This window comes from Pantherophis guttatus, chromosome 10 (assembly GCF_059756535.1).
Source record: "Pantherophis guttatus breed Tessera chromosome 10, ASM5975653v1, whole genome shotgun sequence".
Taxonomy (NCBI): Eukaryota; Metazoa; Chordata; class Lepidosauria; order Squamata; family Colubridae; genus Pantherophis; species Pantherophis guttatus.
The window spans coordinates 3,289,133-3,557,447 of NC_142072.1; the positions used below are offsets into that span (position 1 = coordinate 3,289,133).

A 268,315-nucleotide genomic window follows, 5' to 3' on the forward strand; every position below is an offset into this window, starting at 1 on the left:
GTGGAGGCGGGAAATGTTTGACAGCTCAGGACGAGAAGAGTCTGGGAGAGGTTCCTGCAAGATCCATTGAAGGATCTGGATTCTGATGGTAGAGACCGGAGAGGGGCTGACATGATCAACGGGTCGAAGGGGGCCGGGGATCCGGTCCAATTGACCCACAGCACTTTTCCTCTGGAAGACTTTCAAGACTGAGGCTCCTTGAAAAAGGCTCGACCGCTCGGCTGCCATTGGATGGATGTGTGTCCTGTGGAACTCTCTGCCACATGAAGTTCAATCGGCCTCTTCCCATTTTAGCCTCCTCGAAGCCTTAGCGTTTCCTCCCCCTCAAATTCTGCCAAAGAAGAGTAGACCAAGGCTGATTCGAAACCAGGGTTCTTCTCGTTTCTAATCTTCTCATCGGCTTCGTCGGATCGTTTTTTTTAATGTGATTTGATTTTGTCGTTTTTGAGTTTTCACCTGGGAGCCATCCAGCGGGGGTTGAAAGACGGGGCACGGCTATATAAATAATAAAATAAAAAAAATAAAACTTTTGTCCTAGAGCGGCTGGGCTCCGTCGCGCTCCTCCGTGGCAATCCGTGGATAGACTACCTACCACGGTCTGCCAAAGAGAAAACCGCTTTCGGGCGTTTCGAGGCCCGGTTGGGAATCGGCGGTGGAGCTGGGGCTGGGAGACAGGTGTGGCAGGAGGAGCTTCTCTTCCACGGGCGTCCGGTGGAACGGGTAGCCACCGGGGTGGGCCACGGTGCTACTGTCACAAGGCGGGGGGCCCTCCTGCCGCAAGCCGGCCTTCGCCTCCGCCGGCTGCCCCCGTAGCTTCTTCAGCTTGTAGCGGTGGTTCTGGAACCAGATTTTCACCTGGTTGGGGGTGAGGCGGGTGACGGTGGCCAGGTGTTCCCTTTCGGGGGCGGTCAGGTATTTCTGCATCTCAAACCTCTTCTCCAGCTCCTGGACTTGAGCTCGGGAGAAAAGCACTCGGCGTTTACGCTTGGAGGGGTTTCCCGCAGAGAAGGGGGGTTGCTTGACTATTTCTCCCAAGTAACCCATACAATCTGCTCCGGGCATGCTGAAGCCAGGGGTGCCCATAAACCTGCAGACTGGAGAGGGGGAAAAAAAAAAGGGGGGGGGGGAATTTAGGCAAGAATCATCTCCTCTTTTAAATTTAAATTTTAAACATAAATTTTAATCTATTTAATTATGGGGTATTTTAAAATTCCGCCTAAATTATTTAATTCGTTTTAATTTATTTTAAATTTTTTTGTATTTCTGTGTTTTATCTTCTGGCTGTTCACCGCTCTGAGTCCTTCGGGAGAAGGGCGGTATAGAAATTTAATAAAATAAAGAAAGAAGACTAATAGCCTGTTATTAACATTCAGCTGCCTGCAATTACTGCAAGTTCGAATCTCGCCAGGCTCAAGGTTGACTCAGCCTTCCATCCTTTCTAAGGTAGGTAAATTGAGGACCCGGTTTGTCAGGGCAATAAGCTGACTTTGTATAAATATACAAAAGGATGAAGGCTATTGCTTTACGCACTGTAAGCCGCCCTGAGTCTCCGGAGAAGGACGGCATATAAATCAAATTTTAAAAAAGGACATATATAGACTGGGTGAAACCAGGCTTAATAGCAGTGACTCGGTGAGGGATCTTGGAGTCTTCGTGGACAACCAGCTAAAAACGACTCAAGAGTGTGTGGTGGCAGCCAAAAAAGCCAACACAATAAAAAAAACATATGAAGAACGGTTGCAGGAACTGGGTATGTCTAGTTTAATGAAGAGAAGGACTAAGGGAGACAGGATAGCCATCTTCCAATATCTCAGGAGTTGCTTCCAAAAAGAGGGAGTCAAACTATTCTCCAGAGCACCTGAGGGTAGAACAAGAAGCAAAGGGTGGAAACTCATCAAGGAGAGAAGCAACTTAGAACGAAGGAGAAATTTCCTGACAGTGAGAACAATTAACCAGTGGAATAGAAGTTGCCTCCAGAAGTTGAGAGTTCTCCAACACTGGAAGTTTTTAAGAAGATGTTGGATAACCATTTTGTCTGAAGTGGTGTAAGGTTTCCTGCCTGGGCAGGGGGTTGGACTAGAAGACCTCCAAGGTCCCTTCCAACTCTGCTATTCTATTCTATTCTATTCTATTCTATTCTATTCTATTCTATTCTATTCTATTCTATTCTATTCTATTCTATTCTATCCTAATTTGCATTAACAGAGGGATACAATCAAGATCAAGGGAGGTACTAATATCACTCTATAAATCCTTAGTAAGGCCACACCTAGAGTCCTGCATCCAGTTTTTGGTCACCACACTAGAAAATAGATGTGGAGACTCTAGAAAGAGTGCAGAGAAGAGCAACCAGGATGATGAGGGGACTGGAGGCTAAAACATACGATGAACGGTTGCAGGAACTGGGCATGGCTGGTCTAGTGAAGAGAAGGATCAGGGGAGACAGGAGAGCATCTTCCAATATTTGAGGGGCTGCCACAGAGAAGAGGAAGGGGGTCAAGCTATTTTGCAAAGCACCTGAAGGCCAGACAAGGAATAATGGCTGGAAACTGACTGAGGAGAGATTCAACCTAGAAATGAGGAGAAATTTTCTGACGCTGAGAACAATCCACTCATGGAACAGAAGTTGACTTCGGACGTTGTGGGAGCTTCATCACTGGAGGTTTTCAAGAAGAGACTGGACTGCCCTCGGTCAGAAATGGTGTAGGGTCTCCTGCTTGGGCAGGGGGTTGGACTAGATGACCTACAAGGTCCCTTCCAACTCTGTCCATCTCTTAAAGGGGAAGGGGGAGACGTTCTCGGAGTTAATTTATCCAGGTTCAGGATTCTTGGGAACACAGGTAGTTCTTGACTTAACGGCCACAGCGGAGCCCACCATTTCTGTGGCTGAGCAAGACGGCGGTTCTGAGTTTTGCCCCATTTGATTACCTTTCTTGCCATCGTCGTTATGGGAATCGTGCAGGCGTTAAGGGGATCTGGCTTCCCCCACTGACTCTGCTTGTCAAAAGCTGGCTGGGAAGTTTACAAACCGTGATCACACAACCTCAGGACAACGCAACGGTCATAAATAGATGCCAGCTGCCAAGTGCCCAAATTTTGATCATGTGGCCATGAGGGTGCTGCAAAGGAATCAAACCGTGTGTGTGTGTGTGTGTGTGTGTGTGTGTGTCACTTGTATGTAAGGAGATCAAACCCTGCTCCCTTCGAGCACTGATGATGTTCCCTAGCTGGACCATGAAAGATCTGCAAGACAACCAGAAAACTCAGAGAGCCCCAAGGACCTCACAATTCTCTTCTTCTTCCTCCTCTTGGCAAATCACACTCCCTTCCAGCACTGACGATGTTACCTAGTTGGGTCGTGAGATGTCTATAAGAAGCAAGAATCCCACAGTCCTCCTTTTCCTCCTTCTCCTCCTCCTCTTCCGCTCTGCAAACCCCACTCCCTCCTAACACTGATGACGTTACCTAGATCGGTAATGAAACCCACCTAACTCAGGGGGTCTGCAAAAAAACCACCTAACTCAGAGAGTACTAAGGACCTCATAGTTGTCCTCCTCCTCCTCCTCCCTGCAAACCCCACTCCTGCCTAACACTGATGACGTTGCCTAGTTGGGTAATGAAATGTCTTCAGAAACCCATCAAACTCAGGGACTTCATAGTTCTTCTCCTCCTCCTCCTCCTCCTCCTCCTCCTCCTCCTCCTCCTCCTCTCCACAAACTCCACTCCCTTCTAGCACTGATGATGTTACCTAACTTGGTTGTTGAAGCATCTGCAAGAAATCCACCAAGCTCAGAGAGCATCAAGGACCCCACAGCCCAACCCCGAGCTACAACTGTCCTCTTCTAAAGCAAACTATCGTGAATCCAAGAAAGAGAACTTCCCATGGGAATTCCATTAGATCCGTCCGTTCCTCTCTGGTCATTCTCCTTTGCTTCCATAGGATTTGGAGAAGAGCACAGAAATACGTGTGTCCCCCCCTCCCCTCACTTTTTCTCTCGGCCATCGCCTTCCCCAGCTGGGGCTTTCCAGATCGGATGTACTACACCTCCTATAATCCACAGCACCTCAGAGCCCTGGTTCCCCCTACTACTTTGGGCTCCGATCGTCAAAGGACTCTTTGTCCCCAGTTTCCTGCAACTCTGATCCACTCAATGACAACTCTTTTTCATTTTATTGGAAGATCCTGTTGGCCTTCCGGAAAGCAGTGAAGACATCGTTTTTCCGGCAGGCTTTGATCTCGCGAGATCCGGCCATGGATGGTGTGCATGTGTTTTTAATGTTTTTAAAATGCTTTTATAATGTTTTTTTTTAAATATGTTATGTTCATTGTTTGTATTATTTTTGTTGTAAGCTGCCCAGAGTCCCTTGGGAGTTGGGCAGCATAGAAATATTATTAATTACATTAAATTAAATTAAATTTACAGCGGCTTTCGCTCTTTGTGCCTGCAGTCCAGGGTGGGGTGCATATTTATTCCTCTCTTTTTTTAAAAAAAAATATTTCTGAAACCCCCCCCCTTTTTTTTTTTTTTAAATTTAGCCCTGTGACCCAACTCTCCTCCTTGTCTGGTATCTTCCAGTTCCAGATGGATAGGATTACAACTGGGCATTCTTGAAAAGAAGATGCCGGACGGACAATTTTGTTTCCTAAATAACTATTTAAATTCGCTCCGGAGCAAATAGTTTGGAGCCCCACCATGTTATAGGAGGGTCCTGTAAGACACCGACTGGGTTGACACATCTCGCTACCCCTGAAACGATGGTTTACACAAGCCATCTTGGCTGAATTTACACAAACAGGCGCGATCAAGATCAAAGAAGCCGTGTTTACGCTGGGAATCATGGATCGTGTTTGGCTGAACGAAAGGACTGATGTGTTGGGGTTAGGCCACACTTTGAAAGCTGGTGCTTTTAAATAACCTGGGTTGGTTTGAAATGGGGTGGCCAAGTTCCTCCTGATTTAATACAAGGAGAATCCTTGTAGCTCACGGTTGACCGGAGGGGTCCTCGGTGCTCTCTGAGCTTGGCTGTTTTCTCTCAGACATTTCATTACCGAACTAGGTAACTTCATCAGTACTAGAAGGGAGTGGGGTTTGTAAAATGGAGAAGGGAGGAGGAGGAGGAAGAAGAGGAGGAGTGTGGGATCCTCCATACTCTCTGAGCTTGTTGGTTTTCTTGTAGACATTTCATTACCAAACAAGGTTACATCATCAGTGCTAGGAGGGTATCAGAAGCACCGGATGATATTATTACCCAGTTTGGGTAAACGAAACGACCGCAAGAAAACAACCAAGCTCCGAGAGCACGAAGGCCCCCCTCCTCCTAATTTTTTTTCCCCCTCCGCTCAGAGTGGCCTCGAACTGCGAGATGGATGACAAATAAAATAAACGGATCAATAAATATATATTTTCGCCACTTTGGATTAACCCACGTCTTTTCAAATTAAATCTTGTGCCAGAAAGCTTTACTCTCAAATTAAATATTTATTCACCACTTGAAGTAGTTTTCGGAACATTATATTAAAAACACCTTTTGGGAGGTTGGACTAACCCAGTTTTCCCTCTAAAAAAAAAAATAATAACAAAAGAGCTAAAGGAAAAAGAAGAGACAGAGTACTACAAAATTTGGAATAAATGGTACCAATGGTATAACGCCACTACTGAAGAAACACAATTAGAAGAAGGATAGAATAGAAATGTTAATATGCATACAAATAACTTCCTACAGGCAGGTAGAGGGAAGCCTAAAAAGAAAGGTGTAATCCAAACATATAGTATATAGATTATCAAGGGGAGAATTCTTAGGGGATGAAAAGAGAGGGGAGGGGGAAATGGAAAAAGGAAATTATTAGGTTAAGATTAAGGGGAATAAGTATAACCGTACTAATTGAAGGACCAATACGAAACAAATGCTTCAAAAGATCAATTTACTTACATGTTGTTTGTTGTGTAAATGTTTTTATATTGAAAACATAAATTGGCCTTTTAAATTGGCCTTTAAATTGGGTTTTAAATCTCTTTTAGTTAAATTGGATGTTTTAATCTTTGAACCTAATCCTAAATTATTTAATATTTTTTTAATAGTTTTTAACTTTTGTATGTCTTTGTATTTATTTATGGCTGTTCACCGCCCTGAGTCCCTCGGGAGTAGGGCGGTATACAAATATGAAAAATAAATAAATAAATATATGTGTTTTATATGTGTGTTTTAATAAAGTTTATAAATTAAAAAAAAAATGCCAACAGCCAAGACGTGCACTTACTTGAAGAGTAAGGTCCTTCTGGAGGGCTGGGGGCGTACCACTCCCCATTCCTGAAGCTCTCCTGGGGGTAGGCAGGCAGTTCGGCTGGGCTGGGGAAGGACCCCGAGTAGCATCCCAGCATGGGGTTTTGGGAGAGGCAGTGGGCCAGGGAGAATCGAGAGCCCACCAAAGCAGGCTGGTGGGTCCCTGCTGGCATCACCTGGGAGAAGTCTTCCAGGCTCTCCATAGCGAAGCCCTTGAGATCCTCCATGGGAAGGAGGACCCCGAAGGGATGGCAGCAGCTTCAGAGCTGACCTCTTGAGTTCCTTTCTAGCTTTCAAAGGAGGCGGCCAGAGCTTCCTGTCCACAATCTCGGGTTTTTATCTTAAGTCTGCTGCACCTTATCAAAGATTAAGGACTCCACCCCCCCCACCACCACCACCACCCTGGAGGTGGGGTAAGGTGAGGTGGGCAGGGGAGGGGAGGGGCGGGGAAGGGAGAAGGTGGGGGGGGGAGGAAGACACCTCCCCTTCTGTTGACAAAACTGAATTAAACAAGAGCAGCAAAGAAAGAGCCCAGCCAGCTGAATAGAATTGAATAGAATGGCAGAGTTGGAAAAGGGACCTTGGAGGTCTTCTAGTCCACCCCCCTGCTGAGGCAGGAAACCCTACACCGCTTCAGACAAAATGGTTATCCAACATCTTCTTCAAAACTTCCAGTTGTTGGAGCATTTACAACTTCTGGTGGCGAGTTGTTCCACTGGTTAATTGTTCTCGCGGTCAGGAAATTTCTCCTTAGTTCTAAGTTGGAAGTGCTGTGAGCTAGTTGGATGTCCAGGTTAAGTATTGGTTAGTCCTCTACTTATAGCAGTTCGTTTAGCAACCGTTCGAAGTGAGAACGGCCCTGGGAAAAGGGACTTCCTCGCACTTACAGCCAGTGGTGAAATGTAAAATGTGTTACTACCGGTTCTGTGGGCGTGGCTTGGTGGTGGGGGTGGGGGTAATGTGACTGGGTGGGCGTGGCCAACTTTTTTTTTTTTTACTTTTAAAAGCAATTTTTTCTACAACCTCTCTGAAGAGATTGTAGAAAAAATGCTTTTAAAAGCCTCTGACGATCAGGCAACTCAGCTGGGATCGTCAGAGGCTTTTAAAAACATTTTTTCTACAATTTCTTCAGAGAGGTTGTTAAAAAAAATGCTTTTAAAAGCCTCTGACGATCCCAGCTGAGCTGCGCGATCATCAGCGGCTTTTTTTTTTAATTTTTAAAAGCATTTTTTTGGCCGAAGAGGTTGTAGAAAAAATACTTTTAAAAATAATTTTAAAAAGCCTCTGATGATCGCCTGGCTCAGCTGGGCATGAGGGGGGGGAGCAGGGATTTTTGCTACCGGTTCTCCGAACCACCCACCGCCATCACTACCGGATCGGGGGATTCGGTCTGAACCGGGAGCATTTCACCCCTGCTTACAGCCCTTGAGGCATCCCCATGATCACGGGATCCAAATTCCGGCGCTTGGCCACTGACTCGTATTTATGACGGTTGCAGTGTCCCCGTTACTAACTTAAAACAACTGCATTGATTCATTTAACAACTGCGGCAACGAAGGTCGTAAAATGGAGGAAAAGCTCACTGAACTAATAATGTCTCACTTAGCAACAGAAATTTTGGGCTGAATTGTAGTTGTAAGTCCAGGTCTACTTGTAAAACCAGGCAAGGTTTTCCTTTTTAAAAAAAAAATCAAGTTTCTAGTCCTTTCTGTCTGCCCTTAAGTCACACCCACAACCTCAAACTTCATCAAGATTTCCCAGTCGCAATGTAGCCAGATTGGTGGGGGGGGGGTTTTCCCCCCAAACTTGGCAACTTTGAAGATGGGTGGACTTCAACTCCCAGAATTCCCTAGCCAGCTAAGCTAGGCTGTGCTATGTTATGCTGGCTGGGGAATTCTGGGAGTTGAAGTCCACCCAACTTCAAAGTTACCATGGTTGGTAAACACGGCCATACAAAAGGCAACCCCGTATCAAAAAAAACAAAAAACAAAAACCTTTTCAAATTAAATCTTGTGCCAGAAAGCTTTACTCTCAAATTAAATATTTATTCACCACTTGAAGTAGTTTTCGGAACATTATATTAACTCTGCCGCTTGCATGGTTCAATTCATCTATTTTCACCACGGATCCGGGAAAAGCTGAAGGAGTGACTAAGCCGGAAAGTTGCAATAATAAACCAAAAATCACACTTTGAGAATCCTAGTTACAAGAGATGGGTTCATTGCAATTTTTTCCCTTGTCCACTAGGGGGCAGTAGAAATCAACATTGCCGTCCATCTGTAGCCAATACAGCAGTGGTAGGTTTCAATTCTTTTTACTACCGGTTCTGTGGGTGTGGCATGGTGGGCGTGGCAGAGGCAGGATACTGTAAAATCTCCATTCCCACCCCACTTCAGGGGAAGGATACTACAAAAATCTGCATTCCCTCCCCACTCCTGGGGGAAGGATACTGCAAAATCCCCATTCCCTCCCGACTACTGGGGGAAGGATATTGCAAAATCTCCATTCCCTCCCCACTCCTGGGGGAAGGATATTGCAAAATTCCCTCCTGACTCCTGGGGGAAGGATATTGCAAAATCCCCATTCCCACCCCACTCCTGGGGGAAGGATACTGCAAAATCCCCATTCCCTCCCCACTCCTGGGGGAAGGATACTGCAAAATCCCCATTCCCTCCTGACTCCTGGGGGAAGGATATTGCAAAATCTCCATTCCCTCCCCACTCCTGGGAAAAGGATATTGCAAAATCTCCATTCCCACCCCACTCTGGGGCCAGCCAGAGGTGGCATTTGCCGGTTCTCCGAACTATTCAAAATTTCTGCTACTGGTTCTCCAGAATCTGCTGGATTTCACTCCTGATTCGGGGATCTTAACCCCTTTACCTAGAGCTACGAAAGAATAGTTTTTTAATTGGAAGTGCAAAGAGCAGTCATCCTTTGGAATGTGCTTTCGCTCCCTCTCTCTACAGAAAGCATATTCGGAGATAAACTTTGCCAGTCTCATGATGCGTCTCCAATGGGAAATGACATAATCCTGTGACTGTTTTGTTCTTCCTTTAGAATTGCAAAATTGTCGCTCCAGACAAGCCGGCCTTGTGTTAGCAGACGATCATCCTAATTTTGGTGTTGTCAGAAAAAACACCCTTTGACCACAACCAATTGGGCGATCAGCGTGAAATCTTTGATTTGAAACAGGCGGTATCTGATGACCAGTTTTTAACCAAGGCAGCTCTGATCAAAAGCCGGAAAAATATTAATGCGATGTTCGGCGTGATCCAAACCAGAAGGTCATCTTGATTATAGAAATTATCTATTTTCTGGGCTCTCAAAATATATCAACCATTAAAATAGCCAAACTCAGCATAATGCATGAAGCGGCCGGAGAGAAAACTAGCAAAGTTTTTCACTTTTCAGAAATCCAACTCTTCAAATGATTTATCGGTTGCAACTGTGGAACATCTGAACAATCTCAAATAGCTACTGGCAGTCCTCGATTTACAGGAGCTCCCCCCGTCCCCACTGGGACCAGAATTTCTGTTTCTAAGCAAGGCCATTGTTAAGTGAATCATGTGCCTTTATTGCCACCGTTGTTTAAGTGAAAATTGTCTATTTTTTTTTTCCTTGAAAACCTCCAGTGATGGTTTTCCGGCCTCCGCTCTGAGAGGGAAGGTGTTTCACTGCTTGATTGTCCTGTCGGGAAATTGCTCCTTAATTCCCGATTGGATTTCCCTCTGACCACAATAACAAGAGTTGGACGGGATCTTGACCTAGTCCCGTGATGGTGAACCAGGGGTGAAATGCTCCTGGTTCGGACCGGATCGCCCAATCCGGTAGCAATGGCGGCGTGTGGTTCAGAGAACCGGTAGCAAAAATCCCTGCACACCCCCCCCGCCCCATGCCCAGCTGAGCCACACGATCATCAGAGGCTTTTTTTTTTCACTTTTAAAAGCATTTTTCTACAACCTCTTCCGATAAAAAAATGCTTTTAAAAGTAAAAAAAAAAAAGCCTCTGATGATCGTGTGGCTCAGCTGGGATCGTCAGAGGCTTTTCAAAGCATTTTTTTTTTGTGGCTTGGTGGGGGGGTGATGTGACTGGGTGGGCGTGGCCAACTTTTTTTTTTTTACTTTTAAAAGCATTTTTTCTACAACCTTAAGAGGTTGCAGGAAAAAAAGCCTTTTAAAAGCCTCTGACGATCAGGCAACTCAGCTGGGATCACCAGAGGCTTTTAAAGGCATTTTTTTTCCCTACAATCTCTTCCGCGGAAGAGGTTGCAGAAAAAAAATGCTTTTAAAAGCCTCAGACGATCAGGCAACTCACCACCTTTTGTGATGACTCATTTAGCCAACAAACCACAGTCAGGGCCAACCGTGGCTTAACTCTAGCTTCTGGGCGAAGGGAAATGGAAGTGCAACTGTGAAACTCCCTGGAATCATTGGTTATTTTTATCAAAATCTTTCCAGGGATAGTTAAAATCCAAATTTCAACGGGTGTTATTTATTTAGACTGAGAAGTTCCCTTCACAGAAATCGCAGAACGGTCTCGGCTGGGCTAATGTTTCAGACGTTTTTGTCGCTTCCTTTCGTTCCTCCCTTCCGTTCATTTCAAGCACACATTCCATGCATTCCATGCACTATTTTTATTCACTTTTAACAGCGATTTGCATGTTCGCATCACTTCCGTGGGCGGAGAAACAAAGGGGAGAGAAATTATTATTTTTTAATTATTATTTTTTAAAATCCCCATGCTGTTTTGCAGCTGTCATGTGACTCTGGTCGCCACTAGAATCGTGTGACAAGAGGAGGGGGAGACACCGAGTTAATACTGCTCTGAAACATAAAATCACCACTATTATTAAATTCGTTAAGTGAATCTGGCTTCTGCGTTGACTTGGCTTGTCAGAAGGTCTCAAAACGGAATCGCGTGACCCCAGGGATACCATGACGGTCATAAATAGGAGTCAGGTGCCAAGCGTCTGAATTTTGATCACGGGGACACTGTGATCGTCATAAGTGTGAAAAACAATCCTAAGCAGGGTGAAATCCAGCAGGCTCTGAAAGGTTCTGGAGAACCGGTAGTGGAAATTTTGAGTTGTTCGGAGAACCGGCAAATACCACCTCTGGCTGGCCCCAGAGTGGGGAGGGGATGGAGATTTTGCAGTATCCTTCTCCCAGGAGTGGGGAGGGAATGTGGATTTTGCAGTATCCTTCCCCTGGAGTGGGGAGGGGATGGAGATTTTGCAGTATCCTTCTCCCAGGAGTGGGGATGAAATGGGGATTTTGCAGTATCCTTCCCCTGGAGTGGGGATGAAATGGGGATTTTGCAGTATCCTTCCCCTGGAGTGGGGATGAAATGGGGATTTTGCAGTATCTTTCCCCTGGAGTGGGATGGAAATGGAGATTTTGCCCACAGAACCGGTAGTAAAAAAATTTGGATTTGAACACTGATCCTAAGTGCCTTTTTTCGGTGCTGTTGTCACTTCGAACGGCTGCTAAACTGTTGTAACTAGAGGACTACCTATATTCCAAGCGTGGCCCTCCCTAGTGCAGTCTGTAAATATTTTCCGGTAAAGAGCCTGGTGGCTCAGCAGATTGATAGCACTGCGATTAACATCAGCTGCCTGCAATTACTGCAAGTTCAAATCTCACCAGGCTCAAGGTTGACTCAGCCTTCCATCCTTTCAAAGGTAGGTAAAATGAGGACCCAGATTGTGGGGGCAATAAGCTGAGTTGGTATAAAATATACAAAAGAATGAAGACTATTGCTTAACGCATTGTAAGCCGCCCTGAGTCTCCGGAGAAGGGCGGCATATAAATCAAATTAAAAAAAAAAAAATTCTCCTAGAAAGTCTATGGTCCGTAGACATTATCTGCTGATTGTGTGATCATTTCTCAATCCAACGGAACAAATGGGGGCCGGTCATTTGCGTTTTTCCAACGTATCAGCCTCATAAATAAGGACAATCCATCCATTTATGTCACCTCGTTGTCAAATTCAAATTGCACGCCGGCTTTGGAATTCAATTTTCCCGTGAATGTATCAACCAAGTCATATGTGGAAGGAGACCAGATGATTCCGTATGATGGCATTTATTCACCTTCTGATGAATGGAAAAAAAAAAAAATCTTGCTCCAGACAAGCCAGCTTTTTATTAGAGTCCAAGTCCTAATTCTGGAATTCTTCAGATAAATCAAACCGTAACTAATGGGGTTGAGAGCCATGAAACCTTATTGCTCATTAAACGGGCAATAAAATGAGTTCCAGTTAATGACCGATTATGTCCAATGACTTTCCATCATTTGCCATGCAGCCAGTGTTTCAGCTGGTTCACCACAAGTAGTCCTCGAGTTATGACCGCTCATTTAGAGTCCAGGCAAAGTTACAATGGCAGTTAGGACCGGTTCTTGCACTTACGACCCACATACAGTGGTGGGTTCCTCCTGTTCCCGCTGAGCCGGTAGCAGTGACGATATGATGTCACCGAACCGGTTCTGGGCCCCCCCGCCCCCCCCCCACCCCCGTGTTATTTTTACCTTTCATTTGGCCCCACCCCCAATCTATTGCTGCCTCCTGAGTCCCAGCTGATGGCTAGAGGGAAAAAAACTGTTTAAACTCTTGCCGTGGGGCTTCAAAGGGCTGCCCTACAGTTGATCAGTGTTAAAAGAAAACAAATGAGTAGACCAGTGCCTGCAAAAATAAATGGGTAGACCAGTGCCTGCAAAAATACATGAGTAGATCAGTGCCTGCAAAAATACATGAGTAGATCAGTGCCTGCAAAAATACATGAGTAGATCAGTGCCTGCAAAAATACATGAGTAGACCAGTGCCTGCATAAATACAGGAGTAGATCAGTGCCTGCAAAAATAAATGGGTAGACCAGTGCCTGCAAAAATACATGAGTAGATCAGTGCCTGCATAAATACATGAGTAGATCAGTGCCTGCATAAATACATGAGTAGACCAGTGCCTGCATAAATACAGGAATAGACCAGTGCCTGCAAAAATAAATGGGTAGACCAGAGCCTGCAAAAATACATGAGTAGATCAGTGCCTGCAAAAATACATGAGTAGATCAGTGCCTGCAAAAATACATGAATAGACGAGTGCCTGCATAAATACATGAATAGACGAGTGCCTGCAAAAATACAGGAGTAGACCAGTGCCTGCAAAAATACATGAGTAGATCATTCATTTACACAGAGTATTATTTCCCTTCATTAAATTCAGGGAATTGCAGAACGGTCTCAGCCGGGCTAATGTTTCGGTCTTTTTCATCTCGTTCTTTTTTCCTCCCTTCGGTTCATTTCACACACGCATTCCATGCACTATTTTTATTCACTTTTAACAGCGATTTGCATGTTTGCATCGCTTCCGTGGGCAGAGAAACAAAGGAGGGGAATAATTATTAATTTTTTTGTTGTTGTTAGTTGCGAAGTCATGTTCAACCCATTGCGACCCCATGGACAACGTTCCTCCAGGCCTTCCTGTCCTCTACCATCCTCTGGAAGTCCATTTAAGCTCATGCCTACTGCTCCAGGGACTCCATCCAGCCACCTCGTTCTCTGCCGTCCCCTTCTTCTTTTGCCCTCCATCGTTCCCAGCATTAGGCTCTTCTCCAGGGAGTCCTTCCTTCTCGTTAGGTGGCCAAAGTATTTGAGTTTCCTCTTCAGGATCTGGCCTTCGAAAGAGCAGTCAGGGTTGATCTCCTCTAGGACTGACCGGTTTGATCCCCTTGCAGTCCAAGGGACTCGCGGGAGTCTTCTCCAGCACCAGAGTTCCAAGGCCTCCATTCTTTGGCCTTCTCAGCCTTTCTTATGGTCCAACTTTCACAGCCCTACATTGCAACTGGGAAAGCCATAGCCTTTACTATATGCACTTTTGTTGGCAGGGTGATGTCTCTGCTTCTTAGTATGCTGTCTAGATTTGCCATAGCTTTCCTCCCCAGGAGCAAGCGTCTTTTAATTTCTTGTCCCCGTGTGCGATTATTATTTTAAATATAATTTTTAATATAATTAAATCATTATTTTTTTAAAAAATCCCCATGTTTAGATCTGCGGCTGTCACATGACACTGGTCGCCGCTAGAATCGTGTGTCAAGAGGAGGGGGGGGAAACGCCGAGTTAATACTGCTCTGATACCTAAAAATAAGAGATAAATCCAATATCGACGGGCATTTTTGCGTGTGCGAGGGTTAAGCTCCTCCGGTTGATGCAAACCCGGGGGGGGGATTGGAGAAGAAAAGCGGGAGCAGAAAGAGATTTTATTTTAAACTTCTCCCCCCCTTCCTTTTCCCCGCGCGGTGGTATCGTCCGGAACGTCAGATTAAAAATCCCTGGGCAACTCAACGCTCCAAATCAGAACGTTGGAGGTCCGAACGTTCTGTCGGCCCTTCCGAGGCGGCGCGCGCAGCCATGGCGGTCAAGATCAAAGTGGTCTATTGGTAAGGTCGGAAGCGCGGGGATCCCTGCAAGCCTTTGGGGAAGGGGCTTCCAGCCAGGCGGGGCCCTCTTCGGCGTGGCTTCCCCTCGCCCTGCAGCGGGGTCCCCATTCCCTCCCCACTCTAGGGAAAGGATACTGCAAAATCCCCATTCCCACTCCACTCCTTGGAGAAGGATACTGCAAAATCCCCATTCCCTCCCCACTCTAGGGGAAGGATACTGCAAAATCACCATTCCCTCCCCACCCTAGGGAAAGGATACTGCAAAGCCCCCATTCCCTCCCCACTCTAGGGGAAGGATACTGCAAAATCACCATTCCCTCCCCACCCTAGGGAAAGGATACTGCAAAACCCCCATTCCCTCCCCACTCTAGGGAAAGGATACTGCAAAATCCCCATTCCCACTCCACTCCTGGGAAAAGGATACTGCAAAATCTCCATTCCCACTCCTGGGGGAAGAATACTGCAAAATCCCCATTCCCTCCCCACCCTAGGGAAAGGATACTGCAAAATCCCCATTCCCTCCCCACTCTAGGGAAAGGATACTGCAAAATCCCTATTCCCTCCCCACCCTAGGGAAAGGATACTGCAAAATCCCCATTCCCACTCCACTCCTGGGAGAAGGATACTGCAAAATCTCCATTCCCACCCTATTCCTGGGAGGATACTGCAAAATCCCCATTCCCTCCCCACTCTAGGGGAAGGATACTGCAAAATCCCCATTCCCTCCCCACTCTGGGGCCAGCCAGGGGTGGTATTTTCCAGTTCTCCAAACTACTCAAACTTTCCGCTACCGGTTCTCCTGTCAGAACCTGCTGGATTTCATCCCTGAATAAAAGGAGAGAGCATCTCGTCAGAAGCCAGGCACGGCAGCTGTGTTATGCCTTTTGAGTAACTTAACCATGGCTTACTGAATTATATTGGGGGGGAGAAGGGGGTTGCAGGTCCCTGGATCCTGTGACTGGCATCATAGAGGATGCCAGGCTTAAAAATAAAATAAAATCTGGTTGGTTTGGGCTGAGCCTTGTGTTCAGGAGCTGGAGGGGGAGATGTGAAATCCTTCATTTTCTTGAACATGAGATTTGCCAAAAAGTTGGCTTGTATAGGTGTACTGTGGAGTGCTTTTTTTTTTTTGGAGTGCTTTTTTAAAACAAGGGGGCATTGATGCTGCCTTTTTTGAGGATGGAAATTAAGAGTTGCTCCATGAGCGAGATGGGTGGTTTTATTATTAATTCAATTTATATGCCGCCTTTCTCCGAAGACTCCCAGGGATCTGATCATGCATAATAAGAGTATAATGGTGATGATGATAAGCTTCATGTGCTGACAAACAGAAAGTAATGTTAATTTTTCCTTTCATTTTGTTTCTAGTGGAGCCTGAGGCTACAAACCCAAGGTACGTTAATTATTTTAAATTGTGAGCTGCCCCGTTGTGTGTATGAAATGGGCATGTATAAAGTAAAATACAATAAATTTATTCACTTAGCAAAGATACTTTGAGCCTGATTGAAGAGCCCAGATAAGCCGCTTGTCATATCTAGTTCTGTCTTTTAATTGCATTTTTTTTTTTTTAATATTGCTGCTTTCAAGTGAGCTTTAATTTCTCAGAGAAACCATTTAGCTTGGATCTTTCTAAATTTTAAAACTTTCTCCTTTTTTCCCCTTGTAGTTTCAACAGCTCAAGAAGGAACTCGAAAAAGAGTTTCCTGGCAAGCTGGAAATTGTGAGTCTTTCCAGCCATTCCTGATTCCGTCTTCCTTTTTTTCCCTTTTCCCGCCCGTCATTTCATGGGGTTCCCTAAATGAGTAGATTTAGGGCAAGAAGAAGGATTTTGTCATTTGGCTGGCCATTTTAAGTAATTTATCAACTGCACTTTAATTAAAGGTCTTGTCTCTATAGAGACATGATGCAGGCTGAAAAACCTGCTTTAAAAACATCTGATCTTTTACAGACCCCTTGCGTGTAATATAATACAAGTTGCTGAGGTTGAGAAATAGTTGAAATTTCTGCAGGTAGTCCTTGACTTACAACAGTTTGTTTAGTGACTGAAGTCACAACGGCACTGAAGTAAAGGGACATGACCATTTTTCACACTTGACCGATGCAGCACCCCCATGGTGATTTACATTCAGATGCTTGACAGTTGCATCCAAGTTAGATTCAGTCCATACACAGGAGTGTGGGAGAGGGATCTGGATTCAAAGATTAGGAGACGGGTGATTGGGAGATCCATGACTGAGAAGTGGGGTGCATGTTTGTGTGTTTCGGCCTGCGGTGGTTAAGGGGCGATGATGTTGTCTTGGTTCCATCTAGAGTGGCGAAGGGACTCCACAAGTCACAGGATGGTTTGAAGTGATGGTAGCCGGGAAAATGGTGCACTCCAAAAAGGTAAGCAGCTTAACAACAAAAAACCTTCACTGAAGTCAACAAAGAACATGGAGGAACAAAGTTGTTGGGAGCTCAGCTGTGAAAGTTCTGGTGGTTTATGAAATCAACTCTGGGGGTCGCACAACACCCCGTCAAGCCCTAAAGCTAAATAAACCATATTATGGGTTATCTCGATTCAGAGTTAAGCTGCAAGAGAAGGCGCTGTTTGGAAGACAATCTGGTTTTGTTTGCAGCTCTTTGGATTCTGGGGAGTTCATGTCAAGTCCACCACGGGAAGGGAATCATGGCTTCTTTGTATGGACAAGCATGTGGGCATGGAAGGAGCTGGGCTGTAACTCTGCTTTAACCGGTATTTCAAATACATAGGAAACCTCTTGTTGTGGAAGAACTCAAAGGCACAATTTCCTGGAGAGAGGTCCTGAAATGATAGTCGAAGAAGATGGTTGCGCGTTCTTCCGCTTTTTCCCACTTCTATAAATAACTAATTTCTGTTATGTTGAGAACAATGCTTCCTCTCATTAAGAGCAAATCTAGTTACAAGATGGGCAGATTTGTTTTTCCAGGGAGAGTAATAAATCTGCCCGGAGGCAGTGGCTTGAGCGTGCCCTGGCATGAAGAATCTTTACTATTTTTAGAACTGCAGCAACTTCCTTGTGTCGTTTACACAGCAGAACTAAATCCTTCTTTTCTCTAGAACGGAGATGGCTTTGTGGACGACGATGCCAAACTCAACAAGATAATTAAGGCCATCAAAGCAGCTTTGGCATGAGGACCACTTTAGGCGTGGGCTAGCAGCTGAAAATGCAAGAGGTAAAATCATAAAGACCTCGGTCTAAAAAGTATCTGCTATAAAGAATGATGGGTCTGGGGTTATATCTAGGGATGACATCATATAGGGATGAAATTCTCAAAGGGTCCCAGTCAAATGCTGCACGTGCCTTTTTTCATAGAAAAAAAGGATTTGTTACAGAAAACACTTCTCTCTAAAGAAAAGTGATCTGGTGAGGATCTTTTATTAACATTGGCTTGGAGAATTTCTACAGATGGCTTTGTCCATGTATTGCAGATCCGAAGCCTAAAAAGGCTAACATGTTTTTTAAAAATAGCTTCTATCCTGTCTCCTGCAATTATCAAATGTGATTACTTTTAAGGTTATTTGCAAAAATAGCTACAAATATTAGCAATCCTTCATTCTAAAGAACCTTTTAGTCTAGGTAGTATTTATGAAGTTTCAACCCATAACCCGGGGTTTATGATTCCTCAGTTCATATAAATTGAGGCTTGCATGAAATATTTTTAAGTCACTATCTGAGTGGGGCTCTGCCCCCCCAATAAAACCTAACCATAGCTACTCCATATCTAAAGATGGGGTACGTCTTGCCAGCTAATATGTGAAACCTGTTCAGATCTGCAGGAAACTCAAAAAGTATTTTGCAGAAAGACATGGTGCTTTACATATAACTTTTCCTTGTACGTATAAGTTTTCCTTGTACGTATAAGTTTTTAAAAACAAAATTCTTTTTCATTTGGTAGCTCAAGAAAAAAATCTGTTTTGTTCATCTTGGCCAATCGCTCAATGACGGGAGCTGCTGAAATGTTGCCTGACACCTGGCAGTTCCCTGAAAACTCTGCGCTGGATGCCAACTTGATCAAGGCTGGATGGAAAAACTTGTGCTCTAATTCAGTGTTTGGGTGTGAATTAAGTGCAACTCCTAACCTGTCTGTCTTCTGTTTTCATTGTGTGCTGCATGCAAATACGGCTTTGTGGGTTTTTAAAAAAATACTTGCATTATAGGCCAAAAGGATTACTGAAAAATAGGCAGAGTTGGAAGATTCATCAAATGTTTGCTTTCATCGTACACAAAACGCTTCCAATATATGACGAAACCAGATGCAAAAAACCCTTTGTCTCGAACAATTTTAGACCCCTAAAACATCTTAATTTGAAAATATGCATTCTTCTTTCTTTCCCACGGCTCCTAACTTTCCTGTTGCAGGATTGCGTGCTTTATACCCACTTCTGACTTCTTTGCTCAAACATTGTCAAATGCACTGAACATTTAATAAAATGTTACTTCCAAAATGTTGCGACCCGTGTGGAAACATTGGGCACAAGACTAAGTCTGCACATATGACACAGTAACTCTTTAGATCTATTAGAGATTGATACATTACTTACTGATTGCATTTACATACCACCTTTTCTCTTAATAGAATTCTTTTATTGGCCAAGTGTGATTGGACACACAAGGAATTTATCTCCGGTGCAGAAGCTCTCAGTGTACACACGTACAACAAAGTGATAGCAATAACTTTAGACTTATATACCAGTGCTTTTACAGCTCTAAGCGGTTTACAGAGTCAGCATATTTACCCCAACAATCTGGGTCTTCATTTTACCGACCTCAGGATAGCTCATAGATCATAAATCATAGTTACAATCAACCATAATTTGCAAACAAGTGATAAATCATAAGATTACCAACAGGAGATAGTAGGATGATAGTAAGATAGATGAGAAAAAAGATGAATCCGGCTCCCCCCACCTCCACTTTGCTGCAAAAGTCATGAGGGTAAGGACTGGTCATAAATCACTTTGTAACTTTGAACAGTTGCTAGCCAGTTTGGTCTAGTGGTTAAGACAAGCTAGAAATCTATAGAAGTCCATTAGGTGACTTTGGGCCCATCACTCACTCTCAGCCCAAGCCACCTAACAAGGTGATGGGTTGTGGGGAAAATATGAGCAGAAAGCAGTATTAGATAAGTTTGCTGCCTTATTTTTTTTTAAAAAATGGAATGTATCAAAAAATGACTGTTAAGTATAGGACCACCTGCACACATAGTCCTCAACCTGCGATCACAATTGACCCCAAAATTTACGTTGCTAAGCGAGAGAGTTCTTGAGTTTTGCCCCATTTTACGACCTTTCTTGACATAGTTAAGTGAATCACTACAGTAAGTCAGAGTTGTTAAGGGAATTAACATTGACATGTTAACATTCCTCATTGACTTGGCTTGTCAGAAGGACGCAAAAGGGGATGATCACACAACCCCATTGCAGCCGTCATAAGTATGAGTCAGTTGCCAAGCATCTGAAATGTTGCTCATAGGACCAAACGGGGGATGCGGCAATGGCCGTAAGTATGAAAAATGGTCCCAAGTCCCTTTTTTTCAGGGCTGCTGTAACTTTGGATGGTCACTAAATGAACTGCTGTAAATCAAGGACCACCTGTATATACACCCACCTGCTTACACAGCCCTTTCTAGTGCACCTAGATTATCTAATATAAAGGCATCAAAAATGGGGGACAGCCATAGAAGAGAGATAAAACCACAGATACGAGATCAATGACAGAATTAGATTCAAGAAATTCCCCTCAAGAAGGCAACGTTTCCAATCGGGTTCTTTCTGTGTCCCCTTCTCTCCGGGCTGACTGGGTATCCTGCAAAGCCAGATTTATAAATATCTCTTTTTAAATATATATATATCTATGTGTGTGTGTACAGTTTAATTGTAAACATATCCTTAAAAGAGTAGTAGTGACGTTTCGACGAAATCGCATTCATCATCTTCTGGCTGAAGTTCTTGGTTATTTATGTATGTATGTATGTATGTATGTATGTATGTATGTATGTATGTATTTATTTTTCAAATTTCTATACTGCCCTTCTCCTTTCGGACTCAGGGCGGTGAACAGCCAAGATAAAAACATCTATACAAACATCACAGTTAAAAATAAAGTTAAAATAATTTATAAATTTGGCCCATAATTTAAAACTTGTCAATTATGGGCAAACCAAACCGAGAACTTCAGCCAGAAGATGACGAATGCGATTTCGTCGAAAGGTCACTACTACCCTTTTAAGGATATGTTTACAATTACACGGGAAGAAACCCGAGATATTAACTGTACACGCATATATACCCGTGAAAACTTACATAAACATATATATTTTTCAATAAACACGAAACCGAAAACAAACATACTCCGCTTTTCCAACAAATTTGCTGATCTGTTGGGTGATTCTTAATTGGGAGATTTTAAATTGATTGTTTTTAGTAGTTTATTGTTTTTATCATTTAATTTTGTGAGCAGCCCTGAGTCCTTTGGGAGAAGTGCGGCATATAACTATAATTAATTAATTAATTAACAAAAAAATACAAGCAAAAAAAAAAAGAGATACAAAAAAAAGGAAAAAAAATGAAAAATAAAAGAAAAAAACATCTTTTATGCAGAACTGTGTCCATTTACAAAACTTATCCTTATAAAACTCTTATGGTCTATATATTCTACTTCATCGAATTTTGTTAGGTCTGAGCCTGTTTCATCTTTCTCTTTTTAATCCATTCGTACCATTTCTCCCATGATACATACTAAGCCAGATTTAGAAATCTCTCTTATTTATCCCCGGGGTTGCCTCATCGCAGCCGCCCTGGGGCCGAGAACCGCGGCTCCCGCCTGCCGCCAAATCCACCGGGGCTCGTACGAAGCCGGGACGATGAGGGGCTTGGAAGGCCCAAGATGGCGGCCTGCGCGCCATGTTCACCTCAGCTGACCCTCCCCCTCCCTCGCTCGCTCCCGCCTCCTTCTCCAGCCGCGGTGCATGATGGTTAAAAAGCCTGGCCTTGGAACCCGCCATTTTCTGTGGGGGCAGGCGGGAAAGGCGGGAAGTCGGCGAGAAGGCAGCGCGAGCGCGGCCGCGACACGACCCACGGCGCCCACGGTCGCTAGAAGCGCGAGGCGGACGAGCTGAGGTAAGCCCCACCGCCGCCTTTTCCGTTAGCTGCGGCGGGTATGCGTGTGTGTGGGAGGGGGCAACGAAAAAAAAAGGGCGCATTAAAAAACTTGAGGTAGTTTGAGGCGATGCGTTTCATCTTCTTGCCCCCCCCACACACCCGTAGAGCTTAAATCCCGCCTTCCGTGTGCCTCCCCCGGCGATTGGTCGGAAGGGCGACGATTACGGTCGCATCCGTGATAGGTTGGAAAGGTGGAGGCTGATTGGCGCCCGGTCTGTGTCAGTCTGCCTGGAGCCTTTGAAGCCATCCCGCCGCCCAAACCCCCCACCCCCACCTTTTGCTCTTTAGCGAGCCCGGGCTAGAAGGCGATTGGGTGGCCGCGCGCTGGCCACTGGGAAATAAAAAAGCTCCGCGGCGTACGTGCGTTCGGGGGGGCGGGCGGGGGTATGGTTGGTGTACCATAACGTTCCGAACAGCCAATTGGAGGAAACGGTTTCCGCAAAGGATTCTGGGGCGTGGAGTCTTCTCTAGTCGCGCAAGCGCAGCCCAGCCGGCTGGGTATAGATTCTACTTCAACTCCCAGAATTCCAAGCTGTTTATTTGGGAAGTAGGAATTCTGGGAGTTGAAGTCCGGTGGCCCTGACAGGATAGTTGTATCTCTAATTATTTCTAGAAGTTAATTACGAGGCTGCCGAGGGTTTTTTTTTTTTTGTTTTTTTCTCTTCCTCTTTTTTGTTCCTGGGTGCTGATCCTACCAATATCTGTTTCATTTATTACAAGGAACTCTTAGCCACTTTTAATGAATTTTTTAAAAATAAAGCATTTTTGCGGCCTCTTTTTGCTGGGTGACAAGAAAACACGAAAAAAAGCTGGGTTTTTAGGTATAGGTTTTGCCAATATTTAAGATGTTGGCTTGTGCTGCAAAGTTATCACCTGCCCAGCACGTTAATCCTTATTTTACACGGAGTCCTCGATTTACAACCACAATGGAGCCCCCAATTTTTGTTGCTAAGTGAGACATTAAGTGTCAAGTGAGTTTTGCCCCATTTTACGGCTTTTCTTGCCACGGTTCTTGAGTGAATCACCACAGTTGATAAGTTAAGTAACCCGGTTGTTAAGTGAATCATTGCCGTTGTCAAGTCAGCAACATGGTTGTTAAGTGAATCTGGCTTCCCCCCCATTGACTTTGCTTGTCAGAAGGTGGATCACATGACCCTGGGGACACTACAACCGTCATAAATACGAGTCAGTTGCCAAGCCCTCTGAATGTTGATCACGTGACCACTACAGCGGTCATAAGTGTGGAAAAACAGTCGTAAATCGCTTTTTTCAGTGCCGTTGTAACTGATCGGTCACTAAATGAACTGTTGTAAGTCAAGGACCACCTGTATTTACTGCAACCTCTGTGCCGCTTCAGTCAGAGCAAGTGGTTTACAACATTAGAGAAACACAAAATGCAAAAATAAGACAAACTGTAATCAGACTTCTCTAATCTAAACAGATCCAGCACCATTTTTTAAAATCTTGGGACAAACACAGCCTGAATAAGATCATTCTTCTCCAAAACTGCTTTGAAGCATCCAGTTGTTGTTTTTTTTAAAAAAAAAACTTTTGAATATGGTTCAGGAGATCCAGTGGATCCAAGGACTGTAAGCATGCCTTGTGGTTTGACAATACCAGTAGTCTTCAACTTACGACCAGTTGCTTAATGACCATTATGATGGACCCGCAAAGCTACTTAGCATCTCAATTTTGAAGTTACAGTGTGTCTTCCCCACCCCTCACCCTCCTTTTGCAATCACAGGATTGCATTTCGGGGTGTTTGGCAACCGGTTCATCTTTGCAGCATCCTGCAGTCGCATAACTATAATTTTCAACATTTTTTGCTGGTTTCTGGTGCTTGCTTCTGATTTCCAGCAAAAAAACCCAAAACCATTGGATAAAATTGATCCATTTAACAACTGCTGCATTTGCTTAACAACTGCTTCAAAAACTGCTGCCTCTAGTCACACAGTGCCTTGATTTATGACCCCAACAACTGTAATTCTGGGCTCAGTTACTGTCATTTGTGATTTACAATCATAACTCAAGGACTACTTAGCCTTATGAGTTGTTTTAGAATAGGAGGAGAGGTAAGCCCTCTCTTGCAGTGTCCAGAACTCAGAATATAACTTTTTCTGAAGCTGAGTGATTTGTAAACAGTCAGGAAAAAAATATGGGATCGTTTACATTAGTTTACAGAAGAAACTCCTGAAATAATATAAGTATGTTGGAAGACAGAGGGTTTCAAGAAACTCACATTGTCCACAGATTTTGGTTGCCAAAGCAGGAAAGTTATTTTTTGAAACATTGGAAGGTTTTTTTCCCCTTTCTCTCATTTTATTCTATTTATAAATATATTCTTTGTATGCAGACTGTTTTCCAAGAAAGTGAGTTGACTTTGTACATCAAGATAAATATTCGAAATCGTCAGGCTTCTTAGTCGTTTTCTTTTAAAACAAGAACATGTTGGAAAGAGTGCTATTGTCTTATAATGAAGGATCCTCTCTTTTCATTAGCAGAGGTTTTGCATCCTAAGAAACTTCCAGAATGGCCCGTACCAAGCAGACTGCCCGTAAATCCACTGGTGGGAAAGCACCACGAAAGCAGCTGGCCACGAAAGCTGCTCGAAAAAGTGCACCATCGACTGGTGGAGTGAAAAAACCTCACCGTTACAGGTATTTGGATTAAGACTTTTGGTGGAATTGGGGAGTGGTTGCTCTAGGCCATGGGTCCTCAAACTACGGCCTGCCAAAGCCATTAATCCAGCCCGCTCAGGACCACGAGGCTGCCCCACCCACATCGCCCTGCCCACCCTTCGGCCAAGCACAGGACTTACCTTTGCGAGCCCTGCAGGCTGGAACTGAAAGTAAAGCCAACAATTTTGGCCTGCAGAGACGTTCTGGAGGTGGGGGGAGGTTAAAAATGGGGTGCACAGATGCCTCAGAAGGCCAAAAAACGGGCAACCAAAAGAGCACCATGCAAACAAAAGCAAATAAAACACCCCCAGGAGCAAAACAAATTAAAGCTTAATTTGTGTGCATTGTTCAATGGACTGTTAAATTGGCCACAACCATCTAGTCACATGACCTAGCCATGCCCACCCAGCCGGTCTGGCCCCCGCAACAGTCTTAGGGACCGTGAATTGGCACCCTGTTTAAAAAGTTTGAGGACCCCTGCTCTAGGCCCTGCAACCCAGCCAGGTCCCATTCTCACTTCCAGAATTATTTGTCCTTTGAGGAAGTTCGCCTGTCCATTTTGTTTGATTTGCCACCATTAATAACTTTTCTGTGGAAATCCCAAAGGTGCTTTCTCAGGGCGCAACTGGACTTCCTTGTTTTTTGCTTTTGAAGACGTTTCGCTTCCCATCCAAGAAGCTTCTTCAGCTCTGACAGGATAGTGGGGAATCAACTATCTATGTTCATTCATAGATTCACAAAATAGATTCGTATCTTCAACTATGAGCTGAAGACATTTCTTGGCTGAGAAGCAAAACATCTTCGAAAGAAAAAACAAGTAAGTCCAGTTGCCTCCTGAAAAAAAGCACCTTTGGGGCAACCGTGACCGGGATGACTGAGAATCTCTACAGACTTTTTCTGTGGGAAAGAACGTTTCTGATTCTCAAGGGTCCCTGGGAGTTGCTTGCGGGAGGTGAGCCATGTTAAACTTATTTCCACGCTATCCCATCCAGGCCTGGCACTGTGGCCCTGCGAGAAATCCGGCGGTATCAAAAATCCACAGAGTTGCTGATCCGGAAGCTGCCCTTCCAGCGCCTGGTCCGTGAAATTGCTCAGGATTTCAAGACAGACCTGCGGTTCCAGAGTGCTGCCATCGGGGCTTTGCAGGTCGGTGTGCCCTCAAAATCTCTCTCTTCCTGTTTTAAGGTACAGTCCGACAACTATTCTGCTGACGGCCAAACGTATCTCAAACGTGTTGCCCCAAAGGCCCTTCTCTGCTGTACCCCCTAATACTGCCAGTCCTAATCTTCTGGCGCATAAGCTTCTGCCATGTAGTGTGCTTTCTTCTGTAATGAGAGGCGTCTGGATTTCTACAGAGTTTTTCCTTTCTCTGCCATGGTGAAGTCCAGAGCCTGAAAAACTCTCTTTTGAATAAAGTGATAAGACTTGGAGGGTGGGAAAAAACCCTGAAATATCTTCGTCCAAAGACCTTACCTTTCCTTTTTGACACTTTTGGCAGTATCGAGAGAGCAACAATTGCCCAAATAGAATAGACACGGTATGGATGTGACATGGGTGGGGGGGGGGGCAAGGAAAGGCCAGAAGGTTACGGCAAAGGGCAAAGTGGAATTTATAATCCCATCCTGACTTAGATTGTGTAACGATGTTTTCTAATTGTGCCTTTCTGCATCCTTTAGGAAGCCAGCGAGGCCTACCTTGTGGGTCTGTTTGAGGATACCAACCTGTGTGCCATCCATGCCAAGCGGGTCACTATCATGCCAAAAGACATACAGCTGGCCCGCCGAATCCGTGGTGAACGGGCTTAAGTTCCACTCCCCTTCCAACACTTAAAAACACCCCCCTTTTTCTTGGCAGCCCCACCCTGCTCGTGTATTAAAATACACTCCAGGTTTTCCTTTTCTCTTTCTCTCTCTCTCCCCCCCCTCCCTACTCCTGTTTGTAGTAGCTAGGACATGTGAGGAAACGTTAGGTAATCTATCATAGTAGCTCTCCAAGGTTCAGGAGACCTGATTGCTGTTCATCATGTACAAGCAAAAAACAAAAACAAAAAACACAGGAAAGAAAAGAAAACCTTTGAAATCTGCAAGACGTCTGGATAATGTTTTTTTGTAAAACTTTTTTGTTTCCAGAATTGCAAAAAAAAAAAAAAGAAAAGAAAGAAAAAAAGGAAAAAAAAAGAAAAATCCAAACCCAACAAGGGGACATTTTTTGAAATGATCCGGTTTTATATACAAAACTTAAAAATATAATTGCAGGCGTTTTCAGCGATATAAAGAGTTTTTTGGTCTTGAGTTTGTAAAAGTGTTTTTGCAAAACACTACACACTTCTGTTTACCGTGTGGAGTTTTTTTTTTTTTTTTTTCCTTCTTTGTATTTAGACAAGGAGTGCTTTCTTTAATTTCCTCTTTTCCATTTGTCTTGTGTCTGTGACTCTAACCTCTGTATCAATAGGGAACCACCTTGAGACAGTAAGGAAACAAAATAAATGTTGAATGAAAACAATCTGGCTTCTTTCCTTTTGCCTTAATGGAATACTTTTTCACAGACAGACAGACGTTGGGTTTTGTGAAGCTCTTCAACCGAATGTGCCAGAATAGAAAACAAACAATACAGAATAACAGAATAGATGGAAGTTTGGAAAAACAGAGTTGGAAGGGACCTTGTAGGTCATCTAGTCCAACCCCACTGCCCAAACAGGAGACCCTACACCGTTTCTGACAGAGGGAAGTCCAATCTCTTCTTGAAAGCCTCCTGTGATGAAGCTCCCACAACTTCTGAAGGCAACTTCTGTTCCATGGGTTGATTGTTCTCACTGTCAGAAAGTTCCTCCTCATTTCTAGGTTGAATCTCTCCTTGGTCAGTTTCCATCCATTATTCCTTGTCTGGCCTTCAATAATACCGAATTTGATCAGTTTCAATGCAAATGAGCACCAAGGTACCAATGTAAAGTTGCAAAATTTTGTGAAAAGTCCCCAACGCTGAACTTCCTAGTAAAATACTTTCTGATCAGCAGAGGGCAGTAGAGTCTCATTCAAAAACTACCAAGGGGAGAATGCAGGCAGGCAGGCAGGCAGATGAGATTTTTAGACACAAAAAGTCCAAGGAACTCAGCAATACTTGGCAAGCCTGTGGTTTTTAGAATCAGAATAGAGCTGTTAGTTTACATGTCATCTTTAGCTCTAACATGGTTTGTTTGATTTCAGCTTACCTAGTGTAGTAGTGGCATATTCCAGGACAGGATATGCCCAGCATTTTTTTTTCCTCCTCTTGATTTTGTTCTGAATAGAATGGAGTAGGAATAGAATAGAATAACAGAGTTGGAAGAGACCTTGAAGGTCATCTAGTCCAGCCTCCTGCTCAGGCAAGAAACCCTCTACCGTTTCAGACAAATGGTTGTCCAATCTCTTCATAAAAACTTCCAGTGTTGGAGCATTCACAACTTCTGGAGGTAAGTCGTTCCACTGATTAATTGTTTTGTCAGGAAATTCCTCCTTGGTTCTAGGTTGCTTCTGTCCTTGATTAGTTTCCATCCGTTGCTTCTCTCCTGCCCTCAGGTGCTTTGGAGATTAGCTTGACTCCCTCTTTTTGGGGGCAGCCCCTCAGATACAGGAAGACTGCTATCATGTCACCCCTAGTCCTTCTTTTCATCAAACTAGACATACCCAATTCCAGCCACCGTTATTTTTATGTTTTAGCCTCCGGCCCCCTAATCATCCTTGTCGCTTTTCTCTGTACTCTTTCTAGAGTCTCAACATCTTTTTTACATCATGGTGATCTCTCAGAGTTTAATAGAATCTCCCTTATGCCGTTATTTATACTGTTAAATATATATATTTTTAATAATTTGGAGCTGGTTGTGATAGGGGAGCTGAAACGGCTCTGAATTCACCAAAAGAGCTCAGGATATCCACAAGGAGCCAAGGAAGGACAAATGAGGCAAGGATTCAGTGGTGTAGGTAGTCCTCGACTTACGACCGTTGGTTTAGTGTCCGTTCGAAATTGCAACGTCACTGAAATAAAAAGTAACTCGGGATCGGTTTTCACACTTAGCGACCTTTGAAGCTTTGCGTGATCAAAAATTTGGGCACCCATTTGTATTTATGATAGTTGCAGTTTCCCCAGGGTCACCCGATCACCATTTACAGTCTTTCGCAGCTGGTTTCCGACAAGCAAAATCAATGGGACAAGCCAGATTCCCTTAATGACGGCGCAATTCACTTCACAACGGCAAGCGATTCGCTTCACAACAGTGACAAAAGGGTGGTAAAATGGGGCAGAACTCAAAAAAGGCCTTTCTTAGCAAGGGAAACCTTGGCTGTAAATCGAGGACTACCTGTACATGGTCCAGTCTGTTCCTGTTTCCTCACACACACATAACACACTTCCCCCCACCCTCTGACAACTCTGCCCCGGGACTGCACAGGCAGCCTGTGTCTCCCTCCTTGGAACATTTCTGAAGGTATTATCAAGAGCTTGGAATTCCTGGAGGGATTTGCACACAGGGGTAGTTTTGTCCTGGCTGTGGTTCCCCCCTCCCACTTTGGACCTTGGGGCTGGGGGGGGTTGAAGAAATGGCCTTACTGAAAGGGTCAACTACATACTCAGAGTGTCAACTTGCAAAGCTTTCAAGTTGCCATGAGCAGGAGGGAGGGAGAACTGAAGTGAATTCCATACATTCTTTCTGACCGCAATCAGGAGGAGGGTGTTAGGTTTCACAGCCAGCCAAAGTGGGTAATTGGAGAATGATTTATGACATGGCCAGAGAGGATTGGAGAGGCAGGGTCATAGGGGAACGTAAATCTACGTGGGATCAGTCCTAACTGCATCCGAGTATTGCCGGAATGTTGCTCCTAATAAATGACTATATTTCCTTTGAAGTTTAGATCGTGGCTCATGAATTAATTAGGGCATCTTTCGGAAACTTGACCCAGAGAACATAGAATCCTAGAGCTGGAAGAGACCTTGGAGGTCGTCTAGTCCAACCTCCTGCTCTGGCAGGAAACCCTATACCAGGGGCCGGCAACCTTAAACACTCAAAGAGCCACAAATATCCTAACCCACCCCCACCCCACCCCCACTCTGTTCAATTCTAGAGGGAACCGGAAATCTAGTTCCCCCACCAGTCTCCTCTTAGCGCAGTGTCCTTTTTCCTCTACCTGTCCTAACCAAAAAGCCCTATCAATTGTGGAGCCGTCCGGTGACAGGGAGCTGCAGCAGAGGGATGAAAGAGCCACATGTGGCTCCAGAGCTGCGGGTTGCCGACCTCTGCAGACAAATGGCTCTCCAATCTCTTCTTTAAAACCTCCAGTGTTGGAGCCCCCACAACTTCTGGAGGCAAATTGTTCCACGGATTCATTGCCTTCACCCTCAGGAAATGTCTCCTGAGTGGTAAAAATGGAGTAGCATGTTAATTTCATTGACTAAACCACAGAAATGTCATTGGAAAGAAAGATAATTTGGCCCAATGCAAATACTTTTTGAATGGGCCTTAACCATTGGATGCTATCTCAAGAGTGATTCCCCCCCCCCATGCAAGAAATATCTGTAGGATGTGAGGGGGGGGGAAATATATCAAGGCAATGTGATTCTTCTTCAGGATTTTCTCCTCCATATCAAAAGGGCTTCTCCCACACGCAGATATGTGTGTTTTTGCATGCAAGATTGTTTTGCTGCAATGCAAATGTGTTCTTGCATGCAGATTTGTATTTGGCCCAAATGCAAATATATGGAAGCCTCCGTCTCTCAAAGGCCTATGAATCCGGAAAGATTTTCTTAAAGAATGAGATTATGATTGAATGAGTGAAATGCCTCTTTATTTCTTTCTGCTTCCAGAATTCATGAAGGTAGCTCTCAATCTTGGCAATGTGAAGATATGTAAACTTCCAACTCTAGGAATTCCCCAGAAATGGGAGCAGGATAAGGCTGGGGCTATTTGGCTGGAGGGCCTAAAATTAATTATTTTAACTTAATTATTCAACCAGTCTCCAAAAGATAAGAACATCATTTGGAGGTGAATTGAGATGACTCCGCTTGCACTGCAAATCTGCTTCCTGATTAGCTGTTTCCTTGCGAAATTCTCTTAGCGCAATCAAGCCCTTTGCTTCCCCAACCAAACTCTGACTGGGGAAGAGCAACAAAGATGATTAGGAGGCAAAAATGTATGAAGGACGGTTTTGGGAAGGATGGAATTGGGTAATGTCTAATGAAAAGAAGATGCGGGTGAAGGAGGAGAGTGCAAAAGTTGGCTTGAAACTCAACATTAGGAAAACTAAGATCATGGCTCCCGGCCCTCTCAATTCCTGGCAAATAGATGGGGAAGAAATGGAGGTAGTGACAGATTTTATTTTCCTGGGCTCCCAAGATCCTGGGCAAAACGTAAGACAGAAACTTGAATTTTCCTACTGTTTCAACTCAAAGGACCTTTAACGTCCTAATGTAGGGTTTCTTGGAGAGAAAAAAATAAATAAACCAGCACCTTCAACACTTCTCAAATCTGTGGATTCCTGCAAGATTAGAAACCAGGCAGTTTCCCTGCTCTGCTCCAGGGTAAACACATCTATCTCCCTTATTTGAATTGCTCTGTAGATGATCAAGATGTCCCATTAAACTGGCATTTGTTCCAAACTCTTGTTTTCCCTCTAAGTTTTCTGCAGGAGAGGTGTTAATTGGACTCCTGCCCCTGGGGTTGAGTGAATGAGAATGCCTATTTGTATCTCAAATTAACTCCATTTCCATACTGACTATGTTGATTCTAATTAACCAACAAGGAGAAAAGGCTCCCTGGTGAAATTGGAAGAGAAAAGCACAGCAAAGAGTAATAAATTAATTGCAGCATACAAAACTTCCCCGGTGTTTCCGGAGTCACTTTTGACTAGCTAATCCCCAGCCTATTGTTTCTGCCATGGACTGTCAAAATGTTGGTTTAATTTTTATTCAAAGCCAACCTCCTATATACCATGGGCATCGCACGTTGGGTAAGAGATGGATAACTGTAAAAAAAATGGGCGAAGAAGGAATATTTGCTGAGGTATCTTGAGCATTGTGTTCTTAGAAGCAGATGAGTTGAAACTGTCTTTTGTAATTAAACAATGTTTGGTTAGTAAGTTTGGCTAGGGTTTGAACTTTTCCTGAAATCGACCAACTATAGATTTGAAATAAACTAAATTTGAGAGTTAACCAATCCTGTTATTTCATTGATTGTGGGTTTACTACCAGTAGTTACGAATGTGAACCTGGTGTCTGTGGTGCGTCAACCACAATTTATAGCTTAGCATAATTATAATTTGGTGAATAAAATGTAGTTTAGCATCCCATCTCCCTTTAAGCATATATGGCCTCAGATATCAAAAGTATTTTTATTATCCTCAAGTTTTCTTAAAATTGGCATGTCCCATGCTCAAAAAAATGTAGATGGAACTGCTTGGAACGCTGTTTCTTTGAATATGCTTGCTTCGATCTACAATCCAGCTATACTGTACTACAGTCAAACATTAAACTTCCAATAGAAGATAATTTCACTGTGGGGCCCTTGGTGCTCTCTGAACTTGGTTGTTTGCTCACAGACATTTCATTACCCAACTAGGTACCATCATCAGTGCTAGTGAGTGTTGAGTTTGGTACCTCCTTATAAACAGTAGCTTGCCCTGCCAATGTTGCTGGAGGTATGCTTTTCTCCTCGGTAGATATTGTTTTCCCGCAACATTGTTTGTCTGGTGTCAATCCCTGCTTATCTAGATGTGCCTTGCTAGGAAGGATGTATTCCGAACTTCTTGTTTCCTTCTTAGCTTTTTGCTGTCCCTTTTTGAATGGTGTGGAAAGGTGATCGATCTCTATGTGTCCGTTGATGGCTGACCAATAATCCCATCGGGGGCAACCTAGCTGTACTCATGAACAACTTAAACAGTAGTTTATTCTAATTACTCTAACAGCGCTTCGTACAATATGTGCCAAAGCCGGCCGAATGAGTTTGGGCAGTTTTGTATGGAGCATTTTATTGAAATTAATGTACAGCTGTTTTTCCAGCATGTTGCATAAACCAGGCCTCCCTGCTAAGCTTTAATGTACTTTACTTATTTGGAGACTGATGCGATAGGAACACAACAACCATTCGAATTTGTGGCTTTGTGCTTTAGTTGAGCGCAACCCAAATGTGAGTGAACATGGATGCAGGCCACGGAGGCTTAATTTCAGAATAAGCAGGCAGCAGAAAAGCAGGTCATTCATACAACTGAGGAAAATCTGCCGGCTTTATATAACAGAATCAGAATAGAGGTGGTATGGGAGCTGCAAAGATCATCTAGTCCAGCCCTGTGCAAGAAAAATCTATTAAACTTTCCTGGACGGGTGATCGTCCAGTGATCTTCACGAAACCCTCCAGAGAGGGAGAAACTACAACCTCCATAGGAAGGCAGTTCTTCTGTTCTACAGGTAGTCCTCGACGTACGACTACAACCGAGCTCAAAATTTCCGTTGCTAAGCGAGACGGTGGTGAAGTGAACGTTGTCCCATTTTTAACACCTTTCTTGTTAAGCGAATAGGTGCAAGTTGTGAAGTGAATCTGGCTTCCCCGATGACTTCGTCAGAAGGTCGCAAAAGGAGATGATCCCAGGATTCTACAACCGTCATAAGTACATGCCAGTTTCCAAGAATTTTGATCAAGCGAGCATGAGGATGTTGCCATGAATGATCCTAAGTGTGAAAAATGATTGTAAGTCACTTTTTTTTTTCCAGGGTTGTGGGAACTTCAGTCACTAAACAATTTCTTAATTGTTGTGAGCCGCCCTGAGTCCTATGGAGATAGGGTGGCATACAAATCAAATTAAATAAGTAAATAAATGGTTGTAAGTCAAGCCCTACTTCTATTTCGCTCTTATCATCTTCATTTAATGACCCCATAATCCCTTGCATTGGGGTGGAGTCTGGGCAGCTGAATGGAGCTGAGTATTTACTGGCCGGATGCCCTTCCTGTCACCAATGCGGAGTTTTGTTCAGCAGATATATTCTCATTGTGCCCAGAGAGAGAAATATCTGCCTCTACCTAGGATCGAACTCATAGCCTCCTGATTGTGAGGCCAGAGCTCCACCTCTAGGCCACCGCACCACGCCTGCTATATGGCTCTTACGATCAGGATTTTTTTTCTCTTATGGAGAGAAAATGTTCATAAATGCAACTGAGATGCATTATATCTCGTCTCTGTGGCCGTGGGAAAGACTTCTAATCATTATCTCTGCAGCCTCCGTTGACAGGTAAATTTGCTTAAAAATCAAAGGGATTCATTTAATGACCATTGCCAAAAAGCTCATTGAATCAAATCAGGCCCAAGACCAACCGATTTTATGACCGTCACAATTTATGGCCATGATGGACCGGCTCCATTACGGTCATAAGTCCAGGACTACCCGTATGTATCTGAACACTGATACAATGTCTTTTCTCCAGCCTGGGACAGCTTAGTTTCCATCAGTTGGTCCTGGCAGAAACGTTCCCAAGATCTATATCTCTCTTCCCTTTACACTTCTTCTACCCTGTCTACATTTTTATCTAATTTCCAGGAAAATGGCCCAAGGGGATTTTAAGATATTGACAAAAGACGATCACTCGTGATTGAAAAACCCTGCTCCTTTTTAAGGTGCACAGAACATGCAATGCACACAGAAAAGTGGGTGAGCCAGTCCCAGCTGCCATTTTGACTTTTTTGACCTCCAACGCAGACATCCCCAATCAGCCCGGCTAGGACACATGCCCCCCAAATGATGCCACCCCCATCTGCCTGATTCTGTATCTCAACGGCACCAAAAATATATTTTTCCCTTCCCCTCCCAGTGGAGACCGTGTTTGCAAGACGATACTGCAAATTGCATTTTCCTCCCCCCCCCCAATGCTTATTTATTTCATCCACCCCCCCATGTCTCTCACTCTTCCCCCCCTTTTTTTTCTTTCAAACTCCCCCCTCCCCCTTTTACAATTTCCCGGCTAAGCCTGTTGGACAAATTAAATTGTAAGTGTGTAATTGCAGGCTGCCTATTTTTTTGGTGGGGAGCTGGTGGCTGTGAAAATTGGGAGTTGGATTAAGCTTTGCTGGAAATCCATTTTCATCTGCGTTTTTAATACGGCGGGACCTGCTGCTCTAGAATCCAAGACTGGATGCCAGATCCTCGCTGCTGCTCCGTGCCGTAATTGAAATGCGCGCGTGGAATAAAGGCAGCTGTAATTCCAGGATTATTAGCTCACTGAGGTCATTTGGACACACATGTGTGCAAATGCTTGCTTGCAAGAGAGAGGCCAGGAAGTAGCTGCGGACACTTTCCCAAAAATCTAACACGGGGTTCTTTAATCTTGGCAACTTGAAAACCTGTGAGCTTCAACTCCCAGAATTCCCCAGACGGCATGTTTTAATATGGATAGTCTTCAAATTCCAGAATTCCCTAACCAGCATGCTTTAAGATTGTGTTGACTTCAATTCCCAGAATTCCCCAGCCAGCATGTTTTATTGTGGATGGTCTTCAAATTCCAGAATTCCCTGACTAGCATGCTTTCAGATGGGTTGGCTTCGATTCCCAGAATTCCCCAGCCTGCATGCTTTAAGATGGGTGAACTTCAACTCCCAGAATTCCCCAGCCAGCCTGTTTTAATATGGGTGAACTTCAACTCCCAGAATTCCCTAGCCAGCATGCTTTAAGATGGGTGAACTTCAACTCCCAGAATTCCCCAGTCAGCCTGTTTTAAGATGGGTGAACTTCAACTCCCAGAATTCCCCAGTCAGCCTGTTTTAAGATGGATGAACTTCAACTCCCAAAATTCCCCAGTCGGCATGTTTTATTGTAGATGGTCTTCAAATTCCAGAATTCCCTGACTAGCATGCTTTCAGATGGGTTGGCTTCGAATCCCAGAATTCCCCAGCTGGCATGTTTTAATATGGGTGAACTTCAACTCCCAGAATTCCCCAGCCAAAGTGAATTGGAGAGGAAGGGGGACACACCCACCCACCCATCTGTATCCTTCTCCAGGACAGCCAAAAGAGCCTCAAGACACTTCAGTCCGGTGCCTTCCATCTCCTGCGGTCCTGGAGGGCAGTGACCCGTCCTGCCGAAGTCCGCTCGTCCCCTTCGCCGTCCGCTGCCACCCTAATCCGTCCAGTTCTATTCTCGGGCTGGGATTTTCAATTAAGAACGCTTACCTCCCCTCCCCTTTGCTGTCATTCCCTTAATGAGGACTAGCTGGTGGTAAATTAATTGTCCTGACAGTGTGACCCTAATCCGGCTATGTATTATAATTATAAGGAGTGAGTGTGTTTCTGTGCACTTGACCAAAGAAAAGACTCTGGTTATTTCCAGACCGATGTCTTGTAATTAACTAGCACGTGGACTCCTCCTGGCAGGAGATTATAAAGACTATTTATTTCCTTGGACTCGTTAATTTATTTCCCCCACCCACCCAGTTAGCGGGGATGGAGGGGGTCAGTATTTCCTTGCACCGATGTCTTTAAAAAAAAAAAAAAAACTTCACAGCCTGCCGTTGTCCCCCCTGCAATTCTTCCCCCCCGTCTGATATTTTGCAACACCCCCCATCCCCCCCCCCGTTCTCTCCTGGTCCTGGATCTTGGACTTCTTCGTGGTGTCCGACTGGAAACATTCGTTTTTCTCAAAAGCGCGTCGATTTCACAGGCTCCCCGGGATTACCGTTTTGCAAAATACTCGCTTCCTTGTTCCTCTTTTTTTTCAGGGCGTTAGCCTAAGTTGCCTGCAAGATTCCAACGGAAAAGAAATAATAAAAAGGTGGGAAAAGATCCTGTTTCGTCTAGTGGTTAAAGCACCTGGCTTAGAAACCAGGAGGCGGTGAGTTCTAGTTCTGTTTTAGGCATGAAAGCCGATAGGGTGACTTTGGGCCGATCTACTAGGAGATGGTGAGTTTTAATTTTGCCTTCGGCATGAAAGCCAACTGGTTGACTTTGGGCCAAAGACACTGGGTGACTTGGGAGTTCTAGTTCTGCCTTAGGCATGAAAGCCAGCTGGGTGACTTTGGGTCACTAACCAGGAGACAGGGAGTTCTAGTTCTGTCTTAGGCATGAAAGTCGGCTGGGTGACTTTGGGTCACTAACCAGGAGACAGGGAGTTCTAATTCTGTCTTAGGCATGAAAGTCGGCTGGGTGACTTGGGCCAAGCATTAGGAGACGGTGAGTCCTGGCTCTGCTGGCTGGGGAATTCTGGGAGTTGAAGTCCACACATCGTCCAGCAGCCAAGGTTGAGAAACACTGCTTTAGGGTCTTGTTCAATCTTCTCCATTCTCTTCTGGACATCTGGACCGGCTCACTTGGCTTGCTTAAGAACGACCTGCAGATGTTGTAAAAATCACATTCTCAGGGATGGGGCTTCCATCCATATCTTCTCCCCAGGATTTGGTCCACCCAAAGAACCCACTCCCATGTTCTTTTAAGGCCTTGTTCAATCTTCTCCATTCTCTTCTGGACATCTGGACCCAGCTCACATGGCCTGCTAAGGTCCCGCCATGCCAGTGTCTCTCCGGGAAGCGATCAACCTAATTACAATGGACGTTTGGAAAAGTGGATTAATGACTCACTTGCCAGCATGGTGGACATCTTGGCTAAAGTTACCTTGACCATTTTACCCCTCCTCTTCCAGGATTAGTGGGTAAAATATAGACCATGACAATCGACCTCACCCACCTCCCTTCCTTAAGGCATCGGAGTGGTACCCAACTCTTCTTTTCCGCCTTCCAATTTTTTACTCCCCGATTCCTTTCCTCCGTACCCCCTTCCCTCCTCCTGCTCCCCGGCCAAGGTCCGTGCCTTGCGACGCTCAGGTGAGCCACTCAGGTCTCCGTACCAACTTTTCCAACCTTCTGTATTTCTTTTTCCATGCTCCCCTAACAGGAGATACGTGATTATTTGCAACTTATCCAGCTTTAGAGGGGTTTAGCCCTCTTGATAAAATTATATCTAATGACTTAAAGTCTTTATGGTTGTAATGCAGCTTGGGGAGGCTTTATCAAGCTTAATTAAAAAGGTGGCTTGGTGGGAAGGGCCTTTTTTTTTTTAATTTAAAAAATATTCTTCCTACACTCCGACTGATATATTTGGGGTTGCATGCAATTGGGTTTGTCTCTCTGGAGAAAGCCCGTAAAGGATGGATAAGGGAAGAAAAAGAAGAAAGTTGGTTGGCTGTTTGAAATCAAGGGAAAAAATGGATAAAACAGAAGTGCTATTGCAACGAGGAAAAGGATGTTGAATTATGATTATTATTCTTTTTGTCTGCAACCCCAGTTGAGTAAAATAACTTGATGTATTTGTCCTGCGGACTGTGCAAATATTTGCAGGGTTCCTCTGAAATTCGACTTAGGTCTCAGCAAATGTAAAGTCATTTGCAACCTTGGTTAGTGTGAATTATTTGGGCTCCCCCCACGCTATCTTCTGCCTTTGGATATTGTGTTGATATGTTCCTTTTAAATGCAAATGTGTTTTTTTTTTTTTTTTGGTGGTCCTCAGTTCTCCTTGCAATCTTGCCTCATAGGAAGGAAAGGCTAGGATCTAATTATGCATTTACGGGGTGGATTTAATTTAATTTACTTCTCTTATTAGATCCCCAAGAAAAATTCTTAATTAAAAAAAATATATTTGCCAGTGACACCTCTAACAGCTTTCCAAGTCGCTTGGTATAAGCGGACTGATATCTTGTATTTTGGTTTATAATATCTACTTTCTTTTCCAACTGAGCAATTGGTCCGTTTTTAGAAAAATTCTAAGAATTCTAAATGCAAGGAGAATTTTTGTCTGATCCTCCCGGAAGGCGAGGGTCTCTTTTTTAAAATAGTTGCGATACGAAATCTGGAAACGGCGTGGATGAGACTCAGAACCGACCCAAATATCTGGAGCTGAAATTGTAGTTCTGCAGCTGAAGGTTTTTGGTTCTGACTGTAAGCAATTAATTGCAAAGGAGGATGAATCTGTAAGCTATTCAGAAGGTAAAAATCATAGATTGGATTGGAAAGGATCTTATAGATCATACAGATCACTGTTTCTCTCTCTTTTTTAATTAATTTATAATATAAAATACAAAAATAGAAAAGAAAGGAGTAGAAAAATAGGGGAAGGAGAAAGGAAGGGAAAAGTGTAGCGAAAGAGGAGGGAAAAGAAAGAAAAGGCACTGATTTCTGAATAAGTAGAATAAGATAATAACATCAAACCTCAACTTTTTACTTTTACATAATAGTACAAACTAGCCATTTCTGTAATAACAAACCTATCTAATCGGTAAACCCGAAATCAAAGTTTCATTTTTTTCCCACCTCGAGCACAAAGACCAGAAGCGGTTTCCGAGTAGAAACAAAAGTAATTGTGTGTGTTTTTTTCTCTTTAATCAAAGCAGTGAATTTAGCCATCTCTGCTAACTCCATCAACATTTGCAGCCAAATCACTGTTTCTCAACCTTGGGAGCTTGAAGAGAGGTGGACTTCAACTCCCAGAATTCCCCAGCCAGCTAGGTTTGCCAACTTACAGTGTTTCTCAACCTTGCTGACTTTAAGCTGGATGGACTTCAACTCCCAGAATTCCCCCCAGTCAACTAGGATTGCAAACTTACAGTGTTTCTCAATCTTGGGAGTTTGAAGATAGGTGGACTTCAACTCCCAGAATTCCCCAGCCAGCATAGCATGATTTAAAGCATATTGGCTGGGGAATTCTGGGAGTTGAAGTCCACCTATCTTCACGTTCATGGTTGAGAAACACCGATCTGGGCCAACCCTTGCTAAACTCTGATTTCTAGCCTCATTCATCACTAAAGTAATTGGTGTTGGCCTAAAAAAAAGATGGAGGGGTCCAGATTCCAGCTTTCTGCTCCAAAACTTGTAATATCTACCAGCATTTTGATATCATAACCTAACGTCATGCTAACATGATCTAAATTTACCTCACCCCATAACTGACTGGGTTCAGACAATATACGTAGGCATAACCTAGAGATACTTTGGTCTAGTGGTGAAGGTACCAGGTTAGAAACCAGGAGACAGTGAGTTCTAGTCCCACCTTAGACATGAAAGCAGGCTGGGTGACTTTGGGCCAATCACTGGGAGATGGTGAGTTCTAGCCCTGGGTAAGGCAAGAAAGTCTGCTAGGTGACTTTGGGCCAATCACCGGGAGACAGTGAGTTCTAGTCCTGCCTAAGGCATGTGAGCAGGCTGGGTGACTTTGGGCCAATCACTGGGAGACAGTGAGTTCTAGTCCCACCTTAGACATGAAAGCAGGCTGGGTGACTTTGGGCCAATCACTGGGAGACAGTGAGTTCTAGTCCTGCCTAAGACATGTGAGCAGGCTAGGTGACCTTGGGCCAATCACTGGGAGACAGTGAGTTCTAGTCCCACCTTAGACATGAAAGCAGGCTGGGTGACTTTGGGCCAATCACTGGGAGACAGTGAGTTCTAGTCCTGCCTAAGACATGTGAGCAGGCTAGGTGACTTTGGGCCAATCACTGGGAGACGGTGAGTTCTAGTCCTGCCTAAGACATGTGAGCAGGCTAGGTGACTTTGGGCCAATCACTGGGAGACGGTGAGTTCTAGTCCTGCCTAAGACATGTGAGCAGGCTAGGTGACTTTGGGCCAATCACTGGGAGACGGTGAGTTCTAGTCCTGCCTAAGACATGTGAGCAGGCTGGGTGACTCTGGGCCAATCACTGGGAGATGGTGAGTTCTAGTCCTGCCTAAGGCATGTAAGCAGGCTGGGTGACTTTGGGCCAATCACCGGGAGACAGTGAGTTCTAGTTCCACTTTAAGCACAAAAGCTGACTGGGTGACTTTGAGCCAATCCCTCTCAATCCAACCCACTTCACAGAGTTGTTATTGTGGGGAAAAATAAGAGGAAGAAGGGATATTAGATATGTTGGCCACCTTGGGTTGCTTATAATTTTTTTTTTTAAATAAAGACAGTCTCTAAATAAAAATAAATAACCTGAGGCCCCCACCATCGTTTAGCCGTTCCAAAAATAACACTCGCGCAGAAGCAGCGTCCCCTTGCACTTCATATTTGCTCTGCAATTCCACGTAGCCATCCATGCTACTGGGGGGAAAAAACCCACAAAAACTAAGCGGCATCTGGAACAGCAGCAAAGAGGGGATTAAGGACATTTGCCGCAGACTATTAATGAGCGTGTAAAAAGGACTGAAAATTTTGCTCTCTCGGATCCTTCCCCTGAAATTACTCTGCTAAGAAGCTTAGCAAAGAAAAATGTCCAAGAAAGCATTTAGATGTATTGTGCAACAGCTCTCTAAAAGAAAGAAGATTTTAATTTTTTTTTTTTTTTTTGCCGGTGGCTTCAGCCCACGCTGCTTTTTACGTTTTTAAGAAGCCGGAGCGAAGTCAAATGAACATTTAATGTTTTTATGTAAACCGCTGAAGTTATCAACGTTTCCCTTCCGCTCATTATCCTCGTCAGCATTACGAACCAAGAAACGAAATCTGGGCTTAAATGGGCATCCTATTTTTATTTTATTTTTTCCCCATTTTGCACACATTTCCTACTGCCTGGTTTAAAGATTCCTCTGCCGATTTAAAACTATGCAGTATTTGCAGCAGGGAATCCAAATGAAGTTTAATGAAGATACCTCTTTGTAAAAAGAAAAAAGAAAAAAAGCTTTGTTTTGACTTTTTTTTTTTAAATTTGATTTATATGCCGCCCTTCTCCGGAGACTCAGGGCGGCTTACAGTACCTTAAGCAATAGCCTTAATTCTTTTGTATATTTTATACAAAGTCAGCTTATTGCCCCCACAAACTGGGTCCTCATTTCACCTATCTTAGAAAGGATGGAAGGCTGAGTCAACCTTGAGCCTTGGCGAGATTCGAACTAGCAGAAATTGCAGGCAGCTGTGTTAATGACAGGGTGCATTAAACCACTGTACTATCAAGGCTCTTGATTGGACTCTTGTCGTTCTCACGAATAAATTATATATATATTGGACTCTTGTCGTTCTCACGAATAAATTATATATATATGTATGTATGTCTTTGGTTATTCGGGTTTTCTCCCATGTAAAATTGGAAGTGTCTTGGCGACGTTTCGACAAAGTCCCATTCGTCATCTTCAGGCTGGTGTCTTCGGCTTCGTGCTTCTAAAAGCACGAAGCATTCTGGGAGCATTCTGGGAGTTGAAGTCCACCAGGCTTAAAGTTGCCAAGGTTGGAGACCCCTGCTCTGGAGAACCATGTCGAACTCTGATAGCTAAACGTCAGGAGGATTTTGCTAACGTAGCATCTTTTGAACTTTTCAAAGAAAATGTGTGAATCTCAAAAGGTGCTACCAAACTCATGGTTTTTGAAAGCGGGGGTGGGGGAAGGGGGGGGACAACTCAGTGCAGAAGGATCAAAACAGCTGTCCAACACCCGTGGCTGTTTCCCAAAGGCAAATCTTAGGATGGTGGTGGGAACAGAAGAATTCGAGGAGAAGAATCAAAGCTAAAGCCAACTTGAGTCCCTCACCCAACAACTAGGGATGTCTGGGGTTGACATGAAAGCAGTCTTCCAATAACTAAGGGGTTGCTAGAAAAATGAGGTGGGTCAACCTATTCTCTAAAAGACCTGAAGGCAAGGACAAGAAATAACAGATGGAAACTAATGAAGGAGAGAAGCAACCTAGAACCAAGGAGGAATTTCCTGACAGTGAGAACAATCAATCAGTGGAGCAATTTGCCTCTAGGTAAATTATGGGTGTTCCATTATCGGATGTTTTTAGAAGATAGCTGTGGGTGCTTCATCACCAGAGGTTTTTAGAAGAGAGTGGACAACCATTTGACCAGGATCTAGCATCTCCTGCTTGAGCAAGGGGTTGGACTAGAAGACTCTGTTATCTTCCAACTCTGTTATTCTGTTATCTGTTAACCTCCAGGAAGCCAAGTGCATGGAGCCTAACCCTAACCCCTGATGAACCCCCATATGTGTTTCTCTCCCCCCCGCAAAAATGTCATCCACCCTCTAATGACTCAGGTGGCCCTGATCCTACCCAACAGCAGAAAACCCGGCGTCTTTATCAACCTGCAAGGAACAATTTTTCTACTTATTAATCTTCAGAGCGTGGCTCTAATACCAATCATGTGAAGTCTCCGGAGCAGCTCTTAGAATGGACTCTGGACAATGTGCGTGCACCAAATTGTTGTTGAGTGCACCCTTCCCCCATGGGTGACCGCTCTGGCCACCATCACCACTTCCCTGCCGCAGTGGCTGCCACTACCACACCCAGCTTTTCTCTAGGGCTTAAGAGGAGCAAATCCCAAACCTTCACATCTAAATGCTCGGAGAAGTCCCAGTCTACACACAATCTCTTCCCAGCTCTAAATCTCTTTCAATTCAGGTTAAGCTTCTCTTTTTATTACAGATTATAGGGAATGATCTCCCACTGTATTTCTACGGTTATCCTTTTAACACATTTTGCTCTTTCTAGCTAGGGTTATTTTCTCTGGTTTCATGGGGTCAGGAAACAGCTGTCTTGGGTTTTTCAGTTGGAGTCATCCCCAGACCAAATCTTTGCTATGTTTTCTTACAGAAGCTCACAGTTGTCTCTAGCCTGGGCACCTACACCTTGGAGCGGCCACCGAGAGAAGGTAAGGAAGCTTTTTTTTTTTATGAAACTCCGAAGCCGCTGTATTTTGTATAGGTGTGTGTGTGTCTGTGTGTGTGTTTGGGGAACAGGACTCCAGAACATTTACTTCAGTCTCAGGAGACCAGTAGATGGTGATGATTGTCTCCGTCCTAACAGAGAAGAAACAAGAAATATGTTTTGGGTAGATTTAGAAGGACGCCACGAACATAAATATCCATTCATTATTTGCGGATCCAGTCTAGAAATCTTCAACGATCTTCAATATTCTGTCCAATTTTGCTTTCTTCTTCTGCCCCGCCTAAAATTTTTTGGCAATTTAGGAACTGTGATACCGTAACAGAATAATTTTACGTATTTTGGAGGTCCACCTAATCAAAGAAATCTTTGATCATAACAAATATTTTTGTCATCTTCTATAAGGCATCCGTGCAAGCAGGATTTGTTATACTGGAGAGAGGTTTTCAGAGCTTTCGGAAAGGGCAAAATTAATTAATTATGTGAAAGAAACATAGGGGAAAATTCCGTATAATTGCATAGGCTGCTTCTGAAAAGTATCTTGAAAGTAGAAGTTACTAGAGATTCCCCCCCCCCCAACTCTATTTATCATCTCCAGTAAAGGAAGAGGTAGTCAAAGCAATTCCTATTTGTTAATGTTTATGATTATGATTTATAACCCAAGGAATCCAAACTGGAAAATATTGGATCCTTTACAGAATATTTTCGTATCAAGGTGCATCCTTCAAGAGAAAAGCAATGTTTCATATAGGATCCAACAGGTATCCTTCAAGAGAAAAGCAATGTTTTATATAGGAACCATCAGGATGTCTCTACGTTAGTCTCGGGAGATGAATAACAAATCATAATTTAATTCTTCAAGATTATTACAGAGTTTCATTTCAAGAAATCAACACTTTACTCATTTGGAGTTGAAAGAATGAAGGTTGGAGAAGAGAAGAAATGGAAGAGACTTAAGAGGGTTTTCTTTATTGTCTACAAATTTGCTTTGACGCCTGTTTTAAATGACTTAAAACGAACGAATGCAACTTGATTCACTCCGCATCTACCCCATGCCTATCTTCTCTAATATATATATATATATATTAATAATTGCAGAGTTTAAATCAGGACGTGCTACTGCAATCAAGATTATACCGATAAAATGGGCTGTATATTTTCTCCCAAAAATTAAAATAGCAGCACTAATTTTTGACTTTGAAGGGCGCGATTAGGGTTTCCAGTTTCCAACCTTATCCCAAACACAGTAACTTCATCGTCTTTTAGTTCCACATTTTCTACAGAATATAAATACGTTTAGCATTGTTTAGTTATTTTCTGTTGCTGTCAGAAGGGGAAAAAATGGATGTTGGTTTTATTTTGGATTTAATAGACCCCATCCTATCTCTCAAGTGAGATTATCACGCTTAGATATGCAACAGAAAGCAACATATCCACAAAAGAAAAATTCAAGGTTTTTGTGTTTGCTTTAAAGGATTGTCCCTGCATCTTTCCCCCACTTTATAAACCTATAATCCCAGACACCGGAAAAAGATGGCATCCCTTTAAAACAGAAAAAAAAAATATCTAGGGCAAAACAACATCTGCCTTTTTTTGCTAAGCCCCAAGTCTTCAATTCCTTAGATTAAGAATCTGGTATATTTCAGTCTCTCCTCATGGATATATTTGAATAGATATTTGGCAGCTTTCTTTCCAACGGCCTCCCTAATATAAATTAAAGAACTCTAGATTCCCATGGAAAAGAAACCACCTTTTAAAAATCAAGGATATTTTGCCCACCCATTTTAAGGTAAATAAAAGCAGAAAGCAACATGCAACAATAAAACAAGGATAATAAAGGAGGAAGATAAAAGGAAATAACTGTCTGGGTTATAGATTGCAAAAGACAGAACCTAATCAATAAAACTAAATAAATAAAGACAGTTTGGTCTAGTGGTTAAAGCACCAAGATAGAAAGTGAAAGTTCAAGTCCCACCTTAGCCATGAAAGCTGGCTAAGTGACTTTGGGCCAATCACCAGGAGGCTGTGAGTTCTAGTCTTGTTTTAGAAATGAAAGCCAGCTGGGAGACTTTACCAGGAGACAGTGAGTTCTAGTTCCACCCTAGCCATCAAAGCCGCCTGGGTGATTTGGGGCCAGTTCCTCTCTCTTAGCCCAGCCCACCTCACAGGGTTGTTGTTTTTGGGGGAAAGAGGAGAAGAACTATATATGTTCACCACCCTGAATTATTTGTAAAAATAATAAAAGTGAGATATAAATAAATGCAGGGGGGAAAAAAAGAAAGAAAAATTAAACTTGGTTACAATAAACCCAGGTTAACTTTTTATGGTTTAGGGTGCTGGGCAAATCAAGGCTCACCTTTTGGTGAGCTTATATTTATTTAAATATTTATTTGTAAAATTTGTTGGCCGCCATCTTATCCAGGGGGATTATGGGTAACCATGATTCAGTGCAATGTGTAAATTCAGAAAATGGGTGAATTCAGTAACTAGATTAAGCAGGTTTGGTAAATGCTGGCCTTCAGTACATAATTTTCAGAGTTGTAAGATGAGTAGCAAATAAATTAGGATAAATAGATGATGGATGGAAGGAAGGAACAAAGGAAGGAAAAAGAGGAGGAAGGAAAGAAAGAAAACAAGGAAAGGAGAGAAAGAGAGAAAGAGAAAGAAAGAAAGAAAGAAGAAAGAAAGAAAGAAAGAAAGAAAGAAAGAAAGAAAGAAAGAAAGAAAGAAAGAAAGATTTATCCAGATTGAGAAATGGGGATTTTTCCCCCCAAAAAATCCCTTCTTAGATTTCCCAATACCATGAATAAATCTGAAATCTTCACTTCATTTACCCAGAAACCTTTTCAATAAACTCTTTGAGACTTACTCCTGTGTAAACTTGCCACACGGATCTACAACTAACCAGGTGATATCCTTTATCAGGTGCGAACAGCTTCATTACAGAAAGAATATTTTACTGTTTACAAACCTTACACCGGCTTCCTTATCTTAAGTGCTTTTAAGAACTGAATAAACATGTAAACAATTTCCCTTTTGTTTTTTTCTTGAAGGGCCCAAGAAGCTAGAATAGAATGATAAAAATCAACTTAGATGTTCTTGATTCGATCATCCGAAGGCCTCCCATTTAAATAAACAGAGTGATAAATACGCCGCGGGGATCCGGGGATCTGGGATAATGAAATTGATAACCATGGTTTACATATAGTTTGTATGTCCCTTGCCTGTTGATTATGATGTTACAGCCAAGGCGAGGGCTGTGTGTGCGTGTGTGTTTGTGGGTAGGCAGGCTTCCATGGTCCATAAGGAGCTCATGATGAAGTCAAGTCCTTAAGGAAGGACTTCCTCAACCGTAGGTCAGTCTCCAGAATCCGGTTAGCCAGCTGAGTTTACAGAAAACATTGAACCTTAAATCCAGGTTAACCAAGTGGCTGTATTTACATAACTAACCAATAAGCCCTGTTGTGACTCAAGGAAACCATCCCTTTGGTTCACACAATGCACTAAGACAAAGGTTGAGTTTTTCACCAAGGAACCCACAGGGATACAGCTTATTACTATATCCCATTAACCAGATATTACTGTATCTCATTAACCAGGTCACACTGGTGGTTTAAGACTCTCGGAGAGCTGGATATTTTTAACATTTCTTATGACTGATCTGGAGCAGTTCAAATCCTGCATCCACTCACACTTTGGCTAGCTACACATTCCATATTTATCTCTTCACAGCCAACACCAGAAGCAGTTAGAGATGGTTAGCTTCCTTAGGCATCAAGTTAGAATATCCACCCCATTGCAATTCCATAGCTCCATATTATGGGGATGTTATTATGGTTTTGTCTTAATTTAATATTTTGTCTCCTATATTGCATTGTCCACATCAGATAGAGATAGAGATTATAGATGAGATAGATAGATAGATAGATAGATAGATAGATAGATAGATAGATAGATAGATAGATGATAGATGATAGATGATAGATAGATAGATAGATAGATAGATAGATAGATAGATAGATAGATAGATAGATAGAAAAATGGATGGATGGATATCTAATCCATATGGATTAGATAGATAGATGATAGAAATTAGAGATAGGTAGATGATAATAGAATAGAATAGAATAGAATAGAATAGAATTCTTTATTGGCCAAGTGTGATTGGACACACATGGAATTTGTCTTGGTGCATACGCTCTTGGTGTACATAAAAGAAAATAGATAGATAGATAGATAGATAAATAGATAGATAGATAGATAGATAGATGATAGATAGATGATAAGATAGATGATAGATAGATAGATAGATAGATAGATAGATAGATAGATAGATAGAAAAATGGATGGATGGATATCTAATCCATATGGATTAGATAGATAGATGATAAAAATTAGAGATAGGTAGATGATAGAATAGAATAGAATTCTTTATTGGCCAAGTGTGATTGGATACACATGGAATTTGGTGCATACGTCTTGGTATACATAAAAGAAAATAGATAGATAGATAGATAGATAGATAGATAGATAGATAGATAGGTAGATGGAAGGAAGGAAAAAGAAAGAAAGAAAGAAAGAAAGAAAGAAAGAAAGAAAGAAAGAAAGAAAGAAAGAAAGATGGATATACAGATATAGGGTTAGGGTTAGCTATAGCTACAGCTATAGCTATATAGATATAGACTTGCTGACACTTTATTTAAACTAAATTTGTATATCAGTAATTGCAGATACCATCCGCTAAATAATTAAATTAAATACATTTCTTATTTTTAAGAGAGCCAACCTGGTGTAGTGGTTAGGGCGGCAGGCTAGAAAGCAGGAGCTTATGAGTTCAAGTCCCGTTTTAGCCATGAAAGTCAGCGGGATGACCTCGGGCCAGCCCTTCCCTCTCAGCCCAACCCACCTCCCAGAGTGGCTGTTGTGAAGGGAGAAGGAAAGTGTGTTGGACATACATTTGCCACCTGGAGTTATTTGTAAAGAAAAATAATAAGAATAAAGATGGGACACGCATAAATAAAGACGTCTATCATGTCTTAATTCAAATTTACGACGATTCCGGGTGGCTTACAATATAATAATTAGGGGGGGGAGGGAAAAAACTTTTTAAAAGTTTTGTAAAGTCCTTTTTACAAAGTGACCGTTAGCCCTCCCTTAAGGCTACCCGCTTTTTCCCCAATCCACAGATTTTAACCGGAGAGAACAAAGCCATTCAAATGTCTCTTATGCAAAAATCAATAAATAGATAAATAAAAGCTGAAACTTCGGCAAATCTCTCTTTAGACAGAGAAACGGAGCTAGGAAATCTGATTTTTGCCTTACCCCACTCCAAGACTCCCCAAATTTGCCTCCCCCCCCAAGCCAGAGGTGGAAGGTGTCAAAAAGCAGTTAAATGCCTGTCTATCACTTCGCCCCGCCACCTTTTTCCTTCTTTCCTTTCGGGGTTGGGTTGATCAGCCCAATCCGAGTTTGTTAATGGAAAGGGAGCGGAAACTCGCGCAAGCCAAACTTGGAAAAAAACTCGAAGGGTGTTTGGTTTATTGGCTGCGTCCGATGGGAGAGAGGCTCCCGGGTGGGTCTCCGTGGGACGTCTGACAAAGTGAAGACCCAACAAGGCGTGGGGGGGGGGGGTCAGGGAGAAGGGAGTGGGGGGGGGAGAGAGAGGATTTTTAAACCCTGCGCGGAACACGCGTGTAAATTCTTCCGAAACGATTTGGGGAGATGGGAACGGAGAGGGAAAAGAAGGGATGCAATGATGGAGGAGGAGAGAAACCGAGGTGGTGGATAACATTCAGCCGTGCATAATTCCACCTTTCTCCCCAAGTGCTTTTGATCGATTCCCCCGGAGCTCCAGAAGCAGATTTTGGAGCTCCAGAGGTAGATTTGAAAGTCAGATCCAGAAAACATTTAGGAGCCTGGAAAGCCTGAAGTTCACAGGCTTCCCTTCAATTTCCACTGAGATTTCACCAGCTTCTGCTTCTCTCTCCCTGCTCCACTTGTGTTCACCTTCTTCTAATCAAAAACCAAAGGAAAAGGAAGGAGAAGGGGCAAAAGGAGAAGGAAAAACAGAAAATTCAAGAGCAGAAAACATGATGGGGGGAGGGAGGGGGGGAGAGAGAGATATGATGGATGGATGGATGAATAGATAGCTAGATAGCTAGATAGATACAGAGAGAGAGAGATGATAGATAGACAGACAGACAGATAGATAGATACCGAGAGATAGAGATTATAGATAGATAGATAGATAGATAGATAGATAGATAGATAGATAGATAGATAGATGATAGAGAGACAGAGAGAGATGATAGATAGATAGACAGACAGACAGAGATGATAGAGAGGTGACAGATGAGAGATAGAGAGAGAGAAAGATGATAAATAGATAGGTAGATAGATAGATAGATAGACAGACAGACAGACAGAGACAGACAGAGATGATAGATGATAGATGATAGAGAAGTGACAGATGATAGATGATAGATAGATGGATAGAGAGATGATAGATAGATAGACAGACACAGACAGACAGAGATGATAGATGATAGGTGACAGATGATAGATGAGAGAGAGAGAGAGAGAGATGATAGATAATAGAGATAGATGATAGATGATAGATGATAAAGAGTTGATAGATGATAGATGATAGATAGAGATGATAGATAATAGAGAGATAGAGAGAGATGATAAGATAGATAGATAGATAGATAGATAGATAGATAGATAGATAGATAGATAGATAGATAGATAGTCTCAGCCAATTGAGAAACTCTTAGGTGACAGAAGTTTCCCTTTTGTGCCTATTTTTGGCTAGCCTATATTTTTGGACCATCCCTTCTTATCAGCTTGAACTCATTTTTATTTTTATTTTTTACAAAGATAATCTGGTTTTCGGGTTTTAAAAATCTAAGGCTTTGATGACTCGTTTATTCTCTTCCAATCTTTTGGTGACTCACTTGCAGGGATTTCCCCCCCCCCTCCCCTCAACACACCCTCCCTCCCATTGGACTGCAAGGCATAAAAAATTGCTTCATCCTTCAGATTTTATTTTGTTTTACATGGTCTTTGTCTTTCTTGCTGCGAGCTTCGTTTTATGCCTCTCCTCTCTCTCTTTCCTCTTCCGTTAATTGAGTAAGCCAAAGGAGAGAGATTAAGGTGCAGTGTCTCCTGTGTATAACATCTGATATTTCCTAATCCCAAAAAAGAGGAGGAAGAAGAGAAAATTGTGGCCGTTATTTTCCTTGCCGCCCCCTCCCCCAGTGACATTTCTAAAGCAGAAAATAATAACCAGGAAATGGTGGGAGACTTGCAAATAGACTAGTATAAAGAATCAGGCGTAATTCTTTGCACTAGTTTATTAAACAATGTTTCTGCGGTTTGTTGCATTTTACTTGGACTCTAGGATGGATTGTGGAATAAAGGAATGCCTTAGAAATTAACGCCAGAGTCCTGGGATCATAATTTCTAAGCCACTTTGGGATCATCTGATGCCATGATCTGGTGCCACGATTAAGAGATTTTAAGAGAGAAACACTCTGTACATGCTCAGCCTTATTACTGTCTGAACAGTTAAGGGACAGAGTTTTAAAGAGCCCACCTCCCAATTTACCCTGGAATGTATTCAAACCTACAAACCCATCAGCCAAGGATGAGAATTTAGCTTGGACGCAGCCAAGCTATTTTCAAGTTATCTGCCGGTTTATCATCTCATCCATGCTGAAAAATCAGCCCTGTAAGGTAGGCATTAAGTCAGCCCCAGACTGTAAAAGGGGGGGGGGCTAGCCAGCTTTACTTTCATCTGCATGTAAGCTTTTTGCTCTAGTGTATTGTCAGTTAACAGAGGTTTTTAAGAGATTGGACAAGCCTTTTATCGGGAATGATGTAGGGTCTCCTGCTCGAGCAGGGGGTCAGACTAGAGGAACTCCAAGGTCCCTTCCAGTTCTGTTCTTCACTAATTCGGTCACTCCAGAGCAAAATAAAATCTGGACTCAGACAGGGAGTCAACACTTCTCCAGAAGAGGGAACAAACACAACCTATCTGTTTCAAAATCTGAATTTTGCCGGGTTTTTAGGTGCAAATTTTTTTTTGTCTGGAAGAGCAAAATCATCCAATGCTGTAGACCCTCTACCAACCTCTTTGGGGAGCGGGCTGCCAACCCCCCCCCCCACAAAAACAAAGTTCAGAGGGGGCCATCCATAACATTTAATGAGTTGACTTAACCTGCCCATTTGAGTAAGAATAGACTCACAAAGAACGGGGCTGATTGGTTTTCTGGGGACCCATTAGTTTTGTCTTTTGAATTGCTAAAATCCCAGCCCTGTTAGCCCCTCCTTCACTCGGGATGGAGTTGCCAGTGTGTGTTTTTGTGTGTGTGTTTAAAAGCTTCTTAGAGGGTGGGGCCCCAAAGTCAAGTTTTGAAAAGGCCCATCTCAACAGGAGCTCCTGCAACTGCTGGAGAGCATTGGCTATGTTGTGCAAGAAAGAAAGACCAGGAGACCACCTGGTCTTCTCCAAGCTTTTCCACCATTTCTGAAAGGGCTGGAGAAGCCTTCTCTTGTCTTCTGCTCTCCATTGGCCAGGCTCTTCTCCACCTTCTCCACCTCCACCCACCAATTTCCTGTGGGTCTTTTTTTTCCACCCCCAGTTGCCCTTCGATGCTGAGTGGCCAGGATAAGCCCAAAGATTGTCTTCTCAAAGTTCATTGAAGGCCCAGGAGGAGCATCACCTTGATCATCCAAAGCCAAAGAGAAGACTTTGGAGACACCATTTCTCTGAGCATGATGTCCTACATCAAGCAACCACATTATGCCGTCAATGGGTTAACTTTGGCCGGACCTGGGATGGATTTATTGCATTCAGCCGTTGGATACCCCAGTAAGTCAATTTCCATATATTATTTTTTTCTTGTTTGGGTCTTTCAGTATTGTATGGATTATTATCATGTTCTGGACATTGAGAGTCAATGCGGTTAGAAAAAGAAGGAAATCCTGTACGTTTTCACAGACAATTCCCCTCCTTCAAACTTCCTGCACGGGCTTATTTCATATTAAGTAAATCAAAAATATTTTTTGGGTGGGGGGAGAGATAATCACTTTTAAAAGGTAAAAAGTTCCCATTTCTCCATTCACAAAAAATTGAAATGATCAATTTCGCTTTCTTAGAGAAATTCTAAATTTTATTTTATTTTTTAATTCAGAAGACTTGGGCTGTTCTTTTGTAAATAAAATTATGCAGAAGAGTTTTAAGAGTTTTATTCCTTGTCTGGAAGACGGCTAGAATAAAAATAGCTGTTTGCAATCTGCTATCTTTCAGCTGTACTACAGTTTCCAATAATGTTTTTTTTTTGTTTTTTTTTTTAAATATGGCTGTTATCTATCCATTGTGGTTAGTTTTTCATTTCTTTTCTGTGGATTTTAGGAGAAAAATTACAGTTCTGCTAAAACCTCCCACCCTTCCCCATATTATAAGAAGGAGATAATGACTGATTCTCACCTAGAAAATCTTGTGAGGAATTAGAAGTTAGCGCAAAGGAAAGAAAATTGGAAGGCAAGATTTAAAGTAGTAAGAAAATAAATCAGATTTCCACTTCCCAAACCTGGCAACTTTTGAGATGTGTGGACTTCAAGTCCCAGAATTTGCCAGCCAAAAATAATAAATTATTTGTTTATAAAAGGTTCTCAGTTCTTTTTGTGTTTTTAACTAAGTTTCTTTTTATATTAGCTTATTCACATTTTTGTTCAGTATATTGGCCTGATTGTAGTTATAAACCATCTTTATTTTTAATACATACATTCATAGTCTTTCTTCCTTTAATTTCTACCTCTTGTCTCTAACCACTCATAAAATCTATTCCATATCAGGTAATATTCTGTGTCTTTTTTATCTATTTTTATCTATTATCCATTTCAGTACAATCTAAAATCTAAAATGTTTCAAATTACATCCGGTTCTCAGTTCTTTAGGCATAAAGACACCTATTTCTATCTTGGGGAAAAAAATAGAAGAAGAAAATGATAATATATCAAGCAGTTTGTAACATAGAATACAAGCGTTACAGAATGCAAAGTTTGTAAAGCAGAATGCAACACAATTTGTAATGAAGAATAGTAACGTAGAATGTATTTTTGGAATAAAACAAAACTGGCTTGTTTTTCTGTCCAGAAAAAAAGGCAACTGGTGGAAATTTTAAACAATTTTTTTTTTTTTTTACAATTCAGGACCATGTTAAAAGTATGGTCCCCCCCCCAAATCTGAATTTTAAAGCCATCCTTCAAAATTTGCCATTGCCTCCATAAATATTCAGCCCTTTCCAAATTGCACATTTATATCTAAGCCTAAATAAGCAATGACCAAGACATGGGCTATTTTTTTTTCCTGGAATATGTTTTTATTACTCCAATTGCAACTTGAAGGAAGCATTAAAGTAAAATAATCCATAATAATCAGTGAGGAAGAAGGGAAGAAAGATTCTGAGACGGTTTCAGCTAAATTACGCTTGACTGTTTTTTTAAAAAAAATAATGCTGTTTAAAGTTATTCGGTCTCCGCGTTCTTTCTTGATTCCATTGTGCAGTTTGCTTTTATTATTGCATTCGCTGTTCTGCAAATCTAATATTCAATTAATAAACTTTTTCCCGCAACTCCTCTGAGGAATTCGGTATATGTACCTGGAATTTCCAATAAAATTTAGCAATGGGAATTAAACAGGTTGACCTGAAGCCATGAACTTTAGCTTTAAAATCCCTCTCAGCAAACATTATACAAGAAAAAATCAGCAGAAAAAGTTCACTTGATATTTTAGAACCAGGGAGCAAACCCAGCCAACTGTATTGATTATTGATAGCTCTTCTGATGTAATAAAGATCATTAATATAACCCATAGACACTAATATCCATGGTGCACAGATCTGATATTTAGAGGGTAATGGTAAGAGTCCTAGTTCAACCATGCTGCCTTCTTAATTTTAAATTCTTATGCAGAAATTTCAACCTATCTACAGCCCTGGGAGTCCTTAATAATTTTTTTTTTTTGGTCTTTATTAATCCTCTTTAATGATCTGTAATCATTTTTTTCCCCACCTGGCCTCTGAGGAATTGGGTGGACTTCGACTCCCAGATTACCCCAGATAGCTTTGGGAATTCTGGGAGTTGAAATCTTCCAAAGTGGAGAACTACAGCAGACAACTAAAAACTAATTTTGACCTATTTTAGCAATTTTGGTAGTTCGTCCAGCACTCTCCTTTGGGTTGCTAGCAAATCCATCCAGGAGAATGACACAGTTTAAGCCTTACACTTTTTAAGTGGTTGTGTGTACCACATTTGGTGGATAGACTGCATTTTACTGATCTACCTACCTACTCAGTAGTAATGGTTAAATACAGGCAGTCCTCAACTTGAGACCACCATTTCTGTTGCTAAGTGGGACAGTTGTTAAGTGAGCTTTGCCCCATTTTTACAACCTTTCTTGCCACTGTCGTTAAGTGAATCACTGCAGTTGATAAATTAGTAACGAGGTTGTTAAGCGAATCTGGCTCCCCCGTTGACTTTGCTTCTCAGAAGGTTGCAAAATGGGATCATATGACCTTGGGACATGGCAATCGTCATAAGTATGAACCAGTTGCCAAGCATCTGATTTTTGATCACAACCAGCTAGGTTTGTACCTAAGAAAGGAATAGAACCAGGGGTGAAATCCAGCAGGTTCTGACAGGTTCTGGAGAACCGGTAGCGGAAATTTTGAGTAGTTCGGAGAACCAGCAAATACCACCTCTGGCTGGTCCCAGAGTGGGGTGGGAAGGGAGATTTTGCAGTATCCTTCCCCTTCCACGCCCACCAAGCCACGCCCACAGAACCAGTAATAAAAAAAATTGGATTTCACCACTGACTAGAACCCGTGGTTTCCTGGTGTGTCATCTGGTGCCTTTAACTTTACACCAAACTGACTCTCCCTTACCATTATCGTGGCTAAAGTTTGCTTTTTAGAAGTTGCTTTAATCTGCCTTTAAATCACCAAGCAGGTGAAATAGTAGAAGAGAATATTTGTAGCTCAGGATTGAACCATTAGTATCTTTGGTTGCTGGTGGTGGGGAGGAGGAGGAGGAAGAAGAGGAGGAGGAGGAGGAGGAGGAGGAGGAGGAGGAGGAGGAGGAGGAGGGATGTTTCATGATTCAACTAGGTAGCATCACCCGTGCTAGAACAGAATGGGGTTTATAAACCCCATTCCAGGGGTGGGTTCTAAATTTTTTTACTACTGGTTCTGTGGGTGTGGCTTATTTTGTGGGCATGGCTTGATGGGGTTAATGTGACTGGGTGGGCGTGGCCAACTTTTTTTTTTTGTACTTTTAAAAGCATTTTTTCTACAACCTTAAGAGGTTGCAGAAAAAAAATGGTTTGAAAAGCCTCTGATGATCAGGCAACTCAGCTGGGATCGCCAGAGGCTTTTAAAGGCATTTTTTTCCCCTACAATCTCTTCGGCTGAAGAGGTTGTAGAAAAAAATGTTTTTAAAAGCCTCTGACGATCCCAGCTGAGGCGCGCGATCATCGGAGGCTTTTTTTTTTTTTTACTTTTAAAAGCATTTTTTTGGCCGAAGAGGTTGTAGAAAAAATGCTTTTAAAAGTAAAAAAAAAAAAGCCTCTGATGAGATGGGCGGGGTAAGCGAGCGGCGACCGGGCCGGGGACTGGTTGGGGGCGTGGCCAGCCAGTGTTATTACCAGTTCTCCAAACTACTACAAATTTTGACTACCGGTTCTTGCGAACTGGTGCAACCCGGGAGCAACCCCCCACTGCCCCATTCTCTTTTAGCACTGAAGACGTTACCTAGTTGGGTCAGGAGACGTCTGCAAGAAAACAACCAAGCTCAGCGAGAGCGCCAAGGATAAAACACTCACCCGTATTATTTAGGGACCTTCATGACCAAGATGAGGGGATAAAAGGATGCCAACAAGAAGAGGGATTTTGTGGGATGGGTGTGAAATGAACCATGAGTAGAGAGACGAAGGTCGGGATGGAGCCATGCATTTTTGGTAGAACGTGCATTTTTTTTGGCCTTCTCTGACTCCGTTCCTTTTTTCCTCCAGCGACTCCACGGAAGCAAAGACGTGAGCGCACCACCTTCACGCGGGCCCAGCTAGATATCCTGGAGGCCCTCTTTGCCAAGACTCGCTACCCGGACATCTTCATGCGCGAAGAGGTTGCCCTGAAGATCAATTTGCCTGAATCCAGAGTCCAGGTCAGCTTTCTGCAAAGCCTTGGCCTGTTTTTGTTATCGTTATGCTTTAATCTGGGCGTGAAATGCTGTATAACAAAGGACAGCGACGGTACCACCAAGGAATTGTCCGCCGTAGCGATTAGGATGAGCTGAAACCTAAGAGAAGGAATGGGAAAAAAGACCCAAAGAAAATTAAAACTAGGACCATCCTTTAGTGTAGTGTTAAATTGAGGCCAGCTAGAAACATAAATAAATGTTCCATTTATAGAACAGGAACGGATGGATGTATGGATGTAGAGTAGATAGATAGATAGAAAGAAAGATAGAAAGATAGATGAATAGAATTGATAGATGATAGATGATAGATAGATGATAGATAGATAGATGAATATAATATAATAGATAGATGATAGATAGATAGATAGATAGATAGATAGATAGATAGATAGATAGAAAGATAGATGAATAGAATTGATGAATAGAATAGATAGATGATAGATAGATAGATAGATAGATAGATAGATGAATAGAATTGATAGATGATAGATAGATAGATAGATGATAGATAGATGATAGATAGATGAATAGAATAGAATAGATAGATGATAGATAGATAGATAGATAGATAGATAGATAGAAAGATAGATAGATGAATAGAATTGATGAATAGAATAGATAGATGATAGGTAGATAGATAGATAGAAAGATAGATGAATAGAATTGATGAATAGAATAGATAGATGATAGAAAGATAGAAAGAAAGATAGATGAATAGAATTGATAGATGATAGATGATAGATAGATGATAGATAGATGAATAGAATTGATAGATGATAGATAGATAGATAGATGATAGATAGATAGATGAATAGAATAGAATAGATAGATGATAGATAGATAGATAGCCTGTTTTCCCGAAAATAAGATCCAACTGGAAAATAAGCCCTAGCATGATTTTTCAGGATGCTCCTACTATAAGCCCCAAAAATAAGCCCCAGTTAAAATAGTCAAGCCAGACAGATGCATTTAGTATCGTATTTCCCCGAAAATAAGACCTAACTGGAAAATAAGCCCAAATGCATCTTTTGGAGCAAAAATTAATATAAGACCCGGTCTTATTTTTGGGGAAAACATGGATAGATAGGCAGGCAGGCAGGCAGGCGAATAACAGAATACATGTTGGAAGGGACCTTGGAGGTCTTCTAGTCCAGCCCACTGCTCAAGCAGGAGACCATGTATCGTTTCAGACAAATGACTGTGCAGGCTCTTCTTAAATGCCTCCAGCGATGAAGCACCCACAAGGCAATTGGAGGCAATTCCTTCTGTTGATTAATTATTCTCACTGTCAGGAAATTTCTCCTTAGTTCTAGGTTTGTTCTCCCCTTGATTAGTTTCCAGACAGGCAGACAGATGCCCTAGATCAGTGTTTCTCAACCTTGGAAGCTTGAAGATGGGTGGACTTCAACTCCCAGAATCCCCCAGCCAGCGCTGCTGGCTGGGGAATTCTGGGAGTTGAAGTCCACCCATCTTCAAGCTTCCAAGGTTGAGAAACACTGCCCTACATGGATGAGATCAGGCATTTTCAAATCACTTTATGTACTTTCTGAGTTAGCTCAGGTGGTCTCTTCGGCCTTACAATTTGTAAACCCAATTTGAAAGCAGGGTGGAAATCACTGTCGTAGGTGGTACCTGGCAGATATAGCAAGAAGAAACCAGGTGTCTCAGTACCGCTTCCTAGATTTGTGCAGATGGTAGGTTCATGAGATGGTAGCAGGTAATAGTTTAATAGGTTGAATAACTCTGGACTTAAGAAGATGACCAGGCAACAGAAATAGATTTTTAACTCCTGATCTCCCTTGCTGTTATCCCATGACGTGATTGTCCCCTGAAAGTCTGTTTGCACTTGTGGTTAAGGCACCAAGCTAGAAAAGTGGGAGATGGTGAGTTCTAGTTCCACCTTAGGCATCAAAGCCAGCTGGGTGACTTTGGGCCAATCGCCAGGAGACTCTGAGTTCTAGTCTTGCCTTAGGCTTGAAAGATGACGGGGTGACTTTCGTTCAATCACTAGGTGACTGTGAGTTCTAGTCCTGCTTTAGACATGAAAGCAGGCTGGGTGACTTTGAGCCAATCACCAGGTGACTGTGAGTTCTAGTCCCTCTCTCTCAGCCTAACTTTTCCCACAGGGTTGTTATTGTGGGGACAATAGGAGAAGGAAGGTCTGTTGATTACGTTCGCTGCTTTGAATTATTTGTAAAAATAAGAAAGGAAGACAAACAAATGACATTTCCAGACTTCAATCTCCCTGTGTTGCATTTAAATGCCTCCTCCGCCCAGAGGGAAACGTGACCCTTCTGTTCAGTTCCGCCGGAGTCCTCCTCTGCCTTGCACACCTTGCTCTCCTTTCTTCCAGGTGTGGTTCAAAAATCGCCGGGCCAAATGTCGCCAGCAGCAACAACAGAGCAGCGGACAGGCCAAAGCCCGGCCGGCTAAGAAGAAAAGCTCTCCAGCCCCTGAGACCAGTTCCGAAACCAGCGCCAATGGGCAGTACAGCCCCCTGCCCACCGGCACCTCGGTGGCACCCAGCTCAAGCGCCAGCGCCACCGTCTCCATCTGGAGCCCGGCTTCCATCTCGCCGCTCCCAGACCCGCTGGCCTCCTCCACCACTCCCTGCATGCAGAGGTCAGCTGCCTTCCCCATGACCTACACCCAGGCGCCGGGTTACACCCAGACCTACGCTGGCTCAACTTCCTACTTCAGTAGCCTTGACTGCAGCTCCTACCTGTCTCCCATGCACCCCCAGCTCTCCGCACCTGGCGCAGCGCTGAGCCCCCTGGCCACCCCAACCATGGGCAGCCACCTGAGTCAGTCCCCGGCTACCCTCTCCAGCCAGGGCTACAGTGGCGCAGGCATGGGCTTCAGCTCGGTGGATTGCCTGGACTACAAGGACCCCACCGCCTCCTGGAAGCTCAACTTCAATGCCGCCGATTGCTTGGATTACAAAGATCAAAGTTCTTGGAAGTTCCAAGTCTTGTGAATGGCGGGCCTGGGGACCCACCTCGGAGGAAGCTCTCGTTTTCCTCGATCTTGTCTTGGTGGATCAACCATTTTTCCTCTCCACTCTTGGACTGTGAGATATTCTGCCTCTTTGCTCGATCTTCTCGTCTTTTCCTTTTCCCTTCCCCGCTCCTGCCTATCTAAACATCTGCCATAGCTTGCTTTTTTCTACCGCTTGGGGAAGCCAACAGCTTTTGAGAGGTCAAATTGGAGAAGTTAGGAGCCCAGGGCTTGGGGACACAAAACTGCTTTCCATCAGGCCTTGGGGCTCTTCACCCTTCAGCACCCCAGTTCAGCTGAACTGATGATTGGACTTCTTGGAAGGGCTGAAGCCCAGACTGGGGAGGGCCTTCTCGCTTCCTTCCAGCAGGACTCAACTCCACTCATTGGAAGGTCAACAGCCATGGTGAAGACCAGCCCACAGGACCTTCCAGAATTTAGTCTCCAGAGGATTCTGTTTCTTCTGAACCTGATCATTCACCACTGCTAGGGTGAGCAAGCCAGGTGGCAGCCGGTGTCCCAACAGACCCATCATGGCAGCCAGCACCGAGCAGGAAGACATCCATTTTGCAGGAGTCAACGGTTCAATAGTGTTGTTTGGACCAGAGGTCCAACTCCATCTCTTCGTCCTCACCTGAGTTTTTGGGTTGAGATAGCTTCAGGGGGTTTTTGAGTTGACCAGGCTCCTTTTGGCATTTTCTTCAGTTCTTTGGGAGGGATAGTTTTTATTAGCACATCATAGAGCGTTACACGAGAGCCAGTTGTGAGTTCCTGCTTAGTTTATCCTCCAGAAATTACTGGTCCACGTGTCTCCTCAACCCACAAGGCTCGTTCCAACAGGAGGGGAGAAAGCCCACCCATGAAAGATGGAGTCTCAAGCTATGGAGAAGTCTCTTAAGGCACTCAGATCCTCCAGGAACAGTCTGGTCCGAAAGTCAGGGCTACATCCGTCGTAACCACTGTAACCAGTATGCACCTTAGTCTCCTTCTCCAAGTCCATCTGAGAGTGCTTTGCTCCACAATGAGGTCCTCCTAGCCTTCTTCTCTTAGCTGGTTTCTTCTTTGTGCAAGCAACTACACTGAGAAGCTAAGAAGTTTAACCTTGGGCCAGGGGAATTAAAATTACCTTTTAATCAACCATCTCAAATTTGCAGAGGAGCGAAATCCACCGCAGGATCAATCCATCTACCTAATTCATTCTCAGAAATCTGTTAAGAATATTCCAGCAAATCCATTTGTGGCTTTCCTATCTTCCCAACTGCCACCCCCCCAAACCCTTAGTTGGAGAGACTAAAACAGAAGAGCTGACCCAAGGTATGTAGATAGACAGAACCGTAAAAATCATCCATCTGGATAAGATATCAGATGGTGCATGAAGAAATTGCTGATCTTCCAGGGTATTTTTTCCCCCACCCCACCCAGTACAAAATAGGACCCAGTGAAAAATAGAAGGCCAGCTTTTAAACTTGTTTTGTCCCTGCATTTGCAGAGATTAATGGGAATTTTTAAAGCCTTCGGAGGGTGGGGAGGAGGGAAGTAAAATGATGTGGTTTGATTCGAAGCATGAAGTGTTTTGAATCGTGCAAGAGAACCAATGCAGAATTGCTCTGCTTTTTATGAAGACCGCAACATTAGCCGATCAGTTAGGGAACTCATTGATTCTTCCCCCCCACCTTTTTGTAAAATAAAAATAAAAATTAATAAATGTTCTATCCATTTTGTAAAAAAAATTAAAGGACGGCATGGGTGCCCCCGGAAAAAAAGTTGGTGGAAGGAGAGTAATTGTGAAAATGTCTTTTTAAGAAGGAAACGCTTTGATGATTTCCCCCCCCCTTCCCAATTAAAAAAAAAACATAATAGAAGTTCTAACTGAATTTTGAAAAAAATTATAAAATAGGACAGCATGGGCACCCTTAAAAAAAAAAAGTTAGTGGAAGGAAGGAGGAATAATTGTCATCATCGAAACGTTTTTTTAACTAGGAAACACTTTGATGACATTTCTCCCCTGTCCAAATTTTGTAAAAAATAATAATAATAATAATAAACCTAATCAAGAATTCCAACAGAATTTTTTAAAAAAATGTAGAATAAGCAACATGCACCCTTTAAAAAAAAAAAAGGATAGCAAATTGTCAACTTGTCAAACCATCTTTTTTAACTGTTGCTTTCATCTGCAGGCAAAATGTTTTGCTAATTGTGCACAATCCATTCTGAATCCAGTGCTGATTAAAATAGGAATCCACATTTTATACAACAGTCCCAGCGATCGTTTTCCATTCACGCCTAAACTGGAGGGAAGGTTTTTGTATTTTATGGTCACTACATTAATCCTTTAGAATTTTAAATGGCAATGAAACCTCTTTTGCTAGTCATTTTTTTAAACATTGGATTAAAGAGGTGACAAGCAGGCTGGAAATAAATAAATGCAGAAATCTAACATTTTCTATGGCTTCATTTATCAAAAGCTGTATTTTATTAAACTGTACAGGTAAAAAATAGTGATAAGTGCTTAATATATATATATATAATATTATTTTTACTTCTTTCCAATGCATTTAAGAACTGGACTTTTCAAATTTAAAATAAATGCTTGGTATTAGATTATTATTATTTTTTTTAGTCTAGTTATCTTAGTCACTTTTTTAACAAAAGAAACAACTTGTCCTTTTGCTGTAGCCGAGAAACATTTCATGCAAATTATTATTTTTGTGAATGGATCTCTATTTATTATTGTCTTAGTCTGTGGCAAGCTGTTTCCTGTGCAGTTACATCGAATTGTTGGTGGATTAAAAAAAAAAAAAAGCAAAAAATATTAAAATGTTTTTTAAAAAAACCTCATATGTTGAAATTTATTACAAGCAAGGATGGTTTTTACATGGAAGTGGTGTGTTGTCGTTTTAATTCCTGGTCAAAACAATTGGTTCTGCAAATGACCAAATAACGGGATGGGTGTTTCCAACTTACGACCATTTGTTTAGTGACTAATCAAAATTACAACGGTGCTGGAAAAAAAGGGACTTACAACCGATCCTCGCAGTTACAACTGTCGCAAGTTCCTCACAGTCACGTGGTCGCAATTTGCTTGCTTGGCAACTGGTGTGTATTTATGACGGTTGCCGCCTCCCAGTGTTGTGCAATTGTGGTTTGCGACTTTCCCAGATGGCTTCTGCCCTTAACAACTGCCTTGCTTCAGCCCTAGAGCAGTGTTTCTCAACCTTGGAAGCTTGAAGATGGGTGGACTTCAACTCCCAGAATCCCCATCCATCCATCCAATCATCCATCCATCCAATCATCCATCCATCCAATCATCCATCCATCCAATCATCCATCCATCCATCCACTCACTCACCCAATCATCCATCCATCCAATCATCCATCCATCCATCCATCCATCCATCCATCCATCCACTCACCCACCCAATCATCCATCCATCCAATCATCCATCCAATCAACCCAAAAATAGATCATGACATCATGATACCCAAGACTTTTCTAACTGTCCAGATGCTGGCGATTTAGATCTTGGTCATCACCCTTCTATAATCCTGTGCTCTGGAGCAGGAGTGTCCAGACCTGGCCACTTTTAAGACTTGTGGACATCCGACTCCCAGAATTCCTCATGCGGCCAGCCCTGCATGGCCACAAGTCTTAAAAGTTTCCAAGTTTGGACACCCTTGCTCTCTCCGGGAGTGATGGAGAAGCGAGTTGACTTTGCAAATTTCTTTCAGGATCCCAGAGAAAGCTGTCTTCCTAATTCATTCTTAAGTCTTCTCTTCAGGTTCTTTCCAAACCGGGAGTTTCTGTTGGAAGGCAAAGCCCCCCCCCCTCAAAACGAAGAAGGAACCTGTGCAAACGTGGCTTTGTCATTTTAACCACTCCTTATGGCTTCCCCTGTTCCACACCCACGTTTCAATTCCACTGGAGGTGACCCTTAACTCCAAGCAACGTGCATTCCGCTAAAAACAAAAACGAAGAAGCAACTGACTCAGTTTCTCTCAAGAGGGGTTTAAAACTGGGGCTGTGTCAGGTTTCGAGGTCATCTCAAATAAATTGCATTTCAAACAAAGTCTTTGATGAAAAACTCCCATTTATTAAGCACGACATTCTAACTCCAACTCCATCGTAGCCAACACTGACTTCCTGACCCAAAACCCTCCCTTTCCTTTCCCCACTCCTCTGCACTCATTGGCCATCTTCCAAGTCACTCTACCCCTAATCTACTGCTCCAGCTCAAAGGAATTTCCCCCCTCCCATCCCATTTCCTAGGGGATATTATCTCCAGGGAAAATAAGTAGGTGAAAAGTCAAACGTCCCTTTCCAGACGCCTCCGCTTCTCCTTCTTATGTCAGCACTAGAGTAAACGCAGCTTGAAGTGCTGACAGGCTGTTTTCTTCCACTTTGGGGAGCCACCCCCCCCGATGCCCTCACCTTCGAGAAACAGTTCCTGCCCTCCAGATTCACCGCCACCCCATCCCTTCCAACTGAGTGACATTTGTTATTTTTACTTATCTAATTTAGCAAATGCCCCCAATCCTCTTATGGCCCTCCAGATTGGTAACTGAATTAGTGGGGATTAGAGGAGCTGCTAAGGATGGCAAATTGGTTCTCTCTTCTTTCTTTTTTTTTGGGCTCGGTGGCATCTGCTGATCGGCACACCGTCTCCTGGGGTAACCTTTTTAATTAAAGAGAACAGGGTTTAGCATTAAAAGGATCAGCCGGGGTTAGGAGACACACGGATGGTTCCGTGGGCCTGAATGTTGTTTTCGGCAACGCCGCGTTAATAAATACACGGCAATGGCTTTTGATTCAACTCTGGTCCGGTTGCCGTTGGGTTCGTTGCCCTTTGCCAGCTCTGGCCAGCCTTGAAAAGTCAGCAAGGTCCTTGGGGAAAAATATTTCTCCTCGACGGGAATGGCATTGCCTTGATTCCGAAGCTTCGGCAAGCCGCTTGATGGGGCAAAGAGGGAATGTTAAATTTTATATTTCTCCCCGTGTCTTTTAATTCCTTGGATTTCTACAGCTGCTGCCCCTCTCAAGAAGTGACTCTGGATTAACGTACGTCATCAAACTTCAAACCAAATTAAAAATAATTTAAACCATACAAGCGAAATATATATATGGTCACAGAACGGAACTGCAGCTATGGACGCTAATACCGTGTTTCTTCGAAAATATGACCGGGTTTTATTTTATTTTTTATTTATTTATTTATTTTTATATGCCACCCTTCTCCGTAGACTCAGGGCGGCTTACAATGCGTTAAGCAATAGCCTTCATACTTTTGTATATTTTATACAAAGTCAGCTTATTGCCCCCACAAACCGGGTCCTCATTTTACCCACCTTAGAAAGGATGGAAGGCTGAGTCGACCTTGAGCCTGGTGAGAATTGAACTCGCTGTAATTGCAGGCAGCTGGATGTTAAATGCTGCCTTAGTAGGAGGCATTAGCCTCCTACGCCACTCAGGCTCCTGACTTTTGACCCCCCAAAAATCAGCTAGGCCTTTTTTTCGAGGGGGTGTCTTAATTTCCCACCCCCCTCTCGCCTCACCTGGCCACCAGACTGCTTCTTTCGCAGCCGAAAAGAGCAAGTGACGCGACCCACATGCCTCAGAGTAGAGCCGGAAAGGCCCTTGGGGGTCTTCTAGTCCAGCCCTCTGCTCAAGCAGGAGACCCTACACCATTTCAGACAAGTGACTGTCTAGTCCCGTGATGGCATACCTATAGCACGCGTGCCACAGGTGGCACACGGAGCCATATCAGTGGGCACGCAGGTGTTGCCCTAGCTCAGCTTCAGCATGCATGCACGTGCCAGCCAGCTGATTTTCAGGCCTTCCGGGCCCACCGGAAGTTGGGAAATAGGCTGTTTCCGGCCTCCGGGGGCGTGGGGAAGGCCGTTTTCATCCTTCCCAGGCTCCAAGAAAGCCTCTGGTGCCTGGGGAGGTCAAAAAAATGGGTCTACCGAGCCCACACATGCCAAAACTGGGGAGAGTGCGGAGGGGTCACATGTGTGGGGGTGGGGTGCATTGCATTATGGGTATGGGCACACACGTGCGCGACCCCTCCATGCTCCCCCCTCTTTTGGCACATGACGGCAAAAAGGTTAGCCATCACTGGTTTAGCCTCTTCTTAAAAAGCCTCCAGTGATGAAGCACCCACAATTTCTGGTGGCAAGCTGTCCCACTGGTTAATTGTCCTCCCTGTTAGGAAGTTTCTCCTCAATTCCAGGTTGCTTTTCTCCTTGGTTCATTTCTATCCGTTGTTTCTCGTTCTGCCCTCTGATGCTATGGAGAATAATTTGACCCCCTCTTCTTTGTGGCAGCTCCTCAAATACTGGAATACTGCTGACATGTCACCGCTAATCTTTCTTTTCCCTAGACTGGCCACACTCTTCTTAAAAAGCCTCCAGGGATGAAGTACCCACGACTTCTAGTGGCAAGCTGTCCCACTGGTTAATTGTCCTCCCTGTTAGGAAGTTTCTCCTTCATTCCAGGTTGCTTCTCTCCTTGGTTAATTTCCATCCGTTGTTTCTTGTCCTGCCCTCTGGACCACGGACTCTCGGCCCCTGGTGCCCAAAAGTTTGGGGGGGGGGCGCCTTAGGTAACCCAGTTCCAAGTCAGGAAAGGGCTTTGAAGGTGACAATCAGCATTTTGAATCACACCTGGAAACACACTGGCAGCCAATGCAGCTCCCGTAGCAGTGGCCACGACGTGTATCGAGTATCCAACACCATTTAAAAGTAATCCTTGACATACCACAGTTCCATTTAGTGACCAGAGTTAGAAAGTCACTGAAGAAAGTGACTTACGACCTGTCTTTCACTCTTACGACCACTGCAGCATACTCATGATGATCAAAATTTAGACACTTGGCAACTGGCTCATATTTATGACGGTTGCAGTGTCCTGGGGGGGTGTTCCTGTGATCCTCGTTTTGCGACCTTCCGACCAGCAACGTCAGTGGGGAAGCCAGATTCACTCAACAACCATGTGACTAACTTAAATAGAGCCTTGGTAGTACAGTGGTTTAAAGCACCCTGTTATTAACACAGCTGCCTGCAATTACTGCAGGTTCGAATCTTACCAGGCTCAAGGTTGACTCAGCCTTCCATCCTTTCTAAGGTAGGTAAATTGAGGACCCAGTTTGTGGGGGCAATAAACTGACTTTGTATAAAAAATATACAAAAGTACGAAGGCTATTGCTTAACGCATTGTAAGCCGCCCTGAGTCTCCGGAGAAGGGCGGCATATAAATCAAATTAAAAATAAATAAATAAATAACTGCTGTGATTTACTTCACGGTGGAAAGAAAGAAAGGTTGCAAACTCACTTAACAGCTGTCTCACTTAGCAAAAATAAATAAATAAATAAAATGGGGGGCTCAATTGTGGTTGTAAGTCGAGGCTCGACTCAGTTATGGTCGTAAGTCGAGGACTGTATGGAAGTCCGCTCCTCTCTGGCACTGGAGAAGCCCCCCCCCCAAATTCTCCTTTATAAATGAGCTTTTAAAAAGTCAATGCTACTTCAAGCCACTTTTGAATTTTGGCAATTTCCTGGATGCCTCCATCATTTATTTATTATTTATTTATTAGTCATACTTCTATGCCGCCCACTCTCCGAGGACCCTGGGTGGCTTACACCAAAGACAGAATACTAAATAGCATATTGCCCCCCAACAATCTGGGTCCTCCTCATAATAACTTTTTGGCCTTCTTCTTTCCAACAGACAACCGTATAGCATTTTCCTAAACACCCAAATTACATTTTTTCAACTGCTAGAAATATAGTTTCTTGCCAAAGGCTGAAAGGATCGGGGACGGACGGGGAGACCAGGCGCTATTTTTAAATATCCAGCCATATATATTCCTAATTACCTGGTTGTAATCAGGACCAGGTGTTCCAAGGTGATGCTTTAAAATAGCCAATCCTTAGGCCGTTTAAAGAAATTCGACAGCAATCCATGTATGCTCAGAGACATCTTGCCCTCTGAGGAGGAGGAGGAGGAGGAGGAGGAAGGGGAGGGGGAACGGGGGAAGGAAGAGGAAGGGAGGAGGAGGAAGAGGAGAAGTGTGGGGTCCTTGGTGCTCTCTGAGCTTGGTGGTTTTCTTGCGGAAGTTTCATTACCGAACTAGGTAATGCCATCAGTGGAAGGAGAATTGTGCACAAGAAGGGGTATTTTCTTCCCACACCCCCAGATGACTCTATGATAATTCTACGAGGCCCCTCCTGTATGAGGCCTCTCCCCTACAGGGCAGCTGAAAGCACTGTAGGGAAGGAGTCAAAAAAGTCAAGATGGCGGCCGCAATAACATGTTTTTTAAAGTTTGCAGAGCTGGGAACCCTGGACATATCGTTTTATTACCAAACTAGGTGTCAACATCAGTGCTAGAAGGAAGTGGGGTTTTGGGGGGAGGAACAGAAGGAGAAGCCGGAGGAGAACTGTGGGGGTCCTTGGTGGTCTCTGAGCTCCATTGTTTTCTTGCAGACTAGGTAAGAGCATCACTTCTAAAAAGAGTGGTGTTTCTGGAGAGGAGGAGAAGGAAGGGGAGGAGGAGGAGGAGGAGGGGGAAGGGGGGAAGGAGGAGGAAGGGGGAGGACAAGGGGGAAGGGGGAAGGAGGAGGAAGGGGGGAAAGAGGAGGAAGAGGAAGGGGAGGAGGAAGGGGGAAAGGGGGAAGGAGGAAGGGGGGAAAGAGGAGGAAGAGGAGGGGGAGGAGGAAGGGGGAAAGGGGGAAGGAGGAGGAAGGGGGAAGGAGGAGGAAGGGGAGGAGGAGGGGAAGGGGGGAAGGAGGAGGAAGAAGAGGGGAAGGGGGGAGGAAGGGGGAGGACAAGGGGGAAGGGGGAAGAGGGGAAGGAGGAGGAAGGGGGGAAAGAGGAGGAAGAGGAGGAGGAGGAGGAGGAGGAGGAGGAGAATTAAGTCTGTCTTGTTGCTGGCTGACCTGCTGAATTGGAAGAAAAATGGGGGAGGGGGGAAGATGGAGGGGGGGGTCAGAAAATTTAATCTGCCAACCTGTCAGCAGGTTTTAAAGCAGGAAAGTAGAGAGAGGCAGATTGGATGATAATCTCCCTTGATCCTCCAGAGACAGATGGGCGGAGGGGACCTTGGGAAGGTGAAGCCAGGAGCAGAGGAGGAAGAGGAGAAATAATTGAGGGGGGGGGGAAATGGATGGAGTTGGGGGGGGGACGAGGAAGGTTAAGCTTGCTTGCAATGTTTCTAATGCAAAAGATGCAGAGGTGGCTTCACTTTGGCCCTCGACTCGGAAGTTTGGGGAGACCGGGAGGGTGGGGGGCTGCCTTCCCCAAATGGCAAGCTAGGATGCACCCTTCCCCTCCCTCTCCCCAACAGGTGACACTCTCTCCTTCCTACAATTCCCAGCCTGCCTTGCGGTTTGGAGAGTCCAGCGATGGGGGAGAGAGGGGGCGGGAAGGTTGAATGGCCTGACCTGTTTAGGGCAGAAGATGGGAAATAAATGCATGCACATGACCCCCCCCCCTTTCTGCGAGGTCAGCGGAAACCCCCCCTCCTTTTTTTTTGGCAACGTGCTTGCTTTTCAAAACTGGGCACCCTAAAGGTCCGATAGACTGACCCACCTGTCCTGCACAGAGCACAGCCAAGCCACGCTGAGTCTGCAGATGAGGGCGGGGTGCAAATCCAAGGGGATCCACCCCACCCCACATCTGGGGGGGGCACCAGGTTGGAGAAGGCGTTCCGCAACCTTCTCCCCCTTCCTCCCCCCCCCCCATCCTTTAGATTCACTTCCCAATGGAAGCAGAGACCCCCATCCCTGGCTTTGGGACCAGGTTAGCTCAGGGCTGGGTTTTTAAACCCCGAATCTGGGTTTGTCCATCCCCGCCTGAGTTTTTAGGTGTTTTTACTTTAAAATGGAACTTTTTATATCGTATAGGCATCTAAAGTCTCACTTTATATTTATATCCAGAGAAAATTTAGATGGCTATATGATATAAAAAGTGATGTATCCTATACACACATATATATGTAGAGGATTAGATCACTGTATAAGATAGTAGCTAACTTATACATTGAATAAATGATGCATTCAATAGATCAAATGACTTTGGTTTAAAACTTGGTTTATTGTGGGACTCTGCTTGCTATCTGAGTTCTCTGGGCAGAATGTGGGTTTATTTGAACAGTAAATCTTGGTGGTTTTTAGGAAACCTCGCTGAGATTCCTAAACATTTGGGAGCCCATCGTTTTTAGGTCCCCTCTAAATTTTATACTTTCAAAGTTCATCCTTTTGTTCGCCCACCCAGAGTCCGCTGGAGGTGGCAGGTCATAAATTGAAATAGATAAGATAGATAGATAGATGATAGATAGGGATGGATGGGATGGATGATGGATGTGCCAACTCAGAAACCTCAAACTGCCCAAGGAGCTGCTGATCCAGTTCTACAGAGGAATTATTGAGTCTGTCATCTGCACCTCTATAACTGTCAGTTTTTTCCCCAAACGCCATCACTCTGCTAAACAACTAATTCCTCAACACTGTCGAACTATTTACTAAGTCTGCACTACTATTAATCTTCTCATCCGTTCCCACCACCCATCACCTTCCACTTATGACTGTATGACTAATTTTGTTGCTTGTATCCTTACGATTTATATTGATATTGTTTCCTGATTGCTTATTTGTACCCTATGACTATCATTAAGTGTTGTACCTTATGATTTTTGATGAACGTATCTTTTCTTTTATGTACACCGAGAGCGAATGCACCAAGACAAATTCCTTGTGTGTCCAATCACACTTGGCCAATAAAAAATTCTATTCTATTCTTCTAAGGGAGCCTTGGTGGTGCAGCGGACTAAAGTGCTGTTAAGTAGCACTTTAAGTAGCTTAAGTAGCTGCCTGCAATTACTGTGAGTTCGAATCACACCAGGCTCAAGGTTGACTCAGCCTTCCATCCTTTCAAGGTAGGTAAAATGAGGACCCGGATTGTGGGGGTAATAAGCTGACTTTGTATAAAAAAAGAACACCGCTTAGGGGGGCCCAAAAGCCCTACTAAGCAGGTATATACAAAACTATGAAGGCTATTGCTTAATGCATTGTAAGCTGCCCTGAGTCTCAGGAGAAGGGCGGCATATAAATCGAACCAATAAATAAATAAATAAATAAATAAATAAATAAATAAATAAATAAATAAATAAATAAATAAATATTCTCTTCTCTTCTCCTCTCCTCTTCTATTCTATATTCTATTCTATTTTGATGATAGATAAAAACAAGTAAACAAATACAAATAAATATAAATGAACAAACAACAATACTAATAATACTAATACTGCTACTAAATAATAATTCGACATCCCACAACGGCGACCGTCCGGCGGAGAGTCACCGTCTCGACTCTGCTACCCCCTGGCGGCGAGAAAGTTTTCCGACTTCGCGGAACGAGGAACTCGGATTTTCTCCGCTTTTTTACTGGAATCTCCCCTTCCGGTTCGTGGAAACCGTTCTCGCCTTTTCCTACAGATCCGCGGCGAGCGTGGGAACATGGCTGAGGAGCCTTGGTAGTACAGCGGTCTAAAGCACCCTGTTATTAAGACCAGCTGCCTGCAATTACTGCAGGTTCGAATTTCACCAGGTTGACTCAGCCTTCCATCCTTTCTAAGGTGGGTAAATTGAGGACCCAGATTGTGGGGGCAATAAGCTGACTTTGTATAAATATACAAAAGGATGAAGGCTATTGCTTAGCGCATTGTAAGCCGCCCTGAGTCTCCGGAGAAGGGCGGCATATAAATCAAATTAAAAATAACTAAATTAAAAAAAAAAGGAACAACCGCTTCTCCCCTCGCGTGGCTTTCTTTGACGCGGCCAACTTTCTTTTTTCTTTTTCTCACGCTTCGATTTTTTCCTGATTCATTTCGTGGTGGGGATTTCCTCCATCCCGGAGATATTTTAAAGAAGAGCCATTGAAACCAATGAAATAAAACAAGTATTAAAACAATTATTCTCATCAGTGAGAACAATTCATCAGCGGCCCGACTGGCCTCCAGAAGAAGAGTTTTTAAAGACGAGATTGGACAACCATTTGTACGAAAGCGTATAAGGCTCTTCCGCTTGAGCGGGGTGGGGTTGGACTAGATGACCTCCAAGGTCCCTTCCGACCCTTTGATATTCTGCTTTTGCGCTTCGGGAAACTCCAGCACGTGAGAAAACACAGCGGGTGGGGCCGGGCTGAAGTTTTGCGGGGCAAGGAAAGCAAGGGCGCGGCGTGGGGTGGGATGGGGTAACCAGCAAGGTTTTAGGGTGGGGGGCGCCAGGTTGCAAATGGAAGTGAATCCGAGTCGTCAGCCGCGTTCACACACACTGTTTCGCGTCCAAACCACGATCCCGGGAATCCGAGGGTGACTTCATCCACGCCATCACGTGCAACCATCACATGCCTCTTGGGTGAGTGGGTGGATGAGTTGGGGAGGGGGGGGGGTCCGTGGGTCACATGAGATCAGCTGTTCGGGCTTGTGAGCTGCTGATACGGGATGGGGCACGTTTGTGCCAAGGCAGCAGATCCGATGCAAGCGAAGGCAAGTCCCGGACTTCGAACCCGGGGCCGCCCCGACCCCAACTCCACCCCTGGACCTCCCCCCTTTTTTGGGGGGGGGCTTCCTGGCACGTCCCTTTGCAAAGTGAGGAGGGCCAAGAGGCGGGGTGGGGCAGCTGGTCATGTGAGCGAGGCTTTTTCTAGCCCTGGAGGCGAGCGCTTGGGTTGACTTGGCTTGGCTTGGCTTGGCTTGGCTCGGCTTCGTTTCGTTTTCCCCCTCCGGATCGCCTTGGAAGATGCTGCCCCGGGTCCGGCTCTCCTGCGGGCTGCTCTTAGTCGCCCTGCTCGCCTTTGCTCACGCAGGTGAGTTCGGAAGTCTCCGAGAAAAAAAAGTGGGCTGCTGGGATTACCGGGTGGTCTCCTTTCCGCTCCGTTGGCTTGGCTTCTGTGGTTGGGACCAGCGGGTTTTTTTATTTTATTTTATTTTATTTATATGAGTAGTACAGTGGTCTAAAGCACCCTGTTATTAAGACCAGCTGTCTGCAATTAAAGTAAATTCGAATCTCCCCAGGCTCAAGGTTGACTCAGCCTTCCATCCTTTCTAAGGTAGGTGAAATGAGGACCCAGATTGTGGGGGCAATAAGCTGACTTTGTATAAATATACAAAAGGATGAAGGCTATTGCTTAACGCATTGTAAGCCGTCCTGAGTCTCCGGAGAAGGGCGGCATATAAATCAAATCAAATAAAAAAAAAACATGCCACCCTTCTCCGGAGACTCGGGGCGGCTTACAATGCGTTAAGCAATAGCCTTCATCCTTTTGTATATTTATACAAAGTCAGCTTATTGCCCCCACAAACTGGGTCCTCATTTTACCTACCTCAAAAGGATGGAAGGCTGAGTCAACCTTGAGCCTGGTGAGATTTGAACTCGCAGTAATTGCAGGCAGCTGGCAGCTAAGTGCTACTTAACAGCACTTTAGTCCGCTGCACCACCAAGGCTCTTAGGACAGTTGCAGGCAGCGTCCTGGGGTTTTGGGGTCCCCCAAGGCTTGGGACCTTCCGATGAGCAAAGTTAATTGGGGAGCTGGATTTGCCTTAACCACGGAGTGATTAATTCTTTTCTTTTTTTTTCAATTTGATTTATATGCCGCCCTTCTCCGGAGACTCAGGGCGGCTTACAATGTGCTAAGCAATAGCCTTCATCCTTTTGTATATTTATACAAAGTCAGTTTATTGCCCCCATAATCTGGGTCCTCATTTTACCTACCTTAGAAAGGATGGAAGGCTGAGTCAACCTTGAGCCTGGTAAGATTTGAACTTGCAGTAATTGCAGGTAGCTGATGTTAATAACAGTGCTTTAGTCTGCTACGCCACCAGAACTCAGTTCCAGTTTCCCATAGAGAGGCCAGTTCAGTGTTTGCTGGGGGGACGGGGACTCAAAGGCAGAAAGAGAGATGGGGGGTGTCAGCATGCTTAATCACAGTCCTTTCCCAGCCAGGTGATACTCGGTGGTAGAGTGCACCGGCAAGGGGAGGCTCAGTTTTTGCTGTGGTAAAAAGCAGCAACGCCTCCATTTCCAGCATGCTGAATTAATAAGCCCTGCCTGCCCTAACCAGGTGATATTTGGTGGTAGAATGCACAGGCAAGGGGAGGCTCAGTTTTGCAGTATTGTAAAAGCATCCTCCCTCCTCTAAGTGGGGTTTGATTAAGGTAGACTGCTCCTGCATCGGAAGGTTGTTATCCTGCTGTTGCTTTTCCCTGACAGTTTGAAACTTTGGTTAGTTGGAGGTTTAGTGGCTCCTTTGAGCATACGCAGAGTGTCCTATCTTTCTCACCATCTCCCAGACTTACAAAAGATGCCAGATTTCTTAGGAAAGAAATTCCAGGGGAGGCTCAGTTTTACAGCGGTATTATTTGTTAAATGGAATTTCTTCCGTGCAATATAGTCTGAGTTTATCTCGCCCAGGTGCCAAATAAATAAACATAAATAAAAAATAAACCTTGAATTGTGGCTGATTAAATTGGTGAGTCACTTTCAGGAAATGGGTGTCTTGTGACTGACTTTTTGATGCATTTTTAGCTTCTGCGAATTGAGAAGCCGGAACGCATCTTCCCTGCTCTGTTTCATTTCTGTAAAAGCAGCTTGAAAAGGGCGTCTCTTCCTTCCTCTTCTAAAAGTTGCTTGTAATTACAAAAAACAAAGTTGCTTGGAATTTGAGAAAGGATTGATGCCTGAACTGGCCTCTTGCCAGAGACAATTGTAACTAAGCAGCCACATTAACAGATTAACAAAGTTGGAAGGGACCTTGGAGGTCATCTAGTCCAACCCTCCTCCGCCGAAGCAGGAGACCCTACACCATTTCTGACCGATGGCAGTTCAATCTTTCCTTGAAAGCCTCCAGTGATGAAGCTCCCACAACTTCCGAAGGCAACTTCTGTTCCATGGGTTGATTGTTCTCACTGTCAGAAAGTTCCTCCTCATTTCTAGGTTGAATCTCTCCTTGGTCAGTTTCCATCCATTATTCCTTGTCTGGCCTTCAGGTGCTTTGGGAAATAGCTTGACCCCCTCCTCTCTGGGGCAGCCCCTCAAGTATTGGAAGATGCTCTCCTGTCTCCCCTGGTCCTTCTCTTCACTAGACTAGCCATGCCCAGTTCCTGCAACCGTTCATTGTATGTTTTAGCCTCCAGTCCCCTAATCCTCTTGGTTGCTCTTCTCTGCACTCTTTCTAGAGTCTCCACATCTTTTTTATAGTGTGGTGACCAAAACTGGATGCAGTACTTTAGGTGTGGCCTTACTAAGGCTTCATAGAGTGGTATTAGTACCTCCCTTGATTTTGATCGTATCCCTCTGTTAATGCAATTTAGGATTGCATTAGCTTTTTTGGCTGCCACTGCACAATACTAGCTCAGGATTTAACTGGTTGTCCACTAAGACTCCAAGATCCCCCTAAGCCACAATTAAACTACAGGTAGTCTTAACTTACAACAGTTCGTTTAGCAACCATTCAAAGTTACAACGGTGCTGAAAAAAAGAGACCGGTTTTTCACGCCTACAACTGTTGCAGCACCTCCTTGGCCAAGGGATCAAAATTCGGATGCTTGGCAACGGTCTCGTTTTTATGACGGTCACAAGTATCCCCTTTTGCGACCTCCTGACAAGCAGTGTCAATGGGGGAGCCAGATTCACTTATTAACCGGGTTACTAACTCATCCACTGCGGCGATTCGCTTAACAACTACGGCGAGAAAAGTCGTAAGATGGAACAAAAAAAACCCCATTGAACCGCTGTCTCGCTTAGCAACAGAAATGTTGGGCTCAATTGTGGTCGTAAGTGGAGGATTAACTGTATAGTTCCATCGAACAAGCTTGATATGATAACGTCAGCTAATTCATGAAGGTAATTTCCTAGCCACAATGCCTGGGCAGGCCAGACAGGGTTCAAAGAAACCAAGCATTGCATTTAGGTAACTGGAAACCACCTTCAGTTTGGGCGGGGTTTGTACTGAAGCATTGTGGAAAGTTAAGGTTTTTTTTTTTTTTTTTTAAATCTTTATTTGTTTTCCCTTTAGGCAAAGTTTTCTGGCTCTTCCGCCGGCATGTCCAGAGGCAACGCGAAAAACAAGCGATGAAGGAAGTCCAGATGCGTTGGCAGCTGCAGAGCCAATTTCGGCCAGCGATGCGAAATTGGACCCCAGCTAAGGAGGGGCTCATCTCTCAACCTCTGGATCACTTCAACCGACAGGAAAGACGCGTCTTTAACCAGGTGAAAAAAATGCGGGTTGAGAACTGACAGCTGTGTACGTTCAGATCGGCCTTGCCTTGGTGGTGTTTCTCAACCTTAGCGGATTTAAGAAGTGTGGACTTCAGCTCCCAGAATTCCTTAGCCAGTATATTACTAAATGTTAAGATATGTGGACTTCAACTCCCAGAATTCCCCAGTCAGTGAGCTATTGAATGTTAACATATATGGATTGCTACTCCCAGAATTCCCCAGCAATTTGCTATTGAATGCTAAGATATGTGGACTTCAACTCCCAGAATTCCCCAGCCAGAGTGCTATTGAATGTTAACATATATGAATTGCTACTCCCAGAATTCCCCACCAATGAATGTTAAGATGTGTGGACTTCAACTCCCAGAATTCCCCAGTCAGTATGTTACTAAATGTTAAGATATGTGGACTTCAACTCCCAGAATTCCCCAACCAGTGTTCTATTCATCTATTGAATGTTAAGATGAGCAGACTTCAACTCCCAGAATTCCCCAGTCAGTATGTTACTAAATGTTAAGACATGTGAATTTCAACTTCCAGAATTCCCCAACCAGTGTTGTATTGAATGTTAAAATGAGCAAACTTCAACTCCCAGAATTCCCCAGTCAGTGAGCTATTTAATGTTAACATATGTGGACTTCAATTCCCAGAATTCCCTAGTCAGTGAGGTATTGAATGCTAAGATATGTGGACTTCAACTCCCGGAATTCCCCAACCAATGTTCTATTCATCTATTGAATGTTAAGATGAGCAGACTTCAACTCCCAGAATTCCCCAGCCAGTGAGATATTTAATGCTAAAATATGTGGACTTCAACTCCCAGAATTCCCCAACCAGTGTACTATTGAAGTTTTAAGATTTATGGACTTCAACTCCCAGAATTATGTTGGCTGAAGAATTCTGGGAGTTGAAAATCCCCAAATCTTAAAATTGCCATATTTGGAGACCCCTGCAGTATTGGATGCAAATTTGAACAGTGCCCCATTCTTAATTCTCAGCGGCTTTTCCTGACTACTAATTTCATATTCAGTGATTTGGCTCCCTTTTATCTTTCTGAATTTCAGCGCTACTGGATTAATGAGCAATTGTGGCAGCGTCCCACAGGCCCCGTTTTCCTCTACATCGGAGGGGAAGACAGCCTCTCGGAGTTCTCTGTGGAGGACGGTAAGTGAGTCGAGCTGAGCGGTGGCAGCCACGCGGCCAGTCTCTGGAGAGTAACGTTCAGCTTGGCTTTCTCTGCCTGGGAAGAAACGAAGCTGGGATGGGCAGCCGGGGGAAAGGTGCAGGTTCCCCCGGCTTTGCAAACTTAAATCATGTCGTTGGGGCCGCCATCTTGACTTTTTTGACTCCTTCCCTGCAGAGTTCCCAGCTGCCCTGTAGAGGAGACGCTTCGTACAGGAGGGGCCTCATAGAATTATCATAGAGTCTCCTGGGGTGCGGGAAGAAAATACTCCCCCTTGTGCACAATTCTCCTCCCCCCCCCTTCTAGCACTGATGATGTTACTTAGTTAACATCATACCTAACATACTTAGGTAATGAAACGTCCTCAAGAAAACCATCAAGCTCAGAGAGCACCAAGGGGGAGCTCCAGGGGAAGGATACTGCAAAATCCCCATTCCCAGCCCACTCCAGGGGAAGGATACTGCAAAATCCCCATTCCCACCCCACTCCAGGGGAAGGATGCTGCAAAATCCGCATTCCCACCCCACTCCAGGGGAAGGATGCTGCAAAATCCCCATTCCCACCCCACTCCAGGGGAAGGATACTGCAAAATCCCCATTCCCACCCCACTCCAGGAGAAGGATGCTGCAAAATCCCCATTCCCACCCCACTCCAGGGGAAGGATACTGCAAAATCCCCATTCCCACCCTACTCCAGGGGAAGGATACTGCAAAATCCCCATTCCCACCCCACTCCAGGGGAAGGATACTGCAAAATCCCCATTCCCACCCCACCCCACTAACCTGCTTTCCAGCTCCATTCTCCTGTGCAGGGCAACAAAAGAAGACCCAGCCGATCAGCTGGTTCTCCGATCAGCTGGGACTCGGGAGGCAGAGAATAGATGGGGGCGGGGCCAGCCAGAGATGGTATTTGCCGGTTCTCCGAACTACTCAAAATTTCTGCTACCAGTTCGCCAGAACCGGTCAGAACCAGCTGAATAGCACCTCTGGGCCTCTGGGTTGGATGCTGCAGTTGGGTGAGGAGACCCTGCTGAATTGTCCCATCATCCTGTTGGCATTTTATTCTGATTTCAGGCCATCACGTAGATTTGGCCCAGAAGTACAAAGCCATGGTGGTATCTTTGGAACATCGCTTTTACGGGGCCAGCCTTAACCCTGATGGTCTGCAGGATGAAAATCTTCAATTCTTGTCTAGCCAGCAAGCGTGAGTTGCCCCAAAATTCACCAGTTTTCATTTGAAGGGCTGGTCAACCTCCTCCTCATCCTCCTTCTGGAGTTTGCTAGACTGTTTTAGACCAGGGTTTGCCAACATTAGCCATTTTTAAGATAGGTGGACTTCAGTTCCCAGAATTCCCCAGCCAGCCATGTTTTTTTGTTTAGGGAATTCTGGGAGTCCACCTATCTTAAAATTGGAAGGTTGGGACATGCTGGTTTAAACAGCTAGAAATCCTCAATCGGTTCTCTATTTTGGTCTATTTGCAAAAAAAAAAAAGGCTGTTTTATTTTATATAAATTTATAAATTTATATAAAATATAAAAAACTTGCTCCTAGAAGCACGAAGCCGAAGACACCAGCCTGAAGATGACGAATGAGACTTCGTCGAAACGTTGCCAAGAAACCTCAAATTTTACGCGGGAGAAAACCCGAATAACCAAATACCTACATAAATATATATATATATATATATATATATAAATTTATTTTAAATTTATATGTTGGCCATCTCAGTGACAAGCGGCTCTAAGCGGCTTATAACAATATTAAAAACACAAAATGAAATGATAAAAAAGCATCAAAATAATCAAAATCCTGCAGCAATTAAAAACCTTTATTGCTGTCATTTGACTTATGGGACACGTTGACTTATTCTAGATATGTGTGTAGAAAGAACTCCAAATATCCGGACTATAATTCTGCAATTCCTGGTTTTCAGATTTGAAGTTCAGCATCCCTGCCTTGTTTTATTCTGACCAGATTCTAAACCAGTGTTTCTCAATGTTGGGAACTTTAAGATGTGTGGACTTCAACTCCCAGAATTCCCCAGCCAGTCATGCTGGGGAATTCTGGGAGTTGAAGTCCACACATCTTAAAGTTCCCAAGGTTGAGAAACACTGCTCTAAACAGTCTGTTCAAGTCTATTTTTACTGCCTTGAGGTCTAGAAACTTGATGCGCCTTGTTGGCAACTGCTTATTGCATTGACCTGAACTTAGGCCCAGTTTAGACAGCATTTCAGGGGGCAGGAAGAGCTTAAACACCTTGTCCAGGATGCCAGACAAAATCAGGAAGATTTGGGGTAGAGAAACACCCATCCCGTCTTGCTAATACTCTCTTAAACCTTCTCACTTTCAGTCTCTCTGATCTGGCTGCCTTCCGCCATTTTATCACCGAGAAGTACAACCTGAGAGCAAATCACACCTGGATTTGCTTTGGAGGCTCGTATCCTGGTTCCTTGGCTGCCTGGTTTAGGCTGAAGGTAGGATCTGGAAAGCAGCCGAAATAACAGGACTCCCTTCGCTTAACCATCCGTGAGACCGCTTAACGACTGCAAGAGAATTGCCGGGATTGTGATCGTTGAGGGAAGCCGTCACGAGACATTTTGCTTTACAACTGCTTTGCTCAGTGACTGAGATTGCAATCTCAATTGTGGTCGTTAAATGAGGATTTGCTGTAGGCAGGAGTGGTATTCATTTACTTTCCCTGCCGGTTTGCAAATTCACTCGCTTTGCTCACACACACCACTTTTGCTCATGCACACAGCCTTCCGTGCATGAACTTTGCTTGCACTCATGCCTTCCGTGCATCCACATGGACTCAAATGGGGTGGAGGGGTGGAGGGGTGGAGGGGTGGAGGGGTGGAGGGGTGGGCCCACCCGCGATTTCTGCTACCGGTTCGAGTGAACCAGTCCGAACCGGCTGAGTACCACCTCTAGCTGTAGGGAATCAAACTCTTCTTGCAGAAACTGGAATATTGAAGGCGAGGGCACCTTAATGGCTCCTTCTACACATCAGAAACAGCTTTATGGAAGTCAAGGGCCAGGGAAACTGAGTTAGTTGAAGTGGCCACCTCTCTTCCCTCACCAAGAATCCCAAAACGTAGAGGGCAATATTTTTTCCATTCCTTTCTTGACCTTCCTTCCATCCATCCTTTCTTGCAGTTTCCCCATCTGGTCTTTGCTGCCATCGCATCATCCGCTCCAGTTAGAGCCCAGATGGATTTCACCGGCTACAACAAGGTCAGCTTTTACTGCCCCCCCCCCAAAAAATAACTTCTGAATTTTGAAGTGATGGTTTGGAGGTTAAACCCAGCTGATCAGAAATTAACAGACTGGTCTGCAGAGTTTTATGAAAAGGAATATATATATATATATATCATACGTTTGAGAGATCCCATAAATGTCACTTTTCCTTTTTTGCTTCCATTTCTTTAGGTTGTCGCTGCAAGTTTGTCGAATCCAGTGGTCAAAGGCTCCACAGAGGTCAGTTGTCTTTTAAAAAAATACATTTTTAAAAGAAAATTATTTTAAGAAGGGTTTTGTAAAGTAAGAACAATACCAATGTAAGGAAATAGACAATGAAGTAAAAGTGATAGGAAGGAAGGAAGAGAAAGGGATGAGGGAAGGAAGAGAAGGAATTGTTCTATTGGGGAGACAGGTAGGATAGGAAGGAAGGAAGGAGGGAGGGAGGGAAGGAAGGAAGGAAGGAAAGGAAGGAAGGAAGGGAAGGAAGGAAGGAAAGGAAGGAAGGAAGGAAAGAAGGAAGGAAGGAAGGAAGGAAGGAAGGAAAGAAGGAAAAGGAAGGGAAGGAAGGAAGGAGGGAAGGAAGGAAAGAAGGAAGGAAGGAAAGAAGGAAGGAAGGAAGGAAGGAAGGAAGGAAGGAAGGAAAGAAGGAAAAGGAAGGGAAGGAAGGAAGGAAGGAGGGAAGGAAGGAAGGAAAGAAGGAAGGAAGGAAGGAAGGAAAGAAGGAAGGAAGGAAGGAAGGGAAGGAAGGAAGGAAGGAAAGAAGGAAGGAAGGAAGGAAGGGCTTCCAATCTTCTTTACAGCAGATATAAATACGTTTATATTTTAACCTTTCTTTCTAAGCATACATCCATGGTCCCCTTTTTCCAATAGTCTAATCTGAAATGATTAGAATCATTTCTAATCACTGAACCCCTAAAGTACAAGTTCATTTTTTCCCCCAATTTTCAGCAAAAAGTCAAAAGCAAACAAATTGACAAGTCTGACTCTTGCCTCTCTGGGCTTACATTCCCTATCACTTACGGTCCTCTTGACTTTTAAAGCAAGGAATGATGTGATCCCAACATCCCTGGATCTCAAGAGGTTGGCAAGGCTATTTCTCACTAGCTTCCCTCAATCTACTTTCTGCTGCTCCATCTGGCATCCTAGGGAAACCGAGACCAGAATCCTTTAACTCCATTCGCACCTGACACCTAAACCTGCAATTTCAACAGGAGTATTTGCAGGAGCGTCCAAATTGACACGACGGTGCATATGGTGTTTTGAAGCCTTGTCCTCCAACTACAGAACCCTCCTCAGCATTTGAACCCAGAACCCAGACCTCTTGGCTTGCTAGCTCAGCTCGATGGCTTAGCATATCGTATTTTTCAGAGTATAAGATGCACCTTAGTTTTTGGGGAGGAAAAAAAGAAAAAAGCTGATTGGTGGGTGGATCGGCCTCCCGGAATACCCCCAACCAACTGTTCCCAGAGGTGAATTTTAGCAACAGGTTCCTTGGTTGTGAGCTCTGCTTTATTTTTTTTTCCTTTTTTTTCCTGAAACTTCTGAAACTGTTTCAGAAAGAACTTTTTTTCCTGCCTCTGAAAGCCTCTGAAACAGAGGTTCAGAAAAAAAGCCTCCGAAACAGAGGTTCAGAAAAAAAGCCTCCGAAACAGAGGTTCAGAAAAAAAGCCTCCGAAACAGAGGTTCAGAAAAGAAGCCCCCAAACAGAGCTTCAGAAGCTTTTTTTCAGAAGCTCTGTCTGGGGGCTTTTTTTCTGAAGCCTTGTTTCTGATGCTTTTTTCAGCCTCTGAAACCTCCGTTTGAGAAGCTGGGTGGAGCTACATTCGGAGTATAAGACGCAGCCTGATTTTCACTTTCTTTTTTGGGGGGAAAAAAGGTGCGTCTTATACTCCGAAAAATACGGTACTTCCTGAAGCCAAACTTAGCTAGAAACTCACCATTCAGCAATGCAAACTTGACAGTGTGCGGATCTCAAATTTTTCTCCTAACTCCGTGCGCATTCTCCAGTTGTGCTGCTATCCGTGAATGTCCCCCTCACATCCAAGGACCCTCCTAACTTGGGTTGGGGGCTTTCTCTGCTTTCTCCTGCAGTGCCTGCAAAGAGTGAGAGAGGCCTTCGCTTCCGTGGACCGCATGATGCATGCTGGGTGGCTGGCGAAACTCAGCATAGATTTCCACTCCTGCAGCCCTTTGCAAGGGGAAAGGGACTGCCAAGTGCTGGTCACCAACCTAGCCGACATCTTCATGGGAGCCGTGCAGTACAACTACGAAGCCCTCGAGTGGGGCACCGTGGCCAGTGTCTGCAGCACCATGACCAACAGCAGCATCGGCTCTCCGTATCGGAGGCTTGTTGTCGCCAATCTCGTAAGGCATTTGTACTTCTGAGGGGGACACCACAGAGAAGGCCACGGCCTGGGTCCTGACTGGTGACTTCAGTGGAACCAGTAATGAGCGTGGGCAGAGAGAGCCAGTTTGGGCTAGTGGTTAAGACACCAGGCTAAAAACCAGGAGACCAGGAAATGAGGAGTTCTAGTCCCACCTTAGCCATGAAAGTCAGCTAGGTGACTTTGGACCAATCCCCAGGAGATGATGAGTTCTAGTCTCGCTTTAGGCATAGAAGCCAGCTGGGTGCCCTTGGGCCAGTCATCAGGCGACTGGGATTTCTAGTCCCACCTTAGCCATGAAAGTCAGCTAGGTGACTTTGGACCAATCCCCAGGAGAGGATGAGTTCTAGTCTCGCTTTAGGCATAGAAGCCAGTTGGGTGACCTTGGGCCAGTCCCCAGGAGACTGGGAGTTCTAGTCCCACCTTAGCCATTAAAGCTGGGTGGGTGGGTGTCTTTGGACCAATCTCTAGGAGATGATGAGTTCTAGTCCTGCCTTAGGCATAGAAACCAGTTGGATGACCTTGGGCCAGTCATCAGGCGACTGGGATTTCTAGTCCCACCTTAGCCATGAAAGTCAGCTAGGTGACTTTGGATCAATCCCCAGGAGATGATGAGTTCTAGTCTCGCTTTAGGCATACAAGCCAGCTGGGTGACCCTGGGCCAGTCCCCCGGAGACTGGGAGTTCTAGTCCCACCTTAGCCATTAAAGCTGGGTGGGTGGGTGTCTTTGGACCAATCTCTAGGAGACGGTGAGTTCTAGTCCTGCCTTAGGCATAGAAACCAGTTGGATGACCTTGGGCCAGTCATCAGGCGACTGGGAGTTCTAGACCCACCTTAGCCATGAAAGTCAGCTAGGTGACTTTGGACCAATCCCCAGGAGATGATGAGTTCTAGTCTCGCTTTAGGCATAGAAGCCAGCTGGGTGCCCTTGGGCCAGTCCCCAGGAGACTGGGAGTTCTAGTCCCACCTTAGCCATTAAAGCTGGGTGGGTGGGTGACTTTGGACCAATCTCTAGGAGACGGTGAGTTCTAGTCCCGCCTTAGGCATAGAAGCCAGTTGGATGACCTTGGGCCAGTCATCAGGCGACTGGGAGTTCTAGACCCATCTTAGGCATGAAAGCCAGCTGGGTAACTTTGGGCTACTCACTCTCGGCCTAGTCCCCCCTCACAGGGTTGTTGTTGTCGTATGGAAAAGACGAGGAAGAAAGTGTGTTGGATACGTTCCCCACCTTGAGTTATTTGTAGAAGTAAACAAAGAAGGATACCGATTGAATAGATAAAACAAACCCGGAGGCCGAATTCCGACAGTCTTTAAGTCACGAGGATACTGGTGGGTCTTACTTGGGGTAGGTAATCCTGCACCATATGGGAATGCCGTGTCTGCAGAACTCTCGCGAGGAAATTCTGGAGGAGTTACGCAACACCAGTATTGAGATGTCGTATCTGAATGAGAGACAATGGTACTTCCAGACCTGCACAGAATTTGGCTATTGTGAGTGTTTAAAGAATTCTGATCTTTTGCCGTCCTTTCAGGCACCCTCTATCCTCATATTTAATCTCAATATTTCATTTGCCTGCACATCTACCTCTCGCTGTCGAATCTCATCTTTTTTATATTGTGGAGACCAAACCTGGATGCAAACAGGGTATATAATCAATGGTTATAATTGTAAATTATTTTAAATTATAATGATAAATTATTATATTATTATAATAATACTAACACCCGATCTTGATTCTATCCCTCAGTGTAACTGCATAGTAAACATTTTTCAAAACGGCTTTTCCTTCTGTTTCAGACCAGACCTGCGAAGAACCAGACTGCCCCTTCTCTCCCCGAATGAGCTTGGCCTCCCAGTTGGATATCTGCACTCAAGTCTTCAACATCTCCTATCGAAACGTCAGCGAAGGCGTCTCCTTCACCAACGACTACTACGGGGCCGACCATCCCAGAGCCAGCCGGGTCCTTTTCGTTAACGGTATGAGGGCAACCTCTGCTTTTGAAAAGCTAAGTGGGATTTTGGAACCGGCGAACGTTAGGAGAGGAGACCACTAGGAAATCCTAGGAAGGTTGAAAAACCCCTTCAGCCAAGACAAGGCAGCGTGGACACCGAGATGGACGGGAAGTTGCCAGCAGCCAAACTTGATGTCTAGAGTGGATTTTATTTTGCTAAGAATGGAGAACACATCAGCTCACTAATAATAAAGGAGGATATTTGTAGCTCGGGGCTGATGGGAGGGGTCCTTGGTGGTCTCTGAGCTTGCTTGTTTTCTTGGAGACGTTTCGTTACCAAACTAGGTAACAGCATCAGTGCTAGAAGGGAGTGGGATTTGCAGAGAGGAGGAGGAATAATGTGGGGTCCTTGGTGGTCTCTGAGCTTGCTTGTTTTCTTGCAAACGTTTCATGACCCAACTAGGTAGCATCATCAGTTCTACTCCTAGCACTGATGATGTTCCCTAGTTTGGGTCATGAAACAAACGTCTGCAAGAAAACTAGCAACCTCAGAGACCACCAAGGACCCTTCAAATCAGCATTAAAAAAACACTAAAAGACACAGTGTGGAAGAGACCTTTGCAGATTTCGAGCAATTTTGTTTTCCAATACAGTACCAGATGTATTTCATGCCTGGTATCATCAGGCAGTCCTCGACTTATGGCTGTAATTGAGCCCAGAATCTCTGCCTGAGACTGACTGATTTTTTCCCCCCTTTCGTTCACTTTCTTTTCCAATCTTTCCCAGGTGACATTGACCCTTGGTATCCCCTGAGCGTCCTCAAGGACGAGTCCCCTTCCGAACCGGCTATTTTAATCAACGGTACCTCGCATTGTGCCAACATGTATTCTCCCGGATTCGAAGATCCTTTGTCTCTTATCCGGGCCAGACAGGTGAGAGGAAAATGCAGCGGGTGGCATAATTAATCAAGCAATCAATCAATCAATAATCGGCTTGAAATGGAGACCCTTGTGAGGTGTTCCCATCAGGGTTTCAATTTGGGGCAAGATGAAGTTTTCCCAAATAAAAATAAGTAATAAAAGTTATTCAAATAGCTAGAAGCTGGGAGGCTGGGAGTTCTAGTTCTACTTTAGGCATGAAAGCTGGCTGGGTGGCTTTGGACCAATCAATAGAAGACAGTGGTTGTAGTCCCGCCTTAGGCACAAAAGCCGAGTGGGTGACTTTGAACCAATCACCAGGAGATGGTGAGTTCTAGTTCCATTTTAGGCATGAAAGCCGGTTGGGTGACTTTGGGCCAATCACTAGGAGACTGAGAGTTCTAGTCCCACCCTAGGCATGAAACCTGGGTAGGTGACTTTGGACCAATCACCAGGAGATGGTGAGTTCTAGTCCCGCCTTAGGCATGAAAGCCAGCTGGGTGACTTTAGGCCAGTCACTCTCTCTCTCAGCCCAAGCCACCTCACAGGGTTGTTGTTTTGGGGAAAAGAAGAAGGAGTATTCTGTATATTGCCCAGCCTTGAGTTATTTATCAAAAAGAATAAAGATGGGGCAGAAATGAATAAATAAAGGAGGAAAGAAGTAAGAAGAGAAGATTGGCAAAGAATCGGCAGAGAAGACAAACTCATACTTCTTTGAAGTTAGTAAAAATTGCTTCTTTTTTTTTTTCTTTTTCTTCCTTTCTTTAGCAAATTACCTCCTGGGTTGGCAAATGGCTGAATTTAGCAAAAATTCACTGAGATAATCTCCGTACACGAGAAAGAAAAGTAGCTGGACTATTTTGGATAGTTAGTGATACAAAGCAAAGCTGTTTGGACTTAGCTTCACTTAGAGACTTTCACCAAATTCCTTCGCCACACATCAAAACTACCTCTTTTGCCCACTGTGGCTTGCTTTTTAAACTTTTTTTTTAAAAAAACTACACACACTGCTTTCCAAATGCACATTTTTTAAAAAAAATGAAGATTAGATGAACTCTGTGGATCTCGGCTAACTTAGCCTGCGGTACGAAGCCCTCGTTGGGTTGGTTTTCATTTACATCGTGTGTGAAACCCAGCCCGTTGGGACAAAACGTACATTTATAACCATAATAAAAAAATAAATTTGATAAAACCGTAGTTAAGCTTTATTGGACCCCTACCCGGATACCAGTTCCATTTGGTCTTGGCCATCACTCTGACACACTGGTCCTCAGTTGCTTTTTTCAGTGCCGTTGTAACTTGGAACGGTCACTCAACAAACTGTTGCAAGTCGGGGACTACCTGTAGGTGTCCAGTTACGTTTTGTCCAGTGGGTTCAAACAGGAAGCTGTGTCTTTTTTTTTTTTTTTCAAATGGTCAGTTCAAAAGCTGCTTCCTGCTGGCTCTGCCCCGTTGCTTTCCGGTCTCCGGCTCGGTTGGCATCCTCTCCTGCCAACTCCTCTTTTGAGAAGTTCGCCATCTCCTGATGTAACTCGCTGAGATCTTGGATCTCCAGGGCAAGGACGTAGAGATGACGGAAAAGGGCTAAGTCACTCCTTCGCAGACGCAGCTGGGGTCAAACAAAACAGCTTTTATTATTCACCAAGGACCGGGATGTGGGTTTTTTTTGTGGGGGGGGAGTCTTCTCTGGAAAGAATAACTTTTATTGTTGTTTTTGTTGAGAAATTCGCAGAGCAACCCTTGAGTAGCAAGGGTGTGCAAATGAAAAGCGATTGAAAGTAGTTAGGAAATAACACAGCCAACATGCAGATACACTGAGTTGTGTTTACTTTCAGGAAATAGTAAGGCACAGTCCAATAAACAGTCCAGGTCATACACCGATAAAGTAGTAGATAGTAAAACAATAGTCCAGCCCCTCAAATATTGGAAGACTGCTCTCCTGTCTCCCCTGGTCCTTCTCTTCACTAGACTAGCCATGCCCAGTTCCTGCAATCGTTCTTCGTATGTTTCAGCCTCCAGTCCCCTAATCCTCTTTGTGGCTCTTCTCTGCACTCTTTCTAGAGTCTCAACATCTATTTTGTAGTGTGGTGACCAAAACTGGATACAGTATTCTAGATGTAGTCTTACTAAGGCTTTATAGAGTGGTATTAGTATCTCCCTTGATCTTGATTGAATCCCTCTGTTCATGCAATTTAGGATTGCATTGGCTTTTTTGGCTGCCGCTGCACACTGCTGGCTCATATTTAACTGGTTGTCCACTAAGACTCCAAGATCCCTCTCACAGTTACTGCTATTAAGTCAGGTATCTACCTGTATGATTGCTATGAGAAGACACTGACTTGATCAATCAAAAGACTTCTAGAAAACAACATCTTCTCAGGCTGTTTTTCCCCCCAAATGGAAAGTGGAGAAGCTCACCATTTCTCTCTGCAGCCAGGAGATTTTTCCATGGAGGCTGATGTGGTCCCCCTCCGGGGAATCGGTCTCTTCCTGCTCTGCCATCTCAGGGAGAGGTTCTTGAGACAGAGGAGCCCCCAAAAACACTTTAGGTAAGGGGGGAAGCCCTTTGAAGGGAGGTGCCTCTTCTTCCCTGGTCCAGGTGTCCATCGAGATGGGTTGGTTTGGTTCCTCTTTCAAAGCAACCTGAGAAGAGAAGTTGTTCATTCTTTGGAAGAACCTTCTCTGTAGGGAGACAACCATCCTGGTGGCACACGATGGCAAAAAGGTTAGCCATCACTATTTTAGGTCATCTAGTCCAACCCCCCACCCAAGCAGGAAACCCTACACCACTTCTGACAAATGGCAGTCCAATCTTCTTGAAAGCTTCCAATGATGAAATACGACACGGAAGAAGCTTTTTAGGGGGAAAAAACCAAACCTTACATGAATGCCAGCACCATCTAAATTTGGTTGGCTTGGAATAAAACTAAGCAAACTTAAAAACCACCCGGAAATGCCAAGGCCGAAGAGGGAGGTTAAGAAAACATCCTGGAATAACACTATACTGAATTTCCTTCCCTAATGGACTTTATTCCCCTGCAAAAAAGAAAAACAAATAAATCCACCCAGGGAGACAGAAATAGCTGCGGAAAAACAGAGCAGTAAATCCTTCTTTTTTAAAAATGCGTTATTCTTATTATTCTTTAAAAATTCCCATCCTTTCTCTTAACCCTACACATACACAAGACAAGAATGCAAATTAGCAAATTTTTGAAGGAAAGCATCAGTTGCTAACCTCACAGTGACTTGTGCATTATTTTTTTTTTGCCTTTTTAGAACTCGCATGATTGTTATACAGCCCTTCCTCAGGTTGTTGCTATAATTATGACTTCATTATAATCAGAGCTGGTTTCTTATTTCAGTTAACCAAAGGAACAAAAGGAAGGTGAATGCTGCAAAAACGCACACACACACAACTCTGGAGTGACAGGATACTGCCTCTCCACCCCAAAAGGACTTAAGACTCAGTGGCCTAGAGGTGGAGCTCTTGCCCCACAATCAGGAGGTTGTGAGTTCGATCCTAAGTAGAGGCAGATGTAGCGTCTCCTGCTTGGGCAGGGGGTTGGACTCGATGACCTGCAGGGTCCCTTCCAACTCTGTTAATCTGTTAAAATGCCTATTACAGTACTGATCGAAGCTACAGTCCTACAACATTTCAACCTGCTTACAATTCCACTCCTTTAGATATTTAATTACTGGATTGGTTAGAGTTAGACCACCGAAAAACAGAGCACTGATAATGTTACCTAGTTGGGTCATGAAATGTCTGCAAGAAAACTACCAAGCTCAGAGAGAACCAAGGACTCCTCATTTCAACCCAAATTAACAATTGCTTAACGCATTGTAAGCCGCCCTGAGTCTCCGGAGAAGGGCGGTATATAAATCGAACCAATAAATAAATAAATAAATAAATAAATATTCTCCTTTATGGGTACCACCTAAACATTTTTTGGGGGAAAAAATCAGTTGCTGAAAATGGATAAGGCGAGCCATAGGGTGAACGCCCTGTAAAAATAATCAATGGCCAAAGGATCATAATTCCACATTAAATTCCTAATATGGAATTGTCTGAAATTGCCAAGCCAAAGAGACCTGTGTAGATTGTCACATGATCCCTCCCCCTCCCCAAAATTGGAGTGTCAATCTTACTGTTGTGGCCACCATTTTGACCCTGCTTTTGAGGGTTTTTTTAAGAGGAAAATTCCTAAAATAATCTGTGGAGATTCTTAGTAATCCAGGTCCTAGCTTGTCTCAAAGGTGCTTTCCCACCCCAATTATAACTGATGGATGAAAATTTTTGCGTTCGGTTGCATTTAGTCTTCCTCGCCTTCCAGTTACCTTTTGAAAGACAGGGGAAAAAAGCACCCCTTTGAGATCCTAAAATAACCCCTAATAATTCCTAAATTCCTCATTTCCTCTTCAGCAAAAGTTTATGGAGCAAGATTTTCTGAAGCTTCCCAGCTCTGACCCATCACAACTTACCTTCCCAATTCCATTCTTTGCTTTTTCATTCCATTTTAGGACATCCCATCAAATTCTTCAGGATGGGATGTTCAGCTATTTTCACCCTCCGAAAAACAAACAAACCCAGGAATCGTTTTCCCAGAGGAAGTAACCAGGTGGTCCAAACTGGCAGCCCTTTTTTAATTTAATTTTTGTTTTAGAGGCTGGATTCAGGGGTCCCCGTTCACGCTGGCGTTAGCTCTGGAAGAAAGAACAGCCTGCTTTAGGTGTCCAGTTCTGAAAGTGAACTGGGAGGGGAAGAGATGGGGGAATTATACTTGAGCAGGTAACTTACTCATAGCAACCAACCTAAACTCACCTTTCATTGAACTTGGAGAGTTGTTTACCTGCTGGGCTTGTCCTGAAAATGCCTCTGTGTGCTTTGAAAATCCACACCTAATTCCGTGGATGCCAGCAGGGCAGTTAATTCAAAGTTCACAGGTGCCCAGGTGTGAGAGAGAGAGAGAGAACGGAGTTGCCCCAGGTTGCAGGACAGAAGGATGGCAGTGCCAAGCGGTACAACTCTTGCATTGTACGAGAAGGGAAGGACATCCTACGCGAAAGGCGATAAATTTCAGAAGTAAAAGGAAGAAGTTATGAATAATCACACCACAAAAGAGGAATGGTTGGTTGAAAGGAATGCAGGCGGCCGCCGAATGCCAAGGGCTCAAGAAGGGATTGTTTGATATGCATGGAGAGCAAGTCCTTTCAGAGCTAGAAAGGGGCAATGGCAGATTCGTTGATTTATTGGGTGCATGGACAAGGCACTCCTCAACTTACAACAGTTCGCTTAAGGACAGTTCAAAGCAGCCGTGAAATTCAATTTTTTTTACTGCCAGTTCTGTGGGCGTGGCTTGGTGGGGCGTGGCAGGGGAAGGATATTGCAAAATCCCCATTCCCTCCCCACTCGGGGGGGGGGAAAGGATATTGCAAAATCTCCATTCCCACCCCACTCCTGGGGGAAGGATATTGCAAAATCTCCATTCCCACTCCACTCCTGGGGGAAGGATACTGCAAAATCCCCATTCCCACCCCACTCCTGGAGGAAGGATACTCCAAAATCCCCATTCCCACCCCACTCCTGGGGGAAGAATATTGCAAAATCTCCATTCCCACCCCACTCCTGGGGGAAGGATACTGCAAAATCCCCAAGGTTTGCAAAGCTGGATGAGGAATTCTGGGAGTTGAAGTCCACAAGTCTTTAAAGTTGCCAAGGTTGGAGACCCCTGATTTAGGGTAACTAGAAGGAACTGTATATTTCTTTTTATTGCTGCTCTTAGATGATAAGGCAATGTAATTAATTTATCATTGCATTTTTTTTTATTATTATCATCAAGGACTATGTTTTGCTTTTCAATGCTATTGGAATGCACATATTCCAACAATTCAAATGTTAGGCCGCAAGAGGCGCTAATGCCACGTTAAGGGCAAGGAAAGGGCGGGAGGAGTTTCACCTCTCACTACTGAGCATGCCCGAAGATATACATACACATGCGCAGTCTCAGCCGGTCACGGCAAGGTCCTTTCGGCCGTCTTGAGAACGGCGGGAGTCACGTGACTCGCTTCAAGATGGCGGCCCCCATGCTGGTGAGTAGTTTATGGTGGGATTTTTTTTATTTTTTATTTTTGCTTTTCGTGGCAAACCGATTTCAGCACAAATAGACCGGATTTGAACTCGGTACCTCGGTTTTCGATGAAGGGCAATGAAGCAAAAGGGCTCCCAGGGGTGTCAACCTCTCCTTTAGCTCCTTGTCCACAGATATTTTGCATTATTAGATATTTATTTTGCCTTTATTTATGTGTCTGTGTGTGTGTGTGTTGCTTCAAAATTCAGGCTTCCCGAGTGTGCGTGGAGCCTAAGGCGGAACTAGAACTCACCATCTCCTGGTCATTGGCCCAAAGTCACCCAGTTGGCTTTCATGCCCAAAATGGGACTAGAACTCATAATCTTCAGGTGATTGACCCAAAATCACCCAGCTGGCTTTCATACCTCAGGCAGGACTAGAACTCACCATCTCCTGGTCATTGGCCCAAAGTCACCCAGCTGGCTTTCATGCCCAAGGTGGGACTAGAACTCACCATCTCCAGGTGATTGGCCCAAAGCTACCCAGCTGGCTTTCATATCTCAGGCAGGACTAGAACTCACCATCTCCTGGTCATTGGCCCAAAGTCACCCAGTTGGCTTTCATGCCCAAAATGGGACTAGAACTCATAATCTTCAGGTGATTGACCCAAAATCACCCAGCTGGCTTTCATACCTCAGGCAGGACTAGAACTCACCATCTCCTGGTCATTGGCCCAAAGTCACCCAGTTGGCTTTTGTGCCTAAAACGGGACTAGAACTCACTGTCTCCTAGTGAGGGGCCCAAACTCCCCCAGCTGTTTTTTTGTGTGCCTGTGGTGGGACTAAAAATTAGTGATTTGTGAAGCTCCAAGAATACTTGCTGTGTACCAAAAGTGCTTTTTCCAAAGGCAACTGGACTTTCTTGTTTTTTCCTTGAAGACGTTTCGCTTTCTCATCCAAGAAGCTTCTTCGGCTCTGAAGCTTCTTGGATGAGAAGCGAAATGTCTTCAAGGAAAAAAAAACAAGAAAGTCCAGTTGCCTTTGGAAAAAGCACTTTTGGGACAATCCTGACCTGGATGACTGAGAATCTCCATCGATATTTACTTGCTGTGTAGCTAAAATTGCTGACCAGCTGGTGGTGCTGTTAATTCGAGGAAAATTCAGTGTCAAAGCCGAGGGCAGCCTGTGCCTGAAACCATGCAGGGTTGCGTCCGATTTGTAGTTGCTGTATCCTTTATCCTCCTATGTGTATTCCACAACCACAAAACCCACCTGTTGCAGGATACAGGTAGTCCTTGACTTTCCACCACAATTGTGGCTGGAACTTCCATCCCAAATAATGCAGTTGTTAAGTGAGTCATCATTATCTTCATTTAATGACCCCATAATCCCTTGTGGAGTAAGAGTCTGGGCAACTGAATGGAGCTAGCAGAGTGTTTACTGGCCGGATGCCCTTCCTGTCACCAACGCGGAGTTTTGTCCAGCAGATATATTCTCACTGTGCCCAGAGAGAGAAATATCTGCCTCTACCTAGGATCGAACTCACAGCCTCCTGATTGTGAGGCGAGAGCTCCATCTCTAGGCCACTGCACCATTCAAGAGAAACTCATATATGACTGTGCCCAATTTTACAACTATTTCTGAGGGATCCTTGGTGCTTTCTGAGCTTGCTTGTTTTCTCGCAGACGTTTCATAACCCAACTAGGTAACATCATCAATGCTAGTAGGGGAGTGAAGTTTGCTCTCATTTTGTATCTAGTATCCCTGTCCATATTGGTGGGAGTGTTCTTGGTGGTTCCTTGATGATAAAATGAGAGGCAATCCCACTCCTTTCTAGCACTGATAATGTTACCTAGTTGGGGAATGAAACGTCTGCATGCTCAGAGAGCACCAAGGATCCCTCATTTCAACCCTGAGCTGCAAGTATTCTCCTTTATCGGTGCAACTATTTTTACTGTGGTTGTTAAGCAAATCACACCGTCGTTAAATGAATCTGGCTTCCCCCATTGACCTTGCTTGGCAACTGGCATGTACTTACGATAGTTCCTCTGCCCTGGGATCATGTGATCCCCATTTGCAACCTTCCCAGCTGGCTTCCAACAAGCAAAGTCCACGAGGGGGAAAGCCAGATTAACGCTTAACGACTACCTGGTTCACTCAACGGCAGCGATAACGCTTAACCACAGAGGCAAGAAGGGTTGTCAAATCAGACACACAACTCACCGAAGAGCTGCCTTGCTTAGCAGTGGAAACTGTGATCCCAACTGTCGTTGTAAATAGAGGACTACCCGTAACGAGGTTAGAGACCTGCAGGAGGTGTGTGACTTAAGAAAACGGAACTAGCTTTTCCTGCCACTTCTTAGCTCAAGAAACCAGAGTTTCCTTTTTCGTAGAAAATTTTGCTTCTGCTTCGTTTTCTTTCCAGCTCCGGCAAAGCAAACAGTTGACGTCCTTATACATCAACTGTCGGTTTGGCAGCACTTCCGAAGGTCTTTCTTCAAATCCCCGGAAAGGTGGGATATTTCAATATCTGTCCAGCCGCTTCTACGACATTGAAACCTTTGTCGAAGTCAGCCGGAAGTTTAAAAGATGGAAAATGGAAAAAGGAAACAAGTAAGTGTACCTGGGGGGACTCTAAGAATCTCCCTATAATTCTTGCTGTAGTTGTGGATTCTTCCGTTGGACAGAGATGGATTAGATCCCAGCATGCTAGCTAGGGAACTCTGGGAATTGAAGTCCTTGCATCTTTAAGCGTGCTGACTGGGGAATTCTGGGAATTGAAGTTCAGGCATTTTTAAGCATGCTGACTGGGGAATTCTGGGAATTGAAGTCCTTGCATCTTTAAGCATGCGGACTGGGGAATTCTGGGCATTGAAGTCCAGGCATTTTTAAGCATGCTGATTGGGGAATTCTGGGAATTGAAGTTCAGGCATTTTTAAGCATGCTGATTGGGGAATTCTGGGAATTGAAGTTCAGGCATCTTTAAGTGTGCTGACTGGGGAATTCTGGGAATTGAAGTCCTTGCATCTTTAAGCATGCTGACTGGGGAACTCTGGGAATTGAAGTCCACGCATCTTCAAGCGTATTGGCTAGGGAATTCTGGGAATTGAACTCCACCCATGCCATATGGAAGTCTTCCATAACCGACGAGAGTTTCTCAAGGTGGTTTTTGATATACCTTTTCCATGCACAGGTATGACGCTAAACTACACGAGCATTATGGCAGTGATATCGGAGCCGCCATCTTTGTCCTGAAGCTGAAAGGAGCCATTCGGTATTTGCAACGCCTATTTTTATCCACCAATGCATTGCGGGGAGGGTTGTATCCTTTCCTCCCTTCCAGACATCTTGTGGGTTTTGTATCCCAGCAGCCCCAAATGTCTGGAGAGTTGCAATTTGTCATCCTCGAGTTACGACACTTCATTTAGTGACCGTTCAAAGTTAAACAACGGCACTGCAAAAAGAGACCTACAAACGATTTTCTTCCGAACGTTGCGCCACCCCCACACTCACATGATCAAATTTTGGGACAAGGAAGGCTGTAAAATGAGATAAAACTCACTTAGCAAATATTTCCCTTAAGAACAGACATTTGGGGCTCAATTGGGGCCGGGAGTCAAGGAGAGCCTGTGTTGTGAGATCAGGAGATTTTTATTTTTATTATTATTCCCCCCCACACCATGCAATAGAGATTTATTTTGCTCTAGTTTCCAGGACCAAATGGATTGGCTTCGCACGAACCCTAAAGAGGAAGAAAGCAGGGATTTTCAGGAGTATTGTGGGAAGTCCTTGGAAGCCATCGATCTCAGCGGCTCCTTCGTCAGTTACATCGGCCTGAAAAACCTCGGTGAGAAATTTTGTGTTCCGTTTGGGGCCTAGGAAAGTTTGGGTGGCAGTAACCCCTTGCCCCTCCTCCTCTTCCCCGTCCTCCCCTCCTCTTCCCCCTCTTCCTCTTCCCTCTCCCCCTTGTCCCCCTCCCCCCTTCCTCCCCTTCCTCCTTCCCCCTGCCCCTCCTCTTCCCCCTCTTCCTCCTCCCCATCTCCCCATCTCTTCCTCCTTCCCATATCTCCCCCTTCTCCTCCTCTCCCCGCTCCTCCCTCTCCCCCTTGTCCCCCTCCCCCATTCCTCTCCTTCTCCCTGCCACTCCTCCCCTCTTCCTCTCTCTCCCCTCCTCTTCTTCCTTCCTATATTCCCTCCTCCTCTTCCACTCCCTCTTCCTCCCTCTCCCCCTCTCCCATTCCTCTCCTGCCCCTCCTCCCCCTCCCCCTCCCCTTTGTCCCCCTCCCCATTCTTCTCCTTCCTCCTTATCCACCCACCCCTCTTCCTCCTTCCATTGTTTCCCCTCCTTCTCTTCCTTCTCCCCCCTCCTCCTCTGATTCATTGATTTTATACCCTGCTTACGTAGCAGATTCCCATTCTTTATTACGCCCTGCAGTGTCTTTGTGAGGTGCGATGACAGTAAGAATGACAGCTCAGACCTCACTTGCTAAACTTTCACGGCAGGGGTGGGTGGGGGTGCCACTCCCAGCCTGGCACCACAGCCTTTACGACACCCTAGCTGGGTGGGGTAACACCATAAACTTTAATTGCATCTCATTCTTCTGCCCTCTGCGAGTTATAGGGCCATCTGCAACCTTTGCCCTGTATCTTCTTTTTTAACGCAAATTATCCCAGGCGGTTCCCAGGCTTTGAGGTGTGAAATCCAAATTTCTTTACTACTGGTTCTGTGGGCATGGCTTGGTGGGTGTTGTGTGGCTTGGTGGCTGTGGCCGGGGAAGGATACAGCAAAATCTCCATTCCCACCCCACTCCTGGGGGAAGGATACTGCAAAATCTCCATTCCCACCCCACTCCTGGGGGAAGGATACTGCAAAATCTCCACTCCCTCCCCACTCCTGGGGGAAGGATACTGCAAAATCCCCATTCCCTCCTCATTCCTGGGGGAAGGATACTGCAAAATATCCATTCCCTCCCGATTTCTGGGGGAAGGATACTGCAAAATATACATTCCCACCCCACTCCTGGGGGAAGGATACTGCAAAATCCCCATTCCCTCCCCACTCCTGCGGGAAGGATACTGCAAAATATCCATTCCCTCTCAACTCCTGGGGAAAGGATACTGCAAAATCCCCATTCCCACCCCCACTCCTGGGGGAAGGATACTGCAAAATCCCCATTCCCTCCCCACTCTGGAACCAGCCAGAGGTGGCATTTGCCGGTTCTCCGAACTACTCAAAATTTCCGCTATGGGTTCTCCAGAACCTGCTGGATTTCATGTGTTGGATTCCGTGCCCGTTTTTCAATCTCCTTCAATCTCCTGGATCTTCCCCGCAGCGAACCTGAGAGGTCTGAAGCATCTGGACCTGAGCAGATGCCCCCTCATCGACGACTGGTGCCTGACCCAGCTGCATCCCTTTGCGGGCACCCTGCAAACCTTGTCTTTGGCCGGCTGTCCCCGGATCACGGAGAAAGGGCTGCCTTGTCTTCACCACTTTGAGTAAGTGTGGCCGAGTAGCAGCTGGTCTCCATCCCAGGGGGAGCTTCTTCCAGGGGTGGGTTCTAAATTTTTTTACTACCGGTTCTGTGGGCGTGGCTTATTTTGTGGGTGTGGCTTGGAGGTCATGTGACTAGGTGGGCGTGGCTAGCTGGTCAGAGTCATTTCTGGAATGTCCTCGCACTTACGACCAGTCCTCGCACTTACGACCCGACTCATTTGTTTGCTTTTAACACTGATCAGCTGTAGGGCGGCCCTTTGAAGCCCCGCGGCAAGAGTTTAAACAGTTTTTTTTCCCTCTAGTCATCAGCTGGGACTCAGGAGGCAGCAATAGATTGGGGGTGGGGCCAAATAAAAGGTAAGAAGAACGTGGGGGAGTGGGGAGGTTGGGAGAACCGGTTCGGTGACGTCATATCGTCACCGCTACCGGCTCGGCCGAACCGGACCGAACCGGGAGGAACCCACCACTGCCTTCTTCACTCCGGGGCTGGGAAAAGAGAGAGAGAGAAGCCGAGCTGGGATTTTTCCAAGCACCTGAGATGGTGGCGTGAGTCACTGCGTCCTTGAGTTGGAAGGGAGCGTTAAAGGCCACGTAGTCCAACCCAATATTCCGCACCCACTGCAACAGATTCAGCTTGAATTTTGAAGTCTTCCAGCATAAACTCAAGTCTGTGAGCCAGAGGGGTACACTGGCACCTCTGGGAGATTTAGATTATTTCTTGTTTGCATCCCGTCTTTATTATTTTTATAAATAACTCGAGACAGCAGACATATCTGATTGACTTTAAATTGGGTTTTAAATTGGGTTGTTTTAATTTACGGCCAAAATATTTAATTATTTTAAACTGTTTTTAAATTTTGTATGTTCTGTTTTTTACTTTGGCTGTTCACCGCCCTGAGTCCTATTTGGAGAAGGGTGGTATATAAATGGAAACAAATAAATAAAATAAAAAAATATCCAACACAGCTTCCACCTGTATTCCTCACAACAACCCTGAGAGGTGGGCTGGGCTGAGAGGGAGGGACTGGCGTAAGGTCACCAGCTGGCTTTTCCGTCAAAGGTGGGACTAGAACTCCCGGCTTCTTAGTGCTTGGCCCAAAGACACCCAGCTGATTTTCATGCCTAAGGCGGGACTACAACTCACAGCCTCCTTGTGATTGACCCAAAGACACCCAGCTGATTTTCATGCCTAAGGCTGGACTAGAACTCTCAGTCTCCTGATGATTGGCTCAGAGTCCCCCAGCCGGTTTTCATGTGTAAGACAGAACTAGAACTCAACGTCTCCTGGCTTCTAGCCTGGTGCCTTTACCATTAGTTCAGAATGGACTCTGATATTTCACTTTTGAAAATTTTGGAAGAAACGCCAAGTTGGGGGAGAGGCTAAATATTACCAATTAGGTGTAAAAGCCGGCTGGGGTACTTTGGGCCGATCACCAGGGGATGGTGAATTCTAGTCCTGCCGTAGGCATGAAAGCTGGATGGCTAGCTTTTAGCCAATCTCCAGGAAGCTGAGAATTCTAGTCCTGCCGGTGACTTTGGACCAGTCGCCAGGCGACAGAGAGTTCTAGTCCCACCTTAAGTATGAAAGCCAGGTAGATGACTTTGAGCCAATCACCAGGAGTTGGTGAGTTCTAGTCCCATTTTAGGCATGGAAAACTGGCTGGGTGACTTTGAGCCAATCACCAGAAGCTGGAAGTTCTAGTCCCGCCTTGGGCATGAAAGCTGACTGTGTGACTTTGGGTCAATCCCTTTTTCTTAGCCCAGCCTACTTTGCAGGGTTGTTGTGGGGAAATTAGGAAGAAGAAGTTGTATTAGGTACGTTTACCACCTCGAGCTATTGATAAAAATAATTAAAGGCAGGCTAGAAATAAAAATCACCGTATTTCGTATAAGAGGCACTTCCCCCCCCCCCAAAAGAGGGTGAAAATTTGGGTGCAAGTTATACACTGAACGTAGCCCCGCCCACCCACCGGCCCCCACCGTTTGGCCTCTACCTCCCAACAATTTGCCTCCTAACAGCAAACAGCCCATTTCAGCTTCAGCACAGCCTGATTAGCACAAGCAGCTGATGGTCGGTTGGATCGGCCTCCCGACCATCAGCTGTTTCAGCTGCAGAGATTGCCATAGCCTATTGCTGCCTCCGCACGCCCCTCTGTTTGCTGTTTGCTGCAAGGAAGCAAATTGCTGGAAGGCAAGAGGCAGATTTTTTTTTTCTTGTGCTAATCAAGCTGTGCTGAAAATGAAAATGAAACAGGCTCTTTGCTGCAAGGAGGCAAATTGCTGGGAGGCAGAGGCAGATTTTTTTCCCCCTTTGTTTTCCTCCTGCAAAAAAGGTAGGTGCGTCTTATAGCCCGGAGCATCTTATACTCCGAAAAATACGGTAAATAAGGAAACGTCAGGCTTCTCTTTTCAGAGAAGAGGGGTCAACGGAAGCAATGGGAAAAAAACCCTCTATTCATTCTCTTGCAGAAGTTTGGAAAGCTTGGATGTCACCAACCTCCCTTCTGTTTCTCATCCTCTGCTAATTCGGATTCTCCTGGAAGAAATGTTGCCCCGGTGTTATATTTTGGGGATGGACGATCAGGAGAACGCGGACTCTCCCACCGAACGAGAAAAAGAGTGGATTTTCCCGACACCCAGCAAGCTCTCCACTTGAAACGGAACGGACAAAACCGAAATAATTTTTTAAAGCAGTGTTTCTCAACCTTGGCCGCTGGACGTTGTGTGGACTTCAACTCCCAGAATTCCCCAGCCTGGGGAATTCTGGGAGTTGAAGTCCACACATCGTCCAGCGGCCAAGGTTGAGAAACACACTGCTTTAAACCTTTGTGTCCCTGCTCTGCACCCCTTGGATAGACATACACGGACACCGTTGTTTTAAAGCCGACGGTTGTTGACCGAGCTCGTTGTGGATTGTATGAGTCAAAGTCGGCACAACTGATGTGGCACCAGGGGAAGGAACTTCTAAAAGATGCCAATTAGTTCATTTTTTTTTTAATGGCAGCTGGATAATAAATGGGGTTTCCCTCTTTAGGTGGCAAGTCAACGCTGAAGAGGCTCATTTCCCACTTTTTGAACAGATCACTTTTCCCCAATATATATATATATATATATATATATATATATATATGTTGCACCTTTGATTTAATGAACTGAAAAGTTGAACGATTCCCAAATGTATCTTATTACCAAATGGGCTGAATTGAACGAGTTTCGGACATCTAACAGCTAGAGAGACGGAGACGAGAAAAATGTCCTCGAAGACGGTGGATCGTCACTTTTGGATTTGAACTTTAAAAAAAGGAAATTTGCTGGAAGAGAATTAAAGAAGAAAAAAAAAAGAATCCCCCAGAATTTACTTCTATCTCTCAGGGAAGGACTCAGATTGGCAGGTAGACTCCCTCTGAATAAGGAGGTTCGTCTCGGAGGAGGAGCTGGCAGCTGGTGTTAAGAGGTAGGGCAAGTGCTGCTTTTTCAGGATGCTGCTGGGAGCAGCTGACTCACCTTGAACCCTCTTACCTGGGGAAGGATAAATGCTTTCATTTCTTCCTCGCTCTTTTACATATGCAAATAGCTACTTGTTTATCCTGGCTCCTCTCTGCCTTTCCCCCCCCCCTACACATAATCCGTGCTTTACTCATCTCATTTTACAAAGACCTGCCCTTTTCGTCATTTTCATCAGGTGGAAGCTTCCATCAGGGGGCCTGGTTGATAGCTCTGGGGTGGAAAGCCGCAGCTGCAAACCACCTGAGCTGCCATCCGCTGCAGGCAGTTGATGAAAACAATCCATTTTTATTTTGCAAGCGGGAACATGCCTCAGTGGCTGCCCGGCAAGCAGCCGGATTTGCACAAATCTGCCCTTTGCAACAGCGGAGTAAGGGAGAAGGCGTGAGGCTGTGTAGCCTGAGCGTGCCATTCCGTGTGTTCTTTACACACACACACGCGTGCAACGCTTCACACACGGCTTCGGTCTCCTCTCCCAGAGGCGTGTGGGATACCTGAAGGTAGGAGAATCCGTAACGACGGGTGCTGGGTGGATTCAGCCTGCAGAAATCCTCCTCATTTCAGGCAACGCATCACCTGTACGCAGGTGAGCTCTTCAATTTAAGCCACCTTGCAAGGCGGTGATTAAGACTTAGTGGGGCTTCTTGGAGCTCCTTGGCTCCTATTGCTTTTAACTGCAGCTAGTCCTCAATTTAACAACCGTTCATTTACCAAAGTTACAACAGCACTGAAAAAAGCAAAGTTACGACCAGTTTTTCACACTTTTAAGACCGTTGCAGCTTCCCCATGATCAGAATTATGACGCTTATATTTATGTCCCGGGGTTCACGCGATTCTCTTTTTGCGACCTTTTCTGACGAGCAATGTCGACGGGGAAGCCGGATTCACTTAACAACCGGGTTGCTAACTGAATCAACTGCAGTGATTCGCTTAACAACAGTGGCAAGAGAGGTCGTAAAATGGGGCAAGGCTCACTGAACAAGCGTCTCGCTTGACGACAAATGTTGGGCTCCCTTGTGGTCGTAAGTTGAGGACTGCTACTGTATTAGTTCTGTAGTTCTCCGGCCCTGCCCTAAATGATGCCAGTCCCTCTTCTCTGGGTCTCTGCATTCCCACTGTAGATTAATCGTGTGTGTGTGTGTTTGTGTGTGTGTGTTATAGATTTATCCCTTTTGAGCTGTGAGTTCTCTTCTCCCCCATTCTAGAGAAAGAGCTAAATGTTGTCACCCCTTATTTTTAACCGCCTGCATCTTCTCCCTCCTGCCCAGGTCACAGTCCTTTTTAACGCCTCCTTTGGTTCTGAAATAGAGGTGTTAAAATTGTAGGTGATTAAATTGTGTAATGAGCATGTGGCTCCTCTGACACATGCCCTGCCTTAGACCGCCAGATGCCTTGTGAGACCTCGGATCCTTCCTTCCTTCCTTCCTTCCTTCCTTCCTTCCTTCCTTCCTTCCTTCCTTCCTTCCTTCCATCCTTCTTTCCTTCCTCCTTTCCCTTCTTCCCTCTCCTCCCTCCCTCCCTCTTTCCCTTATATTTCCACCTCCATCCATCCATCCCTCCATCCCTTCCTTCCTTCTTCTGTTCCTCTTCAGGTGTGCACAGACATGTTCTCGCCACACAAACATGCCTCTTTCATTGCACAGCTCGACAATGCAAACTCCCAAGGTGGGACTCCCATTTTCCAGATTTTCCCTGCTCCCTCCCTCCCTCCCTCCCTCCCTTCCTTCCTTCTTCTCTTCCTCCTAATTTCTTCCTTCCTTCCTTCCTTTCTCCTTTCCCTTCTTCCCTCTCCTCCCTCCCTCTCTCCCTTCTATTTCCATCTCCATCCATCCATCCCTTCCTTCCTTCTTCTCTTCCTCTTCATGTTCTTGCCACACGAACACGCCTCTTTCATTGCACAGCTCGACAATGCAAACTCCCAAGGTGGGACTCCCATTTTCCGGATTTTCCCTTCCCTCCCTCCCTCCCTCCCTCCCTCCCTCCCTTCCTTCCTTCCTTCCCTCTCTCCCTATTTCCATCTCCATCCCTTCCTTCCTTCCTCTCTTCCTCCTAATTTCTTCCTTCCCCTCCCTGTCCTTCCTCCTTTCCCTTCTTCCCTCTCCTTCCTTTCTTCCTCCCTCCTCCCGCCTATTTCCATCCATCCCTTCCTTCCTTTCTTCCTTCATTCTTCTCTTCCTCCTTTTTCTCCTTTCTTCCTCCCTCCCTCCCTGTCCTTCCTCCTTTCCCTTCTTCCCTTTCCCTCCCTCCCTCTCTTTCTTTCCTTCTTTCTTTTTCTCTTTTTAAAAATTCTTAGCAGGCCCTCTGCAATTTGACAGCTGACAGGTTTGTGTGGGTTTTCTTTTCTTTTTTTCTTTTTTTTAAAAAAAGATGTGTTATATGTGAAGTTTTGCCAGGGAAATAAAGCGAGTCACTAAAAATGGAAATTTTTTGTCACACCTCACACCCACGGCTCCTTGGTTTCCTCAGGAGTGTCTGTGCCGACTGTTCTGGGCACCTTCTGAAATTCATCTTTAAGCAGCTCTTCGTTGTCATTCTTGGTTTCTGTCATTTGGGGGGCATTTCTTCATTAGAAGAGCTGCTTCAGTTTTTCCTCAGGAAGAGTGATACAGGTAGTCCTCGACTTGTGACCAAAATCGAGCCCAAAATGCCTGTTGCTAAGTGAGACAGTTGTTAAGTGATTTGGGGGCCCGTTTTAGAACCTTTCTTGCCACCGTTGTTAAGTGAATCACTGGAGTTGTTAAGTTAGTCACACGGTTATTAAACGAATCCGGCTTCCCCATTGACTTGGCTTATCAGAAGGTCGCCAAAGGGGTCGTGTGACCCCAGGATGCGGCAACCGTCATAAATATGAGTCAGTTGCCGAGCTGCTAAATTTTGATCACCTGACTGCTGTTAACGGTCATAAGTGTGAAAAATTGTCATAAGCCACTGTTTCTAGTCCCCATCTTTGGCATGAAAACCGGCTGGGTGACCTTGGGTCAAACACCAGGAGACGGTGAGTTCTAGTCCCGCTTTAGGTAGAAAAAGCTAGTTGGATAACCTTGGATCAATCACCAGGAGATAGTGAGTTCTAGTCCCACCTCAGGCGCGAAAGTCAATGGGGGACTTTGGGCCAATCCCTCCCTCAGCCCAACCCACCTCACAACATTGTTGTGGGGAAAATAGGAGGAGGAAGATGTATTATATATGTTCACTACCTTGATTTACTTAGAAAACAATAAAAGGCAGGATCTAAAAATCTAATAAAACAGTAAGATCCTAAACTCATTAAACTGAATCATGCCCAATCTCGTCGCCCGGTTCGTCCTTGCTTACCACACCCTGCTAAACTACGATTGCCCTGTTCTTGATCTGCCATGGCCCCCTTGGGAATCTGCACTTTTCCCATCTATTTTCCTTTTTAGCACTATAAAAACCTCATCACGCAAATACATAAAGCATTCGCTAAGTGCTTTTCAGAGTTCTTGGCAAAGCCTTTCGCCCTCGTTTAGGAGGCTCGCGTCTTTTTCCAGATGAGATAGCAAAATAACGCACTCCAAACGCACACTTTGTGTGAGGAAGAGCACAATTAAAGGTTGATAAGAGATCCGGGCAGTCTTGTTTTATTACTCGATGATGGACAGCTAAATGAAGAGGTAAGCTTGACAAGAGCGCACGAGTGTTTTCTCAACCCTGGCAACTTTAAAAGAGGGGTGGACTTCAACTCCCAGAAACCCCCAGCCAGCCTGAATGTCAGCCACTGGAAGAGACGTGGACTTCAACTCCCAGAATTCCTCAGCCACCTCTTCCAGTGGTTGAGATTAAGGCTGGCTGGAGGATTCTGGGCGTTGGAGTCCACACTTCTTCTAGTTGCTGAGATTGAGGCTGGCTGGGGGATTCTGGGAGTTGGAGTCCACACTTCTTCTAGTTGCTGAGATAGAGCCTAGCTGGGGGATTCTGGGCGTTGGAGTCCACATTTCTAGTTGCTGAGATTGAGGCTGGCTGGGGGATTCTGGGCGTTGGAGTCCACATTTCTAGTTGCTGAGATTGAGGCTGGCTGGGGGATTCTGGGCGTTGGAGTCCACACTTCTAGTTGCTGAGATTGGGGCCAGCCAGAGGTGGTATTTGCCAGTTCTCTGAACTACTCAAAATTTCCGCTACCGATTCTCCAGAACCTGTCGGAACCTGCTGGATTTCACCCCTGAAAGAGGCACATTCCCGTTGCTGACGAGAATGTCCCAATCCTAAATCCTTCCGCAATACTTAATTATCATTGGAAAATTTGAATGAATTAGCCCGATGATCATCTTTATTTTTAATGACTGGGCAGGTGGAAAAACCATCCTGAAACCCAAATGTGATGACCAATCGATTCCTTAAGTCATCGCAAAGAGCAGAATAAAGCGGAAAGTTAACCGCAGAATCGAGATGTGATGGAATTACGTTTCCTTCCCAGATGTTTTGCTTTTTGGGATAGTTTAAAAATGACACCTGTTGCTCTCTACACCTGTTGACCAGTGCTGCAATGTGAGCGCCCCCAGGTCGGTCCTCTTTATGATTTTTATGAAAACCATTTTATTTTTTTTTGCGTGAACTTCTGACAAGCAGAGTTTTGCGAGTGGCAAGCACTCGCAGTGATGAGCACCCGGTTTCAAACAGTGGGGTGGAGTCCTGGATTTGGGGACCCCTGTTTTACCCCATCCCTGCTAGATGATTTCGGCAAATCTGGTTCTCCAGCTTTTAGGGCCAGGATGGTTGGGGGAGCAGTCGAGAGTGACCTTTTAATTCCCGAAACGTTTTTCTGCCTCCGGGGAGCTCAACTGGTTTGACTGAATCGGGTGGCCTGCGGTCTTTCCTGCATTGTCCACCCTGATCGTCCATCTCTCCAGGCAGAAATTCTGCTGGAAATTTCCAGCAAGCGTTCTCCGCGAGGCTGTCAGGATTTCAATGTGGGCTACCAGTTTTGACTTTTCGCTTCCTTTCCTTCCAAAATAATAAGAGTTTAAACCTTACCTGGCAAGGCGTGACAGGTTGTCCTCGACTTACGACCCTAATGGAGCCCAGAATTCCCATCGTAAGTCGAGGCACCCATGTGACAACTTTTTTGTGGTCGTCGTTAAATGAATGTTGTGGCCATTAAGCGAATCAATGTATCCCTATGGGTGCTTTTGCTAGAAATTGGCTGAAAAGCAGTGGTGAAACACAATTTTTTTTTTACTACCGGTTCTGTGGGCGTGGCTTGGTGGGCGTGGCTTGGTGGGTGTGGTGGGGAAGGATACTGCAAAATCTCCATTCCCACCACACTTCAGGGTGAAGAGCCTTGGTAGTACAGTGGTTTAATGCACCCTGTTATTAACACAGCTGCCTGTAATTTCTGCAGGTTCGAATCTTACCAGGCTCAAGGTTGACTCAGCCTTCCATCCTTTCTAAGGTAGGTTAAATGAGGACCCAGATTGTGGGGGCAATAAGCTGACTTTGTATAAATATACAAAAGTATGAAGGCTATTGCTTAATGCATTGTAAGCCGCCCTGAGTCTCCGGAGAAGGGCGGCATATAAATCAAATTAAAAAAAAAAAAGGATCCTGCAAAATCCCCATTCTCTCCCCATTCCTGGGGGAAGGATACTGCAAAATCCCCATTCCCACCCCACTCTGGGACCAGCCAGAGGTGGTATTTGCCGGTTCTCTGAACTACTCAAAATTTCCGCTACCGGTTCTCCAGAACCTGGTGGATTTCACCCCTGCTGAAAAGGCACAAAACCGGCAGAATGCAATATTGCAGGCTAACTCTGCCAACTGCCAGTAGTTCAATTTTGACCGGCTCAAGATGGACTCGGCTTTCCATCCTTCCGAGGTGGGTAAAATGAGGACCCAGATTGTTGGGGCTAAGATGCTGACTCTGTAAACTGCTTAGAGAGGGCTGATAAGCACTGTGAAGCGGTCTATAAATCTAAGTGCTATTGCTAATCCTATTGCTACGTAAGATTTGTTCAAGGGATTACATTATACATACCGGCTTTTAACTTTTGAAAATGGGAAATTCATTCCGTAAGCGAGTGAGTTTAAGAAATTCATGCTGGGAAATTTGCAAGAAAAATCCTCCAGAATGGTTTGGCTTGGGAATAGGTGCATTTTTGAGGGCTCCTGAAAATCTCCAGGCGGGGATTTCCTTCCTTCCTTCCTTCCTTCCTTCCTTCCTTCCTTCCTTCCTTCCTTCCTTCCTTCCTTCCTATCAGAATGCAGTATTGCAGGGAAACTCTGCCCACTGCCAGCAGTTCAATCCTGACCAGCTCAAGGTTGATACCCGAATGACTTCCTCAATATCTAAAACATTGAATTTCTCAGACTCGAACCGTGGAAAGAGACAGAGCCCATTCCTTGGCAATAGGCCAAGCTGCGTCTGGGGCGCTCTCCCTTGCGTGACAAAACCAGCATAGCAACAGACACACAACTCTGAAGAAACCAGCAGGTTGAGTAGGCGGCTTGCTAAAAAGGTTCTTCCCACGCCGTGAGTGGTTAGGAAGAAGTCGCGCTCTCTAGGCGGGGGAAAAAAAAGAAACCTCTAAAAATAAGAACTAAAAACTTGGTTAGGAGTTTTATTTGCACGCCTGGCTCAGTCTCTGCGGTTTCTGGTGGATAGATAGTTCTCCTGTAGAAGACTATTAAAAGCCAGGTGCTGTAATTAAAAATAATGCGGGGGGGTGGGGGCATGGGTGGATATGGAATGAATGGACAGATAGATAGATAGATGAATGGATGATCCGGTAGGTAGATGAGAGAGAGAGGGAGGGAGGGAAGGAGGGAAAGGGAGAGAGAGGGGGAGGGATGGATGGAGGATAAACAAACAGAGAGAATAATGGATGTTGGATGGCTGGATAGATTATTAGATAGATAGATAGATAGATAGATAGATAGATAGATAGATAGATAGATATAGATACGATAGATAGATAGATAGATAGATAGATAGATAGATAGATAGATAGATATAGATACGATAGATAGATAGATAGATAGATAGATAGATAGATAGATAGATAGATGGATAGATAGATGATATACGAGAGATACAGTGGTGGGATTCAGCCAGTTCGCACCACTTCGGGAGAACCGGTTGTTAACTTTCTGAGCAGTTTGGTGAACTGGTTGTTGGAAGAAACCATTAGGGCAGAGAACCGGTTTTTAAATTATTTGAATCCCAGCACTGGATAGGTAGATAGAGGAATGGATGGAAGATGGATAGATGGTTAGATGAGTGGTTGATAGAGAGGAATGAATGCAGGATAGACAGACAGACAGACAGACAGACAGACAGATATAGAATAGGTAGATAGAAGAATGGATGGAAGACGAATGGATGGTTGAAAGATAGAGAGGAATGAATGCATGATAGATAGATAAATAGACAGACAGACAGACAGACAGACAGATGATATAGGATAGGTAGATAAAGGAATGGATGGAAGATGAATGGATGGTTGAAAGAGGAATGAATGCATGATTGATTGATAGATAGATAGACAGACAGACAGACAGACAGAGATGATATAGGATAGGTAGATAAAGGAATGGATGGAAGATGAATGGATGGATGGTTAGATGAATAGATGATAGAAGGATAGAGAGGAATGAATGCATGATAGATAGGTAGGTAGATTGATAGATTGATAGATTGATATGAGTGGGTGGGTGGATGATATAGATATATATCATTTTTTAATGCCTTCAAGTCAGTGTAGGCTCCTGGCAACTATCTGGAGAGATTCCTGCAATTTTATTGGAACAGGTTTTTTCCCCCTTACTGGTTTGCCATTGCCTCCTCCCTGGGTCTGAAAGAGAGTGACTGGCTGAAAGTCACCCAACTGGCCTCATGCCTAAGGTGGGAGTAGAACTCAGGGTCTCCTGGTTTACAAAACCCTCCTCTTCCCAGCTTTGGGGAACTTGGTTCTGAGTAGAGCATAGAACATAGAATATCCAAGCTGGAAGGGACCTTAGAGGTCTTCTAGTCCACCCCCCTACTCAGGCAGGAAAGCTAGTACCCATTTCAGACAAAGGGCTGCCCAGTCTCTTCTTAAAAGCCTCCAGTGATGGAGAATCCACAAGTTGTTCCAGTGGTTTAATTGCAGAAAGCGGATTGTTGCTGGATTTACCTTCTCAAAGGCCGGCTTAATTTGGAAAGAGGACTAAACGTTCCTGTTTTCTTCTTGAAAGTTTATTTTTGGGGGTGTGTGTGTGAAAAGGAGCACTTGGAAGTCGAAAGCCTATTAGAAAATATGTTGTTTTCTTAGCATTTGACTCAGCTTTAACCTTAGAGCCAGTCCGAGTTTGGCTTCTTGCTGGGACAGGGAGAGAACAAAAACTTTATTAGAAAATGTTTGTTTTCCTACTACTTGACTGAGCTTGACCTGAAAGGCCTATTTAATTTGCTCCTTCGGCTTCTGATTTGGTCAGAGAACAAGGTGGCTGGCACTCTAAAGGGTGGGCGTTTACCAGCAGGCTGTCGAATAAGGAGAAAGAGCTTTTCTGGGTATGTACAGAGTGCTTCCAAGTTAAGCCCAAAGGAGTTAGAACTGGAAAGGCCCATGGGTCAAATTCCTAAAAATGAATTAAAGAACCAATTTGGCCTTGTCCCCCCTGTTCTACAAGCTCAGGAACCCGACTCCCCCATCCTTTCTGCTCCTTCAGATGTAATCATGAGGACTAGCGCCAGATTCCAACCGGTCAGCTTTAAACGACTGCTGGACGTTCCCCTGCGACGTCTGGCGAGCCCCCCAGAGAGAGACTCGGATGTTTCGCCCAAAGACTGAGGCGGGGGGGGGGGTTTCCTGTGTGTCCCCCCCCCTTTGAAGGGCTGCATCGGAGCTTCGCCACGGTGCTGGCAGAAGCGCGTCTCCAGGGTATTCCTGCGGGAGAGGCTCGAGCAGTGGGGGGTGGGGGGGTGGGGGAGGAGGAGGAGGAAGGAACAGAAAAAGGAAGGATGAGAAAAGGGAAGGGAGAGAAGGAGATACAGAAGGATAGGAGAAGAGAAGGAAAAGGAGAGGAAGGGAGAAGGAAGGAGAAAGGGAAGGAAATAGAGAGGAGGAGGAGGGAAGGAGAGAAGGAGAAAGAGAAGGATTGAGAAGCAGAAGATAAAGAGAAGGAAAAAGAAAAGGAGAGGAGGAGAAGGAAGGAAAAGGAAGGAAAAGGAGAAAAGGAAGGAGATAGAAGGAGGGAAGAAGAAAGGAGGAAGGAGGAGGAAAAGGGAAGGAGAGAGAAAAATAGAGGAAGAGGAGGAGAAGGAAAAAGGGAAGGAAATAGGAGGACGAAAGGAGAGAAGGAAGAGAAAAGGGAGAAGGAGGTTGGGAAGGGTAGGGAAAAAAGATAGAGGAAGAGGAGAGGGAGAAAGAAAAAGAGGGGAGGGGAGAAGGTGAAAAGGGAAGCAGATAGAGGAGGAGGAGGGAGAAAGGAAGGAGTAGGAAAGGAAAAAGGGGAAGGAGAAAGAAGAAGATAGGGAGAAAGAAAGAGAAAGAAGAGGAGAAGGAAAAGAAGGGAAAAAGGAAAGAGTAGAAAAGGGGAAAAGAGGGAAGGAGACAGAAGGATAAAGAAGACAATAGAGGAAAAGAAGGAGGAAGAGAACGAAAAGGAGGAGAGGAGAAGGAGGAAGAGAAGGGGAAAAGGAAGGAGTAGAAAAGGGGAAAAGGGGGAAGGAGATAGAAGGATAAAGAAGAATAGAGGAAAAGAAGGAGTGAGAGAAAGAAAAGGAGGAGAGGAGAAGGGGAAAAGGAAGGAGTAGATAGAAGGATAAAGAAGACAATAGAGGAAAAGAAGGAGTGAGAAAGAAAAGGAGGAGAGGAAGAGAAGGGGAAAAGGAAGGAGTAGAAAAAGGGGAAAAGGGGGAAGGAGATAGAGAAGGAGAAAGAAGAAAAGAGGAAAAGGAGGAGGAGGAGGGCCCCGGACGTCGCAACCGCCCCGATTCTCCCTGCGATTCAGGTGAGCCCCACCCTCGCTTCTCCCTTCCACTCCCTCCGTGCGCGGTGCGCTCACAAGGCAGCTGGCCAGACGGAGGGAGCCGCTTCGCAGCCCTGCCCAGCGGGTCTCCTAGGATTCAAGCCCTGGGGAGGGGCAGGGACCCACGCTGGAATCAATCCACCCCATCCACTATGTAAGTCTGGGGACTTTAACCTGGGGGTGGGGGAGACTTCTACTCTGTTCCTGCAGAAAAGACCCCCATCCCAGACCCCAAACCAAAGCTTTTTCCTTTTTCCGATTTTGGGTGGTCTTCATGGGTTGGGAGAGGGAGGAGGTTTGGACGGGAAGAAGCCGATCTGCTTAGCGTTATTTTGGACTTGGTGATGCCAGAGACGATGACATCATGCCTCCTTGGTCGGGAGAGGGTCTCTCAAGAAGCCCCCCACCCCACACCCCCAGCCCCAGCCCCTTCCAAATTAGAGAGAAGGCCAGCTGGGGAGGTTTGAAGTTGAAGACCAAAGGATCCAGAACCTGCTGGAGCTTCTGAGATCAGAAAGTAGGGAAGGATGCTCTCTTCGAGGCAGGGGGCCGTCTTAACAGCATTATGCCCCCCCCCTCAACCAGGCAAATCAGTGTACTCCTCTGGGACCCCCTACGGCAACTACTCACAGGAATAAAAATTCCTGTTGATAAAATGAAACATGTATTTATTTTATTGGCAAGTTCGTATGAATTTTCATAAGTGCAGTAAAATGTAATAAACAGGTTGCTTGTTTTAATTTTTTTAATTTCTATTTAATTTCTACAAATACAGGTTGCTGTATTTGTATTTATTTTATTTTATTTATTTATTTGATTTATATGCTGCCCTTCTCCGGAGACTCAGGGCGGCTTACAATGCGCTAAGCAATAGCCTTCATACTTTTGTATATTCATGCAAAGTCAGCTTATTGCCCCCACAAACTGGGTCCTCATTTCACCTACCTTAGAAAGGATGGAAGGCTGAGTCGACCTTGAGCCTGGTAAGATTCGAACCTGCAGAAATTGCAGGCAGCTGTGTTAATAACAGGGTGCTTTAGACCACTGTACTATCAAGGCTCTTTCACCTTGTATGATGCAAGGTGCATGGAAGGGTTTAACATGCACAGATTAGTATGGGGCTCCTAGGGCCCACGGACAAGGGCCCATCATGCGTTAAGACAGCCCCTGCGTTCGAGGGAGAGAGGAGGAAGTTGGTGGAGGTAAGGAACTCTTGGGGGGGGGGAGGGAATTAAAGATATGTCAGAAGATGCCTGACCTTTGAGGGGTCCAAGGAGGTAGAAGGGAAAGTGGAGAGGCTTCTTGGGTTTCTTAGGAAGGCGATGATGAAGGTTGCCGAGTCTTCCTCTCCAGAGCCAGGGAGGAGTCATCGTCCTTGGCATCGGGAGGAGGAGGAAGAGGAGGAGGAGGCTCCGTGGGAGAGAAATGAAACGAAAACTGGCTTTGAAGTGGCTTTTAAAATTGTCCCAAGTTCTTTCCCACAAAAGGCCATCACTGCACTGGGGGAAGATACGGCCCATGTTTAATGCATGTTGTATAACCTGTAAGAGGTCCGGTGCATAAGGGAAGATGGGTGGAGTAAACATTTGATAAACAGATAAAATGCAATAAAAGCAGAATATGCGTAGGTCAAGGATTGAACTTGTGGGTGCTGTCTGAGTTTTCTTGCAGACGCTTCATTATCCAGCTAGGTTACATCATCGGTGCTAGAAGGGATTTGCGGAGAGGAGGAGGAGAAGGAGGAGAGGAGGAGGAGGAGGAGGAGGAGAGGAGGATAAGAAAAGAAGAAGAAGAAGAAGAAGAAGAAGAAGAAGAAGAAGAAGAAGGAAGAAGGAGGAGGAGAAGAAGAAGAAGAAGGAAGAAGGAGGAGGAGGAGAAGAAGAAGGAGGAGGAGGAGGAGGAGGAGGAGAAGGAGGAGAAGGAGGAGGAGAAGGAGGAGGAGGAGGAGGAGAAGAAGAAGAAGAAGAAGAAGAAGAAGAAGAAGAAGAAGAAGAAGAAGAAGAAGAAGAAGAAGAAGAAGAAGAAGAAGAAGAAGAAGAAGAAGACGACTAGAGGGTTCTTGGAGCTGCATTGTTTTCTTGCAGATGTTTCATTACCCAGCTAGGTAACATCTTCAGTGCTGCAGGACAGTGGGGTTTGTGGAGAGGAGGAGGAGGAGGAGGAGGAATGAAGGACAAGGATGAGAAGGAGAAAGATGGGAAATAAGAAAGGGAGGAGGAGGAGGATTGTAGGGTCTTTGGGGCTCTCTGAGTTTGCTTAGTAAACATGTTGCTAACTTAACAACTGCAGGGAATTCACTTAATATCAGGGGTGAAAGGCTACCTGTTTGGACCGGTTCAGCCGAACTGGTAGCGGCGGGTGGTGATTTGGAGAACCAGTAGCGGCAGCAGCGCAAGTCTCCGCCCACCCACCCAGACATCGTTATTTCCTGGTTTTAACCAGGAAGTAACCTGTTTTTTACCCTCTGTGCATGCGCAAAGGGTCCAAAATCGCACATAATGCGTGTGGAGCGCGCACTTCCGAACCGGTAGGGAAGGTAAGTAAATTTCACCCCTGCTTAATATCTATGGCCAGAAAAGTCGCAAATTGGAGCAAAACTCCCTTAACCAATACTTCACTTAGCATCCATCTGAAATGTTGGGCTCCATTTTGGTCGTAAGTGGAGGACTTTCCTGTATTCGCAGCCGTACTGGCCCAGAACGGGGAAACAGACTAATGGACTCGGGCTTGTTGTTTTCGTTGGAGATGGATTCCGTTCCCGTGCCAAGGAACGAAAAAGAAAACACGGCCAAATCCCAAGTCCCATCAGGCTAGGAAATGACTTCTCAAAGAGCACTTAGCAACCCCAACCGTCTTCCAGGCGAGGCAGAGCCTTTGATTCAGCCACCACTTTCCTTCCTCCATTAACCTCGGAGGCCCCTTTCTCTGAGGGAAAAGTGGTGGGAAAGAATTAGAGTCGGCTTTTTTAGACAGATGCTTTGTGCCAGGCCAGCCCAGGTCCGGTTCCTTTATGCCGCTTCCAGGAAGGGGAACACGCGGATAGGCGGTGGGGTTGATTGGGGGATTTGGGAGGAGCGTGAGGGTAGATCCAGGAATAAGGGTTTGGACACTTTGGTGGCTGTGATGGGTTTGGCCAGCGTGACCTGCTTTGGTACATAGGTAGTCCTCCATCGAGAACTGTTTGTTTAGTGACCGATTGAAGTTACAACGGCAGGGGAAAAGGTGACTTATGACCTTCCTTCCTTCCTCACTGCCTCTGTTCTTGTTTCCTTCCTTCCTTCCTTCTTTCCCTCCTTCTCTGCATCTGTTCCTGTTCTCCTTTCTTCCTTCCTTTCTTTCCACTCTACCTCTGTTCTTGTTCTCCTTCCTTCCTTTCCTTCCTTCCTTCCCTCCTTCTCTGCATCTGTTCCTGTTCTCCTTCCTTCCTTCCTTCCTTTCCTCTCTGCCTCTGTTCTTGTTCTCCTTCCTTCCTTCCCTCCTTCTCTGCATCTGTTCCTGTTCTCCTTCCTTCCTTTCTTTCCTCTCTGCCTCTGTTCTTGTTCTCCTTCCTTCCTCCCTCCCTCCTTCCCCGTCTCTGTTCTCGTTCTCCTTCCTTCCCTCTTCCTTCCTTCCTTCCTTTCCTTCCTCTCTGCCTCTGTTCTCCTTCTCCTTCCTTCCTTCCTTCTTCCTTCCTTCCTTTCCTTCCTCTCTGCTTGTTCTTGTTCTCCTTTCTCCCTTCCTTCCTTCCTTTCCTTCCTCTCTGCCTCTGTTCTTGTTCTCCTTTCTTCCTTCCTTCCTTCCTTCCCTTCCTCTCTGCCTCTGTTCTTGTTCTCCTTCCTTCCTTCCTTCCTTTCCTTCCTCTCTGCCTCTGTTCTCCTTCCTTCCTTCCTTCTTCCTTCCTTCCTTCCTTTCCTTCCTCTCTGCCTCTGTTCTTGTTCTCCTTCCTTCCTTCCTTCCTTCTCTTCCCTCCCTCCCTCTGTTTTTGTTCCCCTTCTTTCCTTCTTTCCATCCACCCATCCAAAGTCCAACAGGCTCATTTACAGAAAGATTGGCTGGTTTCTGATTCTTCTCCAGACTGTTCCAAAGTTCTTTTCAATTTGACCTGCTATTTTATTTATGTCCAGGAAAGATATCTGGCTGGCCATAAACTTCCCCCACTGACACATTCCTTTCCCAAAAAAGCTCTCCTGATAGGAAGTTTTTTCCTTGACGCCTGTCAGACTCCTCTGGGCTCCCCTCCCACCATCCTGGCACCGTGCCCTCAGATACCAGCCTTTAGAACGCTGCCCGTGTGCATCGGAGGCCAACTCGGACCAAGCAGCCTCTGGAGGGATTTTGCAGATAAGCTGGGGTGGTTCCATTTTTGGAAAAATAGGCGTAGCTCTTTGGGAGGCGGGGAAGAAAGATAACAAATGATCCTTGACTTACAACTGTAATTGAGCCCAGAATTGTGGTCAAAGAGTTGTGTCAGCAGTTAAGGGTCACATCACTGTCCATAATTTTACCTTTTTTTGGTTTTGCAGCAGTCGTTAAATGAACACCAGCAAATCCATTGACCACGATATGCTTTATTTGCCAGAAATTGGTAATAAACCCCCATTTCCAGCAAAAAAACAAAAAAGACCTTGCAAATTGTGTCCTAAATACCAGCCGATTACCAAACCACTTACAAGCATGCAATCACCTAGTTTTGCCCCCTGAAAAGAATAACAGAGTTGGAAGGGACCTTGGAGGTCATCTAGTCCAACCCCCCGCCCAAGCAGGAGACCCGCCTACACCATTTTTGACAGATAGCAGTCCCATCTATTCTTGAAAGCCTCCAGGGATGAAGCTCCCACAACTTCCATGGGTTGATCGTTCTCTCTGTCGGAAAATTTCTCCTTATTTCTAGGTTGAATCTGGGGTGAATTTTGTCTATCTCTACAAATTGGTACAATTCAAGTTTTTATCTGTTGGGAGGACAGATCAATTTAAGCAAAGGGCAAGTCACATCAGTTGAGTTATTTGGCTCTTCCTACCAAGGGTATATCTCAGCCCCAAAGGTGCATTAGAGCATAAATATTTGACATTGTTGATCCCAAGTAAACGGGCCCCTTGCATTCAAGCAAGATGGTGGAGCCCGTCCTTGTTCGGTGACGGCTTCGTTTAGCAACGGTTCTTGCTTACAACGGTGAGGAAGGAGTAATTTTTCGACCAATCCTCGCGTTTACGGCTGTCGTAGGTCTGTAGAATGGCGTTGGTTAATCTCAGCCACTGGAAGAGGGGTGGACTTCAACTCCCAGAATTCCCCAGCCATCTCTTCCAGCTGTTGAGATTTGAGGCTGGCTGGGGGATTCTGGGAGTTGGAGTCCACACCTTTTCCAGTTGCTGAGATTGGGGATGGTGGAGGAATTCTGGGCATTGGAGTCCATCCCTCTTCCAGTTGCTGAGATGGAGGCCGGCTGGGGGATTCTGGGAGTTGGAGTCCCCCCCTCTTTGTTGCTGAGATTGACAAGCCCTGCTGTAAAAGCGAAGGAAGATCATAAGCACAGTGGCAGTTTCACTTAGCAACTGCTTCGCTTAATGGCCACGTTGCCAGTCCCGTTGAAAAAGGAATATACTTCTTGCAAAGCTGAGAGAACCAAGCTGTGGGTTTTTGGCTGAAAGCTGCAGGGCTTTTCAACATAGAAACCAACTTTTCCGGTTATATTTGTCTAACTGGGTCTATGCGTAGGAATCAAAGAGACCGACAGCTGGATATCTCATTCTGGCTTCTGGTAAGACTTTCTCCCAAATTTCAGAAAAGGAAGAACTCTTTCTGGGAAAGAGCCACTTTACGAAAACTCTTCCTGTACAGCTAGTCCTCGATTTAGGACCACAATGGAGCCCAACACTTACATTGCTAAGTGAGACATCTGTTGAGTGACCTTTGTTGCATTTGTCAACGCAATCCTCGTAGTTGTTAAATCGGTAACACCGTTGTTAAACGAGTCTGATTTCCCAACATTGATTTTGCTGGTCCGAAGGATTCCAGGACGCTACAATAGTCATAAATGCAAGTCGGTTGTCAAGCTTCCGAACATAAAATCACAGGACCACGGGGACGCTGCAACAGTCATTAAGTGTTGAAAAATGGTCGTAAGTCACTTTCTTCGGTGCCGTTGTAACCTCGGAAGTCACTAAATGAACCGTTGTAAGCTGGGGACTCCCTGTTCTTTACATTTGCTCTTTCAGATGTATTTGCTGTTAATTTACCAGATGCCTTCACCTTATAGAAAAGCCTAGTTTTAAAATCTGTGCCAGTCGAGTGCCATGTTGGCACGGGTAGGAGGAGGCTATTCAGCTTCCAATTGGCAACACGAAACTTTAACGATATAATCACAGTTGTTAAGGAAGGTGGAATTCCACTTAATTGTTTTCTCTGGAACTGGTTCTCGCTTTCGCAAAATCTTCTGGCCAAGACTGAGTCGACGGAGGCTGAAGGCCACCACAGTGGTGGAAAAGTTTTGATCGACTTTGGTGAAGAGCTGATCTTGTCCAAAAGTGGGGGCAAAGCTGCATGTTTGCATTAAGAATATTAAGAATATTCTAATGGTTACGTAACCGTCATTTAGCAAAGAAACTTGCTAAATAGAATATTCTTCCTGTTACGACATCCTGCATTTAATGACTACGTTTGGGGTGGAGAGAAGTAGTAGGAAGGCGTAATGGGATTGCAGCTTGCTTGCAAGCTCTTTAGTCTTCTCTCAAAAACCACTTTTATGGGCTAAGCAGCAGTGTTAGAGAAAAGAAAAATTAGGGGTGACATGATAGCAGTGTTCCAGTATTTGAGGGGCTGCCACAAAGAGGAGGGGGGCCAAATTATTCTTCAAAGCACCAGAAGGCAGGACAAGAAACAATGGATGGAAATTAATCAAAGAGAGAAGCAACTTGGAATTAAGGAAAAACTTAACAGGTTGGACAATTAACCAGTGGAACAGCTTCCCACTAGAAATCGTGGGCGCTCTATCACCGGATGCTTTTAAGAAGAGACTGGACAGTCACTTGTCTGAAATGGTATAGGACAGGTTCTCCTGCTTGAACAGGGGGCTGGACTAGAAGACCTCTAAGGTCCCTTCCAGCTCATTTCTATTCTATTCCTAGAATCCCCCAAAGTGATAAGGAAGAATTGACCTATTTTAAAACAACTTTGTAGGTTCCCGCGCCCTCTTAGGTGAACCTTGTAACAGCAGATTACAGATAGTCCTTGATTTATGGCCACAATTGAGCCCAAAATGTAGGTTGCCGAGTGAGAAATTCGTTAATTTCCCCCTCTTTTACAACTTTTCTCGTCACATTTGTTAAGTGAATCATTGCAGATCTTAAATTAGTCACCCAGTCGTTAAGTGAATCTGGTTTCCCCATTGACTTTGCTCGTTGGAAGGTCGCAAAAGGGAATCACGTGACCTAGGGACACTGGAACCGTCATAAATGTGCATCAGTTGCCAAGTATCCGAATGTAACCAGGGGGATGCTGCAAAGGTCATAACTGTGAGAAACGGTCATAAGTCCCTTTTTTCAGTGCCGTCGTAACGTTGAAAAGTCCACTAAGTGAACTGTTGTAAGTTGAGGACTACCTGTATTAACCCTGGTTTTCTGTCAATCTGGTTGGTAAATCGAGGGCTACCTGTATTAACCTTGGTTTACTGTTGATATGGTTGGTAAATTGACTATCTGTATTAACCCTGGTTTACTGTTGATCTGGTTGGTAAATTGACTATCTGTATTAACCCTGGTTTACTGTCAACCTGGTTGGTAAGTCGAGGGCTACCTGTATTAACCCTGGTTTACTGCTGATCTGGTTGGTAAGTTGACTATCTGTATTAACCCTGGTTTACTGTTGATCTGGTTGGTAAGTCAAGGGCTACCTGTATTAACTCTGGTTTACTGTGAACCTGGTTGGTAAGTTGAGGACTACCTGTATTAACCCTGGTTTACTGTTGATCTGGTTGGTAAGTTGACTACCTGTATTAACCCTGGTTTACTGTTGATCTGGTTGGTAAGTCAAGGGTTACCTGTATTAAATCGAGGGCTACCTGTATTAACCCTGGTTTACTGTTGATCTGGTTGGTAAGTTGACTATTTGTATTAACCTGGTTTACTGTTGATCTGGTTGTATGAGCCCAGTCTCTAATCGTAACGCGAATTTCATTATCTGTCTTTCTTCTCTCTTTACATGTCGGCTGCTTGTTCTCCCTCACCAGGAAGAGAAGAATGAATATTTCCCGGTGCCTCTCGATCGCCACGGCGTTGCTAACCCTGGTGGCTCTCAAGGCCTACATCGAATGGACGACCGAGCAGGAGGAACGATACCCCATGCCCCACATCACTCGTTGGCAAAGCGTCTCCATCCCACCCTTCCAGCCCTTCGAGGAAATCCCGCCGTCCTTGGTCTATCATCGCTTTAACGCCTCCTTGCAACAATTCCGCCACAGCATCCCGCGGGCCAAAGCTTACTGGAACGATAAACAATACAAAAATTTCCGGGCGTTGGAAGAAGGTTCGGTGGCCAACGCTTCCTGGAATAAATGCCCCAGTGCCAGTGTGGAGGAACTGGCCACCAAGATCAAACATTTCAACTCGTATCCGGAGCTTTATAAGAATTTCATTCTCTACGGGGACTGCAGGAATTATTCCCTCCTGATCAATGAACCCCGTAAGTGTGCCGATACGAAGAACAACACCTTCTTGCTCTTGGCCATCAAATCCGTGCCCGGCAATTTTGCTGCTCGCCAAGCCGTGCGGGACACTTGGGGGCAAGAAGGAGAACCCGGCGGGCTAGCCATCCGCACCGTCTTCTTGCTGGGCACGGCTGAGGGACGGTTCGGACCCCACCTGCAACACCTGGTCCATTTCGAGAGTCGGAGTTTTGGGGACATCTTGATGTGGGATTTTGAGGACACTTTCTTCAACCTGACCCTGAAGGACTCCCTCTTCCTGCACTGGACGCTGGACTACTGTCGGCACGTCCGTTTCATTCTCAAAGGGGACGATGACGTGTTTATCAACACCCCGAAAGTCTTGGGGTATCTAAGCTCGGTAGATGTCAACAAGCCCCTCTACACGGGGCAGGTGATGTCCAACGCCTCTCCCTTTCGGTTCCAGAAAAGTAAATACTACGTGCCAGAATCATTTTATGTGGGGCCGTATCCAGCTTATGCGGGAGGTGGGGGCTACATCTTCTCTGGACTCCTGGCCCCGTTGCTCCTCCTCATTTCTCAGCACGTGGCCTTCTACCCCATCGACGATGTTTACACGGGGCTCTGCTTCCAAGCTCTGGGCATCCCCCCTCAGCCCCACGCCGGCTTCATGACCTTCGATATCGCCGAGAAGGACCGGGAAGACCCCTGCGTGCACAGCCAGCTGCTCTTGGTCCATCGGCGCAGCCCCCGACAGACCCTCCATCTTTGGAAGCAAATCACCGATCCAAATCTCCGATGCGGACCTGAGGCGTTGAACCCCCAACCGGAGAAGCCGCCAGGATTTTGACCAAACTGGGGAATGGACCACGTGGAACTTTTCGGTCCTCTGGGCTGCAACGGGGAGATGCTCAGGCCCAAATCCCATCGGAATGTTTCAGAGGGGACACCCCAACTTTTGAAGGACAGGAGCTGGGGATGGGCACTCTCTTTGAGCCTCTTCTGAAATTGCTGTTCTTTGTGAGATATCCTTTCTGAGATATCCCGGTGGAAGGCAGAACCGTACGAACAGTCCAGGAAGTGCCATTTACAGATCTAAGAACCGTCCTTATGGTCAGAAAAGGGCCACAGCATCCACCTGGCCTTAGCTGAGAATGCCAGGCCTTCAAGCTTGCTTCCCCTACCCAGTGCCCTCCTAGTAGGCCTGCAACGACCGGATTTCTAAGCGGAACCTTCCTCCACATCTGGAGGCAATTTATAGAGGGTCCTGGAAGAGAAACGCCTGGCTAGCTGGCCCAACCTGCCTGGATTGCAGAAAGTATTGTCCACAAGTGTTTTATTTTTTTCTTTGGGGCCCAAATCTTTGGGGGCCAATCCCCCTCCCATAACTGGATAAACCAAGAAACTGAGGCACGAAGCCGATTCTAAATAACCATGGAGTGTTTCAACGTGGCGAAAGAAAAGTGGAAATAAGGCCCTCTAGAATTATCATCGGAAGTGAGGATAGCCTTGGCGGCCCAGTGGTGAGAATACAGTATTACAGGCTAACTCTGCCGACTGCCAGCAGTTTGATCCTGACCGGCTCAAGGTTGACTCAGCCTTCCGTCCTTGCGAGGTCGGTCAAAGGAGGACCCAGATTGTTGGGTGTGGGGGCCAAGATGCTATTGGTAATATAATTTTGGACCCCAGGATAGTTTTGGTGCCCGATAGGATCACCTTCTCTGTTCCACCGATCCTTAAGCCTTTTGACTCATTGACCGTTTCTGTATCTCATCTCTAGAAAAATTCCTTGTTCATGCACTTTAGATATTCAGATCAGTGGTGAAATCCAATTTTTTTTTACTACCGGTTCTGTGGGCGTGGCTTGGTGGGCGTGGTGTAGCTTGATGGGCGTGGCTTGGTGGGCATGGCAGGGGAAGGATACTGCAAAATCCCCATTCCCTCCCCACTCCTGGGGGAAGGACATTGCAAAATCTCCATCCCACCCCACTGGGGCCAGCCAGAGGTGGCATTTGCCGGTTCTACGAAGTACTCAAAATTTCCACTACCGGTTCGTCAGAACCTGCTGGATTTCACCTCTGGTCCAGACCCGTATTATCCTTCAGCTGTCAAAGAGTTTCATGTAATGTTCAGGTTCTGTAAGTCTAAGAAGCTGAGATAGGAAAGGGGAGAATCTGTAAATTGGTCAGAAAACTTCGACATCAGTGTGGGCTGCTGCCGGTTCAGCCGAACCGTTAGTTACAATCAGCTGGCCCCGCCCACCCACTCCTGCCCTATCTTGTCCTATATTTCCTTCATTCTGGCTCAGCCTATTCGCGTGGCACAGCTGATTTCTGTGCCTCCACTATTCTACTTACCGGGGATGCCTTAGAACAGTGATGGCTAACCTTTTTGCCGTCGCGTGCCAAAAGCGTGTGGAGTGGGGGGGTGCGCGTGCCCACACCCATAATTCAATGCGCCCCACCCCAGTGCTCCCCCTTTTGGCACACGATGGCACATTTTTCACCCTCACCAGGCTCCAAAGGCTTTCTAGGAGCCTGGGGAGGGTGAAAACGGCCTTCCCCACCCCCCGGAGGCCCATTTCCCGACTTCCGGTGGGCCCAGAAGGCCAGAAAATCAGCTGGCCGGCACCCACATGGACGCTGGAGCTGAGCAAGGGCAATGCTCATGTGCCCACAGATATGGCTCTGCGCGCCACCCACACTGTAACAACCTCCTGCTGTAATAAAAATGTGACTCGGGTACCGTCGGTCTTGGAGAACGTCGACTGGTGATTTTTGAACAGGTGTGTTTTTTTGGAAACGTTGGTCTTGGATCCTTCAAAGCAGCAGATTACAGGTAGTCCTCAACTTATGGCCACCATTAAAAAATTTCTGTTGCTAAGTGACACATCCGAGTTTCCCTCCTTTTACGATTTCACTTGCCATTAAGTGAATCTTAGTGACTCAAGGCCATGGTTAAGTTAGTCGCCCAGTTGTTATGTGAATCTGGCTTCTTCCCCATTGTCTTTGCTTGTTGGGAGGTCGCAAAAGGGGATCACGAGACCTCGGGACACTCCGTCATAAATATGAGTCAGCTGCCAAGGAAATCTGAATTCTGATCACGTGACCAGGGGGATGAGGGATGATGCAACGGTCGTAAATGTGAAAGATGATCATCGGTCGCTTTTTTCCCGTGCCGTTGTAACTTGGAACGGTCACTCAATGAACTGTTGTTAAGTCGAGGACTACCTGCATTTCCTGCAGAGCATCTCCAGTAAAAACTCTGATTTTTTTTCCATGGAGGCAGCCAGGAAAACTGTGCCAAAACACATACACACACAAAAAACATGCTGGGAAGAACATTCTGATACGTCGCGGGGCAGATGGTGTCTCTCAACAGGTATTCTCACACGGGCGCCGTTGGCCAAAAGAAAAATATTTATTGATTTTCCAACTTGCCCCGTATGTGCGATTAGATAGGCTGGCATCTCCCCGTTATTCCCTTTTCACCCACAATAATTGTTATTTTCAGTTGTAACAGCTTTTGAGTAAGAGTAACAGAACAGCGTGAATTCCGCTTTAGGAAGGCGCTGGAAAAATAAAAAATGCACCAAACATCCACAAGGAGACGATCGAACTCTGCGTCATGTTCTTGCAACTCCAAACATATTCATTTCTAAAGCCCCCCACCCCTCCACCCCTGGTGCAAAGTTTTCCGGCCTTCTCCCCTGTTGCTCAAAGTCATTTCCGTCCCAAAGAAAATCCACAAACATTAATCCTCGACAACCGTTTTCTCGGTAAGACGCCCCTTTAGTGTTTTGATAAATTATCCGGCACCTCATTTAAGGCCGATCTCTGTGCCCCGGCAAAGAAATAAATTTATCATGTCTCTTTCCACGGTGGAACATGGGTGGGGGGGTAGAGGTGGTATTCATCCGGTTCGGAGCAGTTCGCCCGAACCGGTAACGGAAATCGCCGGCTCTATGCCATCCTATTGAGGCAGGTTTTCGAGGCCGGAAACGCATGCACTCACATTTGCGAACCAGTAGGGAAAGTAAGTGAATACCATCCTTTTGGGGGGGGGGCATCTCACTTCAAGCCTTCAGCCCCCTCTATGGATTTTTCTAAAGAGAGATTCATTCCCCTCCGGAGAGCAATCGGACAAATTTAACCCTTTCCCATAGCGGGATGCTTAAGGTGACACCCGATGTGCTAGCTGAATTTTGAGGGCTGATCAGCGAGGAAGGTTGCGAATGTGTCAAAACCCAGAAAGGCTCTTTAGTCTAGAAAGCAGCAAATTTAAGGCAATTGCAGTCCATCTCCATTGAGCTGGGAGAGATTTCTGTGCTTTTAAGGAAGGTTATCTGCGGCTTTCCCCACCTTTTTGTGCAAAAAAATATAACCCATGCCGGATCACTTGAGATTATTCAATCCTTGAATGTTAATTTTTAAATCTCGGTTCCCACCACCCTCCTGTAAAAACCCCTAACCACAGTTACTGCTATAGTGACAAAGTAGTAGTTACAAGGAAGAAACTCCCCTTTGCTTTAAAAATTGGGGGGGAAGGAAATTTTCTTAAAGGCCCATGAAGACAGATGGGAGTAACAATCAAAAATTGACAGCTAGGGTGATGAGGGGCCGGTCTGAATCATTAAAAAAAATGAATATGTGGCTCAAGAAACAGAATGCCAGGCGGTGCCCCAATACCAGATTATCTCTCTGACCCCAAATAGTGCCAGCCCATCTCTATATTTTCCAACTAACTCAGAAGGAGACGAAGCGTCACTTGATCCAGAAAGCAAATTCAAGGCGAAATCTTTCGAAGATTAAAGCAGGCCAAAAGGACACCCCCCCACACACCCCAAGTTCTAAATTAAATCCTTGAATGCGTTAGAATGAAGTAGCAATAGCCGGAGAGAGTCCACCTCGCCCTACCGGGCAAGTACAAAAATGCACCTAGCAATGCATTAAACAATCCTTTAAACTGTGGGGGTCCCCAATCCCCACTTAAGTCTCTTGCCCCACACCAAGCCCCTGAATGGGGGTCTGTCTCTCTTCTTTTGGGCTGGCCTTTAAAAGGAAAAGAAAAAAAAGAAAAATGAAAGGCAGTCGAACGACAGAAAGCTAAGCGGCCCTTTCGTAAGAAAAATCTCGGCGGGATGCAGAGATTACTCCGGCCGAAAGCGAAAACGAAGAATGGATGGATGGATGGAAAGCCGGGTGGGCATCCCCACAATGAAAGGAGAGAGATTTTTTTTTGGGGGGGGGCAACCAGGGATGGGTGCTGGAGATGCCAACAGGCCCATCTGGCACCCTGGAAGGGGGGCACCAGCCCTCGGGGTTGGGGGAAATGGGACGTGAGGAGAGCGTCCCACTAGGCTTCATCCTCCCTTTTCTATGTCAGCGCTGAGATGCTGACACCGAGATTCATTTCTCGAAGTGATCCAGAGGGTAATGTTCTCCGTATTGCTTCAGATGGCGCTCCAAGGAAGTCTGCTGCTTGGCGATGTGCCAGGGCATCTCACTGTAGACGTCCGAGAAGAGGAGCTGAACTTTGGGCTTCAACTTCCGCTCAGCCTCCTCGAGGGCCTCCATCACCTGGAGATAGACGGGTGGAGGGAACGTGACAATGAAGCGAAATCACAGAGTTGGAAGGGATCTTTCAGATCTTCTAGCCCTCTTCTAGGTTGAGAAACAATGCTGGCTGGGGAATTCTGGGAGTTGAAGTCCACCCATCTTAAAGTGACCAAGGTTGGAAAACTTCCCTTAGAATAGACCTGGGCATTATAGGGTCCCTGGCTACATCCACCTCTTTGGCTATCCCTGTCCAGCCCAAATGGGTTGCTTTCGTTTTTTTTTTTAATTTGATTTATATGCCGCCCTTCTCCGGAGACTCAGGGCGGCTTACAATGCGTTAAGCAATAGCCTTCATCCTTTTATATATTTATACAAAGTCAGCTTATTGCCCCCAGAAACTGGGTCCTCATTTTACCTACCTTAGAAAGGATGGAAGGCTGAGTCAACCTTGAGCCTTGGCGAGATTCGAACCTGCAGTAATTGCAGGCAGCTGTGTTAATAACAGGGTGCTCAGACCACTGTATTATCAAGGCTTCTTTGAAGAGAACTGCTTTTTTTTTTTTTAATTTACCTACGTGTGTGCGCGAATGCCTACGTACCTTTTCAGCCCTCTCGGTTCAGCCCTCCACAACAATCCCAAGTTTCTCAGCATTGGTCCCCAAGACGGAATTCTCTCTCCGAGAACCAAAGGTGCTTTTTTCAAGAGGCAACTGGTTTTTCTTTGAAGTCGTTTCGCTTCTCATCCAAGAAGTTTCTTCAGTTCTGGCTGGGATTCCCTACCTTCCAGTCAGAGCTGAAGGAGCTTCTGGGATGAGAAGCGAAACGCCTTCAAGGAAAAAGAGAGGAAGTCCAGTTGCCTCTTGGAAAAAGCACCTTTGGGACAACCTGTGACTTGGATGACAGAGAATCTCTACAGCAGGGGTGTCAAACACAAGGCCTGCGATGTGGTCGGATCCGGGCCGCGGGGCCGTCGTGGAAAACGTAAGGGGTCGGCCCGCGTCGCTTCAACCCCATCTACCCGGAGGTGGGACATGAATTAACAAATGGTTCGCCCAGCACTGAAAATGTGAGCACCCACGCAGGCGCTTGGCGCTCTCTTGCGGCTTGCATGCATGCGCACGGATTAAAAATGCAGCTAAATAGGATGACATAGTGCCAGAGAGGGGGGATGCCCCCCCCCGCAGGTCGCAACTACCGGTTTGCCTGAACTGGTCCAAACCGACAGCAGCCTATCACTGGATCTACCCAATGTGAAGAGGAAACATTGGGCCAGCCTGGCTTTGGCCCCGCCTACCCAGAGGAAACATGCCAGCAGTTTGGGGAGTGGTGTCAAGCTGGCCACACCCACCCAGTCGGCCACGCCCCTCCCCCACCCCAGGTCAACCACAGCCCTGATGAAATTGAGCTTGACACCCTTGATCTATAGAATTTTGGATAACTGTTTTGCTACATTCTGCCTCTCCCCGCCCCCATTATTAGCAATTCAATTAATTTGTGCTGCAGGCCGGCCCCCCACCCAAAAGGGGGGATTCAGAGTAGAGAAATTTCTGTAATTCTATTCATTTTGGGACAACTCTTTACGGGACCGCCTGCTACCACCAATAGCCTCCCACCGACCGGTACGCTCCCACAGAGAGGGGCTCCTCCGGGTGCCGTCGGCCAAACAATGTCGACTGGCGGCCCCCAGGGGGAGAGCCTTCTCTGTGGGGGCACCCGCCATCTGGAACGAGCTCCCCCCGGAGATACGGAGGATCCCGGATCTGCGTACCTTCCGTCACGCGCTCAAGACTTTCTTATTTCATCAAGCTGGCCTGATCTAAGTCTTTTCCCTTTTTAAATGGAAATTTTAAATTTGGTTTTAAATTATTGGGGTTTTTAAATTTGTTCAGCCAAATTATTTAATTCGTTTTAGTTTATTTTAAATTTTGTATCTATATGTTTTATTCTATGGCTGTTCACCGCCCTGAGTCCTTCGGGAGTAGGGCGGTATACAAATTCAATTAAAAAAAAAAAAAAACTCTGACCTGGATGGACTGAGAATTATCTGGGACTTTGGGGGAATTAATTGCCCGCCCTTGGCCCTACCGGTACCCAGGCGGGACGGGAGGGAGGACGTTCGGCTCAGCCACTGACCCGTTTGCGCGATTTCTTCCGCCAGCTCTTCTCCTGCTCCTCGTCCCACCAATTCCGGTTCGCCATGTAGTGGCGGAGTCGCGAGATGGGATGGTCTTGCTTGTCCCAATAATTGACTTCGTCCACCGAGCGGTAGGCTGAGCTGTCGTCGCTTGTGCTGTGGTGCCCGATCCTGGGAGAACAAACCAGGGGAGGCGGTGGGGGCAAAGAAGATTTTGGCTGGACCCCTCCCCACCTCCCTCCACCCCCTTGGTCTGACCTCCATTCCAGCTTTCGCCTCCCAAGCTACCTGTAGGTCATGGCCTCGATGAGGAACGGCTGGTTTTCGGCAATGGCTCGGCGTCGGGCCTCCTTGGTGGCGTTATACACGGCAAAGACGTCGTTGCCATCCACTCGGATAGACTGGATGCCGTAACCGGGACCCCGGGCGGCTGGGGGGGTTTCAAGAAAAGCTATCACCACACTGGGATTCTTATCTTTTCCAGACCCCTCCTGCTAATTTTTGTTTAATTTACATTTTTAAATTTAAACTTAAAATCTAGATCCAGGAAGGTTTCCGGATTCACGATTCAGCCGGTTTGGCTGAAGTGGTTTCTAAAACAAGAATTCAGGTAGTCCTCCACTTATGACTGTTTGTTTAGTGGCCGTTAGAAGTTACAACGGCACTGAAAAAAGGGAGTTACGACTCTGTTTCGCACTGACGACCGTTGCAGCGTCCCCACAGCCATAGAGAGGGCTACTTCTAACTTCCTTAGGATTAACGGGCACAGCTTAAAACACGGATAGAGGAAGTCCTCAACTTATGACCGGAATTAAGACCAAGAATTTGCGTTGCTAAGCAAGACGATTATTAGATCAGCGGCACCCAATTTTACCATCATTGTTGCCACGGTCGCTGAGCCAATTCACTTAACAACGGCAGCAACTTGTGTAGTCATTAAGCCAATTTGGCTTCCCCGGTCGGAAGCCGGCTGCGAATGGCGATCACATGATCTCCAGATGCTATATAACCGTCGTAAATACATGCCGGTTTGCCAAGCACCTAAATTTGGATCACATCACATGCTGCGATGGTCATAAGTGCGAGTCCCAAATCACTTTCTTTCAGTGGCGTTGTAACTTCCAACGGTCGCTGAATGAACTGTTGTAAGTTGAGGACGACCTGTAACGTCATGAGGATTGTGTGTACGTACAGGTCGTCCTCGACTTACAACAGTTCATTTAGTGACCTGTTCGAAGTTAACAACGGCACCAGAAAAAGGGACCTAGGACCACTTTTCGCATTTATGATCCTTGTAGCATTCCCCGCAGTCATGCGATTTACCATGCATTCGAATGATTGACAACTGACTCACATTTATGATGGGGGCAGCGTCCCCGGGGGGCTCACGCGATCCCCTTTTGTGACCTTCTGAATACCCCCACTGACTACCGAACCGGCTGAATACCCCTACTGGCGACCTTCTGACAAGCCACATCAGCGGGGGAAGTTTAAGAACTGCAGGGGATCCACTTAACAAATGAGGGGAGGCGTAAAATGGGGCAAAACTCAACCGAACCGCCGTCTCACTTAATGACATAAATTTCGGGCCCAACGCTGGTTGTAAGTTGGGGACCAAGCAAGCCGCCTCACCGATTCCGTCGCCCCGGTATTGTTCGGATGTCGGAGTGGAGATGGCGTAGCCGTTGTTCCGGCAGAAAAATATCACCGGGCACTCAAGGGTGGCGGCAAAATTGAAGCCCGCGTGGGCATCCCCTTCGCTGGACGTCCCTTCGCCGAAGTAGCAGATGACGACGCGGTTTGTGTTCGTCCGCTTGAAGGCGTAGGCGGCCCCCACCGCTAGCAAGGGAAGGAGAGTTAATTTTTGGGGAGGGGTTTTTTTTCCTCAAATATAAGCTTTGGCTTGGGTTGCTCCGTTTGGCGGGGGGGGGCTGGAATGTCTGCCAGGCAGTGGTGGGATTCAAATAATTTAACAACTGGTTCTCTGCCCTAATGACCGGCTGGGTGGGCGTGGCCATGGTGGGCGTGGCCAGGGCCCAGCACTCGGCCTCCTGCGGCCTGCGGGGAGCAAAAACGGGCCGTGGGAGCGCGCCGCACCTCCCGCACCCCGTTTTCGGCCTAGTAGGCCTCCCCACACTTACCTGGGAACCAAAACGGGGCGTGTGGGGACTCCTGGAAGGGGAGGGGAGGGGAGGGGCCAGTCAGCAATTTAACAACCGGATCGCATGAAGCGGGCCGAACCGGCTGAATCCTACCACTGCTGCCGGGGTCTCGAGAAGAAGCTGGCCTCTGACGGTGCCTCACCTTGTGGGATCTGGGTAGCCAGCGGGGAGGAGATGGTGACAAAGTTTAAATCTTTGCAGCCGTAATGCACCGGCATTTGGCGGCCTTTCCCGGGGTCGCTGGTGTTGCCGTAGCATTGGGCCATAAACATATCCAGAGGGTACCCCCTGTGCATCAGGACGCCTGGGAGAAAGAGAGAGAGAGAGAAAGAGAGACCAGGTTAGAGGCTTCGGGTGGCTTCTGGCACTAGGCTGGCATTGGCACTGTGCCAGGTGTTGTGGTCAACTTGTTTGTGTGCGGGGGAGGGGAAGGTAATCAAAAGAATAAAAGATATATATGAGAGAAAAATCACAAAATAATAGTAATAAGCTGAGATTTCTTTCTTCTTCCCTCCCTCTTCCCTTTTTCCGTTCCTTCCTTTTCCTTTCTCCCTTCCTCTTTTTTTCTATCTCTTTTTTCCTTCCTTCCCTCTCTTCCTCCCTCCCTCCCTCTCTTTCTTTCTCTTTCCTTCCTTCTTTCTTTTTCTTTTTTCTTTCTTTCTATTGTTTTCCTTCCTTCCTTCCTTCCTTCCTTCCTTTCTTTCCTCTTTCTTTCCTTCTCTCTCTCTTTCCCTTCCTTCCTTTTTCTTCCTTTTTCTTTTTTCTTTCTTTCTCTTTCTTTCTTTCCTTCTCTCTCTTTCCCTTCCTTCCTTTTTCTTTCTTTTTCTTTTTTCTTTTTCTTTTTCTCTTTCCTTCCTTCCTTTTTCTTCCTTCTTCTTTCTTCTTCTTTCTTTCTTTCTTTCTTTCTTTCTCTCTTTCTTTTTCTTTCTCTCTCTCTTTTTCCTTTCCCTTTTCTTTCTCCCCCCCAGTTGCTACTAGCTTTGAGTAGCATACATACACATTTACTGCAATTCCTCTTACTAGAAACCCCCCCAAAAAAACCCTCTACAGCCTCTCCAAAACAACTAGCTGCCCGATTAACGCCTCTCCCTTTTCAACTGCCTGTAATCCACCAACTTCTGCTGTTGGCGCTTCCTTAAAGAGGGGATACATTTCCCCCTAAACGAGGCTGCTGGATTCCGGGAAACAGAGATCTGGGTTCAGAAGGTGCCAATCGGAGGCCACGCTGCGTTTGATCTCTCTATGTTCCTGGTACCTCCTCAGTTCAAAACAAGCCAGGTTGGTCAATGACAGATATGAAGTCCTCTGACATTGACTCACGCCAACAAGCCTTTATCCTGGGTTCAAGAGGCTATCATGGAAAACGCGGCTGCTTTAAAGAGGTGCCAGCTGGTAACAGCAGTGCACCCTTCCATGACTGCTTCCAAAACACCTTCTAGGCTTCGGATCCATGCGCTGCGTATCTCTCTAGGCTCAAGATACTAACAACGTAAGGGGGAAGGAAGGTCAAGGTTGGACAGTTTGGTCTAGTGGTTAAGGAAACGCTTATAAACAAGGAGATGTGAGTTCTAGTGCAACTTCAGCTATGAAAGCCGGCTAGGTGACTTTGAGCCAATCACCAGGAGAGGGTGAATTCTAGTCCTGCCTGAAGCATGAAAACTGGCTGAGTAACTTTGGGCCAATCACCAGGAGATGGTGAGTTTTAGCCCCACCTTAGCCATGAAAGCCAGCTGGGTGACTTTGGGCCAATCACCAGGAGACAGTGAGTTCTAGTCCCACCTTAGCCATGAAAGCCAGCTGGGTGACTTTGGGCCAATTACCAGGAGACGGTGAGTTCTAGTCCTGCCTTAAGCATGAAAACTGACTGAGTAACTTTGGGCCAATCACCAGGAGACTGGGAGCTCTAGTCCCACCTTAGCCATGAAAGCCAGCTGGGTGACTTTGGGCCAATCACCAGGAGAGGGTGAGTTCTAGTCCTGCTTTAAGCATGAAAACTGACTGAGTAACTTAGGGCCAATCACCAGGAGGGGGTGAGTTCTAGTTCCACCTTAGGCATGAAAGTTAACTGGGTGACTTTGGGCCAATCACCAGGAGACGGTGAGTTCTAGTCCCACCTTAGCCATGAAAGCCAGCTGGGTGACTTTGGGCCAATCACCAGGAGAGGGTGAGTTCTAGTCCCGCCTTAGTCATAAAAGACAGCCTTTAAGCGAATCACTCTCTTTCATCCCGACCCACCTCACAAGGTTGTCATTGTGGGGAAAAATAGGAGGAGGAAGGTGTGTTGGAGACGTTCGCTGCCTTATTTGTCAAAATAATAAAGGCGGGATACAAACCAACCAGGCAGAATAAAGAAAAAAAGGTGGAAATACGCAGGCCACACCAAGCTCATAAAACCAAGATTCTAGTCCTCTGCTGTGAAATGCTGCCCCCTGGTGGCTACTTAGCTAAGGGCGAAGAAGAAGAAGAAAAAAAAAACGCCTTGCAAAGGGCCACCTGCTTCTCGATACTGTCCGAAGACCAGGTCAGCGTCATCCAGAGCTGCGATGCTGCCCACGTGCGTCCCTTCTTCTCCGTAGTTGGTCATATAAAAGGAAATTCGGCCCTGGGAATAAAAAAAAAAGAGGGCGGGGCTGTGAATGCTGGCCAGGGCTTCAGATCCGAAGCCTAAAAGATGCTAATAAAGGAGAATATTGGGAGCTCAGGGGCGCCATGAATGAAAGGGACCTTGGTGCTCTCTGAGATTCACTGTTTTCTTGCAGACGTCTCATTACCAAACTAGGTAACATTATCAGTGCTATAATGGAGTGGTGTTTGTGGAGAGGAGGAGGAGGAGGAGGAGAGGGAGGAGGAGGAGCAGGAGAAGGAGGAGAGGAGGAGAGGGAGAAACAAGAGGAGAAGGACTATCGGGTCCTTGGTGCCCTCTGAGCTTGTTTTCTTCCAGACGTTTCATTACCAAACTAGGTAACATCATCAGTGCTACAAGAGAGTGGTGTCTGTGGAGAGGAGGAGGAGGAAGAGGAGGAGGAGGACAACGACTGTTCGATCCTTGCTGCTCTCTGACCTTGCTTGTTTTCTTGCAGACGTTACATTACCAAACCAGGTAACATTATCAGTGCTAATAAGGAGTACAGTTTGCTGTCAGTTTGTATTTTGGCACCCAGACCCCATGCCAGGTAAGGCTTTCTAGGTCAGGGGTCACCAACCTTTCGGACCTCAAAATTCTTAATTTTAAATCCCACGGACCACTAATATGCATTTTTTAAAAAGATAAATAGTATTTAGTACAATATAAAAAAAAATGCAAATATTTTTTCTGCGGGACCGCCAACCCCTTGTCTTGGTCCTGGATGCAAACTGTCACCCCAATGGTGTTTTTATTTTATTTTATTTTATTTTATTTTATTTAAATTTGTAGACCGCCCTTCTCCTAGTGGACTCAGGGCGGTGCACAGCCAAGTAAAAAACATCCAATACAAAATTTAAAAATTTAAAAGAATTATACCCTTCGGCCAAAAATTTAAGAACCTTACGACTAAAACCCATTAAAAATTAACAATTAAAAATCTAATATCTCAAAAACGGGGGGGGGGGGAGGTGTTGCCATGCGGGGCCATCCAAAGCTCCCCGGCCCTGGCCCCTCCCTCCCTCCCTCCCTGCCATCCTCCCACCTGTCTCTGGGACTCGTACAGGATGCGATCCATGGTATTGAGTAGTGTCATGCTCTTGTATAACTTCAGCACTTCCTCCTGGGAAATCTGCAGAGGGAGGAAAGACGGGGTGAAAAGTGAAAGGCCGGCTATTTGGGGGGGGGGGGAGCAGGTAAGAGGGAGGTGGAAGCCTAAAAAAGGGGTCTCCAACCTGGGCAACTTTAAGACTGGTGGACTTCAACTCCCAGAATTCCTCAGCCAGCATGTGGAAGCTCTGTGGTTGCTCTAAATCAGGGGTCTCCAACTTTGGCAACTTTAAGACTTGTGGCTGGCTGAGGAATTCTGGGAGTTGAAGTCAACAAGTCTTAAAGTGGCCAAGGTTGACTGAGGAATTCTGGGAGTTGAAGGCCACAAGTCTTAAAGTGGACAAGGTTGACTGAGGAATTCTGGGAGTTGAAGGCCTCAAGTCTTAAAGTGGACAAGGTTGGCTGAGGAATTCTGGGAGTTGAAGGCCTCAAGTCTTATAATGGCCAAGGTAGGCTGAGGAATTCTGGGAGTTGAAGGCCTCAAGTCAAAGTTGCCAAGGTTGACTGAGGAATTCTGGGAGTTGAAGGCCACAAGTCTTAAAGCGGACAAGGTTGACTGAGGAATTCTGGGAGTTGAAGGCCACAAGTCTTAAAGTGGACAAATTTGACTGAGGAATTCTGGGAGTTGAAGGCCACAAGTCTTAAAGTGGACAAGGTTGACTGAGGAATTCTGGGAGTTGAAGGCCTCAAGTCTTAAAGTGGACAAGGTTGGCTGAGGAATTCTGGGAGTTGAAGGCCTCAAGTCTTATAATGGCCAAGGTAGGCTGAGGAATTCTGGGAGTTGAAGGCCTCAAGTCAAAGTTGCCAAGGTTGACTGAGGAATTCTGGGAGTTGAAGGCCACAAGTCTTAAAGCGGACAAGGTTGACTGAGGAATTCTGGGAGTTGAAGGCCTCAAGTCTTAAAGTGGCCAAGGTTGACTGAGGAATTCTGGGAGTTGAAGGCCACAAGTCTTAAAGTGGACAAATTTGACTGAGGAATTCTGGGAGTTGAAGGCCACAAGTCTTAAAGTGGACAAGGTTGACTGAGGAATTCTGGGAGTTGAAGGCCTCAAGTCTTAAAGCGGCCAAGGTTGGCTGAGGAATTCTGGGAGTTGAAGGCCTCAAGTCTTAAAGCGGCCAAGGTTGGCTGAGGAATTCTGGGAGTTGAAGGCCTCAAGTCTTAAAGTGGCCAAGGTTGACTGAGGAATTCTGGGAGTTGAAGGCCTCAAGTCTTAAAGCGGCCAAGGTTGGCTGAGGAATTCTGGGAGTTGAAGGCCTCAAGTCTTAAAGTGGCCAAGGTTGACTGAGGAATTCTGGGAGTTGAAGGCCTCAAGTCTTAAAGCGGCCAAGGTTGGCTGAGGAATTCTGGGAGTTGAAGGCCTCAAGTCTTAAAGCGGCCAAGGTTGGCTGAGGAATTCTGGGAGTTGAAGGCCTCAAGTCTTAAAGTGGGCAAGGTTGGGGACCCCTGAGGCCTAGATCTCACCTGGGGATCCTCACTGGGGTTGACAATCTGCCCCTGCCGGTCCATGACCCGGTAGATGGGGATCCCCGAAATGACGTTGGGTTGGATGAATTCCAGCTTGTCGATAAACACGGCCGAGGCTCCCGGGAACTGGGGCTTCTCCTCCAGGGAGGTGAATTCCTGCTGCCGAAGACCCTCCTGGGGAAAGAGCAGAAATAGGTGTGCATGAAGGGGTGAGCAGAGCTGCCCCACAGCTGGCTCGGGAGGGCGACCCACCGATCAGATTTAGAGGGAGTCCTCGACCTTACGACCGCTCGCTTTGTGGCTGCCTGGGGAATTCTGGGAGTTGCAAGTACCACGCATCTTCAAGGTGCCAAAGCTGAGAGACGCAGCTTTGGGCTGTGACAGAATGAAAGAAGCTAGCTTTCATTTTATTTTTTTTATTCTAACCAGTTCAGTAGAGATTCTTTGAAGTTCAACAGCTGGTGATGGCACGGTACCCTATCCAAACTTTAACCAGGTCAGCCTATGCTTGGATTTTTAAAAAGATTAATCAGGATTAGATAGGAGATAGATAGAAAAGGGAGGGAGGGAGAAAAAAAGGAAGGAAGGAAGGAAGGAAGGAAGGAAGGAAGGAAGGAAGGAAAAAAGCAAAATGGGTAGAAAGGAAGGAAGGAGGGAAAAAAGCAAGCAAGAGAAAGAAAGAGAAAGAAAGAAAGAAAGAAAGAAAGAAAGAAAGAAAGAAAGAAAGAAAGAAAGAAAAGCTCTTTATGCCAGAGCTATAATTGCACTCAACAATGAACTAAAGGGCCACCATCAGTGAGCTGTTGGATAGCATTACTTGGTCTGTTGTGTGGATATTTGGGTGGTTTAGGGGCGGGGAATTTGTGGTGGTGGGGGGTGTTTGGGGATTGTTATGTGTGTTGGACCTGGTCTTTGGGTGTTAAGTGAATTTTGTTGTATGGGTATACTGTGTATACACGTACGATGACAATAAAATTATGATGATGATGATGATGATGATGATGATGATGAAAGAAAGAAAGAAAAAAGAAAGAAAGAAAGGGAAGGAAGGAAAGGAATGAAAAGAATGAAAGAAAGAAAGAAAAAAGAAAAAAAAAGAAGGAAGGAAGGAAAGAAGGAAAGAAAGAAAGGAGGAGGGAGGAAAGGAGGGAGGGAGAAAAAGAGAAAAGAAGGAAAGGATAGGAAGAGAAAAAGAAAGAAAAAGAAAGAAAGAAGGAAAGAAAGAAAGAAGGAAGGAAGGAAAGAAAGAAAAAGAAAAAAGAAAGAAAGAAAGAGAAGAAAGGAATGAAAGAAAGAAAAAAGAAAGAAAGAAAAAGAAGGAAGGAAGGAAAGAAGGAAAGAAAGAAAGGAGGGAGGGAGGAAAGGAGGGAGGGAGGGAGAAAAAGAGAAAAAAAGGAAAGGATAGGAAGAGAAAAAGAAAGAAAGAAAAAAAGAAAGAAAGAAGGAAGGAAAGAAAGAAGGAAGGAAAGAAAGAAAGAGAAAGAAAGAAAGAAAGAAAGAAAGAAAGAAAGAAAGAAAGAAAGAAAGAAAGAAAGAAAGAAAGAAAAAGAGAAAGATTGTTCCTTTTTACTGGAAAGACAGCCTCTATGAGAATAATTCCACAACCTTATAAACTAGATGAACAGGTCTGCTATTGTTTCAGCCTGCTCCAAATTCTCTCCCAAGGCCGGCTGTCCAAACTGAAAACTCTCCCGGCTGTTCCAGATGAAGAGTTTCGCTTGCAGGAGGGCAGAATCTTGAATTCACAAACCAAAACATCTTTGTGGGCATAAAAACGCCCACAAAGGGGAAACCCTCTCTCTCCATTCCCACCAGGAAAAGCTGGATTGCCGTCCGGTAAATAAGCTTGATGCCGATCGTGGGTGCCCGGGTAGCGCCGGGGAGAAGCCTGACCTGCCTCCAACACGCCCCTTGAAACGGACCAATCATCGCAGGAGACGCTCCCAAGGGCACCGTCTGCCCTCCTCCCTTTTGCCAAGAAACCCAAGGCTGGCCCACCGGTGGGTGACACCCCCTGCCTGCAATTGAAAATGCCTTTGTGGAAAGGACCTTCTTTAAAAGCAAACCGGGCATTTTCTGCACGAGGCTTCCGCTAATTCCAGAGTTAAACTGATTTTTGCATTTTTGCATGGGAGGGATGGGCTTGAGCCCGGGGCCATTTGGCAGTGCTTTCTCAGAAGCCGATCCCACTGAATTGCAGTGGGGCTCACTCCCCCTGGAAGCCTGCCCACCATTGCAGGTTCTCACGTGCAAAGAGTAGGGTAGTTCATCCAAATATTCAGTGCAAAAAAAACCAATGGGTTTTTGGTTTTTGCCTGTGGTTGCATGACTGCCAGCACATCGGTGGCCACATCGAATGCGCCAGAGATGGGACAAACAGCATCCCATTCAGATGTGGCCTAGTGACTAGGAGATGTGGTCTAAGGACCAACCTAGCGACTAGGTCTAGAAGACTGTGAGTTCTAGCCCCACCTTAGGCATGAAAGCCAACTGGGTGACTTTGGGCCAATCACCAGGAGACTGGGAGTTCTAGTCCCACTTCAAGCATGGAAGCCAGCTGGGTGACTTTGGGCCAATCCCCAGGAGACTGGGAGTTCTAGTCCCACCTCAAGCATGGAAGCCAGCTGGATGACTTTGGGCCAATCACCAGGAGACTGGGAGTTCTAGTCCCACCTCAAGCATGGAAGCCAGCTGGGTGACTTTGGGCCAATCACCAGGAGACTGGGAGTTCTAGTCCCACCTTAAGCATTGAAGCCAGCTGGGTGACTTTGGGCCAATCACCAGGAGACTGGGAGTTCTAGTCCCACTTCAAGCATGAAAGCCAGCTGGATGACTTTGGGCCAATCACCAGGAGACTGGGAGTTCTAGTCCCACCTTAAGCATGGAAGCCAGTTGGATGACTTTGGGCCAATCACCAGGAGACTGGGAGTTCTAGTCCCACTTCAAGCATGGAAGCCAGCTGGGTGACTTTGGGCCAATCACCAGGAGACTGGGAGTTCTAGTCCTGCCCTAGGCAGGAAAGCCGGCTGTGTGATTTGGGTCCAGTAGTGCCTCTTTCTCAGCCCAACCCAACTCACAAGGTTGTAGAGAAAACAGCACGAGGAAGAAATACTAAATATGATCACTGCCTTGAGTTATTTATAAATAAACGAAATCAATGTGCTGCATGGATCTAGTAGAACAATGGGCATTGCAATTCAACAGGCCTTCAGGGCAAAAGATAAGGAAAGGTTACATACACAATACATGTGTACATGGACACACACATACACACAAACACACAGAGCTACATGCATCTGATTTCAAACAAGCCTCCCTTCTCAATCACCACCAAGAATTGTGAGATTATTTATTTATCTTTGAGGTTGCATCCCCATCTTCTTAACCCAATGTTTTTTTCAATAACCTAACTAGGGAATTCTGGGAGTTGAAGTCCATAAATTTTATAAAGTTGAGAAACACTGGGTTAAAGTTGGATAAGGGGGCTGAGGAACCTGGAAATCTAGTTTCACGCCCAACTTTGCAGGTGTTCTCCACCAGATCGATGGCGGATGGCCCAATCTCTCTTATTTATGGAATTATTTGTTTGCCCACCTCAACAACTGACACTTGGCAGCAGCCATCCACTGCCTTTTGCAAGGTTGTTGGCGGGAAAAAAAAAACCTTTGCACATACGTGCAACACAGCATTTGCACACATACGTGCAACACATTACACACAGAGGTGTAAGGGTCCTCGGATCTCCAGCCCACACTCCTTTCCCTCTCTTTAAAGCAGGGCTCTCCAAACTTGGGGACTTGAAGACGTGGGGACATCAACTCCCAGAATTCCCCAGCTGGCCAGCTGGGGAATTCTGGGAGTTGAAGTCCCCACGTCTTCAAGTTCCCAAGTTTGGACAGCTCTGTTTTAAAAGATGAGGGGGGGGGTCGGTCTTGCCAGATCTTTTTTTGGGGGGGGGGAAAGGGTGTGTGTGTGTCTCATCTTGTAGAGATTCCGGCCCTCCCTTGACCACAAGGTGGTACCCTCCAAGGTTGCAGGACAAACAATACCCAATCTCCTTGGCTGGGGAGTGTGGGGACTGTAGTCCCTCTGCTCCAGGGGACAATGGGTCATCAGCCTTGTCTAATCACTCCTCGGATCCCAAATTGGATCATTTCTCATTACGTCAGGTCATTCCCCCCCCCACCACTTCTGGGGGGTCTCGGTCAAGAACTTTGCAAAGACTTTTGGGGAACCCCAAATAACACCCCCCTTCATCTGTTTAAGGGGAGCCCCCTCCCCAACATTCCTCCCTCCCATCTGGGGAAGCCCCACCCCCACCCCCATAACTCTCCCCCAATTCACTGGCCAGGGCAGTTCACCCACCACGACCACCGACCCAATAGCCACCTATGGAGACCCCCCCCATCTCCCCCCACTTCTTGGAGCCCTTGACACCCCAAAGACCCCCCCTTGCAATTGCAGGCCCCCCCAGGAAGCCCCCTCCCCTAGGAAGCCCCCCTCCCCAGACTCACCCCTCCTGCGCGCAGCCCCCGGACCCCGGCCGGGCCGGGGAGCCGAAGCCCCCGCAGGAAGCCCAGCCCGGCTCGACCCACCGCCGCCGCTGCCATCTTGCCGGAGAGGCGGAGAGCCAGCAAGCCGCGCCCGGGAACGGGCGGAGCGGAGCCGCCGCCTCCTCCTCCTCTGCCCTGGGCAAAGCAGGGGCAGCTTCCCCCGGAGCCCCTCTAGGGACGGTGGGGGCGATTGTGCCAGGCCCCTGGAGGGCGCCCGGTTGGAGGAGGAGGCTGCGGGAAGGGGTGTGGGGGGGGGCTTTATGGGAGCCTTTATCCTTCAGGTGATGGGCGAGGAAGGTGGGCATGGACTCCCCTCACCCCCCCCCGGGCCCCCTTCGCCCCTCTGCAAGTCTCCCACCAGCCTGCAAGAGAGAGAGAGAGAGAGAGAGAGGCCGATATATATATATGGGGGAGAGGAAGGATGGATGGATGGAGAAATGGATGTCTAGAAAGAGGGAGGGAGGGATAAAGGAGAGATTGATAGATGATAGAGATATAGACGATAGATATAGAGATCGGATAGAGATAGATTAGATAGATTGGATAGATCGATGATATGGAGATTAGATAGATATAGATAAGATAGATGGGTGGGTGGGTGGATAGATGATATAGAGATTAGGTAGGTAGGTAGGTAGGTACATAGATAGAGAGAGAGAGAGAGAGAGAGAGAGAGAGAGAGAGAGAGATAGATAGATAGATAGATGGATGGATGATAGGTAGATAAATGATAGATGATATAGAGATTAGATAGATAGATAGATAGATGATAGATGATATAGAGATTAGATAGATAGATAGATAGATAGATAGATAGATAGATAGATGGATGGATGATAGGTAGATAAATGATAGATAAAGATAAATAGATAGATATAGACAGACAGATGATAAATAAATAAGGGAATAGAGAGAGAGAGATGGATGATAGGTAGATAAATGATAGATAATATAGTGATTAGATAGATGGATGGATGGATGGATGGATGGATGATAGGTAGATAAATGATAGAGATTGATATAGACAGACGTGATAAATAAATAAGGGAATGGATAGATACATAGAGAGAGAGAGAGATAAAGAGATAGAGATAGAGATGATAGTTAGATAAATAGATAGATGATAGGTAGATAAATGATAGAGATAGATATAGATATAGACAGACAGATGATAAATAAGTAAGGGAATGGATAGATATATAGATAGATAGATGATAAATAGATAGATAGATAGATAGATGGATAGATAGATAGATAGATAGATAGATAGATAGATAGATAGATAGATACCCATGTTTTCCTGAAAATAAGATCCTGTTTTATATTTTTTGAACCTTGAAATAAGCGCTTGGCCTTATTGCCATGCACTCAAAATCCCGATTGGGTTTATTATCAGGGGAATGTCTTATTTTGGGGGAAACAGGGCAGATAGATAGACGAGAGAGAGAGAGAGAGAGAGAGAGAGAGAAATGGATGTATGGATGGATATCTAATCCATATGGATTAGATAGATAGATGTATAGATTAGAGATAGGTAGGTAGAGGGGGAGAGAGAAAGATAGATAGATAGATAGATAGATAGATAGATAGGAATGGAGACAGAGAGATAAAGCTACATAGATATAACGGTTAGATTGGGAGACTCTTCTGGAGTAGAAACTCTCATAAATTGAATAAAAATAAAATAAATAAATAGGGAAAACCACAAAATAACAGAACTTCTATCTGTGTTGCAAAAGCCACGGGGGGGCGGGCCCTACAGGGCGCGGGGGCGTGGCGTGGCGCCCAACCGCCAATCAGCCGTCCCTACGCCAGACTCGGGGGAGGGCGGAAAGAAAAACCCCGGATGCGGAAGTGCCGCGAAGGCAACCACGTGGGCAGGATGGAGCTCGAGCAGCGGCGCTTCGACTCCGGCGATCTGCCTTCTTTGCGCCGGATCGTGTGCGAGCAAGGGCCGATCTCCCGCCCCGACGGCTCCGTCTCTTGGATGCAGGGTGCGCAGCGCGGCTGGCTGTCCTCCCTCCTAGCTGCCCCCCCTCCCCCACCCTCCTCTTGATCTCCTCGTGGTGCTTTTTCCGGGATTTTTTTTTTTTTTTTTTTTGTAGGGGTTGGGATCACCTTTCTCTAATCAGGCGCCTTCGGGATAGGCTGGACTCCAACTCCCATTCTCCCAGGTCTGTGCGGTGTCAGGCAGGATGGGAGCCGAGCCAGGGGCATTGTGAGCTTTCCTGGAAGAATTCCTTTTAATTCCAAAAAATAAAAATAAAAATGTAGAGTTCAGTTCCAGTGGTGCTCAGAGGGGTGTTGTGGTTGGATATGTGTCATGGCTGATTTCTTTCCCTGGCATTAAAAGATGGTTTAAACCAGTGGTAGAATTCGTTTTTTTACAACCACCTGTTCTGTGGGCGTGGCTTGGTGGGCGTGGCAGGGGAAGGATAGTGCAAAATCTCCATTCCCACCCCACTCTTGGAGGAAGGGTACTGCAAAATCCCCATTCCCTCCCCACTCCAGGGGAAGGATACTGCAAAATCCCCATTCCCACCCCACTCTTGGAGGAAGGGTACTGCAAAATCCCCCTTCCCTCCCCACTCCAGGGAAAGGATACTGCAAAAATCTCCATTCCCTCCCCACTCCTGGGGAAAGGATACTGCAAAATCCCCATTCCCTCCCCACTCCTGGGGGAAGGATATTGCAAAATCCACATTTCCTCCCCACTCCTGTGGGAAGGATACTGCAAAATCTCCATTCCCAGCCCACTCTGGGGCCAGCCAGAGGTGGTATTTGCCGGTTCTCCGAACTAGTCAAAATTTCCTCTACCGGTTCTCCAGAACCTGCTGGATTTCACCCCTGATTTAAACTAGGGGTCTCCAACCTTGGCCACTTTTAAGACTTGTAGACTTCAACTCCCAGAATTTCCTAGCCAGCATAGTGTACAAGTCTTAAAGTGGTCAAATTTGGAGACCCCCTAGTTTAAAACCATTTTTGTTTTCACTCAAATGTGACCATTTTAGGAGGTGCGGACTTCAACTCCCAGGGTTATTCTCGGCACACACCCTTTTTTAAAAAAACGATGGAGGATTGCCGAAAGTTGTCCTTTGGATAACTGTCCCAAAGGTGCTTTTCTTTTTTTCCAAGAGGCAAAACTGGACTTTTCTGGTTTTTCTTTGAAGACGTTTCGCTTCTCATCCAAGAAGCTTCTTCAGTTCTGACTGGAGGGTAGGGAATGGAAAGGGTTTGCATCGAAGAAGCTGAAGAAGCTTCTTGGATGAGAAGCGAAACGTCTTCAAGGAAAAACCAGGAAGTCCAGTTGGCGTCTTGAAAAAGCATTTTTGGGACAACTACGACCTGGGTGACTTAAGAATCTCCATAGACCTTTGGAGCAAGGGTCTCCGACGTTGGCCACGTTAATCCTGGCGGACTTCAACTCCTAGAATACCCCAGCCAGCAAAGCTTCTGGGAGTTGAAGTCCGCCAGGATTAACGTGGCCAACGTCGGAGACCCCTGCTTTGGATAACTATCTTGCTACATCCTCCCTTCCCCTGCCCCCATTATTATCAATTCAACATATTTGGGCTACAGTCCAGTCTCCCACCCAAAAAGGGGAATTTAGAATAGAGACATTTCTGTAATTCTATCATTTTTTATAATTCATCTGAAAGTAGTATGATTAGAGCCTTCCTTTATATTATTATTATTTCCAGGGGATACCTCCGTGTTAGTCGGCGTGTACGGACCCACAGAAGTGAAGGTCAGCAAGGAAATCTACGATAAAGCGACTCTGGAGGTGCTGCTAAGACCGAAAGTCGGCCTGCCAGGTGAGGGGGCCCTGTGGTAGAGATCACCCCAAAGGGTGGGTTCTTTGAGGGTTTTTTTTTTTTTTTTTTTTTTTGGCCTGATAAATGCTGGGGGTACAATATCTATGTATCTATGTATTTGTATCCTTGCCTTTATTACTTTGACAAAAAACTCAAGGTGACGAACATTTCTAACATGCCTTCCTCCTGTTTTCCCCACAACAACAACTCTCTGAGGAGGGTTGGGCTGAGAGAGTGTGTGATTGGCTCAAAGTCACCCAGTCGGCTTTCGTGCCTAAGGTGGGACTAGAACTCACTGTCTCCTGGTGATCGGCCCAAAGTCACCCAGTCGGCTCTCGTACCTAAAGTGGGACTAGAACTCACCGTCTCCTGGTGATCGGCCCAAAGTCACCCAATCGGCTTTCATGCCTAAAGTGGGACTAGAACTCACAATCTCCTGGTGATTGGCTCAAAGTCACCCAGTTGGCTTTCATACCTAAGGTGGGACTAGAACTCACTGTCTCCTGGTGATTGGTCCAAAGTCACTCAGTTGGCTTTCATGCCTAAAGCGGGACTAGAACTCACCGTCTCCTGGTGATCAGCCCAAAGTCACCCAACCAGCTTTTGTGCCTAATGCAGGACTCCCAGTCTCCTGCTTCACTTACCATTGGGGCTGCTATGTGTATATTCTCGTGTGTGTATTCACTGAAATGAATTCGTATAGATTTGGAACTTTGCGTGCTCATGCTCTTTTCTTATTTTATCCTTGAGAAGCACATTAGAAAGACAAGAATATTACTCCTTTAACTAAGTCACGTGGGTGATCTGTTTAATAACCGCCGTGCATTTTAGACCATGATTCCAGATTCCATTGCCGTTGTAAGTCGAGGACTAACTGTAATTTAGGTTGGCTTCCCAGGAGGGATGGATATGCAAGTCCAGGGAAGGTGTAACATAACCTACGATGAGCCACCAACATGAACCGTGGTGGCGCAGTGGTTAGAATGCAGTATTGCAGGCTGCTTCTGCTGACTGCAGGCAGCCTGCTATTTGGTAGTTCGAATCTCACCAGGCTCAAGGTTGACTCAGCCTTCCATCGTTCCGAGGTGGGTGAAATGAGGACCCAGATTGTTGGGGGCAATAGGCTGACTCTGTAAACCAACCTTCCTTCCTTCCTTCCTTCCTTCTTTCCTTCCTTCCTTCCTTCCTTCCTTGTGGTTAGAATGCAGCATTGCAGGCTAATTCTGCTGACTGCCGGCAGTTTGATTCTGACCGGCTCAAGGTTGACTCAGCCTTCCATCCTTCCGAGGTGGGTCAAATGAAGACCCAGATTGTTGGGGGCAATAGGCTGACTCTGTAAACCAACCTTCCTTCCTTCCTTCCTTCCTTCCTTCCTTCCTTCCTTCCTTCCTTCCTTCCTTCTTTCCTTCTTTCCTTCCTTCCTTCCTTCCTTCCTTCCTTCCTTGTGGTTAGAATGCAGCATTGCAGGCTAATTCTGCTGACTGCCAGCAGTTTGATTCTGACCAGCTCAAGGTTGACTCAGCCTTCCATCCTTCCGAGGTGGGTCAAATGAAGACCCAGATTGTTGGGGGCAATAGGCTGACTCTGTAAACCAACCTTCCTTCCTTCCTTCCTTCCTTCCTTCCTTCCTTCCTTCCTTCTTTCCTTCTTTCCTTCTTTCCTTCTTTCCTTCTTTCCTTCCTTCCTTCCTTCCTTCCTTGTGGTTAGAATGCAGCATTGCAGGCTAATTCTGCTGACTGCCGGCAGTTCGATTCTGACTGGCTCAAGGTTGGACTCAGCCTTCCATCCTTCCGAGGTGGGTCAAATGAAGACCCAGATTGTTGGGGGCAATAGGCTGACTCTGTAAACCAACCTTCCTTCCTTCCTTCCTTCCTTCCTTCCTTCCTTCCTTCCTTCCTTCCTTCCTTCCTTCCTTCCTTCCTTCCTTCCTTCCTTCCTGTTAGAATGCAGCATTGAAGGCTAATTCTGCCAACTGCCGGCAGTTCGATTCTGACCGGCTCAAGGTTGGACTCAGCCTTCCATCCTTCCCAGGTGGGTAAAATGAGGAAGCAGATTGTTGGGGACAGAATGCTGACTCTGTAAACCATTTAGAGAGCTGTAAAGCACTACGAAGCGGTATATAAGTCTTCAGCGCTATTGCTACTGCTGTTGCTACATTTGTGAATTGTTGGAGTGTGGCCGCTGTGTCCAGCTCTTCCTCTGATTTAAATTCTTGGGCACCTTACCCCTTCCCCCCCACCTGTTTCTTAAAGGGAACACGATCCAAAGGTGAGTGATCTGTTATCTTCATTAATCAAGCAGGCCATCTGGAATCTCAGCAAGAACGCCATCTGGTATTTTGTTCTCTCTGCCAGGAGCTGACAAAAGAATATCTTTGACAAGCGGAGAAGGAAACAAACACAAAAGCAAAAATTCCCTTCCCCAAGACCCTTTTCAATTCTGACAGAGTCTCTGGAGAAGCTGGCTTCGCTGGAAATTGTGCAGTTGTGCCATTGGAGAAAAAAAAAAGCAACTGGATTTATTTCCTTGTAGAGGAACGAGAAAAGCTCTTCTGAAAGATCTTACGGACCCACCCGTTGGATCACAGAAAATTACAGTACCCTGTTTCCCCCCCAAATAAGACATCCCCTGATAATAAGCCCAATCGGGCTTTTGAGCGCACGGCAATAAGGCCAAACGCTTATTTCAGGTTTCAAAAAAATATAAGACAGGGTCTTATTTTCGGGGAAACACGGTAGAAGCTAATAGTGATATATATTTATATAAAATTGCAATCTTTCATTATTCAATTATTCCATGTTTTCTCTTATATATATATTACTACTAGAAATATATAAGTCGGATTGAAAGTAATAGCTATGACTAATGCTATTAGTCTTATTTGTATTAGAATATAATAAAATAAGAATAATAAGAAAACATGGAATAATTGAGTAAGGATAGATTGCCACTTTATATAAATATGTATTGGTAGAAATATATAAGTTGGATTGAAAGTAATAACTGACTAATGCTATTAGTCTTATTTGTATTAGAATATAATAAAATAAGAGTAATAAGAGAAAACATGGAATAATTGAGTAAGGATAGATTGCCACTTTATATAAATATGTATTGTTAGAAATATATAAATTGGATTGAAAGTAATAACTATGACTAATGCTATTAGTCTTATTTGTATTAGAATATAATAAAATAAGAGTAATAAGAGAAAACATGGAATAATTGAGTAAGGATAGATTGCCACTTTATATAAATATGTATTATTGTTAGAAATATATAAGTTGGATTGAAAGTAATAACTATGACTAATAGTATTATAGCATCCCAGGGTCGTGTGAATGCCGTTCGTGATCTTCCTAGCCAGCAAAGCCAATGGGGGAAAGCCAGATCCACTTAAGGACCTCGTGATTCATTTAACGGCGACAGTGTCTTGTTTAATAATCGAAAAAGTTGTAAAAAAAAAAGAAATTGAGCACGAATCGCTGAACTAACCGCCTTGCTTAGGAAAAAGGAAATTTTGGTCCCCATTGTTGGATCGTAAACTGAGGGCTGCCTCTGTTTGATTCTTTTCTGTACTGTGATATTTTAGCAAATTTCTAAGCCTTCTAACACACACATACCTCTTTTGCAGGGGTCTACGAAAAAAGCAGAGAACAGATGATTAAGAAAACTTGTGAGGCAGTGATTTTGGGCACCCTGCATCCCCGTTCCTCTATTACGGTTGTTCTCCAGGTGATTACAGATGCTGGATCTGTATCCTTTTTAGAAAAAAAAAAGGTATTTTGAAGGGGGACAGGAAATGGCAGGGGAGGGGGAGAGTTGAGGGAATTTTATGCTGCTCTGTGTTACACACACACTGCCCCAAAACCCAAGTCTGGATAGATGTTCAATTGGCACTTGGTGTGGACTTGTGAATTCCGATGGGGGCTGGATTACAATTCTTTGTATTTACCTACAATCTGTCCCCTAGTTAATATAATGTTTCTCAGCCTCATATTTTTAAGATGTATGGACTTCAATTCCCAGAATTCCCTAGCCAGCCTGCTGCCTGGGTAATCCTGGCAGTCGAGGTCCACACCTCTTAAAGTGCACTAGCATGCTAGCTGGGGAATTCTGGGGAGGTCCATACCTGCTGACTGGTGAATTCTGGGAGTTGAAGTCCATGCGTGCTAGCTGGAGAATTCTGGGGAGGTCCATACATGCTGGCTGGGGAATTCTGGGAATTGAAGTCCATGCGTGCTAACTGGAGAATTTGGGGAGTTGAAGTCCATGCGTGCTAGCTGGGGAATTCTGGGGAGGTCCATATATGCTAGCTGGGGAATTCTGGGAGTTGAAGTCCATGCGTGCTAGCTGGGGAATTCTGGGAGTTGAAGTCCATGCGTGCTAGCTGGGGAATTCTGGGAGTTGAAGTCCATGCGTGCTAACTGGAGAATTCTGGGGAGGTCCATACATGCTGGCTGGGGAATTCTGGGAGTTGAAGTCCATGCGTGCTAGCTGGAGAATTCTGGGGAGGTCCATACATGCTGGCTGGGGAATTCTGGGAGTTGAAGTCCATGCGTGCTAGCTGGAGAATTCTGGGAGTTGAAGTCCCAGAGGTGGGAGGGAACCTTCCAAGATCCGTCGAACTACGGTGCCCATCACCCCCAGCCAGCCCTGGGATATATCGGCCTCGAGAAGGGACTTCTCGTCTGTTTTCCAAGGCACGGTGTGATTTGAATCAATTAGAAGGAAAAAAAACAGCCAGACTAACCCGGAGCTCCTGACCTAACTAAGCCATTAAAAAAACAAAAGGCAATAAAGAGACTTTAGCGTGGGGTGAGAGAATATGGCTTGTCCTGTCTTTAACCCGGTTTCCCCTCTGCCAGGCTCCTGCTGGCATGATGGCTTGTGAGAGTTAGGTTAGGCTCACCTCCTTTATTTATTGATTTATTTTCCCTGTGGGTTGAGGATTTTCTTCCTCTTCTCTCTTCTTCTACTTCCAAAGGTTTCTGGGCTGCCACAGAGATGAAATAATTGGGCAAAGCAGAGGGCGGCAGAGGGCAGCAGCGGCCTTAAAACTCTTTTTTTTAAAGCCTTGCCAGTCAATCCCCAGGTAGCTACTTATCTGCAGCCCGCAGAGGGCAATGAAGCATTGGCAGCGAGCAGGAAACCTTGAGAACGAAGAGAAGAGAGGCTGGCAACCCTTTTGCATGTTAAAACGGACAGCCTGGTGAGCAACTGGCATTGCAGGGCTCCTGCCCTCACACGCCCCTCCCCAATTCCCCCCCTTCCAAGCTCTCACTTTCTCCCCTTGAAAGCAGCTGAAGCCGGAAGGAAGAATTGGCAGGAGAAAAGAGAAATTCCTTATACGTCCCAGGGATGGGGGAAAATGGAGAGATAGTAGGGAGAATGGATTGCCCCGAGATCAAAATATTAAGATCCTTCCTTTTGAGATAGCTAGCCTTTTCCATTCTGGAATCCGAACAGGGTAATCCTCGACGTACAACCAAAATTGAAACCAGAATTCCCGTTTGCTGTGCAAGGCAGTTCTTCAGTGAGTCACACGGAGTTTTTTTGGGGGGCCACGGTTGTTAAGTGAATTGTGCAGTCGTTAAGTGAACTTGCTTCTTTCCAATGACTTTGTTTTGATGGGAGCCAGCTGGGAAGGATGGAAAAGACTTATCACATGACCCCAGGATGCTGAAGCTGTTAACTAATAAATTTGATCGTTGCCAAGCAACCCACATTTTGATCCTGTGTCTGTGGAAATGCGTGACGGTTATCGGGGTGAGAACCGGGACATAAGTCCCTTTTATCAGTGGTCACTAAACGGACGGTCGTAAGTTGAAGACTTGTCTGTATATAGAGAACATTGTTATTAAAATATATATATATTGCCACCCGATTTCCCGGCGAGACTGGGTAGCTGGGAATTGCAGAACATGGTTATTAAAATATATATATTGCCACCCGATTTCCCGGCGAGACTGGGTAGCTGGGAATTGCAGATCCGGCCCAGTTTATCCGCTTCCTTGTCTGCACCTGTTGGATTGTTCTTGTTTTCCTTGAATCAAAATCTCTGCCCAAAAAAGCTGCTGTCCAGCTGTTTGAATGCTGCCTGCGTGGGACTGATGGACGCGGGGCTGCCCATGAGTGCCTTGTTCTGCGGCGTGACCTGCGCCTTGGACGCCGATGGAAACATCCTCCTGGACCCCACCGCGAAGCAAGAAAAGGTGGGAATCCTCGTTCATTCCGGGCTGGATAAAACGCTGGTGGCAGGGAGTACCAAAGGCCCCATGGGGGGTGGGGGGGGACTGGGAAGGAGCAGGCAGGAAGACAACATGTGCAAAGATTTGGTAAAAAATCTGCTCTTATCACTAACGGAACAACCATTGTTTCTCCACTTCTGTACCTTTAAGAGGAGCGGACTTCAACTCCCAGAATTCCCCAGCCAGCGTTGCTGGCTGGGGAATTCTGGGAATTGAAGTCCGCTCCTCTTAAAGGTACAGAAGTGAGGAAACATTCACCCCAAAGGACTCACACGCCTGGATTTGTAGCACCATCAGCCCCCTCCTGAAGGATGGAAGTCTAATCCCAGGCCGGCTGGGGAGGATAGGAATTGTAGTCCAGCCGTATGGCAACGGAGGCCAACTCTGATCTCCAGCCCTGCGGGAGGCATTCAGTAGGGAAACGTGGGCCTTCCGTGGTCCAGATTCGAGCTGGTGCGGCTGCCAGGGAGGGAAGCCTTGGCTTTGGGGCACTTGGCCCGTCAACCTTTCGTCTGGTCACGAAGCCAAGTCCAGTCAAAGGGCCGCAGCAGGTAATTTGCTTCTTCGGACTTGGCAGCGATCAAAGCTCTTTCTTCTGGACCACCAAATCCATAAGCCTTTCTGAATGCTTTTTGCTGGGTTTAAAGCATTGGCTGGATTCTCTCCATCGCTCGCCTCCCTCTCCCTCTTGTCTCCTCTCCCTCTGTTTCCCCCTCTCTTTTCCTCTCGCTCCCTCTCTTCTCTCCCTCTCCCTTTCTCCCTCTCTTTCCCTCTGTCTCCCTCTCCCTTTCTCGCTCTCTGTCGCTCTCTTTCCCTGTTTCTCCCTCCCTTTCTCCCTCTCTATATCTTTCCCTCTTTTTCTCCCTCTCGTCTCTTTCCCTCTCTTTCCCTCTGTCTCTCCCTCCCTTTTCCCCTCTCCCTCGTTCTCTCTCTCTCCTTCTCCCTTTCTCTCTCTCTCTCTTTTTCTCCCTCTCCCTTTCTCCGTCTCCCTCTCTCTCTTCCTCTGTCTCCTCTCTCCCTCTGTCTCTCCCTCCCTTTTCCACTCTCCCTCTCTTCTCTCTCCGCCCTTTCTTTCTCCCTCTCTCTCCCTCTCTTTCCCTCTGTCTCCCCCTCCCTTTCCCTTTCTCGCTCTTCCTTTCTCCCTCTTTTTCCCTCTGTCTCCCCCTCCCTCTCCCTCTCCCTTTCTCGCTCTCTTGTTCTCTTTCCCTGTTTCTCCCTCACTTCTTCCCCTCTCTCTCCCTCTCTCTTTCTCTCTATCTCTATCTCTTTCCCTCTTTTTCTCCCTCTCCTCTCTTTCCCTGTCTCCCCCTCTCCCTCTCTCCTCCTCTTTCCCTCTGTCTTTCCCTCCCTTTTCCCCCTCCCTCATTCTCTCTCTTTCTCCCTCTCTCTATCTCTCTCCCTCTCCTTCTCTCTTGTTCTCTTTCCCTGTTTCTCCCTCACTTCTTCCCCTCTCTCTCCCTCTCTCTTTCTCTCTATCTCTATCTCTTTCCCTCTTTTTCTCCCTCTCCTCTCTTTCCCTGTCTCCCCCTCTCCCTCTCTCCTCCTCTTTCCCTCTGTCTTTCCCTCCCTTTTCCCCCTCTCTCTTTCTCCCTTTCTCCCTTTCTCTATCCCTCTCCCTCTCCTTCTCCTTCTCCCTCTGTCTCCCCCTCCCTTTTCCCCTCCCTCTATCATCTCTCTCCCTCTTCCTTTCTCCCTCTCCCTCCCTCTCAGAAGCTGGGACAAGGAACGGGAGCTCACCCCGTTACGCGGCGCTAGGGATTCGAACCGCTGAACTGCCGACCTTTCGATCGACAAGCTCAGCATCTTAGCCACTGAGCCACCACGTACCTAACCCTAATTATTTTACCTGCATTTTTCATGGTTCCCAGCTTTCCTGAGAATTAGGGGTGTTGTAGCAGGCCAGGATTGGGAGGTCCGGTTCCAACTGATATCGAAATTAAGACATTCTTTGGCCTCAGTGAATACAACGTTCTTTCTTTCTACAGGACGCCCCTGCAGTGTTGACCTTCGCCATCGACAGTGTTGAGAAGAAAATCCTGATGTCCACCATGAAGGGGACGTGTTCTGAAGAACAGGTGAGGGTGACGGCCGATGGGTATGGCCAAATCTGGACTTCAACCCCCGTTTGTCTGGAGGGGGTTAGTAGTTGAGCGTTTCTTTTTCAACATCTGTTTTGTCTCCTGCAAATTTTTCATCAGCCTCGCTGGAGGTTAGCCCTGCGAGGTAGTCCAGTCAAGGACTGTATTAGTTCATTTTATTAGGTGTATTAATTATTATATTAATTAATTATTAGGTGTATGTAGGTTCATTGTATTAGGTGTATTAGTTCAGGTGCTGTTTGCAGAAACTCGAAAATCTAGAAGTACAGGTAAAGCTCCACTTTACAACAGTTCAGTTGCTGGCAGAGGCTCCGTGGGCCGGTTCCTTCGCTGTGTCTAGGGCAGCCCTGTGGGCCAGATCTAAGCACTCTACAGGCCGGATCTGGGCCCTGAGTTTGACACCCCTGGCCTAGCCAAACGAAGCCTTCAGCACAAGTCTGGACCCCCTAAAAATCATCCTCCACCGTCACGGAGGCCATTTTGACCTCAACCTATTCTCCAAAGTCCCTGAAGGCAGGACAAGAAGCAGGGTGGATTGGATTTAAATCGAGTCGATTTAAATCATGATTTAAATCATGATTTAAATCAATAGTAAAAAGGCTTGATTTAAATCAACTCGATTTAAATCATAATTTTTAAAGAGCAACTGTCATCTCTGCTACTCTTTTGACCCACTGTGGACTCACCGATAGTCCCAGTGTTGCAGAATATACAGCCTCGTGCCACATAACTAAGCTCCATTTCAGGCTGAATAAACTAAATTGTTTATGTATCTTAAATAGAAAACTATCTTACGATAGATTTTTACCCCAGAAGTTTTTTATTAAAATAAATTCGATAAAAATAAAAAAAATCGATTTAAATAAAAAAAATCCGATTTTTTTGATTTTTTTAAAAAAAATCATTGATTTTTATCCACCCTGACAAGAAGCAACGGATAGAAACTAATCCAGGAGAGAAGCAACCTGGAATTAGGGAGAAATTTCCTCACAGTTAAAACAATTAGCCAGTGGAACTGCTTGCCACCAGAAGTTGTGGGTGCTCCATCACTGGAGGCTTTCAAGAAAAGACTGGGCAACCATTTGCCTAAAATTTATTTATTTATTTTATTTTATATTGGATTTCTATACCGCCCTTCTCCCTGAGGACTCAAGGCGGTGTACAGCCAGATTAAAAAACATGCAGAACAAATATTAAAAACAATTAAAAGATATATAAATTTGGCCCAATTAAAACTCATTTACCAATTAAAAACGTTTAAAACATTTAAAAACAGTTAAAAATTTCATCTTAAGCCAGCCCGGCTTGTTTAAATAAATGGGTTTTAAGGGCGCGACGGAAGGCACTGAGGTCTTGGATTCTCCTTATCTCTGGGGGGAGCTGATTCCAGAGGGTAGGTGCCCCCACAGAGAAGGCCCTCCCCCTGGGGGTCACCAGCCTACATTGTCTGGCTGATGGCACCCCGAGGAGGCCCTCTCTGTGGGAGCGCACGGGTCGATGGGAGGTCGTTGGTAGCAGCAGGCGGTCTCGAAGATAGCTAGGCCGCAGAGGGTTGGACTAGAAGACCTCCGAGATCCCTTCAAACTCAGTTATTCTGTTCTGGGGTTCTGGTGGTGGTGTTGTTTTTTTGTACCCTTGTGGCTACACATCGACCAAAGGCCATTAGCATTCCACGCGAGGCGCGCCGAGTCATTTCTCATTACCGTCTCGGCAAATGGCCCCGAACACCGAGCCCGTCTTCCTCCGAAGGGACAATTAGGAACGTTAATGCGCTATTGAACAGCGCAGGTGGCCAGGCGCCATTAATTAGATCCAGTGTCAGGGTGGAGATGGCTGCGTTTTCATTTCGGGCTGAATTGTAATAAATCGGGGCTCTTGAAAAAACAGAATTATTGGCCAGCTAGAAGAACATCAAATCAGGTTCCTCTTGGGCTGAGGTTGGCCTGTTCCTTCTCCCAGAATTCCCCAGCCAGCAGTAGAGTCCCCATTCCCCCCTTCCGAATTGCTTATAGTTTTCAGCAAAAGAAAAATAATGCCCGGAAACTCGCTTAATGACAGCTGTGCTCACTTAACAACCACTGCATTTGCGTGACGACATAAAATTGAGCTTTTTTTTTTTTAATAATTTTTTTTTTATTTTTAAAACACACAAACCAACATACAATGCATCTTTTCTGAATCATACAGGTTTACAAATTTGTGTTCATCTTTGACGCAGTTTTATACATTCATATTTTTTTTACCATAATATTTCTTCTTTCTAAGTTTAATAAAGACATAAAATTGAGCTTGATCACGCGGTGTGACCCACTTAATGACTGCCGTAGACTTACGGCCATAATTCCCGGCTCAATTCCGGTCGTAAATCGAGGACCCGTTGTAGTTTTTCTCGTGAAAGTGTTGTTTTCTTTTTTTTTTGTGCCTATCAGCTGGAAGATTTCCCTGCTGTCAATGAATGAATGTCAAATTCTGCAGCTCTTTGATTTTTTTTTATTTTAAAAAAAATTGTTTTCAGGCTTGACGTGAGCCCTGCTATAATGTTTCCTCTCCCCCTCCACCCCACCCCATTTAGCAGAAACGCACCTTTGGGGGTCTTTTGCCAGCATTGTCTCCACCTCTTTAAGCATTCATCACAACCTCCAGCGCCTCTGGCTAAAATCGGCACTTAGGTGACGGAGAGCGGAGGGGGCACAACTACGCGTCCATTTTAATCAGGCCAGGCTCCGCGGAAGCCTGACAAACATCGGCCTGCGTCTGAGATCTGGCCTCGGTTTTACATTTACGTCCCCCATTTTCCCCATCCCCTCTGAAGCCTGGGGAGGACGAAAAATGGGCCTCCCAGAAGTTCTGGAAGTCTGGAAATGGGCCCGTTTCCAGCCTTTGGAGGGGCCTACAGATTCCAGGGTAGGCTGTTTTCTCCCTCACGGAGGCTTGAGGAAAGCATTCGTGCAAATTGCAAATTGCAAAGCTATTTGAAATGGGATTTCCTTCCATGGCTGCCTGGTGTTGCAGACAATCACGCCAAAGCCCTTGGGCCGGGAGTGCGGGGGGGGGGATGGGGACGAGGGGGGGGAAGCGGTGGCTGGACACGGTGGATTGCTTTTCACAGCATATTTAATTTGGCTTCTGCAATTGCCCATTATCCGGAAGGCACAAAAATATGTGCTTTTGTCACGGCTTCCGTTCCCAAGCGGAACGGAATTTTTGCTACCGGTTCTCCGAACCACCCGCTGCCATCGCTACCGGATTGGGCGATCCGGTCCGAACCGGGAGCATTTCACCCCTTGGTGCAGCATGGTGCAAGGTTTTTGCTGCTTTATCGAACCTTTGCTTGGAGGAAAGTCATTGCCCAAATCGTGGGGATATTAGATTAGGTGGTTCTTGACTTAGGAGCCACAATTGAGTCTGGAACATGTTTTGCTAAGCAGTCGATTTTATGATCTTTTTATGCTCTTTTTTTTTTAAACTGGGATCATTAACTGAATCGTACAGTCGTTAAGCAGATCACACGGTTGTTAAGCAAATCCAGCTTTGTCCCCCACTGTCTTTGCTGGTCGGAAGCCAGCTGGGAAAGTTTTGAGCACGGGATTGTGGTCTCACCCACCAATGTGCTGGGCCCAGAGTCGGTTTGCATCGTGTTTATTACACAATTAAGTGTATTGTGTGAATTGACTCCACTGTGGTTGGGAAGCTGCGGTTTGAGGTTTCAGTGTTTTCGTGGGACTCTGGTTCTGCAAACTCTGGTTTGGTGATCTCGCGGCGATGCACGGACATTGGCTGTCCTTGGGTGTCAAAATGCTCTCTTTGTGTTCCCAAGGCAAAGATATAATCTTGGTGCTCTCCGAGCTTGATTGTTTTCTTGCAGAAGTTTCCCAACCAAAGTAGGTAACATCATCAGTACTAGAAGGGAATGGGTTTTGCGGCGAGGAGGAGGAGGAGGTGGAGGAAGGAAGCAGGAGGAGGACTGAGGGATTCTTGGTGTTCTCTGAACTTGGTAATTTTCTTCCAGACATTTCATGACCAAAGTAGGTTACATCATCAGCTCTAGAAGGAAGGGGGGGTTTTATTAACAGAGAGTAAACACTACTTCCTTCTAGTACTGACGATGTTACCTAGTTGGGTCATGAAATGTCTGAAAAGCACACTTAAAGAATTTAAATCCCGAGCTACAAATATTCTCCTCTGTTGGCAAAAGGGGTATTACAACTCATCCAGGGGTGAAATATTCCCGGTTCAGACCGGATCGGGCGATCCGGTAACGATTGTGGCAGGTAGTTCGGAGAACCGGTAGCGATGGCGGTGCAAGGCTCCGCCCACCCACCTGGGTGTCGTTACTTCCTGGTTTTAACCAGGAAGAAATGTGTTTTTTACCCTCTGTGCATGCGCAGAGTGTCTCTTCCGAACCGGTAAGGAAGGTAAGTAGATTTCACCCCTCCACTCATCCCTACTTGCCAGATTTGATCCAGTAAGAAAAACATCGGAAAACGTAGCCAAAGGAGACACGGTGGAGACACACAGGTTTTCTTCCATTCTGGTTTTGCGCAGAACCGTAATTTCCGGAATTCATGTGGATAGTTTCAAACCCATCTTCGGAGATGTTAAAAACCACATCGGCCTCGACAAAACAAAGAGGATGGGATAGGAAAGAAAAAAAATTCTGCGCTCGGGAAGATGTTTTCTTCCAGAGATTTTTCAATTATTATTTCTGTTTGGCCAAGACCGAGCAGGACCGATCGGCGAGGAGAATTCTCCGTTTACCCGCGATGGTTCCCGCATCACCGCACCTGTTTGGCGCGTGCACCCGAGTAGATTGATGGCCCGTTGAATTGAGCAGGAGGGCTGAACTGATTCCTTATTTGTAGCCGCTTGTCAGCCTTCCCGCCGGCTGCGGACTCACGCACTCCGGCCACGCCGTGTGCTGCTGGTAATTGAGCTGAAAAGGCGTAAGCGAGCTAGGCAGTTTTTGACAGCTCCACGTTGGCTGACATGGAGGAAGAGGAGGAGGAGGAGGAGGATGGGGGTGGCACGGAGAACTGGATTGCTAGTTCCCTCCATACATGGGGTGGAGATGGGAGTGGATGGCTTCCTTTGCATATAAATTGACTAATTAAAACACAGCCTGGCGAGTAGACCAGATAAGAAAATTGGAAAAGATGAGCTAATTGTCCTTTATGGTCAGGCTGCATTAACAGAACTTGCAAGCCTGAAAGTACCAATCTCCCACAAGTCTCTTTTTATCATCACCATCATCATCATCTTTTAACGACCCCATAAATCTTTGCGGGGTAGAGACTGGGCAACTGAGTGAAGCTAGCAGAGTGTTTTTTTTAATGGCCGGATGCCTTTCCTGTCGCCAATGCGGAGTTTTTGTTCAGCAGAGATTTTCTCATGGTGCCGAGAAAGAGAGAAATATCTGCCTCTACCTAGGATCGAACTCACAGCCTCCTGATTGTGAGGTGAGAGCTCCACCTCTAGGCCACTGCACCACTCTTCTTTTTATCACTTGATTAGGAAAGGGAAATCTTTTCTGAGTTTTATTTTTCCTCTCTCTGTTATGCAGCTGAGGGCTTCTGGATCCTTTATCTTACCGTACGCGAGGCCGCATCTGTCTGTTTCTCGAGGCCGTTCTTGCATACAGGTAGTCCTTGACTTGCAACAGTTCGTTTAGCGACCGTTCGAAGTGACCGCGGCCCTGAAAAAAGTGACTTGCGCTCATTTTTCACCAGACTGTTGCAGTCTCTCCGTGGTCATGTGATCAAAAATCAGATGCTTCGCGACCGACTCATAGGGTCAGGTGATCTGAACTTCGATCACGTGACCGTGGGAGAGGCTGCAATGGTCGTTAAGTGTGAAAAACAGTCATAAGTCCCTTTTTCCAAGATGGCTGAAACTGAACGGTTGTAGGGCAAGGACTATCTCTTTAATTGAAGACTGTGCCATGGACGTAATTGAGACCTGGGACGGTGGTCCTATCAGGGAGAGGCAGTGAGCATGGCCTGTGCTGCCCCCACCCCAAATCTGTTTGGAAGGGGTCTTTTCCTTCCCTCTTTCCTGCTTTTAACCATCTCCCCTTCCCTTGATCTCTGCAGCTTCAGCAATGCATCGCCACTGCGCAGCGAGCGGCTGAAACCATCTTCCGCTTCTACCGAGATGCCGCGTGCAGGAAGTACTCGAAGTGGTAACTGCTCCCCCCACCATCACCAGTGCACTGGGACATTCTTAAAGAAGAGGGGCTAACGCACCCAAAACCTTTCCAGCAGCAGACTCCACTTTCCAGATGTGCGTGGGCTGCTGTTAACTCAGGTTGGGGAAGCAGCTGGCAGGTGGGACGCCAACAAGCTAGGAATGCTGGCCAACACCGACGAACCTCAGCATCCAGGATTTCCAAAACGCATGTTAAACCTCCCCTTCCTGTCTCCAGAAAATGTTTCCAGATCCAGTTCGATTCTTGCTCGATTTTATCTACATTTTTTTCCCCACCCAACTGATTCGGCCCATCCTGTTCTCTTCTTCGCTATTTCTCTTTTCTCCTTGTCTCCTGCCTGAAATTATCAGGCTGGGTTTTGGCAAAGCCAGCCACACATCGTCATCTTCCCTGCCATGACCAAGAAGAAGCCAAGGAAAAATTCATCCTGGTTTGCTTAAAGGAAGAATTTATCCTGGTTTGCTTAAAGGAAGACTTCATCCTGGTTTGCTTAAAGGAAGAATTTATCCTGGTTTGCTTAAAGGAAGACTTCATCCTGGTTTGCTTAAAGGAAAAATTTATCAAGGTTTGCTTAAAGGAAGAATTTATCCTGGTTTGCTTAAAGGAAAAATTTATCAAGGTTTGCTTAAAGGAAGAATTTATCCTGGTTTGCTTAAAGGAAGAATTTATCCTGGTTTGCTTAAAGGAAGACTTCATCCTGGTTTGCTTAAAGGAAGAATTTATCAAAGTTTCCTTAATTTATCCTGGTTTGCTTAAAGGAAGAATTCATCCTCGTTTGCTTAATGCTCGCCATTTTTTTTTTTTTTATCTCTTGCATGTCAGTTATTAGTCTAGCTCATACATCACCCGAAACTACCAATTTTGATTGGCCGGTTTGATGGCAGGGGGTTGGACTAGAAGACCTCCAAAGGTCCCTTCCTTTATTCTGTTATTCTATTCCGCTTGGTTGGAGAAGCAGCATGCTGGGCCAAGGTTCATCAGCCTTGGATGGATCACCTGGAAAGGGTCAGTTTCTGTGCAAAAAAGTCATCTTGCTCGCACCCCTTTTCGAGACGTAAATCTCCAAGCCATTTTTTTTTAAAAAAAATAAATTTTGGGGCTATTGAAAATGGGAAAAACAGATAACAGGACTTCAAGAATGACCTGTTAAGTTTTGTTTCTTTCTTTCTCTTCCCCCCCAATTCCAATTTTTAAAAAAAAGCTTTTCCTAATCGGTAGAGGGAGCTGTAACACCGGCAGAAGAATTTGACTCCCTCTATTAATAAAGGGAAAAAAAACTGCCGTTGATTGAGGACTCTGGACTTTTGCTGCCTCTGTAAAGAAATGAATGTCACAAATAAAATAGCAAAGAGGAAATCTCAGCTCAGCCCTGTTGTATTTTTTGGAGTGAAACTTTGTTCTCTTGGAAAGATTTTGCGGACCACGGCAGATAGACGGTGGGTGAGATCAAGTGATGGTGGTGGTACACATTTTATACACATGACAACACATTAAAAAAGGGGGGGGGCAGGGCGTCTGTCACATGTCGGGTCTGCCTTCTTGACATTTTTTGAACCCCTCTCCGCAGAGACCCTCACGCGCCAAAGAGGAACTGCAGCATCCCCCCCAACATACAAATAAATCGGAAATCTCTTCGGACCGCTCGTTTGCTATAGTCTGTTAAGTCCATATCCCCGAAGCAGGGGTGAAAATCTCCCGGTTCGGACCGGATCGCCCGATCCGGTAGCGATGGCGGTGGGTGGTTAGGAGAACCGGTAGCAAAAATCCCTGTGCCCCAGCACCATGCTCAGCTGAGTCGCACGATCATCAGAGGCTTTTTTTTTTTCTTTTAAAAAGTATCTGTTCTATTCTATTCTATTCCACTCTAATTCTTCATTCTATTCTATTCTGTTCCACTCTTATTCTATTCTATTCTATTCTATTCTATTCTATTCTATTCTATTCCACTCTAATTCTTCATTCTATTCTATTCCACTCTTATTCTATTCTATTCTATTCTATTCTTCTATTCCATTCTATTCTATTCTATTCCACTCTAATTCTTCATTCTATTCTATTCTGTTCCACTCTAATTCTATTCTATTCTATTCTATTCTATTCTATTCTATTCTAATTCTTCATTCTATTCTGTTCCACTCTAATTCTATTCTATTCTATTCCACTCCTATTCCACTCCTTTCTATTCTATTCTATTCTATTCTATTCTATTCTATTCTATTCTATTCTATTCTATTCTATTATACTCTAATTCTTCATTCTATTCTATTCTGTTCCACTCTAATTCTATTCTATTCTATTCTATTCTATTCTATTCTATTCTAATTCTTCATTCTATTCTATTCTGTTCCACTCTAATTCTATTCTATTCTATTCCACTCCTATTCCACTCCTTTCTATTCTATTCTATTCTATTCTATTCTATTCTATTCTATTCTATTCTATTCTATTCTAATTCTTCATTCTATTCTATTCTGTTCCACTCTAATTCTATTCTATTCTATTCTATTCTATTCTATTCTATTCTATTCTATTCTATTCTATTCTATTCTATTCTATTCTATTCTATTCTAAAGTGGCTGAGGTTGGGAAACGTTGCCCTAAGCTGTGAGCAGAACATAATTGTGATGGGATGTGATGCATGAATTCCGACACTGATTGTGTTTATCCTTCAGGGTTTATTTAAGGATCTATCAGCAACCGGTTCCCACGAGAGCTTTCTTCATTTTACCTTGTTTTTCTCTGGCTGACCACCTTATGCAAATCCACCTTGTTTGGTTGCTGCAGAGTTCTGTGCAATGGCCAAATGCCTGAAATTAGGATAATTCAGTACAGGGAATCCTCGACATACGACGCCAATCGAGTCCAAATTTTCTGTTCTTCAGCGAGACATTTCTTAAGTGAGCTTTGCCCTCATTTTACGACTTTTCTCGCCACGCTTGTGAAGGCGAACCCGGCTTGCCCTGTAACTTGTCAAAAGGTCGCAAAATGGGGATCGCAACCGTCATAAATACGAGTCGGTCGCCAATGTTGATCCTGTGATGTGGTCGTAAGTGTGAAAAACAGCCATGTGTTACTTTTTCCAGTGCCGTTGTAACTTCGAAGGTCACTAAACAAATTGTTGTAAGTCGAGGATTACAGAAAAAAAAGGCAAAATAAATTCAGGACTAATAGCCCAAGGATGAGAAGCTTGATTTCTTTCTCATCTCATGTGTTTGGTATCCACGACAGTCCCACAAAAAAGGTACGAGCCACGGTGGCGCAGTGGTTAGAGTGCGGTACTGCAGGCTACTTCTGCTGACTGCCGACTGCCTGCATTTTGGCAGTTCAAATCTCACCGGGCTCAAAGTTGACTTAGCCTTCCCTCCTTCCGAGGTGGGTCAAATTAGGACGCAGATTGTTGGGGGGCAATAGGCTGACTCTCTAAACCGCTTAGACTGTAAAAGCACTATGAAGCGGTATATAAGTCTTAAGTGCTATTGCAGTTTTTTACTGCAGAAAAAACAATTCCTACCAACCTGCCTTCCATGGAAGACCTGTATACTGCACGAGTCAAAAAAAGGGCTGTGAAAATATTTACAGACCCCTCGCATCTTGGACATAAACTGTTTTGACTCCTACCCTCAAAACGACGCTATGGAGCACTGCACACCAGAACAACTAGACACAAGGACAGTTTTTTCCTGAACGCCATCACTCTGCTAAACAAATAATTCCCTCAACACTGTCAAACTATTCACTAAGTCTGCATTACTATTAATCTTCTCATCGTTCCCACCACCCATCTCCTTCCACTTATGACTGTGTGACTAACTTTGTTGCTGGTATCTTTACGATTTATATCGATATTGATTGTTTCCTGATTGCTTATTTGTACCCTATGACTATCATTAAGTGTTGTACCTTAGGATTCTTGATGAATGTATCTTTTCTTTTATGTATACTGAGAGCCATATGCACCAAGACTTGGCCAATAAAGAATTCTATTCTATCCTATCCTATTCTATTCTGTTCTATTCTATTCTATAAGCCCCTTTTTCCCCCCAATGCCATGGTAACTTTGGACGGTCGCTAAATGAACGGTTGTAAGTCGAGGACTACCTGGATGTCAACATGAAACCTGCAAACACAACCTTCATTGGTTGCCGAGTTTGGAATCTGCTTTGTGGCTTTGATCCGGCTGTTGCAATTCACCGACAGAAGATTTTTTCCTCCAGCTTTCCCTCTCCCCCCCCCTCCTCTCTTTCTCCCTCCAGGAAGACTCACAACCTCTCTTTGTCACCTTGATGACAAAACCGTGAGTTGTGATGGAGTGTCTGGAATCTCTGTACCGTATTTGGCTCATTATTATTCTCTGGAACTTTCCAGCTTGTGTGTGTTTTGTTTTTTTTTTAATTTGGCATTTTTGGCAAGCAGGGCGTGAAGAGCGTGGGGGCCGGTTGCCAACCAGCAATCCGCTTTGCAATCATGGCCTTGGCACGCGGCAACGTCTGGGGTAGGGGCAGCTAGAAAGCAATTGTGATCTCCCAAAGGACTCCCACCCACCCACCCCTCTGGCGCCTTCCCCAAGAATTAAATCCGATATTTCAGCCTCCCCCCCCCCCCCCCAATCGCTGCTAGAGGTTTGGGGAGAGCTAAAATGCCTCCTTCCTGAATTCCAGGACTGCGGATTTTAGAAAAGAAGAATATTTTCCTCCTTCCAGGAAGGGGGAGGGATGTTTTCTTAATAATTAGCTGAATGCAGCATTTTAGCTTTTTAATTATTCCCTCCCCACCCCTTTATCACCACCTACCCACCCACCCCGCAATAAAGTTGCAAGAGCCTTCATTGGACGGTAGAAAGATTGGACCTCTCTGCATTCCTTCTAAGAGCCGTTTTGGGAAGTCCTTGCCCCAAAACCGAGCATCCTCGACCTTAAAAGAGAAGCCTGGATTTTGATTGGCCTTTGATTTTTCTCAAAAAAAAAATACAGGTAGTCCTCGACTTACGACCGCGAGGGAGCCCAACATTTCTGTCGTTAGGCGAGACATTTTGTTCGGGGAGGTTTGTCCCATGTTTACGACCCCGTCGTTAAGTGAATCGCCCCCGTTAAGTTAGTCACACCGGACGTGAAGGGAATCCTTGAATGCCCCGTTGACTTTGCTCGTGAAAGGGGATCGCGTGACCTTGGGAACACTGCGACGGTCGTAAATGCGAACCGGTTGCCGAGCGTCTGAATTTTGATTCATGTGACCGTGGGGAGGCAGCGCTTTTCATAAGTGTGAAAAAATGACTTTTTTCCTGTGATGTCATTACTTTGAACGGTCACTAAGCGGACGGTTGTAAGTCAAGGACTGCCGGCAGCGGCTCGGGCAAATGATTATGGCTTGTTAAAGATGACACTACCCGCCACAAATCATCAAACCCAAATCCTTAAGAGGAAAGTCTTGCTCAAAACAACTTGGCTTCCAGAAGTTGTGAATGCTCTAACACTGGAAGTTTTAAAGAAGAGATTGGACAACCATTTGTCTGAAGTGGTGTAGGGTTTCCTGCAGTGGTGAAATCCAGATTTTTTTACTACCGGTTCTGTGGGCGTGGCTTGGTGGGCGTGGCAGGGGAAGGATACTGCAAAATCTCCATCCCCACCCCACTCCAGGGGAAGGATATTGTAAAAATCCCCATTCCCTCCCGACTCCTGGGGGAAGGATACTGCAAAATCTCCATTCCCACTCCAGGGGAAGGATACTGCAAAATCTCCATCCCCACCCCACTCCAGGGGAAGGATATTGTAAAAATCCCCATTCCCTCCCGACTCCTGGGGGAAGGATACTGCAAAATCTCCATTCCCACTCCAGGGGAAGGATACTGCAAAATCTCCATCCCCACCCCACTCCAGGGGAAGGATATTGTAAAAATCCCCATTCCCTCCCGACTCCTGGGGGAAGGATACTGCAAAATCTCCATTCTCACTCCAGGGGAAGGATACTGCAAAATCTCCATTCCTTCCCCACTCCAGGAGAAGGATACTGCAAAATCCCCATTCCCACCCCACTCTGGGGCCAGCCAGAGGTTGTATTTGCTGGTTCTCCGAACTGCTCGAAATTTCCGCTACCAGTTCTCCAGAACCTGTCTGAACCTGCTGGATTTCACCCCTGGTTTCCTGCCTAAGCAGGGGGTTGGACTAGAAGACCTCCAAGGTCCCTTCTCACTCTTGTTATTCTACCCTATTCCAAAAAGGGAGAATTCGGCTGTCGTGCGACAGATACGCTTGCATTAAAAGCGTAGAATATCGTCTGCAACCGTGTCGGATTGCAGCAGCTTCTGGTTAAGCATATCATTTCTCATTTGCCTTAAAACTGACAGCTCCTCACCTCCGGGGCAGGCTTGCAAGAGCTCCCTGGCAAGCTTGTTTATCTCTCTTTCCCCATCGTTCCCCCCTCCCTCCCCACCTCTGTTTGCTTCCCAGAGTCCTGAACGTCTTGTCACCTTCATAGCTGGCCAGGGGAGGCGAGCCATCCTTTGCTTTTAATTAATGAGTCTCATGGCACGGATGAAATTAGAGCTGTTTTTCCTGCGCTGAAGCCAGCTTTGCCCTCGTTGCAAAGTTTCTTTCACAAGGACAAGTCGGGTTTCTCAACCTTGGAACTTTTTCAGAGGGGTGGGCTTCAACTCCCAGAATTCCTCAGCCAGCATGTTTTAAGATGCATAGACTTCAATTCCCAGAATTCCCCAGTCTGCATGTTTTAAGATGGGTGGACTTCAACTCCCAGAATTCCCCAGCCAGCATGTTTTAAGATCTATGGACTGCGACTCCCAGAATTCCCCAACCAGCCTGTTTTAAGATTTATGGACTGCAACTCCCAGAATTCTCCAGCCAGCGTGTTTTAAGATGGGTGGACTTCAACTCCCAGAATTCCCCAACCAGCATGCTTTAAGCTGCATGGACTTCAATTCCCAGAATTCCCCAGCCAGCGTGTTTTAAGATTTATGGACTGCAACTCCCAGAATTCCCCAACCAGCCTGTTTTAAGATTTATGGACTGCAACTCCCAGAATTCTCCAGCCAGCGTGTTTTAAGATGGGTGGACTTCAACTCCCAGAATTCCCCAACCATCATGCTTTAAGCTGCATGGACTTCAATTCCCAGAATTCCCCAGCCAGCATGTTTGAAGATCTATGGACTGAAACTCCCAGAATTCCCCAGCCAGCATGTTTTAAGATCTATGGACTGCGACTCCAACTCCCAGAATTTCCCAACCAGCCTGCTTTAAGCTGCATGGACTTCAATTCCCAGAATTCCCCAGCCAGCGTGTTTTAAGATTTATGGACTGCAACTCCCAGAATTCCCCAACCAGCCTGTTTTAAGATTTATGGACTGCAACTCCCAGAATTCTCCAGCCAGCGTGTTTTAAGATGGGTGGACTTCAACTCCCAGAATTCCCCAACCATCATGCTTTAAGCTGCATGGACTTCAATTCCCAGAATTCCCCAGCCAGCGTGTTTTAAGATTTATGGACTGCAACTCCCAGAATTCCCCAACCAGCCTGTTTTAAGATTTATGGACTGCAACTCCCAGAATTCTCCAGCCAGCGTGTTTTAAGATGGGTGGACTTCAACTCCCAGAATTCCCCAACCATCATGCTTTAAGCTACATGGGCTTCAGCTCCCAGAATTCCCTAGCCAGCGTGTTTTAAGGTGCATAGATGTCAATTCCCGGAATTCCCCAGTCTGCATGTTTTAAGATCTTTGGACTGCAACTCCCAACTCCCAGAATTCCCCAGCCAGCATGCTTTAAGCTGCGTGGGCTTCAGCTCCCAGCATGGCATCTGTGTGGAATTGTGGGAGTTGAAATCCATGCATTTTACAGGTGCCAGGGGTGCCAGAAACACTTCTTACAGAGCCTCACGTGTGCGTGTGCCCAGCCACTTGTTCCTTTTATCCTGCACACAATTAAAGGACGGGGTGACCTTGTCCCTTTTCATCCCCAAACAAAACCCAGATTTAGTTTGTGAGTCTTCCTGCCCTGCCGTTTCACGAATGCATCATCTCATCCAGTCGCATTAAATCATTTCGCATCCAGTCTGGCCCATCGCCGCCGTGAACGCTGCCCGCTGCATCCTGACGCAGAGCAATAACGGAGATTTAAATGAACGAAACCTAAACTACGCGAGTCTGGAACAATCGGTCGCGGGTCTGCGGGCAACAACCTTGGCAAAAACCAGGCGGGCGAGTGGCAGCCTTCTTTCAAATACCATTTAAAGCAAGCGGTCCCCAACTTTCGGGGCATCAGGGACCAGTTCCGTGGAAAGCGGTTTTTCAGTGAACCAGAAGGGCCATGGTTTCACGTGCTGCCGGCATCCCACGGATGGGGCTTCGCTTCTTTGCGCTGCCTGGTTTTTGGCATGCCGTGGCCCGCTGCCGGTCCCTGGCTCCGGAGTTGGAGACCCCTGATTTAAAGGCATCAACATTGATGAGCTGTGGCTCCCTTCTCACATTCAGACTATCTTACTCCGGTGTTTCTCAACATTGGTCACGTTTAACATGTTTAGACTTCAACCCCCAAAATTAAAAGTTGATGTTGTGGCCTGTTGGCTGCCAGCCCCCCAGCAGCCGAATCAGAGGAGGAGGAGGAGGTGTGGGAATGAGGGTCAGCATCAAGGCAACCTGAGAGCTCCGAGGAGGAAGAGGGAATGGAGCTGGCAGAGAGAGAGAGACAGAGGCTCAGCCTGGGCCGTCCATCAGCCCTCAGATTGTTGTGACTCCGTTGCCTGAGCCTGGGCTATCGACAGATGCAGACTCTGAGAGTGAGGAAGAGGAGTTGGCAAGGCCTCCCCCTCCAGGACCCTCCTCTCTGGCAATGCCTCCGGAGGACACCGAAGGCCAAAAGATAGGCTCAGAGCCAAGCACGTCCCCGCAGCTACAGGTGGACAGCGATGAAGGAGATAAATGCTGGCTGGACCCTCGCCAGAGGCGCAGGGAGAAGCGTGCACAGCAGAGGGGAAGGTGTGCCAAAGATTAGCTGAGTCACTGGACCACACCCTACAGGGTATAAATGTGGGTGTGGTGGCCGGTTCAGTTTGTGACGAGCAGAAACTAGAAATAATCCATGATCTCTGCGTTACTGGACTTTGCCTGCTTTATCGGACTGCATTTGGATTAATCCTTGTATTGTTGAAAACTCTGCCTGTTTTATCGGAATGCTGGCAGTCTAATCTTTGTTTTGTGTGAGTAAAGTCTGAATCGGCAGCTAGCCACTGGGTTGCTGCCAGCTTTATTTTCAAAGAATTTTGTCGTGTGGCTTATTAAGTCCGGACCGTCTGTGGGGGTGCGTGAGTGGGACGGGGACAAAACACAGATGGAGAGTCAACAGCCCCCAGGTCTGGAGGTGGCTGATGAGGAAGAGGAGGAACAGCTGAGTCCGGTGCCTGACACGCAGATGCGAGACAACAGAGGAGAGGAGAGCAGTGGAAATCTATGAGCCGGTCCTTGGGATGGAAGAGCCACCGCTGCTAGCAAAACCCCACCCTAGCTCTGGGGAGAAAAGGCAGGGGGCAGAGATGAATAGATGTGGCAGACAACGATTCATCTCCCCTGCCGGACAGACTTGTTAGCCTGCGGTGAGAAACTTTTTGCCGGGGGCTGCTGGCGGTCCTAATAAAGGAATCATTGCTTCAGCTACAGAGGATTTGTCGTGTTTGGGGAGCTGGGTCAGAACAGCTGGCCTCCCCCTCTGAAGACCCCCCCCAAAAAGGTGACCTCTTGCTTTCTGTCCTTATACCCCTGTCTTTTCATCTGAGCAGTGACGGAAACGATTGTGCGTTCTAGAGAAAGCTGCTCGGGGACCCTGCATAAATATGTCATAAAGCAACCTTAATAATTCATAGCCGTTTTGGAGAAAAGCGAGAGAACAAGGAAGGAGCGGAACGGAGGGAGAGAGGGAGGAAAGGAGACAGAAAGGGGGAAGAGATTTTGGCTCTGCCTAGGTGGCTTCACCACGTCCAGCTGGCCCAGCAGGAATGAGATCCCTCTGGAAGGAATCCGTCGATTCTTCTTCCTGACCTACTTACAGGTAGTCCTCGATTTACGACCAGAATCGAGGCCAAAATTACTGTTGCTAAGCAAGACGTTTGCTAAGCGAGTTTTCGTCGCGTTTTACGGCCTTTCTGGGCCAAACCTGTGAAGCGAAACACTCCAGTTGTTCAGTTAGTGACACGGTCGTTAAACGAATCTGGCTTCCCCCCTTGATTTTGCTGGTCGGAAGGTCGCCGGGAACACTGCAACCGTCATAAATAGGAATCCATGGCCAAGTGTCTCCATTTTGATCACGTGACCCTGGGGTGCGGCAATGGTCATAATTGTGGAAAACGGTCATAAGTCACGACCGTTGCAGCATTCCCCATAACCACATGGTCAAAATTCAGACGCTTGGCAACAGACTCCTGTTTATAACGGTTGCAGTATCCCGGGGTCACATGATCAGCTTTTGCGACCTTGTGACGAGAGAAGTCAAGGGGGAAGCCAGATTCACTTAATGACCATCTTGCTAATTTCACAACTGCAGTGATTCACTTAACAACTTGGCAAGAAAGGTCATAAAATAGGGCAAAACTCACAGCAATAGCAATAGCCCTTAGACCAGAGTTTCTCAACCTTGGAAGCTTGAAGATGGGTGGACTTCAACTCCCAGAATCCCCCAGCCAGCGTTGCAGGCTGGCCTTGAGGGCCAGATTTTTTTTTTTTTTTTAATTTGATTTATATGCCGCCCTTCTCCGGAGACTCAGGGCGGCTTACAATGCGCTAAGCAATAGCCTTCATACTTTTGTATATTTATACAAAGTCAGCTTATTGCCCCCACAATCCGGGTCCTCATTTTACCTACCTCGAAAGGATGGAAGGCTGAGTCAACCTTGAGCCTGGCGAGATTCGAACTTACAGTAATTGCAGACAGCTGGTGTTAATCACAATGCTATCACTCTGCTGAGCCACCAGGCCCCTGTGATCTGGATCTGGCCCGCGGGCCTTGAGTTTGACACCTTTGCCCTAGACCAGTGATGGCTAACCTTTTTGCCGTCGCGTGCCAAAAATGGGGGAAGCGTGGGGGGATCATGTGAGCGCGTGCCCATACCCATAATTCAATGCTCCCTGCCCCCCCTCTGCACATGAGCACATGACCGTCCCCTCGTGCTCCCCCCACTTTTTCACACGATGGCATGGTGGGCCCGTTTTTCGCCCTCCCCAGGCCCCAGAGGCTTTCTAGGAGCCTGGGGAGGGTGAAAACAGCCTTCCCCCGTTTCCTGACTTCCTGTGGGCCCGGAAGACCCGAAAATCAGTTGGCTGACACACACGTGCGCGATGGAGCTGAGCTAGGGCAACACTTGCGTGCCCACCGATATGGCTCCACATGCCACCAGTGGCACGCGTGCCATAGGTTCGCCATCACGGCCCTAGACATTTTGCTTTGTGGGTGTTGCTCGGCACAACGAGGACACTGAAGTGGGGAGCAGGGCTTCGACCCTTTATTGAGAAGCCCTGATGATCAGACCATCACAGGCATGGCGGATTGAGTAGCTCTGTAGAAAAGGAGGCATGACCGAGGGGCACAGATAATTGGGGGCTTCGTAAGGGGGTCCGGACAAGCGAAACAAAAATCTCTAAGCTGATGTCCTCCTCCAGATCAATGCTCAACCTGCTTCTTCAAAGTCCCTTGAGTTCTCCTTGGCTGGACAGTCCCTCCTCAAAGCTCCAAGGACTGGTTGATGCCTCTCAACTGGAGAGGTCCCAGGAAGTTGAACCTCAGCTCAACGGCTGCTCTTTTCCAAGTTTCTGCTAGCCTCCTCGGTCCGTTTTTCGGTTTCTTGCAAGCGAACCTGCCACCGTGTCCTCTCTGGTCCAAGAAATGGTCCATCTCAAGTCAACCCAGTTGGGTTCTTCACAAGACCAGGGTATGGGAATAAGTCTTCGTGTCGTAATAATGTCTGCATTCGGTCACCCCCTTCCCTTTCCTACTCCATGGGGAGGCAAGGAACAGGGTGACGGGTGGCTCATTGAGGGGGTGGGGAGAAAGGGTTAGGTGGGGGCCTTGTTAGAGAGATAGGCGATGAGTGCCACCACGGCGCCGATGTAGGTGCAAATGCCAAGGATGATGGACAAGACCGCCAGGGCAAACGTTTGACGGGAGGCGGTCCACGCTCTGGGATAATCGCCTATGGCTGAAGCTTTGTTGGTCTGCAAGGAGTAGGAAGGGGAGAGAGAAAGAAGAACGTCAAGTTAGTGTCCAGATGTTGAGTTCTCCAATAGAAGAGTTGAGTCCAGACGTTGAGTTCTCCAATAAAAGAGAATATTTGGATTGGTATTCATTTGTCAGAATATTTGTGGCTCAGGATTGAACCGAGAGGGTCCTTGTTGCTTTCGGAGCTTGGTGGCTTTCTTTGCAGACATTGCATGACCCAACTAGATAACCTCACTCTAGGGAGTGAGGTTTGTTCTCTGTTTATAAACCCCGCTGCCTTCTAGCACTGATGAGGTTACCTAGTTGGGTCATGAAATGTCTGAAAGATAACCAAGCTGAATGAACACTAAGGACCTCCTGCTTCTCCTTCTGCTCCTCCTCCTACCTCCTTCTAGGACTGATGTTGATACCTAGTTTGGTAATAAAATGTCTGGAAAAAACCGCCAAACTTGGAGAGCATTAAGAACCCCACAGTTGTTGTCATCATCGTCATCCTCCTCTTCCTCCTCCTCCTCCTCCTCCTCCTCTCTGCAAACCCCAGTGCCTTCTAGCACTGATAATGTTACCTACTTGGGCCATGAAACGTCTGCAAGAAAACCACTAAGCTCAGAGAGCACCAAGGAGCTGACAGTTCAGATCCCTATTTTGCATCTTCCCCTGGGCACTTTGGTCTAGTGGTGAAGGCACCTCAGCTAGAAACCAGGAGACTGTGAGTTCTAGTCCTGCTTTTAGCCATGAAAGCCAGATGGGTGATCTTTAGCCAATCCCCTCTCTCTCTCAGCCCAATCCACCTCACAGGGGTGTCGTTCTGGGGAAAAGAGGAGGAGGACGGTGTGTCGGATATGTTTGACGCCTCGCGTTATTTGTAAAAAAGAAAGAAAAATGGGATGGAAATAAATGAAGAAATGATGAAAATATTTCTGCTGGAGCTTCGTGGAGATACGTGGCCTCCAGGTTTAGCTTTTTTTTATTATTATTATTGAAAAAGTTTTTCAAATACAAATTTTCCCCCCTTTTCCCCCCCCTCCTCCCTAACCCCCCCCTCACCCTCCCTTCCCCCTGTGGCTTCTCCAAAATAAAACCCAAATTCATAACAGATTATATAATACTTTACCATCCCTTTGCTCCACCCCCCATACGCTGACCCTTTCTTTCTAATAATATTATTATATCCCCCTTATACTATACATTTCAAAATAACATTCAACTGTAACATTATATAATAACTCCTAATTTAGCATAATAATATTATTATATCCCCCAGTTTAGCAATTTCTACTCATAATCTACCCTTTTCCAGGTTTAGCTTTGATTAGAAGGACCAATCTCTCCCATTTGGTCCCAGTCTGCCTGTCCTGTCCACCTCCCAAAGCTCCTCTGTCCTCTCTCTTCCTTCCCGGTCCTTAACACTCACCTTCTGCGACAGGTAGAAGGCAGCAATGCCTAGTGGCCAGAAGCAGCACAGCATGGAGAAAACCGCCAAACCCAGATAATCCTGAGGCTGCAACATGGAGAAGCTGTTTTCGCTCTCGGTGTCGCTGTCGCTCGAGGAGTCGTTCTGGAGAGGGGTGGGGAGGACACGGATTTTCAGTGAGGACCCCCACGTAACGATGACCTCGTGTTAATGCTGGGTGCCTTGTGCGATGACGTCATAGCAATTTGGGTTGATGATGTCATCAGCCCCCAAGTCACCCTTTGATGATGTCATCAGCCCCAAGTCTCCCTTTGGTGATGTCATCAGCCCCCAAGTTATTCTTTGATGACATCATCATCCCGAAGTCATCCTTTGATGACATCAAGTCATCCTTTGACTATTCTCCAAAGCCCCTGAAGGCAGGACAAGAAGCAACGGATGGAAACGAATCAAGGAGAGATCCAACCTTGAACTGAGGAGAAATTTCCTGATGGTGAGAACAATTTAGAAGAGAAGAGAAGAGAAGAGAGGAGAGGAGAGGAGAGGAGAGGAGAGGAGAGGAGAGGAGAGGAGAGGAGAGGAGGAGATAGAGAAAATAGAGAATAGAATAGAATAGAATAGAATAGAATAGAATAGAATAGAATAGAATAGAATAGAATAGAATAGAATAGAATAGAATGGAGAAAATATAGAATAGAATAGAGAATACAGAGAATAGAATATAGAGAACAGGATTAGAATAGAATAGAATAGAATAGAATAGAATAGAATAGAATGGAGAAAATAGAGAATAGAATAGAGAATACAGAGAATAGAATATAGAGAACAGGATTAGAATAGAATAGAATAGAATAGAATAGAATAGAATAGAATAGAATAGAATAGAATAGAATGGAGAAAATAGAGAATAGAATAGAGAATACAGAGAATAGAATATAGAGAACAGAATTAGAATAGAGTAGAGTAGAATAGAATAGAATAGAAAAACAAGAGTTGGAAGGGACCTTGGAGGTCTTCTAGTCCAACCCCCTGCTCAACCAGGAAACCTTGTACCATTTCAGACAAATGGTTGTGCAATCTCTTCTTAAAAACTTCCAGCGTTGGAGACTTCACAACTTCTGGAGGCAAGTTGTTCATTAATCAGTTCATCAACAGAAGAACTTGCCTCCAGATGTTGTGGATTTTTTTCATTCAACAACATAAATTTTGGGCTCAATTTCAGTCGTACATTGAGGACTACCTTTATTACTTTATACTATAAACTAATTTTTAAAAAAGACTGGGGGTGGGGGAAAGAAAAGAAATATTGCTGCAATATTCCCGTGAACCAGAGCCCCGTTTCTCCTCTCCTCCCCTTCTGGCCTGCCCCTCTTGTCGAGGGAGAGGGTTCAATGCCTCAGTTTCCCTTTTGCACAAAGAATCGAATAAGGGCACAAAACCCACTTAAGCAAAACGGCCCTCCCCTCTCCGAACTGGAAGCCAGATAACTCGAAAAGCTGAGCCAAAATACTTTTCACCAATGCTACTCCCTCGAACCAAAGTAGGTCAGCCTCGCAAAATATCACCGAGATAACAAAGCCGGCTGAATAAATGGCTTTTCATCAGAGCGATTCGGCATTCATAAAATTAAAATTAAAATTAGGACCCACCGAAACATCGGCCGTTTGCACAGGAAGGGGGGTTGCTCAGAAAACCTGTCAGATGACTGTATGCGCAAAAATGAAAGGAGGCTTTGATTCCTGCTATAGACGAATGGCTGCAGAAGTTGATGGGAGTTGGCTGAAAGGGCAAGATTGACTATGGCCATGGGAAGTTGGCCATGGAGAGTTGGCCATGGGGAGTTGGCTATGGGGAGTTGGCCATGGAGAGTTGGCCATGGGAAGTTGGCCATGGGGAGTTGGCCATGGGGAGTTGGCTATGGGGCGTTGGCCATGGGAAGTTGGCCATAGAGAGTTGGCCATGGGAAGTTGGCCGTGGGAAGTTGGCCGTGGGGAGTTAGCCGTGGGGAGTTGGCCGTGGAGAGTTGGCCATGGGAAGTTGACCATGGGAAGTTGGCCATGGAGAGTTGGCCATGGGAAGTTGACCATGGGAAGTTGGCCATGGGAGTTGGCCGTGGGGAGTTGGCCATGGAGAGTTGGCCATGGGAAGTTGGCCATGGAGAGTTGGCCATGGGGAGTTGGCCATGGGAAGTTGGCCATGGAGAGTTGGCCATGGGGAGTTGGCCATGGAAGTTGGCCATTTAGAGTTGGCCATGGGAAGTTGGCCATGGAGAGTTGGCCATGGAGAGTTGGCCATGGGAAGTTGGCCATTTAGAGTTGGCCATGGGAAGTTGGCCATGGAGAGTTGGCCATGGGAAGTTGGCCATGGAGAGTTGGCCGTGGGGAGTTGGCGTGGGGAGTTGGCCATGGGGAGTTGCCCATGGTGGAGTTGCCCATGCTGAATTGTCATAGACCCGTCTCCCTCCCAGCTCCTACCTCCACCTCGGGCAGCTCCATGTCCCCCACCTCGTAGCAAACCGTGTGAATATCCGTCTCGAGGGCGATCTTGCGTGGTAGTTCGCCCGCTGCTTTGCCGTCCCCGAAGGCAGTTTCGATATAATCTTTCTTCCTCCAGTTTTGGGGGTTGCTGCATTTCCACAGTTCTGGGTAGAGCTTCGATTCGGGAAGGTTGGAGGAGGGGACGATGGTCCTGGACAGGCTGCGGGGATTCAGGAGCTGCTTGGGAAGAAGATCGGTGCCGGGGGAGAGCCAGGAGAGGTTGGATGGCATGCGGTGGGACAGCAATCCAGAGGGATCCTGGGGACTGGCCCAGCTGAGCATCCCTCCAGGGAGCAGGGTTTTGCTCGGGGGGTTTCCCAGGAGCGGATGTTGTAGTTCGTGGATATTCTCCATTGTGTGGGGGAAATTCTGGGTGCTTCTTGCTTAAGTGGTCCTCCTCGCCCTTCGGTTACCTGGAAAAGCATTTTTTTTTTTATTATTTGATTTATATGCCGCCCTTCTCCGGAGACTCAGGGCGGCTTACAGTGCGTTAAGCAATAGCCTTCATACTTTTGTATATTTATACAAAGTCAGCTTATTGCCCCCACAAACTGGATCCTCATTTAACCTACCTTAGAAAGGATGGAAGGCTGAGTCAACCTTGAGCCTGGCGAGATTCGAACCTGCAGAAATTGCAGGCAGCTGTGTTAATAACAGGGTGCATTAAACCACTGTACTACCAAGGCTCCTTTGAAAGAGACATCCGTTGCAAAGGGCCGACGTTCCCCAACCTGGCACCCTCTGGAAGCACCGGGACTACATCTCCCAGAATTCCTAGCCGGTACAGCTATAACTGACTTATTTCACTTATAGAAGGTGGTGGCCTAGAAACTAGGAGACAGGGAGTTCCAGTCCTGCTTTACTCGTGAAAGCCAGCTGGGTGACTTTGGGTCAATCACCAGACGACGGTGAGTTCTAGTTCTGTCTTGGGCATGAATGCCAGCTGGGTGACTTTCGGTCAATCACCAGGAGACAGTGAGTTCTAGTTCCATCTTGGGCATGAAAGCCCAAAGGGTGACTTTGGGGCAATCACCAGGAGACAGTGAGTTCTAGTTCCATCTTGGGCATGAAAGCCCAAAGGGTGACTGGGTCAATCACCAGGAGACGGTGAGTTCTAGTCCTGCCTTAGGCATGAAAGCCGGGTGTGTGACTTTGGGACAATCACCAGGAGATGGTGAGTTCTAGTTCCATTTTGGGTATAAAAGCCAGCTAGTTAACTTTGGATGAAACACCAGTAAACGGTGCGTTCCACCTTAGCCATAAAAACCATCTGGGTGACTTTGGACTGGTCCCTCAGTCCAACTCACCTCAAAGGGAGAGTATTATCCATATTCATCCTCTTGATTTATAGCAGTAATTCTGCGAGTCGCAGTGTAGGAAGTTAGCACCCACCCCTCTCCTAGAAGAATGAAATATTCTAGGAAATATTTAAAAGGCAAAATATTACATTTCCCTGGATGAGAAATGGAGAAACATGTTTTTTGAGGCAGGAAGCAGACTCACTCTTAATAGCCCCCACGCTCCTCAATAGCCCACAGCAGATGTCAGCACTTAAACGATAAAAAGATAGCTAGGTCTATTCATAAACAAATGCCCTCATCCAAGATTCAAAAAAGATAGGATTAGCCCTCTACCCATCTAGCAACAGAAGTCACCACGTGGCACCTGGAGAGATTGCATCACCCAGCAAGGCTCAACCAAGCCTAGGACACAGACAACCTACAAAGTTACCTCTGCATGGGAGTCCGACACCCAATCAGAATACAAGCTCAAACTCAAAGTCCATCAGAGGGTATAAATCTCTCTCTTTCTCTCTCTCTCTCTCTCTCTCTCTCTCTCTCTCTCTCTCTCTCTCTCTCTCTCTCCCTCCCTCCCTCCCTCCCTCCCTCCCTCTCTCTCTCTCCCATGTGCTTTTTTTGCCCAGGACCTCAAAACCATGTGGCCCTGTCCACCATTAAACCATCTTTCCAAGTGGCCTCCATGTTTCCAGTGTCTTTCTCCCCGCTTGGAACTGAACCCAGATTTCTTCCAACAGCAGATATATATATATATATATATATATATATATATATATATATATATATATATATATATATATATATATATATAGGCCACCGGGCTCCGTTTGTTGCAACACGTCGTAGCCATCCATAAACAACACCGAGTCCCCCGAGTTTCGATTTTCTATTTTGCTATTTCAGAGGCAAGCTAAGCTTCTGCGAAGGCGAAAAGGGATCTAATCTCCATAAGAAAGAATTTTTTTCCCCTCTCTCTCTCTCTCTCTCTCTTCTGCTTTGCAACTGATACACTCATCCACCCCCCCCAGGAGAGGAGATGATTCACTTCCCATTAAAGAAATCTCTTAACCCCCCCTTCCATCTACAGAGACCCCCCCGCTTTGATTGATCTCCCCCTGCCCAGCTTCTCCGTTACAAGGCCTATCAGATTCCCCCTCTTGTGGTTGGTCTTGTGAATCCTTAAAACCCTGCACCACAACTGACTCTACCGGAGAAAAGACCAGCCAGGATGGGAGATGCTGCTCGGAGATTATTGTCCAAGTGAGGACGTGGCAGTGAGTGTAAATGGGTTTGCGTGAGTGTGAAACAAGACCCCCCTCGCAAACACGAAAGGCCCAGGAAAATCTCTCTTGCCTTTTGCACCCAAATCACGGACAGGAATTGCTGCTGGTGAGGGTTGGGGGAGCTGCTTTCCACCCACCTCCAGCTCCTCTTCTTCCCGGGAAGGAAAATGCAGCTTTGCTAATCGAAGAATTTGTGGGGAAACTAAGAAGTCTTTGAAGGTCCTGCCAGCGAAAATAAAAGCTTCTCCCACCTCCCTAATATTCTAGTGGGTTCAACTGGTGAATGCTTATATTGAGGAATGAATTTAGGGGACTGGAGGCTAAAACATATGAAGAACGGTTGCAGGAACTGGGTATGTCTAGTTTAATGAAAAGAAGGACTAGGGGAGACACGAGAGCAGTCTTCCGATATCTCAGGGGCTGCCCCAAAGAAGAGGCAGTCAAGCTATTCTCCAAAGCATCTGAGGCAGTGGTGGGTTTCAAATTTTTTTATTACCGATTCTGTGGGTGTGGCTTGGGGGGGGCGTGGCATGGGAAGGATACTGTAAAATCTCCATTCCCTCCCCAATCCAGGGGAAGGTTACTGCAAAATCTCCATTTTCCTCCCGATCAGAGGCAGAGAATAGATGGGGTAGGGGCAACAGTCAGAATTTTTACTACCGGTTCTCTGAATTACTCAAAATTTCCGCTACCGGTTCTCCAGAACTTGGTCAGAACCTGCTGAAACCCACCTCTGATTCTGAGGGCAGGACAAGAAGCAACGGGTGGAAATTAACCAAGGAGAGAAGCAACCTAGAACTAAGGAGAAATTTCCTGACAGTGAGGACAATTAACCAGTGGAACTGCTTGCCTCCAGAAGTTGTAAATGCTCCAACACTGGAAGTTTTTAAGAAGAGATGGACAACCATTTGTCTGAAATGGTATAGGGTTTCCTGCCTGAGCAGGGGGTTGGACTAGAAGACCTCCAAGGTCCCTTCCAACTCTGTTATTTTGCTATTCTGACTTTTCTGCCTAATTCACCAAGGGAGAGGCTGGCATGTGTATTTGTGTGTGTGTGGTGTGCGTGTGTGCTGGCAGTACAGTATTTAATCATGCCTGCCTTGTGTTTGACTTGCACAGATGATGGTTTAATTGGAACTGACAAGTTGGGGGTGGGTGGAGATTGCGTCATTCCCTTTGCCTGCAGTGGTGGGAGCGATAGAGATGGACAGAACAACTTGGAGGGATGGGCTCTCCTTTAGCAAGCCATTATGGCTTGTAACTCAACCGTGCATGTAGGCAGTCAGGCCAGGATCTCATTAAGTCTCGATGCTCTTCAACCGAATTGCCCTTTTAAAAACAGCGCTTAAATTGCGGCATGTTTGAAGTGTGGAGTTACGAATTTTAGGGAAAGGAGGCCCCCATTTGCCTAAATTGTGATTTGAGGGCGAGGATCTAACCTCTGAGCCTGCGCAGAGTGTCTTGAGGGCTGACGAACTGCAGACGCTTATGCATCAGGGGTGAGTTCTACTTACCTTTACTACTGGTTCACAACGGTTATAACGTCCATTATAAACCGGTGTTTATAAATTATAAATCCATTATAAATCAGGTAAATCAGTGTTTCACAACCTCAGGAACTTTAAGATGGATGGACTTCAAACTCTCAGAATTCCCCAGCCAGCAATCTGGGAAAGGGTTCCCCTTTATATTTGTAGATGACCATGGTGGTATCATGGCTTCTTGAAAGCCAGTTTGGTCTAGTAGTTAAGGCACCAGACTAGGAAGCAGGAGACTGTGAGTTCTAGTCCCACATTAGGCATGAGAGCCGGATGGATAACTTTGGGCCAATCACCAGGAGACAGTGAATTCTAGATCTGCCTTAGGCATGAAAGCTAGTTGGGTGACTTTGGGCCAATCACCAGGAGATGGTGAGTTCTAGTCCCACCTTAGATCTGAAAGCCTACTGGGTGACTTTGGGCCAATCACCAGGAGACTGAGTTCTAGTCCCACCTTAGACCTGAACGCCTACTGGGTGACTTTGGGCCAATCACCAGGAGACGGTGAATTCTAGATCTGCCTTAGGCATGAAAGCTAGTTGGGTGACTTTGAGCCAATCACCAGGAGATGGTGAGTTCTAGTCCCACCTTAGACCTGAAAGCCTACTGGGTGACTTTGGCCCAATCACCAGGAGACAGTGAGTTCTAGTCCCACCTTAGACCTGAAAGCCTACTGGGTGACTTTGGGCCAATCACCAGGAGACGGTGAATTCTAGATCTGCCTTAGGCATGAAAGCTAGTTGGGTGACTTTGAGCCAATCACCAGGAGATGGTGAGTTCTAGTCCCACCTTAGACCTGAAAGCCTACTGGGTGACTTTGGGCCAATCACCAGGAGATGGTGAGTTCTAGTCCCGCCTTAGGCACAAAAGCCAACCGGATGAATTCAGATCAGTTCCCCCCTCTCTCTCTCAGTCCAACCTACCTCACAGGGATGTTGTTGTGGACCAGACGGAAAGGTGTATCGCATATGTTTGCTGCCTTGAGTTATTTCTAATAACAATAAAGGCAGGATGCCAATGAATAAATAAATCTAAATTTAAAAAGTGAGCTCTGGGCTTTGTTTCTCCCAAACAGGCTGCTGAGAATGCTAGCATACAGCCAATACCAGGGGCGAGAAAGGTACCGGATTCGAGAATTTAATGAGCCCCAACTGAGCCTCTTGCTAACAGAAGTTACAAACAGTTTGCATTAAGTCATTTCAAAGTGCTTATCTCGAGCCGGTAAATGAGATGGAAAATGTGAAGGCGAATGGCTTTTTTTTTTTTTTTTGCAGAATTAACACTGAGTACTGCAATTTATCGATTAGCAAGCTCTTTTGTTTCCCTCCGGTTTTTGTAGGTATTCTGGCTACTGATCATCTTAAGGAATGAGTTATTTTTCCTGTCCCCAGGCCCCCCCCCCACCTTTGCTCCTTTTAATTATCTCCGGCTCAACCGTTTTGGTTCCAATTCCTATGCTTTATGTTCCTCGTACGAGTTCCTTCCTTTGATTTTGTTTTTCCTCAATCAAGAACGGATTGATTCCCTTGCAGCAAAAGAGCTGCGGGATGTATGGGGAGGGAGGCTGTCTTTTTTTAAACAAAGGAAGGGGGGAGGAAGCCCAGAAATTATTAAATCAATCTAGCATCGGAGACAACGAAGTGGGGGACCCACATACTCACATGCTTAAACTTTGGTTAAGCACTAAAGGACAGCTGTGTGAAAAACGAGAAAAGTGCACACTTGAAAGAACGACGCCAAAAAATACACACCCGGGCATCACAAGATCTCAGTCCTTCTTGGCCGCATTCGCACTGACACACAGATCCTGCAGTGCACCATCAGGTTGCCAAAATACCACGACCAACTTCCTGCAATCTGGTGCTCTCCAGCTGTTCGAAACTCCAAGTCCCAGAATTCCTCTGAAGTCAGGGGGATTCTGGGAATTTAAACCAAGGGTGGGGAACTACAGTTGTGGTTCCCCAAAGCAGGGGAGTCCAACCTTGGCAACTTTAAGAGCTGTGGACTTCAATTCCCAGAATTCCCCAGCCAGCTTGGGAACTTTAAGGCCTGTGGACTTCAATTCCCAGAATTCCCCAGCCAGCTTGGGACCGGCAAATACCACCTCTGGCTGGCCCCAGAGTGGGGTGGGAATGGAGATTTTGCAATATCCTTTCCCCTGGAGTGGAGTGGGAATGGAGATTTTGCAGTATCCTTCCCCTGCCACGCCCACCGAGCCACACCACGCCCACCGAGCCACGCCCACAGAACCGGTAGTAAAACAATTTGGATTTCACCACTGATGCGCGCCCGTCGCCCGCCAACCAGCTGGTCTTCAGGTCTCTGCTGTGCATGCATGGGGTGTACATGGGCGGGCATGTGCGCAGGGGCAGGGTGCACGCAGGGGGTGAGGCACATGCACAGGAGGCCACGCGCGCACTGCATTTTGGGGTTCGGGCACACGCTTTGGGCACTCAGTCCGGAAAATGTTAGCCATCATTGGTCTAACTATACTAAAATTACAATCCATTATAGGCTAACCATGATACCCACTGCTGGTTCCCAAAACAAGGACAGATAAATTTCCTGTCGCATTCAAATCCTGGCCATCACTGCTCCCCGCCCCCCCCCAAAGCCAAAATCCAGTTAAATTAAAATTCAACTTTCTCAGTACAAGCTGTGCAACTTTGTTCCTGTGGGACTCCTAGAGGGCTTTAAATTATAGCACAGGGGAAGGTAGAGAAAAAAAGGAATTAACAGCCAGCTTGGATCTGGAGTAGTTCCTGGAGAATGTTCATTTTAGCTTCGCTTCCGTGCAAAGCCCTGGCCAAGAAAACAACACCTCAACGCTTTGGAAAAATCTTTTCCTTCGGCTTGGCCTGAATGCTGGGAGAAGAAGCACAAAACATAGAATAATAATGGAAGGGACCTTGGAGATCTTCTAGTCCAACCCTTTGCTTGAGCAGTAAAGCTTATAGCATTCTGAACAAATGGCTGATGGAGCAGCTGAGTTGTGGATGCTCCATTGCTGCAGGCTTTTTTTTTTATTTTAAATTTGATTTATATGCCGCCCTTCTCCGGAGACTCAGGGCGGCTTACAGTGCGTTAAGCAATAGCCTTCATCCTTTTGTATATTTATACAAAGTCAGCTTATTGCCCCCACAAACTGGGTCCTCATTTCACCTACCTTAGAAAGGATGGAAGGCTGAGTCGACCTTGAGCCTGGCGAGATTCGAACCTGCAGTAATTGCAGGCAGCTGGTTACAGCTGTCTTGTCTGCTTTCAAAAAGAGACGGACAACCATATGGTATTAGGGTCTCCTGTTCGAGCAAGGGGTTGGAATAGAAGATCTCTAAGGTTCCTTCCAACCCTTATTATTCTATGTTCTAAGTTGTTCCACTGGTTAATTGTTCTCACTGTCAGGAAATTTCTCCTTAGTTCTAAGTTGCTTCTCTCCTTGATTAATTTCCACCCATTGCTTCTTGTTCAGGTGCTTTGGAGAATAGCTTGACTCCCTCTTCTTTGGGGCAGCCCCTGAGATATTGGAAGGCTGCTTTCTTGTCACCCCTAGTCCTTCTTTTCATTAAACTAGACCTACCCTAAAATAAAATAATGAATGAATAGAATAGAATAAAATAATAAATGAATGAATAAATAAAATAAATTAAAAAATAAGTACAATAAAATAAGTACAATAAAATAAAATAAGTGCAATAAAACAAAATGAAAGCAAGCTATTCCATTGGTCGACTGTTCTCACCATTAGGAAATTTAGGAGCCTTGGTGGCGCATCAGACTAAAGCGCTGTTAAGTAGCACCAGCTGCCTGTAATTACTGCAAATTCAAATCTCACCAGGCTCAAGGTTGACTCAGCCTTCCATCCCTTCTAAGGCTGGTAAAATGAGGACCCGGATTGTGGGGGCAATAAGCTGACTTTGTATAAAAAAAGAACACCGCTTGGGGGGGGGGCGAAAGCCCTACTAAGCAGGTATATGGGTGGATGAATGGATGGATACATACCCTGTTTCCCCCAAAATAAGACATCCCCTGATAATAAGCCCAATTGGGCTTTTGAGCGCATGGCAATAAAGCCAAGCGCTTATTTCAGGGTTCAAAAAAATGTAAGACGGTCTTATTTTCAGGGAAACACGATAGGTAGGTAGGTAGGTAAAGAGAGAAATCGAGATGATAGATAGATAGGTAGGGAGAGAGAGAGAGAGACAGGCAGGCAGGCAGACAGATGATGGATGGATGGATGGATGGATGGATGGATGGATGGATGGATGGATAGATGTGCATAGATGATAGATAGATAGATGGCTGGATGATAGATAGATAGAAAAATTACTTTGCCTAGCCAAGCTCTCTGGGAATATCCGTGGGGGTGAGCAGAAACCATCTGCTCTCCAGCAAAATCTGATTCAACAACCTCCCCTGCTTTTTACTGTCTGGGGAGGGGCCTTCAGAAGTGTGTGTCTGCGTGTGTGTTTTTCTTTGTTGGGGCTTTTGTGTGTGTGTGTGTCTGTATGTAAAGCACCTATCAACCCACCTGGCGATGGGGCTACAGGTAGCTGAGCCACCGGAGGAGGCACAGGCCGTAAGTTGACTTCTTAAGAGGCCCAGAAAGGAGGAGGGCGAGCGGAATTTGTGAGTCATCAGAAAATCATTTCCTGGGAGAATTAAGCCAAATTGTGGAGTGTTTCCCCCCCCCCATCTCTTCATCGCCAGCAATTTCTCCAAGGCATTATTATTATTATTATTATTATTATTATTATTATTATTATTATTATTCTTTCTTCTTCCCCACTTCCCTGCAGCATCGCTAATTGCGCTTACGTATTCAGCGGATTTTTTTCCTCCCGCTTTTCAGAGTACGGCAGCTATTTCACAGAAGTAAAAATAGGACAAAAACCTCTTGGCTTCGTGCCGAAAACACGCCGGGTATTTGTTGGGTTGTTAAAACCTCCCCCACCGCCTGTCCCCCCCCTCCCCTCCCTTAACACCTGTCGCTATCTAGAGAAAGAGAGCTTGTGGGTCCATCAAACCGGATGCGAGGATCAACTTCCAAAGCTAACCGGAATATCAAACCAGGATAGATCTGAGAATAGTAGTTTGGGGCGTCGCGTGGCAAGCAATGTAGGCTTGTCTGAATCAAATGTTTTCAGGGCAGCCTAGCCGGCCTGCGTTGGGTCACAAATTTGTTCGGCGTAGCCGGAACTGAGCGCTCCTCCACCCCCATTCACACGAAGGTACTTCTCCCTCGGCACAAGAGGTTGTGTGAAAACGTTAAGAGTGTGAAAGATAGTTGTCATTTGCTCAGGGGCAAAAATAAATAAATAAATAAATAAAACAACCCAAAGTCAATCCTAGCACCGACGTAACACGAAAGAAGAAATTTTAAATGTTTTAATTGGTTTGTATTTTTAATTTTGGGCCAAATTTATATATATTTTAATTGTTTTTTAATATTTGTATTTTATGTTTTTTAATTCTGGCTGTACACCGCCCTGAGTCCTCAGGGAGAAGGGCGGTATATAAATTTAAAATAAATAAACTCAGATTTATGTCAGGAACAGAGTTGGAAGGGATCTTCGAGGTCATCTAGTCCAACCCCCAGCTCAGGCAAGAGGCCTGTACTTAGGGATTTGAACCGCCGACTTTTATTTATTATTTATTATTTATTTTATTAGTTTGATTTATATGCCGCCCTTCTCCGGAGACTCAGGGCGGCTGACAGTGCGTTTAAGCAATAGCCTTCATCCTTTTGTATATACCTGCTTAGTAGGGCTTTTTGGGCCCCCCCCCAGCGGTGTTCTATTTTATACAAAGTCAGCTTATTGCCCCCACAAACCGGGTCCTCATTTTACCTCCCTCGGAAGGATGGAAGGCTGAGTCAACCTTGAGCCTGGTGAGAATTGAACTCGCAGTCATTGCAGGCAGCTGGCAGCTAAATATTACTTTAACAGTAGTTTAGTCCACTGCACCACCAAGGCTTTTCTGATCGACAAGCTCAGTGTCTTAGCCACTGAGCCACCTAGTCATGTCGACAGGGCTAGGAATGGGGAGGCTCAGTTAGACCTCGTTTCTGACTAGGAATGCTGGCTTAAAATGATAACACTAGTCACTAGTCGTTGCAATGGGTTGCTTTTGCAGGCCGTACGGATTTCAATTACGTCAGTTTGGGATATTATTGGAGGGGTTTAAAAAAAACAAAAAAGTTAAATTTGAGATGTTTTCTTCTTAAGCAGCTCCCTCCCCCTTCTATGCACCGTTGGTGAAGAGCATTAGTGCCAAAGGGGGAAAAAAACAGTCACAAACAAACGTTTAAACTTTATAAATATTGCAAAAACAAACAAACACAAGTCTTAAAATGAGGTAGCCTTTTTCTGATCACTCTGGCGATTAAAACAACCTCTTGAAATTCCTTATGGCCAACGGCACCTCTGGGCAACAAGGGAGTTGCAATCCAAGCCGGAGCAGGGAAAGGATAAAAGCCGAGTCGGAGGGAACCTTAGAGGTTATCTAGTCCAACCCCTGCTCCGGGCAGGATTCGACAAATGGCCCATTCAGCCTCTCCACCGAAGGTATCCATTGAAGAAGACCTCGCCTTATCCAGTGGCAGCCTGTTCCGCCGGCTGGCTGTTCATCGGTTTAGGGTTAAAAGACCTTCCGACGGAAACCCCAGGTATTCCCTTGCCAATTCTTGGTGGCAAGAATTGGCAAGAAGCCTTGGTGGCGCAGCAGACTAAAGCACTGTTAAGTAGCACCAGCTGCCTGCAATGACTGCGAGTTCAAATCTCACCAGGCTCAAGGTTGACTCAGCCTTCCATCCTTCCGAGGGAGGTAAAATGAGGACCCGGATTGTGGGGGCAATAAGCTGACTTTGTATAAAAAAGAACACCGCTTGAGGGGCCCCCCAAAAGCCCTACTAAGCAGGTATATACAAAAGTATGAAGGCTGTTGCTTAATGCATTGTAAGCCGCCCTGAGTCTCCGGAGAAGGGCGGCATATAAATTGAACCAATAAATAAATAAATAAATAAATAAATTCTAAGAATGGGGTGGGGGGTTTGTGTGAAATGGGGCTGGCTGTAATGAGCATAGGTAGAGGACATGAAAAGCCCAAGAGAAATGGGCTTTTGGGTCATTTTAGGGAAGGAAACTGAGGGGGGGGTATCACTTTCCCCTTCCCCAAAAACTGGTCCATGCTGGGTCAGAGAGACTACAAAGTCCCTGCTGGTCCTCAGTTCTCCAGGACTCCCCAAGCTGCTCATCTTCATCAACCCAGAAGAATCCTTGCTTGTGATCCTCCACGGATCACCACCCAAAGGGGGGTGGAATAGATGACCTCAGTATACCCCTGCCTGCTCCCTTAGCTTAATATGGGGCCATCCCAGAGCCTTCTTGCTCCAACCGGAGAGATCCCGCGTGTGGGCTCCTTCCCCCAGGGAAGAAGCCAAGTCCAAGAATTTGGGAGAGACCCCCGTCCCCCATCCTCCTCAGCCCCCCCATCCTTCTGAGCCCCCCCATCTGCTTGGAGAGTGTCAAAATCTCCCGAGGTAGCAAAGAAGCGGCTTGGCGGCTCTGCTTTGACCGGCCAGCCTAGCGGTCAGCGGGCTTCGGGGTGGGCTAATTGGGGAGGGGGTCTCTGGTGACAAAAGGGTGGGGGGCACGAGGTGGACGGAGGGCATCCAAACCGATCCCGGAGCGTTTCCCAACAGACCCGCCAAGACGCGCAAAACTCACCGCGGTCTCCCTCTCCTGCGCGCTCCAGCCGGAGTTCCACGCGCGGTTGCTAACCCGGGTTTAGCGGAACCGCGTGGCTGTGTTTTCGCTCCAGCCGGCCAGCATTCACACAACCCACCCGCCTCCTCGGGACAAACGGCGGAGCTTGGTCCACTCCGCGCCCGACCGAGCCCCGGTGGCGACTTTCACACCAGGGAGGGAGGCGGTGACGGAGAAACCCCCGAGTCAAGGTGGGTGGGAGTGGGGGATCCCGGGGAACGTGTGAATGGAGAGAGGGAATCGAGCAAAGGAGAGAAACCGCTTCCCTCTTCTTTCTCGGGGTGGGGTGGGGGTCACGACAGGAAGGGATCCAGGCGGATCCACTCGTGAACCACCCGGGGCTTCTGCTTCCTTGGGGGTGGGGAGAGAGGAAAGGATCCAAATGGATCCACTCGTGAGTCGCCTGGGGCTTCTGCTTTCTTTTATGTGTGTGTGCGGGGGGGAGAGGAAAGGATCCAAATGGATCCACTCGTGAGCCACCCGGACTGCTTTCTTCTGTGGGGGGGGGGGAGAGGAAAGGATCCAAATGGATCCACTCGTGAGTCGCCCGGGGCTTCTGCTTTCTTGTGTGTGGGGGGAGAGAGGAAAGGATCCAAATGGATCCACTCGTGAGTCGCCTGGGGCTTCTGCTTTCTTGTGTGTGGGGGGAGAGAGGAAAGGATCCAAATGGATCCACTCGTGATCGCCTGGGGCTTCTGCTTTCTTGTGTGTGGGGGAGGAGAGGAAAGGATCCGAACGGATCCACTCGTGAGCCTCCCGGGGCTTCGTCTCGCTGCTGTGGCCGCCGGAGAGAGCGAGAGAGACCCCCGATCGTGCGAAGCGGAGTTTGGAAACGCCGGGAAGACGCGGCGCGTGGGAGATCATCAGCTCCGGGAACGGCTGGGGAGCCTGGGCGTTGTAGTCGGCTGGCGGGGGAGCCTGGGCGTTGTAGTCCGAGGGCGCCAGGAAAGGGGGTCGCACGCAGGGGGCTTGTAACCCGGGCTGAGCCTGGGAGGGGGGGGCCGACGGGGGGGGGAGGCACTCACCGCTTAGTTGCCGGCGGCGTCCAGGTGTGGCCAGGTAAGGCTTGGCTCGTCCGCCTGCGGGGCAGCGGGCTCCATCTCCCTCGGCTCGGAGGGGGGGTCGGCAGCTGCGTGGAGAGACCCCCCCCCACCTCCAGCCTGCTGCTGGCGAGGAAGGAGGACGCCGTGGCGGGAGGAGGGGGGGAGGCGGCGGCGGGGGTCTCTCCCCTCCCTCCCTCCCTTCCCTCTCTCTCTGCGCCCAGCCAGCGGCCAGGTGTATGTGGGGGGGCGTCCCTCGCCCTCCTCGGCCAAGCGCCCACCGCCGCCGCCTTCCTTTCCAGCAACCTGGCGCCCGCGGCACAGATGCGCACGGGGGGAGGGAGGGAAGGAGGAGGAGGGAGGGAGGGTGGAGCCTCCCCTCCCCCCAAGATCTGGGGCGGGCAAGGGTGAGGGGGGGTCGTGGGTGGGTGGGTGGGGGAAGAAAGGCTTGCTCGGCTCCGAGCCAGGAAGGGAGGCACAACGACGGAGTCGCTTTTCCCAGCCTTTCTTTGCGGCCCCTCCCTTTCTTGGGGGGGGGGGGGAGGAGAGAAGTCTGTTTGCCTGCGATAAGCACAACCTGGGGATGGGTCCCTACCCGAGGATGGAGAGGGAGGGAGAGTAGAGACCCCTCCCACCCCACCCCACCCACCCCCACCCACACCTCTAACCAGACTTCGTTGCCCCCTTCCCGACCCGAAGGGATCCTTGCCCAGCTTAGCTGGGATCGAGCAGGAGCGATCCACCCTGGGTGAGGTTTCTTAAACTAGGGCAGACCTGGGAAATGAAGCGAGGGATCCTTTCGACCCCTTTTTCCCACCCCCTTCCCCCTCCCCCAAAACCCTCGCCTTTCCCTCGCAGGCTCCGAGTCAAAACGGGGACCGATTCACACGTTCCTTCGACCCGCTTGGGAAAAGTCTAGGAAAAAAGGCAGAGGTGGGGTAGGGATGTGTGTATATTGTGGGGGTTAAATAAACCCCTTGCAATCCCGGCATCGCTGGACTGGCCTACGCATTTCAAACCGTAGGAGGGGAAAGGAGACCACCCAGAAATCCCGTCGGGGAAATTTGAAGAAATCCAGAAAGGAGGCACCCTCCCCGTCTTCTTTCTGAAGGAAAGGTTTATGATGTCTATCGGGGAGCCTAATGGGAGGTGACTGTTTCCTCTTTTTTTTTTTTAATAATAAAAAAAAATCTACTGACTGGCTCTCCAAACTCGACATTAAACTTTGAAATGTTATTTCTGTTTTCCTTTTAGGTTTCCTTACTGCTTTTTTTTAATTGTTTTTATTGTTTTTTAAACCTGTAAAAAATGAAGTGCTTTAATACTGCGCGTGACCAACCGTACGCTAAATAAAATAAATTTAATAATAATTTTAATAATAATAATAATAACCCAACATTGTGCTTCGGATAAAATCTATCCCAGGGCAGGGCCGACACAGCCTGGAGGTAACCAGGATTGCTTAGACAGTAGAGGGAGGGGGGGAGGGAAGGGGGGAGGGAAAGACAGACTCTTCTGAGACGTTTGGCTTTTCCCCTCCATTCTCCCTCTCCAGTCCCACTTCCCTCCCTCCTCACCCGTAGCCTCCCTTCTTCCATTCGTCCTGACTTATTAATCCTTCATCCTGACCTACTTTTCTGCCTGCGCGGCTCTGGGTGACTCAAATCTCCGGTTTGGCTTTCAAGGAGCCAAGAGAGCCAGCCTGGTCCTTCCCAAAGCTCCTTTCTTCCTTTCCAAGCCCACTGACTGCTCCCCCCCCCCAAGTAGGGCATCTCTTTCGGAGCCCTGGAGAATGGAGGAAGGAAGGGGACACACAGAGAGAGAGAGGGAGGGGGAGGGAGGGAGGGAGGGAGAGAGGGAGAGAGAGAGAGAGAGAGAGGGAGGGAGGGAGGGAGAGGGAGAGAGAGAGAGGGAGAGAGAGAGGGAGGGAGGGAGAGAGAGAGAGAGGGAGAGAGAGAGAGGGAGAGAGAGAGGGAAGGGAGGGAGGGAAGGAGAGAGAGAGAGAGGGAGGGTGGGAGAGAGGGGGAGGGAGGGAGAGAGAGAGAGAGAGGGAGGGAGGGAGGGAGAGAGAGAGAGAGAGAGAGAGAGCGAGAGAGCCCCCCACTCCCTGTGGTGAATACCTGCAGCTATCCGGGTTCCTTGGGTGCCAATCTTTGTGGTTTGTGGTTGTAGCCAGCAGGAGACAAACCAGCATCCCTTTCGATTCGCAGGGAGGAAGGGATGTCAATAGAAGAGAATGTTCATATGAACTGCAGGGGTCTTTGGTGGTCTCTGAGCTTGGTGGTTTTTCTGGCAGACGTCTCATGACCCAACTAGGGAACATCATCAGGGCTGGGGCGGTTTGTGGAGAGGAGGAGGAGGAGGAAGAGGAGGGGAAGAATAAGAGGAAGAAGGAATGAAGTGAGGAAGAGGAAGGAAGACTGCGAGGTCCTTGGCGCTCTCTGAGCTTGGTAGTTTTCTTGCAGACATTTAATGACCCAACTAGGAAACATCATCAGTGCAAGAAGGGACTGTATATAAACAGAGAGAAAACCCCACTCTCTTCTAACATTGATGATGTTCCCTAGCTGGGTAATGAAATGTCTGCAAGAAAAAAACCAAGCTCAGAGAGCATCAAGGATCCCACAGTTGTCCTCCTCCTCTTCCTCCTCTTCCTCCTCCTCCTCCTCCTCCTCTCCACAAACCCCACTCCCTTCTAACACTGATATCGTTCCCTAGCTGGGTAATGAAACGTCTGCAAGAAAACAACCAAGCTCAGAGAGCATCAAGGACCCCACAGTTGTCCTCCTCCCCCTCCTCTTCCCCCTCCCCCTCCTCTCCACAAACCCCACTCCCTTCTAGCACTGATGATGTTCCCTAGCTGGGTAATGAAACATCTGCAAGAAAACAACCAAGCTCAGAGAGCATCAAGGATCCCACAGTTCTCCTCCTCCTCCTCCTCCTCCTCCTCCTCCTCCTCCTCCTCTTCCTCCTCCTCCTCCTCCTCCTCCTCCTCCTCCTCCTCCTCCTCCTCCTCCTCCTCCTCTCTACAAACCCCACTCCCTTCTAGCACTGATGATGTTCCCTAACTGGGTAATGAAACGTCTGCCAGAAAAACCACCAAGCTCAGAGAGCACCAAGGACCTCACAGTCCAACCCCGAACTACAAATATTCTCTTCCGGCCGAGCCTTTCCAAAACGTTCTCTCTTTATTTTCTCTTCCCGAACCTTTTCCTGATGTTTTGGAGAACCAGAACAGCCGTGTGATGGAGACCCTGGGCAGGCCAGGAAAGACCAATCCAGAGCCCTCATTCTCTGCTTTGCTGGCCCAATAATATGTTTCGAAGCTGGGGAAAAGTTTGCCCCATTATTCCATGGGTCTCTTATTATTAAGAGAACTCAATTCAGTACCAGCCATTTTATTTCTGGGAATCCCACAGTGAAAGTTTCCATCCAACGCCCGTATTAAAAAAAAAATCAAGCTTTTTGCAGCTTGAAGGCTTTAATTGTGAGACAGGGTGCTGGGAATCGACGGCCGCTGCAGGCAGGCAGATTTGGGGAGCCATTGTTCCATAAAGATACAGAGCAGGGATACACCAGGTTGCAAAAGGCTGTCTTAATTATCCGTGGATTTTTATTTCAGCAGAAGTTGTATTCAGAGTCAGCTCAGATGGCCCAGGGTCTATTTCACGATTTTAAAGCTCAGAGGCTCAGGAGATTCAGGCTTCCTCTTATCTGGGGTTTGCAATATATCTTAAAGTTGGCGTGGGTGAAGATAAGGTGGGGGGAGGGAAACGTGAAAATCCAAGCCGCAAAAACAAAAGCGTTTGTAAAACCATTTCTTTCCTGACAATATGCTATTGGTGATGCACGTAGGTTCTCCAGGAGCTCATTTGCAGCTTGCTGTATATATATATATATATATATATATATATATATATATATATATATATATATATATATATATATATATATATATATATATAAAATAAAATGACGTGCATTGTGTTTCTTTGCTTCGTGTAGTGTGCAACATGTTCTCTCGCTGACAATTCAGATGGTTTTTCTCTCCCCAATGTTCTTGTCTGGCGGAACTTAACCGAAATGACAAAGGCAAAATAAAAAAACCTTGGAGGGGGCTCACACCCTTCGGTGGCTTCACGCTGGAGTTTGTTTGCACCCCCAAAGGCGGATGGGGGGGATCAATTTGGTGTGAACCAGAGTGTCACAAAAAAGAAAACAAGAGTAAAATAAACCCTGCGTGAAAAAAAAAAAGAAAAAAAAGGAGAGAGGTGTGATGATGAAGCTTGTTATCGTGAGCTGAGGTGTCTTGTCTTGGCCGAAACTAGGTTTCAGCTCAGTGTGTGGGTGGCCGGGGTGTTAATGCAGCTTTGCTCTTAACTGCAAGGTGGGTGGGATTGATGAGGCTTCTGGAAGTTTCTTTGCCGTGGCAGGAGGGCAAATAAGGAGACTTGCTGACTGCATCCTTTGGAGGTGGGTGGTGGGTGGTGGGTGGGAGCAGCTCCTGTTTGAGAGGAAGAGGAGAGAAACGATTGGATTGCAGCCGAGCAAGAGAAGGGAGTTTTCATTTGTTCGTGGAAAGGGACTGGGATGTTTCTTTTATGGGATCTGGCTGGGGAGTGTTTCCCTTTTCGGTCTGGTTTGAAGAACTGATGTTGTGAAAAGAGAGAGAGGGAGAGTGGAAGGGAGGGAGGGAGGAGAGAAAGAAGGGAAGGAGGAAGAAAAAAGGAAGGAGAGAAAGGAGGGAGGGAGGTGAGAGGAAGGGAAGGAGGAAGGAAGAAAAAAGGAAGGAGAGAAAGAAGGGAGGGAGGAAGGAAGGAAGAAGAGAGGAAGAAAAAGAGGGAGGAAGAGAAAAGGGAGGGAGGAAGAAAAGGCAAGAGGAAGGGAAGGAGGGAGGAAGAAAAAAAGGAAGGAGAGAAAGGAGGGAGGAAGGAAGGAAGAACAGAGGAAGGAAAAGGGAGGAAGAGGAAAAAGGAGAGAAAAGGGAGGGAGGAAGAAAAGGGGAGAGGAAGGGAAGAAGGAAGGAAGAAAAAAGGAAGGAAAGGAGGGAGGGAGGAAGGAGAGAGGAAGGGAAAGAGGGAGGGAGGAAGGAAGGAAGAAGAGGGAGGAAAAGAGGGAGGAAGAGAAAAAGGAAGGAGAGAAAAGAGAGGGAGGGAGGGAGGCAAGAGGAAGGAAGAAAAAAGGAAGGAGAGAAAGGAGGGAGGAAGAAGAGAGGAAGGGAAAGAGGGAGGAAGAGAAAAAGGAAGGAAAAAAAGGGAGGGGGGAAGGGCTTACCTGTCTGTCAGAAGCAAGGCTGTAGACATGCTAATTTGTTAGCATATTTTAGCTTTATGTTTGTGAATGCTATACCCTGTGCCTGTTCTGGGAAGTCTAGGGAGGGGGGTGGGGGGGAAGGAGGGGAGGGGGAAAGGGTGGGGGGGAGAAAATGTTTGTATTTCTTATAAAACTTTTCAATAAAAAAAAAATAGATGACCCTGTTTAACAGACAGGCCCCAGAGTGTGCCCCCTCTTGTCACATCCTATTGGAAAGGCAGACCTAATAGAGACTGGCATGAAAACGACCTGTCTTTTCATGCCATTAATTAGGACAATTAATTAGTGGAACGACTTTGCCTCCAGAAGTTGTAAATGCTCCAACACTGGAAGTTTTTAAGATGATGTTGGACAACCATTTGTCTGAAGTGGTGTAGAGTTTCCTGCCTATGCAGGAGGTTGGACTAGATGACCTCCAAGTTCCCTTCCAACTCTGATTCTATTCTATTCTATTCTATTCTATTCTATTCTATTCTATTCTATTAATTCTATTCCTAATTCTATTCTATTCTATTCTATTCTATTCTATTCTATTCTATTCTATTCTATTCTATTCTATTCTATTCTATTCTATCCTATTCTATTCTATTAATTCTATTCCTAATTCTATTCTATTCTATTCTATTCTATTCTATTCTATTCTATTCTATTCTATTCTATTCTATTCTATTCTTAATTCTATTCCTAATTCTATTCTATTCTATTCTTAATTCTATTCCTAATTCTATTCTATTCTATTCTATTAATTTCTCCACCTTCAAGAAACTCTCCACGTACAAATCTGAAGAGTGAACTCTTTGGCGGGCAAGTAATTTGGTCATTAATAACAAAATGTAACGGGCAAATTAAACTTAATGGGCAAATTAAACTTAATGGGCAAATTAAACGGTAGCTTTTCAAACCAGACCCAAACTCATGTCTCGCCGGTTCCTTTTCTCTTCCCGTTTCCCCTTCCACCTGATTTGTGAAGGCGCGAATAATAAAGCTGTTCGGACGATACCTCTACGGAGGGGAGAGTTGGGCTCTTGGCAGAAAGCCACTTGAAGAGACCAGAAGCATTTGAAATGTGGATTTACAGGCGGCTTTTACCTCTAAGCTGGGTTAACAAAATCGGAAAGGAGGAGGGGATAAGCCGCCTGGGAAAGGCAAGCGAAATCATCAAAACCATTAAAAAGCAGATGTTAGAATATTTCGGACAGGTGATGCGACACTCGGAAAAATATGGCATCCTTCACTTATTCCTTCAGGGAAAGATTGAAGGCAATCGAGGTCCAGGCAGAAGAACATCATGGCTTAAAAATCGAAGAGACTGGTTTGGATAAACTCAGCAGCACTTTTTCGTGCAGCTGTTGATAAAAATAGGATCGCCAACATGATTGCCAATGTCCAATGATGGATATGGAAGAAGAAGGAGGAGGAGAAGGAGAAGGAGAAGGAGGGGAAGAGGAGGAGGAGGAGAAGAGGACGATGAAAAGAAGAAGAGGAAGAACAAGAGAAGGAGGAGGAGGAGGAGAAGAAGAAGAAGAGAAGAAGAAGAGGAAGAGAAGAGGAAGAGAGGAGGAAGAAGAGGAAGGGGAAGAAGAAGAAAAAAGAGGGGGAGCTGGAGCAGGAGGAGAAGAAGAGAGGAAGAGGAAGAAGAAGAAGAGGAAGAAGAGGAGAGGAGGATGAAGAGAAGAAAAAGAGGAAGAACAGGAGGAGGAGGAAAAGAAGAAGAGAAGAGGAAGAGGAAGAAAAAGAGGAGGAGCTGGAGCAGGAGCAGGAGGAGAAGAAGAGAGAAAGAGGAAGAGGAAGAAGAAGAGGAGGAAGAAGAGGAGAGGAGGACGAGGAGAAGAAAAAGAGGAAGAACAGGAGGAGGAGGAGGAGGAGGAAAAGAAGAAGAGAAGAAGAAGAGGAAGAGGAAGAAAAGAAGGAGAAGAAGAAGAGGAGGAGGAGAAGAGAAGAGGAGGAAGAAGAAGAGGAAGAGAGGAGGAAGAAGAGGAAGGGGAAGAAGAAGAAAAAAGAGGGGGAGCTGGAGCAGGAGGAGAAGAAGAGAGGAAGAGGAAGAAGAAGAGGAAGAAGAGAGGAGGACGAGGAGAAGAAAAAGAGGAAGAACAGGAGGAGGAGGAAAAGAAGAAGAGAAGAAGAAGAGGAAGAAGAAGAAAAAAGAGGAGGAGCTGGAGCAGGAGGAGGAGGAGAAGAGAGAGAGGAAGAGGAAGAAGAAGAAGAGGAGGAAGAAGAGGAGAGGAGGACGAGGAGAAGAAAAAGAGGAAGAACAGGAGGAGGAGGAAAAGAAGAAGAGAAGAAGAAGAGGAAGAGGAAGAAGAAGAAAAGAAGGAGAAGAAGAAGAAGAGGAGGAGGAGGAGAAGAGAAGAAGAAGAGGAAGAGAGGAGGAGGAAGAAGAAGAGGGAGAAGAAGAAGAAGGAGGAGGAGGAGGAGGAGGAGGAGGAGGAGGAGGAGGAGGACTTCTTGGCTAGGCTGGATTCTGAAGATCGATTCTTTGGTCTCCAGGGCAGGTTTTTCACACCTCTCCCGTCAAAAGAACGGTGGCTAACTTATTGCAGGGCCATTATATCCTGTCCTTACTGAAAGAAACGCGCCTTGTCATGGGTTATAAATCTCTGGAGAGCCCTGAGTGGAATACAAACTCTTGTATTCAGCAATGAGTAATAATGGAGGTTGGGGGCAGACAGGTGAGAGGACCGGATACATTCAGACGCCGATCCTTGCCATGATGTTAAAGGTTATTGCAAGCATCTCCTTGTTCCCGTTGAGAAATGCAAGTGTTTTGTCTCATTCAGACAACCCCTGAGAAGCAGGTAACCCTGTTTACGGTTCTCGGGCATTTCTACCCTCTCAAGAGGACTAGAAACTTGTGGGCCATACAGAGGCCACGAGCGAGACGTTTTCTGCTCTCACGGGCCAGCCGTTTATCTTATTTTCCCGACGCCTCGGTGACAACAAGCAGTGTTTTTGTGAATACACGTAGTCCCCGACTTACAACGATTTGTTTTGTGACCGTTCAACGGCACTGCAAAAAGTGACTTGTGACCGTTTTCCGCACTTACAACCATCCTAGCATCCTCTTGGCCAACAAGGGACGGAAACGAATCAAGGAGAGAAGCAACCTGGAATTAAGGAGAAACTTCCTAGCAGTGAGGACAGTTCATCGGTGGAAGTTGTGCCTTCAGAAGTTGTGGGTGCTTTGGAGAATAGGTTGACCCCCTCTTCTTTAACAGATGAACAGAGGTGGAAGGGACCTTGTAGGTCATCTAGTCCAACCCCCCTCCCAAGCAGGAGACCCTACACCGTTTCTGACAGATGGCAGCCCAGTCTCTTCTTGAAAGTCTCCAGTGATAAAGCTCCCACAACTTCTGAAGGCAACTTCTGTTCCATGGGTTGATTGTTCTCCCTGTCGGAAAATTTCTCCTTATTTCTAGGTTGAATCTCTCCTTGGTCAGTTTCCATCCATTATTCCTTGTCTGGCCTTCGGGTGGTTTGGAAAATAGCTTGACCCCCTCCTCTCTGTGGCAGCCCCTCAAATATTGGAAGACTGCTCTCCTGTCTCCCCTGGTCCTTCTCTTCACTAGACCTACCCAACAGAGGGACAGGCTTCCAGGATTCTGCTTGCAGATCCTTGAAATTGAAAATAAATCAGATCCTTTGATAGCAGCTTCTTTATGGCCTATCACCTGGAAAAAAACCTGTTTCGTTTTTCCCCTTCACCTTTGGAAGAAACGGAAATTTTAAACGGGATTTTAAATTTGGGGTTTAAAATTGAGCCTATCATTTAATAATTTTAATTATTTTTAAATTTTGTCTGTCTTTGTGCTTTCAATCAGGCTGTACACCGCCCTGAGTCCTTCGGGAGAAGGGCGGTATAGAAATAAAATAAATAAATAAATAAATAAAGTCCCCCCACGTTTCTTAGGATGTGCCGGAGAAATGAAGATCGGTAGCAGGAACGATCTGACCTTAAGTCCCAGACAGAAAGAAGAAAAAAGGAAAAGAAAAGAAAAAAATCGATGCGAAAATCCAATCTTCCCAATTAGGTTTTTGACACGCCAACGCAGCGCCCCCTGGAGGCTCTGCAGGAGAGCGACAGAGTCCGTGTCCTGGAAAATGATTGTGCGGGCGTAATTAAAGGTAGTAATTTTGGAAGATGCTGCCGCTGGAGAGATTGTGCTGACGCCGCTGTCTCTGTTGTGCCTCTGCGGCAGCTGGGCTAGCAGAGCGGAGCAGGGTGGGGGTGTCATCCAGAAAACTGGAGAGTCATCACAACACGGGGACCCGTTAAAAGGTTGAGAATTGCTGCGCCGCGTTCGTTTCGAGCAACGAAAGAGCCCGCGAGTCCCAGAGGGCCACCATGAGTCTTTTTGAGGCTAGGTGCAAACTTTGGAGTCAAGGAAGTCATAGGCTGGGAGGATAGGAGGGCAGGTACCGTACCTGGGACAGGTGTGCTGCTGAGTCAGCGCATCTCCCTGCCTTTGGCCGGCTTCGAAAGGGGAAGAAGGAAGGTCCGACCTGGCTGCTGTTTGGATGAGGAGTGGGGGACCCTCAAAAATTCCAGGGTTGTGGAGGAGAATGGGAAGTTGAAGAGGGTGGAGATGTTACGTTATGTGTAGTGGGCCAGAAACTGGGAGGCTGTGAGTTCTAGTCTCGCCTTAGGCATGAAAGCCAGATAGGTGAGTTTGGATCAATCACCAGGACACTGTGAGTTCTAGTTCCACCTTAGGCATCAAAGCCGGCTGGGTGACTTTGGGCCAATCACCAGGAGACTGTGAGTTCTAGTCCCACCTTAAGCATGAAAGTTGGCTGGGTGACTTTGGGCCAATCACCAGGAGACTGGGAGTTCTAGTCCCACCTTAAGCATGAAAGCTAGTTGGTGACTTTGGGCCAATCACCAGGATATGGTGAGTTCTAGTCCTGCCTTAGGCATCAAAGTTGGCTGGATGACTTTGGACCAATCACCAGGAGACTGGGAGTTCTAGTCCTGCTTTAGGCATCAAAGTTGGCTGGATGACTTTGCGTCAATCACTAGGAGACTGGGAATTATAGTCCTGCCTTAGGCATGAAAGCTAGTTTGGGCCAATCACCAGGATATGGTGAATTCTAGTCCCATCCTAGGCATGAAAGCTAGTTGGTGACTTTGGGCCAATCACCAGGAGATTGTGAGTTCTAGTCCTGCCTTAGGCATCAAAGTTGGCCGGGTGACTTTGGACCAGCCACATTCTCTCAGCCCTAGGAAGGAAGGAAATGGCAAACCACTTCTGAAAAACCTTGCTAAGAAAATTGCATGGAATTGTCCTCCGAGAATTAGACCCGATTGAACAGGAGAAAATTTTTTAAAAAATAAAATAAAGAAGATATAATAGTCTGCCAAGAAAATAGCATTAATTCTTCAGGAGTTGAGTCTGACTCAATAATTTTACCTTTATTGTTTTAAACACAAAAGGCTCTTCCTTGAGCATTCATAATATCGGTTACCAAATGGAGATTTGAGTAGGCTCAAGATATATTTTCTATTTCCCCATCAACTCAGAAAGTTAGCTAAGCACCAAGCCTTGTGGCATTTGGAAACACGACTTAAGAATCAAAATAAAACAAGGCATGGTAGCTTAATCTGCCTTTGGGTAGTTATTTTGATTTGACAAGGATCAAGTTTCTAGACCTTATTGCTGGGGGAAAAAAAAAATCAGCATGTCTTTCTCTCATCAGCTGAGACGGTTCAGAAATACTTCTTTTAAAAATCATCGGAATAAACCCCATTTCAGACAAATGGTTGTCCAATCTCTTCTTAAAAACTTCCAGTATTGGAGCATACACAACTTCTGGTGGCAAGTCGTTCCACTGGTTAATTGTTCTCACTGGCAGGAAAATTCTTCCTTAATTCCATGTTGCTTCTCTCCTTGGTTATTTTCCATCCGTTGCTTCTTGTCCTGCCTTCTGGGGCTTTGGAGAATAGGTTGATCCTTCCTCCTCTTCTCTGGGGCAACCCCTAACATTTAATTAGGATATTTTACCAATTAAGAAATGTACCTAACAAACCCCATAAGCCCAGTCTTCGAAATAAGAGTCAAATGGGGTCAGTCAGAGCCAAGGGCTTCAAGTAACACCAGAAGGCTCATATTTTTTTTTTACAGCATGTTTATCTGAACCAAGAAAAAGTTCCGGTTAATTGAGGGCCATGAACTAAAGGCTGGGGGGGGGGGAATCCCATATAGAAAACTCACTTTACGAGCGCCCAAGGTGATTACACGCGATTACTGCCCAGGTAGGAAAGGATAAAGGACAGATGGAACCCCCCATCTGTTACCTGTGTTTTTTGATTTCAGCCTGGCATCCCCCGGGGAAGGTGGACGTGCCTGAAATTCTGAATTTCATATTCATCGGATGCTGCATCGCAGAAGCTGGAGAGGGGAAAAAAATCAGAATCCATGGAGGAAGAGAGGCTCCGGTTTTAATGAGGTGGTGCTGATTTAAATTGTAAATTTCTTGGCCCGAGCCTTAATTGTATTTTTTTTTCCCCCTCTTCCTTTCTTGATGTTGTTTTGTAAAATTGTATTTTTCCCCCTCTTCCTTTCTTGATGCTGTTTTGTAAAACACCGATCATTTTGTTCTACAATCTAGTAGTGCAGCGAATGGGTGAGTCATTTAGGGCAATTACATTCTGGATTATTATTATTTTTTGGGGGAGTTGTTGGATTATTTTTTTTTAGTTTTGTTTTATAATCACTGACATTGGCACCCGAAGTCTCTTGGCTGGGAAAGCGGCTTGTCTCAGCCACCCAAAAGGCACACAACCCACATCCCTGAACTGAGTTCGAATTGTGCCCCAGGCATTCGGACCAAATACATTTAGCAAGATAGAAACAAGTCCTTGACTTGCGACAAAGAATCAGGAACTGGGATTTCTGTTGTTAAGCGAGGCGAATCGTGCCCGCTTCTCCGACCTTCTTTGCCATGGCTGTGAAGCGAATTGCTGCAGTTGTTAAATGAAATGTGTGGTCATTAAATGAATCCAGCTGCCTTCGTTGACTTTTTTTTTTTTTAATTTGATTTATATGCCGCCCTTCTCCGGAGACTCAGGGCGGCTTACAATGCGCTAAACAATAGCCTTCATCCTTTTGTATATTTATACAAAGTCAGCTTATTGCCCCCACAATCTGGGTCCTCAATTTACCTACCTTAGAAAGGATGGAAGGCTGAGTCAACCTTGAGCCTGGCGAGATTCGAACCTGCAGTAATTGCAGGCAGCTGGTCTTAATAACAGGGTGCTTTAGACCACTGTACTACCAAGACTTTACTTGTCGGAAGCCTGCTGGCAAGATCACAAATGGCGATCAGCGTACCCTGGGATGCTACAACCTTTATCAGTACCTGTCCTGTTGCCAAGCACCTGAATTTTGATGACAGAGGTGCTGCGACAGTCGTAGGTATGAGGACCAGTCGCAAGTCAAGGCGGCTAACATATCTAGCACAAACTTCCTCCTCTTGTTTTCCCCACAATAACAGCCCTGTGCAGTGGATTGGGTTGACAAAATAGAATAAAATAACAGAGGGACCTTGGAAGTCATCTAGTCCAACCCCCCATCCAAGCAGGAGACCCTACTACACCATTTCTGACCGATGGCAGTCCAGTCTCTTCTTGAAAGCTTCCAGTGATGAAGCTCTCACAACTTCTGAAGGCAACTTCTGTTCCATGGGTTGATTGTTCTCCCTGTCGGAAAATTTCTCCTTTATTTCCAGGTTGAATCTCTCCTTGCTCAGTTTCCATCCATTATTCCTTGTCTGGCCTTCAGGTGCCTTGAAGAATAGCTTGACATACCCTCAAATATCAGAAGATGCTCTCCTGTCTCCCCTGGTCCTTCTCTTCACTAGACCAGCCATGCCCAGTTCCTGCAACCGTTCATCGTATGTTTTAGCCTCCAGTCCCCTCATCATCCTGGTTGCTCTTCTCTGCACTCTTTCTACACTCTCAACATCTTTTTTTATAGTGTGGTGACCAAAACTGGATGCAGGATTCTAGTGAGAGACAGAGTCAGAGTAACTGGCCCGATTATTATACTTAATAATAAAACGAAGAGTTGAAGAATGACAATAAGATGCAATTCCTTCTGCATTAAAAGCCCCCACCTGTCCTGGTGTTGATTAAACGTCACCTCCTTAAAGATTTCCACTTTCCCTTCCTATCTGGCCTTAGAGTAGCTGCTGAGTGCTTTGATAAATGACTTTTCCCACACCTTGTCTTCCGCTTCAATCCTGCCTCTCTGCTTTCCTGCAGAGCAATTAGAACAAAGAGTGAAAAAAAGAAAGTAGAGAGGAAGAAAGAACAAACACGGGGCATTTAAGCTCTCCGAGCCTGAGAAAAAAACCTCTGACGAGGCAGAGAAAAGATGCTTTCAATTCTTCATTAGGCCAGAATTTCTCCACTTCGGCAACTTAAAGACCGGTGGACTTCAACTCCCAGAATTCCCCAGCCAACATGTTTTTGAAGTTCATATGCCTTAAAATTGCTGAAGTTGAGAAAAAGGTTGCATAATTAATCTCCTGTTTTCCTTCTGCAGACCCACAGAACAGAGATCGTATTCAGCTGGTTCGGTCAAACCGGTCTGAACCGGTTCAGGCAAACTGGTCCAAACCGGTTCAGTCAAACCGGTCTAAACCAGTAGCAGAAACCCACCCTGGCTCTATGCCATTCTATTTAGGCACATTTTTGAGGCCGGGTGCATGTGCGGAAGGCGTGTGAGTGAGCTAAGCGCATGTGCTCATGCGTGAACGGGACGCACTCACGTTTGCGAACCGGTAGGGAAACAGAAGCGTATATTGTCAAAGGCTAGCTGTGTAAGGCTATGTTAGGAAATAATAATCAGGAAGGTGGTAACTATTTTTCCAACCGTTCGAATTCACAACGGCGCCGAAAAAAGTGACTTAGGATCATATTTCACACTTACGACCGTTGCAGCATCCCCGTGGTCACATGATCAAAATTCAGAGGCTTGGCCACCAATTCATATTTACGACGGTTGCCATGTCCCAAGGATGCTGTGATTCCCGCCCCTCCGTCTTTTACAGTCTTCTGACTAGCAAAGTCAACGAGGAAACCCAGATTCACTTAACAACCAGGTTACTAATTTAACATTTGCAAGGGACTCACTTGACAAGTGTGGCCAGAATGGTCATCAAGTAGGGCCAACCTCGCTTAACAACGGTCTCTCACTTAGCGACAGACTGTTAAGTCAAGGGGTTCCTGTGGATTCGTTTTCTCTTGGTTTGAGGATGGGGGAGGGGCTTTGAAATCCGCCGGCCTCTTAATTCAACAATATTGACATGCAAAGCCTTCACTTGATGTTGTTGCGAGCTTTAATGGGGCGAGAAAGATGCCAAAAAAACATCCCTGCTGAAGTAACAATCTTAATTGATTTTCCTCGCTCTCCAATTTCACAAAATAATCTGTCAATGTTGACGATGAGCTCTTCCTCTCAATCGCTTCCTGCTGCTTTTTAAACTCCACACGAGATCATAAATCAAGAAATCATCTTGATTTTCCATCAGGATCAAGTGTTTGGCTTCCCGTTCTTTTTCAACCTTTTTTTTTTTTAATTTAAAAAAAGCAAATACATTTTCTACAGTAAATATACATTTTTATTTTGGCATGGTTTTTTTAGGAGGCTTAAAATACATCCAACTCAGAAGCCTCTTCCTGTCACCTAGGAACCAGTATTCCTGCAAGATGCAACAGCATTTGGGGATAATTTAAAAAAAAAACAAAATCTTAATATTTTATGCCCCCTGCTTTTGAATTGTGCAAAAATGAAGGCGCCGAGATGCATCTCAGTAAATCAAACCGCATTGCTTCTCTCTGGAAGCTGCCCCCATGGTTGCGCCAGGACAGCAAAAAGCCACTGACATTTAAACGCATAGGTTTTTTTGGATCAACTCCCACGTTTTTCTAAATAAAACCGAATCCACGAGATAAAAATCCGAGCCTCTCGCTCGCCTCTCAAGTGCCTGAAGTGTACAAAAAAAAAAAAAAATCACAAGAACTCAGGAGCTGAAGACAAAATTGAAATCGTTCTCCGCAGAAAAGCCACCAAAGGTGCATCCTGAACCCTCCTACGTCCCGGCTCAGCTCCACGCGGGGCCAAAAGGACAAGGAAATATACAGGTAGTCCTTGACTTATGACCACCATGGAGCCTAACATTTCTGTCGCTAAGCGAGACAGTGAATTTCGGCTCCGTTTTACGACCTTTCCTGCCAGTTGCTAAGCGAAGCACTGCAGTTAAGTTAGTAAAATGTTTGCTAAGTGAAATCTGTCTTCCCTGTTGACTTTGCTTGTCAAGAGTGGCTGTGGCTTCCGGCGTCCCGATATAGTCAGTTGGTGCCATTTCTGACTATTAGGGGCGAGTCGTTGGCCCCCACAGAGAGGGCTCGCAATTTGGGCGTCCTCCTGGATGCACGGCTGTCTTTAGAAGAGCACTTGATGGCTGTGGCCAGGGGGGCTTTTTATCAGGTTCGCCTGATTCGCCAGTTGCGTCCCTTTCTGGATCGGGACTCCTTACGCACGGTCACTCATGCCCTCGTCACTTCCCGCCTGGACTACTGCAATGCTCTCTACGTGGGGCTCCCCTTGAAGAGCACCCGGAGGCTCCAACTGGTCCAGAATGCGGCCGCGCGGGTGATTATGGGAGCGTCATGGCTTTTATGTGCATATTCTTTCTAGCCAGGTTTTAACTATGTAAGCTAAGATGTTCTACAGCCCTACGTAAGCTAAGAACATCTTAGCTTAACATAGGTAAAACCATATATATGTTTTCTCAGGTTTTCGCGGGTGTTTGTATGTAGGTCTTTGGTTATTCGGGTCTTCTCCCACATAAAATTGGAAGTGTCTTGGCGACGTTTCGACGTTTCGATGAAGTCTCATTCGTCATCTTCAGGCTGGTGTTCTTGGTCTTCCTGGAAGCACGAAGCCGAGAACACCAGCCTGAAGATGACGAATGAGACTTCGTCGAAACGTCGAAACGTCGCCAAGACACTTCCAATTTTACGTGGGAGAAGACCCGAATAACCAAAGACCTACATATATATATATATATATATATATATATATATATAATCTCTATCTCTAATCTATCATACCTATCTCTACCTATCATCTATCAATCATCTACCTCTCTCTATATATTTCAATTTTATATTGATTTATTTTATATATGTGTGTTTTTAATTGCCGTCCCTCTGGGAGTGAGATGGGCAGCCTCAAAACTTCACAAAGAAATAGGCTGCAGTCTGATTTCTACTTCCCCAAACCCAAGGAAGGAGGGAAATTACCCATTCAAATAAAGAAGGGGGGGAGGGAAAAAAAATGAAATAAACGCAGCCTTAACTCCGGCGCCGCCCACGCCTTCTGCCCAAGCGCCGCCCGCCGGCCCCTGTATTTATACCCCCCTCTCGGCCACGCCCCCTACCCCACGCGCCAATCAGGAAGGCGGGACGGGCGAGGCGTCTTGACTACCGCGGGGAGGCTCCGCCCCCTCCTCCCTCCCGCCCGCGGTCGATCGCTCCCCCGCCCTTCTCGCCGTCGCTGCGCCGTCTGAAACCGTTGCAAATCCGTGCAATTCTCGCTCCGAAGCGGGTTCCGGGCCGATCCTGACCCGGGTTAGCCCGCTTCATCTAAAGGCCGGTGCCAAGCCCGGTTTCTGCAATCCGGCGTCCTCCCCCCCCCCCACCAACCCCTCCCTCCGCCAAGGGCCATGGCCGAAGTGCACGTCATTGGCCAGATCGTGGGAGCCAGTGGATTCCCCAGCAGTTCCTTGTTTTGCAAATGGGGGATCCACACAGGTGTGTGCGGGGGTGGTGGTGGGGGGAGGCGGGGGGTCTCTCTGTGGTGGGGGGGCACACAGGTGGGGAGCATCCTGGGGAGGGGAAAGGTGCAGCCCTTGTGAGTTTTGGGAGGGGGGGGTCCCCGCTTGCAGCCCCCCTCCCCAAGAAAGGGAGGGCTGGTTATTCAGTGGGGAAGGGAAACGCTAGATTCAGGGCAGGGATATCCTGGACTTGGATGGGAGACCACCAGGAAAGGCCCCTTTGGGGAGCTAAAAGGCCCCCCAAGAAAAGAGCCCCTTGCCCCTTACTATGCTGGACTTGGATGGGAGACCACCAGGAAAGGCCCCTTTGGGGAGCTAAAAGGCACCCCCAAGAAAAGAGACCCTTATTCCTTAATATCCTGGACTTGAATGGGAGACCACCAGGAAAGGCCCCTTTGGGGAGCTAAAAGGCACCCCCAAGAAAAGAGACCCTTATTCCTTAATATCCTGGACTTGAATGGGAGACCACCAGGAAAGGCCCCTTTGGGGAGCTAAAAGGCACCCCCAAGAAAAGAGACCCTTACTCCTTAATATCCTGGACTTGAATGGGAGACCACCAGGAAAGGCCCCTTTGGGGAGCTAAAAGGCACCCCCAAGAAAAGAGACCCTTATTCCTTAATATCCTGGACTTGGATGGGAGACCACCAGGAAAGGCCCCTTTGGGGGGGGCTGAAGGGCAACTCTTACTCTTGTATTGCGATCAAGAGATCCACAACTTGGTGAATGAAAGCACGCGGGGGGGGCTGGACTAGAAGACCTCTGAGGTCCCCTCCAATGCTGGAAGCAGGGCAGGGTATGCAGGCATCCTGGACTTGGATGGGAGACCACCAGGAAAGGCCCCCTCTGGGGAGCTGAAAGGCACCCCCAAGAAAAGAGCCCCTTTCTCTTTTCCTGTGATCAAGAGATCTGCAACTCGGTGAACGAAAGCAGTGTGGGGGGGGGTCGGATGGGGGTTGGACTAGAAGACCTCCGAGGTCCCCCTCCAACTCTGTTATTCTTAAAGGCTAAGATTGCCAAAAGAAAAAGGAACGGCTTGTGGGGATCCTTGTTGCTCTCTTTAACGACCGCTGGGTGCCTCTCTCAGGGGGAGCCTGGAAACTGCTGTCCGGTCTTCGGGAAGGGCAGACCCAGGTTGACCATCCCCAGATAGACGACGTGGCTTATTGGTGCCACCCCATCGATGTCCACTTCGCCACCAAAGGCCTGCAAGGTAAGGAGGAGGGAGTGGGAGGGGAGAGTGATATATTTTTATATTTCTGGATGGCCGTGGCTGATAGCCGGGAATGACATCCTGGTTATCCTGTTTCCCCGAAAATAAGACCTCTCCCCGGATAATAAGCCCAATCGGGCTTTTGAGCGCACGCGCTAAAATAAGCCCCTTCCCCCCCAAATATTTAACTGCGTGCGTAGCCAGTCCCAGCCATTTCCTCTGGTTAGGGTTAGGGAGACAGAGATGGAAATCAGGTAAGACGGCAAGAGGAGCCCCAGTCTTGCTCCACGCGCCCCGAAATTTATTTTATTTATTTATTTATTAGTCATATTTCTATGCCGCCCACTCTCCGAGGACTCTGGGCGGCATAATAATAATAATAAGGCCAAGCGTTTATTTCGGGGTTCAAAAAAATATATAAGACAGGGTCTTATTTTCGGGGAAACACTGTACTTGCGAGCCTAGTTTGGTCTAGGGATTAAGGTGCCAAGCTAGAAACCAGGGGACTGGGAGTTCTAGTCCCGCCTTAGGAAGGAAAGCCAGCTGGGTGACTTTGGGTCTTTCACCAGGAGACTGGGAGTTCTAGGCCTGCCTTAAGAAGGAAAGCCATTTGGATGACTTTGGGTCTTTCACCAGGAGACTGGGAGTTCTAGTCCCACCTTAGGAAGGAAAGCCAGCTGGGTGACTTTGGGTCTTTCACCAGGAGACTGGGAGTTCTAGTCCCGCCTTAGGAAGGAAAATCAGCTGGGTGACTTTGGGTCTTTCACCAGGAGACTGGGAGTTCTAGTCCCGTCTTAGGAAGGAAAATCAGCTGGGTGACTTTGGGTCTTTCACCAGGAGACTGGGAGTTCTAGTCCCACTTTAGGCAGGAGAGCCACCTGGGGGGAACCTTGGGCCAGTCCTTCCCCCTCAGCCCAACCTACCTCTTAGGGCTGTTGTTGTGAGTAAAATAGGAGGAGGAAAGTGTGTAGGATATGTTTGCTGCCTTGAGTTATTTGTAAAAATAATAAAAGCAGGATACAAATTTTTAAAAAAATATCCCAATGGCATCATCGAAGTATGGGATCCTTGGTGCTCTTTTTCAGTACATGGCTTCAGAAAAAGTCCCAAAAGGGGGTATATAGAAAGCCCCCCCCTCCTTTTGGAATTCAAAGGTAGACTGCGCTGGCACAGAGAGGCCCCATTTTCCCCCCTCCCCCTTCAAAGGCCCTTCCATCATTCCATTATTAATTCCAGGCATCCAGGTGGCATCGGATCCCTGAAGTTAGTAGCGGCCATTCGTAATGGTTTTATTTATTAGGTGCTTAATACGAAGCGCGGCACAGGCGTGGAATAATACAACCGATGCAATAAATATTGCAAAGGGATTATAAATCGGGAGGCAAGCAGCTTCCAAATTAAGTTTCTCAGCGTGAGCCCAATGGCAAAAGCTGTTTGTCTTTGGGGGAGTTTGATTTTGAAGCTGCACAAGGCAGGTTTAGAAAAAAAGGGGGCCCGGGCCTTTCCTTGGACATCTGGAGTCAAAAAAATGACTTTTTTGACTCTTCCTTTCAACAGATGAATAAAAAACCGCCTATTTTTCTTCCTAGCTGAATGGACAATGCACAATAATTAAAACTGGCCTCCGCAGTCCCCTTTATTTGTTCGGGGACGTCGTGCTTGGGGAAGATGATACATTTTGTGCCAGTGAAACAAAAAAACCCCTAAAATTGGTTCTAATTATCAAAGAGGAACCGGACTAGAAATGGGAAAGGGAGAAGACGGGGAGATTTGTCAAAAAGTTAATAAAGAGTTGAAATACTAAAAAGGGCAAGAGATGACGGATAGAGACATAATACCTCTCAATAGGGGAATTGCTTCATTAGGGGTTAGAAAAAGAGCCTGGATAGTTCAACGGACAGAGCTCTGTAATTTAACACCAGCTGCCTGCAATTACTGCAGGTTCGAATCTCGCCAGGCTCAAGGTTGACTCAGCCTTCCATCCTTTCTAAGGTAGGTGAAATGAGGACCCAGATTGTGGGGGCAATAAGCTGACTTTGTATAAATATACAAAAGAATGAAAGCTATTGCTTAGCGCATTGTAAGCCACCCTGAGTCTCCAGAGAAGAGCGGCATATAAATCAAATTAAAAAAAAAAAAAGAGGTAGAAAGTAGAAATTTGGGGAAATAACTACTCTGTGTACTACATAATGGACTACATTTTGACGACAGTGTATACGTAAATGTTCCAAGTTGAAATGTTATTATTATGTATACTTAAAACAGTATTATCATTGTTATTAGTATTGTCTGTAAAGTAAACTGAACAAGACGATGCTCTGTTCACCAAGCACTTGTGTATGTTTAAGAAAAAACTGTAAATAATTTTTTTTTTTAAATGGTCCTAATTATGAAAGAGGAGCTGAACAAGAAATGGGAAGGGGAGAGGACAGGGGTGGGCCCAAGGAAATTTGGCTGAGAAGACAGAAGAAGCCGAAGTTGTCGCTGAATGGCCCGTGGATGGGGGTCGTTATGGTTTTTGTTGTTATCAGCCACTGCTTGTCTTGAACTTCTGCCTTGTGGAAGTGGTTGAACCAGGGTTTCTCAGCTTTAACCACTTTAAGACGGGTGGACTACAATTCCCAGACTTCCCCAGTCAGCATGGTGCCTCCCTTCCTTCCCTCCCTCCCTCCCTTCGTTCCTTTCTTCCCTCCCTCCCTCCCTCTTCCTTCCTTCCTTCCTCCTTTCTTCCCTCTCTCCCTCCTTCCCTCCCTCCCTCCTTTTTCTTCCTTCCTTCCACCTTTCTTCCCTCTCTCCCTCCTTCCCTCCCTCCCTCCTTTTCCTTCCTTCCTTCCACCTTCCTTCCTTCCCTCCCTCCTTTTCCTCCCTCCCTCCCTCCTTTTTCTTCCTTCCTTCCCTCCCTCCTTTCCTTCCCTCCCTCCCTCTTCCTTCTCTTCCTCCCTCCCTCCTTTTCCTTCCTTCCTTCCACCTTCCCTCCCTCCCTCCCTCCTTTTCATCTCTTCCTCCCTCCCTCCTTTCCTTCCTTCCTTCCCTCCCTCCCTCCTTTTCCTTCCTTCCTTCTTCCTTTCCTCCCTCTTTTTCCTTCCTCCTTCCCTCCCTCCCTCTTCCTTCCTTTGTTCCTCCCTTCCCTCCCTCCCTCCCTTCCACCTTTTCCTCCCTCCCTCCCTCCTTTTCCTTCCTCCCTCCCTCCCTCCTCCTTCATTCCCTCCTTTTCCTTCCTTCCCTCCTTCCTTCCTTCCTTGAATTTCTAAGCCACCCATCCCACCAATATGGCAATTGTCAGCAACTTACAACATAATAAAAGTTCAAGCGTGCTTTAAAAAGCCATCAAAATCAGAATAAAAAAAGTTTACAATTAAAAACCGACATGACGGGCAGTCTGTTTTTTTTTTCTCGTTCTCCGGCAGGCTGGCCCAAGCTCCACATCCAGGTGTGGCACCAGGATGCTTTTGGGCGCATCGAACTGTACGGCTACGGCTTCTGCCACGTGCCCTCCAGCCCCGGCTTCCACCAGCTGGACTGCGTCACCTGGCGCCCGCTGGGCTCTTGGCAGGAGCAGCTGTCCCAGTGTTTCGTGGGAGGGGGCCCTCAGCTCATCAGCAGCGACCTGATCTACACGGGGGCCGACCGCTACCGCCTACAGACCTGCGCCATGGGCACCGTGCATTTCCAGCTGGCTGTGTTGCTCCGTAACTTTGACCGCTACGGGGTGGAATGCTGAAGCACGAAGATGGGCTTGGAGGTGGAAAATGGGTCCGTCAATCTCCAAAGTTCAGGAATTGGAAGGACTTGGGGCAAAAGGGATGCTCTGGGAAGGAAGACCCCCACACCACCACCCTGTTTGAACTGTTAGAATCACAAGCCATCACGCCGAACTTTGCAACCCAAATGGGGACTCGTCGTTGGGCCCTGGGTTTGTTTTCTCCCTCCTGATTTCTCTTCCTCTAGTGCAGTGTTTCTCAACCTTGGTAGCTTGAAGATGGGTGGACTTCAACTCCCAGAATCCCCCAGCCAGCGCTGCTGGCCGGGGGATTCTGGGAGTTGAAGTCCACCCATCTTCAAGCTTCCAAGGTTGAGAAACACTGCTCTAATGGCAGATCTCAACTTTGGTGATGGTGCTTCTTTCGATCCCACCTGGTTCAATTTTCTCGAGCAGAATTTGCCCGGATCCATCCAAGCGGGAAGCCTCGCTCGGTCTGGGTACTTGTTCTTCTGTTTTATCAAGGAGGGAAAAAAATATCTATTTTCTCATGAACTTTTAATTGGTTTTCTGTGTTTTTTTTTTTTTTAAACCCGCTCCTAATGAAAATACCAGCGGTAACTCCGTAAACTGCGATCCTGGGCCTGGTTTTGTGATGTAGGATAGAAGGAGGGGCTGCAATTTATTTATTTTTTTCCCCAACTTGTCAACTTTTAAGATCTGTGGATTTCAGTTCCCAGAATTCCATTAGCTGGCTGGGGAATTCTGGGAACTGCAGGCCAGACTTCTTAAAGGAGCTGAGTTTGGCACCGCGGTAACAAAGCTTACCTTTTTTTTTTTTTTTTGAGATAAATGAAAATTACCAGATTTAATACCCTAAATTTGGTCTTATCCGAGATGCTAAGAGAGTTGTAATTCCGGCTGTGGTCAGCAGAGGTCACCAAAGCTGTAGTTTTGGCCAAATAAATTGCTTTTTTTTTTGGCTAGAACTACCATTGCAATTATAATTTCTTACGCAAAGTTAGCTTACATTCTTGTTGCTCAAAAGTATTAAATCTGGTAATCCTCATTTATCCGAGACAAAGAGTCAAGCTTGGTTACAACACAGTGCCGAGCACATAAACAAGCCATTTCTACCCACTGATTTTTTTATCTGTTCCTTTCTGGTTAAATTTCTAACCTGTCTTGACCTCAAAAAAACATGGGCAGCTTCACAAGGCAAAAACCGCAACACGATGCATAAAACAATAACACAATATCATATAAAAACACCAACTGGCGTGAGGAGGGAACCACAAAGCATCACGTTCTCCGTCCCTCGCCACTAAAAAGAGACCAATCCAACCAACAGACTATAATTCCAATCCCAGGGGGAAATAAACAGGTTTTTAAAGATGGTTTAAAGCTAGATTAAATAGGGGATGTTGTTCTAAAAAGCAGATGGGAAGGTAGCATTATTGCCCACGTGAGGCCCAACCATCAACCCAAAAGCTGGTTACAAGTTTTATTTTTATCCTGCCTGTTTTAAACAGCCCGGCCCACCTGACAGGATTGTTGTGAGGAAAATAGGAGGAAGGAATATTGGATGTGTTTGTCACCTTAAAAGTCATATATGAAAGAAGGAAGAAAAATCTAAACTTGGGGCCCAACCATCAACCCCAAAACTGGTTACAAGTTTTATTTTATTTCTATCCTGCCCACCTGACAGGATTGTTGTGAGGAAAATAGGAGGAAGGAATATTAGAGGTGTTTGCCACCTTAAAGTCATATATGAAAGAAGGAAGAAAAATCTAAAGTTGGGGCCCAACCATCAACCCCAAAACTGGTTACAAGTTTTATTTTATTTCTATCCTGCCCACCTGACAGGATTGTTGTGAGGAAAATAGGAAGGAATATTGGATGTGTTTGCCACCTTAAAGTCATATATGAAAGAAGGAAGAAAAATCTAAACTTGGGGCCCAACCATCAACCCCAAAACTGGTTACAAGTTTTATTTTATTTCTATCCTGCCCACCTGACAGGGTTGTTGTGAGGAAAATAGGAAGGAATATTGGATGTGTTTGCCACCTTAAAGTCATATATGAAAGAAGGAAGAAAAATCTAAACTTGGGGCCCAACCATCAACCCCAAAACTGGTTACAAGTTTTATTTTATTTCTATCCTGCCCACCTGACAGGGTTGTTGTGAGGAAAATAGGAAGGAATATTGGATGTGTTTGCCACCTTAAAGTCATATATGAAAGAAGGAAGAAAAATCTAAACTTGGGGCCCAACCATCAACCCCAAAACTGGTTACAAGTTTTATTTTATTTCTATCCTGCCCACCTGACAGGGTTGTTGTGAGGAAAATAGGAGGAAGGAATATTGGATGTGTTCACCACCTTAAAGTCATATATGAAAGAAGGAAGAAAAATCTAAACTTGGGGCCCAACCATCAACCCCAAAACTGGTTACAAGTTTTATTTTATTTCTATCCTGCCCGCCTGACAGGGTTGTTGTGAGGAAAATAGGAGGAAGGAATATTGGATGTGTTCGCCACCTTAAAAATCATATACGACAGGGCTCTATCCTATCCAACCTGACAGGGTTGTTGTGAGAAAAAATAGGAAGGAATATTGGATGTGTTCCAATAAATCATATACGAAAGGGATAAAAATCAATTTCCTTTGGCTTTCCTTTCCAACGACGTTTCCCAATCTTGACAACTTTCAAAAGGTATGGACTCCAACTCCCAGAATTCCCTAGCCAGCAGGTTGGGGAATTCTGGGAGTTGAAGTCCATACCTCTTTAAAAAGTTGTCAGGATTGGGAAACACTGCTTTGCAAATCTACGCTAGTCGTTAAACATTAAGGATTGGCAGTCCAGTTTCTTTTTCATCATGGAAACCGGGAATGAAGAGTCGTTGAATGAGGCAGTCGCTAAACGAGCACCTGCCTCTCGGCCATAAAAGCCTGCTTTCCAATTTTTTCCTCCAGCTATTTCGGCCACTGTACGGATCCGGGAAATCATCTCTATCCGAGAGGCATGTTTTTACGGTATATAATTCAATTTTTTGACCGACGATCTGGTCTCCAGGAGTTTTCCTCCTCAGCTTTTGTGTGTCTCAGTGGGAAAAAGCAACACAACACAATGCAGGGTGTGTTTTGTGTGCCTCTTGCTGCCTTAGGACAAAAAGTCCGCGCTGACCTGCTACCCATAGCGTTGCGAAGTTAACGCAACACAAGTCCAGCAGCTCTATGGAATCTCCCGCTGGGAAAATTTACAAAGAAGGGAAGATTTTCGGGGCACGACGACTGTAGAAAGGCTTATTCCATCATTCATATATTGTGTTTTGTGTGGTTGTGTGTGTGTGGTTGTGTGTGGATCATAGCCAAATCCACACGTCCCCAGCGGCTGAGTTAATACAAGGGGTGAACATGACCAGTCCAGAAAAAGAAAAAAAAATGGTACAGATAGTTCTCGATTTATGACAGTTCACTTAGTGACCGTTTGAAGTTACAACGCCACTGGAAAAAGTGACTTATGACCGTTTTTCACACTTAGCGACCGTGGCAGCGTTCCCCCCCCCCACGGTCACCCGATCAAAATTCAGACTCATACTTATGACGGTTGCATTGTCCTGGAGGTCATGTGATTTCCCCACCCCCTCTCTCCTTTTGCGGCCTGCTGACAAGCCTGGGGAAAGCCAGATTCGCTTAAAAAACGTGTGACTAACTGAACGACTGCAGCGATTCACTTAATAACGGCAGCAGGAAAATACGTAAAATGGGGGGGGAATTCACTCAACTGTCTTGCTTAGCAACAATGTCGGGCTCAATTGTGGTTGTAAGTTGAGGAGTACTTGTATGTGTGACTTGAAAATGGGAGAGAGAAAGAATATATATTATTCCATTCCATTCCATTCCATTCCATTCCATTATATTATATTATATTATATTATATTATATTATTATATTATATTATATTATATTATATTATATTATATTATATTATATTATATTATATTATATTATATTATATTAATCATATTATATTATATTATATTATATTATATTATATTATATTATATTATATTATATTATATTATATTATATTAATCATATTATATTATATTATATTATCAGAGGTCTTCAAACTTGGCAGCTTTAAGACTTGTGGACTTCAACTCCCAGAATTCTCCAGCCAGCTATGCTTGAAGTTCACAAGTCTTAAAACTGCCAAGTTTGAAGACCTCTGATATATATAATTATACTATACTATATAAGAATAGAATAGAATAGAATAGAATAGAATAGAATAGAATAGAATAGAATAGAATAGAATAACAAAGTTGGAAGGGACCTTGGAGGTCCTCTAGTCAACCCCCTCCTCAGGCAGGAAACCCTGCACCAGTGATGGCTAACCCTTTTGCTGTCGCATGCCAAAAGTGGGGGGAGCATGAGGGGGGTCACACTTGCGTGTGCCCACACCCATAATTCAATGCGCCCTGACCCCCCCATGCATGCGTGCGTGACCGCCCCAGCACAACTCCCGCTTTTGGCATGTGATGGCCCAGTAGGCCCGTTTTTCGCCCTCCCCAGGCTCCAGAAGCTTTCTTGGAGCCTGGGGAGGACAAAAACAGCCTTCCCCATCCCACCCGGAGGCCGGAAACAGTCCGTTTCCCGATTTCCGGTGGGCCCAGAAGGCCTGAAAAATCAGCTGGCTGGCGTATGTGGATGCAACGCTTGCATGCCCACAGATATGACTATGTGTGCCACCTGTGGCACGCATGCCATAGGATTGCCCTCACGGCCCTATAGGATTTCGGAAAAATGCTTGTCCGATCGCCTTCCTTAGCGAGTTGCCCTGCAACAAGTTCCTGAACCTGCAGCTGAAAATTGGCTCTCGCCACGGATAACATGGTTGGGATGCATTCGGGGGCGTAACTCAACCCCAAAGCCCCCTTTTTACCCCCTGACGCAGCTGCTCCGAAATAGCTCCAGCGACGGCTGGAATGGCCCTCCGGCTTGGCATGTGGCGAAGCATCTTCTCGGATCAGGCTCTGCGGCATGGAAGGGTGGGGTATGAATTGACTGTCCGGTGAACTTCAGCTTTCTCTCTTAAGAAAGACGCGGCTTGAAATATCTGGGGACAGGGAGAAGCTACGAAACTGGGCCCCAGGGGAACCTGGATCGTAAGCCAGGAAACTCGGTTTGAACCGAGACGAGTCGATGGAGCTTTTTTCGCCCGTGTCGTGATTTTTGTAAAAAGGGTTTTGGTTTGAAAGCAGCATTGCTTCTCTCTCTCTCTCTTTTTTTTTTAGCTCTGGTTTCTCCCTGCCTTGGAATGGAGGGTTTCCCTGGGCCACGATCCATGTGGATCTCCTATCCATAGGCTTCCGGGCTCCAATGTCCATTCAGCCCATAAGCTACCTCGACCCACCTCGTTCTCGGCTTCCATCTACCATGAAGGTATGGCTTTTAAAGGGGAGAGGTCAGTCTGAAAAGACAGAATGCAGAATAACAGAGTTTTAAGGGACCTTGGAGGTCTTCTAGTCCAACCCTCTTTGAATAGGAGATCCTATGCCATTCAGGACAAATGACTGAGCTTTCTTTCTTTCTTTCTTTCTTTCTCTCTCTCTCTCCCTCTCTTTCTTTTATTCTTTTTATCTCTCTCACCTTTCTTTCTTTCTTGCTGTCTTTCCTTTTGTCTATTTCATTCATTTGCTCTCTCTCTCTTCTTTCTTTCTCTCTTTTTCCCTTTTTCTTTTATTCTTTTTCTCTCTCTCTGCCTTTCTTTCTTTTTTCTCCCTCTCTTATTCTTTCTCTCTCACCCTTCTTTCTCTCTCTCCCTCCCTTTTTCTTTTATTCTTTTTCTCTCACCTTCCTTCCTTCCTTTCTTTCTTTCTTTCTTTTTTTCTTTCCTTTTGTTTATTTCATTCATTTGCTCTCTTTTCTTTCTTTCTCCCTTTTTCTTTTATTCTTTTTCTCTCACATCCTTCTTTCTCTTTCTTTCTTTCCTTTTGTCTATTTCATTTGCTCTCTCTTTTCTTTCTTTCTTTCTCTTTCTCTTTTATTCTTTTTCTCTCTCTCAGCCTTCTTTCTTTCTTTCTCTCTTTCTCCCTCTTTTATTCTTTCTCTCTCTCACACCCTTCTTTCTATCTTTCTCTTTCTTTCTCCCTCTCTTTCTTTTTCTCTCTCACCCTTCTTTCTATCTTTCTTTCTTTTCTTTCTTTCACTCTTCCTCCCTCCCTCTTTCTTTTCTTTTTCCCTTCCCTTCCCTTTCCTTTCCTTCTTTTCTTTTTTCTTTTTTTCTTTTCTTTCCAGAGTAACTGTCCAGCACTCTCTTCCCCGAGCGCAGAGTTATATACAGCACAGTGCTTTCCCTCCACTTCCTGGGTGGAGCCCGTGCCGGGGAGAGGCAAAGCAAAAAAAAAAAAGAGAGAGAGAGAGAGAGAGAGAGGCTTTATAAACCTCCAAGCTCAGGCGGTCAGCAAGTCCCGACAAGAGTGGTGAAATTACAGTCCTTCCCGCAGAGGGAGAAGACAGGAACGGGCCAGTTGGCTCCAGGGAAGGAGGAGAAGTGGTGGCATCTCCCAGGCCTGACCCTTCTGTCTTTGCCCCAACACCGCCTGCCTGCCTGCCAAGCTTGGCCACATTCCGGTGAAGATCCCAAAGGCCTCCTCCGGCTTCTGTGACAGCTTCTCACCCCTCAGCCCTTCCTGAAGCAAAGGCGAAAAGCCTCCCTCTCCAGAGCAGGGGCACGGGAGCCCTCTGATCCGGTGCCAGGGGGCGAGTTTGAAGAGATGCAGCAGCATCCGGACCACATGGGCTCCGTCGGCGGTGCCAGGCAATAGCGTGAGTTCTCCGTCCCTTCTGGAACCCGGCTGCCTTGAAAGCTGAGCTGGTTGGGGCAGAGAGAACCTTGAAAGGGTGCATTTTCAAGTCCTTCGGCTGGACAGCGGCTGGGTGGCCAGACAGGACAGGCTAAGAAGAACGGAGAAGGTCGTCCTTTGAGCAGTTCAAGAGTTTCCTTGGCTGGCAAGGGAGGACTCTGAGCCACCAGTTCCTGCCAGCTGCAAGACGAGAGGAAACGGCACTACGATGGGGTCAAGGAGCTGCAACAGGCACCGGGGCTTTTTGGGGACACCGGGGGTCTCCTGTTCGCAGCAGCTCTTCCTTCTCCTCGTGGCCCTCCAGCAGTTTTGCTCTGTCTGGGCCTTCTCCACTTGCAAGACCTTGGACATGGACCTGATGAAGCGGAAGAGGATCGAAGCCATCCGGGGTCAGATCTTGAGCAAACTCAAACTTCCGAAACCCCCCGAAGTGGAAGACTCGGAGTCACAGATCCTCACCGAAGAGATCATGGCCCTCTACAACAGCACTTTGGAAGTCATCCGAGAAATGGTAGCCGAGGAACCAAAGGAAACTATTCATGAAGAATACTACGCCAAGCAAGTCCATCGGTTCATGATGATACCCATTGACAACGGTGAGTCCGGAGAGGGATGGGGAATGGTGGGGGTGTGGGGGAATCAAAGGGGCTAGGTTGGTTGGTTTGGTTGGGTGAGTGGGTTGGTCTGTGATACCGTCCCTGGGTGCAGGCTGACCCAGATCCGGAAGGAAGACGGTGCTTCCTCCATTGATGGAGATAAAGTTAGGAGGAAGTATCTCGAGCAGCTTCAGTTCTCACGGGTGGAGGCCTTCAGTGGCCTTCGGAGAAGAAAAATCTAGTGTTTTTGGGGAGCCCCTTTTGAAAATCTGCTCCCCGATTTGTGAGTCAGAAAAAGGAGCGCTCAAATTCTGGAGGTTTGGACAGGTATGGAGCAAGGGTGGGTGTCCAACTTTTGGCAAGTTTAAGAGCTGTGGACTACAACTCCCAGAATTCCCCAGCCAGCTTGGGCAACTTTAAGACCTGTGGACTTCAACTCCCATAATTCCCCAGCCAGCTTGGGAACTTTAAGACCTGTGGACTTCAACTCCCAGAATTCCCCAGCCAGCTTGGGAACTTTAAGACCTGTGGACTTCAACTCCCAGAATTCCCCAGCCAGCTTGGGAACTTTAAGACCTGTGGACTTCAACTCCCAGAATTCCCCAGCCAGCACAGCTGTGCTGGCTGGGGAATTCTGGGAATTGAAGTCCACAGGTCTTAAAGTTGCCAAGGTTGGAGAATTCTGCCATAGACTGTCACCAGCTCTTCTGGACAGTTGTGGTGTAGAGTCTCCTGCTTGAGCAAGGGGCTGGACTAGAGGACCTCCAAGGTCCCTTCCACCTCTGTTCTTTTTAAAAAAAAGCCCTTTTGGTTCTTCTCAGACTTCGTAACATTTAAATATTCAATTTTATTTCTCCCCCAAACTTTTTTTTTTTTTAAAGGGGGCTCATCGGATCCCTGTGCTAAGTTTCAGGAGGTGTTTTGAAAGCGGCGGGAAAAATCTTGAGGCGAGGAAGCCATCGATAAAGCCGAGAGTAGCGAAAATGCTGGCCAAAAAAAAGAAAAGCAACAGCGATTTCTATGAGCCGATGGCTCGTGTAGGTTAAGACAGTACAGGTCATCCTCCATTCTGAGACGTTGCTAAGCGAGGTGGTCGTTGAGTGAGTCGTGCCCGGTTGTTAAGTGAATCCGGCTGGGATGAAGCGAACCTGGCTTCCTTTCACTGACTTTGCTTGTCGGAGCAATGCCGGCTGGGAAGGTTACAAGTAGGGATCATAGGGATGCTGCAATGGTCATAAGTGTGAAAACCGGTCCTAAGTCATTTTTTTTTCAATCCTGTTGTAACTTCGAACGGTCGCTAAATGAATTATCGTAAGTCTACTCTGGCTACCTGTAAATACTGGGAGTCCTCAACTTTTAAAACAATTCATTTAGCGACCGTTCAAAGTTACAAAGAAAAGTGACTTAGGACCGTGTTTCACACTTATGACCATTTCAGCATCACGTGATCAAATTTCAGACGCTTGGCAACTGACTCGTATTTATGACGGTTGCAGTGCCCTGGGGTCACGTAATCCTCTTTTGCGACTTTCTGACAAGCAAAGTCAATGGGGGAAGCCAGACTCACTTAACAACCATGTTCCTAACTTAACAGGTGCCGTGATTCCCTTAACAACTGTGGCATGAAAGGTCGTAAAATGGGGCAAAACTCACTTAATAACTGTCTCGCTTAGCAACAGAAATTTTGGGTTCAATAATGGTCGTAAGTCAAGGACTACCAGTACAGTACAGTATAGTGCAGTTCAATACAGTTATACAATACAATACAGTTCATTTCATTTCAATTCAATTCATTTCATTTCAATTCAATTCAATTCAATACAAATAATACAATACAATACAGTTCAATACAAAACAATGCAAAACAATACAATACAATACAAGAAGTTCTCTGACCCCTTATGACTTTGCTGAGGCCAAAATCACATACTTGCATCCCGACATCACAATGCGAGTTCTATCCAGTTCGTATTGTATCATATTGAACAATACAGTTCAATACGATACGAGAATAGAATAGAATAGAATAGAATAGAATACAGTTCAGTTCAGTTCAGTTCAATACAATACAATACAATACAATAATACAATACAATACAATACAATACAATACAATACAATACAATACAATACAATACAATGCAATGCAATGCAATGCAATGCAATGCAATGCAATATAGTTCAATACAATGCAATACAGTTCAATACAATACAATACAATACAGTTCAGTTCAATACAATACAATGCAATGCAATATAGTTCAATACAATACAATACAATACAATACAGGTAGTTCTCTGACCCCTTATGACCTTGCTGAAGCCAAAATCACATACCTGCATCCCAACATCCCAACGCAAGCTCTATCCTTTTGTTCCTGCATCACAACAACAACACCCCCCAAAACACGTCAGGGAGACGTTTGCGTTGCCGTGTCACGAAGTTGCCCGTCACGCTACAAACCTCAGGCAACCTAACCCCCCCCCCCAAAATCTAGAGACAGTTTCTGGCAACTGAACTGGGCTTAACTTTTTAAAGCATCCTCTCTGAAGCCAGGTTGGCAGCCCGATGCCAAGTTTGAGAAACGGGGACACATGCCGAGAGGAAAGAGGCAAGCTGCCCGCAGAGGAAAAATCCTCTTTTTAATCGCTTTGGCAGCAGGAGGCGGTGATGAAGTCCCCGGGGCCTTTTCTCAAAAGGTGAAAATAAAACGGGGCCTCGCATTTCACTCCTGCAGCCCCAAAACTGTAGTTTCAGGAGTAAGATTTTTGTTTTTCTTTTGTTTTGAAACTTAATTTTCAGAAGAGAGTGTAGAGGGCACATTCCGGAAGCTTTATCTTTATAATTCCTGTCTTCCTTTGGCATTTTTTTTTCCCCACACACATCCAATGCCTGCATCCAATGCTACCTTTGTAGAAACTCTTTTAATGAACCCAAGTAAGACCTGGAAGAAAAGTTTTCTCTTTAAATTAAACGGATGTGTTTCTCTCTCTCTCTCTGTTTTTGCAACGTCAGCTTTGGCAGAGGGGAAGAGCGGTGGCGGGTGCAAACGGAGATTGGTTGGGCAAAACTCGAGGTCTTGCTTCCGGCGGTGAAATTGCTGGTCTCAAGGCACGATGCCCTCCCCCCCCCCCTCGTCCAGGTAGTCCTCGACTTACGACCGGAACTGAGCCCTTACGACCACAACGGCCTGAATGACACAGTTGTTCGGTGGCTTTTTTTTTTTTTTACAACTTTCCTTGCCAGCGTTTTTTAAGTGAATTCCCCCCGCAGTCACACCGTTGTTAAGTGGCTTCCCTTGCTGTCTTGGCTTTGCCAGAAGGTCGCAAAAGGGGATCGTGTGGACCCCGGGGACACGGCGACTGTCGCAAATATGAGTCAGTTGCTCAAAAGGTTTCAATTTTGATTGCAGGGGCTGCAAGTGTGGAAAACGATCGTAAGGTATTTTTTTCCGGTGCCGTTGTAACTTCAAACGGTCACTAAATGAACGGTTATAAGTCAAGGACTATCTGTGGCTGTAAGTCAAGGACTTATCTCCCCTGCTAAAATTGGTTGAGTGCTCCAAAAATCTCTGGTTCCATCTTCTAACTTGCCAGTGGTGGACCCACAGAGGACTAGCCGCACGAGCAGGCACTCAGTTGCCTAACAATACCTCTTAAAATGGCCCAATTGAATTGAATTACAGAATAAGAGTTGGAAGGGACCTTAGAGGTCTTCTAGTCCAACCCGCTGTTCAAGCAGGAAACCCTATAACATTCTGGATTTACACGCACAGAGGATTGCTTGGCACAGCCAGGCCGAAGCTGGCACCTTCTATTTTCAAATTCTGGCACTCCTATTTGTAGGGCAACCCTTAGCAGACCTTGGGAGCCAGAATTAACTAGGATGTTTTGTTCCTCTGAAGCTAAAAACACCGGAGCCGAGCAGGCGAGGGCAAGAAATAAGCTGGCAACCAGGTTTAATGTTGCCAAACCTTCGCAAGCCATGTTTTGTGGCCACCACGTAATTCCTCCGGCTTGTCAGAAGAATAATTCGGGGTTCCGACTTGAGCTGGGGCTGCGCAAGAATAAATTTAAAAAATGCAATCCAGACAGCTGGGAGGAAAGAAGAAATATTTATTCCTAAAATGCAAAAAGAGTTTGACTTTAGGGGCACCTGCAGAGAAATGGGGTACAGAAACCGATTTTCATAGGGGAAATCTTATCCTGCTGTGGAAATGTCTACATGCTGATTCTGCGGTGACGCTTGAAGGGCGTGTATGTTTGTGTCTGTGTGTAGGTATGTCTACGGTGTTTATTCTTGCGAAGGTGCAGTTCCGCCAAAGAGACCGAATTTAATGAATTCTATTTCTGTTTGCAGACCTTATCCTTTGATATGTGGATTAGGTCCGGGCAATTTATATGGAAGTTTTGACAAAAGTTTGCTAATTTGAATTGATTAACCGAGTTTCCGCTTGACTGTCAATTTACCTACTGGAGACAAGGATTCACACGGTCACGTTTTAAGGGGAAGTGGAAACGGTATAAAGACTAAAATATAGTTGGATATAAAACTTTCTCACGGGCTGCAAAAATTAGCATCCGGACTTCTCGGAACCGAGCGGGGAGAAGATGACACACGGGGCGGAGGGTGGGTGGGTGGGGGAACAGAGTTTGCCGTAAAGACGGGGATCCCACCCAGATTGCAGCCAACTCCGTCTTGGTTCAAGGTGTAATTACCTGTTGGGTGTGGCTGGCATGCCGCCTAAACAAACCCACGGGCCCTCCAGGGGTAGGTGGCACCTTTGGTAATTTTTGTGGTCTCCTAGAAGGTAAGATGGATTTTTTTATTATTTTTTTTTACTGTCCTGGCACGTGCCAACCAGCCCGGGAATCCGGGAGGAAAAAAAAAAAAAGTTGTGTAGGCACAAGAACATTTTTCACTTAGGAATGTTGCCCTGTGGGGCTCAATTCTCCTCTGGAGGGGGTTTGTTTAGCCTGGCTGGCCAGGGCTGCGGAAAGAGAGGTGGGCTAGATTTTTGTGTGTTTGTGATGCACTTTATTTCCATTGCTCGACTCCGCAATCTTGACTTAAAATCCTTTGTTTATGATGGTAAGTGTGAAAGGTTGTTCACACTTACGACGGCAGTCACACACAGATGAAAAGTCACGCAAGAGGCGAATGCAAAGACCAAGTGTGTGTATATATGTGTGTGCATGCATGTTGTGTGTGTGTGTGGGGAGGGGGCACCCGTTGTGGGGAGAGTTGAGACAAGCAAAAATGACTTAGCAAAAGCATTTTGGGCTGCTGATAAGTTGAGGCTCCAAAGACGGATGTCCTGTGCCCCTTCTCGGGGGATAAAGACACACACACACACCCTCCGCCTGGTCCCACAACCCACTTCCGCTTGTGACTTCGGGTTTTTCCTCCCCCATAAGTCCCGTCGGGCCTGTTTTCTGACCTCCAACAGCAGCCCCAAACCTAGAGGAACCTCCGCCGAGGGGAGCCTTTCCAGATCTTGAAGGCTGCCCCACTCTGTGCCCGTTCTGGAGTGGGGAGTAAATGAATTAAATTTATTTTTTTTAGAGATTGGATAACCCTTTGTCTGAAATGGTGTTAGGGTTTCCGGCCTAAGCAGCGGGGATGGACTAGAAGACCTCTGAGGTGCCTTCCAACTCTGTGATTCTAATTCTCAACCTTGGTAGCTTGAAGATGGGTGGACTTCAACTCCCAGAATCCCCCATTTCTGGGAATTGAAGTCCACCCATCTTCAAGCTTCCAAGGTTGAGAAACACTGTTCTAGTCCCAATGTCTGGATCAGAGAGAGAAATAGGCCTACAATGATTCGTACCTGCCACCATGGCACCTGTGGTTCGTACCTGCGTCCCTAGTGAGGTTTATACTGAAGTGTGTCCCCCAAAAGGAAGAGCTTTTTTAAAAAAAAAAAATCACTTAAAGTAGTATTTCTCAACCTTGGCAGCTTGAAGATATGTGGACTTCAACTCCCAGAATTCCCCAGACTGCATGAATAGAATAGAATAACAGAGTTGGAAAAGGGACCTTGGAGGTCTCCTAGTCCAACCCCCTGCTTAGGCAGGAAACCTTACATCACTTCGGACAAAGGGTTATCCAATATCTTCTTAAAAACTTCCAGTGTTGGAGCATTTACAACTTCTGGTGGCAAGTTGTTCCACTGATTAATTGTTCTAACTGTCAGGAAATTTCTCCTTAGTTCTAAGTTGCTTCTCTCCTTGATTAGTTTCCACCCATTGCCTCTTGTCCTACCCTCAGGTGCTTTGGGTTGAGTGGACTTCAACTCCCAGAATTCCCTAGCCAGCATGCTTTAAACTGGATGGATGTCAAACTCCCAGAATTCCCCAGACTGCATTCTTTAAGATACATTGACCTGGTGGCTCAGCAGATTGATAGCATTGTGATTAACACCAGCTGTCTGCAATTACTGTAAGTTCGAATCTCCCCAGGCTCAAGGTTGACTCAGCCTTCCATCCTTTCTAAGGTAGGTAAATTGAGGACCCAGCTTGTGGGGGCAATAAGCTGACTTTGTATAAATATACAAAAGTATGAAGGCTATTGCTTAACGCCTTGTAAGCCGCCCTGAGTCTCCGGAGAAGGGCGGCATATAAATCAAATTAAAAAAAAAAAAACTCCCAGAATTCCCCAGAGTAAATGCTTTAGGTTGGATGGACTTCAACTCCCAGAATTCCCTAGCCAGCAGGCTTTAAATTGAAGGGGGTTAACTCCCAGAATACCCCAGACAAGCATTAAAATCCATGGACTTCAACTCCCAGAACTCCCCGGAGCGCATGCATTTTAAGGTTAAATGCAAGATCTTTCTTTTAAGAAGCCCTTTTTTTTAAGGGACCTGATCAACCTCTTCCCATTTCGCAGCAAGGAAAACTGAGGTCAGCAGGGAACCGGGTTCAACCCCGGTAATTTCGGGGAGCGAAGTAGGGCGAACCTGTTCCTCCTGTTGTTTTATTTCTGGGCTTTTGTCATATTGGAAAGTCCCAGTAATAGTTTGGGAATTTCCTCCGGCTGATAAGGCTTCCAACACCTTATCTGGCTTTGTGCAGCTGTAAAACATCAGCCTGTAAAATTCCGTTTTTTGAAGAAATTGCGGCCCTGTCATCTGGAAACAATGAAAAAAACGATGACCACATCCAAATTTAAAGAGGGGAAGTGGTTAATCCGAGGGGGGAGCGTTTTCCCTGTCCTATCGTGATAGGGAAGTGGTCCCTAGTGGTGATGGTGGTAGGGGGGAAACCAATTTTCCTGCTTCTCTCTCCCCCCCCCACCGCCCCCAAGGCTTCTGTGCTTTAAGATAGGGGGATCCCCAAACTTGGCAACTTTTAAGACTTGCGGGCTTCAACTCCCAGAATGCCTTGGAACAGTGGTGCTGGCTGAGGAATTCTGGGAGTTGAAGTCCCCAAGATTTCCATGTGCCAGATTTGGAGAGCCCTGTTTTAAAGGACGCAGGACAGAGACCAGCCATTTGCAACCGAGGCAGCTGAGGCTAGGTGAAGGGGGGAAAAAAAATAATAATTTGGCAGCTTCAGAGATGACCCCAGGACTGAGTCAGACTCCCGGCATCTGGGAGGGAAAGCACAGTATGATTTCATGGGAGCTCAGAGGATGCTCTCTTGAAAAACGCAATATATATATATATGTATTTTTTCACCCGTTCCTCCTGCGGTGGTTTGGTTAAGTATCCAAATTTACATTGGCTGCTTTCTGCAGTTTGAGGGCAGAAGAGCAGACAAAGTCCATCTCCTTAGGTCAGTTGGCAATCTGGGGAATCTTTCTTTCTTTCTTTCTTTCTTTCTTTCTTTCTTTCTTTCTTTCTTTCTTTCTTTCTTCTTTCATTTTTCTCTTACTTTTTTTTTATCTTCTTTCTCGCTTTATCTTTTTTCTTTGTCTTTTTTCTTTTCTTCTTTCTTCTTTCTTTTTTCTTTATCTTCTTTCTTTCTATCCTTTCTTTGTTTTTCTTTTTCTTCTTTCTTTCTCTTCCTTCCTTTCTTTTTCTTTCTTTTTTTCTTTCTTTCTCTTTCCTTCTTTACTGTTCCTGCTTTCTCTTTTTCTTCTTTCTTTCTAACCTTTCTTTTTTTTATTTCTTTCTTGCTTTATCTTTTTTTCTTTGTCTTCTTTCTTTTCTTTCCTTTCTTCTTTTTCTTTTTCTTCTTTTTTCTCTTTCTTCTTCTTTTCTCTTTCTTCTTTTTCTTCTTTCTTGCTTTATCTTTTTTCTTTGTCTTTTTTCATTGTATGGGTACACTGTGTATACACCTACAATGACAATAAAGTTATTATTATTGTTATTATTATTCTTTCTTTTCTTTTCTCTTCTCTTAATCTTCTTTCTCTCTCTCTCTCTCATTTTCTTGCCCTCTTTTATTAGAACCACGAGACTGTTTGTTTTTCTTCCTCTCTGAAGATTCTCTTCCTTTCTTCCTTCCAATTTCCTCGCTCTGGATTCTATCTTTGTTTTCTCCAAATTGCTGTGTCCTGTTTGTTTGCAACGGAAGACGGTGCATATTTTCGAAAAAACGAACAATCCTGAATGCTGTGGTTGGAGACTTGGAGAGAAAGCTGAAAAACAAAACAAAACAAAAAACATACCAAAAAAAAAAAAAAAACACCCCATGGTCTCTGTCTCTTTGACCAAAGTCAAAGCTCCTTTGATCTTCCAAGGAAGAGAAACTTTAAAAATAGACTCTTCCTGTAGCCGAAATAGATGCTGTGACGAAGTCATACGAGAAAAAAAAGAAATTTTTTTTAAAAAATGAGATTGGGTTGAGTACATGAATGTCTTTTGAAAATCCTCCGGTTTCCCTGGATGGATGAATGGATGAACCAGCAGGGGTGGGCTTCAAAAATTTTAGCAAGGGGTTCTCAGCCCGGTTGCTGGGTAGGCGTGGCCATGGTGGGCATGGCATCATGGCCGGGGGGGGCGTTTTTGCCCTCCCCGGGCTCCAGAGGATTTCCTATAGCCTCTGGGAGGACGAAAACGGCCTCCCCAGGCTCCGGAGGGCCTCTGGAGGCCTCCCGAACTTCCTGTAGGCCCATTTTTCACCCTTCTCGAGCCTCTGCGCGTGCCCTGCTCTTAACTGCATCCAAAACGAGCTGTGTGGGGACTCCTGGGAGGGGTGAGGCAGGGTGGGGTGGGGTGGGCGGGGCCAGCTAGGAGTGAGATTTGGGGGTTCTCCGAACTGCACAGAATCTTAGCTAGAGGTTCTCCCGAACCCCTGTGAACCAGTCTTCTGAAAAACAGCTGAGCCCCAGAGATCATACAGCTGGGCCTGACCCATAGAACTGGGCTCAGGCCTTGAATAAAAAATCTGTTGATTGATTTGCTGATTCTGTTGAGCTGGGTTAAAAGGGAGCCCGAGGTTAGGAATCTTCCCGATTATAAGTAGTTCTCCTCTTACGACAGTTCGTTTAGCGATCGTTTGAAGTTACGACGCCATTGAAAAAAAGTGACTTAAGTTACGACCGTTCCTCACACGTAGAAACGTTGCCGCATCCCCACAGTCACACAAAATTCAGGGCAAACGATTCATATTTATGACGGTTGCAGTGCCCCGGGGCCACGTAAATCCCTTTTTGCGACCTTCTGACAAGCAAAATCAATGGGGAAGCCAGATTCACTTAATAACCACGTTGCTAACTTAACTTTAGTGATTCGCTTAAGCGCCGTAGCAAGAACAGTCGTAAAATGGGGGCAAAAATCACTTAGCAACAGGAATCCTGGGCTCAGTTGCGGTCATAAAGTTGAGGCGTATCTGTAATTTAAATTTGGTTTAAAGTCGACAAGATCATCACCTTAAGCCAGAGATGATAGTTTCGTTTGGATGTTGCCTGTCATATGAACGCAGGCCATTGTGCTTTGTTAACCTGGGATTAGAATCTTGTGTGAATGATGGTCCTTTTCTGGGGCTAAACTCCTGGCTGCATTATTCTGAGGCTGAATAAATGAGTTTTCCCTAGGTGAGTCTAAGAAAGAATTTCTCAATCTTAGCCACTTTTAAGACGTGTGGACTTCAACTCCCAGGATCCCCCGGCTGGGCTGCTCCTTTCTTTACCGGCTGAGATTGCTGGATATTGTAGTTCTACAATCTCTGAAGACTGATAGGTAGTTTTCTCTTTCTCTAAATTGGGGCTCCCCAAACGTGACAATTTTAAGATTTGTGGACTTCAACTCTCAGAATTCCTCACCCAGCATGTGGAAGTCTACAAGTCTTCAAAGCTACAACTTTGGAGACCCTTGCTCTAAATCAGGGGTCTCCAACCACGGCAACTTTAAGCCTGTGGACTTCAATTCCCAGAATTCCCCAGCCAGCTTGGGAACCTTAAGACCTGTGGACTTCAATTCCCAGAATTTCCATACTGGTTGAGGAATTCTGGGTCCTGTACTCTATCCATCTTCAAAGTGGCCACGGTTGAAAGGCCTTCTGCTCATCTCCTTACTGTTGCTTCCTGTCTCCTATCTCTAGAAAGCTACGGCGATCTGTACAAGAAGGATAGCCAAAATGTCTACTTTGGATTCGAAATCGAACCCATCCGGAAGGTCCTTAGTGACCCCAATTTGCTGTACCGTGCAGAGCTGAGGATGCAGGCCTCTGGACATGGTCAAGAGCAGCGACTGGAGCTTTACCAGGTAGGATGTGGTGGACTGTAGTCTGGATTCCCAGAAGTTGGGGGGCTGCATTCCGGAGGAGCAAGAGACAGCAAAGTTTGGAGAGTTGGTGTGGGAGAAAGTGAGTGAGGACAGCTCCTCCTTAACAGTTCCCACAACACAGGGAGTCTTTGAGGTAAATCATTCGTTTAGTGACCATTTGAAGTTAGTGGAGCTTTACCAGGTAGGATGTGGTAGATTGTAGTCTGGATTCCCAGAAGAGGGGGGGCTGCATTCCGGAGGAGCAAGAGATAGCGAAGCTTGGAGAGTTTGTGTGGGAGAAAGTGGGTGAGGACAGCTCCTCCTTAACAGTTCCCAGAGCACAGGTAGTCTTTGAGGTAAACGATTCGTTTAGGGACCGTTCGAAGTTACAGAAAATGACTTCGAACTGATTTATTGTATTATTTATTTATTTATTTATTTATTTAATCGCCATGGTCCCGCAATCAAAATTTGGGAGCTTGGCAACTGGCATGTCTTTATGCCCATTGTACCATTCCCGGGGTCATATGATCACCAGTTGTAACCAACCCAGCCTGCTCCTGACAAGCAAAGTCAATAATGGAAGGCAGATTCGTTTAACGACTGCACAATTCACTTAACAACTGAAGTGATTCACTTAACAACCACAGCCCCCCCCACTCTCAACCAAAAAGCATCCAGAATGGCGTAGAGGAAGAACAAGATTGGAACGCAGGATTGAAATCTGAAATCTTCCCTGCTGCTGTTTTTATATTCTACTCTGGAAAGTCTCTTCACGCCAGATAGTGGAGAAATTTATGTTAGGAGGGAAAAGGGGGAAACTGCAGTTTTACTTTTCACATGCTTTTATAAGCCCTTCGGTTTTGATCTTTTGCTTTACCCCCCCTCCCAAATAGGGATAATCAGGTTCAAACTTCAAACCAAGCCCTGAAAGGAAATATTTTTAATTCAGGGATGTCCAATCTTGGTAACTTTAAAAACTTGTGGACTTCAACTCCCAGAATTCTGAGAGTTGAAATCCACAGGCCTTAAAGATGTCAAGGTTGGACACTCTTGCTCTAAACCAGTGTGTCAGGTTTCGAGGTCGTCTCAAATAAATTGCATTTCAAACAAAGTCTTTGATGAAAAAACTCCCATTTATTAAGCACGACATTCTAACTCCGACTCCATCGTAGCCAACACTGACTTCCTGACCCAAAACCCTCCCTTTCCTTTCCCCACTCCTCTGCACTCATTGGCCATCTTCCAAGTCACTCTACCCCTAATCTACTGCTCCAGCTCAAAGGAATTTCCCCCCTCCCATCCCATCTCCTAGGGGATATTATCTCCAGGGAAAATAAGTAGGTGAAAAGTCAAACGTCCCTTTCCAGACGCCTCCGCTTCTCCTTCTTATGTCAGCACTAGAGTAAATGCAGCTTGAAGTGCTGACATCGTGTTTCTCAACCTTGGTAGCTTGAAGATGGACTTCAAGGGGGATTCTGGGAATTGAAGTCCATCCATCTTCAAGCTTCCAAGGTTGAGAAACACTGCTCTAAACAAAAAGGAAAAATGAACCTGTCTCTAAATTTCTTTTAATGTGAAACGTTATTGCAATCGCCCTTGCATTCTCACAACGGCCTGCCTGTTTCTCTTTTTGTGGCGAGATTAAACGATGCTGCAAAAAAAAGACGACTTTTGGGGGAGCGGCGGAAACGGGTGAGAGCTTCGCCTCTTGGTTCGGCCCAAAGGGCAGGAAAAAAAAAAAGTTTGAGGACTAGAACCTTTTTCTTTTAAAACCGAAAGCTCGAAAGCTGGATGAAAGAAAGCAAGCCAGGGTATTTTGTCGGGCTATGGAAATGTCCACAGAAGCTGTTCCTTTAAGGCGTTCTGTCTTGCCCATCTCTCCTTAGCAAAAAGACCACTCAGGGAATGATTCCACTTGGTACTACCTTCAAGGGCTGTCGTTAAAGGTGAAGAGCGAAAAAGAATGGCTGTCCTTCGATGTCACCAATGTTCTCCGGTTGTGGCTCGCAAGTAGAGGTAGGGTGGAAGGTGGTGGGGCATGACTGGGCACCAGGGACTTGTTCTCCTTTGTGCCAATGAAAAGGTAGACTCAATTTTCAGAATCCTGTTTGTTAGCAAGGCAGCTTTGAAATGGGTGGACTTCAATTCCCAGAATTCTGATGTATTCTGGGAGTTGAAGTCCATGCATCTTAAAGCATGTTGGCGGGGAATTCTGGGAGTTGAAGTCCATGCATCTTAAAGCATGCCGGCTGGGGAATTCTGGGAGTTGAAGTCCATGCATCTTAAAGTATGCCGGCTAGGGAATTCTGGGAGTTGAAGTCCATGCATCTTAAAGTATGCCGGCTGGGGAATTCTGGGAGTTGAAGTCCATGCATCTTAAAGCACACTGGCTGGGGAATTCTGGGAGTTGAAGTCCATGCATCTTAAAGTATGCCGGCTGGGGAATTCTGGGAGTTGAAGTCCATGCATCTTAAAGTATGCCGGCTGGAGAATTCTGGGAGTTGAAGTCCATGCATCTTAAAGTATGCCGGCTGGGGAATTCTGGGAGTTGAAGTCCATGCATCTTAAAGCATGCTGGCGGGGAATTCTGGGAGTTGAAGTCCATGCATCTTAAAGCATGCCGCCTGGGGAATTCTGGGAGTTTGCAATCCACCCATTTTAAATCACACTGGCTGGGGAATTCTGGGAGTCGAAGTCCCCTCCCCATCTTAAAATTGCCAAGTTTGAAAAATCTTGGGGGAAATGATATATGCCAACCTGCTCCAAAGCCGGAAGGGGGCATCCGATAAAAACGTCTCCTGAAATGAGCAAAGGCCTTTGTTGCTTTAAGCCCACTTCGATTCTGTTTTGGGGCGAGGGGGCTTCTCTGAAATAGCTTGCTGGCTTTGGAGAGGGCTCCAATCCTGACCCCCGATCCTAATATTTGTATTTCAGACGAGCTGGGGAGATTCCGACTTAGCACTCACTGTTCCTGTGATGGCAGACGAAACGATCTAACGATACAAATTGAAGGTAAGAACCGGGCAAGGAGAAGCAGATGTTGGATGAGGGGAGTCTGCCCCCAGCCAAGATCTCACTTATTTATTTATTTATTTTATTTTATTCAATTTGTATACTGCTCTTCCCCTAGTGGACTCAGGGCGGTGCACAGCCAGAAACTAAAACACATACCAATACAAAATTTAAAATTATTAAAAGAATTACATAACTTGACTCCACTTGCTTATTAAGTCTCTAAATAAGGGTCATAGCTCCCATAAACCACCCCATCTATAGGGAGATACTCAGTGGTGAAATCCAAATTTTTTTTTAGTACCGGTTCTGTGGGCGTGGTGTGGCTTAGTGGGTGTGGCTTGGTGCGCATGGCAGGGGAAGGATACTGCAAAACCTTCATTCCCACCCCACTCTGGGACCAGCCAGAGGTGGCATTTGCCAGTTCTCCGAACTACTCAAAATTTCCGCTACCGGTTCTCCAGAACCTGTCAGAACCTGCTAGATTTCACCCCCTATTTTCCAAAGCACCAGAAGGCAGGACAAGAACTAATGGATGGAAACTAATCAAGGAGAGAAGCAACCTGGAATGAAGGAGAAACTTCCTAACAGTGAGGACAATTAGCCAGTGGAACAGCTTGCCTCCAGAAATTGTGGGCGCTTCACCACTGGAGGTTTTTAAGAAGAGACTGGACAGCCACTTGCGTCAAATTGTATAGGGTCTTCTGCTTGAGCAGAGGAGTGGGGTTGGACTAGAAGGCCTCCAAGGTCCCTTCCGGCTCTATTCTGATGATTGATGGATTATCTTTACAACATTCCTGCCGGGGATGTGTGACACGCTGCAGCCAGGACCCCTCTCAATGCAGCCCGTAGGCTAAGCTGTGGTGGACGCTGCAAACCACAAGGGTCAGGGGCTGCCCAGCAGGGAGAATCAAACCCTCCGCCAAGCCAGGCCAGCTTCTTAAGCCTGTTAGATGACTCCAGCCCTCCTGCTATGTAAACAGAAGTTTGTGGGCCAGTGTGGGATGCATCAATGCTCCCACTGTATTCACAGAGCACAGCGTAACTCTGCAAGCTTCATCCAAGTTAAGGATAATTTGCAGGGAATTGAAAGGACAAAAAAAAAACACACCAGCATTCCGAAGGTAAATCTTTGGCCGTCACTCTAATGGGGGGAGTTGAGACCCAGGCCCTGACCAGAAGCCTCTCCTGCCCTCCCCCTCGCTGCCCCCCCCCCTTTTGCACATCTCTGCCGCCTGCAAAACTTCACACCCGGGAAGTGTCAACTGCAACTCACACAGTTGGATTTTTACTTCTGGGAATTTGGCTCAGCCGGCTTCCTCCTTCTGATGCCTGCCGTTCTTTCAGCCTGAGATTTTGGGGTGGGGTGGGGTGGGGTAGGGGGCTTGCAGGGGGGATGTGCATGCGAGAAAATTAAACATCTTTGGTTTGTCTGCCAAAATTGCATCATGTGCTCTCAGAATGTATGAGTAACGGCCGAGCGTGGAGTTAAGAGGAAAGTTTTGGTCAAAAAGTATGGTCAGAATGATGTAGGAGTCATTCCTGAACTTTGGAAATGGCCTTTTTTCTCTCTCCCCTCTCTCTTCGTTTATCAAGTTTGGCAACTTTAAGACGGGGGGAACCGTAACTTCCAGAATTCCCCAGTCAGTACAGTCAAACGCGCTCTACATGGGGCAACCCTTGAAAAGTGTTTGGAGACTACAGTTGGTCCAGAATGCAGCCGCACGAGCTGTCGTGGGTGCACCTAGGTACACCCACATTACACCAATTCTCCACGAGCTGCACTGGCTCCCTATTGGTCTCCGGTCACAATTCAAGGTGTTGGTTATTACCTTTAAAGCCCTACATGGCTCAGGGCCAGGCTATCTTCGAGACCGCCTTCTGCCGCATAGCTCCCAGCGACCGGTAAGATCCCACAGAGTTGGTCTCATCCGGATCCCGTCAGCTAAACAATGCCGGCTGGCGGGCTCGCAAGGGAGGGCCTTCTCTGTGGCTGCCCCAGCTCTCTGGAACCAGTTACCTCCTGAGGTCTGGACCATCCCCACCCTATTGGCCTTCCGGAAAGCGGTGAAGACCTGGCTTTTCCGGCAGGCCTGGGGCCGTTGATCTCGCTCTTGCGATCTGGCGAGATCCGGCCATGAATGGTGTGAATGGGTTTTAATTGTTTTTAATGTTTTAATGTTTAATGTTTTTATATATGGTTTTTAATGCATTGTAAGCCACCTTGAGTCTTCGGAGAAAGGTGGCATACAAGTTGAATAAATAAATAAATAAATAAATAAATAAATAAATAAATAAATAAATAAATAAATAAATAAATAAATAAATAAAAACAGTCGCAAGGGTGAAAAAACAAAAACAACCGGGTCATAAGTTCACCTTTTTCAGTGCCGTTGTAACTTTGGTCACTAAACGAACGGTGGAAAGTTGAGGGCTACCTCAACAGTAATTCGGATTCCTCCCTCAAAGCATCCACTGTAAACTTTCGAGCGGTTTTGCCAGCTGACGTTTTTTTTAGGAAGTCGCCACAGATTCCCTATTCAATGGAGCGTCCCGGGTCACTTTGCGGAGAGTTGCAAGTCAATGAATCCACTTCCCTTTTGCAGGCACCACCATCAAAAGAGGGGACCAAGGACCATTAATTGGGAAATCAAAGCAGCGTCCGTACCTGTGGATCATGGCCACCACACCAGAACGGGCTGATTCCTCGAGTCACAAGCGGAGAAAACGGGCCGCTCCGGATGCAGATTTCTGCAGCAGCCAGTAAGTCGCTGCGTCACTAAGTCAGGCGTGAACAGCCAGACCTAGGCATGCAGAGTTCGAGCTAACAACTTTATTACTTTCTGCCTCTAATACAGGAATCTCCCCAGACTGGCAGCCTCCAAATAGATAAGGCGCCAAGGAATTTTTTGGGGGGATCATTCCTAGCTTTTTTTGGGGGGAGCTTGCACGGAGACTCCAGGCTAACTCTGCCCTTGATCCCACCTTCCTGACAGGTTGGAGGCTTTCCACCATCAGCTGTTTTAAAATGTGATTGATTGATCAAGTTTATTGATCAATCAGTCCATCAAATATATCGGACACAGAGGCAGCTTTTTCCCTTTTTCCCCAGCTGAACACCTAGTTCCCAAAGTAGTAAGGATCTATTACTATTATCCTTCTCATCTTTTCTGCTACCTTCCCTTAATTGGTATCGTTATTATGATATTTATTATTACTCTGTTGTTTTTGCATGTACACTGAGAGCTTCTGCAACCAAAGGCAAATTCCTTGTGGACCTAGTCACACTTGGCCAAATAAAGTATTCCGTTCCGTTCCATTCCATTCTGTTCTGTTCTATTAATATTATTTCTGTTCTATTCTGCTCCGTTACATTACATTACATTTTATTTCTGTTCTGTTCCATTCCATTCCATTCTATTATTTCTGTTTTATTCTGTTCCATTTCGTTCCGTTCCATTCCATTTTATTTCTATTGTATTCCGTTCCATTCCATTCCATTCCATTCCATTCCATTCCATTCCATTCCATTCCATTCCATTCCATTATTTCTGTTATATTTCGTTCCGTTCCGTTCTATTCAGAAAATCAGAGATTACAAAATTCAGAGCAAAAGGACTTAAGGGCATTTTTGAGCTCTCTTTTTTTTCCTAGATCCCCGGAAGCGAAGAATTGCTGCGTACGGCGTTTCTATATCGATTTCCGAAAAGATTTAAAATGGAAGTGGATCTACGAACCTAAAGGCTACTATGCCAATTTCTGCATGGGGCCGTGTCCCTATCTCTGGAGCGCGGATACTCAATATAGCAAGGTAAGGCTTGTTCCCCTCAGCGGTGTCTGCCCAGCAGGGTCAGAAAAATCAGGAAAGTTCATTTTTTAATATACTTTTTTTTTTTTTTTGCTTTTCATCTTTTTTAGTTTTTGTTCAAAAAGTTAAAATTCAAAACTTCCAAAAAAAAAAAAAGGATTTTTTTTTAACAAAAAACAAAAAAAACAAACCAGACATGAAAAATGTGTATTTAAAAAAAAACAAAAAAGAGGCCCAAATTTATACAGGTAGTCTTTGACTTAAGAACAGTTCATTTAGTGACCATTCAAAGTTATTCCCGGCACTGAAAAAGGTGACTGATGACTGTTTTTTTCCATTCTTATGACTGTTGTAGGGTCCCCGTGCTTCTAATTTAACCGCTGCATTAATTCACTTAGCAACTTGTGGCAAGAAACTTGTGGTAAAATGGGCCAAAACTCACTTAACAAATATTTTGCACGTGGCAACAAATATTGGGGGGCTCAATTGTGGTCGTAAGTCGAGGACTACCTGTATACAAATGAGGCAGACCAAATTCTGATATTGGCTAAACTTCGAATATTAATGTCCTAAAACTTTGGCCAAGGCTGAAGTTCTTCTTCCGTGCCGATAAAAGGTTGCTGGATTGACGAAGGTATTTGATGAAGGTACTTATCTGTAAAAGGGTAAAATGACCCAAAACAGATGCATCCTGTTACTCACTGTTTATTATACCCCAAATGTCAGGTATATCCCCAGATATACCTGACATTTTTTAGTTTTTTAGTTGTTTGGCTTTTAATCTGTCAATGGGTTTTAATTCGAATTGTTTTAAATTTGGGCCAAAGTATATAATTCTTTTAATAATTTTAAATTTTGTATTGTTATGTGTTTTAGTTCTGGCTGTGCACCGCCCTGAGTCCACTAGGAGAAGGACGGTATACAAATTGAATAAAATAAATAAATAAATAAATAAATATACTTTTCCTGCAACACATATATTATCCCACCCCAGTTGAATATCGATAAATATATTTCAAAAATATTAATTCCTCACCCCTTGTGAAGCAGACCCAACATTTTTAAACTTCTAACTCTATTTGCAAATTATTAACCAGTCAAGACCTTGTTGATGTTTAGGGGTTGGATATTTCTGTGGATATTTCTGTTTTTCTACTTTGGTTGTTTTGATAAAGGAAGAAGGATAATTAATTTCCTGGCTTCGGATGAAAAAACAGACCATCTTTTGCAGCCTGGCACCTCCCTTCGAAGAAGGCATTAGCTAAAAGTTGAGCAAGTGACTGGCATCCAGCCAGCCGAGATTGATGGCTTGTTTTCTCCCAGTTGGGTTCAAGAGGATAGGGAAGAAAACTATGGGTGGTCCAAGACATGTGCCGAAGGTTTCGTTTGGCTAGGCAAACCCTCAAACCACACCACACCACACCACAATAAATCAAATCAAACCAAACCTCTCAAAATCAATTCAATTCAGAATAGAGCTGGATGGGATCTTGGAGGCCTTTCTCGCAGTCTATTGTGGCTCCCTTACCTGAGCCTGTGTCATCGGCAGGCGAGGACTCCGAGAGTGAAGGAGAGGAGTTGGCAAGGCCTCCCTCTCCAGGACCCTCCTCTCTGGCGATGCCTTCGGTGTCCGCCAAAGGGCAAGAGATAGGGCCGGGGCCAAGCACGTCCACGCAGCCCACAGGTGGACAGTGATGAGGGTAATGAATCTTGGCTGGATCCACGCCAGCGTCGCAGAGATAAGAGCGCGCAACAGAAGAAAAAGCGTGCCCGAGATTAGACTGAGTCACTGGACCACACCCCACAGGGTATAAAAGGGAGCGTGGTGGCCAGTCAAATCTTGTGACGAACAAAGCTGAAAGCTTCCATGCCATTCTGCATTGCCGGACTTTTGCTATAGACTTTGCTGGATTATCTTTGGACTTGATTGACTCTGTAATTATTGAGCTGTTTCTTTTGATGTACCAGAAGCAGGGAGAAGTTATCTCTCCTCTTCATAAGTAATAAACTCTTGGCAGGCAGCCACTAGGTTGTTGCCAAGTTCCGTTATCATAAGGAAAAGGATTTTGTAGGCTGGTTTGGTCTTTAACTCTTGAACGTCTGTTGGTGTGTGTGCGTGTGGGACGGGGACAGAACACAGTCCAACTCCCTGCTCAAGCAGGAGACCCTATAATAGCAATAGCACTTAGACTTATTTCCCGCTTTACGGTGCTTTGCCGCCCACTCTAAGCAGTTTAGAGTCAGCATTACTACCCACAACAATCTGGGTCCTCATTTGACCCACTTCGGAAGGATGGAAAGCTGAATAACCATTTCAGACAAAGTGGCTTTCCAAGTCTCTTCTTAAAGACCTCCGGTGATGAAGCACCCACAATTTCTGGTGGCAAGCTGTTCCACTGGTTAATTGCCCTCACTGTTAGGAAAATTCTCCTTCATTCCAGGTCTTCTAGTCCAACCTACTGCTGAAGCAGGAGATCCTATACAATCTGAGACAAGTGGCTGTCCAGTCTCTTCTTAAAAATCTCCAGTGATGGAGCATCCACAACTTCTGGTGGCAAGCTGTTCCACTTGTTAATTGTCCTCACTGTTAGGAAGTTTCTCCTTCATTCCAGGTTGCTTCTCTCCTAGATTAGGTTCCATCCATTTTTTCTTGTCCTGCCTTCAAATGCTTTGGAAAATAAGTTGACTCCCTCTTCTTTGGGGCAGCGCCTCAATTATTGGAATACTGCTATCACGTCCCCCCAATCCTTCTTTTCCCTAGACTAGCCAAACCCAAATCCTGCAGCCATCCTTCATAATGTTTTAGCCTCCAGGCCTTTAATCGTTTTCGTTACTCTTCTGTACACTTCCTCCAAAGTCTTAACATCTGTTTTGTAATATGGTGACCAAACCTGGTTGCAAATATTCCAGGTGTGGCTTTACTAAGGATATATACTGTCTAAAAAGGCCTTTAATCCAGGGGTGAAATGCTCCCGGTTCGGACCGGATCACCCGATCCGGTAGCAATGGCGGCGAGTGGTTCGGAGAACCAGTAGCAAAAATCCCTGCCCCCCCCCATGTCTAGCTGAGCCGCTCAATCATCAGAGGCTTTTTTAAAAAAAATTTAAAAGCATTTTTTCTACCACCTCTTCGGCTGAAAAAAATGCTTTTAAAAGTAAAAAACAAAAGCCTCTGATGATCGCGCAGCTCAGCTGGGATCGTCAGAGGCTTTCAAAAGCATTTTTTCTACAACCTCTTCGGCCAAAGAGGTTGTAGAAAAAATGCTTTTAAAAGCCTCTGACGATCCCAGCTGAGTTGCCTGATCATCAGAAGCTTTCAAAAGCATTTTTTTTTTTTTACAACCTCTTCGGCCGAAGAGGTTGTAGAAAAAATGTTTTTAAAAGAAAAAAAAAAGCCTCTGACGATCAGGCAACTCAGCTGGGATCGTCAGAGGCTTTTAAAAGCATTTTTTATAACCTCTTCGGCCGAAGAGGTTGCAGAAAAAATGCTTTTAAAAGTAAAAAAAAAAAAAAAAGTTGGCCATGCCCACCCAGTCACATTAACTCCCCCCCAAGCCATGCCCACAGAACCAGTAGTAACAAATTTTACATTTCACCACTGCTTTAATCGCTTTAGTTGCTCTTCTCTGAGCTTCTTCCAAAGTTTCTTTCTTCTAATGTGGTGACCAAAACTGGATGCGGTATACTCCAAAATGTGGCTTTATTAAGAAATCTTGCATCTCTAAGCAGGCTGTCCTTGTCTCCTTCGCGCAGGTCCTCGCTCTCTACAACGTTCACAACCCCTCGGCCTCAGCCGCACCCTGTTGTGTCCCCGATGAGCTGGAACCCTTGGGCATCGTTTACTATGTCGGCCGACAAGCCAAAGTAGAACAGCTTTCCAACATGATCGTCAAATCCTGCCGGTGTAGCTGAGGAACAGGGATCGGTGGTGGACTTGAGAATGTCTGAATGATCCCTCCGGAGAAAAGAGTCAGGACTGTGAGGAGGACGCCGACTTCGTTTCCCACCCCTCTTCTCTCTGCTAAAAAAACCTCATGCCTTTTCTACTTTCGTCTTTTTCATTTTTGTCTTCACAAAAAAAAAAAGGAATCTTTTTCTCTCTCTTGTTTTTGGAAAAAAAAACCCACAACTTGTATTGTTATTGTTATTATTATTATTATTTTATTGGGTAAATTTATGTTTTTGGGGAGGGATGAGGATTGTCTTTTTTTATTTTTTATTTTTTAATTCTTTGGCTTTGGTGGTGGAGAGGACTTGCTCAGGAGAGAGAGGAAGAACGAGGAGGAAGAAGAAGGAGAAGGAGAAGAAGAAGGAAAGAGGCACAGACAGATCCACCAAAAATGGGCCAGGAAAGGAAAAAAAACCTCCTCTTGCCAACAGAAGCGGGAGGAACCAACTTGCTGCGAGACGGCAAAAGGAAATAAGGAATTAAAATTTGATCGGGGTCAGGAATTGTAAAAAGGGATAAAACCGCTGAAGGGCTGCCAGGCTGACTTTGGAACAGAGTCCAGAATTGTTTAGTCCAGAAGATCCAGAGAGAGGGATGTTGTTCTCCAGATGCCCAAACTTTGGAGGAGTTCTCGGGTCGCCGGACGATGCCCGATTCTCTGCCTTGGGATCTGGTGGGGAAGGGAAGACGTTCCCAAAACTGGATCAGCTCTGTCTTCCGGCTCCGAGATGTGGTCATTTGGACAATATTCAAACCTTGTTCTTGGAAAAACCCCAAATTGCATGGAGTGAATGACTCTTCCCTCTACCTTGTGGCTCTGCTGACCCCCACTTCCTCTGCCCCACGCTGGCTTCCCAGGTGTTAGAAGATACTGGAGGAGAAATTGGATGGGGGGGAAAAAAAGAGGTCAGGGGCTCTTTGAGACTCTTAGTGCTGGGATAACCCTGAAAAAGATGGGGTGGATGGGCTATTCCAGCTGGGAAAGCTATACAGGGAGTCCTCAATTTACGACCATAAATGGGACTTCAATTTCCACTGCAAGTCGTTAAGCGAGTCGGGTCGAATTTCACCTTTTTTTTTTTGGTTAAGCGAATCACTGCCGTTGAGCGAATCCTGTGGTCGTTAAACGAATCCGGCTTCCCCCACAGACTTTTGCTTGTCGGAAGCCAGCTGTGAAGATTGCAAAATGGGGATCCCGTAATCCCGGGATATGGCAACGGTTGGTTGCCCAAGGGCCCGAATTTTGATCTTGTGACAGTGGGGGCTGCTGCGATAGGTGTAAGCGTGAGGACAGAGGCTTTTCGCAGTGGCGTTGTAACTTCGAAAGGTCGCTAAAGGAATGTTCGTAAGTGGAGGACTCTCTGTAACGCATCACTTTCGCCATAGGGGATTTTTTTTTCCTCTTGCCTGAATGTGTGCAGATTCTTATTTGCAGAAAAAGTTGGTCAGAACCGGGGTTGCGTTGAACCATTCTCTCTTCAAGGCAACAAGACTTTCTCTCCCAGGCTCCCGAGATAAGGGAAGGGTCTGCCAATTTTTCCTTTTCTCTCTCTAATCTTCACGGTAAATTCGGTGACCACAAACCGGACGGGGTTTCACACAATCGGCTCCATCTTAAACTTCCCTTAATAAATGGTGGTTCGGAGAACCAGTAGCAAAAATCCCTGAGTGCAGCTCAGCTGGGATCGTCAAAGGGATCGTCAGCTGATGATCCCAGCTGAGTTGCCTGATCGGCAGAGGCTTTTTTCTTTTAAAAGCCTCTGACGATCCAAACTGAGATGCCTGATCGGCAGAGGTTTTTTCTCTTTTAAATGCCTCTGACGATCCAACCGGGTTGCCTAATCAACGGAGGCTTTTTTTTCTTTTAAATGCCTCTGACGATCCAAGCTGAGTTGCCTAATCAACGGAGGCTTTTTTTTCTTTTAAATGCCTCTGACGATCCAAGCTGAGTTGCCTGATCGGCAGAGGCTTTTAAAAGAAAAAAAAGCCTCTGCCAATCAGGCAACTCAGCTGAGACCGTCAGAGCCTTTCGAAAGCATTTTTTTACAACCTCTTCGCCGAAGAGGTTGTAGAAAAAAATGGTTTTAAAAGAAAAAAAAATTGGCCACGCCCACCCAGTCACATTAACCCCCCCCACCACCACCAAACCATGCCCACAGAACCACTAGTAACAAATTTTAGATTTCACTACTGGAGCAGGGCCATCCACCATCTCCACTACCAGTTCGCCCAAATTGGTACGAACCGGCTGAATACGACCTCTGATTAGCCCGATATTGTAATTTGGGAGGGGTACCCGTCAAGGGGTGGGTGTGTGCCAAAAAAGGGAAGATCTTCATCCCCGTCTGCAGATGTCCTGCAGATGTCATGCCAAAGTATTCAAACTTTATGTGATTAGACACAAAAGGTATTTGTCTCTCAGCAGCTCTCAGTATACATGCTTTGCAGAATAATGATAATCGTCGTAATATTATCCAATAAGAGGAGAGAATAAAGAAGAGAATAAGAAGGGTAAATAATAAAAGTCGGTGAGTTTTGACCCTGACAATGATTTATTTATTTTTTTGGAATGTCTTAGTGGACATTGTAGGAATCCAACCTGTTTGTTTATGATTCCATATGTTGTGGGAAACACGGTTTAATTTCAACCACCTTAAGGATGTTATCAGAACATACCTGCTGATTTAGTTTCCCAAAACACTCTAAATAACTTTGGGATGTTGTACTGTTTTTTAAAAAAAATCTGTAGATCTGTTTTCCAGGATGGCTGTATAAAAACTACATTATAAATGAATAAATAAAGGTAGTCCTTGACTTACGACTTCAATGGAGCCCCAAAGTTTATCTTGCTATGCGAGACATTTCTTAAATGAGTTTTGCTCCATTTTACAACTGTTTTTGCCATGGCTGTTAAGCGAATCACAGAAGTTGTTAAGTTAGTAACACGGCTGTTAAGCGAATCTGGCTTCCCCATTGACTTTGCTTGTCAGAAGGTCGCAAAAAGGGGGAGGGGTGTCACATGAGCCCAGGGACGCTGCAACTGTCATAAATACGAGTCATTTGAATTGTGATCCCATGACTGTGGGGATGTCGGAACAGTTGGCACTTTTATCAGTGCCCTTGTAACTTCGAACTAAATGAACTGTTGTAAATTGAGGATTACCTGTATATAAATAAATAAATAAATTAAATAAGTAAATAAACAAACAAATAAATATTTGGTTGTCCAATCTCTTCTTCAAAGCCTCTCATGATGGTGCACCCACAACTTCTGGTGGCAAGTGGTTCCGCTGATTAATTGTTCCAATTCTCATTAATTCCAGGTTGCTTCTCGCCTTGATTCGTTTCCATCCGTTTGCTTCTTGTCCTGCCTTCAGGTGCTTTGGAGAATAAGTTGACCTCCTTTTTTGGGGGGGGCAGCCCCTCAAATATTGGAACATTGCTATCATGTTCCCATAGTCCATCTTTTCATTGAACTAGATGCACCCAATTCCTGCAATCGTTCTTTATATGTTTTAGCTTCCAGTCCAGTAGTGGGATTCAGCCAGTTTGGGCCAATTCAGGTGAACCAGTTTTTAAATTGCTGGCTGGCCCCGCCCCTTACCACCCCGCCCTTTCCAGGAGTCCCCACGGGCCCCGTTTTGGCTCCCAGGAGGCTGCAGGGAGGCCTACTAGGCCCAAAATGGGGCCGAGGGTGGTGCACCCCCCACGTGGCCTGTTTTTCCTCCTGAGGGGTGCAGGAGGCCGAGTGTTGCCTGTCACACACCCCTGGCCACGCCCACCATGGCCACGCCCATCTAGCCGGTCATTAGGGCAGAGAACCAGTTGTTAAATTATTTGAATTCCACCAGTGCTCCGGTCCCCTAATCATCTTTGTGGCTCTTCTCTACACTCTTTCTAAAGTCCCAACATCTTTTTTTTTTTATTTGCATCGTGGCGACCAAAAGTGGATGCAGCATTCTCAAGTGTGGCCTTACCAAGGCCTTATAAAGCGGTATTTAACCAGAGGTGAAATCTACTTACCTTCCCAGCTGGTTCGGAAGTGCACTCGCCGCGCACGGACCCTCTGAGTGTGCGCAAACCCTTCTGCGCATGTGCAGAGGGTAAAAAGCAGGTTACTTCCTGGTTAAAACCAGGAAATAACAACAACCAGGTGGATAGGTGGAGCCTGGTGCCGCCATTGCTACCGGTTCTCCGAACCACCGGCCGCCATCGCTACCAGATCGGGCGATCCGGTTCGAACCGGGAGCATTTCACCCCTGACCAGCCGCCATCGCTACCAGTTCAGTCGAACCGGTCTGAACCGGGAGCATTTCACCCCTGATATTAACACTTTAACACACAATCTTGATCCTATCCCTCTACGAATGCGACCCCGTGAAAGTGCATACAGATATATATTTTTACAGAAGAACAAACAGCTCTGCCAAGAGACTTTGACCATCTGTCCGTTGAGAATAAAAATTGGAATTTCTTTCATTTTTTTCTCTCTCTCTCCTCTCTCCTGCAGAGGAAGAAAGTCAGGCTATTTTGGGGGTTCAAACATAATTGTGGAGGCTGTTTGTTTTCGTACGGGCTGCGTATTATTGTTTCGCATGCTGAGTGCCGTTTTCACAATGGAGAGCCTCTTGATGGGCTGCTGTTTTCGCCGGAGATGCCAGATGTTCTCGGGGAATTTGTTCCGCCTCTCGGAGTGTTGCTTACGAATCTCACAATCTGATCAGGAAATGCATTTATAGGGAGCGGAAAAACTGCTTGGCTTTATTATTATTGTTATTAATCTCCCCGGGGCTGTTTTAAAAATATATATATATATATATATTTAGAGAGGACGCATTTATGATTGATTAAATTTAGATCCTGTCTCGGCTCAAGCCATCGAACTCAACGCTTCCTTCCCTCCCCACGACAACACCACTCTGAAGCAGGCATGACTCCATTCACACAACAGTCTTAACCTGATTAGCCCATGAATCCGTTGTATTGATTTGTATGCTAGTATGATTCATAAACGACATAACTGGGCTGGATTCAAGGCGCTGAGCCACTTGCAGGAAAACTAATCGCTGGGTGGATCCTGCTAATTGTGTGAACCCAGAGCAGCTGACTAATCATGGTTAAATGTTTTATAACCCGCAAAGAGTCACCTAAGAGGAGAGATGGATGGCACAATAAATTAAATAAATAAAAATCAATCAATCAATCAATCAATGCGCCAGCATCCAATATTGTGACGAAAGGGATACCCCAACATCCGTCCTCCTCAGATCCTTCAGTCTCCTTCCACAGTGCCATTGTCTTTCTTTTGTTTCATTTTAAGAAAGAAAGCAGCTGCCAAAAAAGCCAACACAGTCCTAGGCTGCATAAACAGAAGGATAGAATCAAGATCACGTGAAGTGTTAATATCACTTTATAAGGCCTTCATAAGGCCACACTTGGAATATTGCATTCAGTTTTGGTCGCCACGATGTAAAAAGGATGTGGAGACTCTGGAAAGAGTGCAGAGAAGAGCAACAAAGAGGATTAGGGGACTGGAGGCTAAAACATATGAAGAACGGTTACAGGAACTGGGTATGTCTAGTTTGATGAAAAGAAGGACTAGGGGAGACAAGATAGCAGTCTTCCAATATCTCAGGGGCTGCTACAAAGAAGAAGGAGTCAAGCTATTCTCCAAAGCACCTGAGGGCAGGACAAGAAGCGATGGATGGAAACTAATCAAGGAGAGAAGCAACTTAGAACTAAGGTGAAATTTCCTGACAGTGAGAACAATTAACCAGTGGAACAACTTGCCTCCAGAAGTTGTGAATGCTCCAACACTGGAAGTTTTTAAGAAGATGTTGGATACCCATTTGTCTGAAGTGGTGTAGGGTTTCCTGCCTGGGCAGGGGGTTGGACTAGAAGACCTCCAAGGTCCCTTCCAACTCTGTTATTCTATTCGAAAGGGAGAGAAAGAAATTTTTGGGTCAGCTACACCATCACAGCTTTTGCGCAGAGCCCCTGATGGGAAAAACACGTGGCCTGTCGCAACGAGGGCGGGTGGCAGGTAAATATATACACTTCCAGAAAGAAGTTTTTAAAAGGGAGAAGCCGTCGATCACGGAGGGAGGAAATGACACGGTTTCATTCTTCGCTTGCCCAGACTTTGCTCTCTCATGGCTAGGAAGTGGTGTGAGTAACAGCTTGCCGACAATGACAAAAAAGTTTCGAGTTCTCAGGGAATCGGCAGGACTGGAACCCGGCAGAAACGGGGAACTGCAGGCTGGCAATAAAACCCTTGGGGGAGGGGAGGTGACCCATGGTGTGATTTTCAGCCACTTTGAAGGCTTTGGACAGAGTGCTTTTGAGCCTGTGCAGTGCCCAACTTTTTTCTGACTTTGCTCTTCAGAAGGTCGCAAAAAGGGATCGCGTGACCCCGGGGATGCTGCGACCGTCATAAAGATGAGTCCGTTGGCAAGCATCTGAATTTCGATCACGTGATCGTGGATGGATGCGGCAACGGTCTTGTTGTGGCCTGCTGGCAGCCAGCAGACCTGGCAGCAGAGTCGGACAGTGAGGAGGTTGGGGAGAAACTTGGGCCAGTCCTGGGGGCTGGAGAAAGCTTGGACGACGGCTCTGCATCGGAGGCAGAGAGTGGGCCAAGGCCATCTGATAGTTATGTGCGGCTTTCGGAGTCTCTGGAATCTGACATCAGCGAGGCAGAAGAACAGTGGGAGCCTGTTCCCAGTGTGCGCACGCACAGAGCTGCCAGGAGACAGGAACAATTAAGGAAACGGGGTCGACTTGGGAGTAAAGCTTGGAGATGATTGGCCCCTCCTATAAGATATAAAAGAAGAGTGAACGGGAAGTGAGCTTTTGCAGGAAGCAATTCTTTCATCTGGCCGATTCAAGATTTGAAAATTCTGTTTGTGACTCTGTGCCAAGTTTGGCCTTGCCCTGCATCTGGAAATTAGCTCTTTGGCAGCGTTCCACGTGAGATAGGTGGGTGTTGATCACCTTTCTCTGAAAGACTGTTTATCAAGCCTTGCGGACTGTAAATTAAAGTAATTTACAACCGTAGAAATAAAAGAGGTTTTGCGGACTAAGACTTTCTAGGGAAGACTCGGTCAGAACAGGTCTTAAGTGTAAAAAATAGCCATAAATCACTTTTTTTTCAGGGCCTTCGTAACTTTCGAACGGTCATTAAATTAACTGTTGTTAAGCCGAAGGCTACCTGTATTTCCTGGCCCATCAAGACCCTGAAGGAGAAGCTGAACGAAACTGGGATGGGAGCCAAAACTAACTTTAAAAATAGCTTCAAGCATTTGCTGTATAAACTCTATCGGCAAACATTCCTGCCGGCCGGCAATTGAGGGATGTAAACAGCCCCAGCTGAGAAGAAAGGATGCACCTCCGGAAAATGGACCATTTCATGAGGACCACAACATAACAGGGTCACAGACCTTGTCTTTGTCAATCAATTTACTGCCTGATGAATTTATGTTTGATTTGCAGATTCAGATCATGCTGAATGCAAATCCCCAGGTCCTTATGTAGAGTTAGAGTGGTGCATCGGTCAGTTTGCAGATTTTTTTTTAGCCACTTTAAGATGGGTGGACTACAACTCCCAGAATTCCCCAGCCAGATCTCTTGGGTTAGGCTTAGGGTGGCTGAGGAATTCTGGGAGTCGAAGTCCATACATTTTAAGGCATACTGATTGGAGAATTCTGGGAGTTGAAGTTCATACATCTTAAAGCATGCTGGCTGGGGAATTCTGGGAGTCAGTCCATACATCTTAAGGCATACTGGCTGGGGAATTCTGGGAGTTGAAGTTCATACATCTTAAGGCATACTGGCTGGGGAATTCTGGGAGTCAAAATCCATACATCTTAAGGCATACTGACTGGGGAATTCTGGGAGTTGAAGTTCATACATCTTAAGGCATACTGGCTGGGGAATTCTGGGAGTCAAAATCCATACATCTTAAGGCATGCTGGCTAGGGAATTCTGGGAGTCGAAGTCCATACATTTTAAGGCATGCTGACTGGAGAATTCTGGGAGTTGAAGTTCACACATCTTAAAGCATCCTGGCTGGGGAATTCTGGTCTTTTCCCCCAATCTGTTTTTTACACCCTAAAAAACTCTTCATTGCAATACCTTCCCTTCCTCCTGATGGGCATCAAACTCTTTCTTAGCATCTGGATGCTGGCAGCATCCTGAAAACCTTGCCCGGTTTTCTGAATTCTGCTGGTGCCCATTAGCAAAACGTGGGTGTTTTTCCCATCAACCAGCTTGTGACTCGGTTGTTCGGAGCCTCCTAAAATGAACGCCGGTGGGCTTGAACCCAGCTTGGCCTCCCTTTTTTTTTTTTTTGGGTGGCCATGACTCTTCTCTGCTGGGATGGAATGCAGCTGTTTGATGGATGGACCACCCCCGGCCTGTGTTTTGAAACTGTTTGGCCATTAGGCAGCCTATTTGCAGTGACGTTCATGTTGGCAGAGATAAACTAATGCACTAATCTGGGTGTGGATTGGCACTTTCTACGCAAGAGTCCCAGAAGGTGTGAGGGCACCAATACTGGGCATGGATGACCAACCAAAGGGCCGTTTCAGAATTGGGCGACCGCACAATCTCTCGTCCGTCGCTTCCTACAGAAATGATTGCTTTCCTCCCCTGGGGTTGGGGAGCGAAGGAGATGAGACCGGTGTATTTCCAAGGTGCGGGAGAGACCTGTAGTTCTCTGGGCAAATCCTCCTGGGTGCTTAAGCCACTCCGATGCACCTTTTTGCATTCAGACAGCAGGAACAAGCCGGCATCTATTCCACTTCTCGGCTGAGCTGCGCGTCACTGTCCTTCTCTCGCTCGAGGCAAGCGTGCCAAACGCAAGGGAGAGGGGCTGACCAGCTCTCTTGCACGCTTCTGCTCGGTGCTGAGAGCAGAATTGCTCAATCTTGTGGCTGTTTGTACATCCCCACCCCCTGCTTCACTGTGGCTGGTCTTCCTGGCACGGCTATAAATCCTTCCCTCGGCTTAGAGCAAAGCTTGCAAACAAACACTGATGTAATTCTCGCAGGACGAGGGTGGAGAAAGCACTGGGAATTACTCACCCCAAAGTTGGACTTTCCTTTTTCTCTTCCTTTCCTTTCCTTTCCTTCTTCTTCCTTTCCTCTTTCCTTTCCTTCTTCCTTTCCTTCTTCTTCCTTTCCTTTTTTTCTTTCCTTTCCTCTTTCCTTTCCTTTCCTTCCTTCCTTTTTCCTTTCCTTCCTTTCCTTCCCTTTCCTCTTTCCTTTCCTTTCCTTCCTTTCCTTTCCTTCTTCTTCCTTTCCTTTCCTTTCCTTTTTCCTTTCCTTTCCTTTTTCTTCTTCGTTATCTCTTGCTGGCACCATCTCTTTGCAACCTCATGTTTCCATTACAAACGTCACAGAGGGTTACAAAGATAGCGGGGAAATCTAAAGTATAGTGATGGTATTGGAAAAATTAAGGAGGAAGCTTGAAAAAGGGTCAGATCTGAAATGGGTTAAAATAAGGATCAGCAAAGATAATAAAAGGTTTATATAGGTGATCCTCGACTTATGATCCCAATCGAGCATTTCTGTTGCTAAGTGAGACAGTTAAATGAATTTGGTCCCCCTTTTACAACCTTTGTGGGGATTTTGCCAAGAAAAAGTCTTTGGCAGATTGCTTTAAGATCCATATGCTTTAAGACATATGGACTTCAACTCCCAGAATCCCCCAGCTGGCATTCTTTGAGATACGTGGACTTCAACTCCCAGCATCTTCCAGCCAACTTGTTTTAAGATGGAGGGAGTTCAATTTCCAAACCCCTCCAGCTGGCATGCTTTAAGACATATGGACTTCAACTCCCAGAATCCCCCAGCTGGCATGCTTTGAGATACGTGGACTTCAACTCCCAGAATCCCTCAGCCACCATGCCGCATCCACTCCATCCAAGAGTTAGAAACAGGAGTGCATTTTTTGCTCTAGCAACTTCCCAGCCGTCCCCTGTCAATTATGCAGCCAACTCAGACCCACCTGCCAAAATATAATTCCCCCAAGCTGTTTCCCTTCGGGCCTCTCATGTCGGGGCTAACATGAGCAGCTTCTGAGTGGCTTTGATGTGGATCTTGGATGGAAAGTGACTAAGACCCCCAAGCAGGTCAGCTGAAAACTATGCAAACTTCTCTTCTCCACCCAGCCAAGAACAAGATCTCCAGATCTTCTGCCAGAGGTGTTGTGGGACCTCACCGGGGGACAGGGGGTCATTGTCTGGACCGAGTCGTCTTCCCACCCACCTCATCACTGTGGCCAGAGGTGCTATATTGGATCCAGATGTGGAATGATCTGCCCCCCCCCCGCACAGGCCCCCAGGAGCCTGTAAAACTATCTGGATGGGCTGACACCCAACTCCATCCCCTTAACCTCAGGGCCTTCCCCGGTGCATCGAATGGCGCATTTCGAAGTCTGGATTTGTCTGCCTCTTTGATATGCACTAATGTGAGGATTGATTTCATGCGGGGGTAATGATTCACAGCCGCAGGGGGGGAAAAAAATGGAATTTTGTGCTGGACTTGGAAGAGGGTGAGAGACGAAACCATAAATTAGGGAATTGTATTATTATGGCAATATAGATAGTCCTTGACTTATGACCACGGGTGGGCTTCAAAAATTTTCACAAGGGGTTCTCTGCCTGGTTGCTGGGTGGGCGTGGCCATGGTGGGCGTGGCCTAGACAGCCTCCTGCTTTTTGCCCTCCCCAGGCTCCGGAGGCTTTTCTCCAGCCTCTAGGAGGGCGAAAATGGCCTCCCCAGGCTCCGGAGGCCCTCTGGAGGCCGGAACTGGGCCCATTTCTGGAGGTCTTTAAGAAGAGACTGGACAGCCACTTGTCTTAGATAGTATATTATAGGGTCTCCTGCTTCAGCAGGAGGTTGGACTAGAAGACCTCCAAGATCCCTTCCAGCTCTAACTTTATTGACTTATGACCGTTTTTCAACAACCATTGCAGCATCCCTGTAGGTAATGTGATCAAAATTCAGACGCTTGATAACTGCTTCATATTTATGACGGTTGCAGTGTCCCGGGGTCACCTGATCCCCTTTTGGGTCAATGGGGAAGCCATGGCTAGACTGATTTCTAACGACTGGATTGAAATCTCATATTTTTCTTTAAACGATGGGTGTTAGAATCCGGAGCTGCTCTGCGACTCGAAGATGTGTGGACTTCAATTCCCAGAATTCTCCAGCCAGCTGAATTCTGGGAGTTGAAGTCCGCAGATCTTCTAATTGCAGTGGTTGAGGAAAAAAATAGGTTTTTTCTGGACTTTAAAATAGAAAAACCTAATTTTAAAGCTGTTTTTTTTCTTCTTCTTCTTTTTGGCTAGGGAATTCTGGGAGTTGAAGTCCGCAGATCTTCAAATTGCAGTGGTTGAGGAAAAAAATAGGTTTTTTCTGGACTTTAAAATAGAAAAACCTAATTTTAAAGCTGGTTTTCTTCTTCTTCTTCTTTTTGGCTGGGGAATTCTGGGAGTTGAAGTCCGCAGATCTTCGAATTGCAGTGGTTGAGGAAAAAAATAGGTTTTTTCTGGGTTTTAAAATAGAAAAAAAACCCTGAATTTTAAAGCTGTTTTTCCCCCCTCTCTCTGGCTTTTTTTCCTGCAGAATTTACTCCTTTAGTCCCACAGACGGAGAATCTGCATGATCTCCTGAAACAGGAGAAAAGCATTGGGGTACCTTCCTTCTTCAAAGGGTCTTGGGTTCAGGTTCTGCCTCGGCTGCGGAAGGTGGCCGGTGCACAGTAGCCTTCAACTGGCCCTTCGAGGCCCCTGTGTGTGTGTGTGTGTGTGTGTGTGTGTGTGTGTCGGTGTGAAAGTTGTGTGTGGTAGCTGCTTCAGCTGACCTATCCGGAAGGCATTTCCTGCTGACACCAGCAATGAGGGGGTGAAAGTTGGAGAACTTGAAAAGAATTTGCAAACCACAATTCATCGTTTCCCAGGCCGGGGAGAGGCCGAGCCGTGGATGATCCTTGCCCCAGGCATGGGAAGGGGCTGTTGGCTGAGCCCACCCCAACCCCCCCAGATCCCTCCAGGGAAGATTTGGTCATAACGGTTGGAAAAATGATCCAGAGTTGCGTCTGGTCTGGTGACCGCCCCCCCCCAAGGACAGCATCTGCGTCTTCTCTGGCCAGGGGAGAGGGGAAGTTTAGACACCCCAAAAGACTGTAAAGGGCTGGGGGTAGGGTGTCAGTTAGGAGCAGGAAGAGGTCAGTTCGAATCCTCTTTTGGCCACAAAGCTCAATGAGTGTTCTTGGGGAAGTCTGTCTTCCTTCCTTCCTTCCTTCCTTCCTTCCTTCCTTTCTTTTTTTTTCTTTCTTTCTTTCTTTCTTTCTTTCTTTCTTTCTTCTTCTTCTTCTTGTCTTTTTTTTCTCCTCCTCTTCTTCTTCTTTTCTTCTTCTTTCTCTTCTCCTTTTCTTCTTTCTCTTCTTGTCTTTTTTTTCTCTTCTTCTTTTCCTCTTCTTTCTCTTCTTTCTTCTTTTCTTCTTTCTCTTGTTTTTTTCTCTCTTCTTCTTCTTCTTCTCCTTCTCCTCTTTTTCTTCTTCTTCTTTCTCTTTTCTTCTTTCTCTTCTTCTTTTTTCTTTCTCTTCTTCTCCTCCTCCTCCTCCTCTTTGTTTTCTTCTTTTTCTTCTCCTCCTCTTCTTTTCTTCCTCTTTCTCTTCTTCTCTTCTTCTTTCTCTTTTTCTTGTCTTTTTTCTTTCTCTTCTTCTTCTTCTTCTCTGGTCTACCTCACAGGGCTGTTGGGATGGGCAGACAAGGATGGGAGAGAAAGGCTGGCCTGAGAGAGGAAGGAGAGTTTGAAACCTAAGGGCATCCAGGATGGTTAAAGAAACCAGGATGGCAAGGCTTGTAGGCATGGCTCTGGGTGGCTAAATGATAAAAAGAGGTGGCTGGGGGGGGCGGGCGGGGGGGATCCAAATAAAAACATCAGAAATAGCATGAAGTAACATAGCAGTCAAGATCACTCATTATATAATTAATAATTATTATTCAATGGTTGATATAAGAGCCAGTTTGATGTAGGGGTTAAGACCCCACGCTAGAAAATGGGAAATAGTGAGTTCTAGTCCTGCCTTAGACATGAAAGATGGTTGGGTGATTTTGGGCCCATCACCAAGAGTCTGGGAGTTCTAGTTCCCCCTCAGGCATGAAAGCCAGCTGGGTGATCTTGGGCCCCCCTCTCTCAGCCAAACTCACCTCACAGGAGGAGGAAGGATTATTAGATACGTTTGTCACCTGGAGTTATAGTAAAGGTGGGATATAAACAAACAAAGAAACAAACAATCATGGCCAAGAAATGGTTTGATTTGCTTAAGAAGGGGGCTGCCTCGGATGGTGTGGCCTTTCCTTCACGGGAAGTGCTGAAACCAAAGCTGGGATCTGTCGATCAGGGATGCTGTGGGGGTTGATGCTTGCACTGGACGAGGGTTGGACTAGATGATCTCTGAGGTTCCTTATGTTCTAAGATTCAGCGGAAACGAATATGGACTTATCAAGTAATTTAGTTCCAGCGGAACTGAGTCATTTTCAAAATAGCCCGTGGGTGAATCTCTGCAAATTTAATCTTTAGTTCAGTTATGGGAAACCTTTTATGCATCAGTGGCTACTTCTGCTTGGTCATGCACACATCCACGTTAATGCACACGTGTGCACAAACACGGGAAACCGCCTCTCCCAACTTTGTCATTGTGTCATCTTCTCCCTCTGTTGCACTGCAGTTTTGGGCTGTCCGTGCAGTGATTCTCTTCTTGGCCCATTTTAAGATGAATGGACTCCAATTCCCAGAATTCCCCATTCTTGCTGGGGAATTCTGGGAGTTGAAGTCCACCCATATTAAAACATTCCGGCTGGGGACTTCTGGGAGTTGAAGTCCATCCATATTAAAACATGCCGGCTGGGGAATTCTGGGAGTTGAAGTCCATCCATATTAAAACATGCCAGCTGGGGAATTCTGGGAGTTGGAGTCCACCCATATTAAAACATTCCGGCTGGGGAATTCTGGGAGTTGAAGTCCACCCATCTTAAAGTACTTGAGTTTGCAAAACACGAGCCCAAAGCATTATCTCCTCCGTTATACTCGATCCTAGCTCTAATTCCCTACATCCAAACACTGTTGAAACGCACACATGGATCTGATCTTCTGTGCTTGGCATTTCTCCTTTCATCGCTTCTTGCCTCGTGATTTTAACCGTTGTTTGTTTCCGTCTCGCTAAGATTCAATCCTGGCCGTTGACCGAAATAAAAGGCCTTAAAATTGTGAGGGAAAACATGGTAAGGATTGGAGACAGGAGGAGCTTCTGCCGTCATGAGTTGTCGCTTCTGGATTTATTTCGATCAAACCACAAAGATCTGAAGTGGGTGAGGACCAGTGGTAGCATTCGGCTGGTAGTAGCAACCTGTGGGTGTGGGTGTGGGTGTGGGTGGGCCCGCCTGCCCCCACCCACTTGCCCCGACGGTATGGCATCCTAGTTAGCCACATTTTCTAAGCCGCGTGTATCAGAGGTGGATTTCAGCAGGTTCTGACCAGTTCTGGAGAACCGGTAGCGGAAATTTTGAGTAGTTCGGAGAACCGGTAGTAAAAATTCTAACTGGCTCCGCTTCCATCTATTCTGTGCCTCCCAAGTCCCAGCTGATCGGGAGGAAATGGGGATTTTGCAGTATCCTTCCCCTGGAGTGGGGAGGGAATGGAGATTTTACAGTATCCTTCCCCTGGAGTGGGGTGGGAATGGAGATTTTATAGTATCCTTCCCCTGGAGTGGGGTGGGAATGGAGATTTTATAGTATCCTTCCCCTGGAGTGGGGTGGGAATGGAGATTTTATAGTATCCTTCCCCTGGAGTGGGGTGGGAATGGAGATTTTACTGTATCTTTCCCCTGGAGTGGGGAGGGAAGGAGATTTTACTGTATCCTTCCCCTGGAGTGGGGTGGGAATGGAGATTTTACAGTATCCTTCCCCTGGAATGGGGTGGGAATGGAGATTTTACTGTATCCTTCCCCTGGAATGGGGTGGGAATGGAGATTTTACTGTATCCTTCCCCTGGAGTGGGGAGGGAATGGAGATTTTACTGTATCCTTCCCCTGGAGTGGGGTGGGAATGGAGATTTTACAGTATCCTTCCCCTGGAGTGGGGTGGGAATGGAGATTTTACAGTATCCTTCCCCTGGAGTGGGGTGGGAATGCAGATTTTACAGTATCTTTCCCCTGGAGTGGGGAGGGAATGGAGATTTTACAGTATCCGTCCCCTGGAGTGGGATGGGAATGGAGATTTTACAGTATCCTTCCACTGGAGTGGGGAGGTAATGGAGATTTTACAGTATCCTTTCCCTGGAGGAAATGGGGATTTTGCAGTATCCTTCCCCTGGATTGGGGAGGAAATGGAGATTTTATAGTATCCTTCCCCTGGAGTGGGGTGGGAATGGAGATTTTATAGTATCCTTCCCCTGCTGCACCCAAGCCACGCCCACCAAGCCACACCACGCCCACCAAGCCACGCCCACAGAACCGGTAGTAAAAAAATTTGAAACCCGCCACTGGCGCGTATGCGTGCAAGCCGCACGTGATCACATTTTCGGTGCGTGGCGAACCGGTGGTAAAATTATGTGAAACTCATCTCTGGTGAGGACCAAGCCCAAATCAGCTAGAAACCCAGATCTGAGGACGATGGGGAGAGGGTCTCCAGCACGGTGGTTTTGCCCACCTTGTTCCAAGCTTCGGTGGCCCTCCTTCTGCTGGGAATCGGGTGGTCTTCGAACGTTCCTTCTCAAAGGATGGATCCGTTGGTCTTCCAAAGTGTTAGCCCTGCCTGGGGGGCTCCAGCAGGACCTCCACCCCTTGTCTCTCTACTACATGTCTACTCTCCAGAGGCAGACGGTGTTTCTTGGAGTCCTGAGACGTCACCACCCAAGACGCTGGAGAACGAGGTCAGGAACGGGTCCTTGGCCATCCTCCAAGGAACTGTCAGAGGAGCAACGGAGGCCCCGAAGCTACAATCCAGACCCGGCCACATCTATGATGCATCCAGCCCAGCCGAGGAACAGATCACCCCACCCGCCACCTTCCACCCACCCACCCCCGGGCTGGATTTCCCCCTACCCGGGGTTAAGGCTGGTGATAAGAGGCCACCGAGGAGGCTGGAGGGAGCTTTGGCTAATGCCAAAGGAAGAAGAAGAAGAAGAAATTTCGTTCCACGCATCACACAGAACGTGGTGGCCACCAAAAGAAATGCATTAGGGCAGTGTTTCTCAACCTTGTTAGCTTGAAGATGGGTGGACTTCAACTCCCAGAATCCCCCAGCCAGCACTGGGGGAAGGGAGTTGGAAGGGACGCCGAAGGTCCTCCAGTCCAGCTTCCCACCCAAGCAGAAGACTCTCTACCATGTCCGCCAAATGGTTGTCCAACCTCTTCTTGAAAACCTCCAGTGATGGAGCACCCACAACATCTGGAGGCCAGCAGTTCCACTGATTAATCGTTCTCCCTGTTACCAACTTGTCCATCTCCTGGTGCTCACCATTGATGGAACCGTGAAGGTGCCTTGATGCTTTGACGCCTCCTTCAAGGTTGGCCATTGTGGGGAGCCAAAGGGGGAGGGGGATGAGGTTCAGATCTGGTTCAGATCTGGCCCTCCTTTCTCAACAAGGCTCCGTCCAAGGTCAGGTTGACCCACAAGAGGCTAGATCTGACCAGGGAAGGTTCCTCCTGAAGGAAGCAGAAGGTTTGGGAACCTTCTTGAGCTTCTCAAAATGAGTCGGAGGCGACATCGTGCCTGGCCCGGCTTTGAGAAGCAGAGTCAGCCCTTGCTGATTCGTTGGGCCAGCTCCACCTCACAGGATACGAGTAACTCCGAGTGGCTGGTGAGTCAAAGAGGAGGACACTGGCTCATGCCCACCAAGGGAGAACGGGTGGGAGGGTGTCTCAGGGATGAGTGGATCATCCTTTCTGGACGAAGGATGCGCCTATTCAGCACATTCACCCTCTATAAAACTGCCATTTTTCTTGGAAACTTTTAAACAGGGGAAGACTTCAACCCCCACCCCCACCCAGAATTCCCCTAGCCAGCTAAGCGACCGGTCGTAATTCGAGGAGTACCAAATCACAGCTAGTCCTCGACTTACGACCACCATCGAGCCCAACAGCTCCGTTGTTTTGAGACATTGGTTAAGTGGAGTTGTGCCCCGTTTTACGAGCTTTCTCGTCTCCGTCGTTAAGGGAAGCTCGCCGCAGGTGGTTAAGTTAGTCACCCACTTGTTAAGTGAATCCGGCTTCCCCCACGGACTTTGTTTGTCAGAAGGTCGCAAAAGAGGATCGCGTGGACACTGCGACCGTCATAAATGTGAACCGGTCACTAAGTGTCTGAATTTTCATTACATGATCATAGGGACGTTGCAACTGGTCCTAACTGTGGAAAATGGTCATAAGTCACTTTTTTTCTGTGCTGTTGTAACATTGAACGGTCACTAAACTTCCTTCCTTCTTTTTCCTTTCTTCCTTCCTTTTTTCCTTCCTTCCTTCTTTTTTTCCTTCCTTCCTTCCTTCCTTCCTTCTTCCTTCCTTTTTTCCTTCCTTCCTTCTCTTTTTCCTTCCTTCCTTCCTTCCTTCCTTCCTTCCTTCCTTCCTTCCTCCTTCCTTTTTTCCTCCCTTCCTTCTTTTTCCTTCCTTCCTTCCTTCCTTCCTTCTTCCTTCCTTTTTTCCTTCCTTCCTTCTCTTTTTCCTTCCTTCCTTCCTTCTTCCTTCCTTTTTTCCTTCCTTCCTTCTCTTTTTCCTTCCTTCCTTCCTCCTTCCTTTTTTCCTCCCTTCCTTCTTTTTCCTTCCTTCCTTCCTTCTTCCTTCTTTTCCTTCCTTCCTTTTCCTTCCTTCCTTCCTTCTTCCTTCTTTTCCTCCCTTCCTTCTTTTTCCTTCCTTCCTTCTTCCTTCCTTTTTTTCTCCCTTCCTTCTCTTTTTCCTTCCTTTCTTCTTCCTTCTTTTTCCTTCCTTCCTTCTCTTTTTCCTTCCTTCCTTCTTCCTTCCTTTTTTCCTCCCTTCCTTCTCTTTTTCCTTCCTTCCTTCCTTTTTTCCTTCCTTCCTTCCTTCCTTCTTCCTTCCTTCCTTCCCTCCCCAAGCTGGCTGGGGAATTCTGGGAGTTGAAGTCCCCCAGGCTTAGTGGCCAAGGTTGATTTAGAAAGGTCAGCTAAAAATGCGATGGCGAGAAATAAGACAACCGGCTCTTGAGTAATCCTAAAGATTCATGGGTGTTTCGTCATGCCCGGATTTATTTCCCACCTCCCACTTCATAAACATATATGTATTTTTTAAAAGGGAGATTGGGGAGGAGGAGGAGAAAAAGCGAGGGATCCCAAAGGAACCTCATAAGAGGAGAGCAAATGAATCAGGCCGAAAAATTATGATTTTTTTCCCCCCCAAAGCGTCTGCCTGCTCCTAAAACAGGCTTGTCTGTTTAGTCTGCTGGAGGGGCAGGCTGAGCAGAGGTGTGGGGCGGTGGGAGGCGTTTCCGGCAACTCCAACCTCGGTCCCAAAAATTATAATTATCCGAGCCCCTCCCTCCCTCCCTCTCCCAACTGAGCAGCCGGATTCGGTTCCGCAAATAGCTGCTTCTGGTTGGGACCTGAAGCTGCAGCCTCGGAGGAGGTTTGCCTGTCGCCCCTCTGAATGAGGGCACTTGTGGGGATCTGGGGAAGCTGCCAGGGAGAGGGTCCTCCTCAGTTCAAATATGCTGGGTAGCTAATTTTTTTCAGCCCCTTCCCTTCCTCCAGAATGCAGGCCTCCATGATTAGAAAAGAGGTTGGAAAGGATGGTTATGTCTCTGTATGAGTTACTGCTCTTGCCAGAGTTTACAGATCTATCTATCTTTTCTTTCTTTCTTTCTTTTTCTTTCTTTTCTTTTCTTTCTTTTTTTCTTCTTTCCTTCCTTCCCCCTCCCCTTCTCCTTCAACCTCTTTCCTCTTCTTCCTCCTCCTCCTGTCCCCCTTTTCTTCTATCTCTTCTCCTTCTCCTCTTTCTTCCTCCTGCCCCTGCTCCACCCTCCTCTCCTCCCCTCCGTCCAGGCGTGAAATGCTCCCGGTTCGGACCGGATCACCAGATCCGGTAGCGATGGCGGCGGGTGGTTTGGAGAACTGGTAGCAAAAATCCCTGTGACCCCCCCCGACCCCCCTCCGCCCAGCTGAGCCATGTGATCATCAGAGACTTTTTTTTTTTTTACTTTTAGAAGCATTTTTTCCTGCAACCTCTTCAGCCAAAAAAAATGCTTTTAAAAATAAAATAAAAAAAGCCTCTGATGATCGTGCGGCTCAGCTGGGATCGTCAGAGGCTTCTGAAACATGGCGCTCACATGTAACACCTCTTCTACGCGAGCTACACTGGTTTCCGGTGGCCTTCCGAGTGCGCTTCAAGGTGTTGGTTCTTACCTTTAAAGTGCTCCATGGCTTAGGACCTGAGTACTTACGAGACCACCTGCTGCAACCGATAACCTCCCACCAACCAATACGCTCTCACAGAGTAGGCCTACTCATAGTACCATCATTAAAACAATGTCGTCTAGTAGTTCCAAGGGAGAGAGCCTTCTCTGTGGGGGCACCTACTCTTTGGAACAAAAAAAACCCCCTGGAATACGAATAACCCCAGATCTTCGCACTTTCCGACGTGCCCTGAAGACCTTTCTGGTTCAACAAGCAGGGCTAGCATAAACATCTTTTTTTTTTTTTAAATTTGATTTATATGCCGCCCTTCTCCGGAGACTCAGGGCGGCTTACAATGCGCTAAGCAATAGCCTTCATCCTTTTGTATATTTATACAAAGTCAGCTTATTGCCCCCACAAACTGGGTCCTCAATTTACCTACCTTAGAAAGGATGGAAGGCTGAGTCGACCTTGAGCCTTGGCGAGATTCGAACCCTGCAGTAATTGCAGGCAGCTGGTCTTAATAAGCTTAATAACAGGGTGCCTTAAACCCCTGTACTACCAAGGCTCTTTTTAAAGAGAATCTAAATTCTATGCCAAGGTCTTAGCAGATACACCAAGTTGACTCAATTTATTATTTACTGTTTATTTAAAAAAAAATAAATTATTATATGTATATGAAATCTTAATCTGTTCACCGCCCTGAGTGAGAAAGGCGGTATAGAAATTCAATAAATAAATAAATAATAAATAAATAAATAAAAGCATTTTTTTCTGCAACCTCTTCGGCTGAGCGGGTGCACAAAGAGAACTGGTAGTAAAGCCAGTTAGAAGAACCCATCACTGGTAGAGTCACCTCCTTCGAACAGGAGGATAGATAGAAGATATGGAGGAAGGAGCCCAGACAGAATCTACCGAGGTGCCCAAATGGCATTTCTCCCGCCCCCCCCCCAAACTCCTTTTTTCCTTTCTCTTTTTTTGATGGGATCCAGCTTTGTAGGTTCTCCTCCAGGGCCCCGTGTGGGTAGGACTGGGACTTGCCGCCGAGTGGGACAAGGACGGCCGGGGGCTATTTTAAACCTGCAGCAGCCGAGAGGAAACCAAACTGCTTCTTTTGGCAAAACCTGACTCTATTTTCCAAACCGAATCTGCAGCCGGCCCGAAGAGGTGGGCCACCGACTTCCCCCGGTCTGCCAGGATGGAGTGTCTCTCTCTCTGTTGTGCCAAGGTGTTTCTCTCCCCACACTTATACACCAAAAGTGGCTGAGACCAGACACCGGGCTCCCCGTGGGATGAATGGGTCCTTCTCTGGGTCAGACAGTGATGGATTATACCGCAGGGTGGAGCCGAGTGCGAGGGAGGGCTTGAGTCGTTGAGGGCAGGAAATTTAACCCAGTTTTGGTTGGCTGGGGGCTCCGAGAGGCAGGTATGGCCCTTCCATGGTGAGAATTCAGTTTTGGGGGGAATTCCCTTCCGGAATTGAAACCGGAGCGCCGGATTCCATTAACGTTGCTCTGTTCATGCAGATGAATATCACAGTCTTGGGACTTAGGCCTAGTTTAGCATCGTCATCATGCCATAAAAGGGAAAGGGAAAGATTCCCCTCGCACATATGTGCTAGTCGTTCCCAACTCTAGGGGGCGGTGCTCCTCTCCGTTTCAAAGCCGAAGAGCCAGCGCTGTCCGAAGACGTCTCCGTGGTCATATGGTCGGCATGACTCAACGCCAAAGGTGCACAGAACGCTGTTCCCTTCCCACCAAAGGTGGTCCCTGTTTTTCTACTGGCATTTTTTACCTGCTTTCGAACTGCTAGGTTGGCAGAAGCTGGGACAAGTCACGGGAGCTCACCCCGTTACGCGGCACTAGGGATTCGAACCGCTGAACTGCCGACCTTTCGATTGACAAGCTCAGCGTCTTAGCCACTGAGCCACCGTGTCCCATATCATGCCATACCCCAGCATAAAAAGCAAACAAAACGAATGACGTCTTCATGGTTTGGGACTGGGCTACCTGAAGGACCCTCTTCTCCCTGGCTGTTCTACCTGTCCTGTTGGGTCCGGCAGGATGGACATATTACAGTCCCTTGGTTTAGTGGTTAGTAAACTGGACAAGGTGAGTTCTAGTCCTGCCTTAAGATAAGAAAATGGCTGGGTGATTTTGAGCCAATCACCAGGTGACAGTGAGTTCTAGTCCCACTTTAGGCATGAAAGCCAGCTGGGTGACTTTTGGCCAATTGCTAGGAGATGGTGAATTCTAGATCCACCTTAGCCATGAAAGCTGACTGGGGGACTTTAGGCCAGTCACCAGGTGACAGTCAGTTCTAGTCCCACCTTAGCCGTGAAAGCTGGCTGGGTGACTTTGGGCCAGTCACCAGGTGACGGTGAGTTCTAGTCCCACTTTGGCCATGAATCCCAGCCGAGTGACTTTGAATGAGTGTCCCCCCCCTCCTCTCTCTCTTTCTCCAACCCACCTTACAAGACTGTTGTTACGGGGAAATAGGGGGAAGACGGAATGCTAGATGCATTTGTCACTTTGAGGCATTTGTCAAACTAATAAAAGATGGGCTAGTAAACGGTCACCAATCGTTCCAAAACCGAGACAGCAAAAACCAACATGCCCACGAAAGGATGCAGCTGGAAACTCTGCAGATGGCTTGGCGGGCACACAAAAACGCCGTGTGCCCCGTCGCGAGGAGCCGATTACGGAGAATCCCGAAGAACCGGAGGCGCTCGTTTCTTCCTCGGTATCCGAGAGGAACCAAGTGCTTTCCACTGACGAGGCTGTGCACGCCTGACTTCGCACGATCTCCAAGGGGTTGAGAGGAGAGGAGAGGAGGAGGGGGGGGGCAAGATGCAGGATTTAAAAAAACAAAACAAAAAAAAATAAAAATTAAAAAAAACGGGCCTTCCCTTGGCTGAATCAGCCTTGCCAGGGAACTCTGCCACGTTGGGGCAAAGAATGCCTCTGTTCTTGCCTGCGTGGGAGGAGGCCCCCCCTCCCATACACATACACACACACACACCCGTCTTATCTGCAGTGTTTACTCAGCTGCCTCCCTGCCTCCTGTGGTCCAGCAGCACCTCTCCAAGGTGTGTGACTCACTCCCTGCGCTGGGAAGGGGGGGAGGCCCTGGGGCTGGGAACGAGGCAGGTGACTCAAGAGCCCACGGTGTAATTTCAGGCCGTAAAGAGGTATCATTAAAACTGCCCACGGATGATGGAAATAGCCCCAGGGTCCTCTCCGACACGGGGCCGGGCCCCGCAGCCGGGCCTAAACAAAAGCAAGCAAAGGGATGGGAAGGGAAAACAAACTCTGGGGTCACCCACCTACATCTCCGTTTCCAACAACTACTTTGTTCACAGCTCGCCTCGGATTGGCTGCTGCCTTCGTCTGCATCCTGCCACGGAGGCCTCGGACTCGCTCCAGGATGCTTATATTAATCCATTCCAAAATCCCCCCCAAATTCCCCCAGCCGGCATGCTTTTAAGATCAGAATCAAAACAGAGCTGCAAGGGGCCTTGGAGGCCTTCTAGTCCAGCCCCCTGCTCAAGTAGGAGATCCTACAGTAGTGGCCCAAATTGTGGAAACCTTTTGGGAAAAGTGTATTTTTGAGGTTTGATGGCTAATAACACCTCTTTCTTTCTTTCTTTCTTTCTTTCTTTCTTTCTTTCTTTCTTTCTTTTCTTCCTTCCTTCCTTCCTTCCTTCCTTCCTTTCTTTCGTTTCAAGATAATCCTATTCCACTGCTGGAATGGCCTGGGAAGAGCCCAGACCTTCACCCAATTAAAAATCTATGGAGCCGACTAAAGAAACTGGTTAGTCAGAAGCGACCCAGCAATAAAACCCAGTTAATAGAAGCCATAATTCCATCTTGGTTTCACATGATAACACCTGCAGAACTCAAAGACTTGGTTCACTCCATGGGAAGTCGTTGTAAGGCCGTCATTCATGCTAAACGTTACCCAACGAAGGATTAACTCACAGGGTGATCATTTTTGTATATCTCGTTTTTTCTACGTGTTTCACTTTTCTTCTTTATACTGTAACTGCTGTTCTAACAGCAAATCCTTCATCAAAGTTATTGCATTACATTCTCGATTAAATTATCTTTCCCTTGATATATAATTTGATGGTGCTCCCCCCAAAAAATAAAAAGTGGTGTTATTACCATAGCTAGTTTTACAATATACACTTTTCCCAAAAGGTTTCCACAATTTTGGCTACTACTGCATACCATTTAAGACAGTTTCTTCTTAAAAACCTCCAGTGACCAGGAGCAACCACAACTTCTGGTGGCAAGCTGTTCCACTGGTTAATTTTCGTCACTGTTAGGAAGTTTCTCCTTAATTCCAGGTTGCTTCTCTCCTTGATTAGTTCCCATCCATTGTTTCTGGTGCTTTGTAGAATAGATTGACCCCCTCTTCTTTGTGGCAGCCCCTCAAATATTGGAATACTGGAATATCACGTCCCCCCTAGTCCTCCTTTTCTCTAGACTAGCCAAACCCAAATCCTGCAGCCGTTTTTCCTAATGTTTTAGCCTCCAGGCTTTTAACCGTCTCAGTTAGAGGGGTTTGACTCCCACAATTCCCCAGCCAACCTGCTTTAAAATGAGTGGCAGAGCCAACCCCGCTTCCTTCTAACCCTGATGATGAAACCTAGCTGGGTCATGAAACGTCTGCAAGAAAGCAACCCCCAGAAAAGGTATCTTCTAACCAGGCTGTGGGAAAGCAACCAAGGTTTTAGATAATAAAGAGATCAAGAGCAGAGAAGAGTTTCCTGGAAGGAATTAACCGGAGAATAATTCTCTTGAATTTCAGAGTTGACTGATCTTCCGCCATGATTTAAACATCGAGAAGTCCACCCTTGGGGGGGGGGGGGAAACGTTCCTCGGACTCCGAAAGTTGTAGCACAGCCAAACCTGACTCCCACATGCTCCTGGGAAACAGGGCGACGAGCGAGGCAAACAAACGGTTGTATCAAACCACAAGCGTCTTCCAGCCCAAGGGTACCCTGCAATCTTTCAAAGCCGGTGACCTCAGCTTGTTAGAAATTTCTCTCCTTCGCTCCTGGAAATGCAGAAACACGGATCCAGGCTGCTGGGTGACGCAAGCCATCAGTCCAGGGTATTGCAAGGGGCAAGAGTGGATTGTATGGTTAAGAGGTTTGGGGGGGGGGGAGGAGGAGGAGGACGGAGAGCCAGATTCAAATCCTCCCCTGGGGTCGCCGAATGCACTCCGTGACTCCCGATCCGCCATCTTTCTAAAACTTCCAACTTTAGATCTCGTCGTACAGGGGAATCCTGGACTCGCCATTGCTTGTTTGGCGACCGTTCGAAGCGACAACGGGACTGAAAAGAAGTGACTTGTTTCTGGACTTCACGTCTCGCAGTGTGAACTTGTACACACAACCTGCAGAAACCAACTCTCTTTAGGCAATTCCTTGATTTACAACCATCTGTTTAGCAAACGTTCAAAGTTGCGCTGAAAAAGCTGGCTTACTTCCTCATATTTAAAACCGTCACAGCAGAATCTTTTTTCTTTCTTTCTCTTTTTTTTCTTTCCTTCCTTCCTTCTTTCCTTTTTTGTTTCTTCTTCCCTCCTTCAATCCTTCCCTCTCTCCTGTCTTTCTTTCTTTTCTTCCTTCCTTCCTTTTTTCTTCCTTTTCTTTCTTCTTTATCTTCCTTCCCTCTCCTGTCTTTGTGTCTGTGTCTGTGTCTTTTTTTCTTTCTTTCTTTTTCTTTCTTTCTTTCTTTCCTTTCTTCATCTTCCTTCCTTCCCTCTCTCCTGTCTGTGTCTGTCTTTGTGTCTTTCTTTCTTTTTCTTTCTTTCCTTCCTTCCTTCCTTTTTTCTTTCCTTTCTTCTTTTTCTTCCTTCCTTCCCTCTCTCCTGTCTTTGTGTCTTTCTTTCTCTTTCTTTCTTTTTTCCTTCCTTCCTTCCTTTTTTCTTTTTTCTTCATCTTCCTTCCTTCCCTCTCTCCTGTCTTTGTGTGTCTGTCTTTCTTTCTTTCTTTCTTTTTCTTTCTCTTTCTTTCTTCTTTTTCTTTCTTTCTTTCCTTCCTTCCTTTTCTTTTCTTTCATCATCCTTCCTTCCCTCTCTCCTGTCTTAGTGTCTGTGTGCCTTCCTTCCTTCCTTCCTTCCTTCCTTCCTTCCTTCCTTCCTTCCTTCCTTCCTTTTCTCACATCTGCGCCTTTGTTCACTCTGCCGGTGCAGAATTCAGCCTCTGGAAGAATTCGGCGTTTGCTTCCTGTACAGGTAGTCCTCAACTTACAACAGTTCATTTAGTGACCATTCGAAGTTTACAACAGCACTGAAAAATGTGACTTGTGACCGTTTTTCACGCTTATGACCGTTCCAGCCTCCCCGTGGCCACATGATCAAAACTTGGATGCTTGGCAACCGACTCATATTTATGATGGTCGCAGCGTCCTGGGGGCGCGTGATTTCCCCCACCCCCCACCCCTTTTTGCAACCTTCGGGCAACCCAAATCAACGGGGAAGCCAGATTCACTTAACAACCGTGTCACTAGCTTAAGAGCTGCGGTGATTCGCTTAACGACTGCGGCAAGAAAGGTCGTAACGTGGGGCAAAAATTCACTAAACCAATGTCTCCCTTAGCCACAAAAAACGGGGGCTCGATTGCGGTCGTAAGGCGAGGACCGCCTGTGCAAAACAGGCTTCAAGCGTTGCGAAGCCACAGGTTGATTGCAGGAGCTTCCGGTAAAAAAAGCAAAAGCGCAGAAGGGACCTTGACGGCTTTCTCTGCCCAAAATACCTGCTGCACAGACATGCCTGATTTTGCATAATTGCCGGTATTGCAACACCCGCCCCCTTCCCTGCACAAAGGCGCTCTCTTTTGGGAAGCGCACGAAGAAGAGGACGTGACAACGATCATCCATCCCCCCCCCCCGGTCCATCCCACCTCTTTGCCTTTTCATCTGCTTGGCATCCTCGTTCATTAGTTCGTTTTATATCTCACCGTTATTGTTTTGGAGCTGAGAAGCAGTGGCAGCCAGCACCCCCCCAAAAAAAAGCGCAGAGAAGAGCAACCCAGATGATTAGGGGACTGGAGGCTAAAATAGACGATGAACGGTTACCAGGAAGTGGGGGGATGTCTAATCCAGGGGTGTCACACTCAACTTCACTGAGGCAGTGGTGAAATCCAATTTTTTTTTTACTACCGGTTCTGTGGGCGTGGCTTGGTGGGCGTGGCAGGGGAAGGATACTGCAAAATCCCCATTCCCTCCCCACTCCTGGGGAAGGATATTGCAAAATCCCCATTCTCTCCCCACTCCTGGGGGAAGGATACTGCAAAATCCCCATTCCCTCCCCACTCCAGGGGAAGGGTATTGCAAAATCCCCATTCCCTCCCCACTCCTGGGGGAAGGATACTGCAAAATCCCCATTCCCTCCCCACTCCAGAGGAAGGATACTGCAAAATCCCCATTCCATCCCTACTCCTAGGGAAGGATATTGCAAAATCCCCATTCCATCCCCACTCCATTGATACTGCAACATCTTCATTCCCACCCGACTCCAGAGGAAGGATACTGCAAAATCCCCTTTCCCTCTCCACTCCTGGGGGAAGGATATTGCAAAATCCCCATTCCCTCCCCACTCTAGGGGAAGGATACTGCAAAATCCCCATTCCCTCCCCACTCCAGGGGAAGGATACTGCAAAATCCCCATTCCCACCCCACTCTAGGGCCAGCCAGAGGTGGCATTTGCCGGTTCTCCCAACTGCTCAAAATTTCCTCTACCGGTTCTCCAGAACCTGTCAGAACCTGCTGGATTTCACCCCTGCATTAAGGGCTGCATGAGGGTTGTGTTTGACCTTGGGGGCGTGGGGGCGTGGCCAGGGTGGGTGTGGCCAGCATGACATCACTTGTGTTGTGGGGGGCGCCTGTGGCGGCCTGAGTCTCCTGCCAGCGAAAATGGGCTCCCGAGATCCGTTTTCAGCTGGGACCGCCTCCTGCAACCTTCTGCCAGTGAAAACGGGGCTCGGGAGGGCTACCCCAAGCTCCGTTTTCGCTGGCACAGGCACCGCGGGCTGGTCCTTCGCTGTTTCCAGGATGGCCCCAGGGGGCAGATCTAAGCACCCCACATGCCGGATGCAACCTTGAGTTTGACACCCCAGTCTAGTTTAATGAAAAGGGGGTGACGTGATAGCCGTCTTCCAATATCTCAGGGGCTGCCACAAAGAAGAGGAGGTCGACTTATTCTCCAAAGCACCAGAAGGCAGAACAAGAAGCAATGGATGGAAGCTAACCAAGCAGAGAAGCAACCTAGAACTAAGAAGAACTTTCCTGACAGTAAGAACAAATTCATCAGTGGAACAACTTGCCACCGGAAGGATGGCAACTAGAAGACCTCTGAGGTTCCCTCCCCCTCCCCTTCTCCACTCTGTTCTTCTGTTATCTCATGGGGAGGGAGATTAAATGAATGGAGCTTCGAGTCTTTCATTCTGCATTTTCACAGTAAATAGAGTTGAAATTTACTATTCTTTTTATTTTTTTAATTGTACACCAACCAGAGTCCCTCTGTTGAGTGAGATGGGTGGCCAAGAAGAGACAGGACAGATACCGGTTCAGAATCGTAGGGGGTGGGGGGTGGGGAATCTCCTGCCAATTGGGCAGGGGGATGGACTACAAGACCTCCGAGGTCCCTTCCCAACTCTGCTTATTCTGCTTCGTACTCCTTCCCTGCTCCTTCCGGTTCAGCCAAAATCTGTGACTCAGGGAAAACGCTCCAGGCCCACGGGACAGGGAGGGGAGGGAAGGGAAGGGAAGGGAAGGGAAGGAGGGAGGGGTGGCGGGAATACCCTCCGCTGGGCCGAGACAGCATCCTGTTTGCAAAGTAATCCACACCAGCCCCAGAGCGAGAAAACAGCAGCAGCGGTGCCAGGGAGAAGTCGGCCTCTGTACCAGCAGGCCGAGGCCTGAGGGTTGCCAAGGGAGGGATTAATCATTGGGGGGTTCCCCGCGGATCTCCCCACCGCCTCGCCACCTCAAGGGAAAGTGGCGTGAGATCCAGCTCTGAGTTGGCAAGAGAGGCCTGCTGGTTGTTTTTTTTCCTTGTCCCGGGACAGCAGGAGAGTTGCTGGGTTGAAGCGCCCACGGGGCTCCGTTGCAGCTTGCCGAGAGACTCAACCCGCTGCCCGGCCTCTGTGGCATTTGGCAGAGCCACATTGGAAGCTGGCAGGCCGCCACGTTGGCTGGAAGGAGCCTCCCCCTGGAACGGCCTTACGAAGGCCCCGGCCGGCTCCCAGCTGTTGGCAGAGGATTTTTGCAGAAATTAAAATTACTTAGGGGGTTGTTTTTGGGGGGGTGAGGTGGGGGGCTTACACAACAGTTTTTGGGGGGGCAGATTCACAAGCGTTCTCCTCTTTGGGTGTTTTCAGAGATATTGCTAGGCAACGGAATGCCTGGCCATGCGGCTAGTCCTCAGTGAGTCCGGCACTGGAAAGGTAGAAGAGGGAATCTGGAATTTTGAGAGGCCTCGGCCAATTTTAGCAGGGGATGATAAATACAGGTAGTCCTTGACTTACAACCCTTCATTTAGTGACCGTTGGAAGTTACAGCAGCACTGAAAATAAGTAACTTATGGCCATTGCAGCAACCCCCGTGGTCAGGGGATCAAAACTCAGGCGCTTGGAAAACCGACTCATATTTATGACGGGGCCCCGCCACTCCCTTTTTGCTACCTTTTCTGATCAGCAAAGTCAAGGAGGAAGCCACATTCACTTCACATTCATGCGGCTAACTGAACAACTGCACTGCTTCGCTTAACAACTATGGCAAGAGATGTCGTAACATGGGTCAAAATCCACTGTCTCGCTTAGCCAGAGAAACGCGGCGCTCAATTGTGGTCGTAAGTCCAAGACAACCTGTAGCGTCTTCAATAAAATCTGAGCCTTCTTCTTCTAGCATAGTGTTTCTCAACCTTGGAAGCTTGAAGATGGGTGGACTTCAACTCCCAGAATCCCCCAGCCAGCGCTGCTGGCTGGGGGATTCTGGGAGTTGAAGTCCACCCATCTTCAAGCTTCCAAGGTTGAGAAACACTGTGTTAGAGGCTGACTGAGAATCTCCAGAGACTTGTGTCGCGTTAAGAATTCTCCCGAAACCAAAGTTTCCGCAGCCACGATTCCCGCCCGGACCGTCATCCCAGAGGCCCCGCCCAGGAACCGGAAGTCACTGGGAGAGAAAGAGCAGGACCTCAGGAGGAGGTCTCCTTGAGAGTAAGACTTGGGGCTAATTGGCCACTCCCTTAGCCTATTTAAGGAGGAACGCCGACTGAAGCAAGTTGTAGAGAACAACTTTAGTTCACTCTCCTTCGCGTCTGGATTCTCTGCGAATTGCTTCTGGGCTTTCTGCCAACCTTAGTAAAATTGTGATTACTTTATCTTTGGTTTCTTGTAGGCTGTTAAGAAAGTTTATTAACAGCCTTTGTTTGGAAGAGACTGAGTTATTTTAGTAAATTTAAGTTTGGTACAGACTTTTGTGTGTTTGCTGTGTTCTTTGGGGTCCGTAGCTGGGGCAGAAGACATGCATGCACACCAGAAACCGGAAGACCAGGTGGCCGGCATACATGCGTGCACTGGAAACCGGCAGATCATTTTCCCGGCACATGCATGCACACTGGGCGCTGCTCTTCCGGTTTCCTGCACGCTCCCGTTTTGGCACTTGGTGCCGAAAAGTTTCACAAACGGTGTCCTGGAGGCCTAGATCATTTGAGGCTTCGACAAGTGGCTGTCCAGTCTCTTCTTTAAAACCTCCAGTGTTGGAGCATTCACAACTTCTGGAGGCAATCAGTTCCACCGGTTAATTGTTCTGTCGGGAAATTTCTCCTAGAATTTTTTTTTTAATTGGCCAAGTGTGATTGGACCCACAAGGAATTTGTCTTGGTGCATAAGCTCTCAGTGTACATAAAAGAAACGATACGTTTGTCAAGAATTATAAGCTATGATTAATGATAGTCACAGGGTACAAATAAGGAATCAAGAAACGATCAATATCAATATCAATCGTAAGGATCCAAGCAATAAAGTTATAGTCATGCAGTCATAAGTGGGAGGAGATGGGTAATAGGAACAATGAGAAGATGAGAAGATGAATAGTAATGCAGACTTAGTGAATAGTTTGACAGTGTTGAGGGAATTATTTGTTTAGCAGAGTGATGGCGTTCGGGAAAAAACTGTCCTTGTGTCACCACTGCACTGGTGTGCAGTGCTCTAAAGCATTGTTTTTGAGGGTAGGAATTGAAACAATTTATGTCCAGGATGCAAGGGGTCTATAGATATTTTCACAGCCCTCTTTTTGACTCGTGCAGTATACAGGTCCTCAATGGAAGGCAGGTTGGTAGCCATGGTTTTTTCTCCTTAGTTCTAGGTTGCTTCTCTCCTGGGTTAGTTGGGTTAGGAATACATTTGGGGTTGGATCATAAAATCGTCACCTAAGGAGCTCCGGAATCAGTCAGCAGAGAAACGGGTTAACACAGCAATCAAACGACGGAGAAAAGGGAAAGGAAGAGAGACGCCTTGTGGTCAACCTAGCATCCCAGAGACCATCTGACCTCTCACGCTAAATTTGAAGTTGGGGGTTTTTTTTCCTGGCCTGCATTTTTCCAAACCGAATCTGGGCCAGAATGTTTATTGGAGATTTGCTGCCGCCTCCTGGCTGTAACCATCCAAAGCAGCTGACAATGATGGGATTTAAGAAACCAGGATAAGACTAGCCTAGATTTAGGGCTGCGTTCTCAGCTAATAAAGAGATGGGTGGACTGGGATTTTGACAGTCCTCTTTGGCAGACTTCAAAGTGTGGGTTGTCGTAAGCGGACTAC

General features: G+C 46.1%; 13 protein-coding genes across 27 annotated transcripts; 9 read left to right on the forward strand and 4 right to left on the reverse strand.

Moving 5' to 3' along the window:
- Nucleotides 1-588: 588 nt before the first annotated feature.
- On the reverse strand, nucleotides 589-6,509 carry LOC148112338 (thyroid transcription factor 1-like). The gene is made up of 2 exons (XM_087876416.1): nucleotides 6,260-6,509; nucleotides 589-1,094 (listed from the first exon to the last, which is right to left on the reverse strand). Exons 1-2 carry the CDS (start codon nucleotides 6,507-6,509, stop codon nucleotides 589-591), a joined length of 756 nt encoding a protein of 251 aa, XP_087732542.1.
- Nucleotides 6,510-14,338: 7,829 nt separating this feature from the next.
- SELENOW (selenoprotein W) lies at nucleotides 14,339-19,185 on the forward strand. The gene is made up of 6 exons (XM_034438080.3): nucleotides 14,339-14,717; nucleotides 16,086-16,110; nucleotides 16,384-16,437; nucleotides 17,028-17,102; nucleotides 17,797-17,912; nucleotides 18,636-19,185. Exons 1-5 carry the CDS (start codon nucleotides 14,689-14,691, stop codon nucleotides 17,869-17,871), a joined length of 258 nt encoding a protein of 85 aa, XP_034293971.2. The 5' UTR covers nucleotides 14,339-14,688; the 3' UTR covers nucleotides 17,872-17,912; nucleotides 18,636-19,185.
- A 2,507-nt stretch (nucleotides 19,186-21,692) lies between these two features.
- LOC117677700 (histone H3.3A) lies at nucleotides 21,693-27,080 on the forward strand. 2 transcript variants are annotated; one of them, XM_034438078.3, is made up of 4 exons: nucleotides 21,693-21,858; nucleotides 24,399-24,557; nucleotides 25,571-25,724; nucleotides 26,255-27,080. In XM_034438078.3, the coding sequence occupies exons 2-4, from the start codon at nucleotides 24,430-24,432 to the stop codon at nucleotides 26,381-26,383; spliced, it is 411 nt and encodes a 136-aa protein (XP_034293969.1). In that variant the 5' UTR covers nucleotides 21,693-21,858; nucleotides 24,399-24,429; the 3' UTR covers nucleotides 26,384-27,080. The 2 variants fall into 2 exon arrangements, with proteins under 2 accessions (XP_034293969.1, XP_034293970.1); XM_034438079.3 differs by having other exon boundaries at nucleotides 21,697-21,858; nucleotides 24,402-24,557.
- A 24,757-nt stretch (nucleotides 27,081-51,837) lies between these two features.
- Nucleotides 51,838-60,265, forward strand: CRX (cone-rod homeobox). The gene is made up of 3 exons (XM_034438077.3): nucleotides 51,838-52,065; nucleotides 56,266-56,417; nucleotides 58,807-60,265. Exons 1-3 carry the CDS (start codon nucleotides 51,969-51,971, stop codon nucleotides 59,428-59,430), a joined length of 873 nt encoding a protein of 290 aa, XP_034293968.1. The 5' UTR covers nucleotides 51,838-51,968; the 3' UTR covers nucleotides 59,431-60,265.
- Nucleotides 60,266-71,422: 11,157 nt separating this feature from the next.
- On the forward strand, nucleotides 71,423-86,590 carry PRSS16 (serine protease 16). Of its 2 annotated transcripts, none has more exons than XM_087876784.1 (12): nucleotides 71,423-71,860; nucleotides 75,519-75,712; nucleotides 76,786-76,885; nucleotides 77,978-78,107; nucleotides 79,255-79,378; nucleotides 80,061-80,138; nucleotides 80,334-80,381; nucleotides 82,236-82,508; nucleotides 83,878-84,019; nucleotides 84,327-84,506; nucleotides 85,268-85,413; nucleotides 86,167-86,590. In XM_087876784.1, the coding sequence occupies exons 2-12, from the start codon at nucleotides 75,575-75,577 to the stop codon at nucleotides 86,215-86,217; spliced, it is 1,410 nt and encodes a 469-aa protein (XP_087732910.1). In that variant the 5' UTR covers nucleotides 71,423-71,860; nucleotides 75,519-75,574; the 3' UTR covers nucleotides 86,218-86,590. The 2 variants fall into 2 exon arrangements, with proteins under 2 accessions (XP_087732910.1, XP_060549809.2); XM_060693826.2 differs by lacking the exon at nucleotides 71,423-71,860 and adding an exon at nucleotides 71,899-72,311.
- Nucleotides 86,581-89,997, reverse strand: LOC148112339 (uncharacterized). 2 transcript variants are annotated; one of them, XM_087876786.1, is made up of 3 exons: nucleotides 89,881-89,997; nucleotides 87,817-88,041; nucleotides 86,581-87,007 (listed from the first exon to the last, which is right to left on the reverse strand). In XM_087876786.1, exons 2-3 carry the CDS (start codon nucleotides 88,003-88,005, stop codon nucleotides 86,807-86,809), a joined length of 390 nt encoding a protein of 129 aa, XP_087732912.1. In that variant the 5' UTR covers nucleotides 88,006-88,041; nucleotides 89,881-89,997; the 3' UTR covers nucleotides 86,581-86,806. The 2 variants fall into 2 exon arrangements, with proteins under 2 accessions (XP_087732912.1, XP_087732911.1); XM_087876785.1 differs by lacking the exon at nucleotides 89,881-89,997 and having other exon boundaries at nucleotides 87,817-88,195.
- A 1,418-nt stretch (nucleotides 89,998-91,415) lies between these two features.
- On the forward strand, nucleotides 91,416-99,693 carry DMAC2 (distal membrane arm assembly component 2). The gene is made up of 6 exons (XM_034438076.3): nucleotides 91,416-91,488; nucleotides 93,891-94,078; nucleotides 94,659-94,739; nucleotides 95,173-95,312; nucleotides 96,799-96,961; nucleotides 99,429-99,693. The coding sequence occupies exons 1-6, from the start codon at nucleotides 91,471-91,473 to the stop codon at nucleotides 99,613-99,615; spliced, it is 777 nt and encodes a 258-aa protein (XP_034293967.2). The 5' UTR covers nucleotides 91,416-91,470; the 3' UTR covers nucleotides 99,616-99,693.
- A 582-nt stretch (nucleotides 99,694-100,275) lies between these two features.
- Nucleotides 100,276-121,814, forward strand: B3GNT8 (UDP-GlcNAc:betaGal beta-1,3-N-acetylglucosaminyltransferase 8). 6 transcript variants are annotated; one of them, XM_034438071.3, is made up of 2 exons: nucleotides 100,276-100,413; nucleotides 118,631-121,814. In XM_034438071.3, exon 2 carries the CDS (start codon nucleotides 118,641-118,643, stop codon nucleotides 119,913-119,915), a length of 1,275 nt encoding a protein of 424 aa, XP_034293962.2. In that variant the 5' UTR covers nucleotides 100,276-100,413; nucleotides 118,631-118,640; the 3' UTR covers nucleotides 119,916-121,814. The 6 variants fall into 6 exon arrangements, with proteins under 6 accessions (XP_034293962.2, XP_034293961.2, XP_034293963.2 ...); XM_034438070.3 differs by lacking the exon at nucleotides 100,276-100,413 and adding an exon at nucleotides 100,778-101,049; XM_034438072.3 differs by lacking the exon at nucleotides 100,276-100,413 and adding an exon at nucleotides 100,803-100,963.
- A 649-nt stretch (nucleotides 121,815-122,463) lies between these two features.
- BCKDHA (branched chain keto acid dehydrogenase E1 subunit alpha) lies at nucleotides 122,464-139,137 on the reverse strand. The gene is made up of 9 exons (XM_034438067.3): nucleotides 138,632-139,137; nucleotides 134,115-134,291; nucleotides 132,588-132,674; nucleotides 131,413-131,521; nucleotides 129,062-129,223; nucleotides 128,390-128,596; nucleotides 127,046-127,187; nucleotides 126,757-126,928; nucleotides 122,464-124,644 (listed from the first exon to the last, which is right to left on the reverse strand). Exons 1-9 carry the CDS (start codon nucleotides 138,725-138,727, stop codon nucleotides 124,474-124,476), a joined length of 1,323 nt encoding a protein of 440 aa, XP_034293958.1. The 5' UTR covers nucleotides 138,728-139,137; the 3' UTR covers nucleotides 122,464-124,473.
- A 929-nt stretch (nucleotides 139,138-140,066) lies between these two features.
- EXOSC5 (exosome component 5) lies at nucleotides 140,067-198,437 on the forward strand. Of its 2 annotated transcripts, none has more exons than XM_060693830.2 (6): nucleotides 140,067-140,664; nucleotides 142,372-142,485; nucleotides 146,120-146,241; nucleotides 148,560-148,700; nucleotides 150,722-150,811; nucleotides 156,925-158,396. In XM_060693830.2, exons 1-6 carry the CDS (start codon nucleotides 140,517-140,519, stop codon nucleotides 157,015-157,017), a joined length of 708 nt encoding a protein of 235 aa, XP_060549813.2. In that variant the 5' UTR covers nucleotides 140,067-140,516; the 3' UTR covers nucleotides 157,018-158,396. The 2 variants fall into 2 exon arrangements, with proteins under 2 accessions (XP_060549813.2, XP_087732385.1); XM_087876259.1 differs by lacking the exon at nucleotides 156,925-158,396 and adding an exon at nucleotides 197,743-198,437 and having other exon boundaries at nucleotides 140,510-140,664.
- On the reverse strand, nucleotides 168,511-186,575 carry TMEM91 (transmembrane protein 91). 6 transcript variants are annotated; one of them, XM_034438062.3, is made up of 6 exons: nucleotides 186,104-186,431; nucleotides 174,504-174,595; nucleotides 173,769-173,819; nucleotides 173,134-173,609; nucleotides 170,660-170,803; nucleotides 168,511-169,241 (listed from the first exon to the last, which is right to left on the reverse strand). In XM_034438062.3, the coding sequence occupies exons 4-6, from the start codon at nucleotides 173,548-173,550 to the stop codon at nucleotides 169,083-169,085; spliced, it is 720 nt and encodes a 239-aa protein (XP_034293953.1). In that variant the 5' UTR covers nucleotides 173,551-173,609; nucleotides 173,769-173,819; nucleotides 174,504-174,595; nucleotides 186,104-186,431; the 3' UTR covers nucleotides 168,511-169,082. The 6 variants fall into 6 exon arrangements, with proteins under 6 accessions (XP_034293953.1, XP_034293952.1, XP_087732837.1 ...); XM_034438061.3 differs by lacking the exon at nucleotides 174,504-174,595 and having other exon boundaries at nucleotides 186,104-186,575; XM_087876711.1 differs by lacking the exon at nucleotides 173,769-173,819.
- A 4,517-nt stretch (nucleotides 198,438-202,954) lies between the features above and the next one.
- On the forward strand, nucleotides 202,955-208,744 carry B9D2 (B9 domain containing 2). Its single transcript, XM_060693831.2, has 3 exons — nucleotides 202,955-203,249; nucleotides 204,357-204,482; nucleotides 207,890-208,744. Exons 1-3 carry the CDS (start codon nucleotides 203,162-203,164, stop codon nucleotides 208,201-208,203), a joined length of 528 nt encoding a protein of 175 aa, XP_060549814.2. The 5' UTR covers nucleotides 202,955-203,161; the 3' UTR covers nucleotides 208,204-208,744.
- Nucleotides 208,745-209,771: 1,027 nt separating this feature from the next.
- Nucleotides 209,772-237,418, forward strand: TGFB1 (transforming growth factor beta 1). The gene is made up of 9 exons (XM_087876260.1): nucleotides 209,772-211,216; nucleotides 213,484-213,631; nucleotides 214,255-215,651; nucleotides 226,140-226,303; nucleotides 228,193-228,322; nucleotides 229,241-229,318; nucleotides 231,925-232,081; nucleotides 232,973-233,129; nucleotides 236,879-237,418. Exons 3-9 carry the CDS (start codon nucleotides 215,264-215,266, stop codon nucleotides 237,035-237,037), a joined length of 1,233 nt encoding a protein of 410 aa, XP_087732386.1. The 5' UTR covers nucleotides 209,772-211,216; nucleotides 213,484-213,631; nucleotides 214,255-215,263; the 3' UTR covers nucleotides 237,038-237,418.
- Nucleotides 237,419-268,315: the final 30,897 nt, after the last annotated feature.

Coding starts and splice junctions, on each gene's coding strand:
- LOC148112338 (XM_087876416.1), bottom strand. CDS start 6,509: ATGGAGGATCTCAAGGGCTTCGCTATGGAGAGCCTGGAAGACTTCTCC. Junction 1,095..6,259: donor AGAAGGACCTTACTCTTCAA/GTAAGTGCACGT, acceptor CCCCCTCTCCAG/TCTGCAGGTTTATGGGCACC.
- LOC117677700 (XM_034438078.3), top strand. CDS start 24,430: ATGGCCCGTACCAAGCAGACTGCCCGTAAATCCACTGGTGGGAAAGCA. Junction 24,558..25,570: donor AAAAAACCTCACCGTTACAG/GTATTTGGATTA, acceptor TATCCCATCCAG/GCCTGGCACTGTGGCCCTGC. Junction 25,725..26,254: donor CTGCCATCGGGGCTTTGCAG/GTCGGTGTGCCC, acceptor TGCATCCTTTAG/GAAGCCAGCGAGGCCTACCT.
- CRX (XM_034438077.3), top strand. CDS start 51,969: ATGATGTCCTACATCAAGCAACCACATTATGCCGTCAATGGGTTAACT. Junction 52,066..56,265: donor TTCAGCCGTTGGATACCCCA/GTAAGTCAATTT, acceptor TTTTTCCTCCAG/CGACTCCACGGAAGCAAAGA. Junction 56,418..58,806: donor TGCCTGAATCCAGAGTCCAG/GTCAGCTTTCTG, acceptor CCTTTCTTCCAG/GTGTGGTTCAAAAATCGCCG.
- PRSS16 (XM_060693826.2), top strand. CDS start 72,245: ATGCTGCCCCGGGTCCGGCTCTCCTGCGGGCTGCTCTTAGTCGCCCTG. Junction 72,312..75,518: donor GCTCGCCTTTGCTCACGCAG/GTGAGTTCGGAA, acceptor TTTTCCCTTTAG/GCAAAGTTTTCTGGCTCTTC. Junction 79,379..80,060: donor CTGCCTGGTTTAGGCTGAAG/GTAGGATCTGGA, acceptor CCTTTCTTGCAG/TTTCCCCATCTGGTCTTTGC.
- LOC148112339 (XM_087876785.1), bottom strand. CDS start 88,098: ATGGTTGTCTCCCTACAGAGAAGGTTCTTCCAAAGAATGAACAACTTC. Junction 87,008..87,816: donor CCTGGCTGCAGAGAGAAATG/GTGAGCTTCTCC, acceptor GTTTGACCCCAG/CTGCGTCTGCGAAGGAGTGA.
- DMAC2 (XM_034438076.3), top strand. Junction 94,079..94,658: donor AAAATGGAAAAAGGAAACAA/GTAAGTGTACCT, acceptor TTCCATGCACAG/GTATGACGCTAAACTACACG. Junction 94,740..95,172: donor AAGCTGAAAGGAGCCATTCG/GTATTTGCAACG, acceptor ATTTTGCTCTAG/TTTCCAGGACCAAATGGATT.
- B3GNT8 (XM_034438068.3), top strand. CDS start 112,514: ATGTTTCATTACCCAGCTAG. Junction 112,534..118,630: donor ATGTTTCATTACCCAGCTAG/GTAACATCTTCA, acceptor CTCCCTCACCAG/GAAGAGAAGAATGAATATTT.
- BCKDHA (XM_034438067.3), bottom strand. CDS start 138,727: ATGGCAGCGGCGGCGGTGGGTCGAGCCGGGCTGGGCTTCCTGCGGGGG. Junction 132,675..134,114: donor ACCCCAGTGAGGATCCCCAG/GTGAGATCTAGG, acceptor CTCCCTCTGCAG/ATTTCCCAGGAGGAAGTGCT. Junction 127,188..128,389: donor ATACCGGGGCGACGGAATCG/GTGAGGCGGCTT, acceptor AAACCCCCCCAG/CCGCCCGGGGTCCCGGTTAC.
- EXOSC5 (XM_060693830.2), top strand. CDS start 140,517: ATGCGGAAGTGCCGCGAAGGCAACCACGTGGGCAGGATGGAGCTCGAG. Junction 140,665..142,371: donor CTCCGTCTCTTGGATGCAGG/GTGCGCAGCGCG, acceptor TATTATTTCCAG/GGGATACCTCCGTGTTAGTC. Junction 142,486..146,119: donor ACCGAAAGTCGGCCTGCCAG/GTGAGGGGGCCC, acceptor CCTCTTTTGCAG/GGGTCTACGAAAAAAGCAGA.
- TMEM91 (XM_034438061.3), bottom strand. CDS start 173,550: ATGGAGAATATCCACGAACTACAACATCCGCTCCTGGGAAACCCCCCG. Junction 170,804..173,133: donor TGGAGCTGCCCGAGGTGGAG/GTAGGAGCTGGG, acceptor ACCCCTCTCCAG/AACGACTCCTCGAGCGACAG. Junction 169,242..170,659: donor CCTTCTACCTGTCGCAGAAG/GTGAGTGTTAAG, acceptor TACTCCTTGCAG/ACCAACAAAGCTTCAGCCAT.
- B9D2 (XM_060693831.2), top strand. CDS start 203,162: ATGGCCGAAGTGCACGTCATTGGCCAGATCGTGGGAGCCAGTGGATTC. Junction 203,250..204,356: donor CAAATGGGGGATCCACACAG/GTGTGTGCGGGG, acceptor TGCCTCTCTCAG/GGGGAGCCTGGAAACTGCTG. Junction 204,483..207,889: donor CGCCACCAAAGGCCTGCAAG/GTAAGGAGGAGG, acceptor GTTCTCCGGCAG/GCTGGCCCAAGCTCCACATC.
- TGFB1 (XM_087876260.1), top strand. CDS start 215,264: ATGGGGTCAAGGAGCTGCAACAGGCACCGGGGCTTTTTGGGGACACCG. Junction 228,323..229,240: donor GTTGTGGCTCGCAAGTAGAG/GTAGGGTGGAAG, acceptor TTTGTATTTCAG/ACGAGCTGGGGAGATTCCGA. Junction 229,319..231,924: donor TCTAACGATACAAATTGAAG/GTAAGAACCGGG, acceptor TCCCTTTTGCAG/GCACCACCATCAAAAGAGGG.